Source organism: Lonchura striata, chromosome 4 (genome assembly GCF_050655825.1).
Source record: "Lonchura striata isolate lonStrDom1 chromosome 4, ASM5065582v1, whole genome shotgun sequence".
NCBI classification, from domain to species: Eukaryota; Metazoa; Chordata; class Aves; order Passeriformes; family Estrildidae; genus Lonchura; species Lonchura striata.
This window is the reverse complement of record NC_140706.1, coordinates 31442542-31686334: the sequence shown is the minus strand read 5'-3', so window position 1 is coordinate 31686334 and position 243793 is coordinate 31442542. Positions and strand designations below refer to the sequence as shown.

At 36.6% G+C, this 243793-nt stretch overlaps 2 protein-coding genes across 8 annotated transcripts; one reads left to right on the top strand and one right to left on the bottom strand.

Moving 5' to 3' along the window:
* Nucleotides 1-2533: 2533 nt before the first annotated feature.
* Nucleotides 2534-147044, bottom strand: SORBS2 (sorbin and SH3 domain containing 2). Of its 6 annotated transcripts, none has more exons than XM_085578697.1 (30): nucleotides 146848-147044; nucleotides 128669-128796; nucleotides 80946-80995; nucleotides 74002-74094; nucleotides 73358-73384; nucleotides 72235-72359; nucleotides 70630-71247; nucleotides 62989-63468; nucleotides 58186-58330; nucleotides 55723-55898; nucleotides 51010-51076; nucleotides 50157-50201; nucleotides 48793-48976; nucleotides 45604-45718; nucleotides 38479-38562; nucleotides 36355-36411; nucleotides 32632-32684; nucleotides 31758-31945; nucleotides 27978-29537; nucleotides 25198-25286; nucleotides 22652-22698; nucleotides 21263-21377; nucleotides 21040-21168; nucleotides 19116-19319; nucleotides 15117-15905; nucleotides 13827-13937; nucleotides 11654-11761; nucleotides 8154-8203; nucleotides 5333-5439; nucleotides 2534-4568 (listed from the first exon to the last, which is right to left on the bottom strand). In XM_085578697.1, the coding sequence occupies exons 3-30, from the start codon at nucleotides 80953-80955 to the stop codon at nucleotides 4507-4509; spliced, it is 5838 nt and encodes a 1945-aa protein (XP_085434823.1). In that variant the 5' UTR covers nucleotides 80956-80995; nucleotides 128669-128796; nucleotides 146848-147044; the 3' UTR covers nucleotides 2534-4506. The 6 variants fall into 6 exon arrangements, with proteins under 6 accessions (XP_085434823.1, XP_085434822.1, XP_085434824.1 ...); XM_085578696.1 differs by lacking the exon at nucleotides 146848-147044 and adding an exon at nucleotides 128886-146432 and having other exon boundaries at nucleotides 25198-25289; XM_085578698.1 differs by lacking the exons at nucleotides 11654-11761; nucleotides 13827-13937; nucleotides 15117-15905 and having other exon boundaries at nucleotides 146848-147042.
* An 82146-nt stretch (nucleotides 147045-229190) lies between these two features.
* On the top strand, nucleotides 229191-241079 carry TLR3 (toll like receptor 3). 2 transcript variants are annotated; one of them, XM_021556089.4, is made up of 6 exons: nucleotides 229191-229506; nucleotides 229764-229899; nucleotides 232224-232672; nucleotides 233788-233979; nucleotides 235595-237420; nucleotides 238195-241079. In XM_021556089.4, exons 3-6 carry the CDS (start codon nucleotides 232229-232231, stop codon nucleotides 238421-238423), a joined length of 2691 nt encoding a protein of 896 aa, XP_021411764.3. In that variant the 5' UTR covers nucleotides 229191-229506; nucleotides 229764-229899; nucleotides 232224-232228; the 3' UTR covers nucleotides 238424-241079. The 2 variants fall into 2 exon arrangements, with proteins under 2 accessions (XP_021411764.3, XP_085434827.1); XM_085578701.1 differs by lacking the exon at nucleotides 229764-229899 and having other exon boundaries at nucleotides 229193-229506.
* The last annotated feature ends 2714 nt before the right edge of the window (nucleotides 241080-243793 follow it).

The following is a 243793-nucleotide window of genomic DNA, read 5'->3' as shown; positions in this document are numbered from 1 at the left end:
TACTATAAAAGGGAACTATCTGCTCTGCTCTGTTGGGGGAATGGTTAAAGAAGTGGATTCTGGTCTCTCTGTGCACTCAGAGTTTTCAGTATTATAAAACCAACCCAAATTGGACATTCAGTTGTTCTAGTGCTTCTTTCTTGTGTAATTTTAGTTTCATGTTAATACAGAAATTATTACCAATACTGTGGGATCTGTTGATTTCAAAGGGACTTGCTGTTAACTGGAGCAAAGGCAGGGTTTCACCCTGTAACTATTAATGCTGTAAGGGACTATATTTAGCAATGACCTAAGGTCTTTCTAGAGCTACTGACTTCATGATTCCAGCTTCCCATGGGCTCATGCACTTCTTTTTCAAATGCACAGGAAGCACCTCGTGTTCCTGTCCGGGTTCTGTATATCAGCATTTAAAAGGCAACTAGCAAATACCAGGCATCGCAGAATGACACCATGCTTTGCTTTGGCACGGGTGACAGAATGTGAGACCTGCTAGGGTGACCCTTTGCTTAGTTTGGGATATAGATCACTACCCTGAACTGCTTCTGCATTAGTCTCCCTGGCTTGTTGATATGTTATGGGCTCTCTTGCTTTAGGAAGCCTTTGCCTCGGCAGCAAATATACTCTGCAGGGTAGGGACTGAGGTCAATTGGTTTTTCAGGATGCTGTGATTATATTACCTATTTGTCTGTAATGTACTGCAGCTCTACAACAGACTTGATTTTATTGCACTGGTACAGACTTTTCTTAGTCTGCAAATCCAGCTGCCAACTCATAGTATTAAAAACAAATCCTAACAGAAATCAAGAAGCATGCTACATATGCTGACAAGAGAAAAGGAATTTGGTTTGATATATTAATTTCCAGAAAAATCAGTGAGTATCTGAGGCTTGTAATTTATCTTTTTCCTCATCTTTTCCTAGATATAAAACTGGCTGGCCTCTAATTCCCCAGATCTCTCTTGCTGTGGCTTTTAGGACGAAACACCACTACTCATGTGGGGGGGCCTTCATGTTTTTATAGGAGCCTATCCAAGGAAACTCAAAAAATACTTAGTTTTGTTTCTTAAATAGTGTAGTTGGGATTTCAGCAGACTTAGCAGAATTGAGTATGTTTGATTTACCTGGATATACTTAAATATTTCTCTACTTTTTGACTAAAACATTAAGAACTACAGTCTTCTCCTGAAGTGCCAATGGCTTGCTATTCTCATTACAATGGCAAATATTTTCCCCCTTTTCATTCATTTTGCAATTAGCAGAGGATTCTATTTCATCCCTTAACCACTCAGACCTTAATAATCCAGTGAGACTATACTAACCAGCTGGTGTTATTAGGCTAGTTTTTATACAAGACTATTAAAGCACAGCACTGCCTGTTTCTGACAGTTCTCACAGGTACCTGGCATAAGGCAGGACTTCAGTGATGTCCTGAATCCTGTGCTGGGTCAACCAGCAAACAAAAAGGGCAAACCACACAATGTTTGACTGAATGTGTCAGCATTTGGTTATTGGGTTGTGAGAAGAGATGCATGTGGTGGCTTAAGCTAAATTAGCAGAGGAAAGGAATGGTCACTTCAGTCATACTGACTAAATCAGGCTTGTCCTGACTGAAAACACTCCCAGCACTGACAATTATACTGACAAAGGAGTTTCTGCTGGAGTTTTAATAGCAGTCCTTAGTCTTAACCTCCCTGTAGACAGGTATCACTTTCAGCTACATATTTATCATTTACTTAGAGATGTTGATGGCCTTGCATTTTCCAGCCCAGCAATTGTGAAGAGGAAACAGCATACATCAGACTTGAGGAAAGGGATTATTCCTGTCCAAATGCAGGTTGCTGTTGTACTGGATTCTTGAGTGGTGGAAGTACACTATGCATAGCATTTGGGAAGAAGCAGGAATGGCCAGTGTGGAATGGTAAAGAAGGACCAAAGAGCTACTCTGAGTCTCCAGCAGTATCTGTGCTACCAAGCAGTGAAAAAAATTTCAACAATAAAGCCAAATGCAAACCCCCACCCAAAACCTAGAACCTGCTTTGCTTCTTGTTGCAAGTTTTTGTTGTTTCTTACCAGGCAGAGATGTCCCAAGTGTAAAATGTTCCCCAAAAACCAATGTTTTCCTTAATTCTCATTCCTGTGCTGTCATTTAACATGGGAGTTCTTGTTTTGCTTTTGTTGAAGGATTAGGATGTAGGAACTTCTGGCATGTATAAAGGGTTTATACATTGTGTGTTTTGCCCTTGTGTTTCTGTGTGAAGGGTGGCTCTGGCAAGAGAAAAATCATCTCAAATTGACACTCTGTGCAGAGAGTCCATACTGTTGCTTTTGCATTCAGGTGTTTCGAGGATGACACAGAAGTGGACCGAGTGAAAGCTGTGTGGGCAATGCTAGTGGCACATAAATGTAACTGATGTAGGCTTGGTGGGGGTGTGTGTGTAAGTACAAGGTGTACTAATATTTGTTTATAAACTTGAAGTCTTTGCAATACTTAAGTGATAAGTTACTTGTATTTGGAGAAAGGATGGGGGAAACAATTTTGTACTCCAAGCAAAATTTATTAGAAGTCTATTCAAGGAAAAAAAACCAACAGAGACCTTTTGCTTGTAGGAATTCAAAGTCAGTTACCTGAAAGCCAGGTATGAAAAACCTGCATTTTTCTAAAATCAGATACAGAGTAGAAACAGTACTTTTTAAATATCACAGGCAACAGATATTTAAGTCCTCAATCATAAATGGCATCAAAGATAGTATTAATCTCACAGCAAAGCTGCATGCAGATCTAGTTTAAAATTGAAAGCCTTTGAATATAAAGCTTTTGCCATGAAATCTGCAATAATAAAGGTATGCTGCACAAAGATGTTTCTTTACCTTTGCCTTAATGACCTTTCTCAGTAATAAAGACATATGTACATTTAGATTTGGCTGGTAAACCATATTTTAATTAATAAAATTTTGCATAAAAGGCTATCTTACAGAATTGCACTATCCAGATGTGCTTATGGTAAACAGAGAAAGAAAAGAAAAACGCATTGAAATGTTCTGTATGTGAAGAGGGCAAATAAAAACTTAATTTTTTAAAAAATCAACAACCAAATGGCTCTGTACAAAAACGCAAAATTATGTACAAAATGCTACAGAGACTACATACATTTTGATAATTTTGATCCTTTACCCATGAAAAATGCAGCAGAAGCTTTTGCCATCTATAAGGTGCCAAAAAAACCAAATCCAAATTTTTATTTTTATAAAGCCATAGTGATTATCATCCTGTGCCTTAATTTAATTTGCTATTTATGCTTACCTTTTCTTATGGAAAATGTATGTTTTCAAACACTTGTTTATTCAGACAAAAAACCAAAACCCAACACCTCTAAAATATATCGGTTTTAATACTTGTGACATTTTTTGCTGTCTAAATTCCTAAAAAGAATGTGTAACTTGGGTTTCATTAACATACATACACATATATAGTGAAATAAATCAGTACATGATGCTTGTGAATATTTTTCAAGTGGCTATGTTAGGAAAGAAAAAAAAACCAAAATCCAACAACCCTTTGTACTAACACTGTTTACATTCCTGCTTCTTTAATTTCCTGATAAGTAAAAACACTAACCTCTTACACTTCATGTTGCTTACTATTACAAGATTTTGATTACAACCATTTAATATCAGACATCAATAGCAGATTATCATTGTCTATGCTTACAGCACTGTCTTGCTCTTCCTTAAATCCTCTTTCCCAAGTCTTTGTGCCTTTTGCACTTCTTACTTTGTAACAGAAAACACTACAGGTATACTACAGTTTTTCATTAGGGAAAAAAAGAAAAAAGATTTAGCCAATACCATTGCACCCATTCAGAACACTTGCAGTTCTTCCGTTTTTCACTTTGCTTGCTTGAGATTTTACAATCACTGTGCATTTGTTACAGCATACAAGTGCAGGCAAAGAAAATCTATATTATAGTTTGTCATACATTGTAAACCAGTACAATAGGCAAACCCGTGACACAGCAATGTGGAAGCAACAAATGCTGCCAAGCTAATAAGAATGTGTAAAATCAATTTTTAAAAAAATAGTAAACAGCAACTTTCCTCTGTATTACATGCATGCTGAAAAAATCCCACCAGACTTCATGGTAGTACCACAAATGTTCAAACCAAGATCAATTTATCCCCCCTTCCCCCCTACCCTCCCTGGCAACTCATTTGCGTATCTGTCATCAGGCTTTTCCTATTGTGTTTCGCATGAAAAGACTTTAAAGCAGGGAGTATTTAAATGCTGAAATGATTCCTCTTGTCTCAGAAAAGCTTAGTTATTCACACTGTGGTCGTTGCTGTAATACTGCTGGAACGGTTTGGCGGGTGGGATGGGGATGAGGATGAACTAGATGGCCTCTATTTGACACTGCAAGCAAGAAAACAGAAGGCCAGCGTAGCATGTTTTCTAGCAGCTTTATGCAGATGTGTTGCAGAGATGCAGCATAAATAAGTAGAAAAAAAAATTTCACAGCCTCTTGACATAGTTTCCAGGGAAAGTACCAAAGAATTTGGTTCTTCTTGAGGTTCCTGAAATTAGAAGCAATAGATGAAAGATGGAAATAACAACAGAAAATTACTATGTAAGCATGGCCTAAAAATTTTTTATGTTTAATATTGCACAAATAGAATGATCTAGAGTTCCTTATACTATGTAATTTTATTTGTGGGGTTTAACAAAGTGTAACACAGGAAGAAAAATGCAAATTAAGATGCGTATTTGACTAAATTGTTATGCCTGATTAAAGGCTGTGCTAAAATTCTTGGTATATAGAAGTAATTTAATTTCAACAACATAAAATCTATTTAAATAATGTGAATTTTTAAAATATTAAGAACTTGTCAGATGACTAAGTTAGCTGCTGTGTGCATGAAGGTTTATGAGATGATTAAGCCACCATATTTACACCTGGTTATGAAATTATTGTTTATTCAGTAATACTTGGGTTTCACAAGTGGTCAATGCTGTGGATGTATTCCCATGGGAAGGTTTTAAGTTGCCTGGCCTTTATAAAGAGAGAAGTAATACATAGTCCATTCTGTGTCACAAATGACAACAATGCTGTACAACAATCCGGAGCCGTGTGTATATTTGCATCTATTAATTTTAACAGACAAAAGTGCAAAATCACTTGCTAATTTCAGTGGATTTTGGTTGGGATTTCTCTTGATAAAGCCAGGTTCAAGTTTATTACACTAAATGCCAAAAATCAAGTTGTTTAAAAGACGCTACACAAAGAGGGCAGCAAAGGTCAGGGGGTAAAAAAGAAGAAGGCAACCAAATTAAAACATACCCACAAACCATCCATCATCACATTTTTCCATCACATCAATGACATCTCCCTCTCTGAGCTCCAATTCATCTTCGTTCCTAGGAGTATAGTTATATAGAGCCTGAAACCTTAAATAGGACAAATGAGGTATTTTAAAAAGAAGTAAGAGTTCCTTGCACTTTTGCTCAAGTAAAGCAGCTGGTTTAAACATTGAGAAAAAACATTTCTTGCAAATAGAGGGGAAAATAACTTTTTTTTTTTTTTTTTTGCCTGGTGGACTTGAGGGTAAGGAATGTATAGTAAATAAAAACCTTCATTAGAAAGGCAACTCATTAGACACTGAAGACGGGGTTTAAAGGCAAGTCTGATGGCTCCTCAACCAGTTTCAAAACCAGATATTTTATAGTTCAGCAACCAAACAGAGTGCTTCTAAAGGACAATCTAGATGTGCTAGGCCTGTATCCTTCCATGGTCAGCACCTAACACTGTGGCTCTGCCTTTAAGCTCTGAGAAGCCAGGAGCAGGTACCCAGGACAGCAGCTCTCACACGCTGTCACTGTGCTGGGGGACCTCCCCGGGCTCTTCAGTGGCTACATAGACAAGCCATCTTTGGGAGTGAGGGAGAGGCCTGAAACAAATCAGAGGACATATGGATGGAAACTCAAACAATATTCAAACCCTGAGCTGTGCTTCTACACCTGGCTAGGGCTGCAGATTGCAGGATGTAAGGTGGCTAAATGGCAAGAAGTGTGCAATTACTAAATCATTGTATTTCATTCCTTGCTAGCTTTAATTAAAGTTTTTTGAATTGAAAGAATAAACTCTCACTAGGGGGAACTGAAGGTTCTTGGGCTGACAGCCCACAGGAAGATTATTGCACAAGCCTGTAAGTCCTGCAGAGTCAGAATTGGCCTTTTTTCCTAAGAAACTGTGCCTCAGATATGTCTGTCTAAAAAGAAGCATGGTACAACAGCAGAAATTGGGAAAATTAATTTTGGATTACTGAAGCAGAACATAATTGTGTCTATCCTTTTCTCTTAAAACAGTTCACTGAGTTTTAAACCTTAACACTGTCAATGCACTTTTCCCAGTAAAACAAGATAGCCTGCTCATTGATGGGTTTATAATTTTAGCTAAGTTTTCATGGCTTCAATAAGATGTACACTTTAGTAAAAAAATTCCTGGTCCTGAAATCCCAATTTGAAAATCCTATATACAGACTGGTGCTAGGCTTAGTTTCATGATGGTCATTTTGAGTAAACTACACTTATTTTTCACATTGCTGATTCGGAGATTAGAAAAGAAGAAAATGTTCCAAGAAAAAAAAGAAAACCAATTTCTCTTGGTTTCTCATCACTGGCAGTCATCTTCCCAAGCCCCAAAAGTCTCTTTTTATATTTTAATTACTCTAACAGAATGGAAAGAGACTGGTTGTTTAAGCAATTATCTTTAGTAATTTGTGTAGCAGGAGTAAGAACAATCTGTGCAAAAAACTAAGTGGCAATAATATTTTCTTTTATGCTTATCATCATTTCAGGAAAGCAGAGCTATGGTGATATTCCAAAAAATAATTAAATGCAGCTTCCAAGGGGACAGGATTTGCAGATGTAATGTGTCATGAATAAGATTCAAGCCAATTACTTACTCAAGTACAGTAACAAGAACTTCCCAATGAGCTCTCTTTGAACTTTAGAAATTGAATCTAGTAATTTCTAGATATCCATTTAAAAACTAATTTATAGTAATTTCATTCTCTCTATGCTAATCTAGGACTTTTCTAAGTATGAAAACTCTACTAGCATTTACAATACTGACAGAAAACATATTCAAGAAAATTTATATATAAATTTAATATATTTCTATTTTTGATTTTGGGAATCAATAACTTTAATAATGAACTACTTATAATATATTGAACAAAATGAATTAGAAAATTATTGCTTTCAGAACTGAGTTAGGTGCTTCAGTATGCTCAGCAATTCCGACAGGAAACTGTGGTTTTAGTGAGATTGAATATCCAAATCTAATTATGTATTTGTGGTATATCTACGTGCCCCTCTTTTTGCCCCTCTTTTTCATCTTCAAATGACTAAGGAAAGCGTAAAAATATTTTTAGACAATAAACCTTAGGTACATTTAATGGAAAATTATCGAATAGGGCATATGCTGAAGTGCTCTGATGCTAAAGGAAGAATGGCTACTGGTTTCAGTGATCACTGAAGTAGGACCCAAGTGCAAGGCTGGGGGGGACAGGGATCAAGAGACAATCTTGCATTAAACTTGCATTTTAACTGTCAGTACTGAAATATCCCAAGCACTTAAAATAAGACTTGAGTTCTAGGTTCTTCTCCAGTTTTCAGGAAAGTTTTCTTGTATCTCATATTTGAATTGTACTTGTAAATCACACCAAAAAGTGTAAGCCTGTGTTCCTGTGATCAACATTATCAAGTTACTTTTTTACTCTCTCTTCACATCCAGAACTGTTTCTCAATAATTGTATCAAGTCAGTAAAGCAGATCAGTTGAATCAGTGTTGAATCTGTAATTGTCATTTTGCTGAGATGTAAAAATAGAGAGAATTAAAAAAGTCAGAATCTCTTCTGTAAGTACAGACAATGGAGAACTGTTAAGTTGCCATGTCTGGCTGCACTGAATGTAAAATTAAACAAATAAGGCTTTGCTCTCTGGGACTTTCTTGGCTATTTTCCTACATCATGCAGTTATCTATAAATCAGTGAAATCTCTTCATAATTTTACTTGGCAAGTTAAAAAATTAATCTGATGGTGTGCTGGCTGTTGGTTAAATGTTAGTGTTTGGTTTAGTAGACAGGAATTATACTTACGGTTCCCCCCCACCGTGTATGTTTTCATGAGAAAGCACAGGGCGCTGTGGCTGAAATGAAATGATTTGAAATGTAATACAGATTTGCAGTTTAAGGTCCAAATAGTTGGACAGGGGTGTAACACACAGTTGCTCAAGAGTTTGTATTTTACCTTGAGTAAAACCATGGCCCATTCGGCCCCCCTTCCAACTCACAAGAAATTCTTAAGAGACATGACCAACAACTGAATCTTGGCACATTTAAAGATCTGATTTTTGGAGGTCATAATAAAAACTAAACAAAACTGTCAACCTCATCAACAGTCCATTATATTTATAGCATAGTACAAAGCTGGAACAGAACCCTGCTGCCTCTTCACTGTGAAACAGAAATAACATTGGAAAAGTAGGATGCAACTGATGAACATCATACATTTTTTGAGTGAAATATATTTTTAGATAAGCAGAAATAAAATCTCCTATACATAATGGCAGAATCTAGAATATTCACAGACGAACAACATAACAATTTTCATTACACACACAAAGTACTAACTTGGCAGGCATAACATGCTATGCTTTAACTAATTCTGTTTCATCTCAAGCCATGCAGGCTGTTTGGAGGCAAAGAACAGAAAAAAAATTTTGAAAGAATACATTTAATTGTGTGAATATAACAATTAACACTTTAACAGAAGAAAGTAGTCTGTATTTCCAGTGCAAAGCTTTTTGAAAGGAACTATGTTCCTTCTTAATGGAGCATTACTGAGCAGTAATATTCAATACATCTGTATGCAATGGAAATGAAAAATACTAACCTTCTACAGAAACCATATCCTGCTTAGAAAGCCATTGATTTATACTGATTAGAATCTGGCTGGGGCCAGAAAGTGCAGGAGCAGCTGCTTGGAAAAGCTCTTGATAATGAGCAAGGATCGTATTCTCTGTTGACTGAGGATGCCCTCATATCTGTTTTGGGAATGTGAATATCAAACTCTGCTCATAGCACTTTCTTTCATGAATTGAGTAAACTGCAACCTGATCTTTAAACCACGGAATTTGTTTTATTGCCCCATGGTTCTCTTGGTTTGACTATTTCAGTCACTCTTTTATCACTCTTGAAGATGATATAGTCTTCCAAGAGAGAAGGCAGCAGTAAACAATCCACAGGCTGATGGCAAAAATTGAACAGAAAAACACAGGATGTAGTTTGTTAGGTTTCTTTCCCTTTTTTTCCTTCTCAGCATCTCCAGATTAAATTAGTTAAATTTCTTTTCAGCAGTTTCTATGAATATGTGCAGAAAATGTTGTGAACAGTCTGTACTTTACAGTCTATAGAGTATACCTTTTAAAAGGTACCTAAATATGCAGGGAGGTAGATTGCAGGTTTTTTTTTTTTTTTTTTTTTTTTTAATCATATTATTGAATGCTAGGTGGGAAAGAGATTTTTCAAAGGAAAAAAATTGTTCATACTATTTACTGTCTTCTCTCCCTCACTTAACTGTCCTCTGCCAGTGTACAAGAAAGATGGCTAATTTTTCTGAAGAATAAACAGTAAAGATTGCAAATTAAACAGTTCTCAGTACAACCTCCTTCAATTGCTGGCTTGTCAAGCAAGAGGAGAATAGTCAAAATGCTTTGTATTTAGACTGGAATCTGCCCTGATTTGCTGCTAATCTTTCATCTGGTCTGTATGCCAAAGCTGAATGCCAAATATAGAGATACGAAATAACTCAACTGAGGTTAAGGACTTCTCCTATAAATAATGGAAGTAAAAGTCCTAAGCAATGCTACAAATAAATTTAATGCTTTGAACATAATACCAGGAAAAAACTGGAAAGGTTAGTATTATCTTCTTTTTCTGCATCTGCTTCATAAAAGGTTCTACTGCTAATTAACCACTGTAGAAATAGATAAGAATCAAGATGACTTATGATTTTCAACTCTATGTTATTGCTGCAGAGAAAAGTCTTGTGACAAAATTACAAATCTTGCAGAAATAGGCTGAAGTGATTGGTGGTCTGAGCAGGGGGACCTTGGTGCTTGCTCTCTGTTTGGATGCATTCCACAGTAATACCCCAGCTGACATCCAGAAGCTTTCTCCCTGTTTTCTTTCCCTCATTCCACATAAAGTTACATTGGCTGGACAAGGGACTGTTAACAAAGATGCCAAGTTTTCAAATGCACCTCAGTTTACCAGACTGTCCTATTTACTAGAAAATATTGCAGGACCAAATCCCAAAAACATTAAGGGGTGTGCAATCAATTAAATGGTCCCAGTTGTATGCCTGATTTTCATGCATGATTGATACTGGACTTACATATAAAAGTTCTGCAGAGTCCTGAGTATGCAAATTAGGCACATGATATGTGCTCTTGTACTTTAGGAATTACTAAAGTAAGAAATATACTACACATTGACCAATATACTGGTTACATGTCATTCATTTGGAGTAATGTGCAAAATTAAAATAGGGCTTAATCCCTTTTTTACCAGATCTCATTCCTAGTTGGTCTTTTGGTTAGATGGTGTTTGCTACTACAAGAATCCCAGCCTTCCTAGGATTGAACTGGCTTTCTTCATTAGTGAAGAAAGTACTGTCCCCTCAATACCTGGAAGCAAACAGAGGTATGCCAAAAAGCTAAGACTTTGGAAGTTACACAAAGCTGCATATCTTAAACTAAGATTCAAATTTTAAAAAGGGAGACACCAGAAAGATGATCGCCTAAAATCAGCAGCAACAGCATGGAAAACAATTCATCCCATTGCCAGTTTTAAGATCTAAATGTTAAGAAACCAATGCAAAGGACAATTAAATCCTAAACTGAAAGCAAAGCATAAACCATAAATTCTCATCCCCTATCGTTTAGGTTGAGGGGATTTTTTGTGTTTGTTCCCCCCTCCCCTTCCATAATGTAGATTACCTTTTTGAGCAAAATCCATGCAAACTCTAAAGAATCTGACTTCTGACTTTCTGGCTAGATGAAAGTATTAGAGTTATATTACAGTTATGTTACAGATAAGAAGTGAAAGGTCAAAGAGTATTAAAATCTGGAATGTTTGGGTAAAGAGGACAGTATTGAGTGAAAAAATACAGCAGAAGCAAAACATTTTGAAAAGAAGGACAGAGATTCAAAACCAAGAATTCAGTCTGGAATGGAGAATCAATTTTTGACTCTTGGAAGCTGTAATTTTAATAAACTAAAAATGCTTTGAAAGAGAGGAGTAATTTTAATAAAACTATACTAATTATAAAGAACCATATATAAACACCTTGTAGCACTGGAAATACCATGCTGTACTGCAGAGATACAGTACACTACTGGATTTATATAAAACGTTCAGGCACACACAGACCTGTTGCCTTTATTCAGTCATAGCACAGAAGCACAACAGGAAGAAAACACAGCATACTGATAGTATTGAGACACTTGGGTAAAAGCAAAATACTGGGACACTGGACACTGAGCTCCTCGTCCATGGAAAAGCTGTTATTACACACTGGGCATCCAGTACCATACCCTGTGTGAATAGTTGTGACCTCTGACAGGTGAGTTGCAGGATCTCTTAGTCATCACTGGGCTACGAGGAGGTTTACCCATAACAAATAGCTCCCTCTTTAAATTAGCCTAGAAGAACCACAAAAACTTTGTCAAGCAAGAGTTCAAGAATGAAGCATCCTGGGATTTTTGTTGCTTCATTCATGCATGCAAATCAGACATGCTTTTCCTGATTAAAAAAAGCAACTGTTACAGGTAAGAGGGGAAATATTAATATACAGTATTTTCTCTTCTTCCACTGTATCTTTTTTCCTCAAGGGTTTCCTGCTCTGGCACAGATCTTTACATGTTACAATTAAAAGATTAATCCTGTATAGCATATGCATTTGGAACAGTTATTGCATGTGTAGCCTCTGAAGTAGCTCAGATAATAACACAGGAAAGCTCAACAGCACAGAGCGAATTACATCTGCCATACAGCACAGAGCAAATTACATTTGCCATTGATATTTCTAAGGTAGCATTTCTGCTACCTTAGAAATACCAATGGTAAATGTAATTCCTTGTTGTTAAACAGAACAGACCCCTTGGATTTGCATTTAGAAAGCAAGTAAATACGTGGTGGAAAGTACTTCATGAAAGTATCCTCATTTTGTTAGCACCACTACAAATCAACTTCATGTTTGTCAAAATTCAGTAATTAAGGGGTGTGAGTGCAGCCCATGTGAAATCTCATAGGCAGGGGTGAGTTGGCGGGAACGTGAGGAGAGTGGAGTGCTATATTGGAAACCTTTTCTTAGGTAATTGTGACTGTCAGTAGAATGTGACTAATCAAAAAAAACCCCAGCCCCTTCTTAGGAGATAGGGGTGAATAAGAACAGCAAAAAAGGTACCAAGAGAGGCTAAGGAGACAGAAAAATGTCAGCATTTCTCCTTAGGATATGTCTTCAGACTTCTTTTTTTTGGAGGATACATCCTTTGCACTAACAAAATGCGTAGTGACACTTCCCACCCATAGCTCCCTGTATTCCATTTAGTTTTAAGCTACATAGCAAATATATATATATGTGTGTGTATGTATATATGTATGTATTTTTAAATTAACAAAAGTTACTGAAGTATCAGTATACAGTTTAAAAAACATATATTCCTTCTATGTATATTCAGCTTGGATTAACACACCTTGCTCAAATAAGGGCACAGAATATACAGGTCACCTAAAAAAAATATCAATGTAGAACGAGGAATGTTCTTAATTTTTCTGGTTAGGCTAAGCAAAACCACCAAAAGCACTCTACCAACTACTACATTATTAAAAGCTGCAGAAACAAGTACAGTACTCTATTTTACCCTTCTTTAAGGTGGACCAAACCTAAGCTCATGACAGATTCATCTCCTGGAGAGAAGCCTTATATCTCTTCCCCGCTTCAGAAAAAAATCAACAGATCTGTTGATCTTAAGACATCTTTAAGTACATTATGTCTGTGTTTTCTGTGAATGCACATTGTAAAATGGGGTAGATCTTAAGAAAAAAAAACAACCCTGTATTTATGACATAGATGTAATGATCACTTGTTTAGGATAGTTTCTCTTTACATTACTTTTTCTCCTTTTCATGAGCAGATAAATCTTCTGGAAGTCAGCACTGCAAATTAGTTTTGTCTTTCTACAGTAAATTTTCATTTTTCTGCCACAGAGCTTTGATGCTGACACAAACTGTAGTCCTGAAGAGGGAATAATCTTTGTCCAGTCCTTGACTAACAGAGCTGGTATTTAGAACATGACTCTCTACAGTGGGTTTTCCTGTGAAATTTATGACTTTTCTCCTAGGCTTTGAATTGAAATTGAACACAGAAACACAAAAATGTTATCTAGTTTCTGCATACTTGAATACAGTTCTGTTTTATTCAATTAACTAAGTTACATTGCTGTTATGGTATGAACTTGAAATTGAGTAGAAGGCTTTCTGCTTTCCTATCACTGGTATCTCCTTAAACTATTTAATTGTATTGCAATGGCTATAGTTTTACCTTATGTTTCACTTGAAAAAGGCCTATCAATCCTGTGTTTTTTATGTTATTTAGTATTAGTAGAGAAAGCAGTACATCTGAGAAGATCAAACTCAGTGTTAGCCTTGCAGTTGTTTAATAGACACGAAGATTTACAACAATCCATATTCAAGGGGTGCAGTTACCTTTAGCTGCAGTGAGTCTTTCTCCTGCTGATGAAAGGGTTTAGAGAGGAGAGGAGCTGAGAGGGAAGCAGTAGACAGGGATATTGTAGGAACGGAGTGGGAAGTAGGTGCCTTGGCAGAGGGAAATGAAGATTAGAAGAAAGATGGAAAAGAGGATCAGTCTCCTGATGTTCCACCAGAAAGCAGAGCTGGTTTAAATGTTTAAGAAATATGAGAAGTACCTGCGCTATAAAACTGTGTTACAAAATCAGCTGAAGGATGTCAAATGCTTCTTAAGGGGACATGTAACTAACCTGAATAATCACAAATCTCATGCTAATCTTATTATTAGTCATCTACTTTTCTGGAAGACATTTTTGTGTTGGAAAGCATTAAAAAGTTGCCATTTGTGGCCACGGATTTCACCTCTACTCTGAAGTTTTTCTCCTGTGTTTTTCAGGTCATTTAAGGGTAGAAGGTAATTAGAGGGCAAAATGTAATTAAATAGTTTAACATTTGACTTAAAACATATTGTTCTAAGCACCTGACTTCCATGCTGACAGTGAAAGCAACTACCTGAATAGTCTGTTGAAGTAAGTGCTGGACAGAAAAATGTATAGTTACATTGCAGCATTTAATGGCCAGCACACACGGGGTAGTTCAGTGATGTACTGTCCCAAAGAGGAACAGGGGAGGGCTTCAGGAGGAAGCATTTGTGTAACTGCCAAACAATCTGATCTGTTACTGTTAGTCAGATCCTCCTAACAGAGCCTGCTATAAATACATCAGCTGGTGAGCTGACACATGCCAGCACAACCTGCAGAGTCTCTGCAGCAGGCACAGAGTCCCTCACTCTGGAGGCTGTTGACACATTTGCTTGCTGGGGCCTCTCTCTCCAAAGGGGCAGCATGCAATGGGCTCGTGAGGGAAATGGTTCACTGGCTTTTCACATCAGAAGCTCCTCGGCAAGCAGCAAGGACAGGAGGGAAAGGAGCAACACAATTGATACATCATAGAATTTACAATGGTGCATATGCTGGCTTCTGAGAAGGGACTGTCCCCTAATGCTGACAATTTTTAATCACAGAGTTATAGAATGGTTTGTGTGGGAAGGGATCCTAAAGATCATCTAGTTCCGACCTCCCCTACCATGGGCAGGAACATCTTTCTTCTTGAACAAGCCTGCTCAGAGCTCAGTTTTATCAAATGCAATTATGTAAAAGTGTGCCTGTACACAATATGAACAAGGCAGAGAATATTTATACTAAATTATCTGAACACAGAAGTCAGGGTTGTCAGAAATTAAAATACCTTATCAATAGTTGGTGAAGTATATCCTTCGTAACAATCCATAGAATCTTCTTCACTTGCTATTGGGAATTCTAAATTGTCATGTAGCAGATCCTCCTCTATATACAGTCTAGTCAGTTCTTCTGTTGTATCTCCTGCTTCTCCAGAGGAATCTGATTCTTGAGGTTCTGACTGATCCTCCCTATTAAGTGACAGCTCTGCAGTACAGATTTCCTCTTCATTTTCAGCACTTGCAGCTAGCACACTGGACAAGGAACCTTCTTCATATGGCGAAGGGATGTTACAGATGGTGCTACGTTCACCTTCTCTTGTAGTATCTGACAAATCTCTAGGTACTTCAATAACTAAAGAGTCAATTATGCTTTCTAAGTCTTTATCTTTTCCTGACTTGGTATTGTTGCTAACATGCTTATATGCTATACCATGAGATGAGCTGGCTGAAGATGAGACAGAGGGAGATACAAGAGAGGACAGAGGAAGATCTGTAGGAGAGCTGAGAAACACCTCTGTATTTGGCATAAAGTGACCGTCCTTAATGTGGTGAATGCTATTACTTGGGGAGATTGCTACAGCTTGGGAGGTTGCTAATGCCAAAGAATTGAGTTCTTCTAAGTCACAAAGAAAACTGTCTGGAACTGATGCAGAAGTTAAGTTGCACATGCCTGAAGGTGAAAACCCAACAGTCCTTGAGAACAAGTCACTACAGTCAGCCTGGAGAATCTTTTGATCAATGTGTGACCAAGACGACGGAAGTTGTCTGGAAAGTGGGGTCAGTGCTTGGGAAGGCAACTTCAAAAATAAGTAAAACATGAGAATAGAAATAGATAAGCATGACAGAGAATTAGGATATGAGTAAACTGGAAAAGAAAAATGTCTGTGCCATCATCTGGATTACAGGGTACAATTTCAGTGACCATGGGTGTCTGAAATCACTACTATATGAATCAGAACAGCAGGAAAGACATTTGAAACATGAAACTATCGGGTTCTGGCTTAGGGCATAAATGTCAAACATGAAGACAGATCTGAATCGTTACATTCATGAAGGCAACTGCATTTGATCTGCTGAAGTTATGTTACTTATGGTGCTCTGTTAGTAAGCCTGTCACAGGTTATTAAATCATACAATTAATATTAATGAAATTTTCCCAAACCATTACTCTTATTTTGAGAACAGCATTTTCAGAAGTACACTTCAGATGTCATTATATACTTCTCTCCAAGCATAACAACTGAGGTAATTTCTAATTATTAAAATGTTAATACTTTTATTTTTCTTAGTACTTCTGAGTAAATGTTTAAGAAACATCTTTAATACATTGCATACTTTTATTAAGGCATGAGCAGCTGCTCAGAATGAATGAATTTGAGAATTCAGAATTAATTTGTTTTTCAAAATTAACCCTATTAGTTCAAAATGATGTCAACATTTGTGAAAGGTACATTCAGTTCAAACTGGACATAGGCAGTCAATGATGCTTTTAAAGTAGTGACAGCACAGTACACAAGAGTATGCTTTGAGTACCGTTACACAATATTGATTGAAGTATCCTTCTGGTAAAAGAAACGTCCTTTTCTAAGAATGAGAGACTGGTGAGTCACACGTACACAGCATCAGTAGATATCCATTGCTTCAGTAAATACTGAAAATGCATTTTTATTACTATTAATCCTCAAAATTAAATTTGAGCAAAAAATATTTTTATCTAATTGCTACAACTATCCAGAATAATTAGCTGTACACCTCTAAGTTATCTGGATGACTACAATTTCAAAAATCTACATTAATGTTGCAGAATAGGGAACTTAGTTTACTTACCTTCTGCTTGAGTTTTGTTGAGGCAAACAGCTTTATATTACAGTTAGACAAACCTTTGCTACAGAGTCTTCTGTACCAAAGTAAACAGTAAAGACTGATACAGTGTAGTCTGCTAAAGCAGAGTTAGGCTGCTACAGAAATACTCAGTCAATAATACTGCTGAGGAGATCTTACCATTTTTAGTTTCCCATGGCTATAAGCTGCACTAGATCTAAAGACATAGATGAATTACGCCAAGTTACAGAGAGCAAAACTTGCTCATAACTTGTCTTGCTTATTTATTTTACTGCCATTAGGCCAAAGAAATTTAGTACAATTGTCTAGCAACAAGGAGCAATATGTGGCAAAAATCTCCAAAGGAATAGAGAACCTGGTATCAGAAAGTGTGGTAAACTCTAGAACACCTTCAGGACTGATGAAATTCTTCTAGGTAGCCAAGAACAACATGCCTTCCTCATAGTATTGCCATTCCTGAATACAGCTGAATCCAGAAAAAAGATGTCTGTTTAAGAGTCTCAGTGGGTGGTGGTTTTGTTTTTTTTTTTTTTTTTTAACTTGATTCTTGAAGTATCCTATGTTAAAAAGAAGGCTTCTACCAATTTCCTTCCCTCATGAACTTATTTAGTAAAAGCTAATTTAATAACAGCGGTAGAATACTTTTGTAATATGGATGTAAATGCTCAACAAGGACTATGGAGCTTCAGCAGGATACCTTAGAGAAGCCTGTTCCATAGAAAACAGGGAGAGGCATCTCTGGAATAGGGAGCACTTAAGCTGCCTCATTGACTTGCCTTCAGGACCCTCTGGATCCCTGTAACAATAAGGGACCCTAACTTATGAATATCTCAGTTGGCAGCTACAGAATTTGATGTTAATTGATTAGTTTTGTGGGAATAGAAGAGATAGGATCTAGTCTCTGTTGTGACATGTTCTGGAAAACCAGACAAGACCTGTCCCAGCAACTGTCCCAAATTAACTTGTACTTAGTAATAAGAAGTATTTTCAGAGACTACTGTTGCCTATAAATTATCTTTGGCTAGCTTTTTACAACCCCAAAGTAGTTAGTAAATGTGGAACTTATTTCAAAGTCGAAGCATATAGATGACCACCAACTATGGAAGTAGATAAGAATAGAAAAGGGGACAAAATCAAATGAAACATGAATTAATAGCAGGATAAAGAAGTTTGTAATTACATAAAAAACCCACTGCCCATGCTGAAGAGATAAACAGCAAAAGTAAAGATGAAGACCTAGAAAAGTTTCCATCTCAAATGTTCAAAGTAATTGATAACGAGTTCATTCTAAACACAGTTTGCATGCAGAAACTTCCTTAGTTTCTATCACTGCTAAAAATGTTATGTTCCCTGCACAGGTGAGTGCAAAGCCTCACAAATGAACGATAAACCAGAACACAGCAATCTTTCTGCAGCATCCTGTAGTATGATTTGTGATGATTATCTAGACTAGAAAGGAAAACAATTTGGAACCTACGGTACACATCTGGTGTGAAAAATATACAACCATAAAGGTTTGAATTCAAGTTCATTGACAATGTAATGACAGTCACCTCACTCCTAAATGAAACAATACTGTCAGTTTGTACCACTCCAAAGAATGTACCAACATTCTAGCTTCCTCACAGACTGTGAATGGCAAAAGGAGGAAGATTTTGCTACAGAGTCGCTGGCTGTTCTCCTTTGCTTCCAAAGGTACAGAACTGGTCTTGGCAAACTGTGTCCTGCATGCTTATGGAACCATAGGCTTTTAGGATGGTGTTATGGGAATCTCTTCACATTGTACTAATAAAAGTCTGCTAGACATACCCTTAATGCTTAAATTCTTGTTATAATTTGCAAATTATTGCAAATAATATTTGCAAATTTGCAAATTATTCTTGCAAATATTTTTTTTTTTCCTGTTGGCTTGACTTTTCTGCCCAAATTTCATCTGTGTCTACTAAAAATAATGTAATAGCCAATGAAGAAAAGAGCATAAATCCTGGCAGAATATGAGACACACTTGACTATAAAAATTATTTATTAATGTAGTGCAATTTTACTGTGCAAGAAAGAAAATGTTGTGTAACTCACTGCCTAAGTTATGTATAATGTTAACAAAAAAATTACAAGTCCTTCTAAACCCACTCTAGGGGTGGCAGCTAACATCGGAAAATCCTTACCTTAGTTGAACTTAAATGATGTATTCTGTCACTAGAATAGCTTTGGGGTATTGGAGGGTCAGGATAGTCATCAACACCTTTTGATGGATTCTTTTTGATGACTTCTACATAGGAGACAGGGAAGATGCCTTGTTTGTTGGTTCCTGGTATTTTACCTTCATACCAGTTTTGATCAACTCGCTTAAGAAGAATTACTCTGTCTCCCTGAAATGCATTTTGAAAATGGATTATACATTGAAAGTTAATTTTGTATATAACAGATATTATTTTAACACATAATAATATCTTCCTTACAGTGGTGCTTCCCATCAGTCTTGAGCATCATCTCCATATTCCCATTTTTCCTCCCATTGCTAATAGCCATATATAAAACTACCATCCCAGTAAAATGAGGGGTTAGGCATGGACTAAAAATGCTGTTCTTTCTTCTGAGGGGAATCTTATGTAGTCTGCTCCTCTTGCTTGGGTGATTACCATTAACACTTTTAATTGGAACATAACCTGTTTTAATTGTTGGCCAAACCATCAGCTAATGCCCCAACTATAGTATGCATAGACTGATATGCCCATTTTTTCTTAAGAGTGATAAAAGTCAAACAATGAAATTCATGCAAGTGCTTTGTTCAGTAAAACTGTATTAAGTGAAGGTAGTAAACTAAAAATTGTGAGTCTGTTGTAAATATGAGAGAAATAAGTGCTTTTCCTATGTAAAATGGGCAGGGCCTCACTGTTCTTGGAGACTGTAGAAATTGAAATGGGAAACATCAACTTTATATTCAAACCTTTTACTTCATGAGCTACACCCTTCTTTGGTTTACATGATGTTCTTTTCACCAGATCTTTCTGAAACAAATCCTTGCCTATTAATTTTGTGTTTTTTGGGTTTCTTTAATTTTGTTTCAGTAGTTGATGTGTGGAATTCAATACAATTGACTTTAGTGAGATGGAACCAAGGAAAACCAGTGTAAATCAACTATCCAAGCAAACCAAAATTGGGCCGTCAAGATTATGATCACCCAATAATCACAAAAGCTAATTTTATAAAGAAATAAAACATTAAATTACCCCCAATCTCTAATTTTTCTACGTTGCTATTCCTGGGGTTTTTTTAGACCTCTCTGACTTTTACAAATGTTTAATGAATAAAAAAACACCCATTATTTTCAGTAGTGTTTGATTAGGCTGTAGGTAAGCAACAAAAATCTCTATCCTTACTTTTTGTTCAAAAGAAAAATAAACCACTGAAAAGCTTCTATCAACACTAATTCTTAAAAATAGACCCCAAAAAGTAAGGGGCAGAATTTCCCAGTGGATGAGAAGTACCCACTACTTACAACTAAGTATTTAATATCTGCAATATAAAATTTCTCTACAGTATTAATATTCCAGTGTCTAATAAACTTCGGAAATTAAACAGTTATTTTGTTCATATGCAATAGACAACAGGATATGCATACGAAAGATAACAGAACATTATAAACAAAGAACTGTTATTAAATAAAATATTTACAATCACAAAAATATCTCAGGCTTTTTAAAAAATCTTTTATCTTCTGTAATTTTCTATTTATTTTGCATTAAGATCCTTACTATAATAATTGTGACAGGCAGGAATAATAATTAAATAAAGGAATAGATAATTGAAGTGAAAATTCAAAATTTAGCTGGATAGTTAGCAGATGATTACATATGCTACTCTGCCACAGTCCAAATTAAAGGCAAAACACAGTTACAGTATTTGCAGCTAGCTGAGACACTGCAAGCCAACAAGCTATTATGTTAGAGTTTCCTACCATGGCATTGCTTTGTGCATTGCACATCTTGAATGCAGAATGCAAAAAGCACAGTATTTACCTATATATAGATTCTGTGTAGCAGGAAACATTACAATGGTATTTTGGTGGAAGATAGTTCTCAACTGTACCTTTCTAAGTGATAACTCCACATTTGTGTCTGCGCTGAAATTATATTTGGCAACAGCTTCTCCAATCTCTCCAATCTGTGCAGGGGGAGGTGGCCTGGCAGGCTGTGCTTTTTCTGGGGGAGAAAGTTTCTAAGGAAAAAGAAAAACCAGATTTTCGTCATTCTCATGTGGTTTGTGGACCTATTATCTAAATTAATTAAAGGAATTAAAACAAAGAACAAACCTCAACATAAGAAATTGGGAATATTCCAACTCTTCCATGGTGCTCACCCTCATACCAGTTTTGATCAATTTTCCTGAGGATATAGACAGTATCTCCTTTCTTAAAGGACAGCTCTCTGTAACAGATTTATTTAAAACAGATGTTTATGGCTTTACATTTAACTCTTCTCCCTGCATGGTTCCTGAGATCTTTATAGTTTGGAACTGAAACAGAATGTAACAACTAAACATTTGAAGAAAAAGTGTCACAGCTGTGGTACATTTATCAGTTGATCATAACACATAAAATCAAATGACTCGCATTTATGAATCTCACACAGTATCTATAGGTTACAAAGGCCTGTCTTACATTGTGATTCCAAGGAAGCATTGCTATTACCACCAGGGAACTTAGTATGATGTGTGCATGCTAGTATGATGTCTTTGGGATCACCTGTTTAAGTACTGCTTTTATGACAGGCATCAGAGAGGTACTTGGTGTATTCTTTATGTATTCAGCATGGAAACCACAGAACGTATTCCACATCTTTATGGCTTATCATTATCACTGCTCTACACACTTCTTTTTCATAGCAGCTATTCAGAAGCATGATGCACACAGGATTATGTTCTCACCATTTCTCGATACTCAGAGACTATGCTATGTTAAATGATGGATACAAAAAAAAGATAACTTTTAAAGTCACTAAGAATATTTTCAGATCCTGGCTTGGGAGAACTTTGCTGTATCATCCATTTGGTGATTCAAGAACTAATGTGCTGCTCTGGTAATTTCAGCTGTGAATTTTGTCTTGACATAGCTAATGTAATTCTAGTGTCTATATTTGGTCATATTTAAAAATTATTTAAATGTCTTGGATCATTGGAACAACAGCAGAAATGAATTGTAGACACTCTACTTCAACTCCTCCTAAATCAGTGGTTCCCAATATTTTGTTACAGACACTGCTTTTCTGCATGTCATCCTGTGACATGCAGAAAGCCTGTGTATGTTAAGACAGACAGGAAGAGGCTGAAGTGTTACACAGACTTTTGATAAACTCATTATCTATGACAGGAGTTTAAACAATTTACCCTCTGCCACCTAAACGTTATTCACAACAAACAAGAGCATTCAGTGTGTGTCCTTCACAACCTGTGCTCTAGAAGGCTGAAGATGCACAGCTGTTCATTTGTTCAAACAGATACAATGGAGAATATAGTAACTTGAGATAATTTTATTATAAAGTAACTTTTCACACAGTTTGCTAGTGCAGGGACTACTGTGACAGCAAGCAAGGTCCTCATGTCCATGGCATTCGCTGTTGAAACTGGATCAAACACCACTTAAGTGGTAGAAAGAGTTTGCTTGAATTATGAATTCTTGAATGAACAAAAGTCTAGTACTTACTTAGAAGTTTGAGCTTTAAAGTCATATACAGCTCTAGCTGGCAGTTTCTGAAAAACAGGTGAAGTGATTAATACATTCAGGTAGTATTACTATATGATAAATGTGTTTCGATTTTTAAAAGGTGACCAAGATCTAAAAAGAACAGGATGAGCTTTAGAGTGGTTCTTGAAGAAACAGGCAATGAAACATGAAACATACATTCTTTTTTTAAGGCAGGTGTTTGAGACTTAGTGTTCTAAAACCAGAAATAACTAAATTTTAATGCAGACTATTTTGCAATTTGATGCTTAAGAGAAGTACCAAAACAAATAAAAAAGTTAACTATGTCAATGTGACTTTTAGTCAACTAGATCTCTAGGTGCAACAGAAATACACATACTTAATATTCTGTAGTATTTTAGGTGCCTTTAATGTAAACTTGTTTTCTGCAGGCTAATTTCAATTGAAATTATGCATTACATTTATATATATATATATATATATATATATATATATATATATATATGCACATATCCTCTGACAGCTGGAAATGGTTGGAATATTTTTAATTTCTATAATTACATTCATAGTTTTAAGAAAGCACAGTACTGGAGGTGATCTGAGTCATCTGTGCACCTCTCTTGCTATCACAGGCAATCACATGATAACATTTATTTCATACATTATCAAATTCTTTCACCAAGTACATGTAAGCTCAATACTGTTTAAAAAAAAAACAACCCTGTAAAATAGCCCTAACTCTCCTCACCTGTATAGCTGACACACTTCCACTGTTTTCAAAGCTGTAATGAAAATATGAACTGATCTGACCCAACAGTTTTACTCATGGACTGTCTGCATCTGACAGCACCAGATATTTCAGAGGAAGTGAAAAGCAGAACCACATGAGGGCATTTGTTAAAATTATTTAGTCTTGCTCTGCAAGTATTGCCCAGATAAGATGACCCCATTCTAATAAATGCCTCTCTGGGATGTACTAGTGACTAGAATGAGCTGATGATGCTATTTCTGAGAGATGCTACTTGTCATGGTATTTGCACGTCTTTTTATGACAGGAATCAAAAGGGACACCTGTAAATTTTACATTTTACCTTTATTCCAGGCCAGGTGTTCTTGATTTGGTTCTCTCCGTTCTGGTCATTTTAAGACTAGCAAATCTAGCACACCTACAGAATTGTCCTCACTATAGCAAGAAGTCCCTGAAGTTATTATAGGGATCCTGTCAACTTGAATTTTGCCATACCAATATGATTTTTCCATTACAGATCTCCTTCAAATAAGATAGCCCAAATTTAAAAGCATTTTTCTGTTCTTTGCTGTTATTAAAAACGCTCTTTTAGACAGGGGGGGAGGAGGTCTTTTAGACATGAATCAACATATGATTCATATCAACTGCAGCTAAGCTCCATTCAGTCTTTCCTGATTTTGGTACAGCTGGTATTGTAACTATTAAAGCAAATAACAGAAAAAGTGGATATTAAAAGAACAGTGCAGCTATTTAAATAAAAAAAATACTTTGAAATGTACAAAACATACTGGAAATAGAGATGCCTTTCTTCTTTAATATTTTTAAACCTTTTAAAGTGATCTTAAAAATGTCTTGTAATTTAAGTATTTTATGTATTTTCAAATTGAAATATTATTTTCCATGTCACAAGATTCTTTAAAAGAAACATACAGTATGGCTTCTGGAACTTTTTTTAGCCTGTATTTTGTAATGAGAAATCTTTTTTTTTTAAATAAGACTTTTAATCAAATTGCAGAAACATAAGCATGTCAGTGGGGTATAAATGGATCTGAATTCAGTTCTAACCATACCACCATTTATCAAGGTATATAGCCCAGAGCAAAATCTTTTAAATTAGTAATTAAAACATAGTCACAGTTTATGTTGTTTGGAGAGAATTTATAGTTCTAGATCCATAAGCATTCTTAAGATACAGAATAATATATACTGTATATATTTTATATTTCAATATGAACTTTTCAGTGATGCTTAATGTTAATGTTACTTTAAAGGTGGTACACCTGCTTCCATTTCCTCTTCCAAAACATTACTACAAGCTATCAGTATCTAATTACAATCACCAACTGCTACAGATGTTAGAGACTCCTCTTAGGCTAACTGGTTTTGTCTAATCCACTAACAGTAGTGGTTTGCTGTCCAAACAAAAATAACAGTGAAATATAGGTGTTTTGAAACTACCAAGGTAGTTTCTTTGTGTAATACTTTGGATTTCTGAAGAGCCTTTCCTGAGTCAAATCTGTTATTTTTCTCTGCTCCAAACACACACTCCAATCAGTTTTGACAATAACTAGTGAGTTTATGTCCATGTCTATTTAATAATGAACAGAAGAATAAAGCTTATCTTACAAAGCTTGATATTATTTTAATTTCTTGAAGTACCAAACTCCTTAATGAAAAAGGAAGATGCTGTTCCTTTGGTCTGCATCATTATATAGTCTTAAAACCAAGACAAATCTTGTCTCAAATATGTTACCAGTTTTCCATATGGATATTGCTGTGTTATTTATTGTTTCATTACCTCTTTGTCTGTAGTTCCTCTTCTCTCCCTTGGAGTACATCGTCCCACATCAGTGAAAGCAGAAGAATAGCTTCCAGGAGACTCCTGGTCTACTGGAAACAGAAATTATGTGAAACTATGATAAACAAAACCATTCAAACCTGTGATGCTGCTTGCTTTCATTTAGGGGGGTGAAAAGATATTGAAATATATTATTTTACATTTAATAGAAAAGCATGTGATGTGATGGTTAAGAGCACCTTTAAAGGAAAAAAAAAACACTAAATCAAAAACAAAAACCAAAACTAACTTTAAGCAAAGGCTAAGGCTGTCCTCTGATCCAGAGCAGAAGAAACTATGACTGGGGATCAAGAGAGCGCATTTATGCCTTGCTGTGAAAAGGGATGCTCCCCTGCTGGCCAAGTGGAAGACATGACAGCAGTACTCGGACTCCATCAGGTTGCATGACATTGTTTTGGAATGTCAGCAATGTAAACACATAATTACATGCACAACACATGATTCAAGCATGCCTCAATGAGAAAATGTGAAGAAGCATTGTTTCCTCCTAAGTGATCTAAAATGCATTTCTACTTTACCAGGGGCACATGTTAGGCAGCACAAGGGAATTTAAAAGGATGTTACTTGATAAAAACAACTCTGATTTAAGAGATGGAACACAAATCATATTACTCACCAATCTATGTGGCAGATTTTTCTAAAGCACAGTTTACCAATGTTTATTTTCTCATGTTTTGATAAGGATAAAATCAAAATCATATACACTGTATAGCTCTGCAAGTTGCAAATGTGAAATGAAAATAGAAATACTTAATGAACTGTCTCTTAACTTCTGAGAAGTACTGTTTTAGTCTCCTACTACCACAGTGATACTTTCTAGTGAAAATGTGATTTATGTTTGTCTTCCTTTGACTTCATTATCATGATCTGTTGTTACCAAGCTCATACATTTCTGAAGAAATAAAAGTGGAACAAAGAAAAGAACTGAAAGCATCTCATCCATTCAAATTGGTTTTTGGCTAAGCCACAGAAAGTTGTGGCTGTTGATAAATAAAGTGGAGGTAAATAGATAATTTTATTATTTATACCATTGTTTGTAAGCATATCTATCAGAGTCCCAGTTCTGAACAGCTTTTTTGATAAGGCAGGTGCTCCTGAATGAGGATGTACACCTACTGCATAAATCTAAAGATACAATGAATGACTCCAAACACATCTATTTTTTCCCTTAAATTTCTAGCAGTATGAGAAGGATATTGGAAAGGAGGGAAAATGTAGAAGCTTTAGGACAAAAAAAATCTCCTCTTTTTTTCTGCAGTTCCTTATACAGTCAATACTGATAGTTTTTAATCATCTGCTGTGACCTTCAGGTCTCTGTGGCTATAAGAGATGCACACAGATCCAAAAAAACATGAAAACTTGATTAGAAATAGAGCTCAGCCATGACCGGTGCTGATAGAAACTAATGGAATATTCTGCTTTACTCATTCTCCACGCTGCTTTAGGGATATTAATGTTAACAGAGTGTATTGCTTTCCTCATGCCAGGCTCCTTCATAGCTGCAAAAGCTATTAGAAATCCACATTTTCTTTACACTATGGATTTCCTCATTTTCCTAGACTAGAAAATTCTCATTTAGCAACTACAATATGTGAAAAACACATTTTTCAATAACTTCAGTCTTATTATGTAGTACTGTCTGCCAGGATTATGATCAGGCCTTGAGTATGACTAATTAAATTCTGAACTGCGTTTTTTATCTGTTTTTTACCAAATTTGTTTTTCTAAATATGTCTATTACAGTAAGTTAAGAAAAGATGGTAATAGCTACAATTCTGATTTCTCTTGAAATACATATTTATTATTGTGCTACTTGCAAAAATTACACAAAAATATGCGAGAATAAGGATAAGATGGGCCTGATCAAATATTGCATAATTTCTATATTAAAGACATTCTCTCTTACATCTGTTTTGGATTTCAACAATATCTTATAAGCATTTTTTTTCTTTTTTTTTGATTAAAATAAAAGAAAAAATAAATAAAAAAAAAAAAGAAGCAGAGCAACAAACTACTCAAATCAGTAACTTTAAAAACAGATTGGTCATACTTACCCTGACAATTTCATTCAAGTTTTGATTATTGAGAAAATCCCTTCTAAGAAAACAGGACATTTCTCAAAATTCATAGACACTTTGAAATTCTATGAAAAAAATTAGTTTTGCTGCCACAGAAATTGGAAATTGTTTGAACAGTGGAAATGGAAACTTCCTAAAATGACCTTAACATCTATTCACAAAAAGTAACACAAAGTAGCATATTCATAAGAAAACAGAATTGATTTTCTATGATACTGGCAGAATTAACAGCATTTTTATCACTTAGATTTAACAAAATTACATTGTAAAACACATTTTAGATTCACATTCTTTTTTTCTTAATGATAAACAAAGGTTATTGGCATACTGTTTTCAGTTTCACCAGCATCTTATGATGCATAAATTCACTGTTTAGTATCATCATTATAATTTATAGAAATAATTTCATTTCAATTAGTTGAAATGCACTGCTACTTCAGTTGTCCTGATTACTGTATTTTGTGAATAGACAGCAAATTTATCTGTCCTCAACACCTCTGTGAAAATGATGTCCTTCACTAACAATTCTGTGGGATGAAAGCTTCTTATGGATGACACAAAGTGGAATGAGAAAGGGTGGGAAACACAGGGAGTAAGGTTGGATAAGTCAATCACAAGGATAGAGGAAGAAAGTTAATCCACCTTGGAAACACAGTGCACTATCATTGTTGTTAGTTGCATCGATGTCTGGAAAAGAGGCACTAAGAGGTAATCTTCCACAATCATTCTGGTACAGTGGACAATGGATAGCACCATCTTGAGGCAGTGGATGAAAAGGCTGGTGCGTGGGACTCTTTTTCAGAGCCTTAAGAGATGAATTCCTTTCTGGAATGTCTGGAAGCAGCTCAGTAATAAGTCTGTGTAATATACTGTTGTCGGGCAAGCTTCCCCGCCTTTTCTCAGCTTTAATTTGGTCACAGATGTCTTTAAGTGCAGAATCTAGTGCTTCAAACACTGATGACTTGCATTTTTTCTTTTCAGTTTGTTTTTTAGGAGCTGCACTTTTTTTCCTCCGGAAAGGCACTGGACTGACGAGGAATGCTATCTTAGACAGGCCGGATTCTGCTTCCTGTCTCCTTGGATCTTCAGTGGTTTCTTGCTTAGCCCTTTCATGTTTTAGCATGGTGGTGAAGCGGGTATAGGATGCTGGGCATCGCCCTTTGCAGGAGCTGATGAGATGCCTATGGTGGTGGTGATGGTGGTGGTGGTGATGGCCTGATCCATAAAAGCTTTCAGATGAAGTGAAGGAAAAATGATCAAAGTCACTTTCACTACAAAAGGATGAACCCTCTATCTGGATAAAGTCACTGAGATCAGAAACCACTCCGTCTTGATCGCTGTCTGAAAAATCTATATGTGATCGTTGTGGCTCATCACTGGTCACTTCAATATGAATTGGCACCAGGGTTTTAGACTTGTAGCTCCGTTGTACCTGAGTGGGATGTCTGACTGGAGTTTCTTCTTCCAGCAGTGATTCAATAGAAAATCGCCTCTTTGGACACAAGCCATTTTTAGGAGGCTCTAATGTAACAGTTGACAACATGTCATCACCAAGGTTCGGCATTGATTTTGACTTCTGAATTAACTTTTCAAATTCAGATATTCTCGTTGGCACCATGTCTCTGGGCACCTCCTCAGTAGAAGACTCTCTCCAGCCTTGAAGAATCCCTTTGTGCTGTTCTTTTTCATATTGCAGTATTCTGGACTTGACAGAACAAATCACCTCAGAATTCATCAAGTCCTTGCGATTGATGCGGTGCATCTTTTTGTACATCTTCAGGAAACCTGGAGCATCATGTGCAGATCTGTGACGAACTCTTGACCTACCACTACCATGGCCCTCAACACATGGGGAGTTCCAGTTCATTGAACCAATTTCTTTGGAGTCCTCCTCACATAACAGAGAGCCCATGCTTTCAGCCTTGGCCTGTGCATCGGGATAGCTGTCGTGATCATCTGTTAACAGGTCATCACAGCTACGGGATTTCCTCTTTGGAGAAGCAGCTTCCTCTGTGCTACTCCAGACTTCTGCATTTTGTCGAGTCATTTGCCAGCCATTCTTGTAGCTGGTTGCCCTTCTTGAATCATTTGGAACAGCTAAATGTTGTCTGTAAGTGCTACAGTAATCTAATTCATTTGAGGTGTTGTGGTTGTGCACTGAGTAACTTAAAAGGGATGGATATACTTTGCTAATATCCCCACCTTTATAATCCATAGAGCAGCATGATAAAAAAGAAACATTGCCAGAAATTAAAAGATTCAGAAAGTTGGAATTAGCATCAGTAAGTATTAGAAAGACTAGAAAAGAGAAAGCAATTAGTGCATCTATCAGCTTAGGTCAGTACATAGTTTGTTACAGCCTAGGACAGCAGAGCTAATAATTAAGTTATTTTCCAGCTGCAAAAATACATTCATGATAATTTGAACAACAAAAAGAATTCCTTATTAATTATGGAGATGTTATTTCCTCTACGACCCCTGCCATCAAAGCAATATAAGAAATGAGGCCTTAATTGGGGATTAATTGGGATTTTTAAGCAGGTCAAGACAATAAAAGCTGCAAAGGTTTTAAAGAAGCCACACAACAAATCTAGACCTCAGGGTAATACGGACTTTTCCACCTGGGCATTCTGAAAAGGTTGTTTACGGTTTTTAAGCTGTATAATGCTCCAAGTTCACAGAATCCACATATTCTAAGATTGTTAAAGATAAATCTTTGTATCAGATCAAATAGGAAATTTCTCCAAGTCATTCAGAGGTAGCCTGTTCCTTCCCTGGTGATACCACTGAAGGGAGAAGTGTTTTATACAGCTTATTCAAAGCAGAACAAGGCAGTTCAGGAAGTGCTATTCAAGTGTAAAGGAAGGTGTATTCATTTACTCAGCCTAACCACAATGCAGAAGTAAAAATAACCCTTAGATTGACTTCCATAACAAAGGCCTGAATTTTCAAGCTTTAAGACATATTTTTATGTGCATGGTAGATCTAGAAGACACTATGAGACAAATCTGGAACAGTGGTCTTTCATAATGATACTGAACTTTCAAAAATAGTTTCAACTGGCAACATTCAGTTCAGGAAGGGTGCTTCAAACAGTTCAGTCTGCTTTCTAAAAAAAATTAAATCTAGACCTGAAAGTGAAAAACTTGAGTTCAAAATTCATGCTGATCAAACAGTTTATAATGTGCTCCTTCTTTAACAAATTGGTTAATTTTAAGAAAAATTAACATTCTACAGGGGTCATAATGCTGGGAGAGAACAGTGTCAGCTTCTGAAAGCTAATTGGCTGTGGAAGCTATTCTCAATGGAAGGATTTGCAAACACAGGAAGTGTTGAAGTCATGCTTACTACTTGTTATTGGTGGTGGAGTCAAAGGCACATGCAGACAAGTGGAATTTATCAACTTTTTACTGCCTGGTCTGGTAAGTCAAATGGATGAGTTAATCCACTTTTAAAATTACTGCTATAACATTTAATGTTTTAAATGTTTAAAATACATTTGCTTTTCAGCCACCTCACTCTCAATGTTCCTCACTGCTTTTCTTTGACACTTTCTGTTACAGTCTGGATGTTATGTTCTTTTCACTGAGAATTTACTGTTACAGAAGTATACTGATTAGTATAGCTACAAAATAGAGCAGTTAAGAGAATAATGATAATAATTTGAACAGAAGGAGACATACTGTATGCAGTATTATTCTATATATTATTTTATGTTTTACTGGAAGCTTTTTGTATTTCTAGAAAAAATCAAACCTCCAAACCCACATGAACTGACTCTATGATCTCTTTCTTGAAGAGATGTGGAAAACAGTAACAGGATGGTGAGTTACTTACAAAAATAAGCTAATTAGATTGCATCAACTGTACTATATACTTCCAAGGATTTAGAAAGTAAAAAATCAGACTATGGATGCTTTCTTGATTAAATTAGGTCCTGATAACTATGAATATTTTCTTGATTACATTAGGTCCTGATAACAGCTTAGACATCAGCTACGAATTTAAAAGGTCTGCTAAGCTGGACACACACCTTTAATCTTACAGGTTATTTGTCTCAATTTACTTTCTCAATATAATACAAATAGTTTTAAAATCACAATCTAGTAAGAGAGAAGTAGAGTTAATAAAAATATTAGGGTTTATATATTGTGGTAGAATTATATATTGTGGTAGTCTTAGTCAATTCTCTTTTGTTAGAACAAGCAGTTGAAACTGGAAAATCCTTATTACAAATTCAGTTTTTCAGCTTAAAATTACACCTGTAAGAATAAAAATGTCAGCCTTTCACCAAAGGCCCAAAGCTGTTGCTTCACATCACATCCCCTGGGGCAACGCACCGAGCCAGGAGGCAGCTGCTACCAACACACAGTACAACACATCATCAGTAGTTTTCTGCTAACTAATGTGGTCTCCTCTTACCTTTTGCTCTTGATGGAGAAGAAGGAGATGAGCTAGTTAAAGGCTTCCTAAGGGTGGAAGATGAGCCCTGTGTGTCTGTACGGCCCAGGTTAGGTCTGTTGGCGTTCTGATCACTGTGTGCCCTCTGGTGACTTACAGCGGGCTCCGACTTCCTTCGCTTTCTGTAGTCACTCGCAGTACTTGCAGAACTACAGAAAAAAGCAGTATCAGTAGCAGTCTGATTCTGAGATCAGAATTCAGGAATTTAAGAAGTAAGGTCATAATTGTATTTTTTTTTATAGATTAAAAAATGCAAAATAAACCCATGAAAAACCACATAAAGTGAAGAAGCACTGGTCTCACACATCTTACAGCCTATTTCCCAGTGAAAAGATGAATTTGTTCCTAACCTGATTGCTTTAAAGTTTTACACAACATTACTATGCCATTTTCTTTGAAATAAATGCATTGAGATCTTTTAGACTATTTTTTGGAACTAGAGTTTAGGTGCAAAGATAAGCACCTAAAGAGAAATGAAAAGACAGAGACTGAGAACAGTCAAGACATCGTGCTTAGGAAAACAGCACTGAATATGCTGCAGGCAGTAAGGGTCTTTTAAAGAACACACGACTTCTGCTGAGAGAGAAGCTCAGGGATATTAGTGGAAAGACCCAGAACACAGTGGGGTTAATTTAAATACAAACACTGAGTCCTTGTAGAACTAAAATAAAAGCTACACATCAGTATCAAAATCAGCAATCTCTCCAAGCATTTAATTTGCCAATAGATCACAAGGTGAATATCTGACTCTTCACAAAATCTGCTGATTTCAGGTCCCAAAGAAGACCCTCAGGCTGGACAATCTGTTTGCTGAAGTATAGATAGTATTTTTTACCTGGAGGGCCTGTCCAGGCCTCTGTCTGTTGAATAGTGATGATATAAGGAAGCCTGTGAAAACAAACATAGAGATTGTTATGTTTGTATTTGAAAAAAGAGTGACAATTTTTGTTTATCATGTTTGATGACTCCTTGTTACTCTGGGAAATTCTTTAACAAGAGCCCATAATAATTAGCATCCTGGGCACTCGATCACAGTCACAGCAACATTTCATGAGAATAAATGATGCAGATTTTAAAACCATAACTAGATTTCATTGCCTATTCTACTTCAGTATTTTTTTTTCCTTTGAAGCACTGCTAAATAATGATCCCAAATCATGCTTTTATATATACTTTTCAAAACCAGACACAGAACAGCTGAATATAAAACCAGAAAAATCTGAAATGTATTCCTTTGTGTGCATGTGAGGTCTCCAAATCTTGTCTTCATCCCTCAATTACTCACCAAAATCCCACAATCAATAACAGCCAGAAACTTTTGTCAATCCCATGATGTTTGTGGTCAGCAACTGGCCTTATATACCTTATAATCCTGGTAAAAACAGTTCCCATCACAGAAAATTAGTCGTTGCTTATGGAGTTAAAGATGTAGCTACTGCATGAACACTGGGAGATGGAACTTCAATAATTGTATTATTAATACAAAGTCAGCCTTAAATGACTACTGATTTTAAATCAACCACTCCAAGCCTTCAGTCAGAATTAAGTAATATTACAATTCTGGTAACCAGGTATGAATCTAGAATGAACTGCATGGTTCCTGGGGTATTTCTTCATGGGTGCAAAGCAGTCAGGTTCAAGAATTAAACTTCTTTCAAGCTCCTGACATGTCATTTCAGCTTTCCATAACTCAATGAACTAGAAATAGAATAGGTTCTATCATACAGGTTTCTAAGGTGCAGGACTTTTTCCCTTTATAGAGACCCTTCTTGGCTTTGGAAACATCTTTGTCTTGAAGGACTGCTAAAGTAATGGCACTCATGGGCTGTACAAGTCCTTTCTTTTGTTGGATTTTTTTTCCCCCTCAGTGATTTGATTTGCAAATTCATGAACAGAACTTCACCTAGATTTGTTAACTGACACTTAGGTACACCTCCAGAAGTCACCAGTAGTCTTAGAATATTTGGGAACAGATTTTTTAGGACTGTGGGGTGGGGACAGCCACACAAACGTGCCACAATATGAAACAAATGTTATCTAAAACCTGAGCAAAGATAATTCCAAACGTTCACATAGTTCATATTTTCAAGTTTTTCTTTACACTCTCTGAAGACTAAGAAGTATTTTGTGATTCTCCCATTACTCTCCAAATGCAATGATTTTAAGATATATATGCAATGCTGTGAGATCTGTCTGCAATAAAACCATAGAAGCCAGACACAGTGTTGCTCACACCAACAGCCAGTATAACCACAGTAAGCAAAGGCTTCAGTCTGTGTGCTTCCCTGCACTGCCTGTAAAACACACCTTCAGCCTGTCCTGGAAAACATTCGAGTCTCATTCAAAATTGGCCACAACCATCATTCTTCTCTTGACCAGTCATTGCCATGGTCTGGAACCAGCCAGGAGGGAAATGCAGGACCACAGGTGATCTATCAGGGCTGTTGCAAGAGGTGGTGCAAACGCTACGGATAAATTGTCATTGTGGATTCTTTTGTGCAGATGCCAACCACTTCCACGAGCAACCACTGACCACCAGGGAGGTGACAGTGGCCAAATGGCCCTGAGGCAGTGACTGCTTCCCACTACCTGTAGTATCTCCATGCCTGTACAGACCACAATGTCACTCCCAAGGGTGGAGCAGAACCTCACTGTCTCCTATGAAAGGCTATGGGTAAATCACACAGTGGAAATCACACCAGGGGGAAGTTCCTAATCCACAGCATTCCCCAGGCCATACACAGATGGCTGGAAGTGCATGTCATGCCAAAGGTGACTGCTGGGTAAGTGGTTTTTGCTTTTCATCCTTTAAGGTTATCTTATCACCTTGAATGTAACTTGCCCTTTTATCCTTTATTTGATGCTGTCTTTGAAGTTTTTTCTATATGACAGATCCTGTAGGTTGCCCATTCTACAACACTACTTTTTACTACAGTCATATATTATTTTATAGATTGTGTGGAGTTGATACCTTCTCTCCATAGGTAGAACTTCACTGATGTGTTATATAGAGGAAAGGTGAAAGTAAACACTGTGTGTGGTTGTTTTTTACTGCTTGTTTTACTGTTTGCAGCTGTCCTGTCAGCTCTTGGGCGTTTATTGACCCACTTTTAGATGGCCCAACTGAACACATCTCTTCCATCTCCAGAGCTAATAAGCCATCTTCCACAACATTCAACACTGCTCTATATGAATACAGGCCACTTGAAAAAAAACTAAATATTGGAGATGACAACTCCAAACTACTAAATACAGTCTTTTTTGAATACTTGACTTTTACTAAAAAAAATGAGATCTATATTTAGAATTAAGCCTGTATTTTAACTGTTTTCATGCATCAAGGCTTTAATGCTGACTAAAAATGGAGCTAGAGAAAGTAGGCAAAAGTAAAAGGAAAATAACAAATAGGCTTGTTTGCATGATGGTTACACTTTATCAAGTCATTTTGAATAGTCTCCCCCTCCAGGGAAGTATTAAGTTGCTGTAGTTTTTGAACATGATTTATCATATTTAAAGATTATTAAAAGTTCAAAATTAAAGAGAGGACTTCTTTGTAAACTAATAAAAGAGAAAACCAGTGTTACTTAATAACCATTTTACCCAGATCTACTGAACATGGGAATATTTCAAAGTCATGTTAGGGCTTTTAAATTGTCTTCCTTGATATATTGAAAATCACCAGAAATTAGAAAAGGCCTACAAGCTTTATCTTTCAGAGAACTGGGCTGAATTTCATAACTATGAGGTTTTTCAAGATACACAGAGCTTAAAATCAAACCAGAGTAAATTGCAAACAATTAACTATTTAAGACCACAATTTGAGCTTAACCTTTGGATAAACTACAGAAGATGAGAGTGAATCACAAATATGGATGAAGTAAAGCCACCATATGAAGCAAAGTTGCCAGTAGAGGATTCACTGACTTTTGCCCTAATGCTGTAAAAATGAGGGGGGACTGGAGAAGGAATGAAAGCTTGCATCTCTCCCACTCAGAGTAGGGCAATGTCAGCCCACTACCTGACCTTGATGAGTTTTATTTGGAGTACTGACAGCAACTGTCAATCCTGCGTTATAAATTACAAAAGTACTATTAATTGCTGTTTTACCTGATGAGCAACCTTAGTCATAAATACTTAATTGGAAAAATGACAGCTTAGCCGCAAAGGCTTTCACTTGACACATAGAATTTGCAGTCAGGTATTTTAATAAAAAAATATACTGTGCTGATGGATTAATTGTGCAATGCACTTGCCCAACTCTGAAAAGTGGGAATTTGTCAGAGAGTTAGAGACATATGGAGTGTTGTGTAGTTCTGGGTGTTAATCTCTGAGAAGTTTTGGGTATAAGGACTCACAGTTCCTAGGATAATAAGATCAACATCCAAATGCACTAGTGATCTGGAAAGATATGAAGACAAAGATACAGTGATTGTGAATTAGACATGTCTCATAGCTATCAGAAGGAAACCACTAAATTTTAACAAATCTAAGACATAAATGGTGAGCATTCCAACCCTTCTTCCCAAGAGAATCATCTGAAAAAGAACCATTCATTTACCTCATTGGAAACACCAGAAGAACTGTCTTGAACATAATCCAAAAGCTTTTTAGGTGGCTGCATCATAAAAGCAGAAGTGTAGAGATGAAATGGAGTAGAATCAATGGCAGCAAGGAATGAAACATGTGGAAAAGGTGACACAGTTAGAAATTAAGTGTTGATACAAAGAGTGACACACATGGGTAGAATGGAAGGATAAATGTGTTATTTTTAAAATATTTTAATAAAATGTTAGTAACTTTAGGTGGTAAAATTTACAACTGGAATGGTTGAATAAACAGCCAGCAGTTTTTTAACACTGGGAGGGAAAAGTCTAAAGCAGTTATGCTCTCTTGGAGGAATTGCAATATATTTTATCTTAAAAGTTATCGTTATCAGTAAAATACTGTTGAGATATGGTTAATCAGAAGAATTTATCTGTACTGTTTCTGCCCACCTAGAGGGAGAAATGATAATACTACTTGAATGGCAGGATAATGTAGATAAAAAGTAATCCATGACAATGTGATAACATTATAGACCACTGTACAAAAAATTAAACCCAGATATATTTACCTTTATTATTTTTTTAAATTTTCACAGGATATTGAATGGGCAATTTTTAAAATGCTATAATTAAAGGTTTTAGAAGGGTGTATATTATCTGCTTTCTCTTCTGCTCTCCCTGAAGCAGCAGGGAGTTTTGATTTTGGCTTATGGCTAGCTACAGAAAGGGACTAAGGTGCCTGGTTCCAGGGTGTCCTCCAAGGCCCTGTGTCAAGTGCTCAGGCTTCTCATGTAGCCTGGCATGTCACTAAATAAAATTCTGATAGGTCTCCAGAGAATTGTTCGCTGACAGGGAAAGAAAAGAATGGGGATATTTTAAATACTGACACTCTCAAGTTCATGTCATCTACGGATTTCCTGTCTGTGGCCTGTGGCTTCTGCTTTTTAAACTCAAAAAATCTCAGGGAGGATCCTGGGGAGCTATGAGAATGCTTAAAAAGATGGAGGGAATGCTTAGGTTTACTTTCCTCCTTTTTCTAAGGGGATTTTAACTTCTTTTAATTTTCCACCCACCTGGATATTCCAACTATCCTCTTAGACACTCTTCTGAGATGAAGACATTTGCTATCCTTTTTCCTAAAGATGTTAGAGTGTACAGGAAAGAATTTGAGCTCTGTGGAGCCGGAGAGGGAGTGTGCAAAAGCAAGAGTAGGTGCATCTCCAATCTAGTTGTTAAGGAATTGTGCAAGGAGAAAATGAAACCTAGTTCTCAGTCTTGCCTCAAACACGTTACTGTTTTGCCATTGTAAAAAATATACAAACAGCCTTAGGTGCTTAGATGCAATTAAGCCTATGGCTTTGCAGAAGAACTGCAAGTGCTTAAGAAATCAAAGGGGAAAAATTGAGATATTTCTGATTTTTAGGTGTTTTGGCCAAATGGGACTCTTCAGGTTTATAATTTTAAACTTAAGTGTTGGCAGCAGATCTAAACCAGCAGCTGTTTGCCAGAGCCCTTTTTTGGGGTAATGGCTATTTGTGAAAATTGGATCAGAACTGAAGTCTGTCCATTCAAAGAGATGTCCAGCTTGAAAACAGGGCAAACCCATATCTCTCTGTTCAGGTACAAAATACATATTTTGCATGTATGCATATAAGAGACGAAAAAAACAAACAAAAAATCCCAGGATTTCCTGCTACAAGAAATTTGTTTCTGGCTTCATACATTTAAATTTAGATATAGTCCTTCAAGTAAAATATATGATCTGTAACTTAGCTTTTCTAACGCAACTTGTCGTATTTTTCTATCCTAGGAGATTGTTCAAAAATAATCCAGCCAAATGCAAAAAGTTTAGGGAAACGAGCAAACATCCCTGTTTATTATGGAATTTGTCTTGTTATTAAATACTTACACAATACTATTTATCTAATACATACTCCTTATTAAAGCCAGACTATAAGTAGTCTAGCAAGTTAAGAGTCTGTTTGAAAAAATACTTATATTCATGGGACTTTACTGTCCTTCCTTAAAAAAAAGAAAAATTTTACTGGGTTATACTTGCTGAATTTGGTAATTTAAATTCCTCAGTCTAAAAATATTTTTTCCTAAAGTGGAAATATCAATATTCTGTCCTCACTTACCGGACGTCCAAACTCCAGCTCTGAAAAGAATTTATACCAGGGTTCGTTTTCTAAATCTATGTCATCTGGGTTTATGCGATCAGTCTGGAGCAGTTGTGAAGGAAAAGGGAAGGAAAAGGCACACACTGAGCAAAGTGCTAGAAATGCTATGTCACTTTAACAACAAACACACAGACATAAAACAAATATGGGGAAAGAAATGGACTAAAATCAAAGCATGAAGATGGTATTTAAGATAGAGAATATTCAAGAGCTGTCATTCACTGGTAATACTTTTCTTTTTTTTTTTCTTTTGGAAGATGTTAAACATTTTCAAATTACACTCGTAAAGCTAAGAGGGCTCTTTGACCTTTTCTTTAACATCGCTGAATTAGTTAATTACATTTAATGCTGCTAAAGATTCCTTGTTAGGAAGATGATTTGAATGATTGTCTTCTCCAGCACAGGCAGGAAATTGCCCATGAGATCAACAATAAAGACACAACTTTATTGCTTTTGGTCATCCTTTGTCTTCTCACAAAGCATGTTAATTCTGAATCTTGATGTCTTGAAGCAAGCACTGAGCAGAGAGATAAGGAATATGCATCATGCAAGCATCACTATGTTAAAAAGCCACTTCAGAATATGAACAGGAAATAGTATATTTTAAATCCTATGGTCAAAACATAGGGAACAAAAATATTATGCATTCCATAATATTTGTTTCAGCAGTACTGTGAAATGCTTTATCTTGCATAGCCTTATTGACATAATGCAGCATTTTTTTTTGACAGTGGAATACATTGTTTTCATCTGAAAATTCTCCCAGTCAAGGGATAAAGTAGCACTTGAAGATAGTATTAAGGAAATTCTTCAGTGAACAGAAGAATAATTGACAGATTTATTCAAGCAGCATGAAAACATGACAGTGTGAAACAGTACAGCTCTCAATGGGATATCTAATCAACTGTAAACTTGGCTGCATTAATTACTTTCTAAATAGCTTCAGTTTCTTTGTAGCATCTGATGTAGGCTTTCATGCAGCACAAAATTACAGTGAACTGTTGGCTTAAAGATCTCTGAAACAGAGAAATCCTCTTGTTAAAGACATTTCAGAATTTAAAATTTGCTTCTCCATAACTGTAATGATCAGAATGTAGACACTAATTATGGTGTGCCCTAGAAAGCAATTATCAAAGAAGACAGAGTCCTGCATAAAGAATGACACAGGTGATCAAGTATGTAACACTTTTGCCTCCAAACTGCCACCAGTAGACCAAAGAAATCACATACAGAGCCATTTCTGTTTTCTGCAACAGGTAAGAGTGTGCTCTTGACCATTTCAGGTAATTAAACATCTTACAGCACTCTTCTTGTTGCTTTTGGTGTTACTGGGATAGCCTGCCACCTCCGTTCTATTGAAAGGTCACCAACCCTTTAGAACTACCTTGGTGCTCACATATCCATGAGCTGTTCTTGCAATATCTGGGCCCCAGCTGTTGTTTTATACACTTATCTTCACAATGCCCTTTCAAGTAAGGGAAGTAGAACTCCTGTGAATGCAGAGGGAAGTGCCTGTCACTGATGAAAATCTTGCTGTGCTCCACAGAAGGGTTAGGAAGTGAAGCTCGTCTGGAGTTTTACCCTTACATTTCCACCTGCCACAGCTGTACCTCAGCAGTACTGATGACAAATGCTTGAACTCAACTACAGACACCCAAGTCTTTTGTACAGAAACACTACTGAAATTAGTTTCATGAACTGACCACTAAAAATGTGTGGATCTACTAGAGACTATGACTAATTTAAGAAAAAACCACAGGATTCTCTTCTACAGAGATAAGAATGCATGAAGGCAAAGAATGACAGATGCAAAAACCAGAAGATAATTTTGCTGTATATCAGCTTGATTCCCATTACAGGAAATGCTTGCCATATTTAGAGGATATTTTTCTTATTTAAAAAAAAAATCCACAATTTGCATCTGAATGAGAAGACATTACAAAACAATTATTTTCCATCCTTTCTCCAAACTAAGTTGCTGTATGTTGAAATATTGCATTAATTTTCACAGAAATGTTGATATCAACAAATGTGTGTATTTACACAAAATAAATAAATAAATACATAAATTTCAATGTGTATAGGGTTGGAATTGTGGATCTTTTGGCCCTAGAAGTCTTGGCCTACGTTACCCTGTGAGCCTCAAGGTGCCTAGAAGAGTAGCAGCCCCAGACCTACACAGAGATGGAACCATGTCCCTCCTTGCAGGGAGGCAGAACACAGAGACAAATCAACTGGGCTCTCCTAAGCCAGCCAAGGAGATAAAAATGAGAATGGGGGTTGCCCCCCTTTTCAACTTCAAATACTCTTGCAATTACCTGCAAGCTTAAAAACCCTTGTGTTTCTGCTGGTAAAGAAAAAGCTATAAATAATGCATTTTATCTAGTTTCTACGTTTTAATTTCTTCTCGGGTAGTAAATAAAATGAGACTGTTACAAAGTATGTGAAGCTAATTGCAGGCAAGTCCCCTTTAATTTACAGCTTCAGCTGCAGAGGGCAGCAAACAAAAAGAAACTGAGCACTAAAAATCTGCAAATTCTCTGTTGCTGGCAGTTCTGGAGGACTTGCGTTCCCTGTTCTACCAAGATCAATACACAGGCAATTGATTTTGCTGGGCTTTTGGATTCAGTTTTGCTGACAGAGCTTTTTCTACTATCTCACCTTCTAAGAGACTCACAATGAATGAATCATTTTGACTTAAAAGCTGCACTTGGCTTAGTCTCACAAAGTATCTTCCAAACTACTGGAATAGAAAGTAAAAGCAATAAAGGAAAATCCCTTTTTATTACTTGCCAGTCAAATAATGTTCCTACAATCTAACCTTCATCTAGCAATTTAGTAATAATTTGATTATTCGTTGAAAATATACTACTGAAGACCAGTAAGTAACTTCACTCCTTTTGCACCAGATGGCCAACACAGATGTTCAAGTATAGAACAAGGACAATGAAAAAAATCACATCTGTAGTATTACAAGTAGCTTTGCCTGTTCTTGCCTTGATACACAATAGACATCCACAGGTAATAATCAAAACTGTGCATTTAAACTCATGAGTTAAATGGCTCTTACTTGTAGATCAGTATTTTGCATTTGCAATTTCAGACACCAAACTGAAGCCTCTCTGGAATAGTGGGCTGAGATGCCTGTTGTAAATTTGGCTTTTGCATTTTATTATTTCTAAATAATTTTCTTTTGCATTTTTTTCTTTCTTTCTTTCTTTTTTTTTTTTTTTTTTTTTTTTTAATTTTGGACTACTTTTAAATAGCTATGGTAACTCCAAGTCTGCTACCAGATGGACTTAGTCTATTTCTTTATGACAAGAAATATTTTATAATGCCATGTTAAGCAAACCAAGGGGAATATTCAGATAACCAGATTGAGATGTCAAAAGCAACCAAATGTGCATGCTCTAAAGAAAATTTCCAATTTTTCACTAAACTAGAAATCAAACCAAACAAAAAACAACAGATGTACAACATGGAACAAGTCCAGTCTATTTCTGGTATTTGACAAAACAGTAATTTAGAAAAATTGATTCTAATAATGAATTCCTCTTGTATATAAACTCAGTAGAAAATTTGTATGTTGAACAGAGATTAAAAAATCTAGAACTAAAACTTAACCTCACAGTTTTATTTGACTAGCACATGTATACTTTTATGCTTAGAGTAAAATAACTAAAGAAAATAGAGGCATTGTGTGTACCAATTTTATGAGGTCTTTTCTTACAGTAACACTGAGATTTTTCCTTACATACTCTACTGCAGAAATAGATATATGTAGATGTATAGAGGAATTGCTTCTCATATATAGAAGGTAGAAACTAGTCAATAATAAAATTTAATTTCATTTACACATGCATAAGATTAAGTTGTTACATTGTAATTTACTAATTAATGGAAAGTAAACATCCATTTTAGGAAACAAAGTCCACCATTTTGATGATATTGGAAAAAAGAGGAATATTTAGTTGAATTGCAGACCCTGGAGATGGAAACGTACATCAAAGCAACTTATGTACCACCCTATCAGTGGCTTCTTGAAATAGCAAAGAGGAGCTGTATCAGCAAGTCTTGTAAGACTATTTAATGCCTTACTATCACAAACTTTTACTGCAATCTCAAAGTACTAATCCCAAGCCTCTCCTTTATGCTGATGTTTTATCTTACAAATTCAAATTATGGAAGAAAACACACTAATTTCCTGTTTCATGGAAGAGGCTACTACACAATACAACACTTTGAAACTACACTCATCCTTCTGCATCTATAACAATTAGTGATCCCTAACCAATCTATCAATTTAATGTTTGTTACTAGGTCAATGTTTTAGTTTATTATTTCTCACATTGTTTTGATTAATGCATATTTGCTTTTCATCAGTGAGGATCTGTTGCACAGTATTTTCCACTAAATGTTAGCTTCACACTGAATCTCAATTTCTTTTGTTCTTGACATGTTCTCATCTCCCCATTAATCACAACTGATTCCAATCTGCTACCTACAGCAATAAAGAGAATGCTAATCTGTCAAATTTGATTTGTCAGACTTGACAGATTATAATACAAGATAGCTGTAAATATTTAATATTTTTAACAGATTACTTTGCCATCAAAACTACAATCCTGTAGACATGGAAATTACTTAATTAAAAAAATTGGGGATTTGGAGTGTTAGAAAAACTCCCTTTGACTTCATTGATTTTGACAAAACTAATGAAGTATGATTTTCTATTTCAGACACTATAAATGTCCTTATTTTGCAATATTAACTTACTGCACTTATTTTATATTCCACATATTTTTAATACTTTCCTTCAGTAGCATTAAGACAATTTTTCAGACATTAGAAATCAAATCTTTTGAGATTATCAAGGTGGAAGATTTAATTCATGCAGTACTGACACATTTGAGAATTTGGAGTTTTTATGTGAATTTGGAACCAATGCATTATTTTCAGATGTCAGCTTTTTCCTATGCACAATGAAAACAGCTCTTGACCTGCTTTGCTGATCACCCTTTAAAAAGTTAATTTTACTTTTTATATCCCATTCAATGAATACAAGGAAAGGAAATACTTCAGTGAAACAAATTAATTTTCTGTTAGTAACATGGTCCAAAGGAAGTATCTTAATAAAATAAAACTAAATGGCGTCTTTATCAACAGTAGACATTCCAGATTGATGTAACTGTGATAGCTCCCTATTTTTTTCAACTATGTTACACTAGTGTCAGTAAAACATTCATCTTATAATAATTTCCAATTTTTTACAGCCCTGAATCATACATAAACAAAAAAAATTTCTCAATTCTGTACATCAATGTACTTTCCTCAGCTTAAAAAATTTCTTATACAATTAGATGATTCCTTGTATGTACATCAGCTAAGCCTAAACTTTCAGTCTAAGCTTCAAGATGGCAAAGTATGACCTTACCCTTGATGGATATTGCTTGGTAAGTAACATGACTACAACATGACTAAAGCTTTTCTGCATGAAAATATTTTAATGACCAAACAAAGCTCAAAATTCCATCTCTTGATTCACATTAGAAAAAGTAAAATGCATAAGCAAGTGGAAAAAGATTCAGGATCAGTCAGCAAACCTAATTTTCTTGTTATTTCATTAGCTTGCTAGAACTGAAAAAATGTAGCTCTGACAATATTCATCAGCACTGCAATAGTTACAGGAATGATTTTTGTTCACATTACATCAGTGAAAAATGTAATTTATTAGAAAAGTGAAGCCATTCTTGGAATACACTGAAGTCAGTGTAATTTTCTTATTTTTAATTTGAATCTGCTATTACAATTTGGCATTTGGAAAACTGGTAAATTACCTCAGTGTTTATAATGCGGCCATGGCACTCAAAAAGTGCTCAGGACAAATGACACTGCCATTTAAATAAAATTGTTAAGTTCATCTGCACTCAGATGCTAATTATATTTATTCATTACCAGTTCCTACAGAAATGCCAATTTCCTCTTTGAAAAACACATCGGTTCTGCAAGAACTCAATTTCACAGAAAAAGAGCTTCGTGTTCTCTGGCTAACAAAAAAATAGATTCATGCAAAGACCACAAAAATAAAGGAAAAGGTGCTTGGTTCAGGTGTTTCACAGTGTTGATATACTGCATATTCTGAATTCAGTAATTTCCTTAATTTGGCTTAAATTGACAAAATAAATTCTGTGAACAACCATGTAATACAGAAGCAAATAACAATCCAGTACTCATTTCATTAACATCTTTAAAACTGGATTTCTTCAAACATTTTAACCTCAAAGTAAAAGACCAAGAAAAGAAAATACTGCCATTGATACATAACAGCTTTTCTAAAATAAGAAACTGTTAAGATAGCACAAAGCTAAATAAGGAGAGCTGGGTGAATGTGTCTTTCAGCAAATGAAAACTTCTGTTAATTGTAATTTTGCAAGCATTAAGCATCGCTTTATTCCACAATTGCTATAATTATTCAGAAAGCAGGAATAAAGACTTCTAACATGTTAATGTACACTCATTCATAATGTACACTCACTCAAATCAGAGTATTTGAGGCTGGAAAGGATCCCCAGAGGTCATCTAGCCCAACCTCCTGCTAAAGGTAGGTCTAATAATATCAGGTTGCTCAGGGCTGTGTTCAGGCGAGTTCTGTCTGGGCAACCTTGGCCAGTATTTGACCAAAATCTCCTTAGATACACAATTCAGCACATCCTGAAAATGTGAATATTTTATTGTTATGCATTCATTATTCAGATATCATATGTGCTGTTAATGCTACTGAAAATAAGTGCTGTAGATGCACACCAATCAGAAAAGCAGTTTCCATCTGTTTTGTCTATCATCCATGATAGACAAAGTGGTGATCTCTTGGATACACCAGAAGATGTAAGTTAAACAAGAAAGCCACAAGCTCAATTTTTACATACAACCATCAGATAAGAGCAAAGACAAATTGCTGCAAAATTGTATTTGAAAAAGGATCTTCAATATTCCTCCAAACAGCAATTATTAATAGTAAATAATAAAAAGATAACCTCTTACCAAATCTCTTACTGTATTACCCATTTCATTTGTGTGTCTTACCGGTCTTTCATGTTCAAGGATTGATGACTTTCCCGGCTCATATTCAAAAATACTTCTTGGTTCAGAACGGAACCTGCGAGTATCTACCTTTCTGTCAGGAGGATCCCAGTCGTTCCTAAACAACAAATAAGAGCAACTGATCTAATTTTCTGTCACCACCTTGTGCTACAACAGAAACCTGCAAAGCCAGATGATGTTCAGAACAGCTAATATTTCCAGATCTCATCTAGCCTGGCATCCCAGTGTTTTACTGTAACATCTTAACCTGTTTACAGCAGGGATGCTCAGTACAGCAGGAAGAACACTAGAGACTTCCAGCCTGTGATCACTCATATTTGTCCTTTAACAACCAGAGAAGTTTAAAAAGTACCCTGGCAAACCACACCAAAAAACATAAAAACCATTGCAAATAACTATACATGTTTTGTGCACTCTACTAATATAGACAAGTGGTAGATATTTTTGTCATCTTATAATATGATGATAAGGTGATATTGAAAAAGTTATAAAAACTTCTGAGGCAAAAAATGAGGACTTGTTTTAAAAGACAGTGTTATGTTCATTATCCTCATTTGTAGTAGAATTGCTTCTGAATATCCTTGTAAGCAGCATATTGTTTCTCTGTCTTGAACAGATAAACAAGAGGAAGAATTTGGCAGTTGAATTTGGAATAGAAATGTATCAATTTTCTCTAAAATTACAAATTTGCTTTCAATTTAATAATGCTATGCAAATAATGAAAAGTAACCCATGCTACTATATTTTTTCAGTCGTTTACTATGTCATATTACTAGCTAAATATACATTTTGGGGGAATACTTAACTAGTAACAGTGAGAGTTGCTTTGCATGGCAGCTCTTGTAGTACCTACCTCCATTGTACTTGTAAAATTGTGGGTCACACATATTTTTATTTAACTCTGTACAAAATGACCCACTAGTAACTCAAAGGTTGGAGGAAAGGGGAGGGGAAATACTACCAGCTATTGTCTATATTTGATTAAATTTTATCAGTTCTACTGGTCTTTCTGGCGTGACTTAGTTTGATGTGACCTGACATAATAATGCACATGTCATGTGCCTTAAAAAAATCTATGGGGTGGCTTTTGTTTATAGAATGCTTGCAAGTGCATTTCAGGGACACAGACACCTCTATTTATAAAATGCCCTACATTTCAAGGGAAGTAGTTCTACATGGCTTTATTGTTTATTTTCACTGAGGAAAAAAATATTTGCAGAGCAGAAAAGGTTACATTTTTTAGAAGGAACAGGAAAATGGAAATATTCTGATGAAATTGCATTATACTGCTAGCCACTGAAGCAGAAAGGATGCTACTGAAATTCTGATTCACACTCAATTCAACTAATTTACAGTTTTCAGCCTTTTATCCTGCATGGACTATATTTTGAGCTCAACTGCTAGTGCAAACCAGATCTTGCCTCGCAGCTATGAAACATGTGATATATGTGGACCTAAGCCTCTTATGTGAGATTTTAAATACTCTGGTTTTATAGGCAATTAAAAAAAAAAAACTCCCAATGGCAGGAAAAGATTGATGAGCTATAGCTTTCAGCAGTGGGCAAAGCATAGCTAACATGTTTGGTACGCCTTGGCCTGGAGAACAGGATTTCCACTGCCTGTTTTATCATGCAGGAGATTAAAAGGGGAGGTGAAATAGCCAAATTCAGTGCTGAGTAGTTGTTTCCAAGCTTGACAAGAGGCACTGCAACAGGCCTTCGTGACTGAGGCATTTGGCCTAGCACCGGACAACAAATCACACAACTTCAGAGATCAAGGCTAAACAGCTCTTTTGCTGTCTAGCTAAAAAAATCTGCACTTCTGTATGACCTGCTAACAAAATTCAAGCCTCATGGCCTCTTTGAGGCAGCCCAACTCTAATCTTTAGCATTTCCTCTTGACTACCTGCCCTTGGCAACAGGGAAGCCAAAATCAGTAAGCATCAAGCAATCTCATCTTCCTCTGCAATATGTGTATTTACTAAATTACATTTTGGATTGTCACTATCTACAGATTTTTCAAAAAGCCATAGTTGTGTCTTAATTTTATACACTTAGTATGGTCTTGCATCATAATATTTTATTGTAACTTTTAATTACTTGAAACTGTTTAATATAATTAGATTTCTACATATAAATATGTTTACAATGTCCAAGCTGACAAAAATGGTCAAATTCTCTTTTGTTGCTTGAGTGTAACTAAGAGACGAAAGCTTGTAGGCACAGATGAAAAGAAAAACATTACCCTTTTAATATATATAATATATAATATATATAATATATATAATATATTATATATAATATATTATATATATAATATATAATATATATTGTATAATATATATTGTATAATATATAATATATGCATAACCACACATATAGATTTATAATAGCATAATATTAACATGTAGTATTAAGTAATGTAAACACTAAAGAAAAGCATTTTTTCTAGAGCTAGTACCTACAGATATGCTGAAGTCAACAGAATTTGTGTGCAGGTCTCTGGCAAGGTTTAATCAAAGGATAAACACTTCTTTCCTGAGTTATGCATTACTAATTTTTTCCAGACTGGACTCTAACCAATGGGACCTGGTTTTCTGCAGAGAATTTGGATAGAAAACTATGGGAACCAAGGGCATCTGAAATGTCTCTTTAATCTGTAAACACTGTCTTGGTCTACCAAAATGGAGATTGAAAAAAATGGGGGTATAAAGCACTTCTAAGCTCTGGGGAAATGTGGGTTGACTTCTACACTCTTGTACAGTTTTGGTCTCCCTTGAATTTTCAATTACATTGTCTTTTTGATCTTCTCTTTGGTCTGGGTACAATAAAAGTCTTTTCTGCTCAGAGACTGACTATTGAAGACAGCTCCTAGAGCACACTGTTCTGAAACACAAAAAGCAGAACAATACCACTAATGAGAATAAAAATTCTTATTGCTCAAGGTCACATCATAAATAAGAAAAAACTCTTCTTTAGCACACTGAAGACATGACAGCACCATGCATGATGCCCGGACTCCTGACAAGGATCACCCCTCATCATCTGACTGACCCTTGAATAATGCCTTTGAAGTACGATTATTCTAGAGCTGCTATTTTATCCCTTGCTATATTCTGCAATTGGAGTACTTTACTTAGCAAGAGCACCTTTCAAAAGTGCACTAACTTACTTTTCTGGTGTAGACCGTTGCCTCATACGATGTGGTGGTACTGGTGGCGGCACGTGGGGTGGCAAAGGGGACGAGACTTTAAAGGCATCAGAGCTACTGTCAGAAGCACTTTTGGACAGTGGTCTGTATGTCTGTGTCTTTGCAGCTGGGTGTGCCTGAGCAGAGAAGGATGGACTGTAGCTACCTAATAGAAAACAAAACCAGAAACAGTCATAGCATGAGAGTAAATCTTAAAAAAACCACAAAATGGAATGCTACAAGAACCCACAGTAACTCAATAAAATGGCAAGATTACAAAAATGTGCAAATGAGTTTTAGAAGTACATTGCTGTGTATTATGCAGCTCATTAGAGAACTTACATATTTTTACACAAAATTACAAACACATAGGTAAAGTGCAGTACAGGTAAAATAAATTAATTTGATGGAGAAGTTAATGGGTGTATACATCCATCACATCTGTTAATGACACCCTGTAATTAATCTCCAGGATCATCCTGTTGCTCAGTTCCATGTACAGAAAGTAGAGAAAAAGCAGGAAACACACATTTTTTGATTATTTTAATAACTATTTGGTTTTTGATAATGAGGCAATAGCATTATCTTGAAGAAGATCACAAAAGTACAAACAGATGTCAAACCACTGACCCACTACAAGTCACCTGAACAGCACAGAAAAAGGCACTATTGAGAGCATGTTTAATGCAACAAAAACTGAAATGAAAAAATTTTGAATGGCATTTTTGCAGAAGGCACTATGGCCTTTTTGCAGGCAGTCTATTAATGCTTTCATTTTTGCTTTTTTGGAAATAATTTTACCATATGGGTATAATCTTCTTAAGACACAATGATTATATTTCTTAGATGAATATATCTTTTCTTGTGGGTAAATAACATCAACATGAATGCCTGTAGCAAAAATGGACAAGTTTGTAAAACAATCCATTATATCTGGCACTCTTGCTGCATAATTTTAAAATGTATTCAGTACATTATTTTTGTCTTTCCATGTCAGTAATTACTATTTTCATTTTCACACGGTAGTTCCCTTTCCATTTCTGTAAGGAAAGGCTGCATTACTAACAATCACTAGTGAAAATAAATGCAAAGTAATCAAGAAACTACAGTGTTAAGTGTATCCCTCTACAGTAAGAGGTCCACAGCTGAAATTAATTTCTGCAGTAAGGATGAAACTAAAATTAAACTTGTTTCATTTGGGGAAAAAAAGACATGAACAACTGAGATCAAATGAGACACTAGAAGGTGTGTCTACAAGCATTACAAAAGCGAGTGTGAAGAGTTAACTACACCATCACTTGCTGACATTAACAAAAGCGTCACTTTGAACACGGAGTAATTCCTACCAGTATTGTATGCATATGCAGTATTATACAAGTCTGTGTCGTCATCTACAAAAAGAAATACATATGTTACAGTAGTGCCATACATGCCAGTTCATCACAGAAACTGAGCTTTGTTTCTGCAAATACAAATAGAAGATTGGTAAGCCATCAAGCATTGTATTTCTTTTCCTCGTCTCATAGGTGCCTTTGGAAGACTCTCTTTTCCCCTTATACTAAACTTAGGGCATTTTTACCATCTTATTGTATTGTATCTTCTGGTCATGTCACCCATATTGCATGCTTACTAAGTTAGCACCAAACTGCAAATTACTTTTTGTCTGTTCTTTTCCCTTCCCCAAGCTTGATTCCTTCCTTTTGTCAGCTTTCCTATGCTACAGACTGTTAAGCTGCTGTTCCTATCACAAAAGGCAATCCTAAATATCTACTATGTGACTAGTGTTCAAGATAAAGCCTGTAAGCCAAGATTCTCCTGCCTACATTTCTTATTCTCCCACTAATATTCTGTGTGACCATACTGAATGTTAGTTCTACCTCAGATGAATAAAGTCTCCTTCCTTTTGGAGGTATAATGAACATAACTGCCATTTATACAGTTTCCTGACACCCTTGGGGCAAATCATAAAGGATAAAGCTAGCAATCTCACCAAAGCTCAGTCTCAGCAAAACCAAGTACAATACTCTATGACAACAATTAAATTCAGGCACAAAATTTTTCCTTAAACCAGCCTGTTTACTAGCCCACGCTGTTCTAACACTGGAGTTCTCCAAAAGAAAGGCAGATGGGAGGAGATTTACAGTAGAAAATTTCACATCCCTCAAAGTGGACATGAGGAGACAAAGACAATATACTCACCAGGCTTATGAACCATGTGGATTTGCTTGAACATTGTCTTGTACCAATCCTTTGGCCTGTCAACTGTCTGAAAAAAATAGAGTTTTAACAATTAACAACAAAATAAAAATACCCATGTGTACAGATTGGATCAGACATTTAATGTTATTCTGGACAAAAATATTATGTTACTCCCTATATAATAGAATAGTTTCCATGTATTTTGAATGTATTGATGCGTTTTATTGAGGAATTCCTTTAACAAATTCTGGAAGGCACTGAAGATTAAGTCAGTCTTGGACACTGATCCTTGGAGGGCATGATGGTTCAGAACATTGGAATTATTTTGACATCAACAGTTCATCACCTTTGTGCCCTATATCTGACAATGATGAATGCTAGATTCTTTACAGGAAAATAGAAACACCTCAGCAGTTATGATTACAAGCATGTAAGAAGTGCTTCTTTTGATCTCCTGCCAATTTCTGGCTTAAATTACTTTCAAAATGTAATTGTTAAAATAATGCAGATAAACTTTGTAATACTACTGAGAAGATAACTAAGACCACACTATATTTTAGAGTTAATGTTTGGAATGTAAACAAAGAGTATTCTTTACCAGTTTTAAAAGCCCTTTCCAGACAATTTTAATTTATTCAATAATCACTCATTAAATTATACTTATCCTTACTTTTGCAAACTAAGTAATCATAATCCCAAGGTTCCCAACTCTACTCATATCGACACCTGCTTGTTCTTTTTTTATCTCTCATCCTTTTGAATTTTCTCTTTTGCTGCAATTTTCTTTGAGGTAGAATGCAAATATTTCAGGAAAGGATTAACACAAAGGCAAACATGTTTTCAGTATTATCCTCCTTAGGTGTTAAAATGTTACTTGTCCCACAGTAGTCAAAAAAGCAGAAGTTTTAATGCAAAGAATCATGAATCATAGAATGGCCTGGGTTGAAAGGGACATTAAAGATCATCAACTTCTAACATCCCTCCCATAGACAAGGATAACTTTCATTAGGCCAGGTTGCTCAGAGCTCCATCCAGTGTGGCCCTGAACACCTCCAGGGATGAGAAATCTGCACCTTCTCTGGGCAATCAAAAAATTGTTTCCTTAAAAGTATTAAATATCTACACTAGTGGAACTCTAGTTAGAATAACTGGACTGAAACAAGTATCCTGTTTAGTGCTCCAGGATGATATATGCTCAAAAGTTTAAAATTCCAGGAGGTCTGAAGGAATTCACACTGATGGACATTACCTCCCTGTTTCTCCTCATTTCCCACAGCAACAGTCCCATGATATTGTGACTGCTTTTCTGAAGAATCTTCCAACAAGTGGTAGGTGAACAATTGCAAATAATGCATAAATACTATTGCTATGTCCCTGCTGTTTGTCAAGCATTGCCTGGTCCTCCACAAAGTCAAAGGAGTCTCCCACACAGAGACCAGTATAGAGGAGCTTCCAAGAGTAGAGAAGGAAGCTTCCCAACATCTTACTGGACATTTGAATGTTCCTTTCTCTCATCTCCCCAGCAAACCCCTCCTAGGGGTTTCAGCCCCAGCCAGTAACTTGGCTTTATGCTATAAACCAGACAGGATTAAGAAATAGAATACATTAATTTTGAAATTCATTTTCTCAATTTATATTCACTAATCCCACAGAACAACATTGTTTGAGGAATTAGCAGTATTCACAATGCACAAAGTCACTCAGATGCCATCCTGTTTTGCACAATATTATAGCTGATGCAATTAAATGCTGGAACACGGCATCATCGTATGTGAAAAAACCAATCAGCCAAATAGCACGTAAAGAACACAAGAAGTAACTGCAATTTCCATAATCCCTGCAGTATTGTAATCATCCATCAGGAAGTATGCAATTAAAAGAGGCCTCTCTGGCCCTGAGATTAGCTTAGCTGGTGGGAACAGGGTGCTAATAAATGCTTGGATCCCCATATGGGCTATTCACTTAAGAGCTGGACTTGATGATCCTTGTGGATCTTCCAACTCAGAATATGCTGAGACTTTCAGTGGACCTCTGGTTTTTTGTGTTTTGTTTATTGTTTTTTTTAAGCTGAAATATTACATCACTAAGTAGGAAAAGAAACCTAGCGGGACTTTTTTTTTCATTCTTACCAAGTAGAGGCCTTTTCAGTCTACCAATTAATTTGATAATTAGATATAGAGCAATCATTTTGGATGGACTAAAACAGTGCAGTTTTACTGCTTTCCATGAATCTGCTTTTGCTTTCCCAGGTCCCCATCAGTGGTAAATGCTGCTATATTTGACTGAATGCTTTTCTGAGTGAATGCCATTTTACCCTCTCTTTTTCAGAGACTTCATTTTTAGTGTCTTGGAATTTTACCATCTTTGGGGCAGGGCTTGGCACAAAAGCAGAACCTAACAACAATCTGAATTTTCAGACCTGCATTTCCCAGAGCTAGAAGGAGCTAAACTGGCATAGAAGGAACATGTTAACATGGGATCAGGATTCTAAGTGAATAAAAAGCTTTATAGGAGTCCTTCCCTTCTCAGAAGCCTGATACAAAATGGGTTAGTAGGAATATAAAGAACATCTTTCTGTTTTCCTTGGCTAAACAGCTGGCACAAACCATGTTCTAAGAGTAAAGGCAGACACGGAGGATACAATCACATCTTCCAAAACCTCTTTACTTCTGAGAAGCACTCAAAACCTGGAACACAGATACTTCTGAGTTCTTAGTAACATGCTAAACTTGGAGCAGCACAGCATTTTAGAACATAGGTGTGTGTAACCTATAACCTCATAACTTCATTTACTGCTATTAGATAGACGGTTACCATTTTTGCAAAGATGGAAGAGACTTCTAAACTTTACATGCAATAATAAATTGAATTAACTTGAAAACTTCTCTCTTCAGATGGACTGAGGGTGAACCTTCTGGGAGAAGATTCCTATTGAATTGCTCACTGACCTTGGAGAAAGGGCAGGTGATATACTCTACCTTCTACTATTAATGGAAAATGCAGTTTTAGCACTTTTGCAAGGTGCAGCATATTTGAGTCTTGCTGACAACTATACCAACTTTGTTCTTGCTCAGCTGGGGTACACAGGGCTCAAATATACTTTTGCATACTTATAAAGTAATCTCAAATAAGTATCTTGAAAACAATTTTACTGCCAGCTATGTCTTAAGGAAGCAGAATAAGGATGCAAAATGGCACATCAGACACAGTCTTACACATACACATGCCAGCATGAAGTTTTAACTTATATCTCATTGTGAGAATTATTTCTATAATAGCAAGATTACAGGCTATAAGATTTTTTGAAATTAAAACACACCAAAAACCAGAGCAAAACCAGCAGGAAGATGTCCTAATTCAAGCTGAATTACATTTTTAGGAGAAAATCTGAAAGACTCAGATCATACAACCTGAAAGTTAAATATAGTTTGGCAGATTTCCAGCTTCATTAGGCACACTTAAGGGGAATTTCTGCTATAATCTTATATAACTGATATGCACCCTATTAGAACAATCTGCTACTAAAAAAGAACAAAACCAATTACCATATCCAATATAAAGCAAAGGGACTACTTACTTAAAAAGAGGACAGGAAGCTAGAGCATTACTGGAAAAAAATGTCTTTATTTTTAAAAGATTCTGATCGTATTACTTTTTTACGTCAAAAATTAAGCACGAAATTGAAGAGTTTCTCCCCCAATCTTATAAAAAAATCTCCCCATCTTACCACTTATCCTGATTTTTTCCTACTGATTTTCTCCATTAATTCCTGGTTTCACCTCTAATTTTTCAGTCCCTTGAAGCAATTCTTGGCAATAGAACATAGCCCCATATGTCAATACTGGCAGACAGGATACATCCAGCAGCTGCTACATCCCTGCACCACGCTAAGACTTCACCTGCAAGGGCTCTGCCGCTTTCATCCTGGCTCCCACTCTTCTCACTTTCTCCGTCCAGCACAGCAGTTCTTCTCTGGCTGGGAAGGCCAGCAAGTGCTGCCTTCACAGACCTAGTGCAGCTGCCTCTGTGCTCTCTGGAGCAGCCAGAAGAGGCTGCCCTGACAGCAGAGTGGAAAGAATGCTTCAGCATAGTGAAAACAAAACTCTTCAGTCTGACATTCTGGGACCACTCAAGCAGTGACCAGCGGCAGATGATCAAAACTGGGCTGGTCACAATGAAAGGGCTCCCCAGCTATTTGCTTATGTGTCAGTCAAGGGCACAATGATTATTTACTGCACTGTCACGAAAATGCTACTCCCTTAGACTGCCATCAGAACCAAACTGCACATTTCTATGCTACCCTGATGATATGGGAATACTGCCCCAAAAAATGCAGAAGTGTAAGATTTTTGCATATGCACAGATGTACATATGATCATTTGCACATATACATATATATAAAGTATGCATAACCTTTATTTCAGAACTAAACCAAATGCAATTACCTTGCATCTCCAAATGGCAAGAACTACAAGAGACACAGGAAAGACACTAAATTTTGGCTACTTCTAATTAAAACTGGAAACATGAGGTTGCCCAATTATGCTCCCATCAGCATTCTCCTTTTCATCAACACACAATATTATGTTCACAAGGCTGCTGATTACACACGCTCTATTCCAAATTATATAAGAGTAGAAGAATGTGAAAAACCCATTACCAACAATCAGTTCATTGTATGAGCTCATACACAGATTTCCCAGAATTTCCTACCGTTCTAATTGCTGTAGGGATTCCAGATTCATCTACCGGGCCAATCCCTGCATAATGTGGAGCTTTAATTACTGTAATTTTTTTTTCTTCTTCTGAGGATCTACAGATTGGTATTGTACTGGTGGTGGTGGTGCTGCCAACACTCTGAACATGCTGTGAGTATGTCTCTGTGGACTCTGTAAAGATAACATGACAGAAAATTGTGTAATGACACAATAATCATACTTGGAAGTTAAAACATACTTCCCCATTTCAGTATACTGTACAAAGGCTGACAATCTTAATCACATATGTATACATATGTAAAGAAATATCTCAACTAGGGATTTCCCCTACTTAATGTTACATTAACAGAATTACAAACTTATTTAAGGGCCAGACAAGCTATTAAACTCAGAATTAGAGTGGAAGCACCTTTTCACAATGTCTTGCTCAATAAAAAGAGAAAAAACCCCACAAACTTAGCAAAATCTATTGAGAAAGGTGCAGCAGTCTTTCTTCTATAAATCAAACTTTTGCACCTTTTCTACCCATTCCTTGGAAACCAGCGACATAATTTCAAAACTTCCACCCACCAATTCTAGCAAACTATAGAAAATTGCTCTTCTGTAGGCAAAGAAAACAGCCTTGCACAAAAACTTATGTGCTAAGAAATGTGAAGTTTTGATGCATGAACATTTTTAGGAAACAAATTCTGACATACACTGTTCTTCCCTTAATGTGTGTTGATATGTTTACATGATTCCAAGTATAATCCATAAAAATGGTTTTTGTAACCCGGCACCTGTAGAACAATCTGATGAGCCATCTACAGTAACTCAGGTGAAGTGTTCAAGCTGCTACTGTTTTGTATTGACTTGCAATATTTCTACCCTTCCCCCTCAAATCTTCCTTTATCAGTAATGAAATTAATACATCACTATTACCAACTCCTAAAATGCAGAACAAAACTTAACAAAAACCACCTCAGTGCTGGGATGTGACATAAAAATTTGTACTTCTGCAGAAAATACACTCATTTCTGTATACAGGAAAAAGAGCCCTACTCCTTCAGGCAGCAGGCTTCAGTAAATTAGTGGGCTGCTATTACAAAGATTCTATTTTGCAAGTGCAGGTACAGTGAGATGGTTCCACTGCAAGATAAATGAATGCAGGGAGTGAAAATATATGTTATAACACTGATGGTGACAATTACAATTGACTTTCATGTGGCATTAATATCCACTGATTGTTCTGAAGAAAAATATGAATTGTAATATGAGCCTGCAAAAGGAGCTCCGGTGACTGAAAGCTCTAATTTTAATTTGAATATTTCTGCTCACTCCCATTGCAGTGCTGGATTTGGCATGGCTGTTTCAGCTGTTTACCCAAGTCTGAAATCCTGTAAATAATTCAGTGCTACACATATATGGTGAGGGGCAACTCTGTGTGGCAAACGTCTGAATATTTGGAACTTTTTCCCAAAATGCATGATGTTAAATTTAGAAAACATTTTGGATTTGATCCTTCATTCTTCCTAGGCCTCAAACTGAGGCCATCAGGGGGATTTCTACATGAGCAAAGAGAATTAAATCAGGCTGTTACTGTGGAACACTGAACTTCAGCATCACACAAGAGTGAAAGTAATAGGACATATTTTAAGTATATCCAAACCAGTATTGATAGATCTTTATCTCTGCAAACCAGAAGCAATCAAAACCCCTAGAATTCTGGGATGTGGAGTAACCCATGTATACAGTTTTTGTACTTATCATTATGATGACAGCAGCATTTGTCTAAGATGTCTCAGAGCAAGAACTGTCACCTACTTTCCGTGCAAGCACAAAAAAATTGTGAACTGTGGGACCACATTCAAGTTACTTTGCATGTATAATCTTTTCTAAATATGCACAACACTGGTAGAAAAAGCAGCAAGTATCTCTTGGCAAAATGGGATTATACTGGCAAAGAGACTAAGGCTGATAGTATTTGGTTTGTGTTTAATTTTTACATTAAAGATGCACTAAAAAAATACATGAACAAATTTTAAATTGATGTAGCTTTAGGTTTTTAAAAGCCCAGAGCCTCTCCCTTTGTTGACAGTATTTCTGCTGAAGAATTACGGAAATCGTAGGGAGGAGCAAAGTACAAAGGGGGCCCTTGGCTTTTTAAGACAAAATCTGAAAGGGCTGGACAGGTTGAGCAATTTTGATAGACGCCCTTTCCTTGGTAAAGCCAGTAGAAAATTGGCAAGAGGTTAGCTCACACACCTAGGTTATAAAACTTAACAGTAACTGCAGTTCATGATCACTACTGTACCTAACAATAAATGCTATTATTTTTTTGCATTTACTTCCCAAGGTAGATGAATAGACAATCCCTTCATTATGGATGTGAAGCACTCTGCAATTGTTTGCAGTCTTTGCCACATGAATCAGAATACGTTGCGTAATGTATAAAGCAAACATTCTGTGTGAGGCTTACCCATCATCCTGCCATGCTGCATGATAACAATGTTGGAATTGAGTGAAGCTGGTGGAGGGTAAGCTGAAGAAGGGGAAAAAGGCCTTTGAAAGTGACTCACTGGGCTGGCAGCAGTGCCAGAATTCCCATTCACTGTGATCTGAGCCTGAGAGAGACAAAACAATATCCCATTAAAGTACACACAAAGCTTTCCGACTGCAATCCCAAAGAAAGAGTGATGCAAGACTGTCATCCGCGCAGCAATTACCAGTTGTCAGGTACACAGCCATAATGGCATCTGCATTCACTGCAACACAAAACCTATCACAAAGGGAGCAGAGTGTGTTCCTTGTATACCTTGTACCTCCCCTCTTCTCTCCTTGTGTGTGCTGGCTGTGATGCATGCTGTCTTGGGAAGGTGACAGAGGGATCATGGTCAAGGCAATGAAAATTGCACAAACACAAAATTCACTCTTCCCCTCAGTCTGCCACAGATCCCTCACACCAAGAGACATATTCCCTTAGTGCACATGCTCAAGCACTATGGATATTAATGGGAGCTTCTGTGCAGACTGAAGGGAAAAGTCTCATTATAACTAGCTGAGAAGAGTGACAAAAATGTCTTTAAAAAATGGAAGGCAGCTGGAGTGACTGTGGCATGCTGATATGCAATCTATCACAATAAAAATAAATTGCACCAATTAAAAAACCAACAACCCACAAACACAAAATGACAGAACAAAATCAAAAATGGGAGAGCTAAGCAAACTGGCAATTAAGCAGCAAGCACCTAAAGCCATTTAGGGTTTAGTCACTAGAGGTACTTCACAAGAGGAAACGATCTGCCCCCAGGTTTAGAATCTCTGCACTGAGTCTGTATCACTTTTATGGGGAGTATTGAAAGAATCAAAACTGAGACACGGAGAAAGCATTGAATGAAATAAGAGGCTAGTGAATATTCCAGCAGAAAAGCAAGGGAAGCTCTCTGCAACATCTTTAATGCAGAACAGTTCTTTAAAGCTGAATCAGAAGAACTACAAACTTTGCTCAATTTCATATAACAAATGAACTAAAACATGCTGCAGATGTAAACAAGAGACTACCTGAAGCAGCAAAGCATAAATAAAAGCATACTAAAATGCACATTATTTTTAAAATAAATTATTCTTGGCCTTCTGTATGCATTTTTATTTTGGAGATTACTGCATTGATTTGAATTTTTTAACATCTTGGCCTCCCATAGCTAAGAGAGAAAAAAACATTTCTGGGTCCTATGCAGACATCATATGAACTTCTAAATGCATTCGGGGGTTTCTCATTTTAAGGATGCCTGTTTTCAGAAATGAGCTGAAAATTTTATGTTGTGGTGATGTCTCTATTGAAAGTTTTGTGTTTAAACATCTCCTCTCTTAATAAACTCTAGAACCAAAAACAAGTTGGTTTTTCTTATGTGATCCTCTCCTCCAAAAAAACCCCAGTTTTGGAGATGTAGGAACAGAAGAGCTACATAACTCAAAGACAGCATTTCAACAGTATGAAGGCATGTTTCCACATAAGGTTTCAAACTGAGGCCAGCCATCTCTCCTCTACTTCAGGTGTTCACCTATTTTCTTTTCCTACATGCTGTGAGAAAGCTTGTTTCTAGGGAAGGCAGGGTACAACCACGTGCAGAGCCTTACACCTTCTGACTCGTTTACTATGGCTTTGCTGCTCTGAGCAGAACTGGTGTGAGTTCTTTGCACACTGGAAAGAGACTTCTATGAATTTCTATAGTAAAAGATTGAGATGTTCCTGAGAAGGACTTTACCAAATAGCTCAGTTAGACAGTAAGGCACTTACACTAAGTAGTACAAAATTTCATGAAAACAGGACTCACACAAGTAATTGAAGGACATTAGTCATAAATGTCTATGTGGCATGTTCATATATGACATTTTTAGGTTTGCTTCTGAAGGTTTTAGATAAGATCTCAGCTCCACAATAATTTCTTAGTTTCTAATGATTTTATCTTTGAGGAAAATGTCTGTGAAGGTAGCTATTACATTTGTTCATCTGCTGCATCTTGCACATTTTAGCTATAGAAGATAGTTCTACCAAAGGCCTTTTCTTCCTTTGGAATAATTTGGTAGTTACTGACATTTCAATACGAGAATGTGACACTTTAAGTCAAGGTGACAAAGTTTATTCCCACATTGTAGTGAAATCCTTTAAGATGCCAATTCACGAGTTAGACACTTTCCTACGTGATCTTTGTGAGAAAAGAAGACAATATAGGAAAAAAAAACCTTATTCAACCAAAATGCACCTATTTTCCAATTTACTGGAAAAATAAATTTCATTATGTACCTTTCCCTACCAATCTCTATTAGTTTTTTTTTTTCTCCAGTATACCTAACCTGTCCTCCACTGCAAGTAGAGCCACCTACTTCTGCAGCAAGATAATCAAGATCCTGTAAAAATTCCTATGAGGTATCAGGTTTAAAATTCCATTAATTTGCCTGAGCATCAGAAAGAGAAGCTCTCTGGATTTCCAAAAAAGAACAGAAGAAGGCCTCCATCTGGAACTGGAGCTGCTTTCTAACTTTCCCTCTGCTGAGACAGGGAGAAGAGGTCACATTATGGATATCTGAGTAGGTCTTTGCAAGAATGTTGCACAGCACACACCTGACCTCAAGACAATGAATTAGGTTAAAATACTCAGAATCAATTGAAACTCAAGACAGTCATGGAACTTGGGAAAAAGCAAAATTCTAATGTGCACTTCCATTTCCAAGTTTCCATTAGATTCCAAAATTTCAAACTACATGAAAAAGAACGACCCACCGACAATACTTTATAGGGAAAATGTTCATAATTGGAATAAAACCAGAAAAAACACCCTCTAAAACCAGCTGTGCTCTAATTTTAACTCCAATTCTAAGCAGAGGCACAAATAAGAATTACAACTCTTGTACTTCAGGTTTTCAAAGAATCTGTAATCTGTGACTAAAGGTAAAGAAAATTGACCAGAGTTTTACCTTTAGCTCTGCCTTTTGCCTTAATATTTGTCAATTTTGTTGATTAAGCTCTTCCTGGTGCTGTTGCTTCTTCATAGGAGTTGTTTTAGAACTTTTTTTGTCTAGTCTCATTAAAAAACTCAAAAATAAACAACCATTCCCTATGTGGACATGAAGTCTTTAAAGCATAGTTATATCTTATGCAGGTAGAGTGGTGGATGGCCCAGTCCTATATTACTTTGATCATTCTCCCAGTGGTTTTCATCAACATCAATCTGAGAATGAAGATGATTCCAGGATTAGAGCCACTAACAACATGTGTGTGTGCCACCAGCTTCCTCACTGTTTTTTCATTCCATGGATGCATTTTTATCCATCTGGCTCTTCTCACAGAGAGTGGGAGATGATGACTTTTCTAAACTGCAGAGTTGGGTTTTGCCAGCAGTTAAATTTCTGTGGAGTTCTTAGGACTACTTGGGGATTTTTGCTCTTGGGTGAGTGTCTTTTCATTTTTCTCTGTCTCTTAATGGTGAACAAATGTTATGCTCATCCCTGCCATATATAAAAGAGGAAGTGGTGGTCAGATCTGATTATTACATAGTCTTCTACTGGGAGACTAACTCTGTCTAACCAGTCTATACTGATTATGGTATCTTTGGCTACAAGTACTGTGTTGTATACAGATTCACAGTAATGATTAAAAAAAAAAAAATGTTTTCCAAGCTGTGTTACAGAAGTTAAGCATTAAAGCTTTTACACGCCTGCTATTGGACTTTTTTTTTAGCAGCATCCAGAACAATGACAAACAATCATTGGCTTTCCAGGTGACTATGTGCAAGGTTGGACTCAAAATACTTTTTATAAATTATACACAAAGCTTAATATATATATATATATATATATATATATATATATATATATATATACACTGTTTGTTCTTTTCAGGCTTGAAAATTATTGTATGCTAAAGTATTTATACAAAGTTTGAACACTGCTGTGACCCAGTAAAACTTTGCATTCAGAACATCTCTGTTTAGCAATTCAGCAATGAATTGCTCAATTTAAATGAAGGCTTTGTTCTGACTCATTTTAATCATGTGGATAATCTCAAAAGAAATCAAAAGTGATCTGGGTTTGACCCAGATTCCATACCTTCTTTCTCCCCATACATGAGTATACTAAGGTACAGGAAAGTGAATGTATGTATGAAGTGTCTAACCACATACTGACTTTTCCCTTGATTTAACCAAGAGAAAAGTAACAGGACACTTGAATAAGTCAAGATTATTTATGCAGTTCAGTCCTGTAAGAAACTGTGCTTAGGAGAGGAAAAGGTTAATTAGAGAAAACCAGTTTTGTGCAGTCATCATGGTTGGGGAAAAAACTGCATTAAATACTGCAAACATTTATTATGAATTTACAAATTATATTATTAAAATCTGCATATCAGTGTAAATCAAAAATGGTGGTAGTCCAGACTCCAAAAACCTGTAAATTGTTAACAATATTTTAAACAAATCTCTTCAAACTCCATGGAATGCTTGCTTTAAGAACAAGTATTTCTTGAGTTTATTTTCTTTTAAGCAAAGTATTTGATACACCTTAGCTGACCACACAACTATGCAACAATCATTTCCTACTCCCAAATCTGCTATGTCCATGATTTTTTCTTTTAACAACTGTTACAAATCACTGTCAGACTGTGACCATGGAAAATTATTAACAAAATACTTGTCTGTGTAATGGGATAACAGACAAAGTTGAATTCTGTTCCCCTCTGACAACCTGTTTGAACAAAATGGAGGAGGAAAAAAGGAAGCATAATTACATGAGAAGTGGCAGCAGTGTTGGTTAAGGTGGTGCCATCTGACACAGCAGACATCTGGCTCAAGGTTGGGGAAGGTGTTTCAGAGCAGTCAGTAGTATCATAGCTACAGGTCTGCAGCTCATCTAGAATGGCTGTGGAGCACTCGCTCCCTGTGCGGGAGGAGCACTCGCTCATGGCAGAGTCTGTGCTCACAGAGGCTGCTTCACTCCCCTGGGCAACACTGGCAGGAGCTAGGAACGGGCATTGGCACGGGCACTGGGACAGGGCAGGGGTTTTGTAAAAGCGTGAAGGCAAAAAATCATCAAGCGTTGGCAAAGAGTATGGAACTAGGTGGGTGCCACTGTCTGGTGAGAAAGAGGTTCTGTTAACTGGTACCACAGGAGAAGGAAGAGGCAGTGGAGAAGCTTCTGTTGCTGTTTGTCTGTGTGTCTGTGAAGCATTTACCTCCATCACAGGGGAAGTTACTTTCTGGTTTCCAAGCTGAGATTTGAGGAAAAAAAATAAGAAAAGAAACAGATTACTTAATGAATAAAGAACTTTTTCCTTTGCCTCTTGCTGGGTGAAGGGGAATCACAGAAGTGTAAGTTTTTCAGCCACCCAAGGAAGTTCACATTTACAAAGATTAGGAAATAAATCAACCATGCTCTATATTAGAGTAGGACAACATAAAAGAAATTAATGCATAAAATACTAGTGGAAGCAATGCCAGAAACCATAGTGTGCTGAGGATGAATATTCATAATGTACTGCATATATTAACGATCTCTATCGTGCATTGAGAGGGATCACATTATTTTATACTTCACGTAAATATGAGGCTAGAGAATGTCATGTCCATGTAGTTTTCAAAGCAAAAATGTATCTGCAAGTCTGATCTCAGTAAATGTTACACTTTTTTTTTTGTCAAGGACAGGTGTGATTTTGAAATTAACTGTAATATAAAGATGAGCAGGACTGCCTGCTATACAGAAACACACATAATGACTGTTCATATGATCTGCAAGTGATAGGTGGTAGAATTTTTTGCCTCTTGTGACTGAATACATCTTCTCCACTGCCTCTCTAATAAAAATATTTCGATGATCTTAGAATTTCCAAGCACCCTGGAAGCACCCTGTCACAACCTACTCTATAAGGTGTATGCACAGAAGTCTTTTCAACATTAGAGGACATAAGGGTGACTGGTATAAATCTGGGGAACAAAGACTGGGGGCACAAGAACAAGACATACTAAAACAAAACATGCCAGTTGTTTGGATTCAGCGCAGTTCCTTAAAAGTAGAAGGGAACAGTCTCATAAGAGTGCTTCTGAAAACTGCTATACAATGTATGAGCTTTATGTTCTGTCATTTCAAATCACTCACTCAGTTTAAACTAGTCCTGCAACTGGCTTTTTGCATCTGCAACTTCCTTTTGAAATAAAGCATGTTGGCATCAAGTATTTGTTAAACAGCTGCACAAATCCTTCTATGCTGCCTATTAACCACAAGCTTTCCATCAATTTCTAAGTATTCAAAATACTGCCTACTTCAGCACTAATGGTTTCACTGTTGATAGGGCTGAGGACATCTGGAATAGTTACTGGGAAAGAGTATTTGGGATTTTAAATTCATGTAAAACAATAAGACGCTGTATGTAGTAAATATTACTTAAAAAAGCAGCATTCTGTCATCCATATCACACTGTTACCAGTAATATGGTTCTTTCCTATGCTTACACTAGGCAGATGTCTTTAATAATTCAAAAAATGTTTCAAGCCATCAGATTAAAATGCCATTTTGGCATTTTAATCCAAAATCTGAAAATATCTTCTAAAGCCCTTATGGAAGACTTGGAACACAACCCAGATTATGCTACTTACAAGAGGTCACTGGGGTTCCAGTTGCATAATTCTTGTTGAGATCAACTAGAATTTACACAAATAGCCTTACTGAGGTCAATGGGACCATCCCTACGAATAAGCATTACAGAAAAGAATCTTGAGTACGTGAACAGACATCTATTACTTGTTCCAACTGATTCAAAATAAATCTTTGGAATCACTGGATCTCTAGGGTACACAACAATAGGCAAAAGCTGCTGTAAAAATCTGCAGTCAAAACAGTGAATAAACTTAGTCAAACAGCTTAAAATCCAAATCTTATTCACAGCAATAACTGAACATCCCCAACTTAATCTTTTCATAGAGGAAATCTGAACTCTTAATTAAAATAATAACTGAATGTCTGACTGTAAAAGGACACAGTATTTTCATAGAGAACTAATTTGCCAATAGAAACCTCATAAGAACAACGGAGTACTATTAAAATAATGTCATGAAAAATTATGATGATTATACAGCATAATATATAAGGGATTTAAGATGTGTGTATTTACATACACAAATAAGAAACTGTAATTCCACCTCAGAGGTACATAAAAGGGAGACAGAATCATCATTCATAATGATTTTCATCATCTGTGTCATCAAGATCGTACCAAGATCTCCAGCAAAAGACAGGAAACAGGAGATCATGCTGTAATTATGAGGCAGAGCCAAAAACAAGCTCTGAAGTTCTTGAGACCACTTATCCTCTCAGCATCTCCAGAAAAAAAGTTACATATTAGTGAGCCAAAATGTGTAAATTAATCTCTATAGAGTTAAAATAACAGGAAATCCTGGGGAGCTGAGAAAGCTAGTAAACCTGTCTTTGAAGTGAGGAGATTTCTTGCATGCTTGAGAAAAGAAGGGATGGACAACACAAGGACAGATATTCAGGGTGCATCCAGAGAGCTAATGAAACTGAGACTTTAAAGAATTTAATTTATTGTGATTGGTAAATAACAGTTGATTTCATCAAGCCAAATTCTTAAAAAAAAATATAAAGTTATTATTCTTACACTGCAGAGAGAAGGAATGCAGCAATTATAGGTGCTGGTTCCCAACATGAAGCTTCTTGGCTTTGTAAAGTAGAACTGCTATTCTGCCTGAGTCTAGAATACTTTTGTGTGTATAAACATTTATCTGGGAAAAAATGGCTGAAATTGTGATTTAAAACAGCATTGTTTTTGAAAACTGATTTATACCACCTAAAAAACCATGGAATGTTGGTAGTCTCAAACACATACAACTGGCTACTACTAATCCGTATTCTTCACTGTGCATGCAATTTCATATATGAATCATATTTTCTTATATTTTTCACTGCGAAAAATATGAGAAAGACAAGGCTGAATGCATTCCAGAAAACTTTTAATACTAGTTCCATTCAGCATGCTTCAGATTAGGTTTGTTATTGATATAGCACAAGAAATGCTAGCAGAAGTCAGGCAGAAAAGCCAAATAAGTACTTAATCAAATAGATTGATGAAAAACTAGCTTGATTGTGGCTGTCTTGGGTTGTGGAGCCACACTTGCGAGACAGATGAATGTCATCAGTCTTGATGTGAATTCAAGGTCTGAAGAGCAGCCTTCTGCTGGTCTTTTGAAACACTTCTTTTCCATCAAATAGTAAAATGTCAGGCCGAAGAACACAGCTGGTATTCAATTCATATAAAGTAAACAGGTGACCCTAGTATGGGTTTTAAAACCAGTCATCTCTTGCTTTAATTCAAGATATGTGGGGAGTGGTGTGAGATTACTAATGACACCAGAGTCCTGGCCTTGCTTCAACAGTCAAGACACAGATAAGGAGACTCAGAGATAAGTGAATAAATTCATTGTGTTAATACATAGCAGAGTTTAGTAATCAACAATCAAATTACACCCATACATTTGCATAAATGGGTAAAAATACCTCTATTTTTAATTATTAAAAGCTGATTTCAAAATGCCCAAACTAATGCTGCTAATTATATTCCAGTGCCCATTTCTCTACCTAGCCCTCTTATTTCTAAATTCAGTATAAGGAGGTGGAGTTCAGCCCTTGTGACTAAAGCAATACTAGGTGATGGAGAACTTAAAATGAAAAAATACATGCTCAGTTTTCTTTGCTCCACATCTGTCCCCAGGATGCTGAAACCAGTTTTCTCTTTCTTCCATATCACTCTATATATTGTCAATACCTAAAACTCAGAAATGTACTAGATGAATTGATTTAATTTTTTTTTTTAAATTTTGGGCTTATTTTCCTTGATGCACACTTCTACAGCTATAAGGCTGTCAAAAGAAACACTTTAATAAACATCTGCTAGAGATGTTTTACTCCTCCAGCACATCAGGACTAAACCATCTGAGGAATTCAAATAACAGAAAAAGTGCTTTGCAACCTCAGTTTCAGACAGTGGTATGTAGAACAATAGGACACTGAGGAACCCGGGAACAAAATAATCAAAAAATATCAGGTTATTCTTTCTGAAGATGCAGTTCAGAAGTCTTTATCAGTTTATAATTTCTTCTTATAAGGAACTTGGACAATAAAATTTACCTCCACTGGTTTCACACTAGGAAATACAAATTTCTCTGTTGAAATAGATACGGTTTCTTCTCTTGTATCTGCAGTATGGTACAAAGAAGCAGCACCTCTGTTATAAATTAAGACTGTAATAATGTAATAATATTGAGTAACCTGAATGCTTCTATTTTCATATATACTTGTGAGGGGTTTAACCTTTCTCTGAGTAGGAGTGTTTACAAAATGTCACTTGGTGAGTCATAGCACACTTCTGCTTGCTCCTAAAGTTTCAACAGATAAGCACTGAAATAAAGTGCAAATAGGAGCACATCACAGCAAGATACATTAACTTCGACCACAAAAGCTCCCTATGGGCTGTGTATTTCCATACTTTGAGACAAAATACAGTTGTGCATGTTGGCCAGACACAGATACCCTACATGCACAGTATTTCCTCTTTATTACCTCTTAAGAAGAGATGATTACCTGATCTTACCACATTCTCCTTCTCATACATAAACCCAGATGCAGAGGGAGAATTGCACCTTTCTAAGTGTATTTGTTTTTTGAGAGTTTCTCTGACAGCTTTCAACACTGCTGGCAGGCCTAATCTACAGTCTGAGAGCATCCTTTGAGGACATAGCTTGACATACAACTATAAGCTGCACGTACAAAAGTATGTGCAATGTCCTGTAAAGCTGGCAGATTTTAAAAATGAAAAAAACTATTCTGCATAGTATACTGAAAGTTATTTTTCTATGTGAGAGAAATTGTGAACTTTGCAAATACTATGATATTTAGCACTGAAGGGATCATAATATCTGGCATTAGCTAGAACAATTTCAGGGTTTTAAACTGAGATCTGAGTTAGAAAATAAATATTTTTAAACATATAGCTGCAGCCTCTACTTCTCATTTTAGATCATGGCATCTTCATTTTGGAAACTCACCCAATGCAGAATTTTACACCACCTCACATGCTGATTTTACTCTAGTTTTAGGTGCGTATTTTAACAAGGAGCTACAAAAACCACTGGCTCCATGACTCAATTGTGATGCCAAATACACCCCCCCTTCATTAAAATTTATTTCAAAGCTGAATATCAGAGAAAATGTCAGCTGCATTTTGCAGATAAGAGATCCATAAAGGGCTACAGCTTGAAAACATGGCTACATGCCTTAATGACCTCTGTGATTAACTGAAAATTTTCTCCTTTTATTCAGAGCAGCCCAGTAGCCAAATATCTGATAGTGCTTCCCACAGACAGAAACCAAGGAAAAGGCAGAAAACTAAGTGCAGAATTGCCAAATAAGCCACAGATACTTTTCTGATTTTTTTCAACTCAAAGTGAAACTAAACAAGATTCTAAATTAAAAGGAAAATGCAAAATGTGTTTTGACTTTTAAAATTCTAAAAAAAAAACAGCTAGAAGATGAGTTATTTTTAGTCCTTCTGATTTGAATTTGAGTATTATTCTTGATCATAAAAAGGTATTTCCCTAATCGTTGTTAGCTATCATACTTTCTGTTTGAGAGATTTGTCTGCCCATCATATTCCAACAGGCTGAGCAACTATTTTTTAGTGAAAAGATAACAGATTCAAAAGTTGTATTGGCCACACCTACACACCTACACCTGTTCTGCTGTGTGACAGTATCCTTTGATGCCTATATTTAAACAACTTGCTTCATATCTACCCTAGCTTCCAGAAAAAGCTGTTGCTCAGCTTTCCTTACTGTTTTTGACACGGATCCTTTACTGTGGCTCTTGTTTGAACTGATTTGTCGTACCTGACAAAAATCACTGAGTATGAGACTGGTTCTTTTAAAGGGTAAAGCAACTTGCTTTTTCTCAAAATGTTCTAAATTTCATGCAGCCTAAGAAGGATTTAAGATGACAGTTTTGTGTCTAGTCTTGAGGAGGACAAATGTGATTAATCGTTCTGAGCTCCTGTTTTTAATGGAGAGAATTCAAAAGAAGCATTGCAGACCATTGCCATATAATTTACTAGAACTTTGTTCTGATCAAAAATTTTACTTGGGATTTGAAGGGGGAGAGACAGATATACTAAGACTTTAAAATTATCCTGTTTTTAATGCAGATACTTATGCCTTCCAGAGTAGAGACCTGGTTGAATGTGATGTTCTGAAAGAACCTCAGTCTGGAAAAACAGATGTGTTACTACTGTTGATAAAAGGGCTGTACATGGACTTTTTAATTTACAAGAGAGTGCTGCATTTACTTCAGAGTAGCCTCAATGATTCCAGCAGAACTAGATGAACACAAATATGCCAGGATGGGATTTTCACTCAGACAAAGCTTTGAGGCAGACATGCCTAGACCTACAGCAATCTGTATGTCCATTTCAAACACCGATAAGCTGTTATATTGGTAGATATACTAGAATAATTATCTTTAAAACAGAAAAATCCTAATGTGGCTAGGTAAAGCAGAGTAGAAATTACAAAGCCTATTTAGAGCTCTTGTTTTACCTAGTATGTATTCACTGTTGCTTTCTTGTGCCCAGGCTTATTTTATTTGACTCAGTGAGTTTCGGAATGGTGATAAACCCTGCTCAGACTCCTCTGGTCCTATGCTGTGTGTCTGATATTCCCATTTCTCCTAGGTAAAATCAGTATAATTAAAGAATTTTCATTTCAGTAGGTGTAAGGTATAGGGGAAACAGATGGACCTAGAAGTTCAGTGACCCGTGATGCTTTGTGTGGAGGCTGTTGACAAATAATTTACAAACCCATTTTCTTTAAAAAGCTCTGTTGCACAGGACACATAGGAGATGGCAGTGCCCAGCCTTTTAGAAAGCATTGACTGACAAAATGTACTTTTTGCAGCCCTAGAAAACTGACAGAGGTGCATTTAAGCTTCCCTCAAACCAACTCAGCCTAACCTTACTATCCATACTTGATCCTTCCAGCACCTATGGCAGCATAACCTTCTAATGCAATCCTCTCTAGGAAGAGCCACTTGAGAGATGCATGCCCTACAGTACACTAATCTCCTGTGGTGCGTTTGCACTTTGCAAAGTGCTCACAGAGGAAAAAAGAAGTCTGCCTTCCATCTCAGCTAAATATTTTTTTTTAGTAACCATCCAAAACTTTCAGTTTTTGTTCATTTCTGTTTTGATCCACATGACAGGTAGTTTTACCCAGAAAACACAGGATCTAGCTTTGGTAATATAAGTATAACTAAACAGATTGTTATTAAGTGATTCATAAAAATCTAAAATAAAAGATGGAAAAATTAAATATACCACATGGCATTCTGGAGCCTGTGAAGAAGGAAGAACTGTAGACTTTTGTCCCAAATCCTTTGAAGACATCTTTGAAGTGTCTGGAGAAATACTAGGTGGATGGTCTTGGATTTCAGGCTCTGCTTTATTGTCAGGGGTGGGAACTATCTGAACGGAAAGAGATGCTGTGTGTATCTCAGGCATGGGGTTACAGGCAGGTGAGATAGGCCTTTGTGAAAATACTGGCTCTTCAACAGGCTTGAGCTGTTGCTGTGAATTACAAGGAGCGCTACTTGCCGGGCCACGTGTCTGGGTTAATTTCAGGGTAGATATCTTACGTTTCTGAGCCTGTTGCCTTTGGCCTTGATGGAGAGTAGTACTAATGCCAGCTACTGTGCTTGTGTCTGCACTGGAGACTGAGGTCAGTGGTTTAATGATTTTTTGTGCATAGGACACACTTGTGTTAGCTATTTGAGAAGACATTGTCTCCTGAACAAACGTCTCGCTAGTGTAATAGGCAGTATCTGTGAGGTGGTGTTTAGCTGGACCAGCAGTTACTGCCTGGAGATTAATTTCGTTCTCGTGATTAGTTACTCTTGCTTTCCGAAAGCTTTCTTTTCTAGGAGGTGGCAGAGGTGCCTTATTTGCCAAAAGCATCCACACACAGAAAAATAACATTGAAGAAGAAACAGAAAGAAAGTAAATGTTAGTAGGAGATATAGTTCAGTTTTACTTTTATATTTAAATAAAGGAACTAGTAAATTAAAGGGCTTCATCTCAACATTGATAAATTCAATGAACAACTAAATTGGTCAGGTTCCCACCACCATTTCCTGTGCAACTTCTGTTTAAAAAGCTAGATGTTCCATCTGCTTAGACCAAAGTGGGATCAGAAAGGATCAGAAGGAAGCCCACAATCATTCCTTTTCTTTTAAAAAACAATTATTACACTGAGAAAGAATTATTGCTGTGAAAGCATTTAGGTATGTAAGCACTCTGTGATCTTATTTAGCAAGCAATTATTCACAGGTAACACACATAAATAAAACACAGAGCCTCTTAATTTTTTGAATTAAAAGAGTACCAGAGAGAATATTAAAATTGGTATGTTGATATTTGCTGGACAGATAAAGATGTTTCCAAGTGTGGGGATGTTTTTTTTGTTTATGTTGTGTGGTTTTTTGCTTGATTTTTTTTTTTGTTTCTGTTTTTAGTGTGTTCTAATTACATTGTTCTGCAAAACAGGCAGAAGCATTTTCTACCATATAATTAATACACTTTTAATTTTCAGATATTTTGATGACTGGTGCATTTTTCAAAGTGTAAACTATTAACAAATACTCTTTGAAGTCTGGGAACACTCCTAGAAAGCTTTTACTTGAGTATGACCTAGTTTTATTTAGCTGTCTTGCTCATTGGAAGCAATTTCTGGTAATTAACCTGGGGGCATACAGCCTGTGTGGAGTATGCTTTATCTATGCAGCAAACCAGTCTGTAGTGACCCACATGAGCAGGTGAGTCACACTAGCTGCAAGGCATCAGACAATGTTTCATAGAGGTATCCCATCTATAAGTGCTAACCCCCCAGCAGTGGCATAGCATTAAACATGGTGTGTCCAGTTTTACCTGAGTTGGTGATTTTTTATCCTGTAGATTTGGCCGCACGCTCCTAAAACCTTTTGCTGAAAGAGATGAACTGCTAGCGTCTCCATTCAGTGTCTCTCTACTGCCATTATTGTAAGATCGCCAGGCTTTTTAAATAAAAAAGAATGAAAACATTTTTTGGTGTGATTAGTACATCTACACTGCTCTCAACATAGCAGCCCAGCTGCTAAACAAACTACACAATTGACAATGATGCTGTTTTAACATGAAGTTATAAGAACATGGCTAAAGCTGCCACTCTACAAAGTATTAATCTTCAAAATTTAGAGAATTCAAGCACTGACAACAGTTCTGGTATTGGGCAGTTAGACATCTTCCCACAATATTCATATAGACTATGGATTTTTAACCTTGAGAGTTCTTTTGAGGTGCTGGTGCTTTGGCCTCTGTATAAATCAGGCTCAAGTTTTTTCACTTTCAGATTACATTCTTGAACTTCATGGCTGTGTTAGATTTTGACAAACATCTCAGCTCATGTAAAGTCAGCTGGTCATGGCAGTTTCACAAAATTTTACCACAGTACCCAACTAGTTGTTGCAATAATGTTCCAATCTCATTGCAAAATCTAAATGACACCTCTATTTTCCAACCAACCAACCAACCATGTTTTTCTCTCTATCCTCAGACCTGGAATGCCCTCAGAGCACTGGCCAAACATAGAGAGAGATGTTGAAGACAAAATACTGTAAGAAGCTGGGAAAAGTAACACATTATGTGAGCAGGCTGCTAAGTGAAGGTGGGCAGAACTTGCAATCCTGAGTAAGGCACTAAAAAGGAAATAGCAAGTACCACTGTATGGTGCCACAGTGATGAAGCTAAAGGTGGCAAATTAGCAGTCTGTTTTTTTCCCACACAATTCATTTTTCTGACAACATATTCTGTGTTAGAGGGAATAACTGCTTTCAAATGAGACCGGAATTTGAGGTCTTAACCATTAACAATTAGGATTAAAACTTTAGAGGTGTTTTCCTTGAAGAATGAGGAAGTAGGGAGTAATGAAATCAAATAAATATAGAAGACTGTTGTAATTCATCCACTTACATGGTATTACACTGATACATCAATAATACAGTGTTTTATTTACCTGAATCTGGAGACTGAGAATCAGACCCTGAAAAAGAAATAGCCAGTATTAATTTGTGTTAGAAATAAATTAAATTTGCAAAAAACACACAGGAGTATTGATAAGAAGTAGTTCTGCCTGTCTAATAAGTATTTGTTGTGTTTTAACTGTTATGAATATTTTTAGGTAAACAATCTTCATTATTTTTTTAAACTAATCTGGCTTCTGACAATAATTTTACAACAACACTCAGATTCCTTTTCTTGAGAAGAGTTTTTAAATCAAGTTTCAATAAAAAATTTGTAATAAGCAAAACCTCTTTTTCATGCTTTATTATCTTGAAAAAAATACAGGGGATGTGAGACCCAAAACACATATCAAGGGCAAAATTAATTTACTAATTTATTAATTTACTAATATAATTAATTTTTTCCTAAGTATTCCCAATTTTTTTTTTCATGAATGGCTACTAAACATAGGCAGAGAGGAATTAAGAACACTTTCTAAAAAGCATTGCTTCTCAAAAGCATTGTAGAAGTAATACATCTGTCAGTGTAATAGAAAATAGTGCTACCCTTCTCCTCCTTGCAAAGTAATATGGCAGGAATGCACAACAGTAGAAAAAAGCCATTCAGAAGTTGTATCTCAGTGGTTAGTGGTGATACCTGAGGCCAATAGGTTTGGAGAACTCTGAACTCTCTTCACAGCTGTTAATGTGACAGACATTGCAGCACGTTTGCGAGCACAGCCACCGCTATCTGGAAGCACAAAACAATAAGACAGCAGCCCCAGACAAAGGAGGCAAGCACATGCAACACATCACAGTGTGAGATATGCCCAACATATATGAAAATAAGCATGCAGTTAGGGAACTGCTGCAGAAATGCGTGAATTTGCAGGTTTGGCAGATTAGCAGAATACATAAAATTTCACAAGCTTTAAATAACAATAAACCTCACAGAGAATAAGTGAAGAAAGCTTTATTTAATACTTAATCCACTAGGGAAATATGTACACTCTGTTACCTGAAAAACTGCTTAATTACAGCTAATTACTAAAAGCAAACAAGTAATCAAAATAAAGTCTTAAGCATTCCAGAATAATATTAATCAACAATCTGCACTGTAAAATAATTTAATTGTATGCATTAGAAAGACACCATTCATAAACTAAGCTCATGTTTGATCAGCTGAAAAAGTACTTTTGTTCAATCTTTTGGATCAAGAAACAAAATTACCAGTGAAGGCATAAATTCTTTTTCATTTTGATGGAACAAACTGGCTGTCCCTCTTCCCCTTTTTTATCTAATATAAGTTAAAAAATAAAAGAAATGTATATCTGGAACCAAATAACATTCTGAGGAAACGAACAGAAGTCTAAAATAATTTTTAAAAAATAAGGTATAGAAAAAAATCTTCCTTCTGGATTTTGCTCAGTTCCTTTCTTTATTCTACTCCTCTCTCACTGGAGCTGCCATTGATTTTATAAATATTCTCTTATTATTAGAAGACCGCTTTCCCACAAGTTAACTTTTTAGCAACTCTAGTATAGTTGTAAAAGAAATTTAATAAGTATTAGCACTTATATTTAACTAGAGTACTTTTCTGCTCTTCACTAAAATAATTATTTTAATTTTAGTATTTAGATACTATTGGGATTTCATTCAGTGCTTCAATGAAGTCAAGAACAACAAGTATGATGAATGCCTTTTTATTTCTGTAACCTATGACAGGGAGTTTTATAAAATTAAGGTCTTAATGAAGACCTGCAACCTATTCACAGAAAGTATTTGCCATAATAGCAGCAATTTGAGCCACAGAATCATCTTTAATCCAGGTCTGCAAGAGCAGTAAGCTCCTGGTATTTCTTTGCTCATTCCTGCTGCTCCAATATTTCCAATAGTCCCCTGGCCACAGGCCCTGTAGGATATGCATTAAGTAGTTGTTAACATTGGCAAACATCAGAGCCACTGCCTTAGATGTAAGTGGTACCAAAGACTCGTTGCCAATTCCAAGGAGCAAGGCAAAAAGCCCAATTATATCAGCCAGTAGTAGTTGAAAGCAATACATTACCTGCCATTAATTATTAGCATTGTACATGTGACAAAAAGACAATGGCTATCAAATCTGCACATGTGTTTTATTTTGCTTACATAAATACAGAATGGAAATTGTAATTAAAATTACACTTTCCATTCTTGTATTCCTTTTCCCCCTCCATTGACATCCATCAGAGGTAATTACAATGAGATTTGATGATGTGTAGCTACTGAGGTTCTGTTCTAATATGAATATTGGCAGCCTTTGAAAGCATACTACACTTAATATAAGCTAACATGCAAAAAAATTTGTTATACTGTCACAGGTCTTATTCAAACTAAGTGGTAATTTATTTGCAATTTTTCAAGAGCTACCTTCCTGAATTTCATGATAGAGAAAGTGAAGAAAACAGGAAACTGACTACAAACATTTAATTATTTTAACTTCAGGAAATTCTGCTTCAATTTAGTTTTTGATGTAATTCAACTGAGTCAGAGTTTTATACTTCATAGACACATAATCTAGCAAAGTGTTTTGGCTTCATGCAAGAGAAATAAAACAGATTGTAACTGATCACATACAATATTTACCCCATATATATTTTATATATATTCACAAGTCTTTACCTGCATTATTTATCAGTATCTGTACAAAATAACGAGATCTAATTAGCACTCAGTAAAGACATAGCCTCACATTTATACAATATTGAGTTGTGCAAAATTTCTAGTAGGAACGTGTGTGGCTAAGCACATATTGATGCATGACGGGCTCCATCCTCTCATCTACATTCAGGCCAGGCTCCCATTAAGTGGAGTGTGGAGTATTAGGAAACAGTAAGGGAGACTGAATTAATGATCTGTTCATTTCACTTGCAAACTATAAGCAATTATACCACATAGCTGTTATTTAAGGAACAAATGAGGTTATATGAAACATTCTGTACGAAATGTCTGCATATATAAAAAATGTGGGCACAAATATGCATACACACACTCATAATTCCTTTGACTTGAAAAATTCTTCAGGAAGGAATCCTGTGTCACTAGGAATTGCTTTAACACTGAAGCAAAGGAGATCCAAATCAGCTAAGGTTTGCAGGCAGTGCTAGAATATGAAGTCAGGCAATAACTCACAATCAAAACAGCTGCCTAAAATGCAATTGCAGCTTCTTTTTCTCTTCCTCTCTTAATTGTTTCCACATTTTAACCCTTCCCCCTAAATTCATAGCCCCAAGAGTCGCTCCCACTTAGAGACAGCATCATCCTAAGTGAGCTGTATCTGCATTTGACAAATAGTCTACTGGTTGGGTCCTGCCCCAAAGCCAGATGGAGACGATTCAAAACACCACCATTTCATTTAGGAGCAAGGGGCGGGCTTCTTAAAAAGACTGTTTCAGAGAGTCAGTAAAAACAGTGGCATAAACAAAGGGAGCAAAGATGAAAGGATGGTGACCTTGTGTGAAGATGTGAGAGAGAGCAGCCAGGGGCAAGAAATTTTAAATAAGCTCTTAATGCTTATTAAAGAAAAGGAAAATGGCATCCAAAAATTAGGTTGCTGATTATTATTCTATTCACTGTACTTGTGGACGGTATCATTTTTCCTTTTGTCTGCACAGTGAATTCAAGTTTAGAAGTCTTTAGAGCAGGGCTTCTTCCTCCTTACTTGCATTCTGACCTTTTCAGGTAAATATATAGTGCTGGGTCCAACTGTCCAAGACAGACCAAGCTTCTGCCTCTTTATGTCCCCAGGTCCAACACGGAGGGAGACTGAAAATGCCTTCCCAGCAGACAGATGTACACACCACATCCATGGCCAGACACACAACTCCAAACACTCACACTAACATGGCACAATGGCCTCACCACCCTGCCCTCTCTGGCTGAAGGTCCACTATGGAGAATGGCACATGTGGACAGAGTGGATCCTTCCAGCAACTGGGCTCAAACATCGAGTCTGCCACTCATTCCATGCCTGCTTTCCTGGAACATCCCTGGGATGGCCCTGGACAAGAGAGACCCTTTGTTCCTTGGGTCACCCTGATTTGTGTTCTTGTCTGCCCTTGTGTCCCTGTGCTCTTCCAGGCTTAAGGAGATGGATAAGCCTTTGATGGCTCCTTGATGGGCCTGGGAGTCTCCTGGCAGGGCAGGCTATTACTTGGGCTTCCTCTCCTTCCACTCTTTTTCTGAATTTTTTTTTGGATGTGCTGACGAGTTTTTTATTACATAATCTACACTGACAGGTAAACCTATTATTTGGTTCTTTCATGCTGCTAAAATTTAAATTTTTTGCAGAATGCCTGGAACTCAAGCCCACCTAATTTACTTCAATGATCTAAAAATGGCTTAACAATCTGCTCAGGAATTCTTCATGGAACCAAGAAATTGTGTTTTTGTCTCCTAGACAAAATATAAGAGAACAGTCCATGTAATGACTTCCATTAATAATTTTAACAAACAGATAATATTTGCAGTCTTCCAGAACTGCATACTTTTCACTTTTGGCTGTTCTTTATGTGCTTCATCTAATGCAAACAGCTAACTTGTTTAACAGCTTTAAAATTAGATGCATTTATCAAGAATGATCTGTGTGAAATTCAGCCAAAGTATTTACAGATGGACACTAAAAATCTGTTTTAACTATTAACTTCTATCCATTTATTATTCCTCAATGCAATTACCTCTCCTTGACATGAGCAATGCATGCATATATTTATCCTGTGTTTTAATCTGATGTGATTTTCAGGGGCAGCTCATGTTTTCTGAGAGTTAGCTAATCGAGCAACCAAGTTAATGATCAATCTGCAAAATACCTGAAGACTTATTAAAGAAACCCCCTAAATATAGCTTAAAATATTATTCTGTTGATGATTGCTTTCTCTGGGTTTAAAAACACACACACACATTCTATGAGACTACTATTTTAAAATTATGACAACATTTAAACTCCAAAAGGAAGCTCAAGTACCCTTGATACTTCTGAAAAACCTTCTCTAATATCTTACCTCTCTTTCTTTGCTTTTTCAAAAATGTTTCATAATGGCCTTTTGCTGCTGAATATTCCTTCCTAACATGTGGTACAGAATTAACATCAAATGCTAAAAATCCCTCCCATATATGGTAGAGTATTGCAAACCAAAGCTCTTCAAAACATTTTCTCTGTAGACAAAAATATCTTCCGGAGGGTTTGGTGAGACAGACTGCCAAGTCTGCAGCCACAGGGAGCACTGGATTAGAGGAACCCAGTCTAAGCAGTAGATTTACTTTTTCTTTTTAAAGCTGTATATATATTAGCTTTGCCACTCCACCAGTTACTGGCTTCAAATTAGAGAGCTCATTTGTCTGCAGGACTCATTAATGAAACACATATTTTAAAAACGAGTGGCAAATCAATAGCATCTGATAACCTACAATTGCACCATGTACAAATTTCTGTTACAAAGCAGGTAAATAAGAAAAAACAGTAGGTAAGCAGGTAAATAAGAAAAACCAACTCCAAACCAAAGCTGTAGCACTCCTGTTCAAAAGACAGCATAGTGTAGAAAGTAAAAAGGAAAAAAAAAAAAAAGAAAGGAAAAAAGGAAAAAAGGAAATAGCCAGACTGGGACAGCACACAGAACAGCTTCCACCTGAATTACTCTCTTTCTTAATGAAGTAATGCTTTAGATAGATGCATGGATAGTTTCAAGATATCCACTCTTACACTCTACTCACAGGTTTTTAATTTTCTTTTACAGTCAGAAAAAAATCTACTTCAATAGAACTGATAAGAAATGCCACATTTTGTCAATACCTTCCTTTCAGTGCAGCTGATAACATGCACATTAATATCAGGCATATAGAAGATGAAAAAATGTTTTCACTGTCCAAGTGCACAGTAGATTAAAGTTCAATCTAAAATCATGGTATCTTTAAGTAACTGGAGAGGATTTCAGGTGTGTGCAGGTCTTTAAGGTCTGCTTTTAAGGATCCCGTGTGACCAGAAGATTCTCAATCCCCAGGAGAAGTCATTCAGCCACAGATTATTTAAATCTTACTTCTTCTCCCTTGACTATTCATAACTTACATAAAAAATCTTAGTACAACATCGAACAAAGTCATACTTCAGGGCTGAAGTAGCACAAATTTACCTCTTTATTCATATTTTTTGAAGTAGAAGCTATAAAATTACCTCTATCATATGATTTTGACTCATATGATGGCAAAGCATGATGTAATTATAGTATAATGATTAGGAAAGTTACGTCTGAAATTACAGTTCCATGAAACGAGTTGTATTTTAGTACTACCTGAATTATGCATACTGACGTGTTTAGGAAAGACGTCTCCACCAAAAGTGAGAGAGGACGGCACAAATTTCAAAAAGTATTTTTATAAATGAAAAATACACCACCTTGGTTAGGATTTGAGAAACAATTAAGAACAACCAAAACTTTGGGGAACAAAAGTACACACTCAAATAAGAAACTTAATTTCTCCTGTTTATTCTATTAACAAATGTAGTGGTTTCAAGTGACCCAATATATTTCAACTTTGTATTAAAAGATATGCTCCAAAAATGGATCCTACTGAGTTTCAGGTGTCTAAGACAACAGGAAGCCATGAAGCTGGATTAATACAGTGATCTAGATAATGCCACCTAAACCACAGAAAAGCTAATCTCTTTGATTTAGAGCATGCTGCTGAAACTCAGACTTCAAGGGTAGTTCTGGTCCTCAGGTCCCACATATCATGCCGTGGTGAAGCACTAGAGTCAGTAATAAAGCCACTGGCTTGGAAAGGATGGATAGGTCTATCCTTGCACCACAGTTAATCTGCAAACCAGACGGTTCACCTATGGAGTCTAAAAGAGCTGACAGCAATTGAAAATTTACACCCGAGTGAGGCCAGGATTTCAGCAGTCTGCTTTTCAGAGGCCTATTCCCCCTTCCAGCACAAAGAGCAGCACTATCTTATTGACTTCACAAGTTCAGGAGCAAATATTACTACGCTGTCATAGATCATGAAGATAACTTTCCATAGAGTCCTGAATTTGGTCAATTCATCTGTTACAGCAACTTGAAAGAAAATACAAAGCCCTGTAAATATAACATGCCCTCAAGATTATCCTCAGCTGATACTGAAGCGCAGTTTAAAATACAGGAGTTATATGCCCCTTAATTTAGTGACAGTACAGAACGGAAAGAAAGGATTTCTAAAGCATGTGCATTTTCTTAGGAAAATGTAATGCTTTAATAACACTTTTCTATCACTCTTATATCCTCATACTATGTATTTTCACATAAAACACACACGCACAAAACTGATACTATTAAATTAAGCACAGAAGTCTAAGCATGCACTTTTATTTTGTGTATCCATATATCTCCATACATAGAAAAACATGTATGTAAGTTTTATATATGGGATACAAATGCACATAAGCAGGCACACTGTTAAAATATCTTGCTTGTTTTGAGTTCAGCACCACCTAAAGTACAATATGTTTATGTAAATTCTAGTAAATTTGGGATCTTCTTAGATCACAAAACAACACAAAAAAAAAAAAAAAATCTCACAGATGCAGCATACCTGTGTTCATTTTGACACTGGAGGATTTGCTATAAAAGTCTTCAGATTTCCTGTGGAAAATAAAATGATCTATTAATTTGCACAGGACAAGAATGTGTGGTACAAAAGGGCAGCAGAGCTTTTTGGAGGGGTGGAGAATCACTGTGATACAAATGGCAGTCCTATTTTAACACTGCTTTAATTAAATTCGTATTGCTTGCCCTTCCAAAGTTAAAGATGAGCTGTTCACTGCCATTATAAGTCACCCTATCTTCATGTGTTTAGTAGCTTTCTTGTAAATATTTGCTGTAGGATTAAAAAACTAGTGATTAACTTCTGGTCTTGAAACTATAAACTAAAAATATTTTCCATACAGGAATGTGGAAATATTTTTAAAAGCTGCTTATAAGGTTTATTCACTCCTATGTGCAAACTAAAGATGTAAAGAGTCGGTCTCTCCAAATATTTTCTAAGCTGCTGAAGTTACCAAGTCTTTTTCAACGATTTATAAGCAGATGTGGTTGTTTTCATCCAGTGATTTAATATGTCTATCCAGACAAAACTGACATTCTTAATGTTGCTTGATGTATTTCTATGCACAGAATCAGGACGTGTGTCTTGGCACTCACAGGAATCCTAATGGAGTAGCAAATCAGGTCACTTTTTAAAGATAATAATTTGCACCAAAATAATATAAAGTGCACACGAAGGTTTAATCTATTTATATATCCCAACTCCATACATTACTTACAAACAAACAAATAGTAAAACACAAGTCAAAATACAACTGCAAAAAACTCGCAACATGCTATATAACAGCCAGCTTTAACCCACTGATGTTATGAGAAGGAGCAGACACTATTTTCCACCTACTGCCAGTTGAGGTCACAGCTTTATCTCAGGATAAAGTGGCACCAGCATACTAGCCAGGCTTAGCTGTATTGTTCCATATACACTGCCTAAAAGTACTTTAGCAAATGGGCAAAAACACTAGAAGTCAAAAACATTCTCCTCTCATTATTCCCACGTCAAGTCCGAGATAAAACAAAGGTAAAATCAGATTTTGTAATGTAATACAGCTTCAAAAAAGAAATTAAAAATATAAACTGCCTGGTTATGTCGGAGAAAGTTGGAAGGTATGCATGAGGGGCCATTTTTATGATGGGAGATTAAGGTCCTAATTAATACAAGTAAACAAAATATCAAAACAGAATTCCAGGCTCTGTTCAACTCAACAGGAACCCTGAATTAACTGTACCTCTGAGGTAACATGTATATTCATGCATACTCTTGTATTAATAACAAAGCCAGACATTCCACTGGTCAAAAAAATAGTATTTTTTTGAGATTTCTTGATTTTTGAGATTTTTTTGTATTTCTTGAGAGCTATGGGAATAAATAACTGGCAGTGAATGAAGTTTTATATTATTCTTCTGCTGCAGCCATCAGCAAACTACTGCTGCAAATTTTTAAAAGATACTTTAAAAATTAAGGTTATTTTTTTTTTTTACAGTATGGTCTATGACTGAAATTTTGCATTTCTTTAACTGCTACAGAATGTTCTTACAGCCTCAAATTCCCACTGCAGTTTCAGACTGCTAGAGGAGACACCATTTCCAAACCTTCTTTTAGCCTGGAACTGAATTGCTGACCGTACCACATATAAGGTACAAAATGCAACATGATATTTATTTTCAGACCCAGACAGGACTCTTGGAACACTGCAGAGCTAAAATGATTTCTAGCAGGTGGCTTTGATATATTTACCCAAAGCATGCTTAACTCCTACTGAAGTTTTAACAGACAAAACTCAGTTTCAGCATGGCAGCTTCTATCTGAACAGTTTAGGCCACATCGCTGACACTCACTGAGGGACCTCAAACAAATCACTAATTTTTCCACATTAATCTAATTTTGCTGAAAAACAGCTTAATCTTGCATACCTAAAAGATATGTGTGTAAATAAGGCAATCCAAATCTCACGCATGCAAACAGCAGGCCTTGTATTTAATACTAAAATTATTTTGAATTCTCTGCTTCTAAAGAGCTAAAGCACCATTCAAATACTTAATGATACTGGGATAGAAGCCAAATAAATGCAACGAAATTAAAAGCCATATGCCTGAAATAATTTTATTCAACATTGTTTCAATCAATCTTTAAGATCCTTGCTTCAAGAGGGAAGTGGTGGTGGGAGGAACAGGGAGCAAAGGGCTGGTTTTGTTTTGTACTTCTGCTCCTTCTTAATTTCCTCCTGAAAACTGTTCTTTGGGAATGGGTTTGCCCCTGACAGAGGCAATGAATGTTGCACTGGAAGCATCAGGCACTTTAGTGCCAAAATGCACACCCAGTGATCAGCTGAGACGCTCAGCTCTCAGCCAGCCAACGCTGCGGCAGAACAAAGGCATGCGAGGGCCGTGCGAACACACAGCACCACTGCGAGCTGTGAGTTTTCAAAATCAGCCACCTGGATTGGGCTCACACCTCATCTCTGATGCTGAGGTAAAAGATCAGTCAGCACACACACAGGCCCAGCTTTTGCAGACGGAAATACTGGATTAATCTTCATGGCATTTTTCTACAGTTAGCTTCACCTGGAAGAGCTAATGCAGCAGCAAGGAATGACTGTGCTAATGCACAAAAATGGGTCCGCTGTGTTGCATACATCTGCAGTTACCATTGCGACATTTAGTTTCAATAAATACATATCCTTGATAATATTACAGTGATTAACAGCTCAGAAATTCTTTCCATTGCAAGAGGTTACTGAAAAGATTTGTGGGAATCTCATTGACATCTGCTCTATTTTCTCCAAGAGACCCTGATATCTACTTGTAATTACTTCTGTTCCCAGTAAATTCTGAAGTGTGGGGTGCTGAAGGAAAACATTCTGTCACCCCTTCTGTTTCACATTCATATGGAGCTATAAAAAGGGTTAGTGCGAAGTCAAGGAAGGTTTCCCCACCCTCAGTTTATTCATGAATCAAGATGCATGACTTTACTGTTAGGAGTTTAATTCAATTTTTTTTCAGATCTTCAAGTACCTACAGACATTAAGGCAGAAGAACCATTTAGGCACAGTTCTGTGCTTTGTGCTCAAAGATGACCTTGCCTGAGCAGGAAGGCTGGACCAGATGACCCAATGTGGTCCCTTTCAGCCTTAGCAATTCTGTGATTCTAAGTTACCTGTTATTCACTCTTTGCCATGTCACAAAAGGTATTATAAAAAGCAGATTTAAAATGTAATTTTCTGATAGAGTTCTGATAGAGTTTCTGTATATTAATTCTAAATCTAATTCTAGTATGTGCTCTTTATAGTTACCATCCTTTGTATTGAATTCTACTCCAAGGACCTTTGGTGAGAGAAGCAATTGATTTAGAACACAGAGTGCAGATGGATCAACAGCAGTATAGATGTGTGTCTGACTGGAAAATTACAGATTTTCATTTTCTTAGATAGAGAATAGTTCCCAGATATTTGGAGAAGACGGGAGTTTTCCTGACTTGCATGAGAGGGAGTGTCAGACTTCCATTAATGTTGCTTGCCAGTTTCACAGTTTGAGCTTGAGAGAGTAATCTACTTCAGAAAATATCTGCAAAGTTAAGGAATTGAATCAGTGGTGAGTTTACCACAAGGATTGTTTATTCAGTTTAAACATTGCAGGTGATCTACAAACACATATTAATTACCAGGCAGGATCCTATTTTGCATGTGGCAGTATATTCTTTTAATGCACATCATTAAGAATCTGCCAACTCATACACTCACAGTGAGGAGGGTTAAAAAAAAGTATGAAGCATTAGTTCTGAAAGTACAGTGAAGCTGACTATTTTATTTCTCTCCCTACTTAGCAGAAATTCTTTTAGATGTTCACTATTAGCGGGAAACTACAGCAATGAGAATGCAATGAAAACCTGATAAACCCCAAATGTTTAGATTGTGACAACACTTGCACCAAGAAAAAACTGTCCAGAGACTTCCTTGCTAGAAGTCGTCTCTTGCTGAGCCTATAGGAAGGTAGAAAGCTTATATGCAAATATACTCTTTGTATGAGAAAATGTTTCACAGCAGATGATGCTTATAATGAAAATGGTTCCCCCATGTTTCAGTTTATTAACATGCAACAAGAAGTCCTCAAAGTGTCAGGGGATCTTTACTAAGATCCAGCACAGCAAGGCCTATGCTGAGCATATGCTTTAGTATGGGCTTTGTGAAAGCCCCACAGAACTATTTCTATGTTTTATGTTAAACAGAAGCATAAATGCTGTTTGCCCTAGACTACATTGCCTCACCCTATAAGGATCTGAATACTCAGAAGCTAGAACTCTAGTTCTAATTAAAGTGATTTCAGATAGATAACCAAAGAGAAAAACACAGGTAGACAATTGACATCACAGTTTTTGTAATTTTAACTTTTAAGTTTTTCTTAAAAGAAGAGATCCTCATGCTAAGTGCAGTGCTGTTGAACATATTACTCATGCACATTATCTGGAAATGTACTGATCGGATCCTTAAACAATTGGGATGGTGAATAATGTGTACATGGTCATAAACTTCTACTGGAACACAACAGATAAGTCACATTGTACTCAGCAGCAGTAAGTGCGTGACCAGGGAAATCTCTACACACAAAAGCTCTATTTCCTGGATCATCTGCAGTACTACAAACAAACTATCTTAGGTTGATATCTAACTCTCAGCAGATTGGATATTTGAGCCTATTTCCTCAGCCAATACAATACTAACATTGTTACTTGGTGTACTGCTAGGACTTTGTGTTGGACAATGGCAAGTGGCTCTAGTTCCCATGTACAAATGTTCAAAGAGTGTCAGATACAGGAAAATCCACCACAGGAGTCTTTGGCTGATCATTCTCTATAAGCACATCAAGGGATTGGATGCAAGCAGAGGAAATAAAAGCAGTATTAACCATTTCATGTATCTTAAATGTGACCTGAAAATAATAAAATAATTTCTATTCATGAGAATCATTAAGGTCTGAAGCACTTGTCAGAAGTGCTGTGGTCACACTTAAGACTCTGAACTTGACAAGCATATCTGAAAAATGTGACTATCTGAATGCAGGGGAATTCATCTCATGGCACAAGAACTTCTTTCCAGCCACTTTTCCTAATGTAAATTCTCTGAGAATGCTATAAATGCAAGATTAAGAGAAACTGGTATAATCTCTCCCACTTTCTTTATGAAACATAGAAAATTTACTAATTTTCTGATAGGAAAAGGAAAGACTACACATTTCCAAACTGCAGGTTTCTAACAGTAATCTTTGTTCATGCACATAGCATCAGTAGAAGTTCACTTAAATTGGTATCAATGTTTCCCTCTCTAGAGAAAACACATGAAACTTAAAATTTTGCCTGTTTGTAGCATGATTTTTACTAGATACTTATTTTGACTTGATATGTAGTGAAAAACAAACAAAATTTCTGCACTTGGTTCTACATAGGTTCTTGCTGGCCTGTCAAAATACTTCTCAGATACTTCAGTAGCAGAACATTTTCTTAAAATGACACTGAAAGTATATGAGGATACCAAGAAAGTTATTCAAGCCGACAACATTCTGTACATTGTACTGGTTATTTTTACAGCTGCAAAAGGAATGAGGAGGACAAACTGCTGCTCTTACATTCTGCATCTCCTCCTCTACCACTAGAGAAAATTTAATTAATAATTCCAGTCATGCTTGTGGCATTTGTGATTTTTTTTTCATTTTTTTTACTACTTCAGTATAAAATAAAAAAGGAGAAAGATTCCATTAACCGAATAAAGGTTAAAAGAAAAGTTCCATTAACTTGCTGACTCCAATTCACATTTCTTACCCTTTTACTACTACTGTTTTTAATACTACCAAATTTTAAAATTCTAGCCTTTAGTGGTGGTTATTTTTGTTCCCTGCTTTTGTCTTCCACATTTGCTGTTGTTTTACAGGAACTGTATTTGATCAGATGGACTTATTCTATAGGCTGGAAATTACTTAAGATTACTGTATGGGAGAATGTCACTGAAGTAAATATGCAGTGGATTGGTGTGCATGGATGTAACTACAAAAAACTCCACTGTAAGACAGAGTGCCTTAAAGCCATTCTTAGTACTTATGCGTACTTATATTTAGTACGTACGTCTTAGTACTTCTGAAAGTTTTCATTTTATCATAATGAAGTATTTGTCTTTCAGGAAATACAATTTTTAAACAATGGTACCCAGAATTCACCTATCAAATCTTTTAGACATTCTTTAAAAGATTATTTAAAGTTTCATTTCCAAAAAGATACAAATATTCCCAGAATATCCAGCTATTTCTCCATCTTTCTCAAGACAAATATCATTAGCACTATGTTCCTGTCAAGAACTCATCACAGAATGGTTAATTCTGGATTCTTTAGATCGCAGTAACTACCAAAGTTATCAGGAATGCAAGACAGTTTTAGTTTATTTTCCAGAACTTTGCAAATTACTGGTCACTTGAATACTTCTAATTTTCTGGTTCTAAACAGTATGACAAACAATGCATTCTTGCTCTTTTCTATTAGGTATGTAGTATGTATCAATTTTAGACTAAACATGCATAAATCTCTACCAAAATTAGAACTCGTTCATACAGGGCTTTTTTCCCTCCATGAGTCAATACCACTCCCTATAGAATCAGTGGGAATAGTGTTAATCCATTAAAGAAAAGCCCATTTCTGTTTGCCTCTCTTGGTTTTGTCTTAGATATAAAAATACGCTTCCTGAACTACTGGGTAATGTCATATACAGCTAAGAGAGTTGGACCAATGGGTGAGGTGATAAAAGGCTCCTTAATATATTCTTTTAAGTGTGCTGAATGAGCAGCATTTTGCTTTAATCTTTTTCTAACACACACATAAAACCAGAAGGAATAATTGTAACTTAAAAGACTAACTAAGAAGATACCAAGTGAAAGATTTTAATCCTTATTATTTTCTAAGATATAATTTGAAGTGTTTGTACAGGGAAACTTTCAGTTTCCCTCTATTGAGGGGTACTTAAAACCTGTGACCAGTTTTGGCTAAGTTTGACAGAGATGCAGAGGTCTTGGGAACAATCAAGTCTCACAAGTTCCATAAGGCATTCTCCTAGAGAATACAGACCTCGCCAGAGCCAAGTGGACAATATACTCTAGCATTGTTAGATAAAAGCGAATTCATATACCGGAAGGAAGACTTAGGAGTTGTATATGGATAAATTCATGGACCTTATAAACCCAGCCACAAAACTCTCTCCCACACAGCATCTGGTTTAATCTGCCTTGTTAGGCAGGAAGAAGACAACAAAAACAACTAAAATATTTCTGCTGTTTAAAAAGGTGAAGGGCTGAACCCAAGATTTTTCCATTACATTCATTCCAAGCTCTGCATGGATTGATGACTAATACAGTTGGAACTCATGGAACTGCCTTGGTGTGATTCAATTCTAAAGGGTGTTTCAGTGTCTGCAAGTAGAATAACTTTCTTCAGCAAAAAGGTGTCAAAGCCTGACATCTATACAGGGGCTTGACTTCAGATCTGCTCTACTCTGGCCCTGCAGACCAAAATACTACTGACACACCTACTTCAGGGACCTCCTGGCACAGGAAGCATGTGAGGCTTCTTCCTTGAGCCACAACTTCCAATTTAGTTTGTTCGTACATCTGCAGATCTACCCTGTGAACCCAAAATGGTAAGAGCTAAAGAGCAATAAAATGGTGGAAAGATCATAAGATTTTTGTTCAGATTAAGGAGTTGTGAAGCAAAACCTAGAGTAGCTTTATTCACTGTTGGTCTGAACAGATACATAGTTTCTTCAGTTCTGCTGCACAAGAAATATTTCTGGTCTTTCAGTCTTCATGCTGACTTACAATGCCTCAATACCTAAATGACTCATCAGTGACAGCAAGTCAAATGCTATAAACTTCTATCTTCTATCCCTGCTATAAAGCCTGCCTGATACCATGCAGTGTATCTTATTAACTCCTAGCACATTTTGCCATTTCTCAAGAATTATAGCACTGCTTTGCATAGCTGTAGTCCCAGTAGAGACTTAACTATTTAGTGGAAAGAATATATTTAACAGCAGTAATACTATGTGCTTTCAAAACAAAGGAAAACTCCTTATGTACAACACATGAAAACCAGAATAATCAGCCTTGCAAGCTTGAATTTAAATGTTTTGCTGACACTGCATTTTGCCTTTCCTCATTGGGCACAATCATCAGTTTTCATTTCACGGAACTTCACTTCTTCATATAACAGACATCAAAATAATGCCACTACTACTGTTTACAAAATGAGTATGTGCACTGTACTGCCAACTGATTTCAGACCTCATGAAATCCAATGTTCCTCGATGCTATATAGAAAAACAAAAAAAGCTACAATTCTTCCTAATATAAATACCACTCCCATTATGGTTAGGAGCATAGTTTACTCACATAAATGAGTGTTAATACTAGCTACCTGTACGTGCTAGCTGAATTTCAGAAGTTCCAGACAACTGGTAAATTTCAGATTGTATGCTTACCCTTATCTCACCCTCTCAATACCTTATTCTTCACCAGCACATTTAAAATTTCTGCTAATGAGCACATCCTTTACTGATTCTAGAGCAAATCAGAAACCATCTACAGTGAAAACTCACAAAGATTAAGCAGAATGGTACTGGAACAGTTGTGAGATGGCACACAAAATGATTCATTCTTCACAGAAATGTTGAAAGAAAACACCAGAGGTTTGTGCTAGGCTTGCAGCAAACATGGGACAAGGTTAGGGTGACTGGGTGCCTGTACAGCACTGCCACTGCCACTGCCACATGGAGGGTGCAGGCACAGAATCTGCCTGCCAGCCACCCAGTAAGAGTTTTCCATGCTCTTCCATAATAAAGTACACTACCCACTACCACAGGAATGAAGAGGGAGGGGCACAAGTCAGGATAGTTTTCACTCTCTAAGTTTCCTATTACCAAAGCAAACTGTGCCAGCAAATGCAAGCAAATGGAAGAAGCACCCTAAGTAGTCTACTACTGACTCCATTCCTTACACAAACCTACTCCCACATCCCATGAAGAGACCCAGTTTATTTTCTGGATGAGGCCACAGATTTGCAGAAATAAGTGATTATAAAACAATTGAAATAACTACATCTACACAGAGGGAGCAAGCTGAAGCAGTAGAAGTAGCATCAGCTGGCATTTCCTACTGCAGCCTTCACAATGTTAAGCCTTTGCCCATTACCTAGATTCTTCTTCCTTCTGAAAGGAAGAGGAAATACTGAAATCTCATTATCTGACACCAGAGGGACATCCAAATCACTTTTCTAGAACCATTAGACAAACATCTGCCTTCTAAGCTCTCAGCCCCAGATCCCTTCCTATCCAATCTTATCTCTCTTAACTCACTTAATTCCCAGTTTTGTTGCCTCTACTCTCCAAACCAAACTCCTCCTTCCCCTGCCAAAGGCAATTTGTCACAGTCTACTGCTCTTATTCCCTCAGTCTTCAAGCCAGGCAGCCTTTTCCTCTGCAAAGATTGGTCTATAGTGGGTCTGAAAGAACAGCAAACACCACCGCCTCATTTTCAGATTGCTCTAATGTTCACTGCAGTACTAACTACATGAATAGTCCCACTCATTCCCTATACTAGCCCTGGCACTTGGAAGCATTCAAGTACTCAATTCTAATTTTCCATTCATGTGCAATGGGAATAGGTTTTCAGATTCTGCTTTTGCCAAATCTCTACTGAGCACCTGCAAACAGATTTTTTTTGTGTGAATTTCTGTAATAAGAGGGAAAAGTCACATTTCTATCAAAGCTGTGTTAAAGTGTTTCACTGTATTCCAGCCAGTGAGTCCAAATTTAGTTAAACTATAGGTGACCAGAATTTTTAATGTAAATAATCATTATATTGTAGAATCATGATCTCTAGCTTTTGACAAGAAACTTGAAACAGCATCTTTAATGAGCAAATTATGGTAATAGTTAGATAACAGATCTGCTGCAGCTAGTTAACAGAGGCTATTCAGCAGGGCAGTTCTAAACAAAATGATTGAATATATTACCTTTAAGACAAGGTTTGCTTCATTATTACAAAGATATATGATAGTACTTACACAAAGTCTTTTCTGTTTTCTAACCACCCAGTGACGTTTTGCCAAGGGTATGTTGCCAGGAGCATGATGGCAACAGGATTGAGTGGGTTTAGCACTGGCTCCAAATGCAGTGTGTTGCAGTGAGGTTATCAGATTAGTTCAAATGTACCTGCAGCAGCCCAGCTCTGACACCACCACGGGTGCTATTTAGGCTCATTGTTCTGCTTGGTAAGTGTCACTCGGCTAGCTCATGGAGTGCCTGCCATGGGTGGTGTCTGTTTCAGGAAAGCACATAGATCACTTACATGCCTTGCTGTAATACCAGCTGTTCAACCTCATCAACTGCAGTCTGAATAACAAAAAGGGAAATAGATGACATAATGCAGCATTACACAATATCTTCCTTCACATACTACCCCCCAGATTACTTAATATAATTATTAAAATTATGTCCTCAGATTAATCTGTATCTTAATATCAGGTTTACAGCACTAGGCATTTCTATGTATTTATTTATTTTAAATTGGCAACAGTAAGTGCCATTCCCTTAGCAGATGTTCTAAGTTCCCACACTCTTAATTATAGTTTTATAACCACAGCCACCTACCATACAGTGCACTTAAGCAGTGTGTCATTTCAAAAGCCACTGCTACTTGCTCATTAAATTCCCCTGCTTTGTAGAGCACAACTGATTTCAGCTGTATGTCAACCCACATGCACCTAACAGAAACACAGGCTTCAACTCCAGCACATGTATTTCACATGAATGTGCACAAGTTAACATGGAGGCATGCTGATTTTGTTTAGGAGTGTTCAGAAGAAGAAAATATAATTAAGGTAAATGCATTTTATGATTTTAATTAATACACTACATTAAGTGGCATAACGAGTGACAGTAATTTTTTTCTTTGAAGAGGAAATTTATTTAAAATAGCTTGAAAAATGGAAATTGAACTGTAAACAAATCTTACTAAGAACAAACTAGACAGAGAAACACGGATAACACTGTGACCCTTCTATTGCTTTCACTCACCACTGTATGAAAATCTAAAACTTTAAACAGGATTCGGACCTGATACTGAACAGTGACGGGAACAGTGTATGTTCCAATACTGTCATGGCAGCCTGTAAGCTTCTTCTTTCAGCTTTAGCCATATGAAAACCCACAAGGGTTTTGTCAGGAAGAAGTGTCAGAGTGCTCTGTCAGTTCTTGGTTTTCTCAGCAGCTTTCTGGGATGTTTTTCAGCACTCATAAGTTACTTACAAGCTACTGGACAGGAGCCCAACAATCCTCACAATGGAGTACAGCATATTTAAAATTACCATTCCAGATTTTTCTGCAGACAGAAGAGTCTGCAGAGGCAATTGGTAAATTTTAATTATCTTACAAATTGTGGTCCTACATAGTAGATTGGTAAAATTTTTCAATCTTTAAAAGAATCATGGGGCTATAGGCCTGAAAATATGGAATTAATGGAACTATGGAATTAATCAATACCTGCTTCATAAGGATTTTTATATTTAATAGTCTGGCTTATAGCAATATTATTTAGAACTTGTTACTTCACAATAATTCAGTTCCAAAAAACAGTAATTAGTCACATGAAACAGTAAGAGAGGACTGTATGGCAGATGGGCAGAGAAGTAAGCTTCTTTTTTAAAGGATTCAATATTTAAAGGACCAACACTAAATCATATTTAAGAAATTTAGAATGACTCAAATTATTGATATTTCACCTGAACTTTCTGAATGAAAAGGAAGAAGGTTTAAACTCACATTGCATTTTTAAACATGCATCTTTCTCAATGCAACTCCAATAAAGAAGCTATGCTAACTGGTCTTGAAATTTCCTGAAGTCATGAAATAGGTATCTGTGAAAAGCTGTCAAATTAATAAAGTTAATGAACTGAAAACACAATTGCTTTTTCATTCCTTACAGCAGTTACTGGTGCTGCTTACAAAACACAGTGTACAAGAAACCAGAAGCCTAAAAGAAGGAATAATTTTCAAAATGTAAAAAGCTAGTTTAATATCTCTAAAAAACAATCACCTTAAATTGGTCCAGGAGATGTAAATACTTCCCCTGAAGATTAGTAACATTTGAAGCAGTGAGATGTTCTTTCTCCCATCTAAATGAAATGGTATCAGAGTACTTCCAATCAAAAGATGAGATAATTCTGAAAGTCCATGCATAAACAAAGGAATATATGTAGGAATCAATGTGCCTTTAAAAGGAATTTTTTAGCAAGACAGATTAGTGTTCTGATTTCTATTTCAAATAATTGAAAAGTATATATTTCTTGAGAAACTAACAGTTTTAGGGACTAAACGACCTGCATTATTGCTGATGCATGTCAAGTTTTTTCTTTATATTCTACAGTCTTGATGAAATTCTCTACTTCCCTCTTTAAGTATAATTCTTTTCATACTCAGTTTTCACCTGTGTGTCTAGCCCCACACTGTCTCACTCTCCTGGCATTCTATCCTCATTTCTGAAGGTGATCTAATGTAATTTTTCTCCTCTCCACTTGGTCTAAGTATTATCAATGACATAGGTTCAGAAGTTCCTAAATTAACTCCTTTAATTTCAAAGGTGTGGCTGTGAACACCTCTCTGCTTTCTGGTATTTCGGCTGTAATTTCATCCCATTCTGTCTTGCCTCTTGGAAGCCTCCCTCTCACTCAAAATCCCATTCTGAAGCATCACTCCTGTTGCTGATGAATGTGCATTTCTTTATAGGGTTATTGTAATGAACACTATGTATGAGCACTCCCTTTCAAACTTGATGAGGTTAAAATCACCACCCAAACACAACATTTTGTAGGAAAATACTTTTTTGTAGAAAAATGTTTGTAGAAAAGAGTAGCAATTACGGAAAATGGTGCATAAGTTGCACAACTGTTAAGAGGTTCTGTTTTGGCTTTACTTACTTGTTAGCTTTTTTCCAAATTATGTGTTTGATTTTTTGGCTAGCCTAAGCTTTTATTTAAATATAAGTTAGTTCACTGTAAATTGGCTCTGGACAGCAACACAAACTAAATGTTTTAAAAAATTATTTCAGTCTGAATTTCCACTCATGGAAATGTGACATTGATGTTCAGGTTTTGATTTGCTTAGAAAGTCTGTAATTTCTGTAATACTTTCTGCAATTTCAAAACTATTTCTATTAAGGAAATTAACAGTTTCCCATGCAACTCCACTCAGTTCTTTAACTCTACCCTACAATTCACCTCAATTTAACTACTGACACAGCAACAGTACCTTTCCTTCAAGCATATTTTAATGTAGTATTAGTTACCTTAAAGAAACCACATGGCAAACACCAGATTTAAGTGAAGAGAAGATTCATATTTTTCTCCTACTCCCTTCTGCTATATAGCTATAATATAGAAATTCTGCTTTTATTTAGAATAATTTATACCTCCTTGAAAGCAGCTGCCTCATGTTATCATGTTCATACTTCCTCTTTAAAAACCTTCTATACTACTCCTACCTGTGATACATTGTTTAGAATTAATTTCATTGATTTTTTGATATAGTACAGTAATATAACTCATTGTTTGCTTAGGTAAGAGATGTCTACTTATATGTACTTTCTAAGTTATTTCTAAGTGTCTGTCACACTATTTTTCAGTATAATTATTTTATTATTTCTTACTAAAAAACACATGTTTTCACTGCTTTACAAAACGGGTGGTTTCAACACAACCATTACAATGAACGACTGCACAACAGATAAATCACTCTTGCTAGAAATTTTTACATCACATGTAAGCCAATGCTAATACCAAAAAACATTGAGCATTTTGAAAATCAACACTGTCACTTAGTGGTTCTGTGATTCTGTCTTCCCAAGTCACTGTTATGTGTGATGGGGCCCTGCTCTCCTGGGGATGGCTGAACACCTGCCTGACCATGGGAAGCAGTGAATTCACTCCTTGTTTTGCTTTGCTTTACTTGAGTGTGCAGCTTTTGCTTTCTCTATTAAATTGCCTTTATCTCAACCAACGAGTTTTCTATCATTTACCATTTAAATTCTCTCCCCAGTCTTGCTGGTGGGGGAGTGAGGGAGCAGCTGTGTGGGGCTTGGCTGCTGTCTGGGTAAACCACAACATGCATTCTTAGTTTGCTTTGACAACAGCCATCAAATTTGATCAATTAGTAAAAGCAATCAACACTGCTGAATAAAATTCTTAATGTGGTGTGAAGCCTTTTTATTTTAAAACATCAAAGCCAGTAGAATATGTACCAAATAAAAAGAAAAAACATTTCACAATTGTTCAGTAAGTTATTATGATGGTAAAGAAGTATATGCAACCAGTGTCTAGCAATCAAGGGTTCTAGAATATGACTTTGGTTTGAGAATTGCAGACTCTTACTGGGAGAATATCTATGTCAAAAACTGTATTACTAGACATGGCAGCAGATGTGATTACAGGCTTTGTTAATGTCCAAAGAAAGACATAAGCTGCATCTGTTCTGTAGTGCAGGACTGTGCTGCACTGTCTTCAGCTGAGTGACATCAGCATAAACAAAACTTAAGAGTAGAAGATAAGGCCCAATGAATGTATCAGCAGTGAATTAATAACTAAGGCCATGCCATCCACAAACCACTGAATTTTTATGAAGTGCAGAAACTCTGAAACAGCAAATGCTTCTGAATATTAAGTGACCAGAACTGTAGGTTTCAAAAATTATTAACTGTTCCTTTGTGCCCTTGGTACTCTTATTTTATATTGAATATCCCATTGTGTCTCATGGCCTCTGTGCTGACTGGCAAATACAATCCATCACTCTACCCAGCATTTTAAGAAACTGGATCATTTTCTTCAGTTTGGTAGATTTTAGAAATAGTGATACCAGATGAAGCTATGGCCTAAAGACCAAGAAAGACACCAATTCATACCTCATTCATATCCTCTACCACAATCCAGTGACTGTAGACAGCTGCTCTTATGTTCCCCATTTCTAGTGGGTATCAGGAACAAGTCTTCCAAACATCTGAACTTGTACAAAAGCTGCCCATGCATGCATAAAGCTTCTTCATTTCCATAAGCATGCAGAACTTTATGCTACATATTATATCCCTCCAAGAAGAAACCTTGCATTTAGTATAAGCATGCATTCCTCTACTTTTTTTGCTAAAAGCAAGGAAACTGTACTTAAACTTGATGACCTCTGAAGTTTTGCACAAGTAGGGTATCAGCTTCATTTAAATGATACCAAATCACTACTTGAATTAACTGAATGCAAAAAAAGTGAGTCATCAGAGTTAATAAATACCTATTTGCCAACATTAGCAATAAAAAAAAGTCCTACTCCAAACTAAAATGTACCATTTTGTGTAACACTCCATAATTTTTTCTGTTTGCCCTCTGGTTAGCTCTTTTCTCTATCTTCCAGTCTTAGAAATAGTGAAGAATGCAAATACTTCCTGCTATTTCTTCAGCTGTTCCTCAGTGAAGTTCAACTGAGGTCAATGGTGCCCTTTTACTCCAGTTTAGGACCCAACCCCTTAGTTATCTCACATTTACTAAAACCTGTTTCGTACAAGGCAGTTCTATGTAAACAGACATTACAGACTATGGATTTTCTTCCACCACTTACATTATCAAACATAATACAGGCTTTCTTGGTTTGTTGTTTTTAATTTAGAGACTATGTAAATACAAACTACTACTATGCATTAATGAGTCACCCACAAGTAACCACTACATTGCTACACTTGATGTTCAATAAATCACACTTTGCAGTAGCCTGTGCACATTAATGGACAGCAAATAGAAGGGGACAGAACAACTGCTACAATACAGAAGTTTTACATTTTGCCTCTAGAAAGCAGATGCAGGACATACATGTGATATTCAGAATGCTGCCATATGAGGACTTGCTTGCAGAAGCATCGCAAAGCGGATCTGTTCAGTGGCTTTAAAGTAATTTTTGGGCTTTTTCATTTCAGATAATTCACAATTGTTTTGTGATAGATACACTTACAAGGGACCCACATTCTCATACACAATTCATGCTCAGTGTTTTAATGAGTTCCATAGTAATTTCTATGCAAGAGTCTCCAAAGTATCACCTTATTATGAAATTCAAATCACCATTGTCAAAAATGGTGTAACTATCAACAACAAACAAAAAGAAATTCTGTCACCTTTTATTCCCTACGAATCACTTTAGTTTTCAGTATAGCTTATAAGAGAAAAATTAATTGTATATATTAATGATTACCATCCCACCAAGGTCATCTAATGGCTTCCTAATGTCACAGCATCAAGATAGCCTGATTCAGGAGCAAAACATTTTTGTTTGTGCTATCTCAAAGGAACAATACCTGTCACTCCTTTTGCCCCATGAAATATATAACTACACAACTAAAGATTTATATTCTAAAAGAGCACACGCAGTAAACACTGTTGTAGAAATAGGTACTTGAAGCAAATGAGTAAGGTTCCTGCATTGCTGTACTCAATCAACTTCTGTGCTTTGAAAACCTGACCATAGCAGCTTATGTTAAGAACTTCATCTTAATGTTTAAAATACAGATTATTTTCTTTTAATAATTAACCATTACCAGCATATTTGAACCAGGTCTTGAGGACTTCACCAGTACAAACATTATTTTATTGAAGTAACCAAGAACAATGTTGTCACCTGCTACATAAATATCACCACATACAAAAGTAAAAAGCACTTTTGTTTTTAAATCCTTGTTTTCAAGACATGGTAGGATGAAGATCCCTCCTCTTCACTGATGTCAGGTTTTCATCTGAGAATTTTTGTACTGTATAAGAGCTGATATGTTACTCAAGAAAGCTGCTGTCAAAAAGCCACACATTATCTACCAAGCTAGATAGTAGAGATACTGAGATTCACAGAAAAGCAGGCATGCCTTTACTATAATGATACTTTTGGAATTTGTCTTATAATAAATTATTCAGGCACAGGACATTCATCAACACTCTGTACAGAAGGTTATCAAACCATTTGCTTCTTTCCCCAAGAATGCTAGGCTAAGTGAATATAAACCTAAATTACAGTGAACTGCCACACTCTAACACATCTCAGCTAATTATGTTTAGCAACTATTTAATTCCACAGGTATGGCAAACACTTGAGGATGATGGCATTAACACCAGTAAGCTGTGTTGTTTTCAGCCATTACTGTTTGGCTGCTGCAGAACATTTTACACGTCCCTGTCCCACACAGACTTCCTTGAGGTGTGACAGCAGGAAAGAAATGTGGGTGTAGCTGGACAGGCTGTAATTGTTTTGAGCTTCCACTGGATGTAGAGTTAGCAAGTCACACAGAGGTCAGAGCTGTCAGAGTGTCCCACTGGCTGAGCAGTGCTACTCCACTGCGTGTTTGTCTCATCTTTGGAGCTCTTGTAGCTGCTTCCAGGCACACAGACATGGGAAGAGTTTAATAAAAGAGAAAGCAAGCAGTGGTTTTATAAGAGTAATTTTCTCTGCACTACTTTTGACAAGTCTTTTTAAAAGGCATTTGAGAGGAGCCGGGAGAATTCTTCCTGGAAGCAAAAAGTGGCAATTTTGAGACGTGAAGTAACTCACAGTAGCCATAATGGACACTGTGGGCACATGCTAATGAACTTTCTGCTATATTAACTTAGACTGCTAAGGCTTCCTTTAAACAAATAATCTGTAAATGATCTCAGAGTAAATTAACCATATGGTTTTAGGTACTGGACTGCACCTCAGGGCACCTGGACTAATTTCTCAATGTGAGATGAAAGAATCAATATGAACTCTGGCAGTATAATTTTGTTAAATAAATGAAACAAAATATTCTGTGAAGGGGCAAGAAAAAAACGCCTGCCAGGAATTTTGTATAGAACTTTCTTGAATTTCATGTACATTTGGCACAAAGAGGCAGGTTACCAGACTTAGAAGTTTGGCTCCTTATTAAAAAAGTAAACATGGATTGAAACTGCATTTATGGGTCATTAGTATCAAGCAAATTCAAGTTAATGGAGATCACCAGCCTTGGGAAGTTCCTGATACAATGGAGGGATCCCTCAAATGCTGGAGGAGCAGGCTGATAGGAAACTCATGAAATTCACCAGTCCTGCACCAGGCATGGAATAACTCCAGGCAGCACTTACAGCCCAAGGAGCAGCTCTGCAGAACAGGATCTGTGAACCTCCCCAGAGGAACAGAAGTGGATTGCATGCCTTTAGAGCAATGATGCTCATCTGCACAGGAGCTACATTGGCAAGAGTATCACAGGTATGTCAGGGGTAGTTACAGGCTGGCTCTGCAGCCCCATTTTAACTCTTCCACACATTCAATTTTTGTGCTTTGGAAGTAGTGGATAGTCTGTCTAACCTCAGGCAGTTCCAGAGTTTCTACTTTCACATTGCTTATCAGGAAAAAACATGCAGCACTGAAAAAGGGATCTTTTGCCTTATATAAGAAAAAACAAATCAAAGAAAAAAATAAACCATCTATAAAACCCAACTGATGGCAGTACAGGAGGAAATTACATAAAATAACCTTGATAATCTCACCAAGAATATGATGGTCAGAAATAAACAAGCCTGGGAAGAAGAATGGGTTCAGCCATTCTCTAGAGTGCCTCCTTAACAACTGTGTGTCGTGTATCATCAGTAAAGTGAGTGAACATTACAGAGATAAGGGAGAATGGCGTTTTCTGTTGCTCAGCTTTGGAATAAAAAAATGTACATGTTTAATCTACAACAAACTGTACTGGGTTCTGTTTATAGTGTGTTGACACAATTTTATTATGCACAAGCTCATTTTTGGCACAAGCTTAACCTTATTATAGGTAAAATTGTGGGTTTTTTAGGAGCTGTTCAGAGTTCCTAAAGAGGTTCCTAAAAATGATTTTTCAAAATGAAAAATCATTACAGAAAAGACTCAAGATCTGTAATTACTGGCTAACTTTTTGATAAATTATTTCTGGCCTCTGCCACCTGAAACAATCTAAGCATTATAGGAATTTCATATTTTAGGAGAAAGGTCCTACACATGTATACACATAATGTATCCATTATTCAGAGTAAATTCAAAAATATTCTAATTTTACCCTGTAAAGAAACATAAATGCCTTGGCCATGCTAACACATTGGCAAATAGCTTTTGAGACTCATGTTCAATAGCTATAGCTAACATATTACTTGCCAAATCTATCCCATAATGTAAACAACTCCCAAGCAAGTAGTAACACAGAGAGGCAAACGGCCAAGGATATCACAACTGTCTTAGCTACTTTTTCACTATATGTTTTTACTAGGCATTTGTGATGAAAGAAGTTTGGTTGATTGTAGTGACTATTTTATTATCTTCTTAAAATAAGTTGTGAAAAAACCCCACCACCTAACCACAAACTGGTAGCTGAAAACAATATACAAGGCTTGAGTCAAGGCAAAACATGGCTAAAGCACAGGTCTGAAGAGGTTCTTTTCACTTCCATAAACACATCTGAAGCAATTATTAATTATGAAGCAAGTTTTCCTGCAGATGTGCTGCACAATTTTTTTCCAACCTGTTAAAACATTCCAAAAAAGACTATGAGACAATCCAACACATCAGAGGTTATCACATACATTTGAAAGCATCAAAGACAAAAATAGGTACTTTACCTATTTTTACTTTCCCTCAGTAGAATTGTCCAATTCTTTAACTCACAGTTCTCTCTCTAGCTGGGATCAGTTTTTGCATCAATGTTTGACCTAATTTAGAGTTTTTATGGGACCTATTTGCTGCTTTGTGTTGTCTTTACATTTGTGTTCTTCTGTTGTGACTGCTGCTTTTCTGAAAGAAAAATCAGCATCCAAATGCTATCCTGAATCTTCCTGACATCTTTTTTTACACCTATATTTTGCTATGTAAAAGGTGGTGAAGGAGCCAACAATTGCAAAGATCTGCATTCCAAGAAGTAAAAATTATACATACATGTTATGTAAATTATATATATGTATATTAATTTGCTTTCAGAAAATCCTCCTAGGATTTTCTAAAGCTCATGAAAATTGACATGAATGGCAGCTAGAAGGACAGGTACCTTTAGGACTTCCCAGTGTGTGGTTACATGACTATGACTCTTTAGCTAATTACAGATCTTGAAGTCCCTGTGCATTTATAACATTTCAGAATAAACCTTCATGAAATTATAAACATAGCACAGATGTCTATCAATAATTCTCAGAAGTTTTATTCTGTTCTTGGGCTGTCTTCTCAATTGGTCTTCTTAACAAGCACAAACTCATGCTTGACATGAGTGCACTGACCTTTGTGCAAGAATGTGCATGTGGCAGGAATCATCAGCTGTCAGCTATTCCCTATGAAAGGACCAAGTCAGGACTTCTCAGGTCCAAACCTGTCCTTGTGATTCCCAAACCCAGCCCAAGGAGTACAGTACTAGGTCTGTAAATTGCAGACTTGTAACTTGTACTGGTCAGAGATGTGAGAATCGTGTATCTTTGCCAGGTCCAACCTGCAATAACTATTTGCCCAAGAACCTCTACTAACCACAAGATATGTATTTTGTTTTTCCCTTCCAGCCCATGCTAAGGACTTGAGAAGCAGATTTAGTTTTCCATCCTACAATTTTGCTGAATATACTTTGAGATTCATTGTCATTCCTCAATCTGGAGGTGCCCATTAAAAATTATTTCAGTAAGGATGCTACACACTAAGCAGAAAGACAATGTAAAGAGCTCAAACATATTTAACAATAATCTTTTAAACTTCTTTCTTCTTCATGGTATTAGATGTTGCAAATACTAGCTCACATGTAAGGTTTGTAACCAAACACTTTAATCTGTGCATGGTCTTTCTCTCATTCCCTTCATAACTAGGCTACAGCTAAGACTTTACATCTCATCCTTCCTCACGCTGACCAAGAATAACAAATTATTTCAATGTAGCCTATAGCCCCTACACTGAGCCCTTCTCACTTAGCTGAAATTCACCATACTTCTTTTAGGTTCCACCTAAATTTTATGGTAAAAGTACCCCAATAACCACTCTGCTGACTGCTCTCCAGTTCTGACTGAAAATGTGCAAGTGTCTTTCTACTTATTTACCCAGTTTTAGTAACTCACACTGTTACCAGTGAAAACAACTTTGTAATTAATTCAACAGCATTTTTCACAGTAGCCGGTAGTTACTCTGTGCTGGATTTTTTACATTTTTTTTTTTATTTTTTGGGGTTTTTATTTTTGAAGAAAGCACATTACTCCCAACTAACACACAAACCAGGCATTTTTTGGATCATTTTCTATTAAAGGGCATACTAGAGTGGCCTGGTGTTCTCTGCCTTCATCAACTTTTCACACAGTTGAATCCAGTAGGGTGATGGTGGAGAATAAAACCTCCTAGAAATCTCATCTTAAGAAAAATAACATTTGGACCATCCTGGCAGTGGTAGCAGACACCTAGGTACTCTAGTTATTAACTAACCAGATATATCAGTCATACTGTATGCAAAATATGAAATAATTTATCCATGTATACATCAAACACTCAATTCTAACAGGATCATCAGATCATAAAGCTATAAGCAAAACACTCTGTTTTGAATGTTTCACAATTCCATAGTCACTGCTGTCATGATTAATTCTACTACCTACAAAAGTAAATCCTGCTTCTATTTTCAGTCTATTTAGATCTAGATCTCAGAACCTAATTAAAAACAGGAAAAAATTTAAGAAAGTTTTTAGAAAGACCTTGTGCTATGCAATTATCTTTTTAATGGAAATTTTCAGCAGGGCTCCCTTGTCCTTGTCCTGTGAGTACTACAAATGCCTACTAACACCACGAGTGTCTAATTAGATGACTGTGGGTCCTATTTAGAAACATTCCCAGCCCATATATGTGAAAATAGCTTTTTGCATATAAACAATAGTTTCATGAGACCCATTAAACTCATTCATTAATAGCTTTTTGTATATACAGAATTGTTTCATGAGATTCATAAAACCTGTTTCATCATGCTTGCACTACAAGGAAATGTTCAGTTCATACTCAAGAAAGGTGTATTAGAAAGCATGAGTCCTACATAATATTAAAAGTTAATTTAAAATAAAAAGCACAAAAGCAAATTTTGAATTTTTACTTTCTCATGAAAGAAGAAACAAAATCAATGTAGAGGAAGGCCACAAGGCACCAGAAGCAAGATTAGTAGCCATGATAAGGTACATAGTCATGTTTTATAACTTGCTTTCCTTTTCGGAGTAAATACTGAATCACAGAAAAGGTATTAAATTCCAAGTCCTACAGAAACTATGCAGTGACACCTGACATTGCCTTAAATAATGGAATAGTTTACAATATTGTACTAATTTACAGACCTTTTTGTTTCAGGGCATACAACAGCTTCATCAGACATCTTCCCTAAGCAGCGCTGACGGAGCAGCGCCATGCTCTGTGACACGCTGGCACAGGCAGGTGGGCTGAAGGGAAAGGCAGCAAGCCCTGCTCCTGCCTTTCCTCCAGCCCACATGGCTCGGGCAGCTTAGCTCCTGTCAAAGGCATGGAAGTCTCAGCTATCTTAGTGCTGTCTTCAGTCATCTTTACTGAAAATCCAACCATCCCTAATAGGATAGGTATGCAAAGAGGGTACTTTGAGAGCTGGATGATAGAAAAGCCTGAAGCAAGTTTCCTCTGCTGTCTTAAGACAGATGAGGCTGTTACATATCTCATAAACCATATCTGAAGGATGCAAAAGTCCAAAAAGAACCTTAGATTTCCACAGGTTCTCAGATGAGGACACTAGCTTTAAGGCTTTGTACTAATACTGTGTCATGCTGCTAGGATAAATTTTGGTGCCACAACATTACAGTATCACTACAGTACAGAGGATCAGCGTCAGCTGTGAAGCAAGAGCAACACAGGACTGTTGTGGGCTTTGCACACCCTCTGTTTGGTGTTGTGGTCCCACTGCAAATGCCAATTGTTCAGGCACAATATGTGGAATTTGCACACAGAAAATGAAGGCCAAGAGTGAGCTCTGCTCCCAGTGTGTTAAATAGAATCAGCAGCCCAAGAACTGCCTACTTATAAATTTTAGCCTTGAATGATAGCATTATTCTATAAGATACAAGAGTTCTCTGACATGAGACAATCTGCACGCTGAGAAATGATGGTAATCAAGGCAAAGGAAAACTGCTGCCATCAGATAATTTTTTCTTTTCTGACAACAGTGTTGATGTATTCCCTGTAACAGACATTGCTATGGTGTATTTCATAGACAAAAATCTGTGCATATTGTGGAGAAATTAAGCTTTCTGATTCGAATATCTGAAGCTGTAATTATGGCTAATACCTGGCTTGTAGTAGGATTCCATTCCCTGCTTCCCCATTTAAAAATATTAGGGCTCTGAGTCAAAGTCTTTAATATATGCTCATAGAATCCATAGTCTTCTCTGAGATCTAAAAACAGGCTTTTCCCAAGCTACAACTAAACACGCATGATAGAAATCTGCTGCATTTAGGTCTCAGAGGAAAAACCCCTTACATGAAACAGATTTTTAGCACCAATTTTGCATACCAGAAAGCATAAATTTTCTACTTGCATGCAGTTAACTGAGCTCAGCTTATATTAAAAGCAGCCTAAACAAAATTTTTGGCTACTGTAAGAAATGAAAATGCAGCTTTAACTCTGTAGTTTTGCAATGCAGCAAGTACAGGGATATTTTTATGCTTTCTGCTTTGTCAAACTTTTTATAGACTATTTCTTTTCTTTAATTCATTCCACAAATGTCCCCTCCAAATATTTTTTCCATATCTAGACACAAGATGTTGTTTCTTTTCTAAGAATACACAATACTTCAGTTTACAAAACTGTCAGTCAAACTCCTTGACGTGAACATATCTTTATATAGTAAAAGCATCCAAAGACTTCTTGTGTGGTATGTGGCAAAGGGGCAGCCCTATTAGGTGGGAACCTATAAAGTCAGATTTCCGTTCCTACCTGATTGGTCATACAGAAATTTCCAGTGGAAACCACAAGACTGTCTTTTGCTTCTTTGCTCTGTTTTTCCTGTTTGCGTTACATGAGAAGTCATGTATATCTTTGGCCTCTAATATACTGAATATTGTTGCTCATGTAAAAGAATCCTGATCGTACCATGTGAAATTTGTATTTCCAGCTGGAGTCAGAGGATTTATCCATACTAAAAGTTAAAGCATCACATGTGGTGGGGGGAGGGGGCTTGCAAATTAGCTGTCAAGTTGAATACCAATATGAAAAATTTAAGACTCTGACAGTTACCATTTGACACTGCATTACTGATCATGCCTTACGGTAAAGATTAAATTATGTTAATATTGAAAAAAACTGCAGCTACTGCAAAATTGAGCAACTAAAAAACCTAAACCAAATCTATTCACCTCTGCATTCAGAAGGGTAAAATTCTTTTCCTCAGAATAATAAAAATGTTACACATAAAAAAATTATTAATTTATTTTAATGCTATCAAACATTTGACACAAGGAACAGCCTAATAAATGGTTTCTAAAGCCAGATTATAGCAATTCTCTACTGATGAACAAATTACTAACAGTAGTTTTAGAAATTAATAATTTAACATACACAGTGAAATAAAGAAAAATTATACTAAATGTTGTGAAGATTCTTTTATTAGTGTATTTTTCCCAGCACCTTCAAACACAAAGCCCTTTGTTACTGGTTTGCATAGTTTTGCCTCACTTCTGCATTATAAAGTATATGAAAGGTTGTATTTATGATAATAGGAAAAGAAGACAGCAGGTCTAGATAAGGGTGCCTCGCTCACTTAAAGAGCTGACAGAAAAACCCCAATAATTTTCTTCAGAACCTACCCCCACCTTATTTCACATACAAAGTGTCAGCAATACCAAGAAACTCACAACATCAGTGACAAGGTGACAAAACCTTAGGGCTGAACAGGCATGGCTTGCTAAGATTTAATATTCTCTGCCTTTGATAAATTCCAAACACCAGATTTTGTTGATGCAATCACTTTAATCCAGCCTCTTAATTTGTCCTTCCTATTCTACATATAAGAATTGCTCATTATACATTTAAATGCAACTAACTGTATGCTGACTGCTATTTCAAATTACAAAATGTTAGCAGTAAACATTTCAGCAGAGGAGAAAGCATCTTGATGGCTACAAGAACAGACACCTTCCCATCCTCCTCTTTACCCTCTGCAATGGGTTAAGTAACAACACTAATAAAATATAGATGATGGAAAACTCAGTCCTTGAGAGAACAAGGTGAAGGCATCATATATTTGTGGGAACAATGTACATAAACAAAGCTCATTCTATATATTTAGTATTTTTATATTCCAAACAAGTATTTCACTAGCTGCTTAAAGAAGAGAAACTGAAAATTATTATTAATTTTAAAAAATAATAATACTGATAAAGGTAAGAAATAAACATTTTCAGCTTTTTAAAAAAATGGGATGTCTGACTTGAGCTTTTGTATCTCTTCTTTTGATGCTGCTAAGTGATGAATGTCATGAATAGCAGATATGCCTGGGAGAGAAACCAAAGGGAACAACTACACAGACTACAGTAAATCTCTTGCTGAGTAAAATCAAATTCAGAACACAACTGCCAACAAATACTTCACAGACAAATATTTCACCAAGCTTTTACTAACAGTAACTTAGGTATAGTGATATCTGTTAATGAGACAGAGCATGCACAAGTAAATTCTCCTTAACAAGAGATGTATGTATGAATGCCAACACTGCTATCCAATTTCTTGCAGAATTTCCAGGGAGACCATGCATGTAAACACAGAATTAGGACACAATCTTTAGATTGGGATCCCAAGCCAACTGAAGAACCCAGACATATAATAATCATACCACTGAGTTTAGTATATCCAGCTGAGTGTATGTTTATAAAATTAAATTGTCATTGCTTCAAGATCCCAAGCTGGCATCATTCGAAACTTCCCGGTTTCTAAAGCATAGTACAGCACAAAAGATAATTTAATCCTAAGAGGAGCAAGGGTCCAACATTTTCCCCACACACATCTTCCTAGCTCATGTATGGTGCCACATTTACATGTCTGTTCTAGAGCTAGCACATTTCAGCACTGCTTGTTTGAGTTAAACATACACTCATTGCACATACACTTCCACGGGCCCTGAAGCAATTCCAGAGATTTCAATCTCACTGTCCTATCTAGGTTTCCTATAGAATATAGAAGAGTCTGAGTTTCTAAACTGAAGTAAATTCTAACTTGGATCCTGGCTGTATGATGATTTGGAAGCAATTTCTCCTATGTCACTCAGGGAACTGTGTCTCTGTACCCTAAACAGTCAGAGCAACCTAAGAGGAGAAAGCATGCAAATGCGTCACAGCTAAATTGTAGAGCTCCTTTTTCTCTTCATTTACATTTTTTGTTAAGGCTAATGATGCAGATGTTCAACATCTAGCCAAATTCTCTATTAAGCTTGTTGCATCAAAGGCAAAGCTATGAACTTAGACAAGTGTTTCTAAAACAATCTAAATCTGCAGCTCATTCATCTTCTCATACTGTACGACTTCTTGAAGCAAACAAAAATGATACATCTCCCTGCATAAAGCAGAAACACCAAAATGTGTGACAATGCAAACAAACTCTGCTGGATGATTCCATGGATTTGTTAACAGCAAGATCTCATCTTAGCTTTTTTTAATTTGGATTCCTTTGAACTTATAAATGAAACCAGGCTGTGTTTAACTATATGCAATATCCACTGTAGTTAACTATATGACTACTGCCTCTACGTGAACACAGCAACTACAAGTACATAAAACATTTATAAACATTTTAAAGAAGAAATGTACATATAAACAGTATAACGAATCACCATACAGCATACTAACATCAGACTAGCAGGAAAGATCAGGACCAAGGTTATGATTTACCTACTAAAATATATCTGGTGTTCAGAAGAGCCACATATACCATAGCATTGGAGCAAAGAAACTAAACTCTCCAGTTTCCTTCAGGAGATCTCTGGATACAGTTCTGAACTCTAAATTAGATTTAACACTTAGCTTTAACACTTTTACAGTACAGAATGAATTGACATGCTTCATATCTTCCAGAACATGAACAACACACATTCACTAGCACCTGATGGCTTCCACATCTCCAGGTATGGTTAAACCCAGGACTAACCTCACTTTGCCTCTAAAATGCTGAGAGTGTTGAATATTGTGATGAATAATGTGATGTATAATGTGAAAGTAATGAACTGGTGAAATGAGTAAGACTCACTTTCCATTGCTTTTTCCAGAAAATGTGATCTCAGAAAGACGAGTAGGAGTAAAAAGTTTGCTAAAGAATAAAAGAAATTGGCAACTGGAAAAGACAGATAGTTAGAAAGGGGCAATGACACCCTAAAACAAAAAATTATGACTGGGCAAAGAGCTGATGAAGGGGCCAGGCCTGCAGACATTTTGGCCTGATTTGTATATATGTTTTGGCCTACCTCTGCACCCTACTGAGATCAGGAAACATTTAAGAGCTTCACTTCACATAATAGGATGCAAAAAGAGTAGTATAATAAAAGCCTTGGTAGAGCTCTATTGCAGTAGCACTCTCTGGGAAAGCGACAGAAGCCTAACATGCTCAACATCGTTCCTGAACACCCCTCATATGCATCCAAGCTAGGCAGAAGAGTTAAAGCCAACATCTGCCAAGAAAAAGAACAAACCTACAGTTTATATCCAGAAGGCCGTGAGAAATAAAAAATAAGTAAAACAATAATAACAATAATAATATACAGCAGCAAAAGCAATAGTCATTTTCTATTACTGTAACAAGCTCCACAATTTCAACAGCACAGCTAAGGTCCAAGTACACATCCAATTCTGAAAATGGGAACAAGAGACTCATAGAGAAAATAATAACTGGATTTTTTTTTTTTGACTGATCTAAATTGAAAAGATAAAAATCATAGCCATTGACACAAAGCAAAGGGAGGCACATAAATGAAGGCAAGGTGTTTTTGTTTTATTGTTTTTAACTTCTGAACTATGTAATTTTTGACTGCTAAGAATTTCATGTTATTTCAACTATAAACTGGAGTGTGGTGTCAAAAATTTGATTTAAAATTGCATGTATTAAATGCATTATTAAAATTAATGTATTAAATCCTTGTCATTCTAGGAACAGAGACATACTTCAGAAGTTCAATACATTTTATTTTAAAACTTTCCATATCATTTGCAAAAGTATCTTGGAACTGAACTTGGAAAAAAGATAATTTCAGATTTAAAGTTTTACAGTGAGTCAGCAATTTCTCATGAAAAATAGAAACGAAAAGTAAATGCACTACTCCAAAGTTGCTCCTATTGTTTACTGTAGTTATGAACATAAGCATATATATTACATATATAAGCCTCAATTTTTAACATAAAAGTTACTTTTTCCCCCCAAATTTGAAGCAACCTTCTTTGAAATGGCCAGGAAATTATCCCACAAAGATAAAAGGCATTTCAATGAGCTATATCTGAATCATGTCTTACTAGAATACCTATCATATTATTGCATCTGTTCCACTAATTACTTGAAAAGAGTGTCCAATCACCTCAATGTAAACATAGCTTGTCAACAAAGGATATTTTGTACAACAGGAAATAGAAATGTACAGTTCACTTGGACATATTAAGAGCGGTAAGTCACGTTCCTTTTCAGCTTTTACTTCTCTTTGCGTTTGGGAACATAATGTGCATTTACCCTGTGACCATATAGGATAACAAACTGTAGTCATTTGCTATCGACCAGCTCATTGTGCAGCTCAAAGAATGTCAAGGTCATATTTTTATTCCAAACCATAGCTATAGCCCCGAAGATAGCATGCAGTGCTTCATTAGCCACATTGAATTGTACAGAGCATTATTAATACCTAGATGAGCAATCTGCTTTAAATCAATGCAGCATCTGACATACACTTTATGAAATACAGAAGAGCTGAGAAAACACAGTAATTAAAAAATTTCTGATTTGATCACACTAAATATTTTGCCCAATAATTTCATTCATAACCAAAACACATATTCTCTCCAGATTAGAAGTGTTGGGGATGATCTTGGGATAGCCTTGACTCAGCCCACAGATGAGTACACCCTGATGCAATACAGCAGCGTGTCCTCATATTTTCAGATGACTGCATGTGAAAATAAGTGATAAAATTTGCATAGGCACAAAGAAAAGTCACATGTAAATTCCATAGTTGGGTAAACATGAGGACCAGCATGCCAGAAATTATGTATGCAATTAGTATCACATACATGAAATGGTGCGTATAATTACAGACCCTATTTGAAAATGCATCCTGTGTCATCTCTACCCTTCCATGCTCCCTGTCTACTCACCAGGATCTCAAGTGCTGGTCTTTGCACAACACTAGGCATGAGCGTCTACAGTTACTGGTCCAGCTGTCATGAGTGTTGCCTTCCAGCTATCGTTCTCAGACGCTTATTCCAATCCAGTCTACAGAGTGAGTAGTTCAGCTGCTGTCTATAGAGTGGAGTTTTTAAACAGCTGCTGTTGGGTAGTCAGGATATTAAGTCCATATTTCTAATGGACAAGACATTCTTGAAGAAAAAATGGACACATCTGCTTTTGGTTTTGCAGAGATCTTAGTTCTCACATTTTTCTGGTACTAGAGCTGCAATGCCAGAAACTGTAATGCCAGAAACTTTAATGCATTCACTTCCCACAAAGAAGGCAGAAAGGTATGTTCACAAACATGGAAAAGACTATTTTCTCTTCATTTTAAACAAGACATATAGTATTTGTTTGACAGACTGTGCAGTTCCAGTGTATAATTTATATTGTTTTAACAGTTATAAAATACTTATTACTATTATCTACTAAAGGACACTTTCACCATGATAACAGACTCAGTGTTATCCACCTGTAAATAATTCTACTTAAAAGTACTCAAGTACTCTTCTGACACTATTTTGTGATTTTTTTTTTCCCTTGGTAAAAACTGCAGATTGCTCACATTCTCTTTAGAGGTCAGGGCAATAAAATCTAATTACAAGATGCCATGTACTACATGTATAAGTCTGTAACTAAACTTCCTTTGAATTACTAGAGATCATCCTAGAGATCATCTCTCTGATCACAGCAATTGCAATCTACTACAAAGAAATTTCAGTTGAAAGCTTAATTAGAAATAAACTATTTCCAAAACCATTGACTAGAGAATTGGAGGCCTCATAACCAAGTGTTCACTAGAAGAAATTAGAAAACTGCTATCCAACATAAATTACACAGAAAAACTATTATTAGACTCATGCTGGTAAACATGAAACAGAAGGTAAATCTGGCTGTAGACAGCATTGGGCAGCAAACAACTCCAATAGGAGGAGATTCCAGATGCACACAAAAAACTCTAAGATCTGAAGCATCACCTTCATCTGAAACCCAAAGATGGTAGACAGGCCACAGGAAACTTCAAACCTCTATGTTTCTGTTGTTAAGTCCAGAACAGCCCAGTAAATTGAGATCTTGCCATTGCCAGTAAAAAGTAACAGGCTTTATACTGGTCTGTTTTGACTGAACTTATAACATTGACAGACTAACAATAAATTCCTGTTTCTGCACACATATATGCTTCTTGGCTGTAAAAGTAAATTCTGAGTTATGACACCAGAAACCGTGAAATATTTGCCTAGGCTTGGAGGAGGTGGCAAGCTTCAGAGTAACTGCTGGTTTGTATTACCCAAATGCTATCCCCAAACACAAATATCTGCCCTTATTACCAAAACTCATGCAACTTCTGCATTTTCTTATTTTGACTCCTAGAGAAACTCACAAACCCTGTTCTGAGCAGCATCACTGCTAAGTTATGAAATATACATCTGCTGTATGCATCTCAGGTAGAGTTTGCCAAGTAGAATAATATTTGTATAAAACTTAATAAAAACATTTCCATCCTGTGACAGAACACTTTATGGAAATACCTTTTCTTCAACAGCCACCAAAAAATTGCCTATTTTTTTTAGCAAGTACCTATTTGACCAGGTTTAGTTCTGAGGACATCTTCATTACACCTACAGAAGTTTACAGAATATTCTGAATTAGAAAAGACCCAGAAGAATCATTGACTCCAGCTCCTAAATGAATGGTCCATATGGGCATTGAACCCAGGACCTTGGTGTTCTTTAACCAACTGTGCTCATCTCAGTAGGAGAAAATTAATACAATTAACTAGAAAGCACTCAGGAATCGGACACAAGGGGACAAAAGGCACAATGCAAAAACTTATGTTGGGGTTTCTTGACCATTTTGGAACACCCGATTAAAAATTAATCCTCAGTGGCTTAACATTGCCCAGCACTTTTGTTGTGGCTTGTTTACAATCACCTTCAGCAAGTAGTATGCCTGTCCCTGTGCTGAATCCATTGCCAGACCCTGTGCATTTGAGGGATCTGAGTGCAAAGAGCTTGGCTGCTGTGACAGACTGAATAAAACATTTCCCCAGGCAGAATGATCTCAGGGTTTTTGCGTGCATTGGTCCATCCAAGGACAGCAATTACATTACAATGCCCTTACTAAACCTTAGAAACTACAGTCATTTCTCACTTGTTACTTAAATGCTGGTGGCTACTGATGGGGCCACCATTGACCAGTATGGGCTGTTGACAAACAAAGACGTTACCCAGAGATGTCAGCCCAGCACTTCAGTGTCTTTCATGTGTGGATCCCCCCATTTTCAAGCTCATCACTTTACTAGCAATGATAAAACTATTCCATCACGTTTTTTAATGGCAACTAAGAGACTGGAACTGAAATGCCATCAACACGCTGCACTCAAAGCAATGAGGCTACACTTAAACAACCTTTTCCTTCCACTGCTCGACAATTTTAGAAAGCCAGAAACTACTGCTTTCTACAGTTTCAGTAGTACACTAAGCACTATTAGAAAAATATATCCAGAAAATGGTTGACCTAATTCTAAGCCTTACATTTACAATTAAAGCTTTGAAGGAGGTGCCACAGGCTACAGTGCTTAGTTTTATCTTCAGTAGTTTGCAAAGATAATTTCTTTGGGGTTTAGAGACTAAGTGCAGAAATGAACTCCCTTTGAGCAGTGCTTCTTGGTTTTTGGAAAAGGCCAACCCTAATTTCAAATTTTTTTTCTAAAAACAAGTCAGATTACCCTATCAACACTGCTTACTGCTATGAATCTTGATAAACTAGTCTAGAATTGAGATTCAAGAAAAAATTGATTGTCATTCTTCCTTCTGAAATCCTGTAACATAGGTAAAGCTTTTGCATCCACCTAGAGGTTATACAGCTGATAAATAAGTCCAGACCACTGCTAGTTGAATTATTTCCTCCATTCAGTTTATCCATACCATCTTGTGCATTTACACTTGGTTTTACCTATCTGTTTCTACTAAAGGCAAAATAAAGCACTGTATCTTCAAAATTAGACAACTCTGAACCCAAATCGTAACTGTAGACCTCAGTAGGAAGGTACTTAGCAAGAATGTTGTAAAAATTCAAGGTTGCACCTTAAAGCTATAGAATTAAGTTTTTTATTCTCAATAGTGACTGATTTCCAGTAAATAAAGAAGAAATATGTCTCATTGACAGCCCCAGAATTTAGTCAAAAGGCTCTAATGCAAAAAGCCTAGGCTATAATTCATATTTAGTTTTGTTACCTGGGTTCTTGTTTGTTACATTATCACAGAATAGTACACTCAGACACTAAAATGCCTTACACAAACTCTTAATGGGTTTCTCATCATGTTACTTACCAATTTTTGCATACTTGCATTTGCTACAAGTGAAAAATTATACTTAAGAATGTATGAGGAGATATAATACCTTTAGGAACCTTAACCTATCAATTTAACATGTGAGGCTTCAAAATATATTTTCATTCAGATATCTAAGAATGATGGAAAAATCATATACTACATAAATAAAACTGCTACTCTACAGAAAAACAACCCATAAGAAAAAAGATCGCTGTGCAGATTTATTCAATCATGCATGCTTCATGTGTTACTTTTACAGCAAATTACCCAAAAACAATTTATCTATTATTGAATAGACTCATCTACCAGTGCTTAACAAATATTTGATCCTAATTAAACCTAATGATTTTCTCTGCTTCTGAGATGGTACTGCAGATCAAGTCTTTTTTTAGCATAATACGTAATTTAAAAGCAAAATTCTGACAACCTGATGTGAATTCTGCTCAAAGATGAGTGAACATGGAAAAACTGTGTCTTCTCTATCAAGAGATTCTAAAAGTGGAAAGTTGGTTATTCAAACTGTGTTGCTTCCCAGATAACTAAATTAGATACATTCCTGTCACCAAAAATCTGCTGATAATGAAAAAAGCCACTCAGGATTCCAAGGCCACTGGAAGTCTATTCATACATAAAATAAATCGTCAACATATTCTATACTTGATTACACATTTACAACTGAGGAGATACCTTGTTATTTTAAGGTGTTTTGTCAGGTTTGTTTCCTTTAAATAAGGAAGAAAAGTTGGAGTTTGCATGTTTATTTTTGTGTTCACTTGCAATTTTCAGTGTTCTGTTCTATCACAATATTAGGGAGGTCACCTTTTGAAAGATTTCTACCACTGCATAAAATAATGTTTTAATTTTCTTTAAAACCAGCACATTCAGCAACTATTTTTTGTTTGCATGTTTGTTTTTTAAATTAAAAACCTTATTTCAGCTTTGTCAAACTTCACCGTTTATCCCTTAGGTGTAGGAAGGTTACCATTAGGAAGACAAAGCTCATTCAGTCAAGCCATGCACACAGGATTTAGGGTGGCCAGCACTGCTTGTTAGACATAGCAGTGGAGAAAAGAATTCCAAGGTCTTTCTTCTGTCAAAAGAAATCTTAAGATACTGTTTTGAACATCTCCCATAGATGACGCTGGCACCCTAAAGTCAAATATATTCCAAATAAATTATACTGTCATGTACTAAGCTAATTTCACAGTAATTCCTTTGTTATTTTACACCTCACACTCAGGTTAAGAATTTCTCATTTTAAACTACTCCTATCTCCTTCACTTAAAAGTACTCACAGTTTTTCAGTGTGGAATGGATTTGTCTGTGCATAGCTTATTTACTAGTTATCAGAAAAACAAACTGCTACCTTATTTGGCACTAATTGGTGGCCTCTGCACAGAAGGGATTTGCATGCTTGCCTAGATAAAATGTCTCCCCTGAGACATGCTCCATAGTTGTGTCATGCCAAGGGAAACACAGCATATGCTTCTGTAAATTCTGGTGCTGCCCAAGAAAACTTTGATTTCTGGGGACTCAGTCTCTTCCAAGAGGATGTATTTCACAGGTTTTCCTCCAGCCATGCAAGGAAGAATGGCAGAGGCAAATATTCCTCCCTCAAGCTGAGCCTATAAATGAAAATTAGAATCAAAATCACTTACGTAAAATAATACTGGCAGGAGTGGGTGCTTAGAACTGGTTTAAACTAAACGTTCTAAATAGTTTCATCAGACACCTGCAGGAATCCTAATTTATTTAAATGCATGCAATTTAGCAGTTGCAGGAACACTACATTTCAGCAGTATTGACAGTATCAGCTATTAAAGCCAAGGCAGTTAAAAACTTCAAAATAGAAATTGTATAAGGAATTAAAATTAAATACTGTATCATCTGTACCTGGAGCTAACCTACTTTCTGATCTGGAGACAACTAGAATGTCTTTTCAAGCTCTGGGTAGATATTTCAAATTTAGTCAGTTGAAATTTTTAGGAGATACAGAAGACTTCATGACATATAAACACTTCTGCATAAAGTGAGAAGGGAGGGCAAGAGAGACTAAAGGGCTAGAATCACTGCATTTATTTAAAGCTGAATAATTTCTTTTGGAACTCATATTTACACAAGCAAAGCATATGAGTACTTTCAAGGAGTGACTAAACCTATTCCAGACCAAATTTCCTTTTGACTGAGCTGCTCTTTACTCCATATGGAATCCCAATTCTGGTACATTAGTGAAGACCCTAAAGTTCAGTGGATCCAACACAAGTCTTGAGGAAATACTGAATTTCAGGTGTATAATTTTTAAAATGTTACTTCCCAGGACTCTCGGTCCCTTTCTAAGGAGCACCTTTGCTCATTGTAATGGTTTGAGTTACAGGTTTTAATGCTTTTGAAGTTCTACTGTACATCTGCCCCAAGCCTGAATGCATATTATCATTATGACCTGATTTGTGAAGAGTTTACATTTCTTTGAAGAGTTAATACAAAAGGTTTCAAGTTTCCACATCACTTGAGTACTGCCAGTTTCTAGCAGAATTTGAAGTCTTCACTACAGTTCTCTCCAGGAATACCTGTACCTTTCTAACTGACAGTAAAAAAATATTTAATGGCACCATCTACCTCACTATTTCATTTTCCTAGACAGTTTTTTTTATAATAATCTAAGTAAGTGCATTGTTGGTTTTGCTGATAATCTTCTGACTGAAATGCTGGACATGGATAAATGTTAGGCTAGCTTGCATAGCATAGGAGAATCCAGATGCATTTGTCTCCTTGTGCACAGGGAATAAGGTAGTTTTATGTCTAAGCAGCTTGACTGCAATAGAAGTACACATGTAAGAATGTAGTAAAGCTTTCAGAATTGTGAATTCTGTTAAGAACAAGAGCTCAGAACAACAACATAACCACCTAAATTCATACAGGAAGGTATTTTGCTAATAAATGGAAACAATCTGAAAATGTACTCTCTAATAAAAAGCAATTCATAAGGTAGAAGCTGTGACAACATCAGTAGCGCTGCTGTTGACACATGAAATGAGGTATTGAAATTAAAAAGTAATGACTAGTTATTTGTACTCACAAAACCAATATGAATATGAGAGGCATGTAATTAATTTTTAGCCTTTAAGACAGAAGAACTATCAAAAGATTAATCTAATTTTGTGAGACTTCTTTTAAGATAATGGCGGAGACCATCTCTTAGACAATAATCTAAGTGTTTATAGACCAAAACACATAAAAAGAGGTCTTGCCCATAGGATATTCATAAGGTGTCTCTGTGACAGAGTTCAAATTTTTATTTTTTCTTCTCAAAATTGAAAAGTAAATCTAGTTTTCAATACAAAAAAAAAAAAAAAAAGTAAAACCTCCAAAATAACTACAGTGAAATCCTAGTCTATTCCCTCTTGCTAAATACAGCTGAGATCCTGATGGGATGCAAATCATCATGGATACTGTTCTATGGAGAATTCAAGGAAAAAGCTAGAACAACAGTGGAGGAATTCCTTTATTTTAGAATCCTTATGACCACAGAACCATTGTGTTTGGAAAAGATCTCTGAGATTGTTGAGCCCAAACATTAACCTTGCACCACTGTTCATCACTAAACCATGACTGCAAGGGACACATCAACACATTTTTTGAATACTTCAGGAATGGTGATGCTAACACTTTCCTGGATAGCTTGTTCCAGTGCCTGCCCACTCTTTCTGTAAAGATTTTTTTCCTAATGACCAATCTTTACTACTGCATTATGTTAAGCCTTTTAGCTGCTTGCAGGACCTGACAGATTTCCTACTTATTGCATCCTAAGTTTCTATACTCCCCAGGATTTAAGGCTGCAGCAACTATCATAGATATCAATAAGCAAATTCCACATGCATAGTACAAGTTTTAGAAATTCTGATTACCAGTATCTGATGTTAAAGATTAAGTCTGAAGTCAGTATATGAAGATACTTTAAAGAACAAGGCAAAGTACAGTAAAATTTCAGATGCACCCAACGTAAGAGATTATGAAAATTCCATATAAGCTATGAATATTTTATATTCTGGGAACACCCTTGATTTTTAAAATTCCAGTGAAAAATTATCAAAACAGTAATTTGCATCTGTTTGTTCTCCAGTTTTTTCTGTATAGTAAAATTTAATTTGGGATTTGAAATGCACTACTATCTGTGGTTTTAAGCTCATATTTAACCAATTCTACTTTTTAGGGTGGTAGAAGGCATGGGAGTGAATTTTTTTAAGAAAGTAATGGCTAACATATTATGTTAGTGAGCTATATATAAAGAAACTATACAGCTAAAGACTGGTTTTGCATAAATATTTCAGGATTTTATCCAAAATCCAGCTAAAATCTTGTTGTTAAGGAGGAGCATAAGAACAGTCCCATTTATGATTAAACAGAAGCCTTTAAAATAACCTAGTATATGGTTGCCTAGACAGAAGCATAAATGGATACTTATCTCTGCTCAGGGGACTGGGAAAGCTGACAATCATCTGCTACCTGCTGTGATGAATACCCCTTTGCTACTAATTTTTCAAGTGCACTGATGTAAGATGACTGTCTAGACCAGGTTTTCTTCCATTAGTTCACTCAGAGTTCACCTGAGCAGCTCAAAAAAGGCACTTCATATTAAACACAATCACTTGAATCACTCTTAATTTATAACTGTAAAATTAAAAACAGGGCACTTCAAAAGTGTGGGAAGATATGGTTTATTTAAGAGATTTCTCTACTTTGGTGTGCTTTTATTGACCTTCTGTAATCCTGTACAAGCAGCTTTGGTGCTGCTTGTACTGTGACAGAGAAAAAAAAAAAGTGTGTGGGCCATGCAGTGGGGTATGAAGGTAAAGTTACTCAGGCTAACTTTTAGTGATGACAGTTTATTTCCCCATATTTCATCCCTGTCTATTGAAGGAGACCAAAAAAGCTTTCTTCAGAAGGCAATGACAGGCAAAGATCTGAACCTGCCTGGCCCTTTGACATCACTGTTCTGTCACACATTAAAGCAGTCACAGGGAATGGCCCTAGAAGGCTAGAGTTATCATTTTGTTAATATCACCCTTCTGCTCTAAAAGTTAATGGTATGACTTATTTAAAAACACTATTGGAATCTAATTTTTATTATGCAGGAAGTAGATTCTGTTAAACTGTACATCTTGGAGGAATCTTAAACACTCATGTCTAATCAATTTTATATTCAAAGGTAAGACTACTGGTCTGAAACTACTAGGGTATATTACATTTGAAGGTTGTATAACAAACAGTTATTTTTCTCTATTTCATACAAAGGCTACCAAAGACAAGTTACATAGTCTAAAGTCAGTTCAGCTCAGTCTGGGATTCTGCCTTCACCAGGAAAGGTGCATCTCCTTTTCCTGTCATTTCTGCTTTCCCTCTGTTAGGTCTACTGTTCACTTGACATGGGATAAGAACTAATCCTGCAACTAGGACCAAAAACTAATGCCTGTTTTTGCATATACATTTTCAGTTAGGTAAGTTATATTAATTTAAACATTACTTTCAAAATGTGAGCATAGTTGGCCTGCAATTCATACAGACTTCATATGCAAGGTGGTTCAGACTAACAGTTCACTGCCTAATGTCCTTAACTGTACCATTGAAAAGAAGTAACTGGTCAGACAAGCTTATCTGAGACCTTTATATCAGCTGCAAAACTAGTACCTCTGTCTAGGCCAGAAGGGCTTCATCATTCCCAAGAGTTAGCACACTAAGGAAGCTAAGGAATGACAACTGATTAACCACATTAGTTGCATTACACAGTAATCTAGCACTAAATAATCCTGAAAGACAGTTTGTCTTAGTATTTCTACTTATACCATCTCCTGCCAGTATATTATATTTTTTTTATGTTATAATGCTCTGCAACTTGTAGCTTCAAACAAACAGTAAAAAAAGATTTTTCTCTTAGCTGTATAACCTTTACATTGCTCTAAACATTGACATCAATAATATTCTTACTACTATACTATTTTGTAACAGCAAAAGGAGAAGATTAAGAAATGGCCAGAAAGTTGAATTATGGTATATAAATAAACTCTGACATTAGAAATAGGGAAAAAAATAAATTACTCAGCCATTTCGCAGAAGAAAATGTCATTTCCAAAGAATGGTCTGTCCATTTGTAACAAACACTATGCTTTGTCACATATGGGCAAAGTCCAAAAGAGTAACAGGTTTTAAAAACCTTTTTCATAATTAGTATTGATTTTAAATGTGTCATTGCTGCATTAAAGCTACTCCCAATCTTTAAAATACTTAACAGAAAATATAATACATTACCAAATAGGATCCAATTTAAAAGGCAAATTGAAATTTAGTTGCAGTGTTAGCAGAACAGAATGAGTTCAGTTACACTGCCTGGTCTAAACAGAACTAATTCCTCACAAGGAATATTTTAATTCCCAGTATTAAGCATTTATCAATGTGAAAGGGAATACTGTTGAAAAAAAATTGGAATAGAGGGCCAGGCAGAAAATGGGAATGTTGCACCTGCAAGAATTTACACTGACAAAATATACTTTGCAACAGCATCTCTATTCACCCAAGCATCCCTGAAGCATATGACAAATTCCTTCAGATACAATAGCTTGTCTACCACAAGGCTGAAATCCCCTTACTTTCAAAAAAGTAAATTCAGTCAAGGCTGAAGCTGGCTTAGGGCTTGTGTTCACACAGAGTTAAATGCCCATTTGACAATCACTGAACTATTTGCAACATTAAAAAAAACCTGAGACAACTTCCTGCTTCCTTCCTTTCCTTCAATTAGGCTTTCCTCACACATAACAAACTTTACCCTTTACACCTACTGCTGGATTTATAGGAATGGCTATTGGTACTGCTACAAGGTTATGTGTGAGCATACACCTGTATCCTGAGGCACAGCAGTGGCTGCCACACCACAGCCACTGCCGGAGCTGCCCTTCCCTCTCTTTGCGGAGCAGCTTGTGGTGTCCCAGTGCTCTCCAAGACACAGCTCTGGAAAGCCACCCTGAAGCTTTCAAACTCACAGGCAGAAAACATCACCAGAGAAAAACAGATGACTGTACCAAAGGTCTTGAAGCTTTAGAATTTCTCCACCCTTTCAAGCATTGAAATTGTATCCTGGCAATTAATGAACAGAATGTTTGTAGCATGACCTTGGCCTGCCACATTTTAAAAAAGCTAGCAGTAACATTTCTGGTAAAATTCTTTATTAAAGCAGTGTATTTTTCTTGGTTCCAAGAAAACATTTTTACTGGAATCTTAGTAGGCAGGCACGAACAATAACCATGCCCTCACTTGCAGCTGAATTGCAAAAAGCAATGTACTTGCAATCCAAGGACTGAAGTTGTCACTGAACATTCAGCAATAGTGCTGAGAGATTAAGACGAAGTAATCACTAAAGTCAGGGCACTCTGACTTACCTCTAGACTGGAAATTTTATAGATCCAGTTTGACTTATCACAGCCCCTCAGCATGAGCACAGACAAAGTATAAAAGTTCCAATATGCATCTCCAGTATAGATGAGAAAACATAGCATACATTTGAGTAAGAATGTTTTAATAGTGAAATACTGCTCAAGTTCATAATTAGTTATAAAAAAAATTTAGGAAAGTTTTTTTAAGTGTTATATTTTACCCTCATAACTGATTTTTTATTTCCTCTAGTTCTTTAGCTAGCCTATCTGTGGAATGGTAAATATCATCCAAACAGCTGAGCCTTTACCATGTGCACTCACAAAGTTGTATCTTGTTATAGCTCCTGCTAGTCAAGCTATTTTCAGCAAAGGTCATAAAGTTCTGAAATCCATTATAAAGCAAGAAAAACAACATTTTAAAAAGCAGGTTTATATTTATCACAACCATCAATGCAGAATTATTCCAAAAAGACAAAACTCGATAAGCAGTGAATTAAGTTTTAAGGTAACACTTTAACAGATTAAGTCTTAACCCTGAATTAAGTGTTAAGTCCACTATAGAGGAAAAATATTTTGTTGTTGTTATAGCTTGTTATTCTTTTCTCTTCCCATAAATTCATATCCATAACTAAGTTGACGATATAATTCAGAAAGCAGATAATTCTCATGCAGATCATTACGATCAGAAATAAGCCTATTTAAAAAGGCCAAAGACATACGGTTCAAAAGGTTCTAAAGGAGGTCTTTTGAAGTATGACACATCAGTTTAATTATTCACAGTCCACCACTAAGTGAGCATCTTCTGAGTGCTAATCCAGTGTGAAGTTTTACCTAGTCACAATTAGTCAAACACATTTCTTGCAAATATGAAATTGAATTCTGTAATGTAATTATGCCTCATATATTGCCTAGGAAAAAAAAAGGTAAACCAACCAGTACTTATTCCACAAAAAATGTTTGGAATGAAGTGCAAAATCAATACCCATCCTAGCATCAATTGATAAATACATCTTGGGCTGACCTGTAGTGACAGAGAGATAGGGCAGGGTAAATGGCTTGCTCATTCCAGATACAGAAGAAGCCAGGCCAGACTGGAACACACAAGGTCTCATCTCAGAAGATACTGCTTTACCAGCAGAGAATTGCCTGTGTCAAATGGACTAAAGCATTTCACTGTCTTCACATAGACCACATTGCTGTGATTGAAAACCATGTATGCATACAACATGCAAACGCTCTACAGAAAATAGTCACAGTGACTTTTACTGATGCCAGTTTGAAAGGCAATGACACTTTGCCAATAACAGCATAAAATGAAGTAGCTGTCAAAGAAGTGACTGAAAGCCTAAGGTTTGACATGTCACAGCTCATGTCAGTAGCACAGCTATATCTGGAAGGGCCAAACCAACCACCGTTGTCTCAACTCAATGGTCTTATACTGAACTTTGAGGTTTTCTTTATTTCACTTGCCCACAGCAGGACAGTGATTTGCACGGTTACACTAGCAATCTTGGCATGGAGTTTTAGATAGGTAGACAGAGCTTGTAGCAGTGAACAATCAAGTATTCTGCAAGTGCAGAGCTGTTTGTGACAGTTCAAAAGGCTCAGACACATGCACAAATCTTTTAAAGCCTTAAGAATATGAACAACCTTTGTCCAGGCCACTCTGGTTTGTCAGAAAATTGACAGACAAGTTAGTAAACTCAATGAAAAAATATTTTGTAATAAGTAGTTCAACCAGCTGACCCAAAGGTCTTTCAAACTTGCTCTGTTGTGTTTGCTGGCCTGTAAATGACTTCCTCAAAGGAGCCCAGATTTCAACTGGAAACAGCTCTCCAGCTCTAAACAAACATTCTGGTCAAGCACTTAAATGTTATTGCTAAGAGCAGAACAGACTGAAAGTATTAGAGCATTACTGTTACACTATTACTTTTCATTCTACCTGTCCCCAAAGAATACAAAGTTCTGAAAATTTAATAAAAGCATGCTCCTTACCTATGTCACATAATGGCATTTTCAATCTGAAATAATGGTTTTGTTCAAATTCTGATTAAAAGTCAGCACTCTGTTAATTTCAGCTCTTCTACCCATTCCTTATTATTAATATATGTATTTTAATACCTATCTAGAAAAATGTAAATAATTTTGACAAATCACTTGGTTTTACAAAGAGTTGGCACATCTCACTACAGAAATCTAAGCACTCTAAGTCATTTGGATGAGACTTCCTAGATCCCAGGAAGACAGATCAACACCATGCTGACCTGCCGCCTGTCACTTAAGTGTTTTGCTAGAAAATCACCATGCAGTCAGCTGCTACAAAGCAAGAAACTGTACAATTATTTCCAAGTCAGTGGATTTATGTTTATCTATTTACATAAAAGAGGGAAATCCAGATAGGGGTGGAGAGGTCAGTGTATAGCAACCTTTGCACCAGCATATACAAACTACACAAGACTTAAAGTTCAAAATAATTCAGACAGCCCATTTGCAATACATCTTTATGACTTTTAGGAATTCAGATATTTGTCTAGTTATGCTTTTCAGCCTTTTAAATCTAAAACTTTGGGGTTTTGTTAGTTTGGTTGGTCTTGGATTTGTTTTTAAAAAGAGTATTTGATAATAGCACTTTTCAGAAATTTGGCCTTCAAGTCAAAATTGAATTCCAGTTCAAAGAGTAGATTAAACTGTACACCTGCTCAATTTTAATAAAGAATCTTTCCTTTAATGCAAAGCCATTACTGCAAAATGTTTTGTGTGAACATATTATTGAAGTATCAATAAGAGGCAGTGATACAGCTTTTAACATCCAGCTGTTGTATTACAGGTAGGGATTTAGGAATCTTCCTGCTTTGAAGTATAGACACACTTTAAGGAAGATTTCTCAAAAACTTTCGACCCTAGCTTAATTCTGCTTACAGAAGTGTAAGATAATATTTAAACACTGTTTCTGTCACAGGAAAAAGCAGAATCTCTCAGTACATTAGAATGTCTCTGGACTTTAAGCCATAACATCTAAATTCATATCCTTGCTTTTAACATCTAAATTCATATCCTTGCTTTTACCCAAGTTTTACATGAGTTTTATTCTCACTTTTAAACTATTACTTTGGGCCTGAGCTGTAACATTCCTAAAATCAGCCATCAGCTTCCTTTTTCAGCACTGGAAAGCTCTGTGCAGGACCCAGAAGGGAAGTAGGAAGCAAAAGATGATTTTACACATTTGGAGATCCAACAGACCTCTAACAGCAAGTTCCAAGTGCCTTTATTTGACTGTGGAAAGATTAACTAGCTAATTTGATATGTTGAAGGCTATGAAAAATCTTGAAATATTCTATGCACTGGTCAGAACCTGACTGTTCTGAAAGACTAAATCTTATCAAGACAGAAACTCATTCTCCAAATGATCTGTCCCTTTACATGAACAACATAGCTTACCTTCCCATTTGTACCTCCTCTGCTTCCTTCCCTCCCAGGAATCAAATAAGACACTAGTACATTATTAGCTATATAAAAGTGATTATCTCTGTTCTTATTTCAACCTTTTTTGACTTTGGAGAAGAAATCCACTGCTTTCTAGAAGGTCCAGAGGCCTTACAGAGATTCAGGGTCACACACACAGGTCTCCTGCACCTCATGTCTTAGCTCACTAGATCTATCAAGATAAATCACACAAGTAAATGAATCCTATGCAGGTGCCTCAAGGAGCAGGTTCAAAGTTGAGAGGCTACTCACACACAGGAACTTGGTGCCTGGACTTTCAATTTCAAAAGGCTGGAGCTGCTGCTGTATTTTCCACCTGTTGTTTTTACAGATTACTGAAGATACACATGCTAACAGTCTCCTTTGCACCAGCACAGTTCCTTTCTAAATGCCTTTGTACTAAATGATTGTTACAGGGAACCTTTCTGGGAAACAAATCATTAGCAGTCTAGAGTGTGGAAGGAGCCTAGGCCAAGTCATGTCCACCACTAAAGATGACACAGCATTAAACATTCTAACAGCATTAAATGTTCAGGGGCATAAATCACTAAGGTAACATACCAATTCTTAAGACACTAATATTATGGAGACAAATGCAGTCTTACAAGTATAAACAGATAATGCTTTATGTGAGCCTCCTTGAAAACAGATTAAAGCATACTTATTAGATTACTTAGGAAGAGAAAGTGCTTAAAAGCATGCTTTTCTCAATAAAGTACAAGCACACAAATGGAGAAATTTTGGATTAGATGACCTCACTGTGCTTCCTTCCAACCTTACCCATTCTGTGGTTCTGTGGCTAAAAAGGTAAATTCTCTGCCATGTATATGCAACTTTAGTCCTAAATCAGTGCTTTTCAAACTTATACAAAAATTAGAATCAAATTAAACTTAAGGCTTGGGGCAGAAGTGAAAATTATTCATTGTTTCATATGCAAAAGTACCTGCTTTTCACTTGCAAATATTACTTTTTCTTTTTAATGGAAAATTAATACTGCTGAAGTTGTAGAACATGGAAAATGTTTATCTAAAACAGAGTGGTTTTCTTAAAAAAGTTAAGCAACCAAAACCTTAGATGTTATAGTTAAAATTATTAATTCTTACAAAAGATGCTGACTGCTGTACTTGAATATTTATAAAGTGATTAATTTTACTCTCTTCCCCCAAACCACAGATTAATGGTGATGAGCAGAGGCTACTGTGAGAAGCTGGGAATCCTGCCAGCTCCTGTTTCATTTGGATCAATCAAAAGGTTAAGCACATCCTAAGCTCCAAAGCCAACAAAGTGGCATTGCAATTTTGCACTACTGTAGACACGAGATAACCAGGATGCCATAAAAATTGAAACCCTCTATAGCAGCTGGTTACATACAGAATCATATCACAAACTTTCTCCAGAGCTATATTCTGCTTTCTAAAAATACCACATGGCCAGGTAGTCCAGTGCAGACACAACTCATAGGTCTCACATAACAATGTTCTCAGCATCTCCATTTTGGTATATCCCCAGCCTGCAGTTAATGTGAGGAAGAAACAGCTGCATGATGGCCTTTTACTCAGATTTATTTACTCTATCACTAGGTCGATTTCAAGGTTTCAAAACACCTTTTTCTTCTCCAGCATTGTCATATATTAAATTCATGCAGTTTCACCATATTACTATGATCTGCTTAGATCATAGATGAGAATCCCATACAGAACAATTCCCATAAAACTTCACTGTCATCAGTAAATGAACAGAAGACCACATCATGGAAGTAACATCATGACTAAACAGCACATTAAGCTAAGGTCTTTCTCAGTACAAAGCTTTTAACAAGAAATCTAAGTTATCATGATCTTTTGTTTCTCAAGGTAACAGTTCAGTAATATTATATTTTGTTTGGATAACACTTATGCTGGCAAAAAGAAAACATTTTCTGAGATACTTTGAAAAAATAATTCCATCACAAAATGCCGACAGATACACCTGCCTCCTACCCTTCTATCTGAGATCACAAAAACACTGTGGAGGGAACACAGATGTGTAACCAAACTGTTCTAACTAAGCCTTTTTTCTACATACACAAAAAGTTATAAACAATAGTGTTAGGCCATCCCAGATTTAATGGATTCCTTGGGACCATATAATTAAGTAAAATGAAAAATTCAAATAAGAAGTTGTTTTTGTTTTTTTTTTCCAATGTATTTGACACCCCTTTTGGGAAGTGAACAAAGACACACTGTGAAAAGCAGAAACTTGCACAAAATGTTACCATTTGTTCCCCATGAATGCTAAGGTATACTTATTCAAGGAAAGGAATTCCATTGCTCTCCTGAGATTTTTCTCTCTCATGCTGAATTCTGTGCCGAGTTCACTCAGCTAAAGTTTGGGTTGTGTTAGCATGCCAGATACAAGTTCCTCTAAGTCAGCCCTGTTATTCACTCAAAAATTACATGCAAAATATATAGCAAATCCAAACTTACATGAATTAAGAAATGGTCATTAATAGACCATCATTGGCCCTTACCTTGAACAGTGCAAGCACTGTTTTTAATTGAAAATAATTGGTACATATTTTTGTCTATTATACAGCCTATTTATGTGTAATTTCTCCTCCAGCTATATCTTTGGACATGTTAAGGGATCACACATTTCTAAATTGCTTAAAGAGTAATTGCAGCATGGCCTCAGAGGTGTCTTAAGTTCCTTCAAAAGCTTCAGCTTTTTAAGAAGTAATTCTCAGGTGACAAATTCTTTTTATATGAAAACCATCAATGTAAGACAACTAAGATATTTTTTATGAATCTAGACATCCATTTCCGCTTTTCTCTTTTTATCCAAAAATAACATAGAAAGCTTCTTACTAAAACTTAAATTAATTGGAAAGCCTCCAAACAGTTCTATGTATGAGTGTTGATCTGCTTTGTTTGGGTTTTTTTTTTTTTTTCCTATGAAAAGAAAACTATTGCTTTACATTAACTGTAACACTTTTTTTAAATAGAAAATTGAGTTTTCAAGTTATTTTTTGAAATAAACTGATGTCAGGGCTATAGCAAAGGCTGCAAAATGAGCTGTGCAGAACTAGGGCATGCAGTATGTAAGTACACAGTAATTGTGGTAAGCCAAAGCATTGCAGCATAAGTGATCAGATGGACTGGGTATATATAGGGTGCCATCTAATGCCAGCCAACTGCTTAGAAAAACCTCAGCACAGAGCAAAACATTTTCTGCTCTTCCAAGACTTCCTTCATTTTATTGCAATAAAGAATAAAAATAGAAGGTAAAGGACAAACTTGCCTTTGTTTGGGTCAAACTCAGTTAATACTTCATATTCAAAGGAAAAAAATGTTTCAAGTTGTACAATCAAAACCCAAAGAAACTATAAGACATAAATACCCTTAAAAGAACTTTTACTGAATTATATGATCAATTAAAGACTAGTGATAAGTATGCTTACTGTCCCATTAAATAGGCACATCACCAAGAAAAAAATGAAGCATTGTATTTAATAACATCAACCAATTTTATCTAGAAGAGGTGAAGCCAAAAATCAATGAGACATGAATGAATGTTGGGAAAGTTTATTTTTAAACTCTGTCTTGACACTGAATATACTTTGCAATACACATTCTTAAGTTAGTTTATTAAATACAGAACATTCAAACAGGTAAATCCAAGACAGAACGATCACCACTTTGCTTTAAAACATTTAATGCCTTTATAACAGGAAAATTAGAACAAAATACTAGAGAAATTATTAAATCCCATGTATTCCAAAGTGGCATACAGAATCATAGATACTGTTCTGAAGTTTGTAAAAGCAGCACAGTAATGCCTTGCAGATTGATCTCTGTACTTCATATACAGAATGCACCAGTACTACCAGCAAGCCAAAGCTGGTTTTCTCTGAACACTAATTAGAAACTCAGAAATGCAAGTCATAAGGGCAGGAAGAAAGACAAATCCTTAAGAAAAGTATGACTTACCAATCAGACAAGTTTAGCTGAGTCTCAAATGCAGCAGAAGTAAGAAACTTCTGTATATGTAGACCTTGTTTATTTAGCCCTTCATGAAGGTTTCTCTCAAGAAATTAATTTAACTCATATGCAAGAGTCTGCAAAAGAAAAAGAGAAAGAGTCTAAGCTGCTGGCTTTTTTTTTTCCCTAAGAACATTTGAGTTATTTTCAGCAGTAATAGGCTTGCCTACTATCGAAATGAAAATGTAATACAGAACAGCCTCCCAACCCAAGCTAAAAAAAAATCAGGAAATCCATAGCAAAAAAACTTTGTTCATTGTCCAATTTCTTATTTAAAGAAACAGAAGGAGCAGAGAACAACCACTGTTCATGAAAAAACCAAACCAAACTACTGTTAAAATTAAATCAGGGACATTGAAGATTGTAACTTTGAGCTCAGACAATGAGCTACCATGGATTTTTTTTAATGTGAAGAACACCTTTTGAGTTTGGTTACCTCTGAAAATGTTTTGCCTTCTCCATACAAGGTTTTATCTGAGATGGGAGCAGTTCTATTTGCATTAAAGTCCATCACATCTGACTGGTATACACATCCAAGGACAGGACAAACCAGTATACCAACATTGAAGCCAGTAGTTTGTTTTTAGTCTACATCTCAAGTTTACAGTTTCAGCAACAGTACTATTCTGGAAGCCTAGTGACCCGAACCTGCTGGCATTCCTTTTTTTTTTTTTATCAGGGCCATTCGGTGACATGATAAATACCTTCCTGTATTCATGTTGCCAACCACCCAACTTACCCTTCCATACTGGGAAACAGAAAGTATAAATACAATTTAATGACTCTAAGGAAAGACCCTGAACATCTTCACGGATACATAAAAGCTAATTACTTTGAAGTTTAAGAAAACACATAAACTGATTCGGTGAAATATTTTATAATTTTTATTTTTTTCAGCCTCTTCTGGTAGAGGAGAAAGCTCCCATCATATGCTTCTATAACTTCCCTCTATATATTTCAGCAATTCTTGGTTTTGCTTCCTCAGAAAAAAAGTTCTCAAGCATCATCACACTGTTAGGTACTGCCACTGAAAATTTTTAATTTTGTTCAAGGAAAAAGTTATGAGGCTTACAGTTACTCTCACAACTCAAAATCTAAAACAGGCTGGTGTGGTAAGATTGCAACATGTTTCAATATCTGCTAAATTACCAGTCATGACTACTTAAGCATATTCATTTGATAACATTTTAGAACACCATGGGACACCTTATTTTCTGATTTATTAATGAAAAGCAGCTGTTTGGAAGTTATATGGACACATGAAACAGGATGCCAGACACAAGCTATTTAGTAAACTGTTAAGTAAAGCATTGCTTGTTGTTATATACAAACATGAAAAGTACATTTTCTCCTGAAGACTTGCATAAAAATCATTAGCTATAGAACACTTTGAACAATAATGAAAAAAATGCTAAATGTAAAAATACAGCACAAATTCTGTGTTAGCTCAAAAGCATCCTTTCCATTTGATCTCAGCTATTTTTAGTGTTACAGCAGTTAAAAGAAGCTACACCAAAACCCACAAACTCTAAATACCAACATGTTAAATTAATCATTATTGCTACTTCATTCTTGATGTCTAGTTTAAGACCATCATTTTACCACAAAACTAGTCCAGCAAAGATAAAAAGCTCAGTTTATATGTGAGATTCATGAACAAAGCTCCAATAACTTAAATTTCAGATAATGTGTGAGTTATAGCCAGCTTGTGAGCTGTAATGGTCAAGTGGAACATGAAGTATAGTTTGTAAATAAATACAAGACCTGTATCTACCAGACCACTAGCGTCAGATTCTACATTACCTTGCCATCCATTATGCTGTCATCTGGTGGTTACAAGCTAAATCAATAAATATCCACATGCTGAATACTAATACTACACAAGCACAAAACTAGAAGTATGTGTTAAAGTCATTATTAGCAGTACCAATTTACTACTGATACAATTTAATACACAAGACTTAGCAGCTCAGCATTTCTTTTTAGAGGCATTTTCTCAGAAGACAGATTTGCCCTTAGCTGAGTCACCATCAGCACTTAACCTGTCTTGGTACCTTGTTTCTTCACACACACTCTGCAACTCTATTTGTGTAAATAAATGACAGTTTACCTGCTAGTATTTATAGGATTTACTAAACATGACATAAGCACTGCTTTGATATATACTAAGGTGCTTTAGCTACTGCATACAAATCAGATCATCTTTATCCACAGGAAATATGAGATGTCAGAAATATCACATATATGATCTAGGTCTCAAAGATACATGTGTATGTATATATAATACTATAATTAAGAATTTAATTTCTTTAGTGACCCACTCCAGTGTGATTTAATCAATTTTTAATACTTAAGAACTCAAACATGACTAAGAAATGTACAGTTCACACTGATGATGTAGATACTTGGTGCAAGTCTCCAGGAGCTCCGTAGCCAGATACTACAGGACAGACACTACAGAGATTTTCATAAACCAGAGGAAAGAATCTTGATAAGTAAGAGATCCAGAAGATGATTTGAAATACTGAGAGACAAAATTTGCATACACAGTTCACTGCACAGATTCACATACAGGAAATCTTGATTTTTCTGAGCCTAGCCTTTCCAACAATTGATTCACTGAAGCTTCATATGGAACGGCTGAATGAGAATAATCCTTTTGAGAAGTGTCCCTGTACATATCAAGATATGCAGGTGAACACTGCAGAGCTGGTGTAATGATTCCTTTTCCTTGTATTATTCTATCCAAGGTTCTATTAATATACTTTAAAATTACTGGAATACCTTTGAGTAGTATGATAGTGTGTCTAAATGAATTACATGTTACCTGCCTCAGGAAGAAATGACAAGTATGAATATGATTTCTTTCATTTGCTCATTTTTTTTTCCAAATACAATTTGAATTTCATCTAAACTATGACAGGTAATATTAAGTGAATTTAATGTTCGAGAATGGAAACAAAATGGATGTACTCTGCTATCAGAAGTCTCACTTAAGAGTGTGCATTCATAGAATTGATCACCTCAATCTCTGAAATGAGTATATTTTAGAGTGCAGGGAAAGAGGAAATCTACAGAAGGAAAGCTTTGGATCACATACTTTATCCTGGACTTCACCTAGCCTCAAAAGTGTTTTAGACATATAGGAACTTGAAGGATCCTACAAGTAAGACTTTTTTTCCAATGTCATGTGTGTTTTCAGTAGCCTCCACTGCTGAAGAGCAATGGAGCTATGAAGAATGGTGGCCATGCTCCTGGACAGGATGGAATACCTTGCTACGCAGAGGTCATATACAATATTATTTGTGGTTAATCCTGTATAACATGATGTAAGTAAAAATGTATGAACATGTGTTAACTGAACTTAGTACCAGGGATGCCTATACACAAAAAAGCATCAAAGCAGCCTTCTGAATTTGTCACAGAAGTGTTCTACAGATAACTCATGCATTTGAAAGACATGGATCAAGACAGCAAGTACAAAGAACCACACTCTCATGTTATTAACATTAACTGGTCTGGGAAATGGCATATGTTTGATGAAGAGTTGACTCTGCTGTAGTTCTGCAGAACAGCAGACCTGCATTCTCTTTAAGACACCAAATGTCTTTAGCAATATTGAGTTCTCATTTTTGACTTTAGATTTATGTTAGACTGAAAACCCAGCCATTTTTTTGTAAGACATTTTACAGTTATAATAAGGAGCTATGTTATAATTTTTAGTATGTTTAATAACACCATTATACCACATAGAATCCACTAAAAAATATTATTATTGTACCTTTAAATCAGCACCAAATAACTACATTAAAATGTAAGGATACTGTCAACTTTTAAGTGAAATCACAGGCATTCAAAGCTCTCCAAGTATTGAAAGCATATTATCTAAATATTTAAAGGCTCTTAGTCATCTGTTAGAACCAATTCCAATACTTTAGCTAATTCCATATAACTGGATGCAAACCATGTAACTGCTGTCATAATGAAGTGAAAAATTACTGCAGCCACTGTAGCTATCATTCTGAAACTGGATCAACAGGGTAATATGCCTGCCTATTTTGCTAGTAAAACCAACTTCCTCTGTTCCAAGCGCAAACAGTTAAAAATGAACAGGAAAATAAATATGAGAAGGCCTTTTCAGGAAATGGGGAACAGAAGCTTATTGTTAATCTCACTCTTAATATACATTGCTAGACCATTGTTTCAAGAGCTTGGTACAAAGTTATTTGTCCTTCAGGTCTGTTTGCTGCTAGACTGTGCTTAACTCTTGTGTAAGACTGCGGTTGTTTTTCGGGAGGGTGCTGAGGGCATTACAGAGTGGGGTTTTCCTAAAGGCCTAAACCTCAGAAATGTAAACAAGCTAGGACTCTCAATCTATGATTTACCAATGCAAGTAACAGGGTCTTTTGAGTCCATAAGAAAAGGGGTAATTTTTAAAATACCCATTTTATATATATACACCCAAATTTCTAAGCGTCTCTATGTCTTTTAACAGTTTAATAACACCAACTAAAATTTTAGCTAATTTTAACAGCTAAAATTCTCCTCCTGAACCAAGCAAGCAATGCCTGGTCCTAATGAAATTACTGTGGTGAGAGCTGTCCTATACAACCTTGTGTTTTATCAATTTAAATCTGAGGCACAAGTATCCAAAAGATGTTCTCAGGTTTTTTCCACTCTTTATCAAAACCACCATGTTATTTTTAAAAACACTTCACTGATGGAGATTAAAACATCTGCCATGGATATGGAAAACCTGGATTAAACTTTCAGAAGGATTTATAGTCGCATCTCCCACTTCCGTGACAAAATACTAAGTGTCATGCTATTGTCTGGTCTTTTGAGGACACTGGCCCTCTTTCACAGAGTAATCACAGAGCAAGCTGGACTCTCTCTCATAAGCTTAAGAAATAAAAAACTTATCTAGGAGAAAGGAAAGCTTGAGCAACTGCCTTCAGTTACTCTGAAATATTTACACCTGAGCAATATACTCTGAAACATTAACATCTTCCCAGAGTTATCTATGGATAAAACTGTGCTCACTTCTCAAGGCTCTGGGGCCATGATCCTATGTGCAGCTGCCACTCTCAAGCTGTTGGTCCATGTAAGGAAAAAGAAATCCACAGAAGTAACACAAGTCCCAAATCCTTCCTTCCGTTTCACAAAGACTTATGTTACAGAGCACACAAGGCCTGACACCATTCTGCTATTTCTTAAACCACCAGATTATAGCCAGGCCAGCTTTACACCTCCGCACTCTGTATTGAGCTTCTATTCCAATTACCATGACTAAATCCACAAAGGAATTTAGGCTTCTCAATAATTAACACAATGGTTTTCTGCCAATTTGCTAAGCTGCCAGGCTAGTAATAAAAAAACAAGGGACCTGTATGAAAAACTGTCCTTAGCTTTACCAATTAAGTAATTTTAATGTTCTCTCTTATAGCATAGAAGGTAGGAAACAGCCGAGCTACTGTAACAGAAGCTTTCAGGCACTGAACCCTAGGGTGAGCACATGCTGTCTCAAATGAGTACAAAACCTCTCACTAAAGTGAAACAACAGTGCAGAGAACTGTTCCTTCAGTGTTCTTTTAGTCAGTCAATTCAATTTACTACTATGATCCATCAACTGAAAACACAACCTCAAGAGATAACTCTTCAGCATTTTAGAATGCAAAGTAATACTACCAGAGTCTAGTATGTTTCTGTTATCTTTCTTTCTTCCCCCATTAATCTGATTTCAAAGGCAATACCTGGTTGTTGGCAATCCAACATTTGTATTTATGTTTCCTACTTCTAATGGCAACATTCTATATTGACATAATAGAAACAGCTGAAGTCAGACAAAGCTCACCAAGACAATTCCTTTGGCATACTCTTTCTTGGCTGCTCACAGTTTCACATAATTATGACAATTATCAGTTCTTCAGGCTGCAAAGAAGGTAGTTATTTCAAAAGCTCAGGTACATGACAGCAGCAGACTGAACCTACTTGCAGCTACACTGCCTCCACCTCTGTCTACCTTCACGTTGCTTATCAGCAAGACAAGGTGCTGCCAAAATACCTGAGCCTACCAAGCCTGCTCCTGCTGCCTACAAAAATCTAATTTCTGCAGTACAATGTACCACACTCAAAAGGAAGCTCCTAGAACAGAAAACTGACCCCTTCCTGTTAAAATTTCTTTGTTCCCGAAGATCATAATTTCCCCAAAGATTTCAAAAGTCCTCATCCTAGTAGCTTGGAGGGAAATGAACTCCAGGAAGGGTTTCCAGGAAGTTTTACAGCTCCCAAAGGCGAAGTTAAAGCACAATACCAACACCCACCAGTGGATACTCCATACCCCACTTAGTCCTAGCCCACGAGAAGAATGGCTCAGAAAATCAGTGCTGAGCTTGTGTTTGTTTTGTCTTCTTGTTAACAGAGACATATTATAATGTAGCCATCTATCATGTATTGCTTCAGCTAAGTGAAAATGAAAGCTCTTCCACAGTTTTTGCTTACTGTTTGTGTTCTTTACAGGGCTGTTAATTGCAGAACAGGCTATTAGTTTGAAACATTTGTTTGAACTATATTCATGCTTTTCCTAGCTGAGGAAAGACAATTTGATATTTGCTATACTCAAGGCAGGATGTTACAGTTGTGCTGCTAGTTAATTGCTCTGTGTTGAATTATCTGTAGGTCAGAAATAAGTTTTCAGCTAACAGAATCTGACCCTGATTTAAGTGGCAAATAACAGAGACAAGAAGAACACCACCACCATGGGTGACATTAAGACTTTTTAGAAATTTTATAATTCTTCTCCATCCGTAAGCTTCCAGTGCTGATCAGTGAACATCAGTAATAAAGAATTCAAAACTGCAGCCATATTTTCCAGTGCAAACTTTCTCCCTGAATGGAAAAATTCTTCCAAAAGGAAGGGTGCCTACAGAGACAACTCTAAAGCAAGACTTCTTTGCTATCTCTGATTTTAGTAGCCAGTATAACTACACCTTTTATGAGATGCAGTGAATATTCCTTAGGAAAATGAGGCCATTAAGGAGACCCCAATTCATATGACAAAGGCCAGTGCTACCCAGAAAGGTGGAGAGAAAAGATCCTTAAAAATATTCTTAAACAGTAACAAACTGAAAGCTGGATCAATATGACTATAGATATTTTCCACATTGAGTAGAGGAAGAAGCACCTGTGTTATATCATAAATCTAAGGTGGCTGAAGTTGCACAGAAGAAGGTTGGGAGAGGTGTTCTGAAGATATGTAACATCAAAGTCAAAGGTAACATAATCTGAATTAGATATCCTATTTTGTATCCATGACGTTTTACACCTATTAGATAGTTTCCTCTCTTTAAAAAATAAACACAAGGAAAGGTGGATTTCCCTTCCTAGAAATTGTTTACTTCCTCAGAAATTTAACATCCTCTGTTTATCAAATTCCTCTGCCTATTAGTAATAACAGCTCAAAAGACCCTTCTTTCCCCTTAAGGCTGTTTATTGTTCATCAGCTTGATGAAATGACTGTTCAAAACAGAAAATTTCAATTTTAACCCTTAGACAATGATCACTACAAGCAACAATAGACTTGTGCACATTTTCACTTAAAAAACCTGAAGGATGTGTCCAAAAACACATTACACTGCTTGTGTTCTGTTTGCCTTGTTTTCTGCTTTGAAACCATTGACCTAAAATTTAAGCTCGGGGACATTTGATTCCTACAGCAATTAAACAAATTGCTCATAACGAGAACATTGGAAAAGCATTTGATGTTATTTTTTTCAGCCTTTACATTCTGATCAGCAGTGTGAAAAAAAATTACATGTGACTGATAGTTATCTGAAGACTAGAGTTTGAAACCAGAGGGCAGTAATAGAGGGGGGAAATCCGTAATAGTTTTACATAGAGTCTGTACAGCTTTTGGTTATTTATAACAAAATCAGCTTACAAGAGATGGATGGCATGAACTAGAAACACGTGAGTTAAGATCAAAGTCTAAACTGTCTATAAGTTGAGTACTGCAAAGCATTTTAGTAGTAGTTTTTAAAAGAGAAATAGCATTGAAATATAAAAAAATAAACCTCTATGCTAACTTTTATGTGATCCACACCTAAAGAAGTCAACACAAAATCTTTTTATGATGCAGCATTGAAACATTGCTGCCTTTGAAATGACAACACAAAGACATCTGTATTTCCTGATTGCTCCTCCTCGTGAAGCCTTATTTTGATGGTGACATTTCAAACTCACAGGTGTGTCTGATACAGACAGCACAGACAGTTTAAGATGATAAAACAACACAATTGCACTGACCTCAGTTTGAAAATCTGGTTAGCATTTGCAGGATTCCAAGTTGAAATGCACAGCACAATTTGAGCATGACTTCTGATGCTCATCAAGTTTTAAGACGTAGGACTATTTATCTAACAGAACATCCGCAAAATATGATAAAATTTGTGTATATAAACACATGAAGCATTTTCAGTAATAAATACACTATAAATAAGGTTAGCAGATTCATTCAAGATGATGCCAACACTTTCAGCCCAGATCTTACTAATCACAGTAAGACTTAAATGCTGATGTACTTACAATAAGAAAATCATTATATCAAGGGACACAAATAAATACAAGTACAACACTTTTTTTATCTTTTATGTAAATCTTTCCAGTGTTCTTCAAAAGGCACTTTGGGCTGAACCTGAAGCTAGAACAGCAAAAAAGTTGGATGCTAAATTGGATTTCAATGGTATTTTAAAAGCACACATTTACTGTAACTACTTTAATTAATCCAGGGATAATTCCTACTATTGCATTTAAAACCAGAAAATATCAATAAGAGCTTCCAAAAATAACAAAAGTCTATAATAATATAATTTGTGTAATTTTGCCAAATTCCTCATTGCCCTCTTCCAGCAAACCTTTAAATGTTCCTTGTTTAGAATATGTCTTGGTAAAGAAAACACCCAGGTTTGAGGTAAGTCACAGATGAACAACTGCCTTGAAGTCACGCCCTTGCTTTTAAAAATATTATTCAGACCGGATTCTCACCAGGCCAAACTTGAATCATCATTTCAGCACTTAACAGCTTAAGATACTAATTTAGAATTATGAGAAATAAGAAATTAGATTTCACAATTTTGCAAACATAAGGGTAAAAATTTTACAATTGTTTATTGTACCCACCAAAAGGGTAGAGACCACAGAGTATAGTTCCAAACCTATCCCTAAAAAAGTTCATTTAAAAACTTATCTGCTTCTGGCAAAGCAAAGCTAAAATTCCTTTTAGCTCTTAACGAAAGTGCTTAGTAAAAACTATCCACATGTCATCACCAGAGAAAATAAGTCCAGAATTCACAAGAAGTTGTTTCTTTTAAGATTTAAATTACATATATTATTAGCATGTTTTCATAATTTTATGTATTGAATGTGAAATTTTCACAGCATTATCTGCAATTAGTTCAGAAAAAACCCCACAGTTTTAATGACTATAAAGAGAAGCTGTTCCTAAACGTACTGGAAGATGAAGTCCATAGAACTCTACCTAAATATATAAACAATACTGAAGATGACAGTAGAATTACATATTTTTCACAGGATGACACACAAGAAAGCTTGCAATATAATTATTCTTTCAAGTCATATTTGAACTCAAGGTACCTCCAAACTCCAGCTCAGCTCCTAATTTTAAAACCAAGTAATACACTGAGAAATGGACATTTTCCATAAGGACATTTGCAGCCCTAATACACTACTGTACAAAGCAAAACACACGAATTATCCCACCAACAGACTTTGTCCCCCAGTTAAAACTATTTGGTGCAAAACCAAGAGACAGAAATTAAAGATCCTTACCACCTGATCTCACCCTCAAAACTGCATTATTCTATTGCTGGTGCAGGACAGCTAGAGAGAGAGAATCCGATTTCCATAATGGGTGATCACATTGAAAATGCAGAGTTCTAATGCTTCATCTGAAGTGCCTGTAAAGGGACAGGACTCATCCATTTGGGTCTCCCAAGAATAAAATACAACATAAAGAATAAAACCACAGAAGGAGATAAATTTGTTTTCAAATCTGAAAATTTCAGATGCATGCATATGAAGACTAAAAATCAATTAAAAAAATTAAATCTATACCTTGCCCTCGCACACTGTGTATAGGTTGGAGATTTGACTAGAATGCAAACATGACTTTTTGGGGTTTTTAAAAAATAAAAATCCCAGAAAAACCCTTGAATGCTCAAGTACATGAACTCCTCAAGGAACCGACTCATGTTTCTTTACACCTGTTTCCTCTTCACTCTGAGCATGTATTGTAGCTTATCCTGGGAGGACAGAGTTCTCCACAGCACTTTTGAAATCTGATTTCTGATTTTGTTTTGGTCCCCCATGAGGAATGCAATTGTTTAAGCCTCTTGTCAACACACAATTTAACTACAGTATCTGAACCCACAGTTTTAAGTAACATGTTCTGATCTATGCAGGATGCACCCATGAGACCAGTCTAAGTTTTTTTTCTTTGAAGCCACTGTAGCTGTCCCTGCCCCAGAATAGAGGACACATATAGATAGCTCATTGTGTTGTTACTGCAGCAATTATATCTATCTTTTTCCTTTCAAGCACTTTTGTAATTCTCTTCCTGTCTCTTCTTGCAACTCCCAGAAGTCTCTTCACAGTATCTGCTCAAATTCTCCCACATGCATTTCATCCACTCATAAACAGAAGTAATCTTTTATCGTAAGAACACTCCCCAAGTTCATCTACAAAGCTACTATATGCTTCTTCATCAGACACCTGTTATATTTTCATTTCTGCTACAGGAAATCAAGAAAGCACTGGTTTTGTAGTCAAGCAGAGGTCAAAGCCAGCTGTTAATAAACCTGCTTTTCAGTTTACCTTTGCATCAAGCCTGTTCCATCTTTCATGTTCAGCACCTACTACAAAGAGAACTCGACCCTGCTATACTTTCTGTAGCTATTACTGACATGTTTATTTTGTGTTTTTTATCTAAGCAGTGACTGATTTTAGAGAATTATGTTTAAAATAATTTCACCACTGAAATAACAAAAACCAAATTCACACCTGAATTAATTTAGCATACCATCTATGCAATAATTATTGTCTTGTTCATAAGAAAAGCATTTCCTCAAGCTGGAAGGGATCCTCCTACTGCTTTGCATGTATTAATTAAAACAGGTGCTGGCTTTCAAACAATTTTTGTAGACTTTGCAGTCCTGACAGTTAAAAATGTGTCCTGAATTTGGCCTTTGCTCAAGACCATAAATCAGTAATTTGTGACTCAAATACCAATGACAAAAACATGTCAAAGTGTAAATCTACAGCTATGCAAATAAGGAATTAAAAACCTCTCTCTTGTACTTGTTTAAAAGTAGAATGATAATCTGCAAGGCTCAGATTACATGATCCGTATCTGTAAAGTGACCCTTATAGAAGGGGTCTCTTAAAAGACTTGAATTTGCCTGATTAGCTGCATGTATGTCAAAACAAAGCCTTTGGTTTGGTCTTTATTCTACTGTCAAACCTGTCACCCTTTCGTTTTGCTCTCATACAGTAGCACTTCATTTCATTAGCCTCTTTTATATTTTACTTATTCAGAGTAAACCATTTCATTGCATCAGTCACACTGAAATAATTATTTCCTTCAGATTCCTAACAAATACAGATTTCTCCAAAAGAAAAACTGCAATTACCATGAATTTGATTATCTGGAGAATGTCACTGCTTAGAGTCCCCTGTTCATTAGAAATTCACCAGAACCCAGATTAAATTAAATTTGTGCTGGCAACTGCTGTCTTCTGTCAGAATTTGCTTATTAAAATATATAACTGCATAACTGGGTAGAAGGAGCAGTGTGACGTACCTGATCAATATACGAATTAAATGAAACATACCCAGTGTTTTGCACTGGCACCCCTTTGGGTTCCCACTGCTTGCTTTTCTTTAATATCTTTACTGTTGGTGGGAAGAAAGAAAATACAAGGTTGATACCTAGATCAGACCATAACTATGTAAGATTTTAACAAGCACAAAACACAAAATACATAAACGTCAGTAGTGTGACCTGTATGTTCAAAAGGGAATTAGTTATTGTATACTTCACCTAGGCCAATCCCTAAAATTTAGAATTGTCTCAAAGGCCGAAACATTCTGAAATTGAAAACTTATATGATGTTCCAAACAGCAGTTGAAATACCAACAAACTTGGGCCATCTAATCTATTAACCAACCCACTTTTATGAAGGTCCATGATGGTTGCTTTATTGGAGAGAGCAAAACATCCTGTGCTGTAGATTTATTTACTAAATAACCTTCATGAGATACAATTTTTTGTCATTCTAACCAATCAGTAATTGCCTAATACCAATTATTTACCCTTCCTTATTCATCATAGTCCAAAGTACTAGAAAAGCTCTCATATCAAGAGATAAAAGAATCTGAAGTTCTCAAATGAACACAAAATTCAGTGAGAAACAGGCATTTAGTACCTTACAAATGTCATTTTGCACCTGCTTGGTGGCAACATGTCAGACTACATGTATGTTTTTATAAATGTTTATACATATTTATTTATGTTTTAAAAATTAAGATCAATTTTATTTTATAGTCATGTCTATTTTTTCATTATTAAGAAAAAATTAACATTAAAAGTAAAACAACAGTCAAAGCACCCAATTTATCTAGCCCATGCTTTGTTCTATTGCCTGAATCACTACTTTTCACTTGTAGTGACTTCAAGTAGTGAAAATACTGTTCACGTGTACAGAGACCCTCTGTGGTAACATGCACTTCTAGTTCATTCATTTTTCAGACATCAGAATTGATCTAGATAACTGAGTCTTGGATAGCCTCCTCCACCCCACCATTTGCTAAACTAAACTCTGACAAATTATTAGTTTTCAGCAAGTTAATCCCAGGGAGAGATATGTGACTTTATTAAGCACTATAGCACTCAAGGTACACTGTGGTGATGAAGCTTTATGTTCAGGCTACGGTTAATTAGGAGTCCTCAGACAACATGGCACCAGGCTGACAAGAACTCTCTGTGGCTGTGCTGCTCTCGACATACTACCTACCCCTTCTAATCACAGACTACACCATCCAACCTAAGCCTCTTAGGAAGGGTTACAGTCACCTTTCAGCCTTGCTGCCTGCTTCAACTGGGATTTCATCTATTGGTGCTGTTCAGAAAAGGAAGAAAAACCAACCAAAAAACCAACCAAATAAAAACACAAACCCCACAAAAACAATGCAATAAGAAACCAGATATGTTGCTCTTAAACTGTTTGAAAAAACACAAAGACCCTTCCACTTATTTTGACCTTCAGTCACAACTACTGATTTCTGCTTAGCATAACTCATGATCCCACAACCAAATGAAATCCTTAGAAATCAAGGCATTTTACTGTTTTCATAAACTTCAATTAATCTGATTTTCAGCTGTGAAAACTGCAGCTACCGATTCAATTTCCATTTGGTTTCATCATGAATTCCTGCATGGTTTTTTTGTGTCCTAAAGAAGCAAAAAAATAAAGCTGCTATGCTTGCAGATAAATTCAAGCCACTGCTGATAAACTAAGGATAGTTTTAGGTATTTGTCAAACAATTCAGTTGTATACTGCTTTAATACTTGCACATAAAATGCTAGACAAGTACCCTCAAAAGAAATAAAGTTTTCATTATTCTATCTCTTAGCATTATTTAACAGCTGTTTTATGAAAAGGCTAATGAAAAAGTTTGGTGTATAGTTTGATCATAGTAATGATTGAGAGGAAGAATGTTGCTTTTCCTTTTAGGATGTTTTTTCCCACTATTCTTTGAGACTCAGGACCTTCAGCGCTGCCTCTTCAAAAGTGCACTATGTTACTCAGGTTACTTAAGAACACAGAACCACATCTGTGATATTCAACCCCCTGATGGTGGTTGGTGAGGTTTTTAAGGGTGGATGAGTCAGAACACTATCTGTATTCAGTACAGAAAGACTAAAAAAATCAATCTATTTAGAGAAAGAAGTTAGAAATAACAGAAGAAAAGGGTCCGCCTTTGGAATTTCCTACTTCACAGCAGCATTAGCTATGATGTATCACTGTTACGGAACAATACATTTGAACAGAAAAATACATTACATGCTTCAAAACCACTGAAAGCAGGAATAGATCTAAAATATCATAATCTAGCATGCCTTTACTCAAAGATACATGCTGCCTTTTAAGTACTTCTCTCCCTTTTCCCTTCCATACATGAACTTTTCCATTACATCAGTGCCTTTGAAAGTCCTTCTAGTTTTTGTTTTAGCTTTTAAATGTTAAGAAGCTTCATAATTTCAGAAAGGTCAGCTTTTGTCAAAACACTTTCATGAAAAGACACAAGACTATTTGAATAAAAATGAACACAAAGCATCTATGGCACAGTCTTCTCTTCTGTAAGAAACTACATGCTACATAGAACAGTAAAGAAAGGAAATTCAGACTGGCAACAGTAACATGCTTAATCCAATAGGAAATAATGACATGAGAAAGGACTGGTATCAGAGCAGTAGGACACAACAACAAAGTATACATTTATACAATTCCAGTTTACAAACAGCTAGAAATTGACAACTTTTATTTCTATTTTTGTGCAGACAGCCTCACCGGAGCAGAAGTACAGTTCCAAGGTCACATCTGATGGAGGCTGTGCACTCCCAACACAACCACATAATTGATGTGTTACATTCAATACCTGATCCTTCTGGTGCAGAAGTGACATTCAGCCATTTCACAGTGTAACATCATACAGCGTACCCTAACTCGATACCTGAGCTTCTTCCCTGGGCACATCCCATCTGTATTGCTGCTCACAGGTTTGTCATGTATGTAAGTACACTGAGAAGAGTCCACAGGCTGAGGATATACAACACATTTCCACACTAGCTCTTATAAGGTTACTGTGCTCTACACACCCATGATTGGTTGATGCTTATCATTGTTTGCTCAAACCTGATTATTTTAAACAAACAGCATGCCAAAAAAGCTGTTACACCACTTCATTTTACCTCCTTCGGTCATCCTCTTATTTCTATTACTATGTGCACCTGCTACTATGACACTGCATTTTAGATTTATCTGCTTGGGGTTTTTTTTTGGTTTTTTTTTTTGGTTTTTTTTTTTTTTTTGTTTTTTTTTTTTTTGGTGGTGGTGGTATTCTTTCTGTTTAAGAGCTACACATGGACCCAGAGTCACCTTCTAAGGTCATCTGTCTAAAAAACGTTTGAAGTAACTGTAATGTTAAAGTATGACAGCTGATGTTATTAACATCTCTGCTGACCAAGAGAGAGCCTGACTTTGGATAACCTAGAGGCTTTCCAATAATGCATAATCACCTCTTCATAAAAGACCATGGCTCCACTGAAACCTGAAAACCTTCTAGACTTCAACTAGAACTCTATGCTACCATTTCTAACACCAAGCTTTCCAATTTGTCCTATGTCATATTCTTGTCAAGGTCTTCTTGTAAACCTGTTTATAAGTACACTCCAAATCATCATGAGAGGAAAAATGTCCCTCTCCATGCATGCCCATTTGATTTCTACATCAGTGACCCAATTCTAGGCCTTTAAAACTTACATGATGTGGAATTTGTTTGCACTGGATAAGCTCATTACTTAGTTGATGTTTCTCACCTCTAACTCATTTAAATTCTTCCTCCACATCAGATTCCATTGCAGTACCTCCATGACCACTACTGACAGTCACCGATTTGATTTACAAATAGCTCTAATGGGATCAGATGTTGCCAAAGAGACAGTAAGGAAGCAGAGGGAAGCTGGGAATCGATAGGAGAAAAATAACAAAAGGGGAAAAGCAGAATAGAAATAGCACAGAATATTGGTTTAAATAATACCGACTAATGAGATGCATCTTTTACCACCTAATGGGTGCACACTGTTTAGTGATTAGTCATTGCTAGTCTTGTTTTCCTCAAACCATAAATTCTTCACAGTGAGAAGAATCCACAGTGAGAATCAATTCACCTTGAACTGCAAGATCCTTTACTTTGTATACTGCTATATCCATGTTTCTTACTGTTGTAATAAAATCTCCCTCTTTGTTAAAGACCTACCAACATCTTAAATACTAGCTCTGCTTGTTTATAATTTTCCTCATAATTACAGATTCAATCATAAATATTCATGCAGTACCACACTGTAAAGGCACATTCCACTTTCTAGATCACAGATGAAGGCAGTTCTCTAAACCATTTGTTGTGTGACCCCTACACAGAGGCATAAAGAAGTTGGTGTGTGTGCATTCACCAAAAAACAGAATCCTGAAATGGTTCAATAAGCTTTTCCAATGGGGAGAACACATAGTAGCAATTCAATTATATACTGCTGTTTCCAAATACAATATCTCACTTGAGGGATAGTTGCTGATCATGCTTGTTCAAATGCCTTTGCAGGATATATACAGAAACAACACTGGAATTTGGCTCCTAGTTACAGAGTGCTGGTTACTAATTTAACTATAAAGATACCAGAGCTCGAATTCTTGATTTCATGCCCACTCAACTGTCCAAACAAATGGCTCATCTCAGTGGGATTTAAATCCACATAATTATTAAAGAAAGCTTAAGACCAAAATATCATCTTATTTTCTATAGATGCAAAGTGAATCAGAATATTTAAATCAGTTTTCAGAATAATTTAATGCATTTCATTATAAGAGAATTCAGAAATTGTATTAATGCATAAGAATACAGTTGGTAGCTTGGAAAATGCTACTTTAAATAGAAACGTTATCTGTCCTGAGGGATTGAGGTGTTACTGACCTAGGTTTAACTACAGCAAATATGATGTGATTAATAACTATTCGGAACAATTCATTTTGCACTGAAAATCTACAGCGTTAACACATAGTCCCTATCAGAAGACCTCTCCCATTCCTACTAGTTCCTTATATACATCTAAGTGTTTTTATTGTATCTACCTTCAGGAGATTATCTCAGAATCCCTGGGATTGTTCAATAAAAGTTTAACCGTCTTGCGCTATTAATGTGCTGGTGCTCCATGTGGAGTGCTCGTTTCCTTCCTTTTATTGAACGCCAAACGGAGGGACACAATGGGTGTGTTGTGCTCTGTCTAGCACGGAACGTGCGATATCTTTAAAAAGGAGGTGTGAGCTGGCTTTAATACACTACTCTTAACAGCACAAGTACCACAAAATAATCAACCACAGCACTGGAGCATGCAGGCCATTGAAAGCTAGAGAAAAAGCTGCTTTTTATTATGACCTACATACTGCACAGCAGCAGTTGGACAATTTAAATCTAACACTGAGGCTGAACACAATGCATGGAATCCACTAGTGATGAACTCCGTGATGTAAGGCAAACATGCTCGCGAGTTCTGTAATATTTTATTTCACCCACGCTATCCTGATAATAAAAAACAGAATGATAATCCATACAAACAAAAAAGATCCTTTCCTTTTAGTAGAGTTATCTACTAGAAAATTAATCATCTATTAGAAGCATCCTTCTGAATCAGCAACCATATGGAACACCAGTCACACCGAAACGTTTAAGGACAACGCAGTCAGATCAATGAATTCAGCAGCCACTCTAAACCAGCCACCGAGCAAAGCCAACCTTCCAAGGCACAGACACGGAGAGAAGCTTGTTTCCCGCACGAAGCTGTGCCCAGCTGTGCCCCAGACCCGCACCAGCCCGTGCCCAGGTACCTCTCCCGCAGCAGCCGAGGCGCACAGCGGCTCCCTTTTGTGGCCGAGTCCAGCGGCAGCCGCTGGCCCGGCCGGCGGGGCAGCCCGGGAGCCGGGCCGGGCCGGGCCGGGCCGAGCCGCACACCTGCTCCTGGCAGCGCCGCGCCCGGCGCCAGCCGCGCTGCGAGCGCCAGCGGCGACTCCCTCGTCCTGGAGCCGGCTCCGCTGCGAGCGGCTAGCGAGCTGCCGAGACAGCACTGCGGAGGAGCCCTGCCTTCACACGGCAAACCCCCGCTCCGCTCCTGACAGCAGATATGCAGCACTATCGCCCCGCATTCCACCTCCGCGACAGCGGCGGCAGCCGCCAGCCTGTCAAAATGGCAGCTCGCGAGCCGCTCTGCCGCCGGGATTACTCACCCGCACGCCCGTTTCTTCCGCGTCCCCCGACGGGATTTTTGTTTATTCCCCGGTATAGCACAGCATAATATGTCACATTGTTTTCCATAAGCAAAATGGCTGGTCCCCTCGGCACCGCCGCAGAGCGCTCATTGGGCTCCCCCGGCTTGCCGGAGCCATGGCAACAGCCAACAGCGGCCCGGCCCGCCCCGGCCGCTCCGGCGCCGCGCCCGCGGAGCGCCGCGGCCCCGCGGCCCCGCGCCGGGCGGCGAGGCGGCAGCGCCCGGGGCCGCGAAGCGGGGTGAGCGCGGCCGGGGAAGCGCCTCCGGTGCGCCAGACTGAAGCTCCGAAATTGACAAGGCGCTGTATAGGTGCTCAGGGCGCTTACTGAGGAAATAGACATTAGGGATCCTCCTTACTTAGGAAATAGACTTGGGGATCGTCCTTACTTAGGAAATAGACGTTAGGGATAACCGCTGTACAGCAGTCAGGTGGTTTTTCAACAATAAAGCCTAACTCCCCGCTCATTCCCAGTAACCTAACCCCTGACATCACAGTTCCCAGTGTTCATGTACACATTGGTTGATCTTAAACCAATTGACACTTGTTAGATGACTTTCTAAGATTGTGCATTGCAAACAACATGTAAACCAATTTTATTCTATTTAGAATGACACTCTTTTTTTTTTTCCATTTCAGTTAGGAAGAAAAGGAGACATTTGTGAAGAATTTGAAACTGCTCATAAAAATTTCCGCCCTTCAAGACCTGTCACAAACTTGAATCTAAACTGCCTAAGGAGACAGGAATATAAGATAGAGAACACATGCAACACCCATCAGCCGGAAGTTCTCAAAAAGTAATTCAGAAGCATTAAATGTATCTAAGCAAGCATACAGCATATTTCATACCCAAGAGTTCTGAGTATTGGTCAGAACTTCCCAGTTGATAGCAGGGATTGGTACATACATGAATTAATGATATATATATGATTAATACATATATGAAAAAATTGCATATCCCTGTTCAATTGTACTTTTCAAGGGCTACAGCAGATTTTTCACCTCTGAATACAACTTGTAGACAAAGCTCTGCTGCTCCACCCCTCCAAGTGAATTTGCCGCTCTCAGGATCCCAATGGCAGTGGTGTCCCTGTGGAGTCCTGGGCAGAGAACTAAGGTCCACTTGAGTGGATTTTACACATTTCTTCCCTCAGCATCTTTCTCCTCTTTTCCTTGTCTAAGTTTCTCAGAAAGCGAGTACTGAGCTCTCTGAAAGTGACCTGGGAGGGGCTCACAAGGAAACAAGTAAGTAAATTATGTTTAGAATTCTGAGGTGTCAGAGCTGAAACATTCCAGTATATTTAAATAGGCGTTTCAACACAAATGCTAGTTTAGTTTTGTTTCATTTTCTCTTAGCCTTCTTAAAAAAGGTGGGTGGATGTCCACATCTCTCAAACTGCAACTGGGGCTAAGAGTCTGTTCCAGCAGCCGGTGAAAGTACTCACTGCTCCTGTGACTCAAACACATACTTTTGGTGCCATGACTACTGTTCAACACTACTTTTTGATCAAAAAGGGATGTCTGCTGATTTGGCAACCCAATTCTGAAGCTTTTGCCTGGAAAACATTAAACTACTGAAGTAATTATTTACATACCATTTATTAAAACAAAACCAGCCTGCATTACAAGAACACCATTTCATCATGATTTGTTCACTATTTTTTTTTTTTGTTAATAAGCAACATGAGACAGCCTGTACATCCAGTCTCTTTAATGCATTGATACAGTCACAGACTTAAAAAAAAATATATTTTAAATGTTCTTCAGTAAGGGAAGATACAAACAGGTTTTCTATCACTTTATTGCACTAAGTGCAGTTACTATCACAATACTTTCCACAGACAGGCTAAAATAGCTTTTGGAAACATAGAGGTCATGAGTTTTTAAACAATATGTTACAGTTTGTAAAGGTTTCAGGATGTTTGTCCATATATCTGTATCTAAACACACACAGGTACCTGAAAGTACAGTGGAAGTATATCCATTAAATTGTTTCTGATATTAATATTTTTTTTTTTAATAAAAGCCCATTTCAAGATTTCAAGTTCATAATTCAATATTTTGGGATCTGGAACTCTGTCTGTAATGCAGGCACACTTCTATCCAGAAAAGGCTGATGGAGCTTTTTTCTGCAATATCTCATAGGACTTAACAATATACACATACATGCAACCTATCCTTCTCTGCAGTTTCATAAGTGATTAGGCAGAAACTAGAACAGGTTTAACCCAAGTGCAGATTATGGCTCCAATTCAGCAATTAAAGCACAAATTGTGAGAAGCTAACCTGAGTTCCACAGAAGTCCTAGGAACAGTTTCTGATGCATGCTTTGCATAAAATTTCTTCTGGCAAAAACCACTAAAATCATTAACGTCAAAGGATGTGAACTGGACCCACAGTGAAGCTGTGAGACTGAATAACCTCTGGTAGTCCCCCAGGGCTCAGTAGCTGCACTGGTATGTCTGTGCTCCCAGGAAAGCTCCAGAACCAGGCAGCTGAAATCATGGCTGCTAGCATCCTCCCCTTACATAAAAATGTAAGTACGAGGCATAGAGTCATACTGACCCTACAATGAGTATTTAAGTGCTTAAAGATAACCACTTGCATGCTGTATTAGAACAGAGCTGAAAATAGAACACATCATTTAGTATCTTTGCTCAAATCCTACTCCCACATTAATCCAAGTGAGCTTCCTGATCTCACTTGTAGTACCTGGAGAACAGTTGCTCGTATCAGAGCAGAGCTGAAAGAAAACTAGTATTCACCAATTCTTCATCAGAACATTGCTATCAGTCTTCAGTTTTGGGACAGAAATAACATTATTCTCAGTCTTGTCTATAGATACTTGTATCAGCATATCATTCACCACTGTAGTTTAGCCTGTCCTGCTATTTTCCTTTACAAACTTGTTTCCAGCTGTCTCAAACCAGCTCCATATAATATAAAATATATACCTCCATTAAGGTAATATTTAATTCTTAAATCAACTCAAGAACTGTGATTTGCATACAATCATTAAAATTCATTGGTTTATGAATAATTAATTTGCATTCTAACACAGCATGAGCAATAGCAATATTAAAGACATTGTCACTCTTGGACAGGAAAAGTCAAAATAGCAGATCCTAAGTTAAGAAGCAATTACTATATTTAAATCAGCATTTCATTTATTGTATGGCATTGAAATTATTCCTATGTATATTAACTATCCAAGTAGGAAAACATCTAGTGTTCAGCCATCAGAATATCATTAACAATTACTGAGCTTTCTGACCCTCATTCAATTTCTGTAATCACTTCATCATATATTGAAATGAAAAAAACTTATGAGGGCAAATTGGACTGTTATAATCATAAAGAAATAATCATCTATCAAAGGTCTCAATTTTTAAAAAGACTGATTTTTTTTAATATTGTTTGGTCAACTTGCTTGAATGCAAAGCAGTAGATAAACACAATGAATACCTGTATGTGGGTATGCTAAAGTACAGAGCAGTTAACATTGTTTTTCCAAGGTTCCAGGTGATGACAAGCCTATGAAAAAAACCACTGATACCCATTCCCAAGACATTACTATAATTAACTGCCTGAGACACAATCTGTACACGAGTAAACTGGAATTCAGATATAAAGAGTTAATTTTGTCCAGGGTAAAACTCGTTTGTAGCTCCTCCAGCTACTGAACACTGAGTGCAACTCCCGTTATTGGATTTGTATTTGCAGGTTCTCACCAATAACAACTCTGTTGAATTTTTATGTACTGTGGATTCAATGACATACTTGGCAAAGATGCTGACAGAGAATTCTATCTAGATTGAATAGAGCAATGAGTTGGTTTAAGTATTTAAGGTGTGTCGTGCATTTAAATAAAACAATCACAAGAACATTGCAGAAACATTTTCTTGAGTGTATTTGGGAAATTCTTATCACAGGAAATATATTATTTTATTCACGGTTGCCATTTAAGACACTTTCTTCACCACATGAGTACAGCCACACAAAAAGGAGAGGAGAATTAACTTTGATTTTCTTAAAAACAAATATTTAAAAATTTTAAAAGGAAACCCTGAAGCCTTTTTGTAATTAATTAGAGATGAAAGAGTCTTAACCTAATAAGACTAGATCCCTCATGTTTTATACCAGGGTTAAAAATACTAGTGAATTCCTGGAGCAATTTCTACACTTCCTCCTATCCTACATTGAGTAATTTACTTCCTAATGTAGTTTAGTAAAAAGGCAAAATTAAAGTTATACATTAGTGAAAGTATAACTGCCTCAAATGCAAAATATTATAAAAATTAAATTAAGCTGCTTTTTAGTTGTTTGGATTAATTTCTTCTGCATTTTAAATAAGATTAAAAAGAATCTAAAATAGACTCATTTTTCTTTTCTGTTTGCTTGGCTATGAAATTGGATTATTTAATGCATTATGTAATATATGTTGTAGTGCTGTGTGTGTTTAAATATATATATATACACACACACACTCTATAACACATATATAACTTTGTTTTCACTTATCCCAAGAAAACACCACAATTTTTATGGTATTGAGCAGATTTTAAATCAGGAGAACTATAGTATGGATAAATCTTCAATTTTCAGATCTTTAAGATGGTACTTGAGACAAGAAATGTGAACTTGAGCTCAAAAAGATGTAATATGCAAGGTGCTCCCAAAAATGAATGCTTAAACGTGCAGTTTTAAGAGAAAATAGCAAGCCTTCAAAGCAAAACTAACACACAGAAAGGAAGTGTCTTATTCTCAGAATTTTGGAAAACAAAAAATGAGAAACTGCTACTGAAATGCACTGTGCTTTCAGAGAATGCCAAGGATATTGTCAAGACAATTAATAGTTTATCTGGTCAATTTGTACTTGAAACTTTTCCAGTTCTGATTTTGTCATGTATTAACAGTTCCATTAAATAAGTACATTAATTCATAGCCCTAAGCAAGAGTTCAGATTAAGTCTTGAAGAACACCCAAGGCTACCTAGTTTCCAGAACCCAAAAAAGCAAGTTTTGCCTCTGTTATGATCTGAAGATCCCTACAAGCCTGAGTTCCTGTGGACATCAAATACCAGTCCCAGCACAGAGGCCCAAATTGCTGACAGTGCTAGAAATTTTTTGCTTCCTAGTCTACTGGAAAACCAAACTGGGCAGCATCTGTTATGAATTCTTATTGCACGTTCTACACTTGTGTAGAAAAGCATAAATTTAGCTGCATAATGAAAAGGAACTGTTTTCCCATCTTTTCTCCAAGAGTAGGACAAACAGAATTCTTAAGTGAATATCTTATTTCTCAATAAGAGGTTCATCACATATTGCAATTTATAGAGGAAGCATAATGAACAAATATCCAGGACAAAGGTTCTTCCCCCTGCTTAGACACCAACAGCCAACTCCTCTTTGCTGAAAATTTGTGAGTATTTCTCAAATATAAATTTTAAATATTTAAGAAGATTAGCTGTCAGTCTCCAAGACTCCTCTTTCCTCCATTTATGACACATAAATCTGAAACTTTTACCTACCCCTCTATTGTTAACCTTCATCACCTTCTCCTTACCTCAAACCTAAAGCCACATCTCCAGACTTTTGCCACTGTCCTGCTGAATTGCATCTTCTCCGCTGGAGAATCCTCAAATCACTGTTCCTTAAATCACTGCCTCAGCTTTGTAGCTCCTTGAGAGAAGCCACCAGAAAGCCTCAGGCCCTTGTATTCCCAATTTGCTGTCCCTTCATTTCAAAAGCTTGCTTCATGCCACTTCATGGGCTGCTCTTTCATACTCTAGTAATTAGGATATGCATTCTTCTTCCTCATTTTGAGAAACAATTCTTATAATCTAATCACTACATTTAAGCAATATCAATTGTGAAAAATGGGAAAAAAAGAAAAAGGCAGGAAGAAGAGTTTGTTAGTGAAAAAATGTGGCAGGAACATTGCTTTTCACATCATGTCCACAATTCTTGAAAATGCTTTGCAAGAGACTTTTACAACTGACTTAGACCTCCTCATGAATCCTACCTCAGGTCTGCTTGGCACAAAGATCTAAACCAACAAGAATCAATTCAAATTGTTCTATTTCTGTACAACTTGAACTGTCTAGAGATAGCTGAGTCATTGCTAATAATTAGGATGGGTTGTTACTCTTTTTTTTTTTTTAAATATTTGTTTGTCCATATTTATATTCTTTTTTCCCCTATAGCTTCAATCTTTTTCAGCCACCTGCATTTTGTTGTATTTCTACCCTTTGCATTACTGCCCAGCAAACAATAAGTATGCTTCTTAATATACCTCTGCCAGATCTAATTTTGTTCAATCTGGCATGGGAAAAATAAAGAAGGAATTAAGTAACAAAATCAACCCCAAATGATCTCTTTCCAGCTCTCCCACCCATTACTTTCAACATTGCACAATACTGATAATCAGTTTACTAAAAATAGAGAGCACTGCCCTAGACATGACCATACTTGTGGCTCTCATCTCAAAAGAGTTGTTCTTGCCTGATTAGATTGGCATATTAAGTGATAGAGAGCATGTTGGGCTAATCCAATCTGTCTCTGCCTCTCCTCAGAGCTAACCAGGGAATATTTAAAGATCTGCCCTTCATTACAGTTAGACTCCACACACTGCGAATTCAAAATTTTCTTACCTTCACAGTCCCCCCTGGAAAAATTACTATTTAAAACGTAAGCTCAAAAGTATCAGAAAGAAATGCCAGTACCTGTGGTGTTTCAGATCATAGTTTGTTAGAAGCAATAAGATTTGGAAAGAGCAGATGAATGGGAACACCAGCAGCAAATAAGTATGACAAAGGTAGCGAACCACCATATTTTTTCCAAGTTCTTTGAAGACACAAAATTTTAAATAAACTTGGAAAGGGGACTTAAATTTTATCAATTCTGAGAACTTGGCAGCATCTCTCTATGCCAGATGAGGTCACAAATCAATCTCAAAACACTTCTGACAAAGTATAAATACCATAGCAGGGTATGTCTAAGTCACGCTAACATGTCTGGCTGGCATAACTACAATAGCAGAGTTGATAAGGTAGCAACCAGCTTATCCACAGCATTCTTTTCATGAAGAGGTCATTTCTTCTTTTGTACTAGGAAGTGAAACAATGCCAAAGCATTCCAGAATTGCTTAAACAAATAGCAGCATTTACCTCCACTTAGAGGTTAACAGTTTGTACTTTTTTGGTAGCTTATTTGTTGTCTCTAGGGGATAACATAACACATTAGGAACTTTAGCAGACCACCTGCCAGATATATCCTTTATTCTAGGAAGTGAATCAGCTTTTTTGTTTCAGTACTTCTAGATTACAATTGCCTTCTCATTTGTCTTCTGGTTTGGCCATGGATTGGCTTCTTAAACTTAATTTAACATTCACTTCCTTTTAGCCTGAAATGACTTTCAACTCTGTCTTAAGTTTTGGTCTTGAACAGTGTTCAAGCAATAGGTATAAAATTACAAAACATGACTATATTAAAAAGTCTGCTGCCAGTATTCTATCAGGTACCTCACATTATGAATTTATCACAGAAACTTAATCTAGACTTTGCACTAGACAGGGGAAAAGTGAAATATTCAAATAGAAATGTGATCCTTTTCCTCTCCACAGTGCTGGTGATGCCACCCCTGCAGAGCTGCAGAACTGTTCTGGTTCTGGGCTTCCCTGTGCAAGGAGCCTTTAACTCCAGAGTTAGAGACTACTGCACTCAGTAGTATCCAGGATCAAAGACAACAGGCCCAAACTGAAGCACAGAAAAGTCTGTCTGAACCTTAGAAAACACTTTTTTAATGTGAGAGTGACTGAGAACTGCCACAGGTTGGCCAGTGGGTGTTGTGTTTCTGTTATAGAAGATACTCAAAAACCTTTTAGATATCATCCTGGACAATTGATCCTAGATGGTCTTGCTAAAGCAGGGGGGTTGGGCCAGACAATCTCCACAGGTCCCTTCCAACCTCAACCATTCTGTGATACAAGAAAAACCAATTGTCTAAGTTTTTGGTTTTCAATTACTATAGATATTTATTACTCTCTGGCACAAAAATTTAGACCTTTGATTTTTCCAAATAGAATCAGACTCAGATCAGCAGAAACATGAAAAGTAGTATCAGAATCTCTGATATAAAATTGGTTAGTTACTAAAGACTTCTAGCATTTAACTTTAAGGAAGCAGCAGTGGCTAGTTTGCTCAGCATCACTTTCTGAAATAAGCTGCAGATCTAATGTGGGAGGAAAAGAACCACTGTATATAAACAAGAGGAAAGAAAACGAGACTCAAATGTATTCAAGATTTAGAAGCTCACAACACTGATGTTGTTTCCATAGCAACTAATATACTTGAAAACAGGGAAAAAACAGGGTGAGGATTTTAAAGGACAGCACCACATACAGATTAAAAGCAGATACTGCCCACCCACTGATAATCTGTGGTTTGGATTGATGAAATTACACAGTTCATAACAAGAAGTATCACTTGTCAAGGGAGTCAAGACCCAATGAAACTACTCTACTGACAAAATAAGAGTGAAAGAATAAAAACAGCACAGTGAAACACCCCTGGTATTTGACAGCCTATCTTCCAACTCTTTAGCAGGCTAAAACCAAGATGAACAATACACTCCCAGTAAATGAAGTTGTGCCTTGGGCACTCACCACTCACTGTCAAAGGTGGTATCCAATGTTAGTTCCCTCATTAGTCAGAATAAATGACCTATGTGACTCCAAGGAAAGTCAGGATAAAGTAGATAAGGAGAAGCATACGTTGCACTAAACTGAATCGGATGACTCAATTGGTTTGCAATGCTTATGCTTTTATAGCTTCTTGCCCATGCAGTTGATGGCATTCATATAATTACCCTTTTCATTAAAAAAATATGTAAATAAGAGAATTTATACTTTTCGAGTTTAGGGAAGACAAAGGAAGACAATATCAGTTCTAGAAATAATATGTAGTAGTGGAAAAATGCTTGGTAATAAAGGTGGAGCTATAATTCGGCTGGATCAAGGCCTTAACTAATCTCTTTTGCAGCAAATACTAACAAAAGCCATAAACCCCCTGATAGAGTAAACCCCTGTATACAGTTCTTCCATTTATCACCATTTCTGAAATAGCATAAACTTGTAATTTAAGTGCTGTCTATGGTCAATAAATGGTTTTGCACCAGTGACAGAAAAGACTTATGAACCATATATTTCTGTACTACATCAGACTACATCTGATATATAGCACAATTTCAGAATTCTCAGCCACATAAAAGTTACTTGGGAAGCAAAATCCAATTTCAAGCTAATTAGCCACATAGTGCAGCTGCATGCAGTTTCATCATCACATATGTCCAGGGACACGCACCAAAGGAATTCTGAATCACAAGTGCCAGACTCTTACCCTTTGTAACTGACTTTTCAGGAGTAAGATCACAAAGACATTTTTGCTTATCAGAAAAAGGGAACGTCATGGAAAGATCAGTCTGAAGCAAAGTTTCAGAAGGGTGCTAACAGCACTCTTGGGATCTTCAGAGCTGCACAGTTACTGTCTTTGAAATTGAGTTCAGTGTACTATTTTCAAATACTTGGTTTGGTGTAATAATTTTCAAGTGTTCTGCCAATAATCAACAGGCAAAGTCAGCATCTACCCAAGACTACTTCAGTTGATCTGTTCCTCATCTGGAATTTCTTTAAAGTACCTTATCTTTTTAGAAATCAGTATCCTAACATCCGTACAAGAGGTAGAATACATAACCAAACAAAATCTACAATAGTTTCCCAGACTGATATATTTCAATATTCAAATTATGCAGAAAATTCTGGCACTAGATTGCTAAAATTTTCTTTTGTTATTAGAACAAAAAAAGGAAAAAGCCTGATTTCTTTGTCCACCACAGTGGTGAAAAGGATGTAGGTGGGGACTATAATTGACAGTAATTATTTGTAGGAAAGGTCAGGGTTACCTTTTACCAAGACTGCTAGGCAGCTGATTATCTGTCACATCTCTGGAACACAGTCACGAATTTGTCAGTGACTAAAGGACAAACAGGCTTTGGCTAGCAATCAAACCTGGCAACATTCAGCCACACAGCACAGCAGATGTCTTTTTAAAATAGGCAAATGGTAAGGCACTAGATAGTGTAATGCTAGATAGCTGTAATGCTGAAAAAACACCGATAAAAGCTACTGTTTAAGCACTTAATAGGTGACTTGGCTGTATGAGCTTCTCAGCATTTGAAGAGCTAAAAAGAACAACTATATCACAAAATTCCAAATCAGTTTTGAACTCCCTCAGAAAGTTTTCAGTTTCTACAGGACATTTCGTTTAATTTATTTGATACATTAACACCATTTTGAACAAAATCTGCACATAAAAGGTGTAAGACAGACAGCTACGTCAAGATATCTGAAAAATAAAGACTACATTGGGTAGTTAAAAAATATATACTACCTCAAAATTTAGGGAATTTTGTCTCAGAGTCTCAGGAAATACCATTCTAAAAGTTGAAAATTATCATACCATAGCATAATTATTATTGTTGCTGAAAAATCCAAGCAGAGATCTGATACATATTGTTTGATAACTGATTTGTTACCGGGTTACTCAGTGCTCAAAGAAAAAAAAAGTTGTTTGTTATTTAGTATGTCCCTGGAGAAGTTTACTGTGCATTAAGTGAAAGTTCCACCACTGAGATCCTCTTACTGGCTTTTCAGAAAGTGAAGTTTACAGGGATGAGACAGCTCATTTCCAAGAAACATTGCCTCAAATTTTAATCTCAGAACCATGAGAATGGAACAAATCCATATGCCCATGTACTTCTACTTCACAAGTTAGCTTTTCCAAACAAAATCCCTAGATGAAACGGTGTAACAAATTCAGTGAACTTCGCTGTATGTCATTTTGGCTGTCTATGTTATAACGGCAAAAAGCCCTTGCTTTGCAGTGATTACCAATCCATAATTAAGGTTATGTATAAACTTAATTTTTTTTGGAGTAGAAAAAGTTCATTTGCAGTTATGCTGTGCAGTTCTGCAGCAGCCAGTTTAAATGCCATCACCTCCAGCTTTTGCCTACAGGTACGTGCATTCATCAGTCAATGCTGAGAGACTGCAGTTGAAAATCCTGACACCACCACTCTTCTTGACGCTGAGGAACGCTACATCCAGGGGATCATAACACCCATCTGGGCATTTCCATTCTCTGAAATTATTTAAGTAATATCACAAAATTTCATGCCAAAGCAGCAGTTTTGGGGAAAATTTCTTATTTCCTCAGATGTTTCAGGGTCATGTTTCTAAAAATGAATTTTCATAGGGAAAGAAATCAACCACTTGTGCTCTCCAGATAATGGTAATTTTGATTAGTAAGAATTTAGACTAGCAAATCAGGGGTAAAGATAGTTATGCAGACTAGTAGTCCTAGTGCATAGCAGTTTTCAGCTTTCCTTCCTTTCTTGCCCAAGTACACTTCACAATTTTGCTGTTCAAGCTTCACAAAGCACACTGAACCCTGGCTTATGGTTTTGCAGAAGTTGGTAAGCTTGAGAACTTTGATATACAGTCAATAAACTTGATTTTATATTCAATATGACTAAAGCAAATAGTCAGGAATAGACAGGAGAAATCTTACTGCATATTTGTGTGAAGCAGAATTCCAAATACATTCCACCTTTTTAATGAGTTATCAGAGAACTTCATGACTTATCACTTTCTCCTTCTCCAATGCCATATATTTTAATAAGAAAAACTCTGAATACACTATTACATTTACGAGTACCAAGCTGGGTTTTTTCTTGATTGGCCAAGGTCAAAATTGAGGAAATGTTCAAGCTTCTAAGTGAAACAAGTGCCCAGAGTTTTAAAAATGTGTGAGGAGACAGAACTGGTATTTCTAGTGTAGCAGTCCAAAATGAAACAGAATTCCATTTCCCAGTTAGAAGCACATAACTGACTTGCATTTGCTCAGTTGACTGTAAGGTGCAATCCTAGCTCAAATTCCACTGTGCAAATCCTCAAATTACTAGATTCTGTCTCAAAATTCAAGGATACAGAAGAAAAAGACAGGGCATGCTCTCTGTCCACCTCTACTCTCTGCAAGTCCTTTATCCATACATAGAAAACTCAAAACATTTATTTTGTCCACCTTTTGTCAGCATTCCAGAAGGGAGAAGGAGAGAGGCATCATACAGTAACTGCTCATCCCAAATTTGGCAACCAGGTCCAATCCAAAATACTGTGTCTTCTGTCAATGGCAGCAATAAATCAGATGACAGTACTCTGTCACACTGCCCCTTTTTCCCTGCAAAGGCACAGTAATTACCAAGTTAGCAGTACCTTTGCTGTATCACAGCCTTAGGAGCTGAACCACAGCTTTACAGTTCCAGGCCATTTACTGTTGGGCCAGGAAAGCCCCAAAGGCTGAGGACCACAGCCAGAGCCACTCTTGACAAGAATGTCTGCTAGAATCAGACAAGAAACAAGTCTAGAATTCACAATGCACGGTTCCTACCCAGACTTATTATTCTCTTCCCACTTATTAAATCCTAATCTACTAAATTGGTCCAGGCCAGACTAGATACTCTGGTTAATGTGCTTTTACAGAACAGCTATGCCAACACATAAGCTTACGCTATTTGTCTGAGTTCATCCAGAACTTATTTACAAATTTCAAGATCTAGTTACAAGCATGGAAAACAAGCTACAGGAATTCAGAAAAACTTAAAAACCCCCCTGCTTTTAAAAAACATGATGTAATCTTTTTAGTGCAGAGTGGCCATGGCTCTGTTAAGGTGATAGTGGTGAAAATTGACCTGTTCTTCAGCATCTAGTATCCCTCCTAAAAACAACTTAATACACAACTGGAAAAAAAAGAATTCATAATTAATACTATGAATGATGAAGGATGCAAATATATTAGAAAATTAAATTCAAGAACAATGAAAATTTTATTGCCTATGGAATGAATCATGGGATTTGAATAAGGACAAATCTCAGTTTTCAGTTTAAACACTTTGCAGTGAGACAATTCCTTGTAAGACCTGTAATATCAGGAAAATATGTGGCAGTGAGTCAGTCTTACAACACACAAAAAAACCCAACAAAATTCACTTTTATCCATTCAGTATAGTTTTGTAGATTGCAATGAAAAACATCTTTCACAGCCAGTTGTTTTCAGTGTTTCTGCTCTAGAACTTTACTTACAGCTAATTACTAACAGAGTTTTTTTTAACAAGTATTTGAGGTATACCTTGAGGTACACTTGAGATTTCTGTTCTGACAGTAATCACAGAGTCCCCAAAGAAAATGTAGGAGGAATCAATTATTTTTATTGAAAGAAAAAGAATTCTTTGTTAGCGTGATTCACAGCATAGAGAATATTCAAAGTTATACTATGGTGACTTTTATTTCACGATGAGAAAAGCAATTTCCAAGAGCCTGAGGGAGGTAGAGGTTCACTGTATAAAGCTGAAGATTTCCTTCTTCCTGATTTAGAATTTAGGCAGAGATTTGAGGGGAAAATAATAATTTAAAAAAAAGATTCCAAAGCGGTGCATCGTTATCAGGTCCTTAATTTAACTAAGTTTTCCTATTATAATAAAAATTTAAAGCTCCAAAATATTTAAATAATGGTAAATAATCAGACAGGCATGGCTTGGATTTTTTTTTGTTTTGGTTTCCTTATCCTTTCCTAATTTTTTCATTGAATTTCTTAAGTTCTAGTAATTTGATTTCCTGAACAGCAATAAAATTATTTTTTAAAAAGTTCCAAGAAACCCAGTAAAGCATTCAGAAATCACATTGGTAAATTTTAAGCAGTAAACTCTTTTACTGCTTCACTGGTATTTATTTTCCAATGTACCTACAGCTGGTAAATAAACAGGCGAATCTACATGCGTCACTATAAGGTAGCATGTGAAAACAAAATTATGTGAAAAAAGTAATGATTTTCAGGATTCTTCTTTCATTTTTTATATTTGTCTTTATATTTTATATACCTTTGTTAGTCAGAGATAGCAGCAGAAATAAGTGAAGTGGTAAAATTTACACTGATTGTCATATCTGATGAAAGATGAAAGTATTAAAAATAAATATTAAGATCAAGATATTTTCATAACGTATCGGGATTTGTGTTCCTAGAGTAATATAAGTGTGAACTCTAATATTCTCTTATACTCAAAAAGAGTAGCTGTGTGAACTTTCATGGCTCTTGTAAAAGCTGCTAGCCTTAATTAGGAGCTACAGTGGAATTACTGATAACAACTCTGAACTGAGCAGTTATTCTAATTGTGCACCCTTAACACCTTTCAAGGGAGTACTGAGTAGGTGTATGTGTATTCCCAGGCTCCAAATAAAACTCAGCTACTGTTCCATACTGATGCAAGACAATTTTCAAAAAGCAGAGAACTTGCACTTCTCTCCTGTGCAGTATTTGAAAACAAGTTTACAAGAGAGTTAACTGCCTTTGCCAGGGGATGCTCTACACAACTGCACCACAGTGGATTATCAGGGAGTCTTCACGACTACCTGGAAGCATATAAATTGTTTTGGGTAAAGCCACATCAGAATGGTTTGTTGCCTATGGATTAGCCATGTTCTTAGGAGAGATAAATGACAGGAGAAAGATCTCACACGAAATAATAAGATAAATCATGCTGGAAAGAGATATTGTCACTAGGATGCTCATAGGAAGGCCAGGGAAGTCACTGTATTTCCTAGCATGAGCTCTTTGCTCCTTATTTCCTGAAGAGGAACAGTTAGTGTCACACCCTGCACAAAATGTATGGAGTGTGGATACAGCCATCCCATCTCTCTCTTTCATATTCTACCAGTAACACAGTTGTGCCCTTGGTACCACCAGCAGGGCCCCAGTGACCAAGCCTACCTACAAGCATCTGCTTTGTGAAATTGAAGATTTACATTGCAGTAATGTATACACTTTGAGAGCACTGCTAAGAGCCAAAAACTTGTAGGAACCCAGCAACTAGCTGCCCTTCCAACACCTCCACTGAAAGCTGGAAAATATTCAGAGCTATATTCTTGTCTTTAGGACTACAACAGGCATTATAGTATGAGAAAATAAAATCTGAGTGATACTGTATGCCTTCTTTGTAAGGAACTCTAAATCTTTTACTGTGGTCTAAACAAATGCAAACTCTGGTGTTTTAATGACAGCAGCATTAAATGCAGAGAGAAACATAAGGAATTTCCAGGGAAGCCAAAGGAAGTCTAAACTAAAATTACAATCTTCTGAAGGGCTAACTTAACTGAATAATTTATTTTCTTATCACTTGCTGTAGCTTGATGTTATTTTAGAACACTAGCTACTTATGAAAAACATCCATTCATTAGTAGTCACATCCTGAGGAATATGTGTCCATTACATCAGCTGAGCTAAAACATGTCCCTGTTTTCAAGCACTCAGACTCTAGGGAATAGCTACTTCTTTAAACAATTTCCTTCAGTTCCCTTCTGAAAGTCCAGTGCAGTCAGAACTTATTTTCAAAACTTTATAGCATTTTTAGTTGCTAGAATCAGACATATTAAAAAAAATTAAAGCAGTTTTTGTTTATAGTTCTACCCAAAAAATGCCAAGCCAAATAGTTAATCTCATCTTTGATATTTAGAATATTACAAATAGAAATCGTAGTCTGAATTATATTTTTTTTGATTGGTCATCAGTGATGTCACCAGTTCAGCAAGTTATATAATCACATACTGTACATTCCAAACAAATGGGCTGACACCTAGTCTTTTTAGCTGAAAAGTTACACTTTCACACTTTGTCAATGAATTAGCATTCATTGAAGTTCTATAAACAGAGTGATATATACATTTCTGAGACTCATCAGCTTAATTTATATATAGTCTGTTGAAAGACTGGCTTGCTAAGAGCACACTTTAGAAGAGAACAGAAAAACAGCTCAGCCTCTTCCACTGCCTGGGCCCCCACCTACAGGAGATGCCAGAATTAGCACTAACATTTGGTTAAGTGGTAGGCAGGAGCCCTAACTCTGTAAGTAGCTAGCTCAGTGTATAGAAAACTGTATGATGAGAAGTCAGTGTTTGATAAACTGAACTCAAAGGACCCCATACTGAATTTCTGCAGGTCTTGCACTAGTTTTAGTAGCCTCAAGTTTCACACACTTCAGAATTGTATTAAGTCATGTTTATTATTAAGATCTCACAAACATCCTCTTTCACCAAGAGTGATCAGTGTCTCCTTTTATGCTTTCCTGCAAGTTTTCCAGATACTCTAAGAGGGTACCATCATATTTGTCTTTCATATTGTCATGCTGATTTACTTATCACTATAAGGATACTTATACTGCAATTAAACAGCTGATGATGCAGTTAAGATTTGTTCAGCTACTTACTAGAAGCTATTAAGAGTCTATATTTCTTAATGACATCGTCCTGCAGTGAACTGATGGTAAAAAGGAAACTTAGGTGCAGAAAGGCATTTTAAAAAGAAGCTTAGCCATAAAAATACCTTCTCATAGTGTCTTGTCTATTTCAATGAGAATTTGGCTCCATCATAATGAATGGTATAAATTTACAGCCACACACTTGCATTTCCACCATTTCAAAGCTTGGAGCAAATGCAGAAACATATGCAGGTATTTTACCAAACTGACAAGTCTTGCCTGTTTGTTTTAGTTGGGTTGGGGCTGAAACAGGAGGGAACAGACGTCAGAGCAAGCAGTCGACCTGAAGAACTGGTGAGAGTAAACTAACATTTCCCCACCCATGTCAAACTAAGCTAAAGGCAGCCGAAGAGAAAAGACCTCTAAGACCTCTAAAGCTATTTGTCTATTTTAAAAGAGTTATACACATCTCAGTCTACTCATTTTAAAATTTGCCATTACAGAAAAATTTGTCCAATCTTTAAACTCTCAGGGGAGTTCTGATATCCTTGAAAGCAGCAACAGCACTCCTGCCTGCACTATATATGGTCTGTAGAGAGATGTGAAAATCCTGATGGTATTTTTGGCCACGTTGTCTGTATTGGATTGATCTCACTTATTTTTAAGTGTTCTGAAAAACAAAGAAGGCTGATTTCTTTCTAAAGAAATTATACACAGCCCTCTTATGACACGTTCTAATTAATTTCTTTCTTTGTTTTTTGCCTTTTTTTTTTTTTTTTTTTTTAAGTAGTCCATCATCTTATTCTAGTTGTTTGGTTGTATAAGGTAAGACAAAGCACAGAGTGGCAACTTGTTGCAGTGTGGTTAATTATAACCACTATATCAATATGAGCTGCCATTCAAGTTAATCAAGGTATTCCATTATTTTATTATCAGGTTAAGAGAATGAGATCATTAGCACTAGTCAAGCTATAAAAAGCTGTGGCATAACTGAAAGCTGATGCAATCCTAAAATAAACTTAGAAAGAAGTTTGTCTTTTTCCAGATAGATAGTTTAATTCTCTTAAATATAATTACATGCACACTTGAAACAGTTATAACTTTATTTTTAAATATCTGGATTGTTAATACAATGAAAAATATTAATTGGATATCCAGCCAGAGTACAAATTATTAAAGTGCTTGTAAAAGTAACATTGTAATATTTTTTTTTTTTTTGTTTCCCTGGACAACATCCACCACATTTTACCAGTAAATTTCTTTTCTGAAATGCTAGCTCTCATTTTACAATGAGATTTGAAACTACAACTATGGTCACACAGATTCACATGATCACAGAAAACATCCTACAGGCCCAATACCATCCCAGGCCCCATCTGTGCAGAATCACTGCCCTTAGGCAATGCATTTCCTCTTTTCTTTTTTTCAGTTGTGTGTGATGAGAGGTAAAATTTTAAGTAGTGAGGTTGGTCTAGGTATTACTGAATTCAAATGAATCAATTGATGTAACATGCAGAAAAAAATTCACTCCCTCACAACACTCATAATTCAATAACAATTGTAAAATGGGAAGTGTTTAATCTGTATAACAATTGCATATTAAGTATTTATTGTAGAAAGATAGTGTATGAATGTATTAGATCTAAAAATATAAATATAAATGTATTAATAAAGCAATGATGACATTTACAAAAACATCACAAAAACAGATAAATTAATCACTTTAAATCAGTGAGTGAATTTAGATTTGTAGTTTTAATCCCTGATGTGCTGTAAAAAGCATCAATGCTTCATTTTTGGGAGAGCTTGCACACTCAGAATGAGATGAAAATAAACATTAAACTTCAGCTCTAAATTAAAATATTCTCTTTAAAATAATTAACTTATTTTCTTACTTTCCTGCCCTTCTTGGGAGAGGTCCCAAACCTTAAGAGAAGACAAATACTTTTATCTGTATGAAATTCCTTAGAATTTGAACTGTAATTTTTTTTTTCCAGTAGTACATCAGTTGTTAAGGGTCAGAAAACGAAGATTGTGCAAAGGTTTTACTATGATGGTTTCTAGTACAGCAAATAGGTCACCAAGCAACATTAATATATAGCATTTCTTTTGTAAGCACTCTACCGCTCTCTGCTTCAGGGAACAGAATATGTCTGAGAAAGATTAGCAAAAAACCTCTCTCCTCCTTGAAAAACTTTTAGCAGAAAGGGAATTCACCCCCTCACTGATTATTTTAACCTAGTTAGTCTTGAATCTAAACTCAAAAAATACATGTTCAACATCACTAGAAAACCCCTCAAGTGTGCAACTACACACAGTCCTGCTAAAAGGAACCGTCCTCCAGAGTTCTGTCTTTGCAATGTAGAGCAATGAAGCAACAAAATGTTCCCTCCCATGAGAAGAAAGCTCCATCTTCTATTAACTTGAGGCCTTACTACAGGATTCCCTGTATTATGATTACAGATACAGCCACACTAGTACAATCCATCACAAAGCAATTTACTTAGGATTTTTCATGAATAATTTTTACTGGTATTAAAAAAAACACCAAAGATAAACCCTATAAAAATTGAAAAAGCCTTTTCTATGCTGGAAACTGCCCTGACCATGGGATTCTTATCTTCACTCATGCAATTGGATTACTGAAGGCATAATTTCTAACAGGTAGCTCTAGCCAGTGATTATCATAAATCATGGCCAAGAGTCCTTTGTTCATGGCTTAGCATCATAAACTGGAATCCTGACATAGCAGATGTTTGGCAATTTCCTTATTCAAGATGGATCCTTGTGGTCCTCCTCCGCTCATGCTGATATTTTAAGAGCTTTATTTAAGAAGCATTTTCTAGTAAACCAGAGTTGCTATTTGTAAACTAATCTCATTAACAAACATTTACACTTACTAACAAGCCTCAGCAAACTTCCAGTGGTAAGTGATGCACATGGAAATTAAGTAGTCCTGAAGGCTTTCAGTTATCACTGCCACACGGTGACATTATACCACTCAAAATACATTTTTTAAAGAATATGGACATTTCAGAACACTGAAATACACACAGTAAATGCACTAAAATCTGTTTGCTTATGCTCAAGCAAATAACATATATGAACACAGAGAGTACTGATTTTATCTTGAGTAGAACCAGGCTATTTGAATATTCGAGGTAACATAAACATCCTTTATACCTAGTATAGTTATAATGAATGGAGGGAAGAGAGAACATATAGAGAAAAATACCTTGGAGGACTGACATTTAAACACCTAGAATCCAAAGGTTCATAATTACATTCAGTCTTTTGACAGAGCAGGTACTTTATGCTGTTTTATTTTGACTATTCTAAGCATGTTGCATTTTCTTGTAATAAATATTTAGGCAAGTAACTGACCACTGGTATTAGATGGCTTACTACATATTCTTATCTGTGTTAATCTGCATCCCTTAAAAACAAAAGAAGCTTTTCTTGAGTATATCACTATGCAGGGCAAATCAGCATTCCTGGCTGAGCAGCTCATTCCAACCATTCTTAGAAGCACAGCTTTTACAGAAGTGCCCAGGATGAAGCCAAATGCATGCCAGATTTCACAGCAGGTAGTCATTGGCATGGCACTCCACATCTCTACTCCTAATCCTGAAAACACCACCCATATTTGAAATACCCTGGGTGCACTTGTATGTGCAATTGCCTCTGTGATAATGTGAGAAATTGAGCAAAGGCATTTTGAATAACAGAAGATGCAGTGGACTGTATTTCTCAAAAGGTGAGAATCCTTTGTTGTTTCAGCATACTAAATCCTAATTCCTCTTACATAGTTATTGGACATGACAGCATTCAGTTGCACCAAAAGAGTAAATTAGATTGCAGGGACAAAATACATGAATACACCAGCACACCCATTTTATAATCTGCTAGGTCCATCTCTGAGGCTTTCTGCAGTGATACAAGTTTTCTCTTTGCTTTTAGATTTTGGCTGTCATTTTTATACAGTGTGTAATCTCCAAATGTATTGTACCCATAGCTCTTTGGTCATTAGCATTGCAATCTTTCAAACTATAAAGGACTCATAAATTCAGGACCATACCATGAGAACTGAAATTCATGACATACAAAAGTATCTACCTCCTGGAGTCAGCATTAGAAAAGGTAGTAAGGGTCTTTATTATGACAGTGGATGAAAACCTTAGTTTGCATTACGGGACAGGCATTGCTCTCACAAAAACTCAAAACCATTAACAGTTTAAAAGTATTGCATCATAAAGATGAAGACTTTGTCACTGATACAAAACAGTCAGCTGAGCCTACAAGACAGAAAACACTGCTCTGGGAGTATTTATTCTCTTAGAGACCATTAAAATACATACATGCAATATGTGCGGTTTTGAAAAATAACAAGTTTAACCTTGCTAAGTATATGGTTGCCATGTTCCTTTCCCTTGTCTTAGTGTCATCCAGTGAAAGAACAATAAAACAAAAAGAAAACAAATTGAAATAAGAAATTCCATTTTAAAACTTTACTGTGATTGAACACTGGAGGAAGTTGCCCAGTGAGGTTGAGAAATCTGTAATCTTGGAGATGCTCAAAACCTGTCTGGGCAGAGTTCTGAGCAAGTTGCTGCAGCTTATCCAGATTTGAGCAGAGTGGATTGGACTAGACAGTCTCTGTAAGTCTTTTTAAACACCAGTTGTGTTGCAATCCTGTTATTCATCAGGTTAGGCAATTGGAGCACTGACAGAAAACACACCAAAGTTGTATGGAATGCTCACCCCCCTGGAAAACCCTGAATCACTGGTGTCCCCCCAACAGCAACAGTCCCAGAAGATTGCCTTATTTTCTGGGCCAGTGAGCGGTCAGATAAGGCCTGATAAAAAGAAGAGGGTTGATATGGTCTTGACCTTTCAGGCTAATGGATACCCAATATAATTACAAAAATCATAGGAATTTACTCAGTAGAGGATTCTTCTTTATAAGAATATATTCCAGTTCAGACATAAACAGTTAATTAGGTCTTGCAATTTCTGAGCACAACCTTAATAAGTGTTTAAAATATGAAAATATCCATTTACTCATAGTCATAGGGTATGCTCAAATAATTCTGGAAATTGATAAAATGTCCATTACTACTTTCCAGGAATCCATATTAATAGTAGTGTCCCCATGATAAATCTCCTGAGTGCAGGATTAGGGCACTTGGAGCACTTTCACCATTTATACCCTTTCTGTACTGTCATGATAGAAATCATCTCAAAAGATGATTTGGTATGGATACCTTAACCCAATTAGAGAAGCAGAGAGTAAAACAAGAGGGTGTCTGAATTCTATAAACCAGACACAGGAGGTTTTTTTTCTTTTCCCAAGGGAGCTTGTATAGTTTGTTTTAACTATGTTGAGTTTCTACAGAGCTTTATGACTAAAATGTAAAAAGATTTTGATTTTGAACTTCAGATTTCTTTTTCTTGCTTTTTTCCCCTCCTGATCTCCTAGATTCAAGCAAACAGTAAGAATTTTCAAAAGGGTCCTAATGGTCTACAATCAGTTTGCTGCCCACCTATCTTATAAAAATATGAAGGCTAAATAAGGCACCTTAAAACAGGGTAGTCTGATGCCAGAGATAGCAGACAGAATCACTGAATCAAGTTTGGAAGAAACCTTTAAAACTATCTGGTCAAATTGTTGACCTATACCAATATAATCAAAACCATACCCTTGAGAAAAACCCTGATATTCTTTGTGGCTACCAGTTGTCCCTGGTCCTCAGTCAGTAGAGAAAATATGTTTAGATTGCATACTTCAAACTAACATGGTTCAAGCTTATGAAAAAAGTGCCTTGGCTCTAGCATGGTCTGAACCTTAAGTTCACCAGGTTCAGTCTCAGTAAGTTTCACTTGGTCAGGCTAGAGATTAATCTGCTTATCTCACTGATCCTACAAGACATCCTTTAGCTTGTATTACACATCTATTATTCCTCAAGAGCACAATTTGAGATTCATCACAAGTATGTGAAAAATGCTATATTGAGCTGAAATACAAGACATTGGACAACTAAATGGTTTCACTCAACAGCTTAATAACATAAAACTGCACATAAACTCAGTTCCTATGGTAAGTACACTGCAGAGTGACAGCAAGCCTGGAAATAGATGTTCTCTAAGGAATCCCTACTAGAAGCAGCACAGAGTTCATTCCAGCCTGTGATCTATGCATCAGAGGGAATGAGCAGATTCACTTAAGACCAAGCAACTGTCAGCTCTCCACAGAGAACAGGCAAACCTTAAAGCATTTAAAAGGTTTCAGTACATATCTGGCATCTTTTACTCTACAGTTCCTTTTAATTAAAACAAAATACAGCAAAAAGGAAATATAATTTTGGAATTAATTATACTACCAATAACTCTAGCTGAGGAACTCAAAATTCAATTTTGAAGTGGCTTTAAAGTGGCTTGTTTCTTAGGATTTTGTCAGATTTTCTAGGTCTCATTTTAAGATTCACCACAATGTACAGAAATGGAAAAAAACCGCTTATTTCTACAGAAGTGTTATTAGACTACAAGTATTTACTACAGAAGCTTTGGGAATTTTGAGTTCAAAACTGAAAACATTAACTGACATAACTGATTAATGAACTGAGGACAGGTTTGGGTTTTTTTTTTTTTTTGGTGAAAAATAAGCTCAAGTCACTAACACAAATTTCAATTAGCTGCACTAATCAGCGTGAACAGTAGCAATGAAAGATTCTCTGAATTCACTGAACTGTGGAAATAAAACTGCTACTTCAGAAAAATGACTGTAAAGAAGCACCTCAGGGGAAGTGCTGGGTCAGAGCAGGCACCTGCGTATTCTCAGGCTGTGGAGAGCAGAGTACATGCAGTCAATATTCTCACTTGAGTGTGCAAGAGCCTGTATGCAATCTGTGCAGGAATATGAGCAAACACAATAAACTAGCTGCCTCACACGGGAAACATTTCAGCCATTCTCTAACAGAAACACCATTTGATAGTTACATATTCAAAGCCTATTACATCCTTGTTAAAGCATTTAGGATTCATGAACTAGAAGCAAATCTTTCCTAGAAGGAACCCACATAGTACTATTGAATTCTTCAGTCTATAACTATACTTGTTCAGATGACAAGTACAGAAAATCCCACTTCTGGTAAATCCTAAAGAACTCTTTTTATCTCATTAGGAGCAGAAATATAGATGGGATGTGGTATGTTTCTAAGTTTATTTAAAAGTTTTGGAAAATGATCACAGTTGCACCAGATTTCGTTTTTATACTTTTAAAGTTGTCACAGCCAAGCAATATAAGCAGGCCTCATACATTAGGAGATGCCAGCCCGAGAAAAAAATGTGATGAGAGAAAAAACCTGGAAGGCATGAGAATACTTATGTCCCTCTATTTTTCACACATCAGTAATTCCTTCGTAGCTGTTACAGAAATCTAAGTGTGCACACAGGAACTACTGCTTTTATGTTAGCTGTTACACTTCATCTTCTGGGAACTGAGAAATGCTATTCTTTTAAGGATAGACTAGGCAAGAAAAACATTTGGGAGTTAAAGTAATTATGCATAATTACTCAGTGGCAGAAATGAGAAATCTAGACTATATTTCCAGGAGAAAGCATTTCCTAAGTATAGCAGCAGGGCCACTTTAGAGACATCTATATCCAGTTACGTTTGTTATCATATAAATACCTTTAAAATTGTACTTTGTAAAATTAGGAGGTACTTAAAGAGTGCAGTTGTGCTGAGCATGTTTGCTGTACAGAAGGTAAATTCAAACTATTTATTTCTATTCTCTCAAGTGCTCTAAAGTAATTCAAGCTTGAGCATAATTCTCTTGCCAACTGTTCTATACATGAATCCTTAAAGATTATTTAACTTTTGGTTTATTCAGATTACCAGGTACTAAGAACATGCTTGTTATTGTACAAAACAAATGATTTGTGCTTTCCTGAAGAGGCACACAGTGCTATTTAGAAGTCCTAACATAATATATCAACCACGTTGTCAAAAATATGTATGAGTATTACATTTTAAAATTTGTTGCACAAATTCCATAATTGGCTTTGGAAAATGCAGACAGCACTTGCTTGACACTCACATGCACTGAAATAGCTAGAAAAAGCTAGACAAACTGATTTGAAAACATGAACTTCATGAGCTTGAAGGACTAGAATGCTGAAGAGTGGTTTAATACAGTTTTCTGTTCAATAACAACAGTTTTGTTATTGAATATTCCCTCAGTAAGCCTACAATTTGGGCTGATGTAGCCAGGAGCATACTCTCCCATTACAACTCAAAAAGTACATTACATTCCCTAATGTTTTAAGGATTGACTTTGATATCTTTAAGTTGCAAAATTCCAACATAATATGAAAAGTCAGTGTAAAACTTTTTCTACAATGCCATGAAGTATTGTAGATACAGTGATGTTTTGTGGTTACAAGTGTCAAATATTACCAGGTAATTCATCCCCAGCTGAAGATACTGGGGTATTTTATTTATTCTTACATCAGCTGTACTAATTTTGTTTCTACCACTACTAAGATTTTGAGCAAAAGCAACTACAGGAGCAATGGGACAAAAGAACTGCACTTTTTTAATTCATTACACAATTTTTTAGTTGTTTTGCTCTCCTTCTTCAACCCCAAAGATCTCTGTAACATATACACATAATCACAACAACAGTGAGGTTGGAAGGGACTTCAGGAGCTCATCCAGAGCAGCAGCCTGCTCAAGTGGGATCAGCTAGAGCAGTCTCGCTCTAGTCTGGTCTCTGCCAGTTGGGTCTAACAGTCACAAGGATGGAGATTTTCAGCCTCTACAGGCAGTCTTTTCCAGTATTTATTCACTCTCATTACATAAGTTTCCTTGTGTTCAGACAGAATTACATACATATCAGCTTGAGGCTGGGGACAGTTGCCTTACTCTGACATACACAGATACGTGAGCCCCGAAGGGCAGCACGGTCACGCTGCCTCCTGAGATGCCAGCCCATACAGAGCAGCTGAGACACAGAACAGGCTCTGGGACACTTCTGCTTAGTGTGTGCATTCTCTCAAGTATTCAAGGTTACAATGTACACACAGCCCTTCAAACAGATCGAGACCTGGGACTGGCCCTTCCAGGCAGGTTCCATTGCTCTTGTTCCTTCATTGGCCTATGGAAACATGAAAGGACACCTCCCTGAACACAGAAAGGGGAATTTGTCTTGCAGAAGTCAAAACACAACAATTAGAGTATTCAGTGAGAAGGGGAGACTGAGTCAAGTTCTTCAATTTCTTGATATTTTATCATGTTGCTATACAAGAAGGAAAAGCTCTATTATTCAACAGAAATGGGTTAAATGACCAGTACTAGAAAAACTTGTGTTACAAACATGGAATATTTCCCTACTCAGAATTCAGGGAATCAAGTAAGGTCCTGCCCTCAGTGTTGTCCCCTGGGTAGCTCTTCCTCATTGAAGAAAATGACACAATTCTTTGGCTGATAAGTATCTATTCTAGCACATGCTCTAGAATTGACTTCAGTATGTGTTTAGAAAGAATTAAGTCTTACTGTCTGCTTGGCTTTCAAGGTCTGTCTTTTTTTGCTGACCCTCCTGCTGCACCTCATTTGTGTTACAAGCTAAGGAGAGGCTGCCTTTACTCAGGCCTAGGTAGAACAAGGACACAGCAAAAGCTTCTATTATTGGCTCTGTTGAGTAAAAAACTGACCTCAAAAGGCTGCTCTCCTTGTGTAGATAATCATATTGATATGTATACAGAAGAGAGAACCTGTGTTAATAAAATACAGTTTATCCTAGAACTTAAGAATTGCTATGTCTATGACCAAGGCGTTTGGCAAGTGATTCTTTGTAGCATTGTAGAAAAAATAGTGCTTTATTAGAGAAATCACAGCTTCAAGAAAAAACCTGATTTACATCCTTCTTCAGGATACAGTCTTACACATTCAGTATTCTTGAACAGCCACTGAACTAGAAAAGTTGTAATAAAATTTGAAAAATGGTTGTAACAGTGGTGGGATTTCTGAAATTACAGTATTATAAAACAATGAAAATTTTTGTGCATATAATTTACTGTATTCCATAATAGTATGAAGAACAAGTAACAACCTCAAGATCAAGTTTGATTTATTAAATCAAGTATGTCTAATTGACTGATCAAATTGTCAAAATTTAGCTGACCTTGTAAATTGCAAGCTGTCAAAAGAGTTCTAAGGACATGGATTTTGGTATCACAGGACCACGATTCTAAACTGCTATGTGCCAGGAAAAGCAGTATGGAGATGCCAAGGTATTTACAAAAGTCTCATGAAACAATTATGTCTATGTAAATTTTTTATTATTTTAATATTTAAAATCTAAAGCACAATAAAAAGAAAATTCTCTTCTGATCTGCCCATGTGGGAGATATCTTAAGGATTGGTCCATGTTCATGTAAACTTCTTAAATTATGTAGCACATTATATCCAGTAGGTGGTACTTGTAGAAAGTGTAGAAAAGCAGTCCAATATATGCATGTTTGTGCCTGTTTTGATTTAATAAAATTCATTAGATAATACTTCTATAAGCAGATACGAGTCCTTTCTTTCAGTTACCAATTGCAAACAAAGTTAATGGAAGCATAATTTTGCAAATTATAGGCACCTTCAAGTTTCATTATGTTTGACACTAAGGTTATATTTCTAATAACTGCAAAGGAAGGATTAAGACATCACACAGTTTTGCTGACTGTTTCACTTAAATTTCTATGTCAGAAGGAAGGAAGCAGACATACTTGCTGCCAAAATATTTAAAAAGGGGAATTTAACCTTAAATTAATTGAATTTTTGCATTATCTCATTATACATGTGATATAAAACAGGAATTGTTGCTATGACAAAAGCTTGTACGTATTTAAATAAATCATAATTTAGTCTTAAGTTTTGTCTTGCCAGCAGCATAAACAACTGGTCCACAGCTACTAACAAAGAAATTTAAACAAGACTTAACACTTTCTTCGTGACAGACAATTTGATATCTGCATTTTTGATGAGGCCACTATCAGGTATTTTCGTGTTATTTTAGTATGTATACAAATTCCCTGAGCCTAGATATATATACAGACTCTGGAAAAGACAGAGCTTTATCTTATTTCCCACATTAGCAGTAGACTTAAAAACCCTTTTGGAGGAAAATCTTTGTTTTTAAAGCATGTTAGTTACCTCTTCACATTCAGTTGTATCAGAAAATGTAGTCTGTGCAACACATAGAAGTAAACCCATCTGCTATTATCAGAACCTAAAAGGAGATGAAGCTTTTAACGACAACATTATCCAGGGAGTTCATGTTCTGGTCATTATTCATCAATTATTCATCAAAAGCCCTGATCCACTTTCTAGTCAACCTGTCAAGTGAATATTTTTCTTGATGGTTTTTATGATTTTTTCTCTTCATCTGAGTTTGTGATTTGATTGCATTAAAACATGATTGAATCCACCCTCATTTTATGAGAGAAACACTATCCTCTAGAGTACTATCAGGATGATATTCAAATTAATTTAATTCTTACATCTAATATACAGAAGGTTTTTTGTCTCTCCCTGTATAACTAAAAGCACAGGGCTGTGATATCTGTAAATACATAGAATCTCTATATATTTAATATTTGTTTTTCAGGCAAGAAATTGTTAATTTTACAGAAACTACAGCAAACATCACACAAATACCTTGTAATTTACAATCTAGCCAAACAAAACCATTTTCTGCAATTACAGGCAATATGGCCATCCATAGTGTAAATGAAATTATGTATAGAATCATAGAATAATTTAGGTTGGAATAGATATCCAAGATCGAGTCCAAACTTGGAACAATCACCACCCTGTCTACTAGTCCATAGCACTGAGTGCCACACCCAGGTGTTTCTTGAGCACTTCCAGGGAAGGTGACTCCAGCACCTTCCTGAGTGGTCAATTCCAATGCTTTACAACCACTTATGTGAAGCAATTCTTCCTGATGTCTTGTCTGAACCTCCCAAGGTGCAGCTGGAGGCCATGTCCTCTTGTCACTTGCTGTCTGGGAGAAGAGGCTGATGCCCACCTGGCTACAACCTCCTTTCAGGTATTTGTGGTAAGCAATAATGTCTCCTCCTTTTCTCCAGGCTAAAAACCCTCATCCCCTTCTCATATAACTCACTCTCTACACTCACCACCAGCTTCATTCCCCTTGCCTGGGCTCCTCCATCACCTCGGGGTCTTTCTTGTGGTGAGGGGCTGAGAACTGCACACAGCACTGGAGGTGTGGCCTCATCAGTGCCGAGCACGGAGGGACAATCCCTGCCCTGGGCCTGCTGGCCACGCTATTTTTGATACACTCCAGGATGCCTTTGGCCTTCTTGCCTGCCTGTTCAGCTGCTGTCAACCAGCACCTTCAGGTCCTGGCGCGGATTCACCACTTTCCACCACTCTGGCCCCAGCCTGTAGTGCTGCAGGGCGTTGTTGTGATCCAAGTGCAGGACCTGGCACTTGGCCTTACTCAGTCTCATACCTTTAGCCTCAGCCCATTGATCCAACCTGCCCAGATCCCTCTGCAGAGCCTTCACACCTTCCAGTGGATCAACATTCCCACACAACTTAATGTTGTCTGCAAACTGACTTAGGGTGCACTTGATCCCCTTGTCCAGATCACTCATGTAATTGCATTTTGGAGGCATTAGAGTTAAAATTCCAAGACACAGAACAATGTAAGTACACAGGACTGTAAAGAAGTAGGATATCCTGCCAAATATCAGAGAAAAATTACTGAAAAACCCCCATAAACAAAACAAAGAGGAGGCAAGATGCCTCTTTTTTATAGGGTTGCAAGAAGTATAAAACTAAGAATGAAGAGGAGAAAAAAGAAATACACTTTATTTCTGAATTATCTCAGGATTAAAGCCTGATTGGCTTGACCATCTTTATTAAGAGCATGAAGGACAACTTTCTATGTACACAGCTCATCAATTCTCAGATACTGTATACTTGCAGCTAGCATATGACATGCTTAAAGGCCAGTTTGGTGCATACAGTAATTGCATTATCACTACAGGCAAAAAATTACTCATTGTTAATGCTTGAATTTAATAAAATTTTGTTCTACAGTTTGAAGGTGGTCTCATTTAATAGTTTCTAAACTCTCCTACCACAAAAATCTCTAGTTCACAAACTGTATAAAGGTTTCTATTCTAACACTAAAATTTATACTATGCTAAATAAGATAGGGCTCTCTCCAGTGTCCAAATGAATCCATAAAAAGGACTGTCTGGACAGAGTGATGTCAGTACTTCCTCCTTTCCTGTCAGCATCACAAGTACAGGGATCTGAGCTGGTCACATACTGCATGTATGTAGGTTGCTATCAAGGCCAGGGTCTTTCCATCACAAAACTTCAGTCTACATGAAAGAGGACTATTGAGAATCAGTCTACCCTATTGGCTTAATTAAATCTCTCAAAAAGAAGTTCACTGCTATGTTAAGAAAACTCTACCCTTCTTGATACTCATGAAGAAGCTATAAAAGCTAGTATTTTATAATTGTAAGGGGGATAAACAGACCAGTGTTTTTCCTATTTGTATCTTTGTGGGTTTTGATTATTTTGCTTTTAAAGGTATTTTTAATAAAAAGAACTGGATTAATAAATGTGAGCCTTCTGCTGTGATTTTTGGTTATCTTTGTAGTATATTTACTATACTTGGCAGAGTACATCCAAATCAATTTTTTAACAGTGCTCTGGTTCCCATTGTTCCCCAGGATTATTTTCAGAACTGAGCCACTAACAAGAATCAGCCTTATCAAGAAACAGTAATTTCCCATTCAGAATGTGACCTCTGGTCTTAGGTACTATCATCCCCACATTTTAGAAAAAGGAGTTTTGCTACTGTGCTTTACTCTCTATATTTTCTAGGATCTGTCCATTCTAGCTAACAACTATCTGAAAAAGTTTGTGACTGCCCTTGGAAAATCACCTCCAGTATGATTAGACAAGAATATCTCAGCCCATGTGTTCACACACTTAAAATAGCTGCAGATCAAAGTCCACTTCCTTAGTTTGTCAGAAACCAGACTATTTTTGATGTTACGAATTATTCCACTACTCTGCTATGTGAACTCTCTTAATTTTGTTCAACTATAGGCATAGATATGATGCAAGGCATAGGCATATCATAGTCAGACACTATTATGACTGTATATGCCCCGGTAAGTGTTACTGGCTTTTCAGGGAGAGTAACTCAGATTTTCAGAAGCTATAGATAAAATTGTACATGAAACAAAGTTTCAAAAGCCTTCACCACTATAGAAGTCATCAGCAACTGCAACTTCCATGCTGACCAACTATATTAGCTTTAAAAAACAGTTGACATGAACTGTAAAATTTATAAAACTGAAATTAATGCTAGGAAAAAGGACAGCAAGCAAATATTTTACTCAAATACCAGTAGTGCAGCTTTCATACTGTTTTCCCAGAGATTTTAGGACAAATAAGGAAAAAAAAAAGTGATAGCCAGAGAACTGGTAGATAAAAGTTTAGCCTGCTAAATTTAACTAAAAAAGCCAAAGGGAATATTATAGTAGTGTAGAAACCACAGATGAAAAGAAAGCTCTCCCATTTATTTAAATAAATGGGAGGCAAGAGTACATAGACCATTAAGACTGGAATAAAAGAGCTACATAGTGCCAGAAGCAGAGATGTTTGACTTCCGATAAAGAACAAAGGGTAACTTTGCAAAGTTTAGTAAGTATACAGAATTAGTTCTTTAGAAAGAAAATTGGGACAGACTGTGAAGTTAAAGCTTGTAATGCAACTAGCTAATTGAAATTCAGGGTAGTCAAGCATATGGCATGATAAAAAGGACAAGAGTCATGCTTAATATAACAATTTATGAGGAATTATTATAAGAATACTTTAATCTACATTCTACATTCCAGTAAATTTTCCAGTTGTCAATGCATATAATCTCCTTCTCTCTTTGTTATATTAACCAATTATACTTCATCATACATATTAACCCAACCAGTACAGACCCATTACAGACCCATCCCTCAAAGCTTTATTCACAAATCTCAGTGAAAGGGGAGATATTTTGGATCAAGACAGCAACAACATGCAAAATTTATCTCCATAAAATATAATTTAAAAAGACTTTCTCCCAGTTTAGAATGAGCTCAGTGGTTTTTTAGTCAGCCAGAGATTCTCATCCTGAAGAATGCAGTAAAATATAATACTATTTCATGATTTAATCTTCCAGCTACTTTCTTCAATCCAGTTGACTTTTAGGTAAATCCTCAGCATGTAAACTCTCCTGCCCTACCCTTCCAGGGCAGGATCTATAGCTTCACATTTCCTACATTTATATCTTTCTTCAGCCAAAGAAGGTTATCTAAATCTTCAGTACTAATTCCTTGCTGGGCAAAGGGAACACATTAGTCTGACATCAATAGTTATGACATTACAGCACAGAGTTAACTGAAAGGTTCAAAGTCCAAAGTAGCTGAAATATTTTCCTGTAAAAGGTAATGCAGAAAACTAGCAGATTTTTTAGCTGTGGAATAGCAATGTCAGATAATGCTATGAAGTAATTCTAGTTGAAAGAAAGATCAATTTCTTTATAATGCTGCTTATAATGAACTTTAAGTTACTTCCTGAATGTTCATAGTGATGAACTGTAGCATTCTATACTGCATTTTAGGTGACCATAGCATTGTGGTGCTAAAGAAAACACATTTATACTGTTGAGCACCAACTGTCAGGATTTGCTAATATCACTAGCTCTTTAATATACCATCAGTACATCTGCTTAGAAATACGAGTGTACTTTGCATAAAGCAAAAAAGTGAATTGTCTTGGGTCACCCATCTTTTGATTAATAAGCCTTGAGAACACATTTCAGGGAAACTCAGCTGCTACAAGTTTCTTAGGGGTAATTTTCATTTCTTTCTCATTGCACCTCATGAGCTTTAAAATGCAAGTACTCTTTTTACAGAATGGCTTTTGGAATATACCCTAAACACACATCATTTATCATGACTCTGCTCTCAAAAAGACTACACATCTGTATTCCCATACCAAGGTGGTAGAATGGACTTAGACCTACACTTAAGCTGAGACCTACAGCACTGAGCCACTGCCAGCACTGCCAGTGGTGGCAATTTTTGGCTGAAATTATCTTGCCCCCTGAATGTTTTGATGATAAAGCAAGAGCCTTCCCTTTGCATCTTGTGCGTCCATATTTCTCAAAAGTACTTGGGCTCATAAAACTGTCTTTTCCAATTAAAAAAACCCACAATAACCTTAAACAAAACTAGGAAAACTAGAACCATGCAGAAGAAATTCAATGCAATAGTAACTGTGTTCAGGACATATCTATATAGTGACAGATCTAATGCAATATTTGAATGTAAAAAATTTGAATACTTGCTTGAATAAAATCTCTCTGTGAGTCTTATTTTGGAACAAGAACAATTTTTATTTCCTCAATTATTTCATTTGCATTAATAGTCACTTCCTTTTAACAATTTCTTGTATGTAAAGTAGAATGTTGAGTGCTTTGCTTTATTTTCTTGCTAAAAAAAAGGCTGATGGACAAACAGTCTATAACATTAGATATTTCCATAGATCATTAGATTTTTCCTTATACGTACCAGTTGAAAAGTTCATTTGTTTGCCTTGAAAAAGTCAATGCACGACAGGCAAAAATGGAAAGGACTAAAATTAAAAAATTAATGAAATTACTACCGGGAATTTTCCTAGTTTTTGAACTTGATTAAACATAGGTAGATTTCCCATTCTGCAAAGGGTTTATCTTCAGTACAATTGTTATATGCTTTCCAGCTTTCAACATATATGTAAATAAACAAAACTCAACATGAAGAGTGAGCAGAACTCCTCAAGTCTTTCCAAAAGGATGATATTTTATGAGCCTGAAATAGTGCACTGTCTTCCACCTCACTCATAAAACACTCAGGACAAACAACTAACTGAAGTACAGCAGAAGTATTCAGTATCAAAAACACAAGACTGAAGTATTCTGCATTTTTGGCTGCAGGAGCCGTGCTCAAGCTCATCATGAAAATTTTGCTTGAAGGGCAACAACTTTTAAGCCAAGTGCTCTAGGAGAACCTAATACAAAACCCCACTAAACTATGTAATAAGATACAGTCCTGAACATTTTCCACACTGGACATCAGTCCTTATCTGCCTGTCTAATCCAACATTTACTACATCATCTAGTTTGACATCCTTGTTACTCTCACAGCCTTCCCAAATTACTCAGTAATAACCAGCTGAAAGTATTGTTCAGACTGTTTTTTTGGATGCCCAGTTTTTCATGCAAGGAAGTGTTAGTGGATTTTTTTGACCAGCATTTTTTTCATCCTTCAATGCAGCAATGAAAGGGCTACCAAAAAAAAAAAAACCCAAGTAAAATTCTGGCTGGAAGGTACTGCTGGTCCCGCTCACAGACACAGAGGTTTCAGGTTCTGGAAAGGGAAGGTACATATGGGTGACCAAAGGGCTGTAAAATATCCATAGTAAGAATATTCAACAAGCTTCCTCGCAAAGCAACTTCAGCTGTGTCTTAAAGGTAGGCTAGGAGGTAAGTGGATGGTAAAATCAACAGATTATATAAAGTAATTCTCACTGTTCACAGAGCTGATACCCCCATGCTGTTGATTTTTATGTGTTTTAAAGTTAATATGTTTTGCAAATTACTGGTTTGTAATGTTGATTTTCAGCCCTTAATGTCATTTTCCAGCCATTTCTTATTTTCTTTCTTTCCCTACTCTTAAAGAAAAACATATCTGTTTAAACAAAACCTTACTTAACATTGCTTTCCTTTGAAGAATAACACAGCTAACGCAATGTATGTCACTGCAAGAACACCTATATCATTACAAATTGCACTGGAAAATGATATCACACTGAAAGGAAAAAAGATAATTAGTTTCTACCTTCCTTTACTTTTTATAGCAAAATGGAAATAATTACAAATAATCCTTTCACAGGATTAATATGTGTCCAACAAACCAGAGTCAGCCAGAGCAAAATTATATTTCAAAGTATGTAGCAAATGTAACTGTCTGGTTTCATTACTGAATTCAATACAACATAAAAATCTCTCCAGTTCATAGAAAGTGAAAACATAGGAGACTTGAATTATGTCTTCTAGACATCAAAATAAAATTCCTTCATGAGCTCAGTGTGTCCACCGGAAACAGAATTCCAGCTGTCTTTGACAGGAATTGAAATATTTTGCATCATTCTAGAGTAAAGGTAGATTTCTCCTCATGTACCTATAAAATCCAGTAAGCATCAGTTCAATATCAAGAGTGGCATCAACATTTTTTCTGCCCTGCATTTTCTGCAGGGCAGAGAAAATATATATCCTAAACATTATATATATATATAATATATATATATATATATCTTATATATCAAGGTCACTTCACACTATGCACACAACCCAGGTTAAAATAATTTAGACCTCAATAAGGGTGAAAACATCTTTTAAAAAAGATTATAGGCATCAGATTCCTTGAAGGGTTCCTATATTCAAACTTTTTTCAAAGTATCTTAGCATCTTTATTTTCAAACATATTAAGGATCATGTGATTACAAATATTCATCACTGATTTGTGAAGGGAAAATCATGCTTAGCAAACTGCTAGTGAGTGACAGTGAAATGACTGGTTCAGTGGATGAAGGGAGAAGAGCAGGTACCTTCTTATTATGACAAATTGTTTCAGTCTCCTATAAAATCCTTACACTAATGAAATGCAGACTAGGCAAGTGGTCAATGAAATAAAATAGAAAACTTGCTGAACTGCCAGGATCAAAGAATTATGACCAGCAGCATGATCACAGCAGGTCAGGAGGGGTGTACCCTATGGTCAGTTCTCACTGGCAGTCTGGACAATGCAAACAGGGCACCTTCACCTTCTTTGCCTGCAATGCAAATTTGGAAAGTGGCCAATATTGCTAACTGGTTGCACTGTCATTCAGAGGGACCTCAACAGACTAGAGAAATGGGCCAAGGATCAGCTAATAGATTTCAAAGGAACGTGCAGGATCCTGTACTTGAGGAGGACTATCTTCTTGCACTAGTATACACTGGGAACTGACCAGCTGGAAAGCAGCTCTGCAGAGAACTGCCTTGTGATCCTTGTGGAGAACATGCTGAACACACAACAGCAAGTCATCTTTGCAAATCAGGTCAACAGTATCCTTGACTGCAGCAGAAAGAGCACTGCCAATAAGCTAAAGGAGGAGGACCTTCCCCTTAGCACTGGTCAGGCCACATTTGAAGTCTTGGGTCCAGTTCTGGGCTCCTCATTTACATAGAAACTCCTCATTTACTAGAAGTCTTGTAAAGGGCCAGGAAAATTATTAAGGAAGTGAAGATCTTGGAGACTTTAGTCATGGAGATATTTGAAACCCATCTTCACACAGTTCTGGGCAGCTTACATCAGCTGTATGTGCTCAGACAGCAGAAAAGTTGGACCAGAAGATCTCCAGATATCCCTTTTAATGCCAGCCATTCTGTAATTATAGTCTACATTTACCTTCTGGACTAAAAATGACCTCACAAATAAAAAAAAACCAAAAAATACCCCCAAAACAAACCACCAAAAAACCCCCAAAAACCCCACCCAAAGAAACAGTATTTTGTAAAAGACCTCCAGCTACTGAAGATGGCAGGGTACTTTTCCTACACCTCACTCTGCACTAGGCCAACCTACACATTAGTGATTTGGGTGTTTATCCCATCCAGAAATGGGAAAGGTAAAGGCAAAGGAAGGATGGCAGTATTCATGGTGCTGCTGGGTAGTGACAATATACATTTTGTAGTTCTGTTTTGCTGTTAAATGTCTTGTGATCCATTGTTTTTCTTAAAGATGTATAAAATACAAAGCAAGGAAGTCTTGATAGGTTACTTTCAATCTTACACCAAAGTTACTGTGATTAAGATTCCTCTCAGGACACACTTTCCTGGGTTTTTAAGTCAGATATGACTTTCAGACTTCACTGCATGAGAATAAAACATTAAGACACTGTAAAGTTACATAGAGATGTTTCCTCACTATTGAATTAGAATATGAAGTAACCCTGCTATTGTGTCACAGAGCTGTTTTATGGATCTATCCTCATTTGGTGTAGTGTTCAAACAAAGGAAAGGAAAATGCATCAAACTTCCAGTCTGGCCAATCAGTCAGTGTTTTACATGAAACTTTTTGCCTACCTGGCAATTTTTCTTACTAGCCTTAGTGATCCTTTCTTGCTCCCAGACTCCCAAAAGCTCTTTTTACCAAATCCACACTGCAACACTTGGTGAACAGGTGTAGATTGACATACCTGCTTCCTCAACATATTTTTATTTAGGAGTTACTTTCTTATTAACCAAATCACTACTCCTAAGTGAGCAAAGCTTTTTGTTCATTCATTGAGCAAAACAATTCCTCAAGTATACTGAAAATAAAATCACTTACCATATGCTTCACAAACATTTAATTGCTCAGAAGAAAAGTTCAGGCAATTGGCAGTGGTAGTAATAGAGGACTCTCTGCCCTCAGCAGCAATTTTCCTTTTTTAAGGGCTGTTCCTTCTACCCATGCTGAGAACTGTGATCTACCTTGTAAAGACTTGTGCATTGGCAATTTAGTCATCTACCTTGAAATGAACTGTTTCCATAAACTATTTGATAGGATTATTTTCTTCTTTCCAATTTCCACACAAGCTGTACAGTATACAGCTGGGTCAACATAGCCAAGATCATACTTTGACCCAGTGATTATAAGAACAGCTGCCAAGTTTAGTGCATATGAAGGAAGCAAATAATTTAACTGAAGCTGGAAAATTGTCCTTTCAGCTTCATACTTTATTTTAAAGTAATTGTGGCCTAAATCCACAGCTATTGAAAACTTCTACTATTTCTACTCTGGATTATTCTACAGTAACAGAGACCTAGAAATCTGTGTCAGAACATTTCTAATTGTGAATACTTAATTTTAAATAATGAAAAAATAAAAGAAATCCACGGTTTCGTAAAATAATTTTCAAAGATTCTACAAAAAGCACTGAATTTTTCCATCAATGCAAGAGCTTTAGTCAAGTGTCAGAAGTTTACACCAATAAACATAATGATCACTTGGTGGTGATGGTGGAGGAGACTAAAAAATGACAACAACAACAAAAAAATCAAAATTCAATTGGGTTTGACTGTTTTGACTGTCAAATCTGCCTTTTACATGCTAGGAACTCTGAACTGTTACGTAGCTTTCGTTATCTGGAATGTAACCATAATTTAACCAGATATTACATTTCTATTAAAGGATAATAAATGAAGACATGGAATAATGCAGGCAGGAATACCTTCTTATAGTGAGACTTCATTTTACCTACAAAGCCATCAAGACCTTACGATTAGCAGACCTCAGTTCTTATGGCAACACAGCAAAATATTGTCTATTTGTTCAACATAGAACTGAGTTATAATTTCAGATGCATCCAGCTGGCCGAAATGCAACTCATTTGAGTAAGTAGTCAAAATTACAGCAGAAAGTCATAAGCTGATTTTTTTGCAAAGAAGCAAATGGGGTTACATTAAAAATTTGACATGATTATCAACACAAAATTAAATTCTGGACAAATTACAAAAAGCTAATAGTCATTGCAGGAGACATACAATAAAGAGATCATGAGAAAAATGCTTGTTTTAAGTCCACTGTTTTATATAGATGAACTAATTTACGAAGATGACTAACTAGCAGTTGTCCAACTCAGGAATATGCTTTCCAGAGTAAGTACTACATAAAGAAACATGTAAACTCTCAGAAATACAAATATCAGTACATAAATGCAACACACTGGCACCCAAAGATCCATTCAAATAAACAGGTTTCATGAAACTAGAGTGGCTCAAAGTTTTCAACATAGTTCCTTACTCAAAAAAAAAAAAAAAAGCCTCAATATTTGGCAAAAAAATTTTGATTTTGATGAACTTTCTCAGATCAAAGAAATCTGCCTATGTCCTTACCAGTAGCTGTGGAATGCAGATTTCCAGTCACTCCAGCCAGCATGAGAGATTGCAGAATAAGAGCCTCCTGGTAGACCCTTAAGTTCCTAACCACACATAGATGAGAATCTGGTAACTTGGGAGCTTATTTATTAGGGCTTCTAGTTTATCATTCTTTAGGGCTTCTTTTCATTCTGTTTTGGCAGTCCCAATATAGTTCAACGCTCTTCTTGAAGAGCTTTGTTTTCTCTCATGTAAAATATTAAAAAAATAAAATATTGTTCTTTTTGAGGACAATGTGAATTTAGCCCTTTGTTTTGAACCAAGAATACTTAAAATACTTTGTTCAAGTGGAAACAGGTCTCAATCAAGCTTAGGACAATTAGATAATAAGCAAAGAAACTTCATTTCAGGAAAGGTAAGTCACAATAGAGGCAGGATAGACTTTTCTCCTAAAGACACACTAATGCAGCCACAAAAAGCTAGAGATGAGTTAGCAACAGCAGAACCAATTGAAGCTGCTGTATTAGAGTTGTGCAAAAATACAGCAGAAAAATCTTTCAGGCATTACTAAGATGAGGTCAAAGAAAACTGACAGACATAAAGGACATGCTCCCTGTTAAGCAAAATGGGGTCATAAACATTCAGATCATCCACAGATAAATAAGGTCACAGAAGACAGATAGCAAAGATGGAATGCAATAATGAAAATATTAATAAACAACAAAAAATATGAGATTGAGGATGGTGATAAATCTGAAAATTCAAGAGAAGGACGCTTGCTTAGTTATAATTATGTTAGTTAACACCTGAAATAATGTACTATTGATGAGACATTTTATTTTACAAATATTTATAGATCCCAGTTTGCTTACTGCTATGTAAGATACAAAAGAAATCATAAATTTGTTGCAAGTGTGCAAATTATTCAAGAAAATAAAGCCCCTTCCCTCTCTTTCTCGACAGTTCCATGTTCTCAACTTCCCCAGACATTTTGCTCTGGGATTTGTTAGCACTAGAAAAATGGGGAACATTCCAACTATTTCAGAAGCATTTGAACTTTTTGCCTGACAACTTGACCACTTTTCACTAGGAATTTACCTTATATTGAAATCACTGTGTGAAGAATTTTTGAGAGGGGAAAGGCCATGCAGGTGTCTGCCTCTGTCTCCATTTGTTTTCACAGATTCTGCCATATTTTCATTACCACAAATGTCAGCAGCTGACACAAACCTGATCCTGAAATAAGTTACTAATAATATTAAAGCTCACTCTATCTTTATTAGTTACATTTTCCAAGAAGGGCATTTTAAAGATCATCATCACAATCTAGTAACCCTTTGGGGAGTGCACCCATGGGAAATAAATCTCATTACACCATTGATCCCAGCATTCTTTACAGCCTATTCTCCCTAATTAGTGCTGAAGAATTCTGAATTAGCTTCTACTAGATTCATCTTTTGCATGCAATTATGAAGGTACACATGTCCTTGAAACATAAGAGTAGAAAAACTAGAAAAATAGAAAGAGCATTTTTGTGTAGACTAACTTATAAATCACAGCTTTCTTGGTGACACACCTGATGTTGAAATTCTGTAATGATTTACAATATTGCAACTTATATCAACATATGTCCTATTCTTTTGTGCTCTGGAGATAAACAACTGTAGAGATGCCACTTCTGTTTTAAATGTTAAAGCTTATGTAGGTCTTAATTATAGAAGAAATTAGGGTGTGCTGTATTTTGGTATTGAGGTGTGATACTGCACTTAAATCAGTACAGTGAGATTATTTAAAAATCTGGAAACAAGTAGCTGCTGCAATATTCAGCTAATTAGTATTACTGTAATTAAGCTATGAAAAAGCTACTGAACAGATTTTCTAGGTGTATTACATATGAAATTACAAAATAGTCAACATTCCTAGCACGTGACTTGCACCAATAAATCTCATGGTAAATACAGCTTTCCTACAGTGCTATCCTAATTCTAATAAAAAGTTCCTGACACAAGCACCTTTACAGCGAGAGTAAAATTTCTAAATAGTGATGTTGATAGAATGAGAGCAATATGCAATGCCTCAACTTCTCTATCCAAAGACAATTCTGAAGATTTCTGCCTTGCAGAGAAATCTGATGCATCAAAACAAATCCACATGTAAACAAAGGTCTGCTTGAGATAGCAGTCTGACCATTATACTCTGTTTTTACACATAGGTAATTTTACCTGTTGGTTTAAATAATTTTAATGAAGTCATACAAGGAGGCTTTGAAACATTATTTATAAAGCTTTCTTTTTTTTAAAAATGTTAACTTCCTAAAGTATGTGAAAGTTGATCATGCTCCAAATTCAAAGACTATTACTCAGCTACAATGACTACTTCTAGTAGTCATCAGCAAGTAAAACCTCAAATTATTTCTCACTCTAAATAGGAGGAAAATAGTTGGGTTTGATCTAGTTGGTATTGGATCTTAAAGAAAAGCAGCAAATAATTCAAAATTAGTATCTCCAAAGTTATTTGCCTGTCTTCTAAAAGATATTCCTCTTTGAGAAGGGGATACTTGATATCTTTAACCCTCCAATACATATCCTAAGCAGCATATTAAGCTAAAACTGTCTTGAAGCCTGCCATATTTCTGGAACAGATGGGCATCTTCTGCAGTTTCCTTCTGCAGTGTTCTATTGAAGACATAAATGTCAGACTTAAGCAGACTGATTCATTTTGAAGACTACCAAGTTTTTTCAAATAACAGCAAAAACAAATATCACAGTTGGGCAGGCTATGCAGACAGGATTTTCTCAGGCATGTGACATTTAAGTTCCAGGTTCTGCAGACTTGGATAGTGGCTAGAGCAGCAGGTGCAGAGAGTCCTTCATAGGCTCAGTGTCACACACGAAGAACCTTCTCAACCAGTCCCATTCCCACACTCCTGTAGAACGGTGGCATCACCAGTTTATGTCAGTCCATGCATTACAGAGCAAGTTTAGCTGCTCAGATGGCACATACTGAGTTTATACTCTGCATAAACTACATTTCAAAGTGCTGTTCAGTCTCAATCAAATCTTTAAATCCTTCCTGCTTTTCAGGCAGATCTCTGTCTAAAGCAACTCCACATCTGCATTTGTGACACTATTTCAGATTATATAGGCTGACTAAAAAATATGCACACACATCTTTCTTTACAGCTAAGTGAATATGATACTCAAACTGAAGTGATATTGATGTGACTGTTTCTGCAGTGCTTCTGGCTTTAATCATGGAGCGACATACAGAACTCTGGCTCACCTGACCAGATGCCTGTACTAAATGCTGAAGTTACTGTGTACAACTAAAATTTCTGTGTACAGCTTCAGCAGGCCAGGATTAGACACCAGGTATTTAAAGATCTTTACAAGCTGAAGAGCTATTATATACTATCTAATTTTATAACCTGAATTCTGAAATGTAGCTATTTCCATGGAAAGTATCTTGCTCATCCAGCTCCATGAATAGCCTAGGAGTTAGGCCAAGCTGTGAAGTGCTTGAATTAGTTTCTATGACTTTGATATAACTGATATGGTGTTTCTATCAAGCCCTCTGCACAGAAACCATGCTTAGAGAGATATTACTGAGCTGCAACTCCTCACCTATGGGACACCATGCTGAAAAATTCTGCAGGGTCCAATAACAACTGTATCTCTGCATGTAGTTATACATGGCAAAAGTCAGTGTATTAGAATAGAGTATCATTAAAGACCCCTTTTTAAATTATGCCGGCCACATTATTGCTGATACAGGCCAGGATGCCTTACTATAAGTGAATTATTCTCTGGATTGAAATAATTTCATGTCTTGTCTTAAGAAGGCTGCATTAAAAAAGGGCCATGCAGAAAAACATCATTAGAAATACCTGAAGCATAATAAACTGTTTCTCAGAGGTCAGATGTTCTGGGACTAGACACAGTGGATGTTCATAAAACTCATTTGTCTAGGAAAAAATGCAGCATAAATTCTGTTTAAGTGCTTCTAGTTCTGTGTTAGTTTGTATTAAGCTAAATTAGTTCTCTGAGTGTATCTGAATGCTAACATAAGGATAGAAGAAGCTTGTAACCATCAGTCTCAAAAGCATGTGTATTTTCATTCAATCATCTCAATTCAAAAAATCTTTATTCATGTTTTCATACCTTCTGAGTAAACCATTACACTGTGTATAAAAGAGTTTCTCCCAATCCACCCCTTTTCACAAAATACGAATAGACCAAAAGAGAATCCTGAATGTAAGCCAGTTCCCACAATTTCTGATGTTAGCTCAGGTCTGTTCAGGGGAATAGTTTAATAGAAGCTCAAGAATATCAGTTTACTTCAGCACACAGAATCTCCTATTCTGAGATCTGTGTATTCATTAGCTCTCCACCTTTGCAACATATTACATAGCTACTTAAAGTAATCTGAATCCACCAATTCACAATGAATTGAAAGCAGCAAATTCTTTTCAGCCTCAGCTTTCCAATATGATCTTTCTCATTTTACAGAAAACCGCAAAATATTATTTCTGTTCAGTCTTAAGGTAAAATACCACAGAAAATTAAATCAGTTACAACTACTCTAATTTAAAAAGGCAAGTGTAAAATTTTTGGGTGTTCAAAAAATCTCAGAGCAACAGCTAATTGTAAACCTAACCAGTTTTACAGGACATTTAGGGCATGTGTTTACGTCAACTCATTTGCAGGATGCAAAAGTTATTTGTTATAAATTGGTTGTAAAACCATTTGTATTGGGCCTTCAGAAGAGGTTCCTCCCTCTTCAGTTCTCACAATTGCAAACCAGTTTTTTGGGGCATACCTTAGTTCATGGGTCAAGATACCCTCCTATCATCCCATAATACACTTAGCTAATAGTTCCAGGTACCAGCTCAAGGTGTTTTCTAATTTTAGTTCTAAGGGCCCAAATTCTCTTTACACACTGAATTATCTTTATACACTGAATTAAGACCAAGCATAATGTACTAATTGTAATACATTAGAGCAAAGACTAGGGTGTTTACTTCAAAGTAACAAAGGCCATTGTAAAACTGTAATCCTAAATGGTTTTAGGTCCAAAATTCATTGGTGGACATAGAACTGACCTTTCTGTGCTTCTACAGCATTATTCTAATCAAATCTGTTATCTAATGTGATCTCACAGGATCCTTGAGTAGGCAGTTTAGGGTAACTGGCTAACATGCATTTCTTCTTCCAACAGAAAAACTGAGCATTACACCCACATGAATCTGTTTTTAACTATATTTTCTAAGCAAAATTAGCAAATTCTAATTAAATAATTTTACATTTACAAAGTATATTCTACTTTTTTTATTTTCTTTTCTAGTATCAGCCAAAATCTTCACTGAAGACATTAAGACATGTAATCATTATCTTGAATACATCAAACAAGATCTGTAAGTACAAAGACACTCTAAACGAAAACCCATGCTGACATTATGAAAGGGCAAGAACTTAAAATTCTAGTGCCTGTGCACAGACTGCATGAGGCTATGGCACTCTGCATAAGATGTATATGTATGATCTCCACATTTATGAATACCACACTGCATCACTCTGATGTTGTTATATGTGACAATATGGCTGAGAAGACAGGACATTGCTATTTAATTTTGTCAGCCTGTACTTCACAGGAACTGGTAGGTAGTAGCTTTCAGACACTGATGATTTTTTATGTTTTTGAACATACTATAAGGAAAAATTGTCTGCTGGAGAAATGAAAAATAAACAGTATCTTCTGGGAAAGTATAAAATAAATGATAAAAAATGGGTGATTAGAACACTTCAGAAAAGCATTTTCCATTTGTTTTACAAGATGTGATTATATTCATTGTATGGCAAATGTGATGCCTTAGGTTTTAGCTTTCATGTTTTTCAAATTCTGTACTGCTCTAGAGTGTAGTTCTGAGCTTTTAAGGGATGGTAAGGGCTCTTCATTGTGTAGCTAAAAAAAATAATTCTTTTTCTAGCTTGGGACCAAGAACAACTGATCCAAGTTTCAGGTCCAAGAGCATAAACATGATGGACTGAAGAGTGAAAAACAAGAAGGATGGGACTTCATAATGTAAAGCTGTAATTGGACAAATAACCCCAATGTGCTGATGGACCAGATCTTACAAAAGTGAGAGAGACCCTGTGATCGGTTGTCCATTTTGTGTCTGTTTTGATTCATCTTGGGTGTAGCCCTGGTTGGGCTCTTGTACTGCCCATTAAGGCTTTTTAATAAAGACCTACTTTATTCTTTAACTCTGTTTAGCCTCTGTTCTAGGTCAGCCTTGACAAGGCATCAAATGAACTATAGAAAGTATTATAATTATATGGTATAGGCTCAGTCTGTTTTACTTTTTCTCAGCAATACTGAAAGGATTGTGGCTACTTCAGTGAAACACATTTCAGTTGTATCCAGAATATGAACTAATCAAGCAAGCTAATGCAAATGACATTTCCTCATTTTAGTGGAGATTGGCAAGAATTTTCTTGTTGCAGAGCAGTGAGGTGTATATACAGGGACTATGCACCCTCTTCTCTACCACCCCTTACCCCTCAGTCATTGAAATCTAGTAAAAGCAGCAATTTTATTTTTCACCAGCACCTCATTTCACACTTGAGTCAATCCCCACATTACTTATAGCTCAGAATAAACTCATCAATTTTCACACGGGAAAATTGAAAGCACAGCTACACCATTCATCAGGAACACCATTCATTCACTGGTACTCCCAAATACACTTCTACCTAACTACTCCAACTGAGCAAATTGACCCAACAATTGAAATATTTTTAAAATCCCAAGACACTGATCATTTTCTGACGCATACTGGCAAGATTCCTCACAGTTTTACCTCAAGTAGAACACAGCAATTGCAAGGATTACTATAGAAGTTTTGATTTTCTAGATTTCAGATTATTACATCTAAATTGTCATGATGCATCTAAGTTTTCATCTATACAATGGATAGTGATATTAACATTTCTACATTATTCCTAATAGTTATTCTATAAACTATTACTGAAGACTAATTCCTTGATATTTAAATGCTCTTTTGATACCTATAGCACTACAGAATTATTACTGCCAAATGAAAACAGGATTTCATGAAAGGACTCCCTGAAGCACTAGAACTCCAAGTCTATATAAATATTATTCAAATAGTTTTATGAAGTATTTGGTGTGTTTCACACACTTTCTGGCAAGGGCTTCAAGCCTCTGCTTCCCCATGTCTGTTGCTGAGAAACACAGGGCCCAGTTTTCAAGCTTTTATAGCACAGTTGCAAGCACTACCTTTATATAAAACCAGCTTGGCATATCTTGTATGCTATGCCCGTCAGGCTTGCAAGAAGGCACATTTCTAAAGAAAGAGAACATGTGTTCAATATCCAAATAAGTATGCACAAGATGCATATATGTCTGTAAAAAACACTGCCTGTTTTTAAGTCTAGCAAGCAAAATAAATTAAAATGCCAGTTTTATAAAATCTGGCTTTACTTTATCTGAGAAAACACATTTCTCTGATAGCCCTGAAGCATTGATTATTATGCCAATTTATCCTTCACTGCTCTATATAAAAATTGACCTTTCCCTTCTAACCAGTTAAATTACTTAAAAGACCATCTATTTTCAAGGAAGGCAATTAATAAAAATTGTCTGTCCAATAGCCGTCTAGTCAAACAGCTAAAATCCAGTAAATATTAAGGGAACAAAATAACTATCTGGTAGTTCTTAATCAGCTATTTTTAATTTGATTACACAGAGGTTTTCTAGTATTTCTGTTAGGTGGCATTCTAGTTTGTTAGCTTTAAGTAATTGATCTTATAAACTAATTTTAATCTCTGATACATCAGCTTAGATGTGTCTATATCAACATATGAGTAATAATAAATTTGAAGGCCTACACAAGTAAGAAAACATAAGGAAATCTAAAAAGTCAAACTTTACATAACTCTGATTACCTAGTGTGTGATGTGCTCTGAAGTCTGAATTTTATTAGCTATATTGACAAATATGTGCCAAGAAAACAAATTACGTAGGGTTTTTTTTTTGTGGTAGATAGACCATCTTGGTTCCCTCAGTCTGGGCTAGTTCTAGCATGATCCTGTGGAGTATTTTCACCCTAAGTACAGTGAAGATAACAAATCCATGGTATCACATATTTTACAGATCCATCTTGTCGAACTACATTATTTGTTAATGGAAACACCTGAAGATCCTCCATATATGACTTTTTATGTGCCATTAATAGAGGGTCCTTAAATTTGCATTGATATTAACTAGAACTATAAAGAAACATTGTTAGTCTTTGTATTTACAGAGGAAAGAGGAACAGCTGCCTTGACTTTCTTTTCTAATGCAGTCTCTTAATAAGGCTTTAACAAAGATATTCCCATGCTTCCTGCCTCCCAAACTGTGGCTGCAGCATTATAGCTCTCTATCTTCTGGGAGATCTATAGGGAAAGGAGTCCCTTTTGGTGTCCAGTTATCACACTGAAACAGCCTATGAGCTGAAGAAGCTGTATCTAAAAGGAAACACTCATAAGATAGCAGTGAAATTATCACTTACTATGCAGTCTCCTCCATAAAAACTGGTAAAACTTAGTGCCTAAGGTTACTTTTACTCCATTAGTCTTTGCAACTATTCTGGAACTAACTTCCCATGAAACTTATCCCCTTGCAAAGAAAAAGCATTTGAAGATAAATACAATTACAAAAATTAAGTTCATTAACTTTTGTTTATTTTATCCCATTTGTTCTCTTGAAGAACTGATCTTCACCCTTACCCATTCCCCCTGGAAATCAGTTTTCAGGCTCATGAACACCTTTTCTTAATGTTTATTTAAGATCAGGTTTTCCCTTTTGCAGTGCCAAAGGCACGTGATCCTCAGAAACATTTGAACACTAAAAATTTTTTTTAAATTTATTTAAAGGGTGTGCTTTTCTTCCATGTAAATATACAGTTCGAAGTTACTTAACCCCAAGAAATTTTCCTCCAAGCACTGATTTTATGAAGTGTAAATCATTGATGACTTTTTTTAATTTGGCACAAAAAAACCCCACTGAGTACTTGACCAGTTCTCCTGTTACCTGAATATATATACCCATATATACAGTTATATTCGTATACGTGAAACAGAAATAATCCAAACTGCCCCAGAACAGCTGGAAAGACTGACTTTTTTTTCTTCTTTACACTTAAAGATGCCTGAAGGGAAGCGATTGAACACCCAGGTTTCACTACCTACATAATCTAATTCTTAGATATAATCTATTTGAAGCCTTGTCTATATCGAACTCCTCATACCTTTTAATTACTCTAATGCCAAGTTGTTTTTCATTTTTTTCTGTAGTGAATCCACAAAACAAAATCTGTGCAGAGCACAAAGTATTTAAACATGAGGAAATGGATAGGTAAATAAAGTAAAGCAGGGTAACAAAATCAGAGTATTGTTAGGGAAATAAATAAAATTGCCTGTGTTTAGCAGTTCATCTGAGAACACATTATCTGTAGACTGTACAGCTGTATTAGAGAGTATACTGTAGTTAATTTGGAAGCCTTTGAAAAAAAACATGGCATCTGGAACTGAAAATCTATCATCATGACTAGAGAGCTTTTCAGATATAAGGTGTTTGACCAATAGCACAAGATATAACCTGCATCCACGGAACTTCAGATATGCCAGCACTTTGGTGAACTAGTTCAAGTTGAGAAAATTACAGACACAAGCAGTTAACCAATTTGTTCCTGCACATCATATCAAGATATAAACTTAAATGAATTTTGAAGATGCAATCCTAGCAAGTTAACAAATATCAGAACTCTGATATGTCCCTATCATTTCAGAATATCATCAGTTTCTGTATTACACTTATACATGCTACACACATGTGGCATACAGGGACTGATTTGATATAATTACCATATGTCACATTTTTTTTGTAAACACTTAAATGCAATTGTTGCTGCTTTCCAGTATTGCAATAACAGAACTATCAGAACAAGAAATTCCAGCTTCAGTTTAGAAGCAGTGTATTTATTCAAATATACTACACCTATTTGTGCTGATAGATGGATGCTATAGACAGAAAACAAAAGATGACATTAACTGAGAGAAAAAAAAACCACCCTGCAGAGTTTCTGTCAATTAAATTTCTCTAGATCTTTAGCTTCAGCTTATTGAATTGTCTTTTAAATTGTCCTGAGACCAACAAAAATATTCAATATACTAAATACCTGCTTTTTTATTATAACTCTTAACAGCATTAATGTGATAGCCCTTGTGTCACTACTCAGTGTTACTATTGAGCATATTTCAAGCAGCCCACTTCCACCAAACTTCCATCTCCACTATTGTAATCCACAGCACAGCCATGGTCTGACCCAGTTATTAGTCTGCAGCTAACAGTCTCCTTTTACTATTTCCTAAATATGCTCATGTAGATCATCAGTAAGATATGTCTTGTCACCCCAGCAGCAGCTTCTTTCCAATTCTGACTAAATATCTAAGACCCGTTTGTTTCACAGCAATACACAAAACCTAATTATAGAAGCAGAAAAAGGCTTCTGTAATTAGCCATCTTTTCCAGCTTATTTTAAATTTCAAGATATAAAATATTCAATGGAGATCAATTACCAATACATGCAATTTAATCACTTAAAAAAATTACAGTTTACATTACAAAAGTGCTTTCTTGAAATACATTCTTTAATTTAATGCATCAATAGCCTAGCAATCCAAATAAATATTCTGTTCTGAAGGAAATATTCAATATAATGAAAATATGAATACCTTGAAATGAGAACACTCCAGCAAAAAAGGTTGCAGCCTGCTTGCCAGATAGTGTACAGGGTTATAATACAGCATATGCCTGTACCCTTCCAGGGTTGCCCTTCCTTCTCTGTCCTGCATGACAGCCTTTACTACCCCATGAGGCATTTACAACATACGTGTTGCATTCACGCTCAGTGAAGAAGCACTTCCAAATCTGTTACTTGTTAGGTAGCATCAAACCTTTACTCATGCCCATCTGACAGGATGGCTGCTGAGCTCACTACTCACACCTTAACCTTCAGCTGGGCTCATTTATTTCCCAGGAGACACATTCAGAAAACTGAGAGTTACAGGAACAGTAGCAGGTTAGCAGAGCTCACTTGGGGGAGGGGAAATTCCAAACCAAGAAAAGCTTGTCAAAAAGGTTTATAGCTTTCCAAGCTTACATGTAGACTAAACAAGGACAAGCCTAATAAAATTAATTGCTTCACAATTGCAAGCTTTGTGTTTACATTCTGAAAATACTGTAAGCTGTATCTGCTTAAAACAATATTGAATGGTCAGGTGGTTTGCAGTTTTAAATCATGTTAACATAATCAGCCTTAAATTAAAACAGATGGGAATGAGAGATATGTTAAGGTTATTAAAGACCTCTAAAGGATAGAGTTAAATAAGGTTACCTAATCCATCTTAGAAGGGTATTATGAATTGCATCACTTAAGCAAAAATAGCATTCTTGCATCTATTTTTAATTTTACAAGAGTAAATTAAATTACCAACACAATTTAACCAATAACATACACATAATATATGTCTACTTGTCTCAGTTTTTGAGTGAGAAAACAAGATGTTTCCTGATATTGAAAGGCTTTAATACAGATCTTTTAACAATGAAGGTGATAATTCTCCTGATGTTGCAGTTCATAGTAAATGCTCACAATATATCAGCATATTAAAAATAAGCATATTGTATCTCTTTAGGGAGAATGAGAATTCTACTACTAAACCCCTCAAATATTGTGGTACAGATTTCTCAGATATTCTTTTAAAGAGAACCAAAAACCCCCAAGCCCTTCAAAGCTTACAACACATCGTTATTTTCACCTGTGCAAAATACATAATACAAATTTAACAATCTTGTCTCCATACATAAAACAGCTATTAACTTGTCTTTTAAGGACTTGTTCTTGCTACCATAGCTATGATAACAATGTCTGTGACACCTCATTGTTTGGTGTATGCAAGCGGAGTGGGAAATTCACCTCAAGCTTCCACTCTTGTACCAAAACCATGTTTTCTTCCTGTGAAACATGTTTCAGCTCAGTAAAGAGTTTTCAACAAGCAGCCAAACTAGCTTAGAGCTTTCTAGTCATATACAAATGAGGTGGAAAACATGGTTAAGAGCCTGCTCACTTCAGAGGGAGAAAAACCTCAAGTCACATGCACGCGGTCAGTTCTTAGTGGCAGGCCATCTTGTAAAGGCACCTTCCCCGTGGAAGACAACAACAGGCTGCTCAGAAACCCAGCCAGGAAACAGCGTTAAACACGCTTTCTGAGGAGATGTACCAGAACCAGCTTCCAGGCAGAGATACGATTTATGAATCCTGTTTAGGTTTTGGTATGAATAGGTGTTAATATACTGAGACTTGTCGAAGTTGCAATGCTATCTCAGTATGTCCAAAAGCCATATAATATCCTTTTTTAACCTTCCCTGACCCCATCTTTACAATCCCCAGACTAACAAATCCCAATTCCCAAGGTTAACTGAAGATTGGGAAAGAGCACTGGCTCCCAGAATCTGAATTATCTGAATTTAGATGCCTATATTGAAGTAAATCCCATTTTGCAAACAGCTTGGAAACTATTTTCAAGGATTTCCAACATCAAGGTCAAAGATCCATGGACAGTTTAATCAAGCTGGATCACCTAACATTTAAAGTTCTGTTACTGTAAACTTTAAATTTTGAAAGTGGTACTGAGGCTTTTCAAAATCTTTCAATGTCTCTATTTTTGAAAATAAATGACCCAACAACTATTTTTAATATACAATTTGCTAATAGTTTTGACATCTTCATTACTTTTTCTGCACCAGAAAATGCAAAGTGATCTGGAAGCAACTTGTCTACCTCATGGCCTTTGTAAGATTAAAAAAAAAAAACATTTTATTCAGCTACAAATTACATTCAACTATTTAAAGAGATTACATAATTGAAGCTTTCCTTGTGTATTTATGTATAACAGAGCTGTGCTAGGTCAGCCATCACCTATTGAAATGTTCAACTACATTTTCCCAGCTGCAGGGCACTAACAATATCTGGGCATATTCTAACCATCCGCCAGGATTTAAAGTAGCTGAACTGAAATCGAACAGCAGTATAATTCACTAAGACTAAATTCAATCAGCACCCAGAAGAAAAGGGGATTAGAATTAGCATTCTAAATCTGTGTTTGGTAATCACATATACACTTTCATTTCTATTCAGTACAGAAAGTTGCAGTGGAGAATATGAAGTAGAATTTTTGCTAGTGACAAAACACATAATTCCAAGGTAAGTATATGATGTGAAATTAAAATTCATAGCTCTGATAACATCAGCATCTATAGAACCAGAAGAAAAATTAGACTCATTAGTTTCATTAAGGAGATTAAACATCAAGACAAAAGAAAAATATAAAGGTCTTTTACCTATAAAAGATCTCCAATATACCTTAATATAGAGAAAGCTAGTATATTAATCTCAGTACACTGCTACATTTCACTATTCTACTTAAAGGTGTTTTTCAAGCAGCTTCATATATAGTAGAAGTTTTGGCACAGGTAGGTATACTTTAGGCATGACAGATATATATGTCTATTTGTAAATACCTTAAACTGACTTCTGAGTAGCTTCTGGCAAGTTATACCAGAGTTCCTCATGAAGTTCCCTTAAACAAGAACAATGTCTTTTTTAAATGTGTCTTGAGAAAAAAGGAATCTAAAAGGTTTCATGTAAAGTAGCTTTATTTTTTTTTTTAAAGCAATATTTTGGAGGCCCGCATGAAGAAGTGAAGACAATGCTATAATCATAACAGATCTTGGAAGAATACAGGAAACGTGTATCAAGTCACAAGAAAAGCATTATGGAAACAAAAAACCCCCATGTGCCACAATTTAATTTTCTTGCATTATTAAATAAAAATTTCAACATTAAAAATGAAGATCAGCTACTTATCTTTGCCAAACAGGTCAAGTTAATAATGAATGTGCAATGACTCCAGTCTTTGCATCACATTTATAGCACACTTTTGTTTGTTTTCATGAACTAGAAATTATTTTTTTAATATAGAAAGCAAGACTGTCAAGTGTCATATGATTCTAGAAGCTCTGAGTGTTAAAAAAGCCAATTGCTTCCAGTGAAAGCAAGACTTATCAAAAGTTAGCAGGTTTACTTGATCAGTCACTGATCAAGTAAATGTTACAAATAATTAAGGGAGTAAATATTCCACTATTTTTCCTTGAAAAATGTTATGGTTTACTTGAAGGACACTTGAGAAATACCAGTTAGTGTATTAACAGGCTAAAGGCTATTAGCACTGACACACTGCTGTTATCTGAGGCATTAGTCCTACAGCAAACTCCATTCCATAGAACAAGCCCTGCTTGCAGATCTGGGGCACTCCCAGAGCTAGGAGGGACAGAGGCAGTTCGGCTTCAAGAAAGGACAGACAGATGGATCTGCAAGTAATGGAGAATTTGTTGTCTCCTTTCTCTGTGGTAGCCATCACTTGCAAACTCATTCCTACAAATTAATTTGATCTCCTGTACCCTTAAGCTACCAAATACTGAGTTGTGTCGCTCTTAAATGGCAAGCTCTTCTAAACAATTCTCACTTATTTTCATAGCACCTACTATTCAAATAGGTAAATAACTAGTGGCACTAGCTCCCTGCTACTAAATACAGTTTTTCTGTACATTATCTATGGGACTCAACCTCAAAGCACATGATGTACTAGCAGTCAGATTTCAACACTGCTGGAATGCAAAGCCTTGACCAGAAGTCAGCGTTAGTGTCCTATGTGTCGAAATGAAAAATTTCAGAAAAAACAGCAGCTACTTCAAAGAATAAATAAAAAGTACAGCTATGAGTATAAAGAAAAAACCTAGGAGGTGTTCACATCCTCAAGTATTTTCTCCAATCCCAGCAAGACTCTTTAGTACATTCAAATACAACATACAGGCCTGTGTAAGGCTATACCATAGAAAGAAAAACTGACAAAGATTTTAATCTCCATTAGAAAAGCTTAAGAGCACAACATCCATTTATTTAATATCATATGCCAGGGTTTTACAAAGTCTGAATAAGGAGGGCTTTCAGACTATACCAGGCAATTTGGAAGGCTGTTATGATATTATGACAGCATTCAATATGTTTGAGTTTATATTGACAGTGGCACACACTACTTTGAATAATATTATTGTGCAAGCTTCCAGTTGTTCATTATATCCCCCTGCTATTAGTCACAGCTGAGTACTGTAAGGCAGAAGGCAAGCAGCTGTCTAGGGGAGAAATAGCATCAGTCTTCAATGTCTACTGCAAACTTGACAGAGTCTTGGAAGCACTTGCAAACTTGTCTCTGAGAGAAAAAGGAGGAGAGTCTGGAACTGAACATCACACGGTAGTAAAACTGTGTAAATAGAATAACAGAAACATCTTCACCTCTCAATTCACAACTCATGAAAGTGGTGGAAGTGCAACACCTGACACTTCTCCCAGCCTTGCTTCTGCTATATGAGTTTTCCTTTATCACTAAGAAGTTTTGGGTCCATCTAGATAAAAATGCCCTGGAGTTAACAAGGGATGAAACAGCAGAATGGGCAACTACAGGAACAGCAGGTAAGACTACTTACCTGCTTTACTACTTTGCCCCATTGGAAGAAAATTAGTTGAGATTTGTGGCCAGATGTGTTGAAATACCATTTATACTACAGTAGACACTTGGCATTTCTTTCACCCAGAACTGTATTTCCTAACTTAAGATCAGATGCATTTTGCTATTTCTTCTCAACAATGTTTTAAATTGGAAGTTCCTAGGATACAAGTGATGTTCAAAAGGGATAAATGAAAGCAGTATATAAGATTTAATTATTTCTACTATTTTGTTTTATTGTTAAACAGAAGGGGACTACCTGAGGCAACCAGGACTGCAAACTGTGCTTTGTCTTTACCTGTCAGCAGATGCTATGGCAGATTCCAAGACTTAAAGGTAACTTTTTGTCTTATCACACCTAATGAGAAAATATTTTACCACTGTCATTTTAAACCTTGTTGCCTCCAATCCTCACTGTTGACTGTACCCAGACAACATAACTCCAAGACCTTACTCCCAAGTGCAAAGCAGACTAACTCTGTTACAGCACTATGACTGTAACAGCAGTCTCAGTGAAGAGTTAGAGAATCTTCAGTTAAGCCACATATGCAGAAAAATCTGAAAATACCTACTCTGAGTGCTATTACAGAGTCTTTTCACTTATCAGTTGGTTTTAGAAAGGTCACTTTTACATTTCTTGTAGTAAATGTAGCTATAATTTGTTTTGGCATCTAGCTGGTATTTGGTGGGCTCAATATTTTTACACATACAGTACACTTCAAAAACTTGACTGAAACAGTTCACTGTTTCCTCAAAAACGAAAATATTAAAGATGTAAGACTCATTGAAGAAATATAAGTTCTGTTCCTCTGCCAAGTTGATACAGTTTCCATAAAAAGCAAACTCCCCTCTAGCCTTGCACCAATTAAACTGTGCAAATAACTCCAGCTCATATTCCACTCCACAAGGATTCAGCTGCTCCATAATAAATGGGTTACACTATAATTCTTGTGCCCTGCCCAGCAGCACTTGGCAGAAGGGCTACATTGAGATCAGTTGTGTGGCTAGTTTTTACCTTAATTTATGAGCCAAGCAGAGTTTGAATTTTCACTAACTTGCCACAGCAAAACAAGTTAGGATTCTTCTAGTTTTCTCTCATTTCTCTCAAAAGCTTAGGAATCGCAGGCATCAAAAATCACTTTACCATCATTAATCAGGTAGTTCTTAAAGCATACTTGCCATAGAAAATACAACTAGTTCATAGTATCCAGGGTGAAGACAACTTAGTTCTTATTCTAACTTTCACTATTTCTTGACATACTACAGTGATTTTCTCTATATTAAAGTTTTTATTAGGGTGAAGCCTGGTCATGTTCTGTGCAACACGGTTTTTGTATTTGAATTACTGTATTTTGGTAAGCATAGTTAGTGTTATTTTAGTTGACTCTGCTTTCCTTAATCCAATATTATGAAAGCAATAAAAGGCTTGGAAAAAGACTAGGAGAGATACTGAAGCTGTTATTCTACTCAGTAGTACACATAAAACACTTGTTTGTTTTATTGGTATTTTAAAGAAAAGACATCTTGACCATGTTCTCAACCCAGCTCAAGGCTTGTATCACTAATCCCATTCAGTACTGAAAAGAAAACTCACAGAAACAGTTTCTCAATGAGTAATTTAAATAAAATATATGAAAGTTGAGTAGGTGGCAATCTACCAGGGCCTGAAAACTAAAAGCTTAGTATGGCATACATTTAAATTTCATGAATAAAAATTTTCTCCTTTTAAGAAAAAATAAGAATTCATTCAATTTCATAAGCAATGTAATTAGGGAGGTGTGGTAAAAAGAAATAAGGTAAAAATCACACATCCATATAATTTGAAAAATCTTGAAATAGGAGGGAACTGGGCAGAAACAAGCCTGCCTCATTCACACCACAGAATTAACTTTCAGGAAGAACAAGATTTTTAATCATGCCTACAATTCAGCCCCAAGATCCAGAGCTTTAGTGGCTTCAAAACAAGATTTCATAGCTATTGGTGCTCCAAAGCTTGTGTGCTATTAGGTAGATATTACAGCAAACAGTTGGACTAATTTCCATGAACAAATATTGCCAAGTTAAATGCTCTGCTTTATAGTAGACTATAACAGGTGTTTTATTTTAAGACTGTAGCAACATCCACTAAGTTCTCACTGAGAAATTCAATTTCTCTAGGGTTTAAGATGTTCAACTGCTCCTTAAAGATACCAAATCTCACTTCCTTCATCTTGCAGAAAGTACAGGATACAGTTAGATTATAGAAAATCGTCTGGCTCTTTAGCTTAAAAAGTATCTGTATGCTATCTTTTGCCATATTTAAGTCTCTCACAATCTTATCCCCTCATATAACTACTAGATTAAAATTTTAAAAACATTATAAAATTATTGCTTTCTAACAGAATCCAGTTCTTTAGTTTTGGCACATTACTGCTAAAGAAACTATCAAAAGGTTGACAAGAAGAAAAAGTATCTAAAACAAAGCACTATTGGAACCTTTCTAGGAATTAAGTTAAAATACTCTTTAAAACAAACCGTTACTTGATTGTTTTTTATAGCTATTATCATACCTAGTAATATTCATCAAAGAGCTACCCATTCCACTCTAGTTATCAGGCCTGTATTAAAAATTTTAAGTGGGAAGTGTGAAACATTAAGAATTAATCATTAGCATCCCAAGAAAAGCCAAGAATAAACATTTTTGTCACTTGTCATTCTTTTTGTAAAAACAACTATTTTGCAACTGCACACACAGAAAAAACAATCCTATGTTGCTCACCATTTTGTTCACAATTGAAGTAAATTGTGGAGTTAGAGAAGTAAGACTATGGAATGGAGAAATAAGGCGTTGTGCAGTAGAGGAGGGCATGTCCTGCAGGGGTGGCCAGAAGCCTTCTTAAGGATTGGCAGGTGCTTCTGTGGGTGTCACAGGTGGGAAGATGCCAGGGTGGTATTGCTAAAGTGAGGAGATGTCTTTTGGGCAGGCTTGCACCCTTGTGAGATGTGAACTGCCAGTGACAGGGCAAGCTCGTCCCAGGGTGACACATGCTTGTGAGCAGTTTCTGCTTGCTGTGGGACCAGTAGGAGTGAGGCTGCAGTAGTGTTCAGAGGCTGAATCTCCTCTGAAGCAGATTTTTGGGCTTGTGGGGAAAGTACTCACTGCACGGTATTGGGAAAGGTTTCCACAGGAAAGGTGCAGAGCAGTATATGCCTTCCAGAGGAAGGGTGCACACCAGATGGTGTTTGCCAGCAAAGTGCCTTGTATAAACATTTGAGTGGGCTTGCAGTCTATGGAAGAGGAATCAGGGGCAGGGAGGATGGCTGGGAACAGAAAAATGGATTTGTCCAGAAGGAGAAGATTGCGGGAGTTTATAAAACAGAAGATGCCTTTGAAGGTGGCAGGGTAAAGCGTGCTGTGGCACCATGGGTCCATAGGTAAGGGATTGAGGAAAGCTTGTGGGCTTGTGAGCAGTGAGTTGCCAGGGGAAGGACAGCCTTCTGAAAGACTTGCACATGCATGTGTGCAGCTGCCATATGGTGTGAAGGTGGTGGGGGTGGCAGGAGAGCACACTGATGCTATTCATGGGCTGAGTGCCTCATGTTTAGGTGGGCTTGTCTTCCAAGAGAGGACCTGTTATGTGGGGGGGGCCCTTACCCATGAGTGGAGTGCCTTATGTTTGGAGCAGGCTTCCAGTCTTGTGAAAAGTGGTTGTTTGGAAAGCAGTAGTCACCACTAAGGGGGACAGAAGGTCTTGAGAAAGGACTGGGGATATGTAGGGAGGAGCCTTGTCTAGGGGTGACAAGGCAAGACATGTGAGGCAAGACATGGTGAGCAAAAGCTTGCTGTGGTGATTGTGAGCAAAGTGAATCCTATTAGGGCAGGCTTGTAGCTATGCAAAAAGACCTGTTCTGTGGGGTAGGGAGAAAGCCTTGTCCTGGTCTGACCACTGCTTTTGCACAACTTCCATTTGCAGTGTGGGCCTTGAAGGCAACAACAGTGTGATGAACACAGTGAATTATGTTTGAGGCAGTCTCATCTTGAAAAAAGGCCATTCCAGAAAGTGGGCATGGGTGCCTGTGAGTGGCAGATGCCTGCAACAATGAAAAGTTGCATGAGGGATGACTTGATGAACTTTTGTGCATGACCTTATTTACTACCTACCTCCCTTCCCCACATTTTAGGTTTATTTACAGGGACAAAAAAACTACCTTAGAAAAAGTTAAAATCATGTGTTATCTTACCATCTATAGACTTTTTTTAGTGCTATTTTTCTTAGCTGACTCCTTAATGCTTAAATGGACCACCTTTCTCTGGAAAAGACTTGAGACCCATTTAAAACAAGTTCACAGAAAACTGCTGTAGCCCAATTCAGATTTCAGCTTTTACTCTGACTATTCTCTTCTGACTCCCTGCTTTAGAACACATACATTTTGTACTATTACACTTTAACTTGTAATTTCACTTTCCCATCCTTCTCTACTTTATTACTGTCTAGCAGAGACACAAGCTACCCAATGCCCCGCCCGCTCATATGCCCTCTCAGAACCTACCTGTTTCCAGTCACTTCAGTTCAGCAGGGATTTTTGCTTGCTGTTGTCTTAATGCACAATCCAGTTGAACTAGAAGGATAAAGCAGTGCAGTTAGGTTTTGCAGGGTGATTCTCTGAAGCTGCAAGTACTTGGGATGCCTGGAAGGCTCTACTGGTGTGCTACAGCTGGATATAGTTCCCAGGTTAGGAATCACCAACGTTTTTCTGTCTAATGCCTTTTAGAATTTGGACTGAGGCAAGTGTTGGTTATAATTTAACTTGATTGGTATGAAACTACTTTCATTCCAAATACTGCTGGCTGCTCCAAGCACACTGTTACACATGGGGTGTTCAGAGACAGGGTAAAGGTGACTGATAATGTCCAAATTTTTTTGCTTGCTGTAGAGGAAATAGGTTGTGGGCAAAAGTTGAAATGAAGAGAAGGAAGAAAATCTGACAAGTGAGTATGGTACTTTAACACCTAAACAGTGTTTACTTGATATGTAGGTTATAGGTTCATCCTTCTGAAAACCCTCCAAGAGTAACAGCACTGGAGGAATTATTATGAAGCATCTTCATGCTGAATGTTGCAATTCATAAGTGTATGAGTTTATTGGTTTTGAGAGATACTGTTTGTGCTGTCATAGCAGTTAAAAGATAATATTGTTTTAAATTAATTCATTTTTTGTGGCTATTTAGGATTTTCTTAGGCATAATTAAGATGTTGGTGCTTGGCTGCAGCAGCAGGTAAAGATGGGATCTGTCACCTGTTGCAATCACTGATTTTTAAATTTCAGTGTTCTTGTCTTAACAGCAGTATTTTAAAGACTTCTCTTTGCTGGGCTATTACTCAGCTATGTTGTGTTTGTAGACCTAGATCCTGAAATGCAGGTACTGACCCAGGTTATCGAAACAGAGAAGTGCCCTTTGAGGTGTTAAACTTGATTCTGCCTGGTGTGGTGCACTCTGGACTGATGTGATTTTGGCATGTACTGCTAAATTTTAATTCCACTAAACCCAGTTTTATCTTAAAATGCCTCAAGGTAGTGCTTCTGGGAGCTGTGATTGCTATGGTAATCCTACTCATACAGTAGGCTTGTGAGTACACCTACACTCAGGCAACTTCAGTGGCTGCAAATATAGCTGGTGACACAGGAGTAAGTAGGAAGAGTTGCAATTGTTTTGTTTAACATGGATTTTTAGAAATTGGAACAGATTGCTTTCATCATCCAGAGCTTTTTATCTGAAAAGGAGCTGAGTGAACAATCTGTTGCCTACATTATACTCTTAAAGTTTTCACTGGGGGAGGTAGAAACCTGTAAGCCAGCCTTGGAGGTCTGCTCTTGCCTGTTAGGAAGACAGCAGTCTGTGAATGACTCAGTTTGGAACCATGGCAAAGTGGAGCTTATGTAAAGGAGATATTGCTGCCATCAGCCATCCTGTCTGGGTGAACGGTCCAGAAGTGAGGTAACCCTGTAGTGCTTGAGACACACAGATGCCTTCCTACAGCCATCAATGATTTGTGGCCCTTCTTTGTGGCCCAGCATAAAAAAAGGGAAACACTGGCATCTTTCCTGAGGCTAGGATGAAGCATATATTACAGATGGCACCTTTTAAAAATGTTAGAGGCAATTTAGAAATTTGTGGTATCTTTTAAGGGAGTCTTTCCTTCTCTAAGCAGAACATTTTTGTACTTCTCTTTTGCTGCCATTTTTACTTTATTTTTGGTAAGAAAAGAGGCTCTCTCTTCTCAGTAGCTGTTTTGGTTTTGGTGATACTGAATAAATTTCAGAATTTTAAGTTTTTACCAAAGGCGTTTAAAATAATCCTTTCTGAGTTAGGTAACATAGATTTAGAGATTCTTTACTTTGCAATCGTATAGCTTCCATAGAAAGCCATATTTGGGCATCTCCTGTTTTAACTGAAGAGTCAATTGTGTTCTGTCCTGCTTAATCTCTTAGTAATAGTTAGATGAAAAGGATGATTGCCCTCAAATGTATACTTTTATCTGGACAAATGTGTTTTCAGCTTGAATTTTCATACCACCAGTAGTGACTCTTCTAAAGAGCAATAACTCTTTGTATAGCATTGAAACAAAGTTTTTGCCAGCCTGACCTTTCAGCATGTAAAAGACTGCAGGAGCCAACAGAAACACCAAGTGAGGGACAAAATTTGGTGTTCATAGTTACAACTGTTTGTGCTTGATTAAAGGTATTTACATTGCAATGAAATAATATTTTTATATAAATTTCATAACAGAAATGAAAGATTCAGTGATGTGTTATAATTACAGATCAAATCTCTAGAATGTGTTTAGCTACATGTTTAGAAAGCAATGGACTCTGCTTACACCTCCAGATTACTTCTCTGCTAGTAGCTGCAATGTAATGTGAATAGTAATAGCAGAGATAATAAGACTACAGAAGGAGGAAAATGTGTGTAAAACACACACCAAATTTACATTTATGTTGTTTTCCTGCTTCTTTACCTTAATTCCTTTTGTCCTACATTGCTATTGAAAGACTCTAAAGCAGACACCATAATGTTTGCTTAACAGCTGGACTGCTGTGTTTGCTGAGGTGTATCTAAAAATGGTGCAACAAAGTTCAGAGATTTTTACCCTAATAACAATAGTGACTGGTGGCCAGTATTTGAAGACAATTAGCCTTTTCACTGTGAAAGATAAAGGTGACTTTGCTATAAGTGCTGCTCTGCATAAAACTTTTCTATTGATGATGGATTAATCTTAAATGGTGTCTTGAAAATGTCCCATTAAAGAATAATAGGAGACTTTTTTGTGAATAATTAACATTATAATTTTTCCATTTGACCATCTTGATTCAATTCTTCAGCTTCATTTTCTTTCTATAGAAAACCAAGTGAGACTTCCATATTTGATGCCTTCAATTCTGTAAAACATGTCCTCATAATTCACAATATAATATGAGAACAGTGTCCTAAATTACTGTCTAATTCACAGCTGGGTTTATTATCCTCAAAATATTTTCCAGAGTGATTGTTGGCACAGAGCAAAACAAGATTAAGTGTTATTCACAATGGGTTGCTTCAAAGTTGTTTTGATTTTTTCACTGTGTTTTGTCTTGTTTTTAAAGCCAAGCCTTGTGGTTTAACCCCAGTTAGCAAGATGGTGCAGGCACCTGCTCACCTGAAAGGTGGAGCTGAACCACTCTGTCACCCATAAAACAAAACAGTTTGTAGGAGTTCTGGATGTAGTTTAATACCCCAAAACTCAGAGCAAATAAAATTCTGGTAGGCCAAGATACCCTGTAATGTCCATATTCATGCATGAGCGATTTGTTTCCATGAAACACTTCCTGGGCAAGATTTTATCTGACATCAAGCAGCCTGAATGAAATTCTGAATGAAATGTGGTCATGTTAAGGACAGAAATAGCAGGTGAAGTATGATAATGAAGTAAATGCCTCTTCATATATTTTGGTTAAAAAAGTGTTTTTGATTTGAGTGTTTTTTCCAGCACAACACTTAATTTAATAGATTCTCTTTAAAAGGAAACATTGAAATTCCTTAAGAGTAACAGAAGTGAAAAAAAATTTCATAACCTGTAGTACTGAAATTGGGAATATTTTATATAATTTGGGCAATGGAAAAATATCAAAGTTCTGAGTCCAGCAAAAAGGGAAAGATCTTGTTAGCTTTTAGCAGGCTTTATCTATGCCCAGGTGTTTGCTTGCACTCCCTGCATAACTTTACACTTAGATAAATATAGTGATGTCATAGTCTATGGACCAAATCCCAGGCTGCCAAGGTAATTCACCTGGCTTGCACCCTGCTTTTGACCATCCAAGAATTTCTTGTCCTGGCAAAGGAATGAACCACAGGCCAAATCCATATTCGGATGGTAGCTCCTTATTTTACAGTCTTGACCTTCTCTCCCTGACAAAGACCAAAATGAAGTAGTGAAGAGTTTTGCAATCTGTGCAGTAAGCACATCTCTTCTGAAAATGTTCTATAAATGTTCTGTACTGTACATACATAGCAGCTTGTGACATGATAGGAGAAAAGCTGAGGTATATTATTCTAATCTCCATAACTGGCAATTTTAGCAGGAAGGTGAATTCCTTTTTATGACATTAAAGAGGTGTTCACAATAAGGGAAGCTACCTACACAAAACTCTTGAGATGGGGAGGGTGTAGGGAAGTTATACACATCTGACAGTGGGATAACAAACATTAAAAACTTTCTATTTGGATTAGAGTGTTTTTCTGAAACAGATTTTTAACCTGCTTTTATGCCAACAGAAATCCATTTGACTATCAGTGTCTGAATTGCATCATAAAATTGAAGCATTATTCTTAATCAGGATTATAATTAGATAGATGCCAGGGAAAGGGAAGTTGCATTATGAAGATGAGAAGAAGCTTTAAGGCCAAGGAAGTTGCTACTGCCTTTCACCTAAGTCCATGCACAGAGCATGTGCTATAGAACATATTTAGAGGCCAAAGGCCAGCCAGCAGTGAGCATGAACCAAAGGGGTGGTAGTGAAATTTATACTAAATGGTGTTGTTTGTCTACTGGAGTGACTGGAGAAATGGTACATTGAAAAACACACTTTGTCTGATATCTTGTAGCAGCATTTTACCTCATGGCATGCAAGTGAGTATTTAAAATATGAAGCAGGTGATGTGTTTAGTAAGAATTTCCAGCAGAAAATTCAAACCTAAAAACAAAAAAAACAACAAACTGAAAGGGCTTTTTAAAAAAATTTGTTCTTCAGGGAGTTTTTGAGTGACAAGATAGAAAGTCTGAGAGCTTTCAGTCAGAAATAAAATAATGGCTGATGAGGACATTAATTTCAAGCTGTGTCCAGGGATTTGGGATGTTCAGGATCAATAATTTCTGCTGGAAATGTTTAGTAACTTTCCACAGGGAAAGATAGTTTCAGGACAAGACATGGGGACAAAGCTTAGTCAAGTGAGGTGCATAGGATAATTCCACTTTGTGGAAGGCACAGGTTGCTGTCCTGGGTGATGCAAAAAATTGAAGGAAGGCTGCTTCTTTGTCTCATCTGGTTTAAACTTCCTTTCCCTTAAAGACAGAAAGTCTGATTTATGCTTGAGTTTAGTGAGAAATTTTGTAATATAAAATACATAGACATGACCTTGAAAGTTAATGTTTGACAGCATGCCCAATTACTTTGAGGATTATAATGAAAAATTACTTCCACTGAAATCCTTTGTCATATTGTTTTTAAGCAGAAATTTGTTAACTTTCCAGACATACTTTTCATATCCACCTGGCTTGTAATACTTTACTTGATAACATGTACTGAAATGTTTGTCAGGCTTATTAGGATCTTGGTTGGTTAGTTTCAAACAAATGCAACTAAATATTTATAAACCTTCTTGCTGATAAAAAGGAAATGGTGCAATATACACACACCATAATGCTGTAGCTGCTTTGTTGGGCATCAGTTCTTTCTGTGCTTGGAAGTGTGTGCATTTCTTGAACATGCTGTAACTCATCGCTATTCTATATTGGTGCAAATTCCTGAAAGTCAAGCAAGCATGCTTTTTAAACAGAATCCTTGGCAACAAGAAGAAAGGGGGAAAAAATCCAAAGGGCTTGTTTTTCCAAAGATTGACAGAGGCTACAAGTTGAGAGGTGAATCAAGTAAGCTGGATAATGTCCAGAAAGTGAGATTAAGAAGAAAGGAAAGAATCCTAGGCTCAGGCAGCAGAATGATAGAGTAATTTTCTAGGACTTAATAGCGTGACATCAGTGAGCCTTTTAGTTCCGTCTGCCAGTGTATTTATTTCCATTCTAACTTAAGTTCAGTTTGTTTTACTTTTAATTCTGTCCCCAGCAAAAGCATGAGTCACCTCTTGCAAATAGATCCATGTTCCTGAACAGTGCAAGTTTTTATACATGAGCTGAACGGTTTTCAAAGTTGAGAGAATGCAAAACAAACAAGTTCTTTAGAATATACTTGAGCTGCTGTTGATCACTAAATAGTTGCAGACAGATCCTTTGCTGATGCAAATGGGTATGACTTCCATTGATTCCAGGAGGGCTGCGTTGAGCCTTTACAATACAATAAGGTACTGGGTACAGACCTGTTACCATCCCACAATCAGGTTTTGTTGAAAGGAAGTCTTGCAAACTTTTCTCTTGAGTCCCCATAGAACTGCTTGCAACAGGCTTCAATAAATTCTGCTGAATGAAGGAAATAGTTTTAATTTTCCTTTGCTCAGTAAGTATTTTCAGCCTGGTCAGTACTACTAGTAATTTGAAATAAGGTCCTTCATTTACTGGAGCATCCATGAGCACCAGAACCCTAAGAAAAGCTCTATTTTCTCTAGTTTTACTCCCAGGTCCAGCATGGAAAGTCAATAGCTAATATCAGCTCAGAAGAGTCAGAACAGCAGACATCTAGCTCTAGGACTGAAGACAAAGCAAATAGTAGATTCTTTATGCATGTGTTGGCTGCTAACTGCTGTGTGGTAGAATGGTCAGAGTTAAAAATTTGCTGTTGAAAAAGAAGAATCATATTACAGGTGTCTGTGAAGGAGTTATATTATCAGTCTCTTTAGAAGGAATAAAAGGATGTAAAGAAAACTTTATAGTAAATATGTTTGCTTCTATTGAAAAATCAGGTGTTAAAAGTTCAATAATTTTTTTTGGCTTGTCAGACATTGAAAGGGATATTTTATTTCTCCACCCTCAGCTATCAATACAAATGGGTTACAGCAAATATTCTAGACTCTGTTGGAGCAGATGTTATCCCTGATTTCAAATTAATCATTATACCCTGTCCCTGGTAAAATAAGACTAACTACATTTAGAAACTAAATTTGAATACAGAGGTAGACTACCCCTGTGCACCAATTCGAGCTTGCTGCAGTATTGCACAGTCTACACTATGTCCGTTTAAATGCATGCTTAATAATGCTTAAATGTATAAATAAATACATGGGCATTGGCTGTTTCAGTTTCTCATCAGCACCCTGTAAAGATCTCAGTTAAGGCTCATGGCTTTCTAACAATATTATGGCAAATATTTTCCTGTATCACATATAAGGCAAAGGGGAGCCTGAAATTTACTTTTATTCTAAGTGGTACATTTGGTACTTTCTTTTAATCAAACTCAGATTTGACCAAGTGAAAACACATTAAAAGGAAACAAAGTTGTCCTGGTCTCTTTGGAATGGATGGTGTGAAGTCATAGTTGAAGATGGAGGAAGGACCTCTGAAGACTATTTAGTTAAAGCTCTGTGCAAAGGAAGGTCACGTAGAGCAGTTTGATATTATCTGTGTCCAGTCAGGTCTTGAATATCTCCAAAGATGGAGACTTTATAATCTCTGAAACCTGTTCCAGTGTTTCATCACTCTAAAACATTTTTGTTTAAACAATTTCCAGTATTCCCATCCTTTCCTGGCTACTACTGAGGAGAGTATTGTACATGCTCCCATCAGATACTTCTCCAGGCTGAACAGTCATAGAACTTTCAAATTATTATATGAAAAACACTGCAATCCTTTAATTACTTTTGCTGTGGTATGTCTATGTCTGTCTTGTACCCAGGGAGCCCAGACTGTACACAATGGTCTCTGCAGTGCTGAGCCTGGGAGAGAACTGCCTCCATCAGCCTGCTGACTAATGCAACTCAAGATGCTGGCTGGCATGTTTTGCTGCACAGGTTGGATTCACCTTGTTTTCCATGAAGACCTTCAGGTTTTCTACTACCATGCCACTTTCCATTCAAATGCACCCGTGTGCCTGGATACTTGGGGTTATTCCTCCTCAGGTGAAGGATTTTTGCACATCCCTTGCATTATCCGGATTAGTCTTAAAAAGTATTTCTACTGAAACTGTTTTTCTTAGAGATTACATGAAGTTTCAATAGCAAAATAGTTTGGATTTGGGTAGGACTATGAGAATCAGAAAAGCAAATCAGGACCTTGCCAGCTCTAAATACTGCAAACTTAAATCAAGTCTTGTGGGTAAGTACAGATGTAAAATGAATTTATATAGACAGTAATTTTTTCCTAATTTCACCATGTATTTCCCTAATACTTCCTAGAAAACGCAAATTTGCAAGTGAGGGCTGGTAGTTTTGTACAAAATGCCTCTTCCAGATTTTATTTTCTAACATTATTTGTGCAAGTGGGTGGCACTGGTGGTATGTACGGCTGGAATTTTGCCTTGACCCTGCCAAAATCCATTCAAGCAATGATCTTTGAATACTTCTTTCCAAACCACATGACGGGCTCTTGGCTTTTGTAAAGGTTATGTTTATCCAAAACCACCCTTAAAATTCAGTCCAAAAAACCCCAAATGTCCTGTTTAGGATATCTAAAATCAACTTCTTGTGGTTGTTTTGTTTTTTTCATGCAGCCGTTGGTCATGAGCTTAGGCTGTGCTTCCAGTCCGAGTGATTATTTGTAATGTCACTCACACAATGTTCTGCTATCCTTGCTGACCCTGTGTGTACATGCATCTATAAAGATGTTTTTCCTTTTACTAATGCTTGATCCAGGGTAGTAATATAGAGAAAATTTTATTTTCATAAGTGAAAGCTGTCTTTCCTGTATTTCATTGCAGATAAACATGGTATTAAACCTCTGTGAAAGCATCTATTTGAGACATTCTAAAGTAAAAAATAACAATGGCTCCAAGAAAATTGAAATATTCAAGCAGCAGTTCAGATTCAGGGGAAGGTGCTCTTACATTTTTAACCAGTTAGTGGGTATAGTTACTTACATTATAAGTAAACAGCATGAGGCTGTCTTTGCAGCATAAATCTTATTAGGATTATTTTTCAAAGGACTAAATTAAAGTTGCTGCGCTTTGAAATTAAGGGTCTGTAACTCTACCCCCTTATTGGATTGTGGTTGTAGGAAGGTTCTTCACAGCACAACGAGGTTGATAGTGAAAAGAGGTGGTGACAGGCTATCTTTTAGCATCTCAGGGACTCTCCAGGGATGACCGAATACATTCCCCACCACACTGAGCACTAGAAAGGCTCCCTGCTCCTGGTGCTTGGCAGGTCAGTGAAGTGAGGCAGCACTTTGATACACCCTGCAGTGTGCTGAACCTTCTTTCCATTAGGCATGCTCACTCGTCCTTCAGCACAGGAACCTCAGCACATCTTCCACTCTCTTTCCAAAGGATTCTGCTTTAGTCTGTGTAAAAGATACAAGCATAATAACTCACACAGGAAGTAAAGTATGTCAAAAGCAAAACATCCTGGTAAAATGTCAAAATGTCAAACCCTGGAAGAAGATACCTACACATCTGTATGTGTAGGTTGAGTAAACAAAAAAACCTATATCCAACTGTGCCTTTATGGTGTAGCTTCCTTGCTTCTTTCTTTTACTGAAACTGAATATCCACTGCAGTACATTAGCTTTCCCATTCAATGTAATTTGACTGGAGGTAGGTGAACACTTGTGCCATAATTTTTGTCCACTCTTTAAAGAAATATTTGAAAGTAATTTCATAGGGATGAGAGACTTAAGTTGATAGCTTAATGGCTTCCCACGACTCAATTAGTGAATTTATTATGCAGTGAAATGAGGACCATAACGTGAATACTGAAGTGCCACAGTCAAATTCTACTTTTGCTCAGTTCCAGTTAAAAGAGCAGGCTTTGTAGAAGAGTAGTGAATAATGAGTTTGTGGTGGGGAATGCCCATGGCTGCCCAGCAATCAATGCACTGTCATCTCTATTTCATATTTCATAGCTACAAGACTGCCTTTTAACTTGACACATAAATATTTGGCAGACTTTCATGATTTATGTTTATCACAGCCCTTATGCTTTTGCATAAATCATTATGGTTGGTTTTTAATGTGACCTTGATAAACAGTACATTGTAAGAAATTTCAGGTTAGATTCCTGTTTCATAAATACCTGTATTCATAAACTACACGAATATAACATTGATGCTTGTGACACTCATTGCTTTCATGTTTCCAAAGACAAGTTTGGAAAGGTATGCATGAGAAACCTACTGCTGAGACCTGGGGTAGCAAGTTTCCCATAGCATTCCTAGAATAACAGAGGAAGAAATATGCAAATCACTTCAAACCCAGACACTTTGGACACAGCTTACAAATTAGTCTTTTTGGCATAAATCCTAGTTCAATAGCTTGATTATTCAACTGTAGTTTTGCACTCCTGCTACAAAAGGAAGGAATTTCAAGCACGTTGTTTGTGAGCTGCTTACAAGCCCTCCCCTATGAACCCTGGACCCTTTTCTTAACTGCAGCAAAGCAGGCTGAGAACATACCACAGAGCAGTGTGCTGGAATAGTTTTTAAATGTTAATGAATAATATGATTACTTTATTAGAGGACCCTTCTGTGATGTGTTTCCAGGCACTGTTCAGGAATGTATTTATGCACACAGTGTTTTATTTGCTTAAGAGAACTAATCATTTTTTTTGATATCCTTTGACCTTCCTCCCCACTCTCCTTTTCAATTTTTCAAGTTGTTGATGTAAAACTTCTGTGAAACAAAGCAGGGTAACTGGCAGAGAACAGTGTTCTAATGTCTGCTGTAAGTATTTTTGAAGAGTCACGATCTCTTCTGTATCCAAATGATTAAGGAGATCGTGTCTATGCAACAGCATTAATCACTCCTTCAATTATGTGCCTGAACTGCTTCCAGAGCTCTGATATCTTATTTCTTCATCTCATATTATATGTGACAGGAATGAAAAGAGGATGTAAAAAAGAAGTAGGCACTACTTCCTATTCTAGTTCCTGGTATACATAAAACCACAATCCTACTTATATCTGGCATTAAAAATCTGGATAACATTCTACTTGTGGAGAGAATACAACAGTGACAGAAATAATGCAGGCATTTTTGTTTTAAGCAGGTTGTCAGCTTGAAAAATTGTGCTGTAAATTAAAACAGCTCATCCAAGCAGCTGTAAATTGCATGACTAGCACTTACTCAGCAAATGACTTCCTGTGGACCTCACTGACCTTGTCAATATTGTGAGGGGCATAGCTACAAATGGAGAGAAATTGCTTTTGACTAGTTACTCTTAGAATGTACAAAAAAGTAGCTCTGTAACAAGGAGGCATGAGATATTTTAAAAATACATGAGAATTTTTAAAGCATAGAAAGAACATACAAAAATTTTCTGTATATTCAGTGTTCCTGATCAACAGCTTTCTTGCTTGTCTCACTGTTTTGTGTTATAGCTATAATTTAAATAATAATTGTTTTAAGAAAAAAAAAAAAACAAAACAATCTCAGCTTGTTTGGTTATTCATTAGCTGTCATATTTATGTAAGAGCTTCCAGCTGTCAACTTAATTGGACTAACATGCAAAATAAGGCTTTCTTAAAGTTTTACTCCTAATGCAAGGTCAATTTCAAGCCAAGCTGAATTTTTCTGAGAATCTAAATTATGTGTGTGTCATGGTTCCAGTTGGCAATGTTGGTGAGATGTGCTGGTCTGCACTAGATTGCTTTATGTACTTGTTTAACTTAAAGTAAATATTACCTATTAAAAAGACATTTTTTTCAAGGCATAACTCATTTTTAGGTTTAAGGTCCTGGATTCTGTGAAATTGATCCTTTCAATTTTTTTTCTCCTAATAACTGTTTGTAGCCAAATGTTTATTCAGGCAACAAAATAGACAATTAAAATAAGATTTAAACTCTTATATTTAAGTTTGTAAATACTCTGTCTCCCTCCATAATTTTTATATTTTTTTTGCAATTCACCTCTGCACTTGTCCACAAAGTAGCCAAATTACAGAACTGTGCTGTGAACTGTCTTGCTTCTTGACAGAACTGATTTTATTTGCAATTTGAAGGATTTGCTGTCTCTTACCTATTGTTTCCTGAATATCTGCTGTAATGGCCTTGGTAGCAGAAATGATTTGGAAGTTAAACAGTACAGCTCAAGGAAGCACCGTTTGGCTCAAACAGCTCTACTGCATGCTTAGGTATGTCCAGCCACTGTGACTTAGGTAAGACAATTCAATGCTGTTGCACACCCTGAATTGTTCCTGGACTATGGAACTTGCAAGGACTGTAGATCTTGCATTGTGGATCTTTTGCTGATTTTTTTGACATTTCAAAATGGAATCTTTCAACCAGCACTAAAACTATGGTAATGTCCAGAATTTAAGGCTGTCAGGTGCCCTATAAATTCAGATACTCTCTGTGCTAAAGGACTTAAAACTTAATTCACACAATACCCAACTGTCTGTAAGAGTAATTTCAATGGAACAAGAGAGAATGGAAAAAATAGCAATGCAATAATCTGCTTAAGGAAATTGGTAAGGCCTTGGACTTCATGGTCAGTTCACTTTCAATACAGCTGGGAAAAATCTCATGCAAGAAACTGATTTGGTTAACCAGTTCAGTTCTAGGCTGTTCATTCCTGGCTGCACACACAAATACAGCTGATAATATGCAGTATATTCTATCTGCAGGTGGCCATGATTGCACTAACAACTGAAACCTAATTTAATCTCCACCTATAGGTAGAGAAAATGATAAAAGGGTAGTAAAATAGCCACCCCAGGCTTACACTGTAGGAGATCATCAAAGGATAGAATTACTTATGATCTGCATACTATTTGCAACACATTTTGCCCTTATCCTTATCAGAAACAAAACTCATAACATGACTTCCTACTGACATTGTTTGGAACAAAAATATTAAATCAAAATTATTCATCACTTCTTCCTTCAATTCATGTCTTCTTAGATACAGTTACCTGTATTGAAATTTAAATACAAAAATGTTCCACTACCTATGCTGCCAATTTAAAACAATTTATCATTACCATGTAAGAATAAAATTCATAGCTGGCTTTGATGAGCAGTGAAAAAGTCTAAGTTCTAATACCAAGTGTTACTTCATTGTTGATTTTCACACTTAGTGTTCAGATCTGCTTGCTTCTACAAATTAGCACAAGAACACAAAAGAAAAGCCAGGTCAAAGGTATTTTAATAATGTATATCCTCATGGCAGGAAGCAAAGTAAGCTGATAGAAGAGACAGAGAAATTCTCAGATGCCTTGTCTGTTGCCAAAAGAAACCTCCCAAGTGCTTTCAGCTTTTTGGTTTGATGTTTTGTTATTGCTGTTGTCTTGTTTGTTTGTTTGTTCTTTTCATAATTGCAATTAAACCACCACCATGAATAGTTTGTGGGCAGTCTTGGGAAAGGTTAAGGCTTGTATCATAGGAATAATAATAAGCCACGTATTTTAGGTATCTCAGCACTGTCATAATGACACACCTCAGAATTTTACAGGACATAGTCTGTTATAAATCTGTTAAAGTGCAAAGTACAGTTCTGTCCATATGTTACTCCTTATGTTATTTGGATACAATTCTGGTAAATTCAGTAGCAGCAGCAGGTGGATTCTATAGGCTGGGTCCTGGATTGCCTTTTTTTTTTTTTTTTTTAAGCTGAATAAAATGGTTCATTCTATGTGTATTAAATGTTCAGTTATTTGGGATAAGACTGTGGAATTTCTTGTATTTCTAAATTTAATTCAACAAATGGAATCGTGCCAGCTATGTGGCTCTGATTTCTGAAGCAGCTGAAAGATCAGCTACACGTTTTCTGTAATGAACTTTGGACTTCATGAGCTGCTTTTAGGGTTTGTACCGATTTCTGAATAGAAACCAACCGGTTGGTTGGTATTTTGCAGAAAGTTACTGCTGACATCTAGTGGTATTCTTTCAGCGTGCGAAACCCTGACAAGGCACTTCCATGATTAAGTGCAACTGCTAACGTGATACTTGGATGCTGCCTTTTCAAAATAATAAGATGTGACACTTCCTGTTATAAATAGCTTTCTTTGGTAGGGGTGGGGTAGAATATGCCAATAGCACCAATTTTAGCTCTAGTCTTTTGAAATTATTTTATTCTCTTATACAGAAAAGGTGATTCAATGCATTTCTTCTAATTTTCTTATAATAATAAAGTACCTAAAATAAAATATTTATCATAGTTCCATTATTAGGTCAGTTGCTAAATAATTCAGTACAAAAAAAAGTATTCTGGATCCATTATTTTTGTATCAATCTATTTGTATTTCAACTATTAGCCATAGTAATGCAGTGACTAATAGTTTCAGGTCTAAAAATCTCATGGAATTTCAAGAAACCTATTCAGAAATTGCTTATGTATTTGGCCAGGTAGTACAATATGGGATCAAATCTGCTGTCTTTACAACCTCCCACGACTTCTCCAAATGAAAACTTCTTTATCTTTGTTTCAGTACTTTTAATTTAAGGTTTTGGGTTGTTAGGGTTTTTTCCCCCAATACTGTTAACACACAGAATTCAAATCAGAAGAGATCCACTGTCTGTTTATAAAGTACAGTAAAGGAGATCACTTCCAAAGGATATTCTTAGCAGTTAGAGAAACTTCCATTATGTAGTTTGGAGGATAAAAATAACAGTTTTGAGACACTCAAATTATGCTATATACACATGCAATTGTTTTCATTACAGACACAGATATTAAGTATACAGATTTAAGATGCTGAACATCAATTGAAGAAAATTTAATTTGATTTATAGTCATGTTTATGTAGATACATGACCCTGATTTTACAAAGTGTTTCCCACTGTAATCAGGAGCTGGGATGAAGAACATAATACAACACCTAGCTTGTGTGGTGTAATTAAAAGGAACCACTGATGTGACATCACAGCCTATGTACTTTGTTTCCCCAATATGGATTATACTTTATGCTTGACATAGCCATGCATACTGAAATGAAGTAGGTTACTTAGATATACTGAGACTTCATTTCTCACCTAAAATCAGGATGTCCAAAACATTGGAACTATTAACTAGACAGATGCATACAATGATATAATTATAATTGTAGACTTAAACTTTGGACAGTTAATTCAAAATTCCTGATGGGTTGTGTTTATTCAATTGGATAGTATTAGGGCAAGAATGTAGGAGGCTTCTATTGCCTAACAGATGACCTTCAGAAGGTTAGCCTGTTTTGTTAATTTAAACTGCCAATTATCTTTTTGTGCGGGTATTATTTTCACATGTGTATATGATCAGTACTCAGTATAAACATGGAAGAGCAACATTGTAAAGAAATTGCACTAAGGTTTAAATAATCAAAAAAGGCAGTATTCCAAAGGGAAGTGTGAGAATCTGTGGTATTGATGATTCTGAGATTGTAAAAAGTCTCTGTCTTTCTGCCCTGCTGCCAAAGAATAAGTCAGAATTCATCTGTGCTGTTTTCAAGGTTGTTTATTCTGTTTATTTCTAACATGTTCTGCTGCCCTGCAGCAGGTCTGTCCTGCAGGGCAGCGTGTGGGGCTCTGCCCTCAGTGGGATGTTACAAACATTATATACCAGAAACTACGTGTGCTGTATTTACAATAATGTGCCAATATCTGTCATCTACGTTGAACAGTGTGTCCCCAGCCTGAACCAATAGAAAAATGCCAACACTACAGTGAAACATGGAGGGCATGAAGAAGGAGAAAAAGGACAAAACACACCCAATTTCCTCCATCTTCCCCTTTGAACCCCTAATCTAGAAACCTAAAATTTTTCTTTTGCACCTGTGCCACATTTAATTATTACTTATATCAAACACTCAGATCTTGTAATTAATCCTGTAAGACTGAAAACTCTTTTTCCATGGACAGAGATCAGAGACAGTGTCTCTCAGGGCTCTGTCCAGGGGGGTTTCTGACCCTCTGCCAGGGTCCCAGGCCTTCCAGGGCAGCCAGAGGGAAGCTCTGGATTCCCACATCTCCCCCTCCTTTTTGAACCAAGAACACTTCTTTGACAACTTTGTCCAGGGTCTACTGCATGCACTGAAGCAAGCACAGCACAAGCATCAGAAGAATTACAATACCCTATAATTATATACAACTGTTTTCAAAATCTCCTTCTACAACTCTTACTCCAGGGAAGCTAGAACATAGGCATAGTATTTTGGCTAAATGCATGTTCCAGGTTTATTTTCTTCATCTTCAGCAGTAATGTCAGGGCAATGAGTTTCAGGCTGGTGAAACCCACAAAATCTTTCTCAAATCTTTCAAGATTCATGCAAGACACATGCAGAAACTGCTGCTTCAGAAGGCTTCTAGACAGTCCAGAAAGCACTGCTTGGCAAGTTCCCCCTTCTTTTCCCCACTGTGTATTGCTTCTACAGACTGTAATGCTGCAACATTAAAGTAACAGTTTTGCAGAACTTTTTAATGCTCTTCTCATAATTTCTTCTTGCTATCTGTCTCTTTACATGTGCTTTCTCCTGAAGCAGCTTCCAAACGAGTAGCCCTGCTTTCATCATCCAATAAGCAGAAGAAAGAATTGAAACCTTAGCAAAAAATAATAAACTAAATCTGTCAATAGAGATTATTTTTCAGGTTATCTTAACAACAAGAAAAATATCAGTGCTAGTTTTTACTTGTATCTATTGATCAAATAACAAGAAACTTGTCTTTAAAAGACAGTTTCTGACTGTGCATAATGTCAATGACATGATTACAACCAATAGACCAACATGTTGCATGTTTGTACTTTCCTTTTTGGAGAAACAGGATACAGGGATCCTAAAATCTCCCATTTTTTTCTGCTAAAAATAGATTTAGTTTCCTGAAAAAGTAATGCCTTAACCTCTGTATTGCTGAGCAACCCAGCAATTCAGACACGTGTGGTATAATATCTGTAAACCACAAGCAAACTATCAGTTGGCAGGAAGCAATGTCTTACTTCATGTGACAATTTTTCTTATAATTTTTTGTCCTGTAGACATTATAGACAGGTCTATAACAAATTTTCTTATTGGGGGATGCTACCATTGTCAATGTGTTTTCACTCCTGCACCTTTCCTGTGCAATATTCTCTTTGCTTTTCACTTTGTGCTCCAGGTTTGGGGTTCCTTACATTTTAAGTGGTGTTTTGTGGTTTGTGACAGTAGCCTGTGAGGATGTTTGGTAGATTGTCCTGATCTGGACTGTCTGTAAAAGCAGGAAGCAGATCCCAATGACATGGATTGTCACTTAAAGGTTTTATTTGGCTGTGTTGCTTGGCAAGATTTTCTGCAAAATGTAAAATCATCTCTTGCAGAATCTTTCTATCTCTCAGTATCTTTTTTTTAAATTAACAATGATCAGAAATTAGTTGCATAACACAAGGTTTCAAATGAATATTAAAAACTAATTTAAGTAGTCTCTCTGGTGACCTTCAATCATCAATTCATGCATATTTCCTGTGTTATTAGCAGTAAGTGATAAATCCTTACTTCTGGTAAATTAGGTCAGAATTCACCCAATGTAACCTGCTGTGGAGCAAGCTGCCAGTCTTAGACGGAATTTTTCTATATACTCTGTTCTGATCCCTGGTCCTCAGGCTTCTTATGTTTCTGTGTGCCTGGGGTGGTCTCATTACTGCAGCAAGGATCCAGATTTTAAGTGCATAAACTCTGTACCTCACTTTCTGTTGTTAGCATAGATGTAGAACACACTGCAAGATTTCTTCTTGTCTTTACTGCCCATTTAAATTATCCTGAAGCACCTCCTGATCCTTTAGAAAATAGAAGCCCTACCGATAACCAGTTTCCAATGTTGCAGACATGCTGGTTTAGTTGTGCTAAACAGTGTGGTGACTCACACTTCCTTAACATTGTTCTGCAGTTTTACTTTCCCTAATACAAATCAGTTTGAATGTTATGCTGTTATTCCATTAAATTCCCCACTGGGTCAAAATTACAGCCAAGTTACTGGTGCATTAGGTAATTAAATCCACTTATCAGGATGGTTAATGGAGAACAGCAGAGCTATTACCATGCAGGGGAACATATTTATATGCAAATGACTATTTGTATTTGCTTCCAATGTTGTTTCAATGTAAATGTTTCCAAATTTATTTTGTATGCTCAAAACAATAAGCTGTAGGCAAGAAAAAACTGACCTCAAGGAATGCATTTTGTGCAATACAGTAAAAAAATTGTAATAGTCTCTAGCTTCAAGACACTGAATAAGCCCAGTGCTTTACAATTTGTTTTTAAATATGTTTTCTTGAATTTCACAAATTTAATAGATTAATTTCTGTCCATAATAGTAATATTTCCACTTCTTACATAAAACCTGGCATAATAATTAAATGAAATTGTAAATGTGTATCAGCTGTTAAACCTAGTATTTTATTTAGCCAGTTACAGTAGGACACACTTCTCTATTTTTCTTGCCCTTGTCCTGGCTAGGAGAAGGAATTGAAAGACTTTGTTCCATGCTTTATTTATAGATAAACGTTTTCACATTCTTAATCTTAGAAAAGCAACAGATGTTTAAGGTCTGCAGGTGAATTTGGTAATAATATAACACACAGGACCTCATATTTCAATCTAGCAATATTACAGTTAAAGCCTGATATTTTTGCTAGCAGTTATGGTTGATCTTTGTTTTTTTCTTCTCTGTGAATGATTTTCTAACTCTCTCTGTCTTGCAAAGAGAGGGCTACAATGGCACTGTAGACAATGGACCTAAAAAAGCTGTTTATTGGATTCAAATAGCTGTTGTGTTCTCTTGGATTCAGAATGAAAAATATAAATTTTCAATACCTGTAAAACCAAAGTTTTGTTCTAAGAACATAGAATCATGTTACTTCATCCTATACTTTTACTGAGTTAATAATTTTTGTGTTACCTTTGTTGCATTTAAGATTACACAGGTCATATTTACCACTACTAAAATAAAATCTAACATGAATGAGAAAGTTGAAATTATTTGATATTTCTTCTTAAAAAACTTCTTCCAAGTAGTTTTTCTTCAGATACCAGAATCTGTTTTTATAAGGACTGTTACAATTTCTTTGGCTACCGCGCTCAGCAACCTCAAACCTGTAACTAAAATTGGATTATGTTGATTTCAGTAGTTAATAGAAGGCAAAGTAAACAAAGTTGTATTGGGAGCAATGTGTGAATATCCTTGAATTCATCACAATAAAACAGAGCATTGCCAAAATCTCACACAGTTAGGTAGAATAGACAAAAGTAGGATCATCTCTGTGGAGTCCATGTAAAGTCCATACTTCCAGAAGGCTCACCATCAATATTCACTGCATTTAAAAGCATGCTCATGATTTGATTACTACCTTGTAATAGAAGTTGGATGTAGCAACTCGTGTATATGGCTGTTGTGATACACTTCAGGAACTTTTTAATACCTGGCAGCTGAGAATGTCTCCTTTCATTGTACTGAAATTTGATAGGGTTTAAAGTATACTTATTTTCATGAGGAAAAAACAACCTGAAGAATAACTTATTGCAACTATTTCCATATTTTCATGAGAGACATTAGAAAATAAGTATGGACAAGACATGCCCTTGGGCCTTTGTAAAGAAGCAATTTTGGATTAGAAGTCAGCTGTCAGCACAGCCAAATACTTCTTGGGGATGAGGAATTACAAAGTGTGTACTATCTGGCTGTTTTCATAGTTATTTACTTCTGTGCATCTCACCTTCTGTGAACTCAAAGGGAATCTGAGTATTTAAGGCTTTGATGCCACAGGGATTCCTCAGGGAAAAAAAAAATGAAAGAAAAAAGATACAGGATAGAGATTTCAGTAAATGAAAAGCTGAAATACACCTGTGCCTCTTTTAAATATAGGTTACCTTCAGATTCCAGAGATTACATTGCCTTAAAATCCTAGTGGGAAAATATTTCTAAAAGTGGTAGGCTTGCTCTTTGTGTTGCAAGTATGACTGTAAATCAAATGATGGATTTTCTACTTTATTATTAAAGTTTGCTGTGCTCACAGTGAAACCACTTGGCATGGGAGCCACTGTACGTGACCTAAATTGGGATATAGATTTCTTGTTGGAAATATACTGTGAAAACATGCATGGCAATGTGCCAGAAAAAGGGGGAACAACAAAAAAGGAAGGGATTCTGAAAGCAGACAATTAAATACTGTGGGAAGATGCTGTTAAATAGAAACTATTGCAAATCAAAAATATTTAATATGCATGCTTAATTGAGAAATCTGGATAAGAACAAGATTTTAGGAAGGCTGTCAACTTTTGGGGAGAGTTCTTGGAGATACAAAAATATTTACGTAACACAAGAATATCTAAGTCCTAAATTCTAGCTTCTTTACTACTTCCTTACAGAAAAAGGCTAAAACATTTAAGAGCAATAGTTATATATACCTGCATCCAGTGCTGCAAACGTGAAACATTGAGGGACCTCTGTTATAAAATGGTGGTATAATGAAGGGAAACATTTTGACCTTCTCTAACTCTGTCTAAAAGGTTAACTTAAAAGTTAGTGACTTCTCCTTTTTCTGGCTCTAGGGTTCTCTCTTTGGGGTTAGAATTCCCTGGATGAAAAGTAAAGTCATTGACATAATATGTGTGCTAGTATTGATGCATCCTTGCTGGAGCAGTGCAAGATAAAGTGAAAAGGGTTGCAAAGGCTGCCTTTGAAACTGTCACAATAAAGAGAGGACAGGTAGTGTTTGAACAGGAATCCATCCTAGAGCTGAATTCTCAGTTCTTTAATTTGCCTCCTGGCTAGGCTAAGTAAAGCAACCTAACTGTAGTGAAATGAACTTTTGTGAATGCTCTTACAAGCCAGAATATTTCAGATACCTGTTCTGCTCAGGGAGTGTGACCTATTCTGCAGTAGCAGTTGATCTTTACAGTCAGTGCAACACATCAGAAGTGTCAAAGCTAATGAGTCAAGGCTGTACTTTATCTCTGCATATTCACTGGCATTTTGAATGTTAGTTCCAGGTGATAAGCACTTTAGTCAGAGCCACTGCTCTTGGCTGGCTACTAGATACCTTAAATCCCAAACAATGGCTGAGTTCTCAGCTACCTGCCCAGGTCATGTTCCCAAATTTCATTCACAAACACATTTTTAGTCCACAAGAGGAATTAAACAAAGAAATACATGGAAGTAAATTCTTCTGTCTTTGAGGTTTGGGAGGATGCTAGTGAACATATTCTGCCTGTGAATCCCCAGGTACTCTTTTCCATTTTTGTGTCACAAAAATCTAATATAATTTAATTTTTATGACTTGTAAAATTAGCAGTATTGACTGAGCAGCCTTAGAGGAACTAGTGCATTTAAAAGTCACATGACCTACTAGATACAACAGCACAGTAAAACCTAGCCAAATTCACATAATCACACGAAAAGAAGCATCTATTCTTGTCTCAGGAGGCACATCCAAGCTAACTTGGTCTGCCACACTGTTGTTCCTTCTATCTGCCTTGATGTTGCAGGAAGTCCCCTGTCAAGACTTGACTCAGATCTTTAGTGTTCATGTCTGCTCTTTCCTACTTTCTCTCTCCTGGTAGCTGTGCTCACTTCCAGACATCTTTAAATTCTATTTCCACGAACCTGTTCATTGCTGCATAGGATGTCTGAATCCAACCACAACAAAAGGTGCTTTCACCTTTTGAGTGGCTGATAGTCATTGGAAGTGTCAGCATGTATTCTCTCAGTTTAGGTCTCCCTGATGCTTGCAGTGTGACTTGCAGGTTACAAAAACACTGAAGCCCCAGTGTATTTAACTTACCCATGTGCTAAGGTAATACACTTTTTTGTATCTCAAGATCAGGTAAGATCAGTAGACTTCCTTTTCTCCTAGCCTCAGTTTTGGTGGCATGTTAGCTCTGGCAGTGTTCTGTGAGATACTGCATGCACATCCCCACCCTTCTGCATTTATAGACTGCATAAGCTTAAGCTGGGTCTGTGCAGCAGCTGGTTACTCTGCCCTTAAACATGTAAGTGAAATGGCTACATCCCCAGTATTCTGCCTGACTGGGTTTTGTCACCATTCAGAACCACCTCACTCAAGCTTACCCTAACCCCACTGTGAATACCATTGCTTAATTATTGTGCTGCTTTTTTTCTAAATTATTCTCTGGACATGTGGATTGCTTAAGTGTGCCCTCCATTATGTGCTGTCATGTTCTTTCCAGCACTTGAAATAAGTGTAGGGTTAAGCAGGCTACACAGTGGAATTATGGCAACTTGGGAACCTGATGGGATTGAGCACTGCTGAAGTAAGCACAAATGTATCACTTTGTTGTCTGCCTCAGAACTTCCAACCATACTTTCTGAATCTGCACTGGTTCTGTATGCCCTAGAGTGTATCTTGCATGGTGTATCTTGGTGGCATTGTAAATTTCACTCTAAAATGTTTTCAAGAGCTTCATGGCTTTGAGATTTTCTGTACTAAAATAAATTTTCTTACCTCCAGTGCAAGAGCTCCAAAAAAGTGGAGATTCTGACCATCCATGTGCTGTTGTCTCCCCGAGCCACTGATATTTTTGTAAGGCTAGAGTGCTGGAAAAGCCTTAGTAGAAAAATGAATGGCTTCACCAGCATTAGATGGTTTTCCTCCATTGTAACTTCCTAATAGTGTCCTATGTCTATAGGGAAGAGAGTTTTGAGAAGCAATAAATTGTGAGGTAAGATCAAAAACCACATTTTATCTGTAGTTATGAGTATGGTGTAGGTAGAGAGAAAATACCTGAGAGCATTACTATGCTGGAATAGTGATCCACAAATGTTGTTAATTATTATGTTTCTTACCATCAGTGTGATCTTCTATGTTCTAAAGCAGCAGAATTACAACACACAAAGCGAAAAATCCTCTTCAGCTGGCTGTCCTTCTGATCAAATGGCCTTATCCTGACATGAGCACACTGGACAGCATAGAACAGAAAATTACTCTTCCCACACCAAGAGGAAAGGGAGGATCAAGGTTTAACTGTGAAATGGGAATGAAAGGCTTTAGAGCCTTTCAGCTCCAAAGGATTTTAGTTCTGTCTCAGTTTGTGTCTCAACTCCAAGAATAAAAATTAATTTATATTTGGCAATTGCTGAAAGAATTCAGAGAACAGAAATAGGAAGTAAGGACCTCAACCTCTTTGTTACCCAGCCCATCTCCTATCCAGCCTCCTCCACAGCAGATATGCTGGTAGTCCCAGATTTAGAGAAGAAACCAGCACAAGCTCCCTCCCCACCCCCCCCCCCCCCCCCACCCCGAACTCTTGATGGGCAGGCAGTTAACACATTGCTGCAGGTTATAATATCAAACACTTCCAATGAAGAATCAAAGCCCAGCTTTATTCTTTTCTGGGTTAGTCTGCAGCTACTCACTCTTCCCCTCCCACTTAAGAGGAGACTGTACAATTACTTAAAAGTGTTAGGTGACTTCAGCTGTTGGTGTGTCCTACGTATAGCTGGATCAGATTTGCAGAATATTCATGAATGCCAATGTAGTTGAAGCAATAGCACATCTTGTCATGTCCAGAAGCTGGTCCTGAGAAAGTCTCCTCCAGGAAACTGATGGTCAGGTCCTTTGGAAAGCAGGGACACACAGATACCAAACAGTATGAAGAGGACACACATCTGAAAGCTGTACCTGAAACCTAGACTTTTAAAAACAATTTGTCGGTTCGTTGTTTTTTTTTTTTTTTAAACACAAAATATTTTATTTTCTCTCTTAGAAATGACATATATCACTATCTCACATAATCAAATTCCCTTTTAAAGGGAATACTGTGCATGGCTCTGTAGGAAATGTTGTTGCTGTTTCTACTTTAAAAACTAATATTCCTATGTGTGTAAGCTGTCGGTCAGGCTATAGGCTTTTTGGAATATGTCCTTGAGGACTTTCGGAGACACTGGAAATAGCCAGGGATAAATTGTAACTGAGTTTTAAATAGGATCGTGTGATGATGCTGCTCATGCGTGACAAATCTGTGTGTTTCAACCCGTTTACTTGCGGTCAGCAACCACTTGCAGCAGCCCGAGTGTGAGGTTGGGAGCTATAAGCGCCCTCAGCACCTCTGACGCTTTCCTTCATCTCCGGGGCCGCTGCCCGGGATGCTCATCCCGCGGCCCCGCCGCTCCCGCTTCCGTCGCTGCGCCCGGCCGCGCTTTCGGTTTCACTTCTTCCCACCCTGGGCGCAGTGTTTCCTCGTGGTTTTCGTGTGCTAAGAAACTAGTGCAGAGGTGGGATGCTTCCAGACACAAAAGGATAAAGCCCGCAGAGGTGAGTCGGTAAAATTCTTCACTTCATAGTAATAAATGTGACTATCGAGTTGCAAAGGCAAGGTGCTGCTCAGGAGTTTGGGTGATATCCTTGATCCTGGATTTCTCTTCACCTGCAAGTTAGCCAAATCAATGCCAGTTTTTAAAGTTCTTGCTCATAATGTTAAAACTGTATTTCTTTCTTTTGCCCGTCTGAAATGCTGTCCCTGAAATTTGATAATGGGCGTGTGCTTTCTTCGCTGGACCCCTAAACAAAAGAACACAAAGCTAAAACACCTAAAGCTGGTTCCAGATTTCTTGCAATGAAAAAACCAGGAAAAGGCCTCGCTGGAAGTCAGCTAAAGAACCTGTTTTGTGACTGCGCAGTACATTTTTCCGCCTTTCCAATTTAAAGGTGAGCTGGCAACAATTGCTGCAGAGGCCAGCAGCTATCTGATCACCCTAAAACAAACCCTGAGAATGATGCAGACCAGGATGCAAGCTTCTGTCACAGATAGCTTCCCTTGTGTTTTCCTTATTGTTTCCAGCATTTGAGGTGCAGAGGAAAGAGGCAGGACAAGTGGTGCTTTATTTTTCTCAGCTGGGGGCACGGGTTGTGTGTTTGGCAGCAGCCATAGCAGGCCAGGCTGTCTGCAGGACCAAGAGTTTGCTATCCCCTCCTCTTCCCCAATAACCAGTGGCAGATGAGTGGAGAGCCAGGCTATGAGAGTTGCAGCTTGTGGGGCAGCCTGACACTCAGTACCCAGCAGGGAATTGTTTTTTTCATTAAGGTTCCTTTTAAACCATCTTTTGTAGTCCTTTATGTGTGCCTTTGCAGTGCTTTGTGTCCCTCTATCCCTTGCTTGTACCTCCACTCTCACTGGGTTATACAACTGTCTCTCCTTAAATGACCAGGTTGTTCCCAAAAAGGCAGCCATAAGGTTAATCTCTGGCCACTATAATGTGATTTTTTGTCACTGGAGCAGTCCTAATGCATACCTTCTGAAAAGGCAGGTCAGCTATGGAGTCACACTCTGCTGGGGTCTGACCTGCTAAGCTCCTAATTGGCTGCAGGTTGCAGTGTCAACTCCTTAGAGTGTTTTGTTATGCTAGTGGAAATTTGTGTCTTTAGAAAACATCAGTTATGAAGAATTTTTTCCTTTTTTCTATAAAAAGGTGATGGTTTAATTTCTCTTCTCATTTCTTGTTTCATTGTTTCCTGTGCTCAAAGCTTGATCATATTAATTAAACACAGGTTCCTGGCACAGGAAAATGGGAGCTGTAGAAGTAAGAAAGCTCACACTTCCCATGGTTTAGTCTTTTGAGAAGCTCTTCTAGCTTCCTACTAAGTCTAGGCAGGTTTATTCCCATCTATAGCCTGTCCTGTACTGAGGCACTAATATCCTTCTCTGCCTGGGAGCCCATCCTGCTGAGCCTGAACTAATTGGTGAATTGAGGTTGGTAGGTGGGTTCCAAGTTTCTTGCCAGGCAGCCAAACAGATATGTGTGTAGCAAGACTGTGGAGACACTTTAAGCATCAGGGTTGAAAGTATAAGCTTTATATTTTTTAAAAAAGAAAAAATTTAAGACAGGAACATAAGCTTACTGTCCTCTGCTACAGCATGAAAAAAACATTCTGGCAAGCACTCACAAAGTGTGTTCTTCCTCTATTAAAGATTAATTCTGTAGAGAATAATTTAGAAGATACAGAAGACTCTTCTTTTGATTAGAAGAAATGCCATTTAATTAGACAAGCTCTATGACTCACAAGGGTAGTCAAACCCTTCTGAGCTCTTACAGCTCTGTTCTGGTCAGAATATATACGGAATTAATTTTCTTCCTTGTGCAGTAAAATTTCATTACAAGACCACCAGGTGAATTTAAATCTAATGGATACTAAATGGAAAATGAACAAAATATGAAAAAACCTAAGATTCATTAGAAAGGTAATGATAAAACAGGTAGAGTCATTGAAAATTAGAGTTTCAATGTTGATCTGCTAATCTAAATGACAAAAAAAACATGGGGTGGAGTATATAAATCCTTGAAGATATAAGTTTTCCTGAAAGTATTTGGATAAATGTATTGAATCTATGGTCAATATCTCCTCTACACCTTGGCTCTTCTCCATTTCTTTCTCTGATTAGGTTGTTACTGATTTATTTTCTGTGTTCTTACTTTCTCATTTATGTCTCTTTAGCCTGGTATTCCTTCTTTCTCTATAAGACGGTACGACAGAATTTTGTGTGATTGATTTGTAAAATAAAAACTGGCAAGAACAGTAAAAGAAAGAAGTGGTATATTACATATTTTTATTGGATATAACTACAAATATTTTACATGTAATTAAGCTCAGCAATCAGTTACTAACACGGGAAGCTTATGTACAATTTGTCATATTTATTGTATTTTAGTAATGTTAAAGCAATGCAAAATTAATCAGAAAAGAGAAAGTGACTGGAATTTTCATCGATAATAGATAAAGTTGGTAACTTTTTGAACATACCTATTTCTATGCAAGACAATATTATTGCTTTTAGATAAAAGTCTTTATTTAGGGAGATTATTAGACATAACTCTTCTGCAGAAATAAATACAGAAAAAAATTAATGGGTTAAAAGCACTGTTTGCTCACTATGAAATCACATATTTTTTAAGCTTTGCTTGCTTAGCCTTCAGTTGAAGATACAAGTCATGTCAAAATGATTGTAATTTGCAGTGTTCATTTTGCCTTTGCAGATAGAATGATGCGAAACGCTATTCTTTGGTGGAGCAGCTTATATGTCAGACTGATGTTTGTCTTCTGGCCGTGTGCACCAGCTGGAAAGCAATGTCATATCCAAAATGAAATGGCTGACTGCAGTCACCTAAAGCTGACTCAAATTCCCTCTGATCTTCCAAACAATATAACGAGTTTGGACATTTCTCATAATCAGCTAAAACATCTAGGTTCTGCAAATCTGACCAAGTACAGCCAGCTGGTTTACTTGAATGCAGGCTACAACATCATCTCTAAACTGCAACCAGAATTGTGCCAAAATGTGCCTCTGTTGCAGATTCTGAAGTTAGAACATAATCAATTGTGTAAGCTCCCTGACAGAGTCTTTGCTTCCTGCACCAACCTGATCGAGCTCAATCTGGGATACAACAAACTAAGTATAAAAAATGATCCTTTCAAAACCTTGAAGGTGAGAGTTAGAAATGCACCTTTTTATGTAAATAAAGTATAAATGGGCAAATTACTGTATTTTCCTGTGCATATACAGTACTGCTGTCTTGGTATCTCAAAATACCCAAAATATAATCTTTCACTGACTTTTGCTGATGAAGAAGCCTTGTGGCTTCTTCTGTTTCAGCATGTTGGAGTCTCAGTCATCTTTGTGAGTCAATGCTCTCCATTCCTTTTTCTGTATTGCATTCCTTTGAAGCACCTCTCCATGCAGGGTATGTACTGAGTGAGTAGGAGCAGCAGATGATGAGAATAGCAAAGTGGATGCTGTGGAATCTGAGCTGCCTGAATCTTAGCTGGTAGCCTAAATTCTATTGACGTTTAAGTATTCAAGCCAGGAAGGCCAGTGCTTAGGCTGAATGTAGTGTCTCAAAGGACATAAAAAATTGAGAAAGAGTAAAAATGTTTTTAATTGTACCTTTGCTTTCTGTGGTAGTTTACATGTGGTTAAATATTCTTGTCTGTGGCAGAGATTGGTGGCTAATTGTCACTCAGTGTTCCAATGAATACGCACGTGGTTTTTGAGTAGGTCTGAAGGTTCCTGCTAAACTCAGTATTCCAGTTCAGTTGCATGAAGTGTACATTGCTTGCATGGTAGGACTGCTGACACAACTATATACAAGAGTGCAGTCAGATTCCATGCTGGGAACTTCACCTTCCTCATTGCATTTACAGGGCTGGACCATGCTGAAAAAGCATGGAATGCAATGTTTAGTACTGCAGTAGTTGTAACTGCAGCCACCTGTAGGCTTTTGCATTTATCATTTTATCTGAGGTGGGGGGCCTTCAGTGAATTAAGGAACTTTAAGTAAATCTGGTTTGCAGTGGATACTTTAGCAGGTTAATAGCATTAATACCATTATAGTTACTAGTGTGAAAGATATAGAATACTTCTTCCAGCAGGAGCTTGAAAGCTTCCATTTCTGTATTACAAATTTATTTAAAGTGTAGTATTGCAATTAATTTCTAATCGGTTATACTCTAATGAAATATTCCTAAATATTTTTGTGTATTACATAAAATAAATATTTTAAAAGTATTTTTATACATTTTTTTCTTGCATCTTCTCTTCAGAACTTGAATATTTTGGACCTTTCTCATAATTCTTTAAAGTCAGCCAATTTAGGATTGGAGCAACAGTTGGAGAAACTCCATGAGCTCATGTTGGGTGGCAACCAAATCACTGAGTTGAAAAAAGAAGACTTCAGTTTTCTTAGCAACACCTCATTGAATAGCCTAGATTTGTCATCAAATCCACTAAAAGAGGTAGGAAGCATTTAAACAGAAATGTAACAGGTGTAAGTATAAGATGGAACTATCTTGATTTACCTATTATGATTGTATGGCATTTACATTACAATTTTGATCCACTGAGGTCCAAAACCCATTCTATTTTATATAGCATTACTCCTGACCTCCAGCAGTGATTTACAGAATTATTGTTTTGCCACTGAAATTGGCACAGGCTGGTTTCATATAGGCTGGTTCCATGTAGATCAGAGGTCTCAAGCAAGACCTAGATCTAGATGCTCTAAGAATCCTTACATGCAGAACTTTTTCTACACATGCTGAACGTGAAGGGCTGGCACACTTTCTAAGTGGGTAAAAAGTGTGGTACTATGCAAGTCTGCTTATACAATATAGGTTTCACTTCCCAGTTAATCAAAGAGAGCATTCAGCTTGTGGCTGTGGAAAGACCAGAGAAATTATCATTCCAGAAACATATACTCACTCTTTAAAAAAAACCAAAAAAACACATGGGTGCTTTGTCTTCCATCTATCTCACTGTGCTCTCTGACCTGCATCTCAGTGTTATGATTCTTTGAAGAGTGATGGTTAAATATGGCAATTCTAAACTGGTTCATGCTCAGCATACAAATACTAATTATGCATTGAATTTCCTTGGTTTGTTTGGTGGTTTTTTTTGTTTGTTTCTTTTGCTTTGTTTCCAGTTGATTGATCTCTAAAAAGTATGTACATTGAACCTACAATAATATTTTAAGGTGGTATAAGTTTGTATCAGTGCTAAGAGTGAATCCCACCATCCTATTTTGCTTGGCCACCCTATTTTTGATACCAACTTTTATGAGGCTATGCACTGGATCACTGGGGAAACTCTACAGATATTTTGACTTGGTTAGCTTGTAGCCAAACTGCTTCCCTACCTGGTTCACTGTGTGACTGCATGTAGAGCTATTCTGGCATAAGGGTACAGGGTGTGAATGAGTAAATGGCACTACTCCTTTATTGGGCACTGCTACTTTGTGCCACTTTCAGCTGTTCTGGTTTTACAGTACTGCTCTCTAAAAAGCAGCCTTTTGCATTTGAATCATTCTGAAAAATGGAGTAATTAATCCATCAGCTGATACCTTAATCAAGATGAGAGGATAAGACTATGATAAAAGCTTGTGATCCATATTGTGAAAACAAGTGTGTAGTATTAGATTTCATAGTAACTTCAGCTTGCACAGAGAAAATGGGTTTCTTCTTGTCTGTCTGCAGACCTAATAACTAGTAAATTAGTATACCTATGTCAATAAAAGAAAGCTGAAGAAAGATATCAAAAATTTCAAGATACTTCTAGAGAAGGAGTTTTGGTTGTTGGATGCAAACTTGCATCTCACTAAGCCACTTTCTATCTTCTAAAATAAAACTACTCAGATTTATAATAATCATGTTATAAATGATAGAAGCATTGTCACAAGAAGTGTAAACTCCAAAGTGTTTGTTTGAGCTTGGCTGTGAAGCAGTCTGAGTGTAGGAGTTCTATTCTGCATGAAAATCACAGTTGAAAGCCTTTCCAATATTTTGTTTTATTGTTCAACTTTCTTACATAATCCCCTTGTTTAGCGCAATACTTTTTTTTTCCTTGTCCTTTCAGTTTCATACGGGATGTTTCCATACAATTGGAAATTTGTCTGGCCTCGTACTGAACAATGTTGAACTTGGTGAAAATCGCACAAAGAAACTTTGTACAGAATTATCAAACACAGAGATTCGAAACCTCTCACTGAGCCATGTGAAACTTTCCTACATTGGCAAGTCAACCTTCCAGGGACTGCAAGGAACAAATCTTACAATTTTAAACCTTTCCCAAAATTCTCTCTCACTCATAGAAAATGACTCATTTCAGTGGCTTTCAAGTTTACAATACTTAAACCTGAAGATTAATAATATTCATGTATCTTCACGTTTATTTTATGGATTATCCAGCCTTAAACATTTGAATCTCGTAAACTCACTTAGTGGGAAAATTGAAGACTTTTCTTTTCATTGGCTGTACCACCTGGAGTACCTTATAATGGATAATAACAATTTTCCACGAATTACTGCTAATATGTTCACAGGTCTGAACAACCTGAAATATCTGAGTCTCTGCAACTGCAACATAAACTTACAAAGAATAACTAATAAAACATTTTCATCACTTACTAATTCTAGCTTACAGGTTCTCAACCTCACAAAAACCAGAATCTCTACAATAGAAAGTGAGGCATTTTCTTCCCTGGGACACCTGAAAATTCTTGATCTTGGTCTCAATGAAATTAGTCAACAGCTTACAGGTCATGAGTTTAAAGGTCTCAATAATATACAAGATATTTATCTTTCCTATAATAAAAACTTGACTTTGAAAAGTGAATCATTTATTTTTGTCCCAAGCCTTAGAAAACTGATGCTGAGGAAGGTAGGCTGCAGTAATCTGGAACTTTCTCCTTCACCTTTTCATCGTCTGCGAAACCTGACTGTCCTGGACATCAGCAATAACAACATAGCAAACATAAAAGAAGATTTGTTTGATGGTCTTGACAAACTTGACATCCTGGATTTGCAGCACAATAATTTAGCCCGGCTTTGGAAACATGCAAATCCGGGTGGCCCTGTTCTTTTTTTAAAAGGTCTTCCCAATTTGCGAATTCTTAATTTAAAATCAAATGGGCTTGATGAAATTCCAGTTCAGGTTTTCAAGGGTCTGTTTCAATTAAAACACTTGGATTTAGGATCAAATAATTTGAATTTGCTTCCAGCAACTCTGTTTGATGACCAAGCCTCTCTGAATTCATTGAACCTTCAGAAAAATCTGATAACCTCAGTTGAAGAAAAAGTATTTGGCCCACCTTTCAGGAGCTTGAGAAAACTAGAGATGGATTCCAATCCCTTTGATTGTACCTGTGAAAGCATTGCTTGGTTTGCTGATTGGCTTAATGAGACACAAGTAGATATACCTGGATTGAGGTCCCAGTACATTTGCAACACCCCACCTAAATATCATGGTAGTCTGGTTTTGTATTTTGATAGTACAGCCTGCAAAGACAGTGCTCCATTTAAACTTCTTTTTGTGATCTCTACCACTATTGTGATGCTGTTCATTTTTATTGTTCTTACCATCCATTTTGAAGGGTGGAGAATAGCTTTCTACTGGAATGTTTTAGTCAATCGAATTCTTGGCTTTAAAGAATTTGAGAGACAACAGGAACAGTATGATTATGATGCCTATGTTATTCATGCAAGAGAGGACAAGAATTGGGTGTCTAAAAATTTCATGTCTCTAGAAAAAAATAACCACTTTGAAATTAAGTTTTGTTTAGAAGAACGGGATTTTGAAGCAGGTGTATCTGAATTTGAAGCCACAATTAACAGCATAAAAATGAGCAGGAAGATTATTGTTGTTGTGACTGAACACCTTTTACAGGATCCCTGGTGTAAAAAGTGAGTAGCATATAAAATTTTATGTGTAAGGGGAAAAATTTCTTAAAAGATATTTTAACAAGATAATTTTTAACTGTAATTTTAAAAAAATAGCATTTAATGAACAATACCCACTCAAACTCTACTTCAATATATTTATCTAATATATTGTAACTTCAGAATAATTCCTAAGTTAATAAAGTTAATTGTTTCACACATACAGTAGAGTACATTTAAATGTTTAAGTCAATGTTGTAGTCATTTTCTTGGGTGTTTTTTGTGTTTTTTTGTTTGATTTATTTGTTTGGGGTTTTTGTTTTTTTTTTTTTGTTGTGGTTTTTTGGGGGTTTTTTGTTTGTTGATTTGCTGGGTTTCTTTTTGCTTTTGTAGTTTTTTTTTGCTGGGGGGTCTTTTGTTTTGTTTTGGTTGGTTGGGGTTTGTTTCCCAAAAGTCAGACTGACACCTTTGCAGATTGCTTTCCTTAAAATTACACATTTGAAGAAAAGCAACAATGAGTGAGACTACTAGCACCCAAAGATGATTTTTGTTTGCCTTTAAATTAGTCTTTTCACCATTCTTTTATAGTGGTCTTGTAAAGAAAGAGATTTTGCTAATCAGTAGATGTAAGTTATATTTTTAGAGCATTTTTTTTTCATTACAGGCAATTAATTTAAGAAAAGTAATAACCATTTTATATCACAAAACAGACATTAAGACCCCTTTTAAGAACTGTTTGTGTTTTCTTTTTCTGTCACATAATAGAAAACATTGATTTTTGTCTTATTTTTGCTTCAGTTTCAAGGTGTATCATGCTCTTCAGCAAGCTGTTGAACAAAGTCGGGACTCCATCATACTGATCTTTCTCGATGATATCCAAGATTACAAGTTATATCATGCACTTCACCTGAGAAGAGGAATGTTCAGATCTCGCTGCATCTTGAACTGGCCAGCCCAGAAGGAACGAATCAGTGCATTTCATCAGCACTTGGTGATGGCACTTAAATGTCAAAGTAAAGTGCACTGATTTTTGAACTACAGATTTGAATTATGGGGTCATTTTATTGTATATTTTCTACCACTGGAAAACTAGCAAGCCTTTCATGAAGGTCTGAAAAAGTTTGTCACCCTGTAAATATATGTAAGTGTCAATATAATTTAAATTTATTTGTTTATATTCATATTTTTGCTGATATTTTAATTCAGCTGCACTGAAGTGATGTTAAAAGGGATCATGGTGGATAGTAATTTCAATCAGTGTATTAAAAATGTGGTAGAAATTCTGAAAAGCAGTGAGAATCACTGATCTATTAAATTATATAGGGTAGAAAAGACAGACTCTCTAAGGGGATATACAAAAGAAAATACTTTAATGATAAAACAGTAAATTCTTTGTAGAAACTAGAGTGGACACTACTTCTTGCTTTTGAAACATGGGGATTCAGTACCCCCAGCTGGAAAGCTTTCCTTGTGAAACACAGTAAGTAACACAGAAAATTACTTCTGTAATTCAAAACAAGAATTTGCAGTTCAAAAGTGAGTTTCAAAGTGAGTTTTAAAACCTTTGTGATTATGCCTTCTGGTGGGCTAATACTGGTTGTTATCAAAAAGTGACTTTCAGGCTGATGAGTCAATTGATTTAATAAATTTGGTATCAGGAAAAAAAATTTTGCTCTTCTCTGGTGAAATTCAGAGAGGTGGCAGGACATTAACACTGAGACATGTCACCTTGATTCTTAGAATGCATACGAAACTATATGTGGGCCTCTACACAGAACTTGGAATTAATGTGAAGCATGGACAAGGTACAGCTACTGCACCTATATAAAATGAATAAAGGCACAGATATTTTTATAATATAATTTTTATAATATAACAAAGATAACTTTGTGGAGAAAGTGGTGCTACTGCAATTTCATTACAAAAAAAAATGCTACTGGTAAAGCAATAACCACAAAAACAAAGAAATAATTTTAAATTGTATCAGAACCATTATTGTGACCACAGTTAGAGGTGAAGTGGGAAAAAATTTCAAAACTAGAATAATTTTAATTTTTTTGTTTCCTTTTATTCCTTTTAGCTATTGATAGCTAAAAAGAAAACTGTAAAAAAATCAGATAGAATTATGTAGTTTATTTCTCGAATATTAAGCTAGTTTGATTTTTTCCTGAGCATATTTTACAGGAATGTGGGCTAGATGGCAATTGCTAGGGCATTAAGGTTCAAACATATGGGCTAGTGGCTTGATCTGGAGTGACCAGAGGCTGAGCAAGAGTGTTTATAATGTTTAACACTGGCTAAAATTTTATGGTGAGTCTGAGCACAAGTGATTGTAAATTAGACACAAGGCAGTAATTTGTATATTTTTGTTAATATTTAATTGCTGCTGCAAGGACTTCTTAAAACTGTCAGCTTTTAGTAGGTCTGTGATCCTTCAATAGCTCAGGAATATTTTTAAATTACTTTTTCCCCCTAGCATTTCCCTCATCAACTTCAATACCACTATTGCTACAAGAATGCTGTTTTACTGCTTTAGAAAACAGTTCTATACTTCACATTTTAAGCAGCTTTTCTCATTGCTTGCTATATGTGTAGATAAAAAATTGGATTTTAATAGATTTCCTATGTCCCATGATGATAAAAACTCAAACAAGACAAATAATTAGTGAAATAGGATTTTTCATGCACTGGAATAATGAAGGGGGTGCAGTTGTCTTCACTTGCTCGGGAAGTCCTGACTGAAAACAAAACAGGCTTTGTTTACAGCTGAAGTGATAGCTGATGATTCCTTAATTACAGTAATAGGATTATCCCCATTGTGATTCTTTCATCTCATCTTTCTGACCTTTTCAGGCGAAGTGACAAATTCTTTCTTTATGCTTAGGCCATGAAAGTTGAGGAGGCAAGTTGGTAATTATGGTGTACCAGGTATGCACCATGTCAATTGTTTGTTCTCTTACTTAAAGACTAATGTGTAAGAGGGTTCCTATCCTAAATCTGCAATGACACATAGCAGCAGAATTTCTCTTTCCACATCAATATAAATTGTTTAGAAAATGCTAGTAGTTCAAATTGATATTATTAGTATTCACATGGATATTAAAAATGACATAAAGATGAAGAGAACACATGGAGAAATTCTGCCGTGGAATGTGATACAAGAGGTCAGACTAGATTATCTAATGGTCTTTTCTGACCCTCAGAGCCTGACAAATGGCAGCATGTCTAAATTCATAAAGTTGTTTCTATTTTACTGCAAAAGCCCCCAAAATTGGTTTCAGAACAGTGAAAAAAAATCTTATAAATGCTTTGTTTTGTTTTAGGAATACAAACAAGAAGTATGTGGTGATGAATGAAAAATCTCTTTAAATTATAAACAAATACGATGAATACATTCTAAAACATCTATTTTAGTACCTAGATTCAGTTTAAAATAATTACCACAGTAAAAGACATTATAAAGGTTCACAATGTATAAAATAAAAAAAAAAAAGGTTCATAATGCATAAAAAAAGGCACAGAAGTAATAATCACAGGGCCAGTTGTAATCATCAGTTACAACATACATAAAATTTTCCTATACATTTTCCCTGTTTTTCTGCAAGTTACTTACTTCTGGTCTGCTCCTATAGATTTGTTTGAAAATTTTATTGAGAATAAATAAATGGGTTTACCATGGCTAAGAGTTGTAAGTGCTTTCAGGATTCAGTCTGTGTCTTAGCTGGGCAGTCTCTTTTGCAGCATCAAATTATATAATGCTGATTTGCTGATGAGCTGAACACCAAATAAATCAAAAGTTCGAAGTTCCAAACTTGAAATATCAAAGATATTACGTAGGATTAAAGACGAGCTATTTGTATTGAAAGCAGAATATGTAAAGGACTTGAGTGAGGCAGAATGCTCAAGTCTGGAGATTTGGAGTGGAACCTGACTGTTTCTGCAGATCTTGAATGACAGGGTATCATGGTTTAGCAATAGTATTCCCCAATTTAGTATCCTAAACCATGTGCTGCTTACTCACTCCTCCCTCCCCCTGGTAGGCTGGAGAGCAGAACTGGAAGCACAAAAGGTAAAAATCATGGGTTGAGATAAGAACAATTTACTTGAAAAAGCAATGAAACAAAACCCAAACAATAACATGAACAATATTAATAACAGAGTGTACAGGAGAGGTGATTGATTCACCTGTGAGTTCTTACTACATGGAATACAAAGTACCCCTGCCCCTAGTGCTTGATGTGACATAGAGTTATCTCAGGGCCCTAGCCATGCCCCTCCTTGCTACTGCAAACATTAACTTGATCCTGGCCAGAACCAGGACACAGGGAGTAATGAACAAGTTACAGTGATGTTCATATATATATAGCTGAGATAAATATACTACCTGCCAATGAGCTCAATTATGCTACTTTCACTGTGGCTCAGTCGGGGCTTTTCACCATGGTAGGCATAAATTCAGATTGTGCTGCTCTTCGATTTAAGTACACCAGTCCATGAGGTTTTGTCAGAATATATTTATTCTGGTTTGTAAGAAAAAGGCCAGGAATGCCCCAGTTTCAAATCTCAGTTCTGTACTTGGTGTTCTGTGTGCTCTCTCTGCTGGCTCATTGCACTCCTTGATGTGCTAGGAAGACAGAGCAGGGATAAAATTCCTCACTTTGTATCCTTGGTTGCTGTGGACCAGCAGCTGCCAACTTAAAATTGATAGTATGTACATCCAACTAGTTGTTTGATGTATGATCCTGGGGCTCATATGTTTAAAGCAACAGGTCTAGCTTTCAGCCTGTGCTGTTCTTTTGGGCACTCCAAGGGCCACGTGACCGGTCATGTTCTGAGCTGGCACAGTTTGCATTGTCCATAATACTAAACATTACAGTGTTCCAAAACTGCTGCTGGTGTGCTTATATTTCTGTTCAACCAGGCAGACAACCCGTGTGCCCTCACCTGTCTGTCTTATACCACTGTCACCCACTACTGCTCTCCAGATTGCCTAGGATGGCTGGGAGTGTCTTTAAAAGCACGCTAGCTGTTGATTCCACACAGCTCCTTTCTGCCTCTGGCATGGTGATAAAGATGTGCTTGCTGGGTTGGGTCGCTCTCACTCCCCGCTTCTGGTTAAGCCCTTCATACGCACAGATGTGTGAAGAGGGCCCTGCTGCCCTGGCAGGCGGGCTTCGTTTTTGTCCCTTAATATTAGACGGGATTCTGACGGCAGGGAAATCCCACGCTTTCGTGCGCCCGGCTCTCCGGTGGCAGCGGTCTGTGCCCGGCGCCCCGCAGGTGCGCAGCGGCTGGGGGCCGCTGCCGGGCCTTCCGCCGGCGCGGTGCTGCCGCCCAGGGCGGAGCGTGCCCGGCGGGGTTTGTTTCGCTTAGCAACGCCTGCCGGGCCGCAGCCAGGGCAGTCCCGCCGGAGGCTGCCGGCCCCTCGGCAGGGCTTGCGGCGCCGGGAAGGGGCTCCGGTGCCAGCCGGACATGAAGGCGGCGGCCCTGGGGGCGGGCTCCCTTCTCTCCAGGCTGCGCCGCTCCCCGCCGGCCCCCAGCCCGCGACCCCCGTCCGGCGGGGGCCGCGCCCCGCGCCCGGCGCCCAGCGAGACGGAGAAGGAGCCCGGGGGGCGGGCGGCGGCCAGGCCAAAGGGGCGGCCGGGCGGGGCGGCCGCCGGGGCGGGCCGCCCCCGGCGCCCCGCCCCCGCCCCCTGCCATTCCATTCCATTCCATTCCATTCCATTCCATTCCATTCCATTCCATTCCATTCCATTCCATTCCATTCCATTCCATTCCATTCCATTCCATTCCATTCCATTCCATTCCATCACCCTGCCCACATTCCATTCCAGGCTGGGAGGGGAGGAGGAGGCGGCCGAGGGCGATCAGCAGGCGGCCGGCAGCCCGCGGCTACACACACACACACACACACGCGGCGCCAGCGAGAGCCGCGCACAAAGCTGGGGGTGCGGGGTGGGGGGGGGAGGTGTGCGCCCCCTCACTCCTGTGGCTTCCTTCCCTCCATGGTGTTTTCTTGCTTTGGGTTTGTTTGTTTGTTCCATGTATATATATATATTTTTGTTCCATTCCATTCTTCCATTCCATTCCATTCCATTCCATTCCATTCCATTCCATTCCATTCCATTCCATTCCATTCCATTCCATTCCATTCCATTCCATTCCATTCCATTCCATTCCATTCCATTCCATTCCATTCCATTCCATTCCATTCCATTCCATTCCATTCCATTCCATTCCATTCCATTCCATTCCATTCCATTCCATTCCATTCCATTCCATTCCATTCCATTCCAGGCAGGCAGAGTCCAGGCTGAACATCTCAGTGGGAGGGTTTGCCTTCTCCCTGCAGTATGCCAGAGCAGCTCTCTCTCTCTCTCTCTCTCTCTCTCTCTCT

Bases quoted from the DNA above. Each gene is read 5' to 3' on its own strand.
- SORBS2 (XM_085578696.1), bottom strand. The intron at 50,202-51,009 runs GTGAGTATATTG...TTCTTTTTGTAG, and splicing joins CCACATGGTTCATAAGCCTG to ATGACGACACAGACTTGTAT. The intron at 19,320-21,039 runs GTACAGTTGAGA...AATGCATTTCAG, and splicing joins TGGAGTTATCACTTAGAAAG to GGAGACAGAGTAATTCTTCT.
- TLR3 (XM_021556089.4), top strand. From the start codon at position 232,229: ATGATGCGAAACGCTATTCTTTGGTGGAGCAGCTTATATGTCAGACTG. The intron at 232,673-233,787 runs GTGAGAGTTAGA...TCTTCTCTTCAG, and splicing joins ATCCTTTCAAAACCTTGAAG to AACTTGAATATTTTGGACCT. The intron at 233,980-235,594 runs GTAGGAAGCATT...TTGTCCTTTCAG, and splicing joins CATCAAATCCACTAAAAGAG to TTTCATACGGGATGTTTCCA.